General features: G+C 31.8%; 3 protein-coding genes across 10 annotated transcripts in view; 2 read left to right on the top strand and 1 right to left on the bottom strand.

The window, feature by feature from the left end:
- The window catches only part of LOC125070076, a 10,043-nt gene extending 2,029 nt beyond the window's left edge, over positions 1-8,014 (top strand). The window contains exons 6-18 of one of the 2 annotated variants that reach the window (XM_047679768.1): positions 88-197; positions 421-840; positions 1,862-2,281; positions 2,535-2,654; positions 2,862-2,906; positions 3,062-3,694; positions 3,792-3,938; positions 4,423-4,612; positions 4,750-5,113; positions 5,508-5,673; positions 6,086-6,281; positions 7,296-7,428; positions 7,652-8,014. In XM_047679768.1, the coding sequence (XP_047535724.1) occupies positions 88-197; positions 421-840; positions 1,862-2,281; positions 2,535-2,654; positions 2,862-2,906; positions 3,062-3,694; positions 3,792-3,938; positions 4,423-4,612; positions 4,750-5,113; positions 5,508-5,673; positions 6,086-6,281; positions 7,296-7,428; positions 7,652-7,786 (3,079 nt within the window). In that variant the 3' untranslated portion in view covers positions 7,787-8,014. The remainder of the gene's footprint in view (positions 1-87; positions 198-420; positions 841-1,861; positions 2,282-2,534; positions 2,655-2,861; positions 2,907-3,061; positions 3,695-3,791; positions 3,939-4,422; positions 4,613-4,749; positions 5,114-5,507; positions 5,674-6,085; positions 6,282-7,295; positions 7,429-7,651) is intronic. The other variant, XM_047679769.1, reaches the window with a different exon arrangement.
- A 2,318-nt stretch (positions 8,015-10,332) lies between these two features.
- On the bottom strand, positions 10,333-66,985 carry LOC125069695 (protein gustavus). 4 transcript variants are annotated; one of them, XM_047679237.1, is made up of 5 exons: positions 66,792-66,985; positions 12,990-13,304; positions 11,412-11,673; positions 11,000-11,255; positions 10,333-10,769 (listed from the first exon to the last, which is right to left on the bottom strand). In XM_047679237.1, exons 2-5 carry the CDS (start codon positions 13,178-13,180, stop codon positions 10,633-10,635), a joined length of 846 nt encoding a protein of 281 aa, XP_047535193.1. In that variant the 5' UTR covers positions 13,181-13,304; positions 66,792-66,985; the 3' UTR covers positions 10,333-10,632. The 4 variants fall into 4 exon arrangements, with proteins under 4 accessions (XP_047535193.1, XP_047535194.1, XP_047535192.1 ...); XM_047679238.1 differs by lacking the exon at positions 66,792-66,985 and adding an exon at positions 37,859-38,029; XM_047679236.1 differs by lacking the exon at positions 66,792-66,985 and adding an exon at positions 24,774-24,971.
- A 9,568-nt stretch (positions 66,986-76,553) lies between these two features.
- LOC125069870 (histone-lysine N-methyltransferase MECOM-like) lies at positions 76,554-187,741 on the top strand. Of its 4 annotated transcripts, XM_047679470.1 has the most exons (12): positions 76,554-76,927; positions 109,837-109,884; positions 145,478-145,905; positions 158,862-158,990; positions 160,244-160,340; positions 167,758-167,869; positions 171,365-171,521; positions 171,788-171,958; positions 172,226-173,978; positions 187,386-187,405; positions 187,668-187,670; positions 187,731-187,741. In XM_047679470.1, exons 1-9 carry the CDS (start codon positions 76,888-76,890, stop codon positions 173,960-173,962), a joined length of 2,919 nt encoding a protein of 972 aa, XP_047535426.1. In that variant the 5' UTR covers positions 76,554-76,887; the 3' UTR covers positions 173,963-173,978; positions 187,386-187,405; positions 187,668-187,670; positions 187,731-187,741. The 4 variants fall into 4 exon arrangements, with proteins under 4 accessions (XP_047535426.1, XP_047535427.1, XP_047535425.1 ...); XM_047679471.1 differs by lacking the exons at positions 187,386-187,405; positions 187,668-187,670; positions 187,731-187,741 and having other exon boundaries at positions 171,815-171,958; positions 172,226-174,664; XM_047679469.1 differs by lacking the exons at positions 187,386-187,405; positions 187,668-187,670; positions 187,731-187,741 and having other exon boundaries at positions 172,226-174,664.
- The last annotated feature ends 51,681 nt before the right edge of the window (positions 187,742-239,422 follow it).

Here is a 239,422-nt window from a genome sequence, read left to right as displayed (position 1 = left end):
TCGGAACCACCAGCTAATAAAATATTTAATATTGTATTAATTATAATAATACCTGATGTTAACTTGTTACTCATTATTGAATTTTAGGATGAGCAATTCAAACATGTCAGTTGGAGCATATTTTCAAAACAGGTGTCCGGAGTTTGGAAAAATACTGTGTAACGTTGACAGCCCAGACAGGCCAAGTATAACAGATGGTATGCTTTTACTTTATATTACTAATATTTAAAAAATACATTAAATTACGTAAATAAAATTATTCAAATATGATCACTTATTTGCTAATTATATATTTACTTTTATTAATTGTTCAATACTATTTTAAAAAGAAGGAGATAACAAGTGTATCAATCGTTAAATAAAACTATAAGTTAAACTCAGAATATCTATGTGGATGCTGCACCATTTTTTTTGTTTCAGTATCATTAATTGCCCCATCAGACGTCATACAAAATAACCCAAACAATACATACAAAATGGACACAACTCTGGACCGTGTACCAGTAAGACAGCCTCGTATTGATAAGTCACAGCCGCAAAACGTAGTTGCCAATTTATTTCCTACAAAAGTACAAGACATGACCAATTTGTCTGCTAAACCTTCACTCATGGATATATCTAATATGAAGCTCAATAAAAGTTCTGTACCTGTGAAAAGTTATGCACAAATGGCTGGAACAAAAACAGTCAACCACAATGCGAATCCAAAAATGTTTACGGCTCCGAAACCCACGGACATATTGCTAAGAAACTTACAGTCGTCAATGCGTCTGGTGTCAGATGATACAGAATGCTCTACGGAGAACTCGTTGAGTATTTCAAAAATTGCGGATTATCTAGGTATTGTTGAACATGTTTTGAGTAATTAAGTATTTTTTTGCTTATTTTAAAATCGGTAGATTGCCAAATGGGCCTGATTAGTGGTCACCACAGCTACTCATAGATATTGGACACTAAGAAATATTAACCATCCCTTGCATCACTAATGTGCCACCAATCTTGGGAACTAAAATATTATGACTCTAATACCATTGGCTCACATCCTTTAAACTGGAACAAAATAATAGTAAATATTTCTGCTTGGCTATAGAATATATAAGTAGCTGGTACCTACTTAGACAAGCCTTTTCAAACCCTACAATAAAATAAATTACTTCATTTGTTATCTTTGTTCAGTAGCACTACATCTTTGTACAGTAAACTTATCAGTATCAGTTCCAACTTTACAAATACATATAAGATTAACCTAGTACTAAGTCAGCTAATAGTTGCTGCGTTATAGTGGTAGGTAGTAGTAGTAGTAGTAGTTACATACGTGTGGCGATAGTAGAGCACTACCATTGTGTTTCGAGTTCGAGTGCAGTAGATGAATTATATCTTATAGTATACTAATTCCTCTAATAGAGGAATTTATCTCTGATGTCTCTGATGTTTGAGAAACCTCAAAACAAAGTGTTCTGTCCAATTTTGGCCAAAGCAAACATTTCAAAGACTTTAAAAATATGCAAAAACAAGTGCACTATTTATTCCATAGCTCTCATATGGGATGCTAAATCCGATACGACCGGAAAGCGTTCAGCGCGCCTGAACGGTAACCGGTCCGGACCAACGACTTATTTCCGTGACACGAGAATGTACACATGTCAACGTCCAATCTAGCATTATATTCGAATTATAAAAAATGTAATTAAGATTATTTTTTTACATGGGTAAGCGAAAGGACAAATAGACAATCTCTACCATTTCTTACATAGCGCATCCACCACCAACCTTAGAAACTGGGATGTTATGGCACCCTTTAAATTGGCGGTAGAACATATATTTTATTTCTTGAAGATTAGTATTTTTTTGTCTTTTTTAGGAAAACAATCAAATGTCAGTGTTACGGATATATTACAGCTAAACAATCAAACCAAGCAAGTAAATAGAAAGCAGCCTCTCACTGAGCTACACATGAACATATTGGAAAATAAAAAAGCAAAACAAGATATTTTTGTGACCAATTTAAAGGATACAAAAAATATTGAAACTGCTAGTTCATCGGGGACAGTTAACACAGTTATATCTCTCGATAAATTAAAGCTTAATGAGGAGAAGGAAGTGCCGTCTGTTATTGTTACTCGTCACTCAATGGATACTCAGGGTACTGATAGTGATGATGTCAAGATGCACCGTATGGCTCCGTCCCACTCGCCTTCTAGCACAAGTCAGTCTACCCTCAGTACAGTTCAAGAAGCTGCAAGTTTCAAATCTGGCGATAGTCCGTTACATTGTAGTAAAGGTATGTTTGCGATACTAATATTTAACTCTGCTAAATTTATCTACCTTTATAAACAAAATCTGTACTTTCTTAATAGTATATGCGACTAAGAACAAATATGCTAAATTGAGAAACTTCTTTATTATATTGATATATTATTCACAATATATAAGCTTATGTATACTAAGATATCTATGAAAATATTTCGAGTGTTCACATTTGAAGTCCGCTGAGCACGCTCTGGGTGTTAGTGATAATAAGTAGTTATTTTCAGGCGAGGTTAATACAACGCATACGCCTTTCCCAAACTTTGAATATAGAGAATTAGATAAGTCAGTAGATTGGCAAGAGGTGTTACAGCATAAACTTTTGAAACAGGAGAGCTTAGCAAAAGGTTTGTGGGCCTCGCTTTAAATGGATCACTAACTTGACTAACTATTCTATACTGATGACTAACTCAGATTGCATGAAGAATATTTTTTTTTTAAATAATTTACACTTGGGGCTTATAATATGACACTATGGACATTTCGACGTCATTTATATATATTTTTGAATTAATTGAGTATTTATTGATTACATATGATTAATTGTTTTTCAGAAAAGTGGGCTGAAATCATATCAACTCCCGTTAAAGGTTTCGTAGGTAAGTCTTTCAGTATTAGTTATATATTACTGTATTTTAAGAATATTACGGAATTTAATTTGATCATTTGTCACCAAAAAAAATCATAAAACAAACGGTATAATGGAATCAGAGTCATAATATTTTTTTTAATAAGTAAATTATTGCAACTTCAGGTGTCAGCGCTGCTGTGTCTATTACGGTAACAACACTGATAGATAGTTGGCTGACTGCAAAGTTTGAATTTGATGAACTACCTAACGGAGGAAGAGATCTCACCATCGAGTTACCGCGTCAACCGTTACTATTGTCACCCGGAAAAACGGAGAAATTCACATTACACATTACTTCTAACATAGAATTGGAACAGTACTTACCATTCACGATGTATTTAAAGGACGCGTCAATAGACGGGGACGTTGAACAAAAAGGACATTTAGAAGTTAGTATAAAAATGCCAACAATACAAGCATTATCCTGCGATGGAGTTAACAAGATTACCTTTCCGACAATTCAAGAAAAATCCACTTTAACTAAGTACTTCGTTCTAATCAGTGATTGTTGCGAAGATCTTCAATTAGAGTTATCGATAGCTGAGGGAGACAGTATGTTTGTTATCAAATCTGTTCAGGAAATAATAAAGAATGATGTTAGCAAAGCTCTAATGGAACGGAATGCCTCGACTGAAGATTCACAAGTAAAAATTAAAATGAAAGGCATGAACAAGCAGTTATGCAGGCTGAGTAGCGGTAATGCCATTAAAGTAACAATTACTTTTGTCGCGCCGAAGCTGATGGAACTAGAATTAAGTATGCCATTTCTTTTCTTTTGTATTTCAGATGAAATGTCAAAATGTATTCCAAGAAGTTGTTCGATATTTAAATATATATATTGTTTTATTTGTAGCTGAAAAAATGGTCACTTTCAAAGGCACATTGAATGTTAATTTAATTGGAGTTAACACCATTTTGAAGAAAGTCAATCTCATTGGGTCAGTCGGGAGTGCCAGCCTTGAAGTGCAGCCACCGTCTAATAAACTTCATCTTACAAATGGTAAGTTATTTTTTTAAATACATTGGGATATATAGATTTTCTATAAGGCCACTTACTGTCGATAGTATTAGTGGCCACTTACGACCATAAAACTGGGATTGAAAATGATATTAACGACTTCTACCATCTAGTATTTGTCGTTTATACATAAGTGATAATCTATAGTAAGAAATGAATTGCAAAAGTAATTCTTTGTCTCTCTGTTGCTCTTTTACGAAAAAAATGAATGAATGAACTGAATTTGGTGAAATTTTGTAAGAAACAAGCCTAAACCTCTTGGAAGGACAAGAACCCCTAAACTCGACCGAAGCGGTGGGTGACAACGAGTTACTTAATTATGTGTATAATTGTGAGAACGTAACTTGAATGACATACGGCGATGAAATCAAACGAATTTCGCCAACGTTTTTAAGTTACCTTTTACATGTAATAATAAAAATGTGTCATGTAAGAAATAGTTAAATTATAATTAATGTGTTTTCAGAAACCACTACAATAAACCTGTGTAATACTGGCTCAGTGACTGGAGTTTGGGCAGTCAAATTTAGAAGCAATACTAGTAAAGACAATCAATTCCCTTTCAAAGTGTCTGCGACAAAACTGGAAATTCGTCCTGAAAGTGTTAAAGAACTGAGCCTCATTTATACAGGACCTCCGGATGCTGTCAGTGATGGGTAATCTATTGAAAAATACACGGAATTGATTTCTTAATCAACAAATTACCAAAACTTGTCAATTGATTTGTTAGCAATGTTTTGATTTTAATAACTGACAATTATTTTTTATTCAATTTTTACTTATGTATTTCCAGGACTTTAATATTAGAAGATACAGCTACAGGCAACATAACTAAGATTGATATTATTGGAGGATCAGATAAACCTAAAACTTTTCCAGTCAAAACCAACTATAATAATATGTCATGGGTGCGGGCTGGAAGAAAGGAGCTCAGTTTAAAAAATTCGACAAACAAGAAAATTCAGATTCGCTGCCAAATAGTTGGCGAAGGTTTCCTCATCGATTCTCCCGGTATCGAAGCCAGAGGAACATTCATACTTTCCTTTGGGCCGTGTGAATGCAGGCCGTTGCCGATCATTTTCGCACCAAATTCTTGCATGCCGCATGCAGCTGCGTTGCATTTAGTTTTCGATAAAAACAGCGATTACTCGAGAAAGGTAATCAAATTAAAAGCTGATTGTTAAATGTTAATTTATCTCATAAAAGCAGAACATATGAATAAAAATAAGTCAAATAATTGAATTCGGCATAGGAATGTTAGAAGTAAAATTAAATATTGTTGTATTAAAAATATTAACCAAGCACTGGTTGTAGTGAATAATTTTCGCAGACTTTTTAGCAAATCACGTTGTCTCATTGTTCATCACAACAATGTTTTGTTCAGTCTATCGCGATGAACCACCGTCTTTCTCATGTTTTTATTGTTCATCTCCGAGTACGCAGTGTTTTCCACGAAATTTAAGTACGTGAAAACTATGTGGCGCTCGGCCGGCTCAAACACGCAACATGCTACCCACTGGGCCATGCTAAACATCGTTCCCTCCGGCGCAGATCAAGCTGCACGGCTGCGGCAGCGGCGAGTCGCTGCGCTGGTCGGGCGTGGTGACGTACGGGCCGACGGCGCTCGTGCGCGCCGTGTCGCGCGCGCCGCTCGACCTCGCGCTCTACAACAAGGCGCTCAGCCCCGCCTTCGTCTACGCGCAGGTGCACTTCAACCGTACGTTGTGTTATTTTATCACCTATCCTGGTCTGTTTACATCTTCGACTCTTAAGGATTTATGCAAAAAAAATAGAAGCTAATAATTAAACGAACATCGAAATATATATTATTTTTATGTGTTGGGTAGGCGGTCGGTCAAATGTTACCACCGACGTTGGTGTTGTAAGAAATATTAACTTTACCTTACATCGTCAATCAACTTTGGGAACTAAGATATTATGTCCCTTACACTGTTACAGTTACACTGACACACTTACACTTCAGACCGAAACACAACAATACTAATTATTGCTGTTTGGCGGCAGAAAAGTGGGTGGGCTCGATAAGTGGGTGCTTCCTATTCTGACGAGCTTGCAAAAAGCCAAGTAATAATTAATAAATTCCCTCTGATTTGAGTTTTAAATTTCAGTACAATACAGATTCATAGCAGCTGAATCACAGTTACTCGGTAGCCGTCGTATAGTAAACCGTCGCTCGAAGCATTCCATAACGTTGCTCGTTCCGTGGAACAAACTGGAGCGACGCTTGCGCGGCAGCGACGCGACCGCACTCGCCACGGTCACCGTCATCACGGGCCCGGAGTTCACACGCCGGAGGATACTCAGGTGTGTGAATTTAATTTTTAATCCTTCTTAATATATTACCCATTGGATTAGCATGGCGTGTCTCTAGTGCGAGCGTTTATAGGTAGTGTTGCAAAATGTTGTAAAACATATATTAAAGTAAAATTTTGTAATGTATAATAGAAGAAAAGATTATATTATTGATGAATTCAACTAAAAATGAAAAAAATTATCATTAATTTATTACATACCAATTAACATAAGTCTTTCTATCTATATTAAAATTATAAAGAGATTTTTTTTTTTGGTTTGTATTTACTATACATTGTGAGTACTATAGCGTTTAAATTATATTTATATCATAAAATTTTCCTTATTAATACTCTGGAGATGAATAAGATCTGATACCTCCTTCGATTTATTTTCACGTATTATACGCGAATCACGAATTCGATGGTTCATATGCTGCGTTTTACGGTGGGTACAAACAATATTAGATATGCAAATAATAATCAACACACTTATTGACAATAACTACGGAACTGTACAATTTTCAAATGATAACGTTGCTTGACCTAGTGTCGCACGAAATATCACGGTGACTATGTTACTGGAAAGCCTGCACTGGTGGTGTATATAACTTAAAATCTTACTAATTTTATAACTATTAATAAATATGATGATATCTTTATGAATGTTCAGTTAATAAGCATCATAAAATCTGATTATTAGTAATTTGTTAGATAGGTTTTATTATTTTGTGTTTAAATCAATAATAATACGGTTGCAGCTCTAGTCTTCCCATCTTCTACCCATGGCGAAGCAAGTAGTAATATGTCTTGCGCTCCGAAATCCAATTTATTTCATTTTAATCACTTAACATATATTATTTATAAGCCTTAAAAATTAATCGAAAATATATTAAAACTTTGTAGACAAAGTCTACATATTATATACTAAACTTAGAGGGTTATTACTGCTGCTAGAAATTAAATAAAACATGATTTACTGAGTATTTAGTAAAATTATCTGATTAATTACATTACTTTCTGACAGAATAATCAAGGACCCATCAACTGGAGAGTTGGATGTATCCTCACTGCCGGATCACTTAAAAGTGTTAGTGGAGCCTTTTGAAGGGGAAGATCTATCTATGGATGCTTATTTAGAGAATTTCAGTGAAACCAAGGTAAATATTTTTTAAACTGTATATTGTAATTAGTTTGCATTCAATGTCTGTCAACAAATTAGTTTATTTTTATTCACTTAGTGTGAAACTATAAATGAATATAGAATCATATTTCAATGTACATAATAATAAATAAAAGTATAATCATATCATCAAATTATTATTTTCTTTATATTTCTACTCTATTTACATTTTAGCTGTATGTATTTTTTTTATTTTCTAGGCTTGTCTGAATGAGCTTATTGAAGGTCTTCAAGAATTGACGGCACAAATTGATTTACCCCAAGATCTTGGAGAAGAAAATACTATTCTAATAAGTGATGATACAATGCTTGAACATCATACACTTTGTGATTGAAATGCTATTTAGAGTTTCCCTAACGAAATGTTATAATCTGGCTGGCCAAGACTTATCGTATATTGTAATTCAAAATGTTTTCTTTTGTAATAAAAGAATACTAACCTGATGTTTGTACTTATAGTTATAAGTTTAGTATTATCCGTCCGCGAGTCATGTTAGCTCTCTTAAGCTGACATTTATTCTACTCTTATAATCTTAGTATTATTAATATATATTACATAATATTTAAGTATTCCTAATATTCCTATATCAAATATTCCTTAAATTATTGTTTTAACTATTAGCCATTGATTTAATAATCAGATAATGTTCACTTGTAATAGTTATAATGTAAGTTTTAAAAAGGATAGGTTACTGTGTTTTAGTTTTCTTTTAATTGCTTAATAAACATTGTAAAAATGCATCAATAAAAAACTTATTTTATTTCATATTATTTATTATTTTCTTAACCAGTATATTTATTCCAATCGTTTTCCTATTTTTTTTTTCAATCATTGTTTCTAAGAGATTCCACTCAATCGCAGTTGTCTGTTAGAAATGACCTTTTAAAAATATTGCCTACTACTTATAAAACTAAAATGCATTTCACTTATAATAAAGTCATTAAACGCTGCAAAATGATATTTTATATACAGGACTAAATTTGAGAATTTATAAAATTAAAATTGGATATTTTTGCTAATTATATGATCCTTTCGAATGAGCCCCTATTTGTTAATGTATTGGAATAAATTAACTCTAATTTGGGCATAAAACAATACATTGAAATAAGAATGTATTTCGGGGCTTATCCTAAAGGACTGCGTCAACAGTTTATCGAGCTTGGTGTATTTTATGTTACCATGATTATATCTCTTACACAACGAAAATATTTTCCGAACACACGACACAGTACATTCACACGTCGCAATCATTCATCATTCGATCTCACTCACAATAGTTCAATTCACACACACGTTGAACTCTCGCTTTCACATCGCATTTGGCAGTTTATCATAGTTACTTCATACATGTCAATATTCACATAACACTCTTTATTACAAAATAATATATAATAACATTCTATGATTACATACAATCACAAATTCACGTAGTACAATGTTTATTATAAAGCTGGAGATGGAATGTGAATATCGACACGATATTAAAGTGAGCTCCACTCGGGATGTCTTGTCTACATGCCATAGTCTACATATAAAAAAAATCTTATTGAAATGGAAGTACTTATATTTTACATGGATTCAATATAACTAATTTGCGTTAAAATGGCTGACATATTCCATTATAAAACAGTGCTTCGAAAATACTATTCTCGTAATTCATTGCGTTACACCTAATAATCTAACGTCACAAAAGAAGACATAGAGAGGAGAATAGTTTGAAAGGGGTCTAAATTCCTCTTTAATTTTGAAGCGGATTTACTCGAACCAATTTCTTCGATATAATCTTCGAATGACATACAAATAACGTAAGAAAAGGCGTGTAGTCATAGATATATACATCACACAATCACACGTTTTTACAATAGGAATTAAAATCCTAAACTAAAAAATAATCCAGTCACTTAATGAGCTATAAAATAGTATGTAAGATTGCCAACGATACACTGGCCTATGACACGAGCGGCGACAGCTCGCATGCTATTGTCACGATAACAATGACATCTCATACATTAGTTATTAATTGCCGAGGCTCGTGAGTTATGTATAAATTGCTGTTGTTCATTCTATAATATTTCTTAACGAGTAAAATACGATCCTCTGCAGTGACTAAGAACGTTCAATGCAGACATCATATTCTATAAGAGATCAATATGGCTTTAAAAACGTGCGGCTTGCATTAGATCTGATCAAATGTTAACACAATTTTTTGTAATGATTTACTGCCACGTCTAACTTATAAATATTATCGTATATAAAATGTCCATAAATTGATAATATCGGTAACGGAATAGTACCATATTCGCCCACCACTTAGCATCACGTGTTTTAAATAATAAAACAATTCACAAGGAACCCCTTCGAGCTTTAAAAGTTAATTTATCGTGATCGTACGCAGTTACATTCGCTTTAAAATGCATCGTTTGTGCATTTCTATTTGATAACGCGGGTGATGCCTTTAAAATATAAATATCACAGATAGTGTAAAAATAAAACATTGTATTCACATCGGAATATTGCAATATGTATAAAATGAGATTATCTAAGATGGAGTCGCATAACATATTTTTGTTGACTTTGTTTTATGAGTGATGATTTTTTTAACATACTCCGCAATTAGCTTTTGCATAAGTATATTTTATAAGTTATACTAATAAGAGTTTTGTACACCAGAATTTGTGTAGTCTTTATCGATCGATCGCTAGGTTTGTTTTCGGCTAGTATTACAGTAAAGCCTAGTCAAATTATGAATAGCAGCTAAGATAATTTTTCAAAAGAAAAGGAAGAGCAGACTCTAGTGAGTTTGAGAACTGGAAGCCAATAGTAAATTTTTTGGGAGGATTTCTAAGAACTCACTTTCACGACTCAAACGGAGTTCTTTTAACGAGCTATTTTTTTGCAAATGAGATTCTGTCGCATTGCACTACTATAAATTGTTCATCGAATGCGTGGCGAATCGAACTCGGACACAGAAGTATCATGAATCTCGTCGAAGTCGGGCAGAAGCTGGACGCCGGGGTTAACTTCGCTCAGTCGATTCGTCCCCCACTCCGTGAGAGGCGTCAACGGTTTCGGGTCATCTGGCACGATGCGATCCGGTCGAGGTCGGGCACTGCGGTAAGGAGTCTCTGTGTGCGCGTGCGGGTGTCGGGCGGGCGGGGCGGGCGGCGGCGCGCGGGGCGGCTAGGGCGCGCGGTACAGCAGGTAGGCGGTGAGCGCGGGCGGCAGCGCCAGGCGCGACGCGGCGGCGCGGAGGCGCGCGCGCCCCACGCGCTGGCGGATCACGCGTCGGCACAGCTCCATTAGCGGCAGCGGCTCGGCTGGGGACGACATTATACGGTATTCAAATGTTGAACACACCGCACATCATGCGTAAAAGTAGCTCAATTTGGTATTGGTTAATATTCAAATAATTGAGCTACTATAACTTATATATATCACGTATGTATGTGACATTATAGATAAATTGAATATACAACACTAGAATTTTCAATAAACATATTTCATTTCTTATACTAGCTTTGTCATCTAACATAACATGAACACTTACGATCGAGCCCGCCTATATACTTCATAGTTATTTCGGCGTGTCCCCAGACCGCGGAGACGATAGGATACAGCGTCTTCCCGCGCAGGCCGCGCGCCGCCACGCCGAGGTAGCGGCCGTCCGCGCAGAAGGCGAGCGTGCCCTCGTCCATGTCGAGCACCACGAGCAGCCGGTCCGGCACGAGGAACTGCTCGTCGGGCCGCAGCAGCGCGGGGTACGTAGTTCCGCTGCCGCCCGTGCCCTTCGCGTTGTGGTATACCTAGTGTTAAGAACGATCATGTTCAAATTTAAAAACACAGTGATGAAATTCTATGGTGCGTTTAATGATAATGTTAGCAATTTGTTGGCGGCATATTATTGGTATATTGCCTATTATTACACAATTTAATGATCCCGTATTACTTTTGTCCCATACCTTATTTCTTCCGAGATCCCATCCCCAGCTTTGGTCTGTCGCTCCCACGAGGCTCTGGTAGCCGACCGAGTGTAGGGGCGCGTGCGCAGTTGCCACACCCACCACCGCGTGTGTACCGCGCTGCCTCGCGGGCCACACCACCTCCCAGCAGTGCAGCCCGCGCGAGTAGCCGACACGACCGCGGATACAGTCCGTACTTTGAGCCACCGGGTGCCGGTGGAATGTTAACGCGTCTTCCTCTTTAACGAATATGTTTAACGACCTGAAATTTAAATGTTTTCAATTAAATAATTGTAGAGTAATTTACATAAAGAATACATTATGAATATTTCAGCTTACAGCTTCCTCTTTACATGTATGAAGTTATTAGTAAATTAAATAAATAAATAGATCGAGTAACAAGGGAGAAAATATTATATTTATTATTATTTTAAAAACATATAGAATATGTCTTTAAAAAAAAAAAGGAAAAAAACTGACAGCGTTTACAAAGTTTTAAGTGTACAGTTTTAAGAGTGCTAATTATTAAATAAATATATTTAATATTAAGTATATGATCTTAAGCAAAACAAACGTTTACACACCAGACTTTGCATTTGGTAGGACAAAGGACGACAGTAGTATGGACCACTGTCATCATTTGTAAGAGTTATCTGCTGTGCATTTTGTATGAGATAACTGAATTATACAACAAATACAATATCACTCAAGTCATCGATAAAAACAATCATAATAAAGTATTTAATAACACTTTCGAGTCTAATCGCAGGGCAAAATGATTATGGCATTATTCTGCTTGTTCAATTAAGTATTTACTAGAACCTTTATTTGAAGCATTTACGAAAAACCGTAATAATTGATTTGAAATATAAGAAACTATGACCGCGACAGACTAAAATGGCGAAATCGCTACCGCCATTGTTTGTCTATGACCAAAAATTCGAAGGTCTTTACTTTTTATACGATTTAAAATAAACCTTGGGTTTTATGAAAAATCTTTCACATTCTAATTGATGAATGTGAAAGTATTTCATGATTGATGAACGAACACGTTCTTATGCAGTACCAAGCAATAAGTTAAATTTATTTTTATTGAGAAAGGTCGTTCTATGCGATCCTTTGCTGATTCCATGACCTTCAGTTGCAGCAATTTAAAGAAGTACATATTTTAAACGTTACATAACGTGACATCACGTTAGTCTTAATGTTTTTAATTGCAGAATCCTCTTGACCCGCGGGTTTATCAATGTAATAACCTTGTTACGTCAAATACGTAAAGTCTATGAGCCGATTTGCTACGAAAATGGCAACCAACAAGGACATCTCTGTGAAGGTTAACAAGCCATAGGATTGCTTTTACAACGAGTTTTTGTGAATATTTGGCAAATAGGATTTGAGTAAATATTTGGTTACTATAATTAAATGCGTATACATTGTTACTAGTATATATATATATATATAAAATACCCTGACTTTCCTATCAAAAAATGATGAACATAAATGTTATAATACACACGGATTACTTATTTACTAAATGATAAAAGATGTACAGCGCAGTATTATTTGCGGTTTACTAACCGGTCATCTGGGTTCCACGCGTGCTTTAATTGTGTGTCGGGATGCGCAGGCGGCGCGTCTAGCAGCGCGTCGAGGCGCGCAGGCCGAGGCGGCTCGGGGGCCAGCTCGCGAGCCACTACCGCCTTGAACGGCGCCGTGCACTCGCGCGACACCGACTTGACACCGCCGGACAACTTTTGCCCCATGTTCATACCCCTGCAGCGAGTGCGGGCGCGCTTCGGCAGCGCCTTGAGGCCGCCGCGCCGCGCCTCTTCTGCGCCGCCGACGCCGCCGCCCCCACCCCCGCCCCTCACTGAGCGCACCCCGCTCTTGTACCTGAAAAATAGAACGATACATTTAAATATAACATTAAAGATATACATATCAAATGTCAAATGATAATAAAGCATAACACGAGTGTAATAATTATGGTTTAGAAGAATTGATTTAGGTTATGATTCACTAATTGCACAATCCAGCGCATCGTCGTGTGTTATGTTAGTTACCTAATTTCTTTGATCATGAAACTGGTTTTCGAGAGCTTAGAGAGTTGTTTGCGATGACGATCAGAGCAGATGCCAGCGGGCGTCGACGACGCGGTGGCATAGAACGCGCATCTTATGTAACGCAACAACCGTCTAACCGTGAAAGTCGCCGTTCAAAAGCCAAGGTTAACACGGCCCTGGAGCCTCGCTCTAACAACACACGCAAATGTTACTTACATGACCGCATCTATTAAAGTTTTATTTAATATCTATTTGTTTTTTCCTCGATCATGATGTCATGTGATTGTAAAACAATTATTTAATTACTACATCGTGTAGTCACAAACATATTCCGAAACAATACTCTGTAATGTGTGATACTTGACTTCTACGTTTGGGTTTGCTTATTTGAATAAGAGGGACGGTCATTGTGTCACCGATGGTGACGCCTCGTGATGCGATGTATGCTGGGAAGCAACGGATAGAAGGCGCACAAGTCACTAGGGCCACAAGGCCGTCTGCCTTTCCGTCGCCTAGAGCGGCGGCATGACAAAAGCGGGAAGTGAAAGGCAGTGAATGTGACTGTCCCCCCTACCCGTCTCGTCACCTCCGACCGTACCAGCTTCTTCATTGCAAAGCGTTACACTTGGAATAGCAACCTGGTCAACTGTGTAAAGTTACATAGACGCAATATAAAAAACACGATGTGCTAATATACCAGAAATGCATTGGATTTCAATTTAGTATGAAAGTAAGTTTATAGTCTGTGGATTTTATCCGCGGAATGGCGAGTTCATATTGCCGTGGTAAAAATCGGCTCGTGATATGTGACGCTGCCATACTAAAATCGAAAAGTTTACGCAAAACGCGCGTTTGATAGCCTCTTTTAATGTTAATAATTGATAATCTGAAACAGATTTTTCCAATTCGACATAATCAATTTAAGACCTCTCGCATTAATCAATCGCTGACTCACGTCACGTTGGGTATCGTGGGAAACTTATGCGGCCGTCAGAGACATCAGTTGCAATGACAGATAAGTATCAAAATGAAAATAGTTGTTTTTAAAAGGTTGATATAAACACAAGACCGGGTGCGGCTGTATTCAGCATAACCGTTCACGCTCGGTGAGAGGTGAATGGAATTGAGTGTTGCTAGGCCGACTACATTAGCGTGTGCCAGCGAGCCCGAACAATGAACTAGACAAATGACGTATTATATTCTGTACAAATCATTGCATTAAACGAGCCTAATCTTATTACCAGTTGTGACTTTTTGATTCGTTCCAACTCCGTCATTTTAAATAAGTTATGATAAAAAAATATTATTCTAAAATGTGTTTGTTCAATTGCTAGTTTTTATTCAAGAAATATCTATTCTTCACTAATGTTACACAATGTAGGTATATATTCGTACTTTTAGGAGATATAATTGGTGGGTAAGATCATTAGGGACAAGTGGAAGACAAATTAATGTAATTATAGATGATGATAATTTTAACACGTAACACGTGTAAAGCTATGCAGGCTAAGACTAGTGTACAGACTTTTCATCAGCTGGTACGTCAGAGTGACAGAACGTTTAGCCAAAACAAGACCGAGTAGGCGCGGTTCGGTGTGCCCTAAACTCGTATATTGAAAGCTTAATATTATTGACTGCTTTACGACTCTGGCATGCTTCTGCTTAATAAATCATTCACAGCTGACACATTTAAATGTATACATTCAGACAATTTACTAATCCTATGACGAATTTAAATCTATTAAACGATTAATTTGATTAATACCAGTTCACACAGGAATTCTAGCCGTGTCATTGATATTTCAAACAATAACGAAATCAAGAGTAAAATAATACAAATAGCCGTCTACCTGACTCACAGTTCAACCCGCGTTCTTAGAACGGAATAGATCATTTTAATTTTAAATTTCTTAGAACATAATATTATACTATAGTAATTTTCCATGATAAAAATATTAAGCGATAATACGAGGTAATTGGCGTGAAATATTAGTTATGCAGAGAGCGTTATTGATTGGCATCGTTAAATTTGTAACACAAATAAAAAACACAACTCACAAACGAAATTGAAACGTCCTGAAACTGAATTGAATACCGGACAGCCCGCAGGGGACGGATTAATTATTAATTGAAATGGACCACGTAGATTTATGAGTGGTTATTTAGTTAGCTTCTGATAAAACAAATTCGACTTTATAATTTTCGTGAATAATTAATATATTAATGTAATTAAACAATTACGTACTATTCAAACGTCTTGTATAATAATTATTATAAACGTTTTATCTTCGTAACACAAATTCATCGTATTGTATTTTTTATTTAAACCATATATATCTTAATTCAGAAATAAGATACATCGTTGTAAGACTTCTCGTTAAAATTTTTAAAATCAAAAGCGTTCAAAAATTCAACTTCCAAATTGAACCCGCGACCTTTCGTTTTTTAAGATCAATGTGTTTTAGCGAGTCATTTCGGACGTCAGGTACAAATTTAAGGTGCAGTGGTATAATTAAATAATTCATATATCCGACATACCGACCAGGTTATTTTTCGCAAGGTTTTAAAATTAATTATCGTTACTATCATCAAGTATCCTTTCCCGATAAGATAATTTGGACACAAACAGTAGTGTTAAGTGAATGCACGGATGTATGCAAACCTGTTGTAATGAGTGTCAAGAGCTAAATTACCGTATGTATTGTCGTACATTTCATATAATGCGAAACGCTCGGAGAAAGTGTCGTGTTGTTGCAAGGAACGCCTTACGAAAGATACCTCTTCAAGAACTTTGGCCCAAGCCTTATAAGGGACAGGCGTAATGAAAAAATTCGACCCAAACTTTCGGAAATAAATATATGTATTGAGATCAACGAGTCTTATCTTACTTCAGGTATAATTTTCGGATGAACATACTCGTACTTGGTATGTTAAATTTCTTTTAGTACTTACTAGGTATTAACTAGGTGGCATGGTTTTTTACAAGCCATTCTGAGTAGGTACCACTCACTCGAAACATATTCTAATGACAAGCAAAATACTTTTTGATGAGGGTAAACCAGTGTAACAGTGCACAAGGTACGTAGACGTACATATTTGAGTTAAGTTGTGAAGTTGCCAATGTCTATGGGCAGTGGTGACCACTGACCATCCAGTGACAAAAGTACCATTCTGCCTACAATTAAAAATTTTAAAAAATATATAATTATTCAAAAAATTAAATTACTATCTCATATGTTAAGACATATTTAATTTTGTAAAATGGAGTGGAGTATAATTTTATGTTAAGATTATCAAGTTGCTAAACCCTTTATCGCAATTCAAATTCGAAATGAGAAGTTCTAATCTCTTGTGAGGAGATAAGCTTTGCGACTACGGTTTACTTATCGTGTTTCAAATATTTATTATTAAACATGTATGGGAATAGTCGACTCCTTATATTCCATTCAAAACGTTTTCAGTTTCAACAGTTCGTAATTACGCGTTTAGTATTTGTTTTCGTTTTAATTTTTTATAAAATAAAAATATGATTCATAACAAAATATAGTATTTAATATTTAACATGGTCTTTTCTGCACAAATACTGTAATTGTGTCTTTACTTTTATAATAGGTGTGCTTTGCGGTGGCAAACCGATAGAACCGATAGGCCAAAGGCTTTACGAGCTTCCGAAGCACGGGCGTGTATATAACATTAAGTATCATGCATATGACTTCTTTACTTCAATGACGGAATAACTCTTAAGACATTTTTTATCCAGAACCTCCGGATCTGCCCTCATATAAAATAGCCACTAGACAAAGTTAACCAACCACGAGATAATTATATCTATATATAAATGCAGATTTCTTGGTATCTGATTATTTATTAATCTTTTCAAATCCTAAACGTGGATGTATTTACTGTCTCTAGTTTAAATAACAATTAAATAATAGCTAGGGCGTGTCGCAGCAACCTTGTGTCCGTTGCCGCGTTGCAACAGGCCTTGTGTCAAGGAAAAAATCACTTAGCAGTTTCCCTGGCCCTGAATAATATCTTTACAAGTAAATTTTCGCAAGAAAAATTTCTATTTTTTTTTTTAAATACATTTAAATCGAATGCTTACTTCTCGAGTATACTTTCGTACGAATGCGAAATTACTTGCGAAATGTTCGTGACGCATTATTCTTAGCATTGTATAGAATTCAATTGAAATCGTTATACTGATACTCAAATACTATATATTACCTATATATTATTATAAATATTATTGTTGTCTATAATAACACTCGCCGTACGCTTCTATCAAAGTGACAATGAAATGTAATTATAAAACTATTTTACTCATTGTATTTTATGTGCTAAACGATTATCGCTACTTATAAATTGTCGTATGTATGTGTTAACATTGTTATACACAATACGCAATATTTTATAAAATAACAAAATTTATACCGTCATTAATTGTAAAAATCAATAGTGCCGAGTTCAAACATAACTAAATGCAAAAATAATCCGTATGCGTTCATCACTTAAAATTGGACTTTGAGAAAAAATACTTATTAATTTAATTGTAAATTGAGTATTTTATTCAACAACTTGTAATATATTTTTTGAGGACAGTACAATTGATGAGCACATTATTCAAATTCCATTAGATACATTGCATATAATACGGGTGGTTGCATAACGCGACAGTGACGCGTGCGCACGTTGCCGTCGCCGTTCATGTCAAGGATGCGTCAACAGGGCTTATTTTAAGGCAGCTATTAAATGATGGATGTTTATGGTATATACCTATAGTTTTGATATAATAAAGCTTAAGCTATGTATAGATTAAAATATATCCAATAGCTAACTAAGCCAAAAACTCTTAATTATGTCACGCGAGAACATTGAACCACTCAAGTAAATAAATGTGACTAATATTATATTTAATAGCACTGCACAGTAAGATACGCGTTCGATTAAATCCAATTTAAATATAGTCTAGTAAAAATGTCAAGTATTAACAGACACGACATTTAATTAATTTTATTATATTATGAACTTTAAAATATCCTTTCTAAGAAACTGATAGTAATATAGACTTCCTAGTTAAACCAAGTTCGAAACACGTGTAATACTCAAAGTCCAACGAACAAGGTAAATAAATAACAAAATTGCAGTAATTAATGTATAAGACACAATAGCGAGCCAAATGCGGTATATTGAGCGTATCAATTGAAGTTGTTACGTTATGAGTAATAGTTGATGTTTATGTATATTGTATAGTGATACTGTTTGTTCATTAGTGCGGTGCGGTTGGTTTATGCGCCCGCGCCGGTAGTCGAGGGCCTTGACTGCAATGCGCGCGCGCCGTAGCGTGTCAAGGGAGCGCTGCTTTCGCCGCCACGCCTGCATCAGGCCTACATAAACGCAGTATGAGGGTAAAACCTAGATACCTTTAAACTTGCCCTGTTTATTTATTTAAGACAAAAACATTTAAATAGATAAGATTTCTCAATAGACTAATTTTATCGAACCAAACGCAACTTCTATCACACGAAATGTCATTATGACAAAACGAAGAAAAGTTTAAACGAGGAAAGAAAACTTTGACAATGTCGTATAGAAACTAGGTCATTGAATGTTTGGCTGAACATTGGCACACAATAGGTTTTAACAATATGCTGAAGGCAAAAACAATTTAAGCGTGACCTTCCTATCAGGGAATCGTGTAGGCTTTTAAGTTTGAACGTGTCGTATGAATTACCTATAAGTACACCGCGCATCGCTGTGTAACGTGATTTGATGCAAAAATATTTTACCTTGTACAACTTGGTGTAGGTACTGTTTGAAGTTAAAAGGCGCGTAATTACGTATTCAAAAATAAATTATCATTTAATAACTCAGCAATATTACTTTTCAGTAAGCGAAATAACTTTGTATTATACGTCGAAATACATTTCAAATCTCACGAAGTTGTTAACATCTTCGAATTCTCCATGGACGTTAATATCTCCAAACAAAAATTTACTACATCGTAGTATTTAGTAATGTTATTTACCACGTGGAAATCGAAATCAACATCTTTCTTTAAAGTTACCGAAACGAATCATATTATACATTCTGTGGTGAAAAAAGATATCGCCTCTGTATGGAATAACTACAATTTCCATAGTAAAGATAAATGACGTAAAGTTTATCTATCAATGAATAAATGATTCGATCAAATAATAATTCTGATCGAGAAATAAATCGGGAACAGCTGTAGTTTAAACAGTCCGGGGCGAAATAAGCGACGTGCCTACCACCCGCAGAGATACGTTCACTCATCAGCGTTCAGCGTCATCAAGTGTATTTATAGACACGTGGAATTACAGTTCAAAGTATAATTTTGAATCTCTTATATTTATTATAAGATAAAATTTGTATATGGAATATATTTTCAAATTGTAAAAGGAATATGCGTTCGATATTATCGAAATATGTATTTAACGTAGTCTCTTGTAAAACCACACATACACAAACGTTGCAGTCATTACACAGATATAACCCACCTGATATGTAATAAAATTATATTTATTTCTTTTACTTAAGCTTACTCGAATAGTGTATACCGAAATAACATAACCTATCTTCAAATTTTTTTGGATAATTATGACAAATATATACATGTATTCAAGTGTCATTCACCTCTCGAATATACTTATTTATACGAATACGAATATTTAATAGTATTTACTTTTTATAGTACGATCTTTTTGAAAATATTATCCTGTTGTTCCATGTAATACAACAACTAATAAAGTCACATTAAACAAGACCGAAATATAAATGATCGACTCTGTTAAATATTGGTATAAATTTGTAACAATAATTTTTACTTATTACTTAAGCTAAATTCATAGTATACTAAGACAACGTAAAAACGAACTGACATACATTATGTATGTAGACTGATAGTGAGGTAAGGGAATAGAAATAAGCAATCCAATGAGCCTTTCTGAATTTCTTGCTTCCCGAAGAGACGAGGCGACGAAGGGTGCCGCCGTATTGAATTATTCATAGTCTTGCATCTTAACCGATGGCTCGTCGTAATGTGCGAAGACAGCACCAAGCCTATCAGAGAAACTAGCCTACTAAAGATGCGAGGAATCATTTGGATGTATCTTAAAGATGATTAAGAATATTTTATATATTTATATTCACGGGACGAAGAGACAGATATATTTACAACGTTGCTGTTAAAATTTTATTATTCCGAACAAAGGGATCTTTTTCGAAATGACTAATGTAAGAAATTGTTTTATTTTGTCTGAGTTTTCTCTTGAAATATATTTATAATGTATATGCTCTTTGATGTTGCATTAATCACATTAATATATTTAAATAATACGATTTCATTGGGGTCATACATGTCGTTTTTTAATGTATAGAGTCATTTGAGAGTTATTAAATCACTTTTATTATTATTTAAGAATATTTAATAAAAAATATGTTGTCTCACGCTTATATTATACACTTAGAATTTACAACTGTCCTCGATACAGAGCTAGTATTTGATGAGAGCAGGAAGTGACAATATTTGTCGACTGTCGCAACATGTTTGAGATGTTCATGTATTCGGACACTTCCGTTTCAAATTCTTCGGTAAAAGAAAAAAATACCTTGAAGCGGAAGGAGTCATAAATCATTCAAATAATCAAGTCCTAAGAAATTAATCTGTTTCTTATCCAAACAATAAGTTAATAATAAATCAAAAAAAAAATAAATCATTCAAATAATCAAGTCCTAAGAAATTAATCTGTTTCTTATCCAAACAATAAGAAACAAATGAATTTCTTAGAACGGAAAAAACAGGTCCTATATCTTACTTGCAGTACATACATAGTTCATAGATTTTAATCATAGATCATTCATTGTAAGTTAAAAATTAAATTCTGGTCTTAAATGTTTTTTTTTGGTCTAATATATAATCTAAATAGAACGGTATATTTGCATTACATGTAAATATACCGTTCTATTTTTGATGATGTTAAAGGGATATCAAAATAAGTACGCATTTGCTTATCTTTACATGGATTCAATGTTTAAAGAATCCAATTTAACTTGGTCACGTGTAATATGCATTCTCATTTTATTTAGAGGTCAAAGTATTAGTGTTAAACACGATAAACAATGTAGAAAACTTTTGGTTTTTAGTATAAGCTTCGTCACTGTAAAGTTTTAATTAAAATCAAGTTCTGTGGTTTTTGAGGCCAACATAAAACAAACAAGACAAAAGAAGAGAAAAGTTTTTTGGCTTCTATTCTGTCCTGATGAAGTAAAGTTGAAAAGTATTTTAATGTAGAAATAACTTATAAATAATATACTAAAACGTTTGATCATCATAATCTCCTATATTATATTTTTTTACAATTATTTGTTTTATATCTTTAGAACAAATACAGATTTAGAGCTCCGTTCGAATATTTGCCCTAGTTCCAGCCACCCTTCCTTAGCAAAGCTAGCTATTACGTAACTACGAAAACTGATGTTTAAAAATAATTTTATATCGAACGCTCGGCGCATTAGAACAAAATAAAAAGCTGCAGTTCACATTTTTATTAACTAATAATTGTGTATATAAGAAACGTAACGTATAAGTCAGTAAATATTCCATTGGTAGACAAATCAGAAGCTTGCAAGACTTGATGCCGCGATCTACAGGTAAAATCAACGTCTATCATACACTTTGCCTCTCGGTCTAATAGTGTAGGTGTAATTGTGGAAATGAACTTAACACGTATAATTCGAATAACTAGCGTCAAAATAGTTTCACTACGTTCTCTAAACTCGTTAAAGGTAACGTCGGCGTCTATTGAATTCCCGAACATCAAAGTAAATAGCAACAAAGCAAAAGATCGCCTGGCACAGAACGTTCTGTAAAGAAAAGAAAAACGAACAGTCGATTGTTTCATTTGTTTTTCTGTGGAAGGATCGCTCGCCGATGCAGTCGGAACTGGAAACCGGTATGATAGTAGCGGGGCGTTGAAACGTTCGCGGGTGTCGGCCATTATGTTTCTATGTATATTACTACAACGTCATTATGGCGTTCTTAAGTTAGATCAATTATGTTTATGTTTATTACATTGCACGGTGTTAACATACCTATTGGATCTATTACGATCAATAAATTCAACTTTTTTATTATTATTTTTCATTACCCTTTGAGTTGAAAGCTTATTTGTTATGCAAATGATTTCGAATAGACAACGTGGAACACTAAGCTACGACCAAATATTAAAGGACTTTGCAAAGTTGACGTTACGTTAGTTATAATCTGGGTGCGTGCAAATGAAAAATGTTCAGGGATGTGTTGTATGAACAAAAACCTATAAATAATGAAGTAACAAAGGACCAAGGATAAATGTGTGGCATATATGTGCCGTAGGGCTGCGAGTGGGGTCATTGACATTCACCCCGGCCCACAGTGGGGCACAGATAGAGGACGTGAGTCACTCCCGGGGTTACCAGCTGCTGTCGGCAAAAACTACCCCCGGCGTAATGCCGACGCGTGTTATGTACATGCAGCTCTTTTAACTATTCTAATTAAATCAGACAATATTTTGTTAAGTTTCATACAATATGAAACAATTTGGTACACCCTTTTTCTGATTCACTGTTGTAGATAATGACTAGTATTTACTAAATATCTGAAGAACACCATCTTCCACAGTTTGGTATACAATGATCTGCTATGCTATTGTTTAATAGTCATAAAAAAATACGTTCATCATAATCATTGAGTCTGTATATTTTAAACAAGTCTAAATTATAATAGTATGTTTTGCTTTTACTGTACACAGATGGATAAACTTATTATTCGGATATGCACGGTCTATATATGAATGTACGTAACAGCGATTGTGATGTAGGGAGTGAAAGCGGCAACATATGCCGACCTCATTCGCTTTGAAGTGTCGATCTGTCGCCATATGGTACATTCAGAATTTATCTGATACTAGGTCGACCAAAATAATTGACACGTAAATCAAAATAGTTCGATTTTAAATAAACTTTAAAGAATATACTAATCCTCTAAATAACAATCAATATAAAACTGATGAAATGATTCAACGGTTGTAAGTAGTCAATGGGATGCTGTGTTTAAAGGGCGAGGAACTATAACAATCGGCCTTCACCTAGGGCTGGCTGGGCATCGATCCTACGCTAGTGGTTGTCTGACGAGTGTATTTATAGATAATGCTCGCGACTCTTAAATGTACTTACTATATGTGTGTATATCTACAATATGAAAATAATAGCTAGGAGGACATTGCACCTAAAATATAATATATATTTTGAAATGAGAAAATGTAAAGTCTTTTGTAGTGTGCGTTTCGTGACTCACGTTGTTAACTAGCAAACTTCGAAGGCGGAAGCTAGCTTACAAGTGACGTAATGTGTATTGTAGTTATTCATTAAAACAAGATCGACGTGAGAACGATCGCTTCAAGGAGAAGGCGAGCATTAGCGGTTGTCGGTGTTCTTAGTTGTTACGTGTTCCCATGAAAATGAGTTGTTGTGTCTCGAGGCGTCAATAACCTCGGCAGTACGGATCGTGGAGGTTGCAATAAATACAACATCGACGGCGCTGGCCTGGTCAAGAGCCTTTCAAGGCCGGGAGGCGAGGCGGGGAGCGCCCCACATCTGTGGCTGGGTCATTATTGCCCTACCGCCTGCATTCCACCAGCCTTTTTTATTATTTTTTTGCATTTACAAATCACATATTTTTATTGTTACTAAAAAGAACTCTGGTATTATTCGAACTCCATTGTGAACATGTTAAACTTGTATATTTGTTATATTTCATTTAATTGTTGGTAATAAATTCAAAACACGACAAATGATTAAGATTCTTTCAGAGATATAGAGTTTAGATGAAAATCACGGTCACTAACGCACTAATTTCGTTAAGATTACATGTGCTCGGGTCGCTGATTTCGTAACTTAGTCTGTCAAGGTTGAAATTAATGGTTATGTTCTTCAAACATTAACGTAACCGACTGGAAACTTATTATAAAACTACTTGTGAAATCCTTGAAAAGAATAATAGCATATCAACACCTATTTCCTCAAGCATTTCCGCAGAAAAAAGATATACACTGCTTAATAGCATCTATACTATTCTTATAGGAAATATTCAAACACCGGGACATGATACACGCACTTTGAGCATCTGTTCGCTTGGCAGGTAAAGCGCGTTAAAAAGAGACGGACACATGTCATTCTTAGCGAGGATTCAACAAAGGATTGGTCGGTCATGGCAGGAAACGTGATGCGGCGAACTCACCGCAGGTCGAGGAAACGGGCGGCCTTTGTTCTCCTTTCACAGGACATATCGTCTGCTGTTTGTATCACAACGTCACTACGATGACACTTCACCAGTTAGGCGTAGACACCATGCTCGCGGAAAAGCGCGCATGCGTCCGCGCACCTCGGACACTACCACCGGCGGCGAGAGAACGCGCGCACTGAGTGCCAGTTCGGCGAAGTGCCAGCTACCTGCGCGGTTGGCCGTTTCCGCGGCGAGGTGAAGCGGAGGTGCGCATCGCGGCGCACGAGCAGGTACGCGACCGCACGCCCGTACCATTGTCAGGAAAGGTGGTGGGGCTCACTTTCCTTTCCTCAAAATATTATTTACTGGGTGTTTTACACTGATTACAAAAAGTGCATCATTTTCAAAATACTAACAGCGCATAAACATTTAAACTAAGTTAGATTAGATACCCTTGATTGTATAATTTTGATGTATTTTGATTTTATTGTATAATTGATTGTATAATTTATATATACGATAGTTATGTATGGTAGATACCTCATATACACCTACCCGTTTTAAAGTTCTTGTTTGGTGTGTTTTAATTATAGTATTTCTTTTTTTAATATAAGATATGATAGGAGGTATTTATGCACTTATGGTAAACATAGAGTTCAAAGTTAATGTCGATAAGGTTGTACCTTGTAATTTACACGACAAAGTAATATTTCACAATCAGAGAGAAACTTAAACTGCAGCTATACATTGTCCTAATTTACATGTGAATATTGTTTGTTAAAATATGAATCATTTCCGAAGTCTTGGCTAACTTTCACCGATGCTCGTGCACTACAATTAACCAGTTAATATGGTTAAGGAACACTCGTGTTTCAGGATATTTTGTTATTTCTTCCATTTGTTTATATTATATTATTTATTGAATCGTAAATTTACAATGTTATGTATTATAATAAAGAAATTATTCCATTTAGATTAAGTCTGGTTTGTTTTTAAAATACAGTCATGTCCGTTTATCCATATAAAAGACTAGCTAAGGTACAGTTTTTCATTTATTTTGTAAGTAATTATTGTTCGATGCGACTCGCACGCCACCTATTGTACGACCACGGTACTATCATGCAAGTGTCAATAACAACTATCCAAAGTATCAACTCAATTGGATGAAGAGTTAAGACATCAAAGACATCTCTTAAACACGAAAATATAGATAAACTTATTCCATAAACCAAGCGTTTTTTTGCTATCGACCAAGACAGTTCTCTATTAACAAAGAAAGAGGCTGGAGGATTAATAGAAAAGAAAATCGAGAAACACTAGGTTTATTAAAGTTATAACTGATATCGGTTCAGTTTTTTAGTTATATCATAGTAAAGTAGGTTTTATTACTGCTCACTTAGTTCCGTTCGCCCACTTCCGTAAAACTTGAGTGTATTTCTTGGAAACACTTTATCTAATCCTTATCAAAATAAATAGCATATTATTTTCTATCGGTTTCTGCAAATATAAAATATTTACACTTTTATACTAGTTCTTTGGGATATATATTAAATATTTCATAAAAATTAAAAGAAAAAAGATGAAAGGCGCGCACAACTTACTTTATTAGCATAAATTAAAGCCAGTTCGCTATTTCGTTGGAACTGTTTTAAAATATAATTAATTCCATTATAGTATTTTTGAAAAATATTCAAATAAACATATAAGAATTACGGTACAGGCTATCTTAATTATAGATATTTTTTTTAGGAAATTGTACGGTCTTAAATTCCACTCTACTAAAAGCATACATTTACCAAATAATCTTAATGAATTAGTTTATTGAAACTACAATATGACAGAACTTCGATTATAATATTAACGATCAAGCTATTCGCTATTTATTTGTCTACACTAAACCATAAATAATTTAAAAACAAAAAAAAACAGTTTGGTAGTATAAGCTGTTCAAAGTCACTGCGCTGAACTCTTCAAGAATTTTAAAACATTTTTTGTTCATTAACATACTAGGTTAGTCCGCTGAAGTTGTATATATTGCCAAGTTAAACATAGTTGTTAATTTGTGCGATTGGCACCGAAATAAGACAGTTTTGTAACTTTAACATTTAGAATAATTTAAAATATATATATTTAAAATTTCTCTCTTTCTCTCATCTCTGAATATTAAACGTACGTGTTTTAAAAGGAATAAGATGAACAAAGTTTACCAAACATATTCAATATTAGCTTTCTAGTAATACTTCGTCGGTCTTCAAAAAAAAATCTTAATTGGACGACGCACAACAGAGAATGTTCCGTCACAATAGCTTGGCTATGTAAATGGCGCATAATAGCAGCAGTATCCTGAACGTTTCCCGTGTACTTTCTACTTATCCTCTCGGCTCGGCGGATACAAAACGGGACGCGATGAGAATTCCCGCCGGATCCCCAAACGACCCTCTTGTTTTTTCCTCCGCCGAAATATCATTGTTGCCTCGCTTGCCGTTGTTCTCAGAGTAATTTACTTTATTATACACAAGTCACTGACTGAGCGGGCGTTCAATTCACGTTTTCAAATGGCAAATCTCCGCTACTAAAATTGTAAATATGTCCAAAAATACTCCTTCAAATAAGATGAAATATTCTGCTACAAAAAGAAATTCTTTATGAAGAAACTTCGTGTCGTGAGAAACTTGACATTCGAAACCGAGATAAACATTTTGTATATCTTTATAAGTTAGTCTATATATCATCGATACAAAATATTTGTATCTTCGTTGAACCTTGAATGTACGTTGGATAAGCGTGCTAGGCCAAAGCATTGGTCGTACGTGCACAAGTCCGATTTGCGTCTTTTTGTTATTGACAGCAATCACTGACCAACCAGGTGAGTAGCGTCAGTTTTTCATGCAAGTTCAATGATTCTTGACGCTATCCGCCAACAAACTCATATGTTGGCATTATTGGATGAATAATTTAAACTTTCCAAAATCTTCAATACTAGCACAAAGTGTAACGGAAATTTTATAGTTACGCCGCATGTCGTCGTTTTAAGCCATATATTATAAAATATGAAACATAATTTATTTATCCACCGCATACCACCGACGGTCACGAAATCTCGGAAACGATAGATACGATTGACTTAAAATTTACTATAGTTACTCCTTTCACGAGGTAGACGCTTACTAAGACAGGATTTTTATAAATTTCAAATTCAAGCGTGGGGGAAATATATGGCGTAACTTTGTATGACTTTTACCCGTACGAGGTCAGGACAGCCAGCGAGTAATAATAAAGTTCTATAAAATTAGTATTTTAAGCAGAAATTCCAAAAAATTGCAAAAGAAACAAAACACACATCTTAACAACGTTAACCCTCCTATTTTAGATACTTATAAAATATACTGAATTGACTTAAATGAAAACTTAATCTTATTTAAAAGTGCATGCTTTTACGTGTGAGTGGTTTCAAGTCGGTATTATTTATATAAAATTGTTTTACAATTATTGTATAAGTAAAAAAGGAAACAAAGTTAAAATACAAAAATTCTAAATCGACAAAGTCAAAATATGCTTCCCTATACCCTGTACAAGTTAGCTTGATCTTTTTGACTGAGATGCGGCTAGTGATGGAAAACAGAAAATATCTAGTAGTTCAAAAATTACGTTTTAAAATACTTGTAACTGTAACGAGATGGAGTGGGTGTATTATGTGTGAAATTCTTTATTGCACTAGATGTATAAAACATTGAGTAGATAAGCGACGGTGGGTCAATATTCATAATAAGTACCTATTTAATATTACAGAGTTATTTTTGGACCTACCGCCAAATTTGAATAGGCGGTTCAGACCATGAAAGTAAACAACTTATATATAGCCTTAGCAAGGTATTCGATTATATAATCAAATCAGCAGACATTTTTACATTTATTCAGAACAATTTCAAAAGAGCTTATATTACAAAAATATTTATAGACAATGCATAGTATTTTATAAGACCTTTTTTATGTTATTATAATTTCTCCACAGACGTGCTGCCCGTGCATTTTACATTTAAATTATATTTATAATTTTAATTTTGTAATTTTATTGTGCATACATTTTATTGCTAGACAGCATAACAATATAAATGCATTTTTATAAATAGAATATTATTTTTGCTTAATACAATTTTAAAATAACCGTATGGCATACTACGCACAGCTTAAAGCGGCAAGTCGTATGAAATTTTGCACATACATTCCTAATATAAAGAAGGTAGATACTGAGAATGGATTTTTGAAAAATCATCGGTTAAGAGGATTAAATATATAGCGGATAAAATTGTGTATGGAAGTTTGTCATTGTTTAATTTAGAAAAGTCAGTGTTGAAATTCTGCTTATTAGTAGAAGACGGTTGTTACACGATTTTTTGGAAATTCATCCCTTAGGAAGATTGTACTTGATATTATAAAGAGAAGTTCGTCGTTTTTGAAATTACAAATGTAGACATTTGTCTATACAGGCAACGCAAGTAAAAACTCTAATACTAAGATAAAACAATAATTATAATTCTGTGGGTTTCTATAATTTCTCCAATGGGTATTCCATGGAGTTCACGGCTAGCAGATACTAAAAAAATGTAAACTTAGCATTCATTAATTTTTTTGGGAGATCGGCGTCGAGTCCAAAGAGCCAACATTTTTTAATTTTTTAAAAAGCTGGAAGCTGCTTGTTTTTACACACCCGTGCCTCAGACAGCACTTAATGTCTTGCACTAGAATTGGATTTGCCGTTCCACCGTGTTTTGGAATGAGGAAATAGAGCTTTTATTTGCGCATTGATTTGCGTGTTATAGTATCTACTGTCCATTTGACACAAAATGCGAAGTGAACTATTATTTTTAGGCAGTGATTATGAATATGTGGGCTTGTTTGTTTACTATTTGGAGACAAATCTTAAAATACGACTTTTCTCATATCTGTTTTAGTTTTGGTGACTTACGCATAACACATTGTGTGTCAATTTTGTCTTTGACTAGGTCGATAAACTATATCTCAATTAAATATGTAAATACGAATAAAACACATACACACAACACACACACCTGTCGTTATGTGAAAGTTTAATATCAATCGGCTGAGTAGTTTTGCGTTAAACCGGAAAACAAATGTATAACTTTTAATATTGGTATATGATAATGGCCTTAAACTTGTTTGCAATTCATATCAATGTTTTGATTTTTAAATAGCTAATAGTTTAAAATGAGTTTATCTTTGTTTAACAAGCTACTGTGCCGAATTTATTAATGAATTATCTTATAATATACTAACTATAATAAACATTATGGTTCTTGAAAGATTCGTCGACTTTTTTAACGCATTTTTGTTTTGTCAAATTAATTTAACTTATGGCCTTCTCCAGGTGGACCGGAGACTTGAAAAGGAAGAGATAGCTGAACCAGATTGGAAGGCTGAAAACCGTGACGTGTTACTGATAGTGGACTACGATTGGGTAATGTTGTTAATATTGTATAATAGACGTCTATATATATAGAATACTAACGAGAAATAATTATTGTCAAAAATATATACACGTATAGCTAGATCAAAATCAGAGGCTTATCAGATTTATCAATCTGTTAAGCTGAACTCAAAAAATCAATAAAAATACACTTCGAAAAGTGTTTTTAAATTATATTTACATTCCGTGACTACGTCAAGAATTGTATTTAAATAATTGAATGCGATGAGTTTAATGAATGTTAATTTCTGAGTGACCGAATGTAGGTTAATCGGACACATGTTAATAAACAGATCATTATTTATTGCGTAATTATTTATAGTTTTCATTACAGTTCGTATGACTTTATTCTTACACACCGTTAGGATAAACCGTATTAATTTTGAATTAAAAAATTAAACGGGATTTAGGAATATTTTGGCCACATCAATTCTAGAAAAAAAAAGTAAAATAAAAATTGGCATCAATTTCAAAAATAGGTTTGCATTGAGAATAGACGGTTACGAATAAAAAGAGAGGCAATAGACGAGGCTTTAATACAGAAAACCGGCTGATTCAACGATCCGATATTCGTATCTAACGTAGCACAACACGAGTTGATAGATGATCAGAGCTACGATATTTTATCGATATTGGAAATATTTCTCGCGACACAACTCAAAGAACGTTTTAAACATATTGTCTATTTATTCAACGTATTGTGTTTAGAAAGTATTACGAATTTCTATCGATCGAAAAATATTTCTATCGTAATTTAGTTTTTTATATTTTGTCAGATTAGAATTACGCGTATGTATTATACGTGTATACTATCACCTATTTTTTATAATTAAATATTATAAGCGGTCACTTTAGATAATCAGTATATATAAATCTTCATAATCATTGCCTAATAATAAACGAACAACAAAATTAACCGTGTTGTGTGGTTCATCTTTCCCCTGTATTGATAAGCCACATTGTTTTGACAGATGAAACATCGATTTAAAAACATCATTTATTAAGCTATTAGTACGATGTTATTAATTAATAAAACTTATAACGAGTTGTCGTTGGTTAAGTAATTATAAAGTTTTTTCATTAATTAATCGACGATATTGCCTCGATTATATATAGTCGGTGTGATTTATCATTTAGAATGTCACGAGATCCTTCGAAATATAATTGTAAATAAACAAGGATATTTGAAGGCGATGGTTAATCAGTACTAGGTTAGAGCTAGGTACGTAATAAAAAGCTAAATGCACGCGATGCCGCTATTAGGAAATGGGCGCCGCCGCAGCGCACAGACGATAACGATTTCACTAGGCGGCCATAGAATGGGGAAAATTGCGCTTTTCAGCGAAATGAAAGCCGGCTATGGTTGCAGAATTCCTTTTAGATAAAAAAGGTTCATAAATTTTCGGGTTCGTCGCGTCTTTGATACAATATGCACGGGGAAGCTGTAATAAAACCGGACGAAATTAATCGGGATTAATTATGTTATATCTGTTTATTTTTAATAGGATAAGGAAAATTTTATATTTTATATAATTTGTTCATTTAAAATATGTGGTTATATTTAAAAAATGAATTGTTTTCGTAACGTATTGTGGACAAGGATATAAAGGCATTTGACTATGTCCTGGTGACAATAATTTGTGCAATTTGTCATTTTCTTCATTCATTCTCATCCAACCAAAAATTTTTGATAAATCATCATCAATCTGGATATTCCTGTATTAGGAGTAAATTAAAATGTAACATTTTTTAATTTTTAATAGAGAAAGTATCCTACGTCCTATACTTACGATGGCAAAACCGATCTCTATGCGTTTGATTATAATCTGTCCAGAAGTTGGAGTGTGATTGAAGAACAAATGACTTAAAAAAAAAACATTCACAATAACAGTATTAGTAAGATTTATTGAAATCTTAGCGTAGGTGAAAAATGTATTACTATTTCCATAATTTATTTTGAATGGTTGATTATATTCCAAACTATATAAGCTTTAGTCTTTTATAGAATAATGATCGCAACTTATTTACTTGTGTTTTTAGACCCGTTCATTAAACTGTGGCAGTAATCCACAAACCAGGGACATCGTTTTTATTCTTACGACGGAAGTAGGACACCACCATTGTAAATACAGAACAAGGAAGAGGAACTGGCATATTCTACGCAATGCAAGGCCATAGAGAAAACGTCAAAACACCATTGATGTTCGCTGTTATGGGCTTGAATTGTTGTTAAAATAAAAAATAAAAATACATAAAAGATAAAGTCCTTGTTTTTGCGGAAAAAACTCGTTAAACACAGCAAAACCAAATGCGTAAATATATTTATAAAAATATATTTAAAAAATGAACGACAAATTAACATTAATACAGTTTAATGATCAACAAATCATTTTTACGTTAACGTTTAATTTGTTTCTAGAAAACTTAATACCGTAATTTTAATTACTTTAGTTTCAACTATTTTTATTATAGAAATCAATAGACCAATTCATTTACGAAACACGGCCTCGTTGTGTTCTCATTCCCCCTTCCTCGTTAAAATAAAATAAAATTAACAAATATAATGAGGATAGTCCTCGATATCATAAAATAATATAAAATTTTAATAAAAAATAATATCGAAATTAAAATTAAATAACAAAACGAAAAAATATTTCTAAATGTCAGTTTGAGGCATTAAACATTAAAAAAATGTATACCGAATTGAAAAGCCGAAGTGTATTTTTGAAGTCGGTTAAAAGTAAAGAATCTTCTTGCAACATACTAAGCAGCAAAGAGAAAACCGCAGCTCATTTAAAAAAAATCACGTGTCGCCTGCAGCTAAACATATAAAGAAGAATATTTATTTATCCATGTATTTTCTTAATACGTTACAATAAAAACGGTTAATAAGTAATAAGTAACATAATTAACCTTTATTTATTGGATTGTATTATTGGAATGAAGTTCTTTTACGCTGCTTACAGTAGAGTGAACTGGCACGTATCGTCTCCTAAGAAAAAAGCGTTATGCCCCCTCCAAGCAACCTTTCCCTCTCTCACTGTTATACCCTTTTTTAAAACTTATTATTTGTTATTGTTATTTTTTAATAACAACATTATATCATCGTGGTTATTATTTAAAACATATTATAAGCAACTTTGTTACAACTAGGTGTCCCAGGATACTTCTCGTTTTTTTTATTAAAGTAAGGCATACAAGCAAACGACCATCCGATGTTTAGAGGTCACTGCAAGAAGTTTAAGTTAATTCTACCGAATTTAAGATTATTTCAGTCGTAACTTTAATTATATTGACTCCCCTACCCTTCAAACTTGGTAACACAACACACAACGATATGAACTATTGATATTTGGCTGTGGGTAGTATAATTGATGAGTGGTTGGTTCAAAGTCCTAACAACGTATAGAATATTTACAGCAAAGAAACAAAGTATATGACGTAAGGTTCAATAGCACTTGTGTGTATTGTCAATGATTGGAGTCAGAGTAGAACAGTGCTGACTGTATTTGGAATTCGACGTCCTAACGAAGCAGCGCTTGTTTAGGCGTCCAAATCAAATGCTTTTATTTATTTCCGAGTGAACCTTCGTTAGAGCTATACTATTTGAAACATGAATAAAAATCATTTAGATGACTTCAGTAGCTTAATTAGACAGTATATAATGTGGGATTACATTATATCCTACTGTAAATATATATAATTAATAAATTAATTTCATAATATACATTAATATACATATTAAATTAATTGTTTAATAAAGTAAAACCAAAAGAATGAATAAAGGTGTCATTTTAATAAAGATGATATGACCAACGTCTTATACAATTTTATTACTACATAGGTATATATTTATAAATATACAATATATAAATAAAAGATCTGATGTTATTTGTTGTTAAATTACATTTTAAATGTTTTTTATAGTGTGGCGGATATTACTGCATTATGACAAGTGTTATTTAAATTTTTAATGAGCCCTTGGCAGGGTTGTGCTCTTATCCATATTTTTTTCGACCGAATAAATGATTAAGTCACTAATCATTTAACCATTAAACATAATTAAAATATAATTACTCAGTGTAAATTAAATTCTTCCTTAAGAATAAAAAAAAAATAAGACAATCTTCTTAGATTATATAATACAGTTGGGGTTGGATTAAAAATTTAAAAAGATGAAAGTATAAAGTGTAAGAACAATACAAGATTAATACAGTAAAGGATAAAAAAAAATCCTCTATTTTCCTTCGAACCGTATTGTTCGTTATACGATGAAGATGAAAACAATTGCTTGTAAATACTGTGAAATCAACGCGTTTCTATTTCCTAGTCATGCAACGAAACAACCTTCGAACAGCTAATAGTAATGGTTAAATGTAACAATACAAACTAAACAATTAAAATATTCTTACGTTATTAAAGTTCCCGGAATTCTTTACAAATTATTTATAGATATAGTTATAATACGTCTCGAGAGACCCTTTTGATATCATTAAATACTTTTTAAACAGTAATTATAGTGATTTCTACAAACTACCATTATATAATATATATTAGCACTAAGCTAACTAATAATCCGATTAGCATGGAACGTTTATACTTTAATAGCTTATAATAAAGTACTTTTATATAGCGTATAAACATTGTATGTGTAATTTATATACACAATCAGACGGTTACATCTAAACATCTTTGACAACATATATATAATTTAAAGATTTACTAAAACTTCGTATAGCGCATGAGTTTTTGTTATTCAATCAACATTTCAAGAATGTCTACAGTAACGTAAGCTTCAGCATTTGTTGTGTATAGATTAAACAGTTTTAAAATTAATTCTATACAGGAATAATATTTTATCTTAAATAAAATTGACGTTGAAGCTTTGTAAATCGGTTCAGGTCTACGGTCAGGAGTCACTTATATATATAATGGTAATGCACCTCACACAGGTACATGTGTGAAGGTGGAATGTGAGGGGTATATTATTATGTTTTGACTAATAAGTACCTCTAATCGTCCCGTAATTTCGGGAAATAGCAATGCACGATGTCGGTGTATTTCTGAATAAAGGGTTAATGAGCTCATCGTGTAATTACACACAGAAGGGATGCCGGAACATAGAGCCATGGTATGCAAAACGGCTCTTGTATTGTAACTACTACTGTGTGTGTGTAGTGTAACTTCTAATGCGTATAGAGATAACGTCACGTCACCAAATAGATGTGGCCTTTTGTCTTATCAATTATTAAAAAAAAAAAAAACATTTTTAAAGCTCAATTTTCAAAATTTTATATTTGTTTTCATGTCATAATTCAAAGAAGAGACACTTCATAACGTATCTCATTGAAGTAACGTGGAGTAGTTATTTATTTATTCACACGGTTTTATTCTTAGTAATCGATTACTTATAGTATTTAAGATTCATGGAATTCAGACGTGACGGCAACTAATATGTTTTCCTTGTTTAATACTCCTTAAATAAACTATATGTTGCAATTATATGTAAGAACAAATACATTTTTATTTTATATAATGATTACTTTTAAGTTTTCGTTGCGTTTCAATTTTGTTATGACGCTTTCACGAATAGTTTCGCTTGAAACATTTAAAGTACAGAAGTTAGCGCACGGTAACGACTTTAGTACCATGCAAAATTAACTAAGGATAATGAGCCCAGCTTCCGAGACGTTAATCCGGAATATGGGAAAACTTGGGCTGTGTGTACTTCATGAATAAATTAATCAACAATCCTTAAGTACGCTTCTTCTTAGTTTACTAATGCAATCGTTTGATTTTTCCCAAAGAATGTATATATTATACAAAACTATATTGATAAGACGCTATGAGCTAAAACTTTAAAAAAAAATATCTATTTATAAATAAATAAATAAGAAGCCTTAAGAGAGGAGGCAGGCGGACGTATATGCAATATGCATGCATTTAACTTTCTTTACGTACGTACGTGTTTTATTACGCACCTAACTAGAACCAAGATTTTTTATAAGTCATTAGTCCTAGAATTAACTTCTATTTAAAATAGTTATCTTTATTATTTAGTAATACGTGAACATAGAAAGTTTTAGATATATAGATAGTATATAATTTTTATGCAAAAAAATCGATATAATTTTATACAAGTGCTTGCGATATTTGATTTAATTAAGCACTGTAGATACTCAAGTAAACTGTAGACACTCGTTTTTCTTAGCGTAACGAAGCGCACCTTAAATATTCGACCAAAGTGGTTACTATAATTAAAATACTGTTCTAGTAAAAACAAAAAAGGTTTTGTTCATCTAGTTTGGTTTAATGGTTTCTTTATCTTATTTCATCACGCTGCTCCAATACGGGTTGGTGGATACACAAGTGACAGAGTATTTTCGTCACTGGCAGGTTTAATCACGCTTTTTTCTTTAATTGCCTAACACGAGATGAGATATAGAATATACAGCACTTGAAATTCAGTGGTGTTTCAAACAAGATTCACGTGTTCCATCCACTGGTCCATCGCCCCTTTGCACAATACTTGTTAGTACATTGTAATGATATTGTGACTAAGTACAGTTAATATTTTTCACAATCGCATGTAGCAGCTGCTACTAAATAAGCATGTTAGTCACTCGCCGATACTACCAAGGCTTTCCACTTTCAATACCTTTAGGTATTTAAAGCGAAGGTTTACACGCACTATTGAAAAACGATTAATTATTCTAAAAACTTATACTTTATAGGTGAATAAATGTATTTACTTATAATAATTTTATAACGTCATAAATGTATAAGTCCACACTAAGGTCGCGCCGCGTATCTAAATTTGGTTATAATGTACATAATGAATATTTTACATTCAATGAAAACGTTTTCGCAATAACGAGGTCTCGCAAGTGAGCGGCGCGGGAAAGAATTTGTCGTTGAAATGTCAATACCACATCAGGCCGAGAGGAATTATTCATTAAAACTCGAATAAAAATTTAAATGAACATTCGATAAAATCCCTGGAGGGTATAGACTTAAAAGAAATATATACATTCGGAGACCCCGTGAGGATCATAATCATAACTTATACGACGTATTCACCCTAATCGATAACAGCAAAACTAGAAACATGTGCGTTATTCGAGTTATAATAGCGCCTGTTTACACATTTTACAAAGAGGTCAGTCAGATAACACTGCCAGACGATTTAGTTATTGCAAGTCGATGTATACTATGTAGGTACTTGATAAAATAAGCGAAAACGTACTCGATAAATATTCGAGGAGGCTAGGCCTTCGATGTGAATGTTAGTTTTTAAACACGCTAAACGACCTTCCCCGGAAGACCTTACTTTAAGAGTTGAAATTTAAATCGTTTATAAATCGAACCTTAAGAATCGAGACTTTGTAATTGACTACAACCTTAAAGGGATACCCTATAAGGTAGTCAATATCACCGATTAGAACACACATTGTTTTCCTGTTCGTTGAGAATATTTATTCATTCATTTATTTTAAATAATACATTATGCATAATTAAACTTATTCAAATTATTGAAAACTATAAACAATACTAGGAAATTAAATGTAGTTCAATATCCCCTAAAATATATTTGTTTGTTTACAAAACGACATACCTTAAGTAGCCCAGTGCAATGCTATTCCGTACACTGTTTCCATAACACGTTATGATAAACGCTATCACAGAACGTCATAAGAAAAAATAAACTTATATACATTGATCACTTAACAGTTCGTACATGAAATTTTTGTAACACTGATCGTAAGCACGTGTACTCAGCAACGCGCCGAAACCAACTGGGACGGACGATCTATTATAGCGGTGCGCGTGCGCAGTCTCGGTCCATTTCCCCCACGCAACTTGCCCCGTTAGAATTTGTCGCAGCGATAATGTGCTTCTCTCTATTTCCTTGCGTACCGCAACACCAGGGTCCATGAGGAATGGATAATGTGCCCTGTCAATCTTGTTGCAAAATAACTACCTGAGTAGATGGCTAAGCTGCTAACGCCAATAATGTGAAATTCATTATACATTACATGAACTATTCAATATACTTACATCGATTAGCGAACAGCTGATACATTTACTTCCTTGTTCGTACATTATCAAAGAAGATAAAACATAACGCTAACCACCACACTAACTTTTACATTTGTTATTCACAAAATTTAGATATATTAGATAAAAGATAGATATATTAGAGGTATTTTATTTTTATTTGTTCTTTATTACACAAATACTTAAAACTTGAAATTTGGATTAACAAAAGTTGCATCAGGTGCAACAGGTAGTACTTATTCTTAAAATTATATTATATTTTAAGAAAAACTCAATTGTTTTGTTTTGAATTGCTCAGCTTCCGTTTTTATTTGTAAAAAACTAAAAAAAATATATTTACATTTCAATAATAAGTAGTTGTTTTAGAAGGGGAAAAAACGATGAAATAAAATGGTATTCAACAGAACAAATATACGAAACATAATTTGAGGAAATTTCGGAGCATGTTCAACCAAGTCGAAAATCCAAACGAAGGTAAGAAATTATTAAATAACTATTTCACCACACGCAAGCCTTTGATACGGGTTGAATTATTTATTTCTGATCTTCTGGGAATTTCCAGGGTTATATTTCGTTATATCTTAAACAAATTATCGTAATTGTAAATATGAAAGGCTTAGTCTACTTGGGTCGTTTCCGAGCGGATGTTAAAAATTAATTTTATCATAACATTCGTATTATGTTTTTTCTATACAAAGATAAATTTTAAAGCAGAACCAAATATAATATGTAAGTGAATTATTTGGTACTGTTTTAGTATTTTTATTTAGTAGTACGTAGGCACGTGAGCTTAAGGTTGTGTTATGTCAAAGACAAAAAAACATTCAGGCGACATTGAAAAATGAAGCGCCCTCTATACTTCTTACAAAATTTAAGGTTCTTGATTGACATTGACATTACATATTTATTTCTATTTCAAAACATATTCAGTGAGATAAATTTTAAAGAAATACATCACAGTGATTACTTCACTATAAGTAAATTTTCGTTAAACCCTATAATTTGGAGTAAATATAAAAGCATCAATCTTGAGACTAATGTCGGATGTAATAAATAAAATAGATACATTCGCTTAGAATCTCTAGTGATTTTGTGTTCCTGTGTCTTGTTGAAACTCGTCTATATGTAAAATTTAACCCAAGGCTCGGGGTGACCTTCCTCAGGAATCTAAATGAAACCGTTAAGGACTAGCTGTCCCTACATAGCGGTTTAATCGTCAGTAATTATGAAATGTGTGTCAGAGAGTGGTTTATCAGAGCGAGTTGCAGCCGTGTTGCACCGTTACTAGATAGTTTTAATTTTTTCCTATGCATTCGTGACGTACGGTGGAGGCCGTTATTTACCCGTTCCGAGACAGGTGTCGCAGTTATCGTCACGTTTGCGGAGGCATCGTATCCAATCTACGACATTTCAAGTGCTACTTTCCTATTACCGTTGTGGGGTATCAAAGTGTCAGAAACCTGTTTCCACTTGGAATATTTGTTTTAACTTTTATTTGCGAATGTATAATTTGTCCAGTTTTAATTTGTTTATATATTTCTACTTAAAGTGCAGTTAAGGGGACAATAACACATACCCGACCTGACTTAGGGTTTTACTTCACGATAAATTTTTACAAGATATATACATACAGTCAGTATTGAAGTAATCGATCTATTCGCGCATACTTCGCCAATGCATCTTACCCACACTCCATCTTTCTGCGAGTACATGTATTTATTTCAAAACAATTTAATATATCTAATAGCTCAAATAGACTTATACTCAATTAAAATGTTGATTATTTGATAAGATTTTTATGTCACAAAGATACTAAGCCAAAGTATTTGTTTATCATACAAATGATAACTTTTTATTTTAAACTGTTAAATATTGTGTCTAATTCATATTATAATATACATAATGTGCTGACGTTGTCTCTGCTATAGACTGTATTATGGCGTTTGTGTTTCGGAAAGTGCGACTGGCCATTAATTTGACTCTTCAACCGTTGTCAAGATAAATATAGATAACAAATGTCCTATTACATTAAAATCGATATTAATAAAAGTTCCCTCATATCAAGCGGATTTGCGTGTTGGCAGAAAAAAAATCGTGTGCTTCATGACGTCATCAGAATTATAACATGGTGGATTGTCGATGCTGTAGTTGTTGTTAAAGTTTAAATGTAAAGCTGTATAAAATACTTAAAAATATTTCTCTACATTAAACAAGAAAACCTTGAGCTAGCCTCGGTTTAACTTAATAGAATTTGTAAGTTCTTGCGGCATATCCAGTTTGTTTTCAAGTTTAAGCCTACAGAACTTACGTATCTACGTTACTATAATTACAATTTTAATGTAGTATAATTTGTTAATGTTAGTAATTATAAATAAAATGTAATTAAAGTTAATATTCATAAAATTGGTTATTAAAATAAATTTAGGGAAAAATAGCTCACAGTCATAAAATGTCATTCACTTTATAATTGATGTGTCGTTTACCTGAAACAAATAATTGAGCGTTAGTTGTGTTTATTAATAATGGCAATTTTATTATAAATGAAGATAAATAAATGTAATGTAAATAATTATTTATAGCATGTATTTTACAATATTAAAAATTTTACATTATATAAGTAATGTAATAAGTAATATTGACTCCTAAAAAGATTATACTCTATTCAAAACAACTTTTCTCGGTCCTCATGTTTTTATAAGTGTTACACCAAAAGTACGACATACCTATGAAATATATGGCCTTACAAACATTCAATATATCTATTAGTTATCTGCATTTCCATAATCGAAACCAAATGTTATAAACGGTAAAAAAAATCAGGTTTCTGGTATTAATACAATGAGAAAAGATCTTGTTCGTTTATTTCCGAAAAACATAATGATAACTATGAATTTCAATAAATACATTAAACATTTCCTATACAAAATATTAAATAAACTCAATAATTGGTAATTAATTGAAAAAAAATATATACTACATTTAAGTACCAATTTGAGCAATTTCATAATATTTTTTTAATTGCATCAGAACGAAGGCGCTAGGCCACGGGGCCTGTTTTAATACCGTTACGAATAAAGAAATCCTGTATAATAAAATGTTCGGATGAAAAACAAAATTAAGCGCTGATATTCTGTAATATTTTCCTGGTAATTAATATCAGATTATGTATACAAATTTTAAAAACGTGAAGCAATAGCATTTAAAGTCACGTATATAATTTATGTAATATTTCCGGAATATACTAGTCGTTATCTAAAAACTTTTCCATAGATGAAATTATCATTAAACAGTATATTGCAAAAAAAAAACAAATGACGTAAAAATTGCATCACAATTACGTTTTAATTCAATTACGATTTGCGTAAAGGGGTCAAGTTCGCTGGTTTATCAATGTCGTCTTTGACTTTAAAATCCGTATAAAATAATAAAGTTTATATTTTTAAACATCGCGTATATTTCGAAAACGATTCGCATATTTTAGGAGAAATGTTACGAAATTTATATTGAGTATACGCTTAGCCATTAATTTAAAATCGACCATCAAAGACCTTGCGAATGACCATTAACGAATAGATGAGGCGGTAAGGCAAGGCCCAAGGTCATCTGTTAAATGTTCGCTGTGACTTGTAAGCCGCTTCGAGTAGGTACCAGTATCGACTTAATACAACATGTACAATACAAACGAATAAAAACGCAGGAAATAAAGTCGGACGACAAAGCGAATCGCATAGCAATATTTTCGGTAACGACAAAAGAACACAATGGTAACTGACAACAACATACCAGGTTTTTTTTATATAAAGTAGTTTTTAGTGACAACAACCGCGGAAATTGCGTTGCAAGTGACAGTACAGTATAAACAAAGTATTGTACATGCGGTCTATCGGCGGTCGTAATGCTCTCGCACAAAATGCTCTTTATTGCCTTTGATAGGTTCATAACACGGTCATTGTCGTGACATCAATTAACTGCAATGAATTGGTCGTTTCGCTTCCGAAGCAATATTTTCACTGTAAAATATTATGCATCAAAATTAATAGGGTAAAGCCAAACTATACAGAACGACACAATGAAAATTATGTCTGTTCTAATGTAATCTTTAATTTTTATTTAAATATATAATATTCATCCAATAACAGACACACTTTAATAATTTGTTATATTACGAAAAATTACGAGTAAATTACGAGTTTCTATTTCGAAACCTAACGAAAACGGCTTATTTCGAAAACTATTTATTTGCTTTATTAAATTTATCAAGTACCTCAAAATCATAATTAAAACTAACAATTTCATGTTTAATTTCAAAATATTAAGAGGATCTTTGTTTTATCTTGAACTTATATTAAGTTTAATTGAATTTCCAAGTACTTTGCAAAACTAAAACTGTAAGGGTAATATGAACAGTAAGCATTATAAAGAATTTCCTACTTTCTTGCGTGAAGAACTTTAATAAATTACAATATTATATTTAGATAAATATTTGTTTATAATATTATGCCCTATATACTCTATTAAGTCGAGTTCTAATTGATTTATACCTATTAGAGCATGAAAAAGTACAGTATTGTTCGTTGTCGACATATTACGGAAATTGTAAATACATAACATTGTCACGTGTAAATAGTGCATCGAGGTGTATTCGAATTTGCGCACGTTCATTACGTGCTTAACGCACGTAAATTGAGTTAAATCACAAGCATTGCATTATTGAAACGTCATTGCGAAATATAAACAAATATTATTAGTGAAAACTCGGCTATTGCTTTAAGAGATAAATACTGAGTTATTTAAGTAAAATAAATTTAACTGGTCATGAGATGGATGGAGATGTAAGAATAGAGTAGAAGCCATCAGTCGTCGGTGAGTAGTGTCCGAACACGAATCCAAGACTCCGCAGAGCGATTAATCACGTGAGTGTACATCGATAAGCGGAGAGTATACTATACATAGCTCCTTTTTTATTTGTTGTTTACCATTCACCCAGTGGATTTATTTTAATGTCAAAGTAAAGTATAACATAAATATAAATACTTGTTTTTCTAACTTAACATTTGACTTTTTTATTTATTAATGCTATAGTTGACGATCACATAGTTATTTTGTTTTTGAAGACATCGAAGTTAAGGAATATTTATAGTAGGTAATCAGGAGAGCCTCGATTATTATGAACATAGGCCTCAGCTGTCGATGACACTCGGGAATAAGTGTTCACTTCAGTTCTTGTGGCATGCCGCCGAAACGCTTCAACGATCATCTGTGTACACTTCGGCTGAGCTTGCGCGCGCATTAGATCAATATCCTCGGCTGCGTCGAGTTCGCACCACGCGAAACCGCTTCGAGATTCGTGGACTTATTTCCTACGATGCAATAAGTGACAAAAGCGACCTTCTTCAAAAGCGATAATTAAATATCAATGGAGACAACAAACTAGCATCCGAATTATAGAGGAACTTTGCTAAGTGTACTGTCGCCAAGTTATTGGGTACTAAGGAAAAGTTGCGAGTGGATAGTTTTGATGGACTTCTTACTTACTTTGCCATGCCGAACATACGCTAGCACTATCGCGTACATCGCAATCGCAGTAACTCATAGCTCGATGTGCAGATATGTTGCCTCTTTGGAATCGATAGTTCTACTTAGTTAAGAGCTAGTCAACGTTCGCACGTCACTTACTTCTGCCATCAATCCTGATTTTAGTTTAACAGGTTTAGCTAGGTTAACCTTTAAATTTTGAGGCGAGACGTACTAAAATATTTACATTAACAATACATTACACTAATACATTTTTCAAAAAAGCATTTAACTATACTGATAAGTGATCTAAAACGTTCAACCTTTTAGCAATCAATTTGCATGTCTAACAACACATCGTTACGATGTATGGGCCTTTCGTGACAAGTCCACCAACTAAGCTAAGTGTTGTTTCGTGACGCAATAAAATTAAGCCGCTGTTGATATACTTTAATGGTAAACAAATTTTAATATCCATTTAACTTGTAAAAAGAGATAAGGCACATTATACATATGTTTTATGACGACAATGTTTATCAGTAATTACTTTGATCTTGAATTATCTCGTAAATCAATCCTATTAGGATCAGTATTAGTTGAAAATTATTCAGTTGGTAAAGTTTAGGTAGCATATATATTGAATCACGATTTTTAAATAGTTCATCATTTCCGTAATTCAAATTTATGATATGTCAAAACGATTGGCGTGGTTCCAGTTTTTCGGACAAAGATGCGAAGCTAGTGGATAAAACTAATTGAATTTTCTCGATTTAATACAGATAAATTAGTTTAATATAATTTAACTACAAATATTCCATTCGCACTTCATTGTAATATTGTTAAACATCTACTAAATCTACAAATATTTGTGATACATATAAATTTATTTCTAAATAATGCAAGCTATTTAAACTAATAAAATATATTTAATATAAACGTTTTATTAAAGAATTGTAAAAGAAGATTTTTAAAGAAAATAAACATACAAATTTTTGTTTCAAGGATTTTTAGTTGTATTGAATTAAAAGAAAGCACAGATTGTAGGAAATCTTGGCAGCGAGCGAAGCGGTGACGTTGTATACAAAGCGTATAAACGTAACGTGCTCAGGAAGTAACAATAGAGAAGTGTTCGCCAAACGTTACAATGACATGGGTGGGCGTTGCATGGGGTTCATTGAACGCCATTGTGGATCTTCAGGTACGAAATTTTTATATTTCGTATATTACCGGTCTTAAAAACCCTTTACGAGCGTCTTTATCGCGATCTAAAATGCTCTTTAAAAATGTGCATTTAAGATAGAAAATTATGTTTAGAAATAATTATTGAGTAATTTTAGGAAATTACTGTTTTTAGCAGACTCGTTAAAAATAACGCTCTTTCAGTTGAAATATATTAAGATATAGCCCTCCAACTGTGTGTCGTGTTCCTGACGCACACGTGTTGTCGCAGTTAAATATAACAGGCGGTTCAACGCACGAGGGGGGCGACGCGTACGGCTAACCTACTACTATTACTGTACATCACTATCGACCATGGGGATTAGCTACTGTTTATATTATCGTGCAATTTATATCGATAACAATATATACGTACATACAATTGTGTATTAATAACAAAGTATAATCCATATGATTCTATGAGATTAAGTTAAATATTTCAATATGTAATCGTATCGTAAATTGCTTAGTGTAGACAGTAGATTATTGTGCGACGGGATTATAAATCATAAATTAATTCTTTGGGTGAGTTTAACAGAGACACGAGTTAACATAAATAATTGTAACAGCGCTTGATAAATAGTTGTAGAACACCGATAAGATATTTTCAAAGTTAAATAAGGAATATAAGATACGGTAGCAGTCTAGCGTTATAAATGAAAATAAACAAATACGCTAACATTACCGTCACAGCGCCTATTGTGTGTCAATCGCCTGAGCTTTGCTGAACATTTCTTTAGCCAGGTGAGAACGTTGCGATCCATTCGAAAAAAACTTTCTTTTAATGCACGGTATACTGAATAAATAGCATCGCCGCTAACGAAGGAAATCACAGTGAATTGGTAATGGGGCTTAAGCTAGGCTAGTTTTTTTGTTCTCTTTGTTTATACGATTTGTTCAGATTATTTTATTAAGTAAACGAATTTATTTAATAAAAAATCATGTTTGTTCATGTCGTTCTCAAATCGAAATAGATATTTATCAATTATTCAATTTAAATGTCACGATATTAACCGTATAATAGTCATACAAATTTCACTAAAATATTTTTATCCATTAATATTATAGTTCTTAGATCTTTTTTATTTTACGAGTAAAAATAATGCAAAATTTAAACAATTCAAACAAATGTAAACTCTGTCGAAAGTGTTATCGAATCCGAGTGTCTATTTTACGCATTGCAAAACACATTGAACATTATACAAAAAGTCGACAAAATACTTACCAAAATATTTGAACGACATATCGTAGTTACCAATTACGATAGAACAATGATAATAATTATTCAAACCATTACTGACGACTATTCACTAAAGTTCAATACTAAAACATACATCAGATGTCCCTGATATCTTCGTAATATATAACAATTATTTACATAAGCATTATTAATATTAAAAACTTTATTATATATATTAATTATCAATAACAATATTGATCCATAATATATTTATTATTTATCGGTATACTAAATTAATAGTAGTAGGTATCCAATGAGCTGTTATTTAAACTAGTAAGAAATATAACAAAAACGAAATAATGAATAAATACACACGTACACAAAGCATACGTAACAAAGGACAACTTTTAAGAACTTTCGATCCATTCACTTGTATCCTTGCAAGTTTATTCTAAGTATATTCAACGGCCGGGACCAGTGTCAATTGCATTCACCTATTGTATAGTTTGATGTTATCAATAGTCACATATATTCAATATACTCCTCGTGCACAGGTGTTATGCTCCAGTCACATCACGTACCGATGCAATAGATCACGTCTCTAAAGAAATGCTCAACGTGAATATGATATTCGAAAATAAAGTACCCGCTAATGACGTGTAGTCAGTCATTTAGCGTACAACTTGATCTATTCGATTTCTTTGTAATAATTAAATGTATGATGTATCACGATCTAAATACATAATGTGAGGCTTGATGAAAAATTCCATTTGTTTCTATGAACGCCAAAACGTTATGCTCATTACAATATATATATAATACAGCTGTCGGTTTTGATAACAAAAAATTTTAGGTGTGTGCATGTGAATAACCGCAGCACCTCTTAGGGTTCTGTAAGGAAAAAATATTTTTAGTTAAACAGAATTAACACAATTGATTTCATTGTAATTTATATACACAATAAGAGTTTTATTAAAATATTAATACGAGTGACGTTATTATATTCTTAAGGTAAATTAACACAAAGCAAATACGTATATAACGAATACTATCTGTCATTCCTTCGGTCAAGTACGAGAGGTATTTGGAGAATCCTAGTCACGCGAGACAGACTCGTGCTTGACTCGCGGCCACAACGAAATAGAGACAAAGAGGTTCGCATAACCTTGGCGGCGTGTGCCTTGCTGACGGGCTGACGAACGCGGAAGCCACTAATGAACTACCGCCTACAGCCTTTACGAATATACAGCGTTGATTCTACCCGTATTTTTTTTTAATTTCACTTCCCACAGCCTTTAAAAAGGTTTCGATCTTATCGCCAATGGCTATTTTAATCTTTTTTTATTATATAATTATTGTACAACATACAAAATTTAAATTAAACATATTTTTTTATACAAATGAATTCTCGATTGTATTGTTATCTTATTTTGCAAAGTTTGCTTAATCACAATATTAAAGTATCTTTTAAAAGTTATATGTTTATTAAAAATATTTTATTACATAATTTATTAAATGCGAATAGCATTTAATGGTTGATTATAAAATTCATGGACGTAATAATAAATCTTAATTTTATCAGAATCGCATTCGTTTCACAGAACATGACTCTGAGAGTTAAACTTTTTGCAAACAATGTTTAACATAACGGATTTAGTGAAATTTCGAACCGGTGTCACGAGTAATTACTTAGTTCACTTTAGAGGATCGTTCGGTTACCAAACCGCAACAATAATTATAACTGGGATTTAACAATATTCGAACACAACTATTACTCTTTTGTTTTTTGAATTGTTAATTATCCTTGACTTTAATTTGTAGGTACGAAACATTTAAGTTCTGGGAATTCTGTTTTTGTATCGACACAAGGTATAACATATAAACAAATTAGGGTATGAGGAGGAAGTTAGGTTTTATTTAATAAACATTATTTATTTTCACGTGAACCAATAGTTTATGCATACATCAATCATTAATGTTATAAGGAAACTGAGTCGAATTGTGTTTTAAAAAATTGTTCATCTTAAATTTTATTAGTCCTACATTTATGCATTTTTTAATAATTAACCATTGTTGAATAATATCTATATGATTAACTAAATATTTGATACATTTTTAAACAGTTTATGAAAATCAAAATGAATACACTCTGTAATAATAATTTAATATGGATAATTAAGACGAAGAAAACAAGTTATATTTAAACAGTTAAGTCCTTTACACCGAGTCGCTCTACTGGAGAACTTATAAACGTTTGATTGGGCACGTACCTACACTCGTAAAAGCAGTTTCAGCATACAAGCTATATTTAGATGTTTAATATTATGAGAAGTACTGCGTTAATAACATTCTATGAGGTCGGTTATCGTTAGTTTCGTCTATACATCAGAACACGAGTGCGGCAAAGTGCTCGGACGTGGGCATTCACGGTCTCGATCCGAGTGGCCCTCTGGCACTCACCACATGTACACTGGCGTACACTGAACTCTGTCTCAGATAAAATGTTGACGATTCGAGGAAACGGGACAGCGGACGTCGATTCTTAGGTACGATGCGCTTAATGGAACCTTGTTGCTCTGTTTAGAAAATATCCAACGTTCGTTGATAGATAGATGGTTCGTTCAAGGAACTTGGATTAAAACGCGTGAAAAAGACAGTTTCGTATGAGATATTACGTTCAATATAGACTGAAATAACTACACAAAATATTTCGAACATTATTATAAGTAACCTAAACATAATGTTAGTAAATTCTACGAAACAGCTTGTAGCTATTCTAAAAATAAACTTGCGTGTTGTAACCGCTTAAAATTTAATGTTTGAATACAATATTCGATCTGGCATAGGTTCTAAGTGCTTTGTTATTTACACGTATATTATATTATTAGTCTGTTTAGCGCAACCTACATTTTGACAGTATTGTGCTTTCCTTTTGAATGTGTATTATACTCTTATGTTTAGTTAAATGTTTTGTTACACAAACTATAATATTTTTTAAGATAAATATTTGACTGTTTTACGTATATATTTGTCAGTAGGCTCTTGTTCTAGGATTTAAGTTTTAATAGTTCCGTAGCACCTTAAATCGATACATATATAATTTCGGCATGTCTACTACCTAGTTTCTAGTTTTAATCTATATTTTAAATAATAAGATATATGTATATATAAATAAGCAAACAATTACTAAATGAGGTGTCTTGTTAAGAAGGTCGACTAAAAATAAAATTGTGTTTTTATTTCAGCCTTTTATTTTATCTTTATTTTTGGAAATATAAATTATAAATTACTTCATATGAAATAAATAAACATTACAATTCAAATATCGAAAATAATCTTCACTAATAGTAAGTAAAATCGTTAATGTGGGTACTAATTTTTTCTTATACCATACAAAATACAAAGTGACAGCGCGAAAAACTTCTTTTCGTGTAATTTGCATGATTACCTTAGCATCTGCGTGGCCTGACACGAATATACCTGATTATTCATTATAACGGGATATCAGGTGAAAGATGTATCTACAAATATTATTTAAAAAGTCTCGTTAATAAATTCGCTCCAAACAAACATAAATACTTTTAAATCGACATCACAACGTCTTTTTTCCTTTTATAAAGGATCTCGACGTCAGATTATGTTGCGACCTTAGTACGTAGAACGACGTGGGAGGTAGCGACGACTAAAAACGTCCGGTTAATATTACATGACTACTTGCATTTGAATACAGTGACTTCATCTTTTAACGATTATATATATCTTATAGACACATATAACGATTTCGATGCCATGATAGAACAATTAATATTCATAGAGTACTTCTATTGTTTGTATAAAAGGCATTCGAATTGCGAATCCATCTAAGTAATTTGACTTTTTAGTTTTTAAATTGAGAAAAAAGGATCCGATTACGCCGTGTTTACTTGTCCTACGTGACATTGGCGAAATAATCTGTGAAAACTTGGCACAACTAAAAGTTAGTGAACAAATAAATGAATTCAATTTGTTAGGGTTAAACTAATAGTGTTTTTATTTTAAAAGGCAAAATATATTATTGACAAATGTACTATTATAATATTGTGTACTGGTCTAACTTCTATACAGCCTAGTTCGAATTTATAAGTTTACAATTCACATTACACATCTACGAATATTATTATTTTCAGTTTGATATTTCTCTGAATTGGTATTATATTAGTTTCTAGTAATAAAATATTACACGTTAATTGACGTCACGTGACCCATGATATCGATGTTTATGCTGAGAATGTATCGATTTCATAAAAAAGGGAAACACTTTTTTAAGAAAACAAAGCAAACTGAGACGAATAATAACAGCCGAGTAGAACATCTGTTAACACGATATCGTATACTATGACCTGTACCTTACGATTTTGATTATTTGCAAAGGATCTGACGTGCACAGTTAGGTGGTAACTGAGTATCGAGATGGCCCAAGTGATGTACGAGTATTGCATATATCTCAATTTGTTTTTATCCCTGTCATGATCTTCAGTAACGGTGAAAGAAAATAAACATGGAAACTTGCCTAATAGAGTGGACTAAATTCTGCCAAACCACAACATCGGAATAAGCAGGTTACAAATAGAAGCCTTTGTCAAGCTATGGGACATTTACTACTTTGATTTTTAAGTTTAATTTAATTGTGAGAGCAATTGCCAAATAAGAGTACTTTTTTTAACTTTTTTTAGTACTTTTTTAAAAAAAAAGATTGTATAAGGAAAAAGCCGAATACTGGGAAAAAAGCTAGTTATGTTCTACTGAGAGTACGTTTCTGTATATTTTAATCAATCTGGTAGCAATTGAAGAAAGTGGTCTATTGGGATATTGTAAGCGAAGAGTCGGGGATTGATTTAGGATACAAAAGGTGCTTTACACATATGTTTTACAAATTTGCTTCCGCTTCTCCTGCTTGAGTTTTGAATCTGATACACAATAGTTTTGCTACATAATTTTAACTTTTAGAGTTCCTTCGTTGTTTTTTTATAAAATAAATAAAAATGATCGGTGACATTATTTACTTGTGCATCTGTGAAATAAGTATAATTTATAGTAACCAAAAAGGCAAGACAAATTATACTATTATTTAAATTTTTCATTATGAGCGCACAAAGTTGTAAACGTTGATTTTTTAAACAAAATTGCGAGGTAGCTTAGCATTGAGAAGCTGTAAGCAAAAGTTCATCTTCAACTCAATAATGCAGGAGTAGACGAGTTTTAGCAAATTGGATCACGATCGCGATGAAAAGGATACAAAGTTTTAAAAGAAAAAGCCACGATAGTGAAGCAACTTTCAAGCGTTCATTATACTTATTTTATAAGAAAATCTTTTATCTAATATACTTCATTACTTTCTATTTGACCATTTTATTACAGAAACTATACCTAAGTGCACAATTTTATTTAAAATTACAAAAAAAATTTAATTATTTACAAAAACCTACATGTTTGCTTTGATTAACTGCATTTGTTGGTGTGTTATAAATCGTATAGATCCAATAACTATATGTCTATTTTATTGCAATTATTTTTAAATAAAATATTTTTACACTTATTTAAGGCCTTTGATTACGTGCAATGTGAAACAATGGACAGATTACGTAACTAAAAACTGCTCTTAATCATCTAATTTACTGATCGTTTTTCTTTATAGCTTTGATGGAAATGGAAAGAAATCTCCTGGGGCTTCGAAAGTGTGGGGGTGTCACTGGGATCAATTTTTGGTCTATTTCTTATCTTTATTTATATAAAGTTCTTTTCTTATTTATAAGGTATCAAACACGCGAAAACATTGTGTTCTGATAATACTTAACTATTTATTTTTTATATAGACGACTATTTTAGACGATGGTAACAATAGTATACTATTAATATTTTATTGAAGTAATGTACTCTTATATGAAACAAAAAAACTTATATACCCAACACTATTTCTTGGGAACACTATATTATTATGCTAAGCTACAATAGGGTCCTCGCAGTAATGGATTGGCGAGTAGACTCAATTCTGCAGCGTTTGCGGTTAAAAAGAATGATATCTGATGTGAATACGGTTCGCCTTGTGTTATTTAGTTTTTTCCTCTATATAAGATCCTATGAGTAACCCTGTTCTTCATCGAGCCATACAACTTTAACTTTTATTTATTTAATCAATAAATTTATAGAAATGAAAGTATTGTTAGTAGCTTATGTTAACGTATGTTCATTTAACATAACAATTTTTACTAGAAATTGTGACATTTTAATTTTGACTTTGACCCATACTTCTATAGGGTCAAATCTTACAATTGAATAAACTCAAACCACTCAACTGATTGAACTGAATTTTTAACACTCCTTTGGTGCCCGTGACAATACAATACAATCTCTAATACCATCAATTTTGTTCTAATGTACCGCCATATAACAGTTAGTATTTAACAAGTAGGTATATTTCTAAAGTACATCTCTCAAAAGTTTAAAGTATACAAAAATACTTTAATAATAAATTTGACAGCGTCGTATATTATGTAGTCCATTTAGGTACTGATAGGTATAATATTTTTTATTATATACTTAATCAGACTTAATGATAACCATTGGGTTGAATATCGTTCATTGTTTTGTTTACCATTCCAAGATATAAGCATTTAAACAATACCAAAATAAACATCTGAATGATTATGTCAGATTTCGACAACAAGTTGTTCCAACAATGCAATTGTTTTGTTTAATGGAATTAATCAGCTCATAATATATTTTATTGTTTTACTATATCGAAACTGCAGTTAAGTCTCTAATAAGCACTTTTTAATCGTTATTTTACAAGAATATATTTAATTTAAATAAGGCTACTATAATATAATAAATTTATGATTGATGTTTAATATCATTAAGATACGGTTTTCTTGTTGACATTGAGGCTTTAATTAATTAGGTATATTCAAATCAAAATAAAAATAGTACTGCTATACTAATCAACACTGCGTAGGATGTTAGCAAAAATGCTAGCAACATTTCCCCGGTGAATCGCAATTCCGATCCTTTGGACGAAAACGAACCAGCCCTCTTGTCACCAGTGGAGGCAATAAGACGGGGTTTTATATATTTTATAAAAGTTGCGCTATTTTTCAAAGATTCAAGTACTTGAACGGCAAACGGAATAAATATATAATTTTGAATAAAGAAAGGAACCTTACTTAATTAACTTTAAATAAGTAATAGGCAGAAATGCAAATACACAATTCTTGATCTAAAGTATTTTTTCAATGTTCTGTATTCAAAATATTAATCGTTTATATTTATTGAAAACCCAAAACTGATTGTTTTGTACATGTCTAAGCTGAACAATAGTTGAATTACACTAAAATTAAAAATACTGCTAAGGCTAAATTGGATTTAGAAAATAAAATGTTTTAGAGGGAGTAGACGTATCCTTAGTAAACATTAAAGTATAGCCAAGCTCGACTGTAATTTAATACGATACCAAATTCAGGGAAATTGAAATGAATTATAAAATCTTTAATATTTTAATCTCACTTGTATCGTGTATGTGATTCCTGTGAAATACATGTTTAATGTAATTATCAACAGCATAAACGTGTTTATAAAGTGCCTGATAGAGTTGTTTATCTAATGGTTGCAAACTATCGTGAAACTATACTATTATAGTTTAAGTTAGTGTTCTATAACACTAACTTAAACTATCTGTACAGGTGCCTAATTGTTTACGAATAACAATACGATACTACTCCGAAAATAGCGAAATGAACATTGTACTTGAGTTGAATTAATTGACTATCAAATGTTTCTGCTACAACGTTCATTTACAATGTTCAGATTCAAGATAACTGAGCAAAGCAGGTGGACCTAAACCGAAGATTGCGGTTTCACAACATCGCTGAGTTTTCTGTGTTTGTATCTCATCGAATATCGGTGAAGAAAAACGCAATGAAATTTACATGTTTCGGATGAAATTGTAAAAACTGCAACGTGTATATCGACTATCACTATGCTTTTCTTAAAAATTTGAATACACTTTTTTCCAGTACTGAGCAAATACGAACTATTACTGCTACTTACTTACGACCAAAGTAAAATCAGCCAGGGGCTCTTTATGGTTGAATTAAGAATTTAACTTTTTAATTATTGTGAAATGCCTACTTCAGGTAAGTAAGTTGGAATCAAAAACACGACAAAGATACATCTACATGGAAATAAATTGTGTATAAATAAAATAGCAGTGTGTTTTATTATCTTTCCAAATATAATTACTTTTATATAACTGAATTTATTATTGTATTTTCACTATTAACAGAAGATAATATATGATGTACCTACTTTGTACAAAAATATAATAGGTATTCTTATTTACTGTTCAAATAAATATCCATAGCAATTATTTAAAATACCACTTACTTAAATTAATACAGTTCACTCATTAAACGACAAAGTATAAAGTATGTAAAAGTAAGTCGTAAATTATTTTTATATTTTTGGATACTTTTACCATGAATTTGGTATATGCTCATGATAAATTTATCAGTGATTTATTTATCGGTGAAGGGAATTTTAAGGCCACTTATAAGTTACATTCATGCTATTTCGTATAATTAGGTCAACGTCCTGTTATGATTGACATCTCTATCAATATTCGATAGTAATATTGTTACTGATGTGTGAACTATTATTAAACCATTTAACAATTCTCCGTAATAACTATAATAAGTTTTATATTAAATTCGTAACAAACGTATTTTATTCAGTGACGTGGTTTATATTATTTTTTCGCAATTACTTGAAGACAATATTTATTCAATTAAATGGTTTCAGATTGATCATGCCTAAATTCAGTTTTATTTATATTTACTCGATGAATTTACATAACAAACACATTAGTCGGGAACGTGTAGTTGATATGTAGATATACAGAAATAGAACGTGTCGGGGATTTGTAAATAATAGCCGGTATTCCGGTTTAATGCTTGTCGTATATTGAGGTTTGGAAACATAAACATATTCTCATATTCTGACAACTCTTTATCAGTTACAGGTAATCACGACAAAGATAAAAAATGCAGATAGGTACCTAGTTAGGTCAAGAGCAGCTGGCATTCCAGTCGGCACAAACCACCAAGTCGGCAGCGGCGTGCACATCCGCTGCGGCGGTGCACTCACGCGACCATGCACCGCTGGTAGTCTACACACACAGTCCGAAGCACACACATTCACTAATCGCACACGGAACGCGCCAATGTCAACGCAGTGTCATGGTTCGGCGGTCCCTAATTGACCTGGATTACGGATAACGGCGCAAAACTATTGTAACTTAGTATTACGGCCGGACTTCTCAATTTCCAATATCAAGGTTACAATTTCTTTTAAATATAGAAATAATCTAGAAACTTAGGGAATTTTAAAACCAGTCGCGTAGCAAGAAACTTCCAAAATAATAATAATATAACAATAAAATCGAGAGCGTTCGAATATTTCAACTAAGTTAAGGGGAGTCCATAATTAGAGGGAGCGACTGACTGAATGAATGAAGAGAATAAGGGTTGTTATAGCAGCGGAGGGTCGATAAACTTTTTTACGAAGGGCCAAAAAAAAGTCGATAGTCGTAACGGAACCAACTAGCGACTCGATGTTGTCGGTCGAGTTACGTTGGTCGGGGATAGAAAATCGTACATACAAGGGTAGGTTCGCGAGAACGAGCGGCGCGTGACGGTACGAAGCGCTCGGTTCGAGCGTCGCTCCGGTTTGAACTGACGTCGCTACTTCGCTAGTCGGTCGGGAACGTCTCTCGGTCCAGTAGCGCGCGCGTGGCGCTGCCACCCGCCCCCGCGCGCACTCCAAGTGCCGCCCTGTGATAACGCGTCCTGCTGACGCGCCACCGTTCTACCACCAGTACCGAGACGAAGCTATCTCAAAATAAATAATAAGATTTTTCAATTATGTCAATTAAATAGCTCATTTATCTTATGGTTAGCTCAGTTATCTTTTGGTTGCTAGTTATTTTTTTTTTTATTTCCTTTTTACAGAGAATATATGAATAATATTTAATTAAGTGATAAATATTTAGGCACACGCGAAATAATTAAGGATTTTGTTGGTGTGGAATAACTAAGGTTTTCTTTATTTTGACTTATATTTATATATAATGTAATGAAAATTCTCATATTTTTTAAAAATACACATAGGAAAGCAAACTAACTAGCCAAAGAGAGCACATTATTTGATATGTGTGTTATTCACCTAGGGCCAGACGACCGAACCAAGAATTCGCCATCCCTGGCACGTACGCATGGCATTGCCCATAAACCATCCCGATATCGGACGTCGCGCCACTGAACCGTACTATCCATAGAAATTGAGAGATTCAGAAAACTGACAAGAGGAAAATAACTTCCATAGCTAGCGTTAGTTTACGATCATGGCCCAGTTACGCCCGATAATATTTCGTAGCTATATGTGATAACGATAAATAAGGATGAATAAACAATATTCCGACGATGATATATGCATCTTACTTGTAAGACTGTATTATACGTTGGTTATATTCGCAATATTAAATTATGTAAAGAAAAAGTGTCCTACTTTCATAGAACAAATTTAAAATTCGCATCTGACATGCCATTCCATTGTGAAATTATAATTAATTGAGTGTAATGCGGAGAAAGGTCGATGAAAAATAACATAATCAATTCATTGTAAATTGTAATTAAGCTCATTTGAAAATGATGTCATTATTACGGCTTCATTTCGCTATTTGCTATCGAGGCGTTATGTAAATATGAGTTTAAATCGTTAACGTCCACAATAATTACAATCAGTGTCAATTACTGTAATTACCGGGTATCGGTCAAGGATTGAATGGAAAAGAAATCGTGCGACACGGCAAACCTTTCGTAAACATTGTTTGAGAGTTAATAAGATGAGTTCGAAGCAGTTTCCAGTTGTTCTCGGTGAACGAAGGGTTTAGTTTTCAATCTAAAACTTTGGACTGAAGAGCGGTATCGATCTTGTTTGATTTTAATTGCTACGCTAACTTAATTTCAGTTATTCTGTAACGAGCAGTTACCTCCGAGGAAATTTAATAGATCCAACAATTTGTTTGTTGTTAACTCTTCGAATTACGCACAAAACCTTTAAGTGGATAAACTCCATTCCGTTTATTGGTTTTTTAAACGGACGGGAGTTTTAATATGGTAATTTTAAAGTTGATTTAAAAAATATATTTGATAAAAATGAGTTTGTATAAGTAATTGTATAAGAATTGTATTGTATTATACTGAATTATACAAAGGTAATATTATAAAATATAACAGATGGAAAGAGCAAACTCACCGAAATTGAAGCAAAACAAGAAAACACGTTTATATAAAGTTTTGAATATTGTTGTGATTTATTCAGTTTTGAATGGAAGTTGAGAAGGGAATTCGATGACTGGATAGAACCTGTCGATCTTAATTAAAGTTATCGAGTTCAGATCAGGTGAACTTGTTTTTTCAAATGCTAAATCCTGCTGTGTTAGCCAAAATCCTGACACATCGTGTATGATCCCGTCATCAACCTCCCAAATCTTTCCCATTGGATTAGAGGATTTTGACTAGCAGTGAAGCAGGCTGTAGGGAAAAAATACATGGACGGACAACCCCGACACAATACCTAACATCAAGTTACTTAGCTGAAATCTACCTTACAAAATAATTGGTACCTATTAATCATAATGATGCTATATTTAATTCATAAATTCAGTATATTTATTTCGCTTAAGAAACTTTTCTCATTAAAAGACCAATATCTCTCAAATCTATACATTATAATGTTACCACATTATTATCTATTCTATTTATCTTACCAATAAAAAAATACGATTTAAATATTTTCACTAATATTGAAATATTTAATAATTAAATTGTCAACTTTTAGACCATTAGTATCTAGATATAAGGATGCGATGGCATAATTGCAAATATATTCATTCTAAATGCGTGATAATATCCGCCAATAAAAATAGTTTCGACATTGATCAATTTATATTTACTTTGTCAATCGGCCTTGAACAACTAGTTAGCATCGCAAACGTTTAATCGCAACCCGCTTCACCTCACGTTATTTATGTGAGCCGTCATGTAGTTGCACCGATCAGACACACAGACCAGTGACCGAACATAAAGAGCCGAGAGATGATATTCGATTAAAAGGAGGCATATTGTGTGATATTTTTACGACGAAACGGTATATTTTAAAGCAAGCGTCACCTCGACTGTACAGCCTTCAAGACTACTCACTATTTGAACACCGGTGGCATTGCGAAAGTTGACAACACCGTACGTGAGCCGGTTACAGAGTATTGTCATTCTGGTAGCGCTGTCGTTTTGCATTAAGTTGCCTTTATGACTTGAATTTGTTGGTGGATTAAATGACTCAGTTGGGAATTTAAATAGCTCGAGATCGGAATAGATGAATATACGGGAGCGATCCGCCACGTTTCGGCAGTAATCGGGGACTAATACTTTATTATTAAAAACTTCACGATATCTATCTTAATTTAAATAAAGAATATAGTTTAACGGTAATTTTAAGTCAGGTGACATGCCTATATATACATGTACTGCAATTAACTAGTACCCTAGTGGTTGATCGGTCAAAATCGTAATTAATAACTAATAAAAATATATTTAATTTGTTTTATGCCTTTTGGAAATATTTTAAAATATGTAAGATAGCAATAATGTGGTTTAGATTGTCGAATCTTGTCAGAATGGCAATAAAAAAAATCCTAAGGTTTTTTTAGAAACGCGTTATTGGTAAGTTTGACTACGGACATGAGTTTGACATTGACGAGATGACCATAAATAATAAATATACGTGTAAGAAATTTTTTATACAAAATTTAGGTTTATAATCAATCGTGCGCGCAATTTACTTAATAAGGAGTACCTATAAAGTTTTCTCTTCGATTTTGATACATAAATTCATTATAGTTAACCAATTATAGTAGGTAGTTGAACTAGCATGTCTCGAATTTTTAAGCCGGTTTATGCATTACTTAAGGTCTTAAGGATTAATCGATTATCAATTTTGACGTAAAAAATATATCCTTTATTTCGTTTGAGAGTTTAACCAGAAATTAAAGTTCATTAATTAATTAACTGAGGCTACGTAGGCGCAGCTTGCAAGATGAATTGGTTTATGTGTAGGGATTGGTACATATTATGGACTGAATAATGACTATTAATCTAATGACTAAATCAAAAATATCTAAAAAAAAATCTTGTAACATATTGTTGTCACGCCTTAATATACGACCCACTAAAGAACATAAATACAGAAATATGTGAATACTTAGTAAGCAAATGTAAGCGCGACGGCAAGGTTGCGGTGGGTGGCGTAACGGAGCAGAGTGGGACATGTGAAAGAATCTCGACGGACCGAGTAAATGGGACACGATGTTTTACATAAAACATCTTTATACAAAATCTGACTGGCCATCCTTGTTGACAGCCTTCACTTTAAACCAGCAGGAGATTGTTCTAATGTACAAGGGCAATTTATCATATATTAAAGCTTATTCGGTCGGTTCTACGCAATCTCTTTACTAATTCGATACGATTAATATATTGTTATCTCTCTTATGTCTCATACGTGGGATAATAATAATAATAAAAGCGAGACTTTCAAGTCCTCAAAAAATGGTTTAGTAAAAAAAAAATATGTTTACAATAGAATCGGCATTATTGCAAAGAATGACGATATGAGCGCTGTGTCACAATCTACAGGCAAGTGTTACTTTTTTTTTTAATATTTCACTCTAGGACATTCTATTTAACGCATATATTATACTATTCTTTTATTTTTAAATTTAAAAAAGCGTAGTGTTCTTTTATGAACGCATTTAAGTTTACTAATTTAATAAAATTGTTCTTTGGATTCTTGGAACTAATGACATGATTCTTAAATTAGGTTTCCTTAACAACATAAAGTACAGTATAATAATAGGGAGACGTGTGACTTGAGAAACAGGTGATATTATTATGCGTAGTAAGTAGTGACCAAACTTCTAGAAAATACATTCAACATCGATCCAGTCGCTTAAGAAAAGTTGAGTGACACACGCTTACGAAATAATTATAAATATTACAAAAACTAAAAACCGCACTTAATACTGAGGTCTTAATATATTTGTCTTAAGCTATTATCTTATTTTCAGTAACAGTGAGTGTTGCTTTCCTGGATTTCAGTCTTGTTAGATCCTTTTATATAATAGAGTTTAATGTAGAGAATATTAATGTGTCTGCACTGAGACAAATGTATGTTAAATCATACCTACATCACTGTGAGACATACTGTCCCTAAGAGACATGATTAATGGTTTAATTCAAATGTTGAATTATAACGATATTCTATTTTTTTTCACTGTCATTGAATGTCAAACTTACATATGACTAATAATATATCTTGTTAAATAAAAAATAAAAACGACGATATAAAAAGAACCATACTTAGTACTACACATTAAATTGGTATAGGTACATCAAATAATTGCAATGGTCAAAAGTTATCTTGTCTACGTGTAAAGTTTTATAAAATATAATTTCTGGTAATCCTATTGGCTAGTGATAACTACATATTATTCCAAGGAAAGCTATGTTAAAACACAACGTCAAATATAAAACACCAAAGATAAATATAAGATTATGTTATTAGTAGTTTTACATAAAGTAATTACGTTTAAAGCGTAAATTATTATTTATATTACAATGTACGCTTTTCATCTCATTTATTTGATAACCTTTTCGATTTACATAAGCAGAAGTATCAATAATTACGATTATGTTCGAACTTGCTCGTTCATATTTTATTATACAACGCAACTATTCTATCAATAACCACTTAGCGTGTCGAACCATTAAAAATAACATATATTGAATATTCCTGTTCGATTTTATTTATTAGTTATCAAAAGTGATAAAAATTTTAGATGACAAGTTTATTCATAGTATTATGATTTTAAAAATAAAAACAAATCAAACTCAATTAAGTCAATCACAAAATATTGAAATGTAAACAAAAAGCCGTTGTTTACATTTATGCACACACACGGTGCGAACCCCAAATAAATGGAATCAGAGAGAACGATTCAAAATTCGTTGACAAATGTAAAATTATTTCAGTTAATGCGGTAGCAACACTGACGCGTATGTTTAAAAATACGCCATTTAAAAACGGCGTAGGTATGGGTATTAATTAATCATCGTCAAAAAGCGACATATTCTCAAACGCTACAGACGGAAACGTGTCCATGGAGTCATATTGGATACCGAGTACGAGTACCCGCACCGATTGTTTACCATTCATACTCATTGTTACAATTGATCATTAATTGTCCGCCTTGTCAGCGAAGCGAGATTAATAAATTGGTGTTACGACCATGTAAAGTGATTCGCGATTAACTCAAGAATTCAAATGAGCCTATTTGTTTTTGTTGCCTATGTTTATTAATTTAAATTTTTTATTTTTAGAAACAGATTTCCATCCGATAATCTGTGAGTAACATACATTTCAGTTTTCATCATTTATTCTAACCTCCAAATAGCAAAACTTTTTCGTTTCAAGAATATAATATATATATTACATTAAGAAATATAAACAAATTAATTTGTAATTAATGGAATATAATTATAATCAATTACTTACAAATTAAATTATTAATTTAAAACGATCATACCTTGGAAGTGTAACCGATGGGTAAGGGGTAAACGATGATGTAATTTGTAAATTGCAAAAAGTTATCATAATACTTTGCTAATACATAGTTTTTTAACCATGTGTTTTACCTTCTATAACGTACCTACTATGTACATACAAGTCCACTAATTCAAGGTTACTGAGCGTGCTATGGGGACTTTACATACTGTATTATATTGTACTTTGAGTATCTTTGAAGAAAAATCAGATATCAGATGATCTGAAGAAGCTGTCGGGTGGCTGACTGGGTGAACAAAGCGGAGAATCGGGAATTGGAGAAGGCCAACTTGCAGCAGTGGAGTTCGATTGATTATATAGTACCTATAGTAAAAAAGCGATTCGATTTGACTGTACACGTCACCTTAAGTTAGCTAAGAGAACTGGTAATATGTTAACAGGGTTAATTTTGGCTAGGAAACATGACGGCCAACGTCTGCCGCCATGGTTACTCTGTATTGACGATTCTTCGAAAGGGGTAATTGGGTAGGTAGGGGTAACTAACACTGATGCTCTGTCTGTGATGCGATGTCTTGTTCTGAAACGTTGTGAAAACAATAAACACCTAGAGCTTTGATATTCAAAAGGTAGACTATGCCATTGAAAAATCGTTTTCTTTTTTTTAAACCTTAATACTTATTCTTTGTCTACAATATATACATATTTAGTTATACATATTACATATTATTATATATAAATACTTTATTAAAAATATACTCAATCGATAGAAGTAATTTTAAATCATATTAATAGAAGCAATAATTATGAGCAAATTGACTTAGAAGAGGTTTTTTTAGATGTTCTACTATTACGTGCCGCTATACCATAGACATATAGGCAGATATGAATTTAATTAAACTTGGACCCCTTTTTTAACATTAATGTGCTGCAGTCCAAAAACGCAGTTTCTTATCGGGGACCAAATCGATTCGTATCTATCCGAACTTTATTTACCTACTATCAATATGAAACATTTCTGCGTCGATTTGTCATAATGTTATACCAAAACATTCAGTGAGGAAGATAGGAAATTACTTACATCAAGAACCTAAGTCCATATTATATCCAGATCAATAATTAAAAATTGCAAGAGCAGGATTTTATAAACTTACATATAATGCATATTTCTGTGTGTCAAATAATCGGAACTAAAATTACTGTATTATATAAAGAACATACTATTTAACCGATTCCAAAATATATGGGCCGACTAAACAGATTAACAAAAATAAACACAAAAAATTCGATATAGTAAAATTTATATAAAATTTCCGAAACACCTCTCTCTTCACGCTTCTTCACTAGTCGCGTCTCACTGTGTAACCTCAATCCAGACATACATTTATTTTTATAGATACATAGATGTTACACAATTCAACATTTCACAGCGAACAAATTGTACGATTCCGTGAATTAGATTAATCCGTAATATATGCGTTGCTTAAAGTTTAATGTACGGTTTTTTCCCTGTAAAATAAACAATGTTTAACACAGATAAGCCGAACTTGAGAACGTGTTTTTATAAATCTATGTATATTATACGAGTATTCAACGTTTCCTGATTTTAAAATCGCAAAAAATAACGTATATAAATTGTTATAAAAGGACAGAAATATTTCATATTATGTACCTAGATTTAGACATTTATTGGAATATAAAGATATAATTTTAAGGACTAATTTGAACTACATGCTTATTTCTTTGGTATTTGGTATCTGCGTTGTCTAAATACTTTTTAGATAACAACACTTCAGGGCAGTTATTGAAATTCAAAACTATTTCAACGGTCGGTTGAATGTCCTAGACACACTCAAGGCCTAGCACTTAGGTACCAGCTGAGTGCTGGTGACCGTCGTCGGTTCAAGGGCGCCGGGTGAATGCCACCACTCATATTTTTTGCGACCGTCACTTGCTTACGTGATGACTGTTCTTATCGTAACCGGATGAACATAGACCGTCGCTTTGAAACTAATAACTTAAGTCATTTAGTACAGACATGTATTTGAATATCTTAACATCCACATGAGAACGCACATTCGTATAACGCGTAATATAACTATTTATAAATTGCTCTATATTAGTCAAATTATCTTATTGACATAAAAATAGAAGTTATCCATAACCTTTTCATGGCTCCAAACACACAACACTCTTGCACACATTACAATAAAACCTATAATATACACATATATATGTATAGTTAATAAAATCATGTCATGCTATAGGGTCCAAGTTTCGTTTTCATTTTAAAGAACTTACATTGTTCTTCGTGAAACAAAAATTTTAGTCTGGGTTTTAAGTACCTAAAGTAAAACGAAACGTACGTTGATTTCCTTTCTTCTTCGAACTCGTTTGAAATAGTCTTTTGTTTAAGATTAATAAAATATATATGATTTGAAAATATTTTATAATAATAATAATTTTATTCAAATATTAATTTGAAAAACATCTACTATCAATTTAGTTTTATTAATATAATCATAGAATATGTTAAATTTTTGTAAAGAATGTTGACTGAATAAAGGTTAAACATGATTAACAATCGATTTAAATATAGGTATTTAAAGCAATTATTATCCGAGCTTGTTGGTTTTCGCATACACGAGGCTAATGAACTCAATAAAGCCCGACAAATTATATCCAATTCTAATTTCGATTAAATTAATAAATCGCAGATACGTACAAAGAACATTACTTCCTCATTGATTTAAAATATAATTACTTTATTGTTTTAATATCACATAATATATGTATTCACAAAAAGGGAATACGTAAGCCGCTTCACAACTAAATGGTTAGTTAAAAATACAATGAGAAGAAAGTATTTATTTTGTTTCGAACTAGGTTTAGTAACAAAAAAGTTGTAACAAGTTACTTTCTTGCTGTAAACGTTCAACGAGGATCAAGAAATGAAAGAATAAAAGAATTCCGGGTAACAGATAACAAGTTACACCTGCGGGAGGTAAAATAACTAGCTATAACTAGGTAAGAGTTGTAGCCTTTGTTCTTTCTCATCCGAGACTCGGTTCAACGTTAAATTATCTTTTTGCTTTTTTGCCGACTTGCTCCCGGTGCGGACTTGAGCAGGTAGGCTGAATACAATAATGTTGTGTACACATCTAAAGGGTCTTTGAACGTATCTGTATACCATTTGACGCACTGACGGAACATATGTTATAAAATTTTCGTTACGGAAACATTAAACACTGTGTTAAACTCGTAGCCAAAATGCGTTAATTGCGAATGTGTATTAAAAACTTTTCTCTAAAATCTTTTTCGCACAATTTTTTTGCTAAATGATGATATATAGTTGCGTAATATTTTAATCTTGTTCTCTTACACATTCCTTGCGAAGAATGGTTATAACATAAAATGGGGTTTAACTTTATTTATTTCTTGGTAGTTTTTACATAAAACTACTCATTCTGTAATGAGTATTTTTTTTGTATTGACATTCTGTTGTCTTTTTTTGTTGAGTTTATAGCAAATTGTCAATAATTTATACTTATTATGTAGTATATTAATGTCAATACTTCCAGTAAACAAGCATATTTAATTTCATAACAAAAAACTGAAAAAAAAGTTAAATTATTAAAAAAAAAGTGACTACAACTGATCCATACACATATATTTCAAAGGAGTTTTTTTTTCTTAAAATAATTATTCATCAATTTTTTTTGTTATTAGCTGTAAAAAGTAAAAATGTAAAAATCTGTTAAACTTAAAGTAAGCCATGTCAACTGATTTCCCATAAATAATGTTGTTTGTTTTGTAATTTGAATAATTTTCTCATGTTCGGTTCAAAAAATTGTTACTCATATAATATTATATATATAGAACTTGCCATTGTCGGTAGTTATTGCTTACCTAAATCTATATCTACATATCTATGAAATACAATTGCTTTGACTTGCGATGGTAATCAAAAACTATACAATTTATATGAAGAAATCTGTTAAGGCCATCTTTGTGTTAATGATGGAGACACCTCGTGTATATCAAGGTTGGCTCATATTTTCAGACACTTCCTTAAGTTAGAATATGCAAAATTGTTGCTATATTGGTGTAACAAATGTGCATTGAAATTAAAAAAAATTTTTTAGTTTTCAATCCTCAACAATAATGTATTTTAAAAGATTCTTATGTAGAATCAAATACACAACAGTACCAAATTACACCATAGATAATTTTATTATTTTATAAGATATTACCAAACCCTAACACATTATATGATATTTTCATACTAAATAAAAAAGAAAACAATCAAATCTAAATGGTTGACCATAAAACATTTTATAAAATGAATTATATTTTAATAAACAAGAAGCTGTTGGAGGTTTTAATTCCATTAATATATTAAAAATCTTATTGAATGTTTTTACTAAACTAATTACTTTTTAAAATAATTATTCATGGTAAAACTGAATTCTCACATTATATATGAATTATCGTAGAGATTTTTTATATTAAAAAATAAATAAAACTATAACTTTCAATTATTTACCTTCCCTTCTATTTTGCATTAAACCTTTAAGGCTAGGTTACGAAGGTACGAATGAATTTGTGTTAAAAAGTTGAAAGTACTCAAACAAGAAACACGCTGTTGGCATCGATGTTTACCTTCTACTTATATTGTTGATATACATATTGATTACGTATAAAACTACGAAATAAGCAATAAATATAAAACTTATGAGATCAGAAAGAATTAATTGGATAGTAATAGCATTAATCAAACTTTTAATACTTGTACGCAGTATTCGAATCGATTTCCAATTTTTCTTTCTGGCGTCAGAGCGTCAGTAGAAACAATGAAAAGTTTTTTTACCTTCGTTTTCGTGACTCCACGATGCCGCTTTAGTTTCCCGACGCTGAGTACAGTTATTCACAGCACTTATCATCACAATACTATAAACAATTTAATTACTATGCCTACCATTAAACGATAGTTTTTAATATATTTTACAATTAATTAAATGCTAACATAAAATACACAAGCAGGATAATACAAGCGAGGGTTTGGGCTTGACATAAAACAAACCAATAGAAAAAGAGAAGGATAATATGCGAAGCGCGTGCGTCCAATTAGCATGAAGTCGGTAAAGCAGTCAAAACTCGAATGCTCGTACTGAATATTTCGGCAACTGTTTATTGTTTAATTATTTGTTTTCTCATTAAAGAAATAAATAATAGTTTATATTCATTAAATATTATAAATATTGTATTATTAATATTACAATATATTTCTAGAAATTAAAAGTATTATTTATTTTTGTAAGACTAGCGCCACCTACAGTTTATTTTAATAAATATGTGATGGCTGGTATTAAAATAGTTCAATAAATATCTGATAGATGCTACTTTACACAGTAAAACTTATAAAAAATGTTTTAATTATCAATCCATAGATGGCACTAAATTAAAATTATACTTATATATAATCGTCTATTTAAGGCAATTTGATTTGGCTTGTTTTTATTAAAGCAAAACAGAAAAAAACACATATCATACTTCTACTTATTTAGTTAATATATGAGCCGAATTGGAATATCGTTTGAGATATACTCGAGATCGACGTCATTTGGAGTCTGAGATGGCGCAAATTTCAAATCGAAGTCTTGCATGCTTGCCCCGCGGCCGGTTACGCTGTAAATGACGGTAGTGACTATAATCTATTCCAACCACAAGAGGACAAAAGCCAAATAAACAACATTTGACATCGAATTGATACGATATAATTGGTCGAGAGCTTGAATAATCTATGATATTCGGTGCATTTGGATTTGAGATAAATGACGTTTTGAACGACTACGAAACCTGTTACCGCAACTTTGGAAGTAAAATTAAAGTACGTAGATGTAATTAAGTGGAACAGTATTGTATTATGAACAAAGATATTTTAACAAAATAAATTATTATTATGCATTATATTCAACTGATAGTAAAATTGTTTATTAGATTAATTGAATAAAATAAATTACATTATTTAATAAGACATATTTGTTAGAATAATTAGTCTCGAATTAATATTTTTGTCCTTCTTTAATATAAGCACAGTACGAGCAGGTAATAGGAACTACATTAAACTCTTAATACTTTTAAGACATCATATTGAAAATATTGGTAACATGTAGAGTAGTAAGGACAAAAATGTTATTGTGTGTTGTTTCAAATGTTTTCGAAGTTTAAGAATTTATTATTTTACATTTGAGATTTGTAAGGTTTTGTTTTGTAAGGTTTAACAGCACGATTAGAAATCGCAGCGATTTAAAAAAAACATAGTTATACCTACTTATACTTTTACGTTATCTAACTCATCCTCCATCCATATGGCATGTGTTTGTTAAGTATTTTACGACCTCTATTCCGCTCCCACTGAAAACTTCGATTTTAATTTTTGTGTACCTCAATTTCACGCTTAATTAATGTTACCGGGAACGAAGATAAAACATAATTTAATGTGACACGACTAACTCACAAACAGATGCGTTGTAAGTAGATCTTGTAGTAAGTAATAGATTATTCTAGAATATTGTAACTAAATTCGTACAGTCATTTAAAAGTTTTAATACGTATTTTGTGCCTTGACTGACATGCGATATGTTTTTAATTAAATTGTAATAATTAGTAAATAATATCTTTGATCTGCTTGTTACAAATTAACTTTTAAAATTTGTAAAAAATATTTGATTCGTATAAGTAGTCAAATATATATTTTATTTAATATTACTGAAGACTATCAAATGGGCCACTTGATGGTAAGTGGTAACCACCGCCTATAGACATTGAACTGCAAGAAACATTAATCGTCCCTTACATCGCCAATGCGCCACCAACCTTGGGTTAAAGATGTTATTTCGTTTGTTTATAGTTAGACACACTTAAAACCGAAATACAGCAACGGTGGAATATATGATGACCCAGGTGGGCTTACACAAATCCAAGTAAAATTCTAATTAGATATTATTCTAATAATAACAGATGATATTATTACTAAAATTATAAGATTGTGTGAAGTTTTTTGAGCTTTTTTCTTTTGGGTGAATTGATATAAAACTTGACCCACAGATACTCGTAGCATAGGCGAAGCTTAATAAATCTATTGCTCAATTATTTTTACAATTCATGAATTTAAAGGGCAATTTATGCTTATTGATTTATTTTTAAAGATATTTAATTTTAAGCCTTATTAATTTTTCAAAACTGTCAACCGTAAAACTCCTGGCCTTTAAAATTGAAATATTTTTGCCTCAGAACACACAAAACAGTTCAAAATTAAAATGAACTTTCGTTTTTTATTGTCAACGTAAGTACTTATTTGATTTTAAAATGTTACATCTTGGTATATTATATTTACCAAAACATAACTAAGATATAATATCAATCGAATATAATAAAATGTTATCAAATGCATCCCCTTAACAATTTATATAGCTGACGTTACCTTACAGTAGGTTTTTCAAATTGGCCTCATTTTGTTGGTTACGTCAAAGGAAGCCGAAAGGGCGAGAGGAGAGTCGGCCATGTTTCCTCGAGTGGCCTTATTAGGTCCAGCCTCTTGCCTTTGTTGAGTTACTGAGGTTCTGACGTGTCTTTGAGATAAGAATTGGGTCGACATTTCGTTAAAACATCAAAGTTTACTACGAAAATACATAAACGGAAATATATATTACAAAAGCTATTGTTAAGAATTGCTTATTTAGAATAAACATAATTTTATTTTTGTTCAAAATAAAATAATTGGTACCCTTACGTCACGGCCATTTACTTTCAGGATTTCTTTTCATCTCTAGATTTAAAAATACTGATTTTTCACATGGTTGAACTCGCTTCGAAATAATTCTTTCCTTTTCTAAAAATAATACATACATACATACATATATTCACAATACGTATAAGTGTAGTAGAATTACGTTACAAAATGTAAGTAAAATACTCTTTGTTTTACTTTAATAAGCGCAAAATGTGAAGGACTAAGATGATTTTAAAGGTTTTAATGACACATGTGAAATAATTATAATTGTTATATAACATTACATAGATGCTTTTATAGGTAAGTATATGTTAGTTGTAAAAAACAAAAGAAGATCGTTGCTTTCTTATATTTAATAATTGATTACCCATCTTAAATTATAGCATACATTATGAAAAAAAAACAGTTTCAAATAAGATTTCAACTATTTTTTTATATTGCCAGTGTTAAGACTGATTGCAATAAAACTGAGTTATCAGGCGTGTTTTGACTCTGGGTCCTAATTTGTAACCCGTCGGCATACGTTTTGTAAGAAGCCTCAAAAAAGGCTTATAAAAATAGGTATTTGGTACAAAGGTATTATTCTAAATTATTTATACTGAGAAATAATTTTGTTTTTAATTAGGCTCAGTTATATTTTTTTTTATATACACATGTATATATACATATAATATATAAAAATATTATATGTATATATACATGTGTATTTGGCATAAAAACACAAAAATAAGTTTTCCTGATTTATTAAGATATAATTTCTGGACGTTTTAATTATATTTTCAAGTTTTACTTAAAGTTTACGTGATAATGACAAATATTCATGTAAATTCTTAAGAAGTTGTATTATTTTATAATTGATTCCCGTGCACCCGATATTAAACACATATTATATGTTGAAGCTTGTGGAGGCATGCATAAAGAAAATTAATTAGATCTGACGTCGTTTTCAGTGTACTTCGAATGACCTGGATACGGGTGGAGGCTGCATCGGGCAGGGGTGCGGCGAATCGATGTGTTGCCATGGCGACCGCGACGTCTGCCGAGGAGCCTGCGCTCTACTGTCCCTTTCTGTCTCGCCTCGATATCATATCATACGACGCTGAGAAGAAAATAGACTTAACGTCATCTATAAGCATTTGAAAGTCCACTTTCTATCTAAGAAAATTAAGTTCGTTTTACAACATTTGATCGATTTGCATCCGTCTTTATGGATGCAAATATAAATCTTACGCTGTAATGTAAGGAAGAAACTGTTTCTACAGTCGATAAAGACAAAAGGGCGACGGTTGATATTTGAAATGGAATCTTAAATTCATATTATTTAAGTTTAGATTTATTTGATTGCGGTTGTATGTGTTAGCCTCACCTGTGCATGTGGTGTGGTCGGACGGTACTCGGTGGGTGGTTTACAAGATATTTGGGGTTTGTTCGGAGTCTGTTAACATCTGGCCCCTTAAATAGGAAGGGCAAAGTCTGCGCTTCAGGTCCCTGTAATTAATAATTTATTTTTGTTTCGGTATGTTTGCGGTCTAATTAGAAAGGGGTAAGATTCGGAGATTGAATTTATTATATGTTGGTATAGGTGAATGGAGATAATTTCGTGTTATAACTATTTATATTCCGAAACGTAAAGGAATTGATTATATCATTCACATTAAACAATTACAGTTAAACCTGAGAGTAGATTTTAAGAATTATAATTGTAATAAAAAAAATCTTTTTTTCAGACTAAAATTTAATAGTAAATTTTAACATGTATTAAAATTGTATATTATTATATTTCCATGTTTCTATTCTTCAGGGTCTTATTCGACTGGTTGTTTTTGGACTTTTTTAATATACTCGGAGATATCTTATTGGGATTTTGGTAAATTTTATAACGTTTGAATTTTATGCTTATGAAGCCGCAAGGGACGCTATAGCAAATTTAAGTGAAGTAAATTTTTTTTCTTAAATGTTCACTGATGGGTATATATCTCTTCTCATGAAGATGGTTATTATAAGTTAGTGATCTATGGATAGACATCATTCTTCTGTAATTTTATTAAGTTAGTATATAAAATGTAAATGCAATCAATCAAGTTTTCTAAGAAAATAAGGAAGCATAAAGATCTGGATTATCTTTTATGATGAAAGCCCAAGATCTTCTTTTGTTTTTGATTGATAAAAACGTTTTTTTTTTTTAAATATATTTTGTCTCGTTTTATATAACAAAGGTGCTATATAAATGCTATTAACAAAGATGCAAACTTCAGACGTAATGAAATTGCAATTATAATTGAAAGCTTTCTATACGAATGTTTCATTCAATTATTGTTTCTTCATTTGTAAAGAGTTACTTAAGTTCTAGAAATTGAATTAAATACTTTTTAGCGAAATACCATATAAATATATATATTACAATATCCAATAAATATTTAAATATATTTCACTAAACGCCTGGGAAAGCGCGGTGAAATACGCTTTAAGGCGTCTTCACAAATGCCTTTGCCCACCAGTGGGAAATTTAAATGGTGTGTTCCTACATTTACATTGAATATATTTAAGAAACAAACATTTAACCAAAAAGGCTTTTGAATATGCATACAACAAACATTAATCACTCATAAAAAAGACAAAGCGACTTCTGTTTTCATATCTACATCGGGGTTCATTAAAAAATGGCCAAGGCACCTTAATGACCGTCCGTGTCACGTGACACGGTAATATTTATGTAAATTGCAGAGAATATGATTAGTTGTGTCGCCTCCCCTGCTGATAATCATATTTACGGCTTCCACCCTCGGGGGGAAGTCGGTCGAGCTTCCTCGCCTTTCCTTACCACTTCTGAGAACAATTTGTACGTATAAATCTGACGGCTGATATTGTTTTGAATGATCATTATTTAAAAAAAAATAAACATGATCTATAATAATTAGTAATAATTTTATTTATAATATCCCTTTAAACGTAAATGTGATTATTAATTGTATTAAGTTTATTATTGAAAAATGTTTCCTACGTACGTTTCTTGCAATGTATAATGGGTCTAGAATCCAGATATATATTTCATTAAATTAATTATATTTAAATATTTGAGATATCCCACGACTGGGTCCAGGTAACCCGCATACGAAAAAACAGGATGTTTCAGTGTTGTTTAATTGAATGACAACCGGACAGTCTGGATAAACTGGTTGTAGTAGGGAAAACCGAAGGCAAAAGATCACGCGGTCGACTCTACCCGCTGGTACGACCAGATTAAAAATATCACGGGACTCAATATTCTGACTGCCCTGAGAATAGCTGAGGACAGAGTGGTGTGGTGGAAACTAGTCGACACATCGGTAGATTTCAGGACAAGCACGACCTTCAGTAATGAAGCACACGAAAAAGAAGAGAAGAATTGAATGTAGTGATTATAATTATGTATTTATATTATATATTCAAAACTAGTTACACGTTTTTCTCGTATTTTTCTGCATCGTTAAGTTATAGTTAATAATATGATTTTGATGGTACGTGGCTACCACTGCCCCTAGACAATGGCGAACATTGGCGCTAATGCGCCACCAACCTTGGGAATTAAGATGTTTTCTATATCCGTTGTGCTTGTAGTTACACTGACTCTCTCACCATTCAAACCGGAACACAAAAATAATAAGTATTGCCAAGATATTCCTAAGCATAGCGTTAGAATATTTGGTCAGTTTAATAATATTGAAGTTTACAAGTCCTCTTACTGATAATATTATTTTTGGTTCTATAGTTAGAACTGTTTCATTATAAATTAAGTCATAATTCATTGGAGTAAATTAAAATAAACTAGGGTCTCTATATTAGTCCTAAATAAATTAAGCGATATTTAATGTGAGCTGTGCATTAAATTAAATATAATTATTTATTATTATAAAGAAGAGAAAAATGGGCTTGGGGAAGTTGGCCAAGAAAAAGAAAAAAAATTAAGTTCATTTTTTATTCATAACAGATGTAATATCAGTCTTTAACATTATGGGTATTTTTTGCAAAATATTTGCGTATGCCAGCGTGTATTTATACGGGCTTATATTATTATTATGTAATTGTGAGTTGCGTAGGCAATTACCATAACTTTTCTCGTACCTAACTACATGAAATCTTGATATAGTCATTACACAGTACACGTTAGTCAATAAAAGAAATAATAAAGGTAGTGTAATTTTATTATTAACCCATTTAAAGTATGTGAGAAGTGTTTTCCATATAATTTAATAATATTAAATGTACTAATACGTATAATTATTAGCAGGAATATGCAGTTGTTAGATTTTTTTATATAGAGACTAGACTTAATAAATAATTTCTATTTCTTTATTATTTTATTATACTTGAAGGTTATAAGACAATAAAAGATTATATATGAAACACAAAAGTTTATTTAGCCATTATAATAGCTGTAGTAATCGAATTAACATACTATTTAAAGTAAAGCTACCGCCGGTTTAGAATGTAGATTCTACCGAGAAGAGCCGGCAAGAAACTCGTAGTTACTCTTTTTCAATATCCAAAAATACGATCATGTTAGTTAAATACAATTATACTAACTTTGTATATATAAAACTATCTTTGTATATTGATAATTGCAAAAAGACACTTCATATATTTATCAATAATTTAACAAGCAATAACAATTTACTATATCACAAATGTTAATACCTTGCTGCTCCAGGAAGAGTAAATAGTAAAGTAAAGTCGAAATCGAACCGTGTTCTGTACAGAGCTTCCATCACTTATATAAGCCTCACTACGAATCACGTGACTCACAATATTGAACAGAAAAGTCAAAGTACCCTCTTATTTAATATCAATGTTATCAATACAATTCAAATATAACTTAAATTAAAATATTATTATTACAGAATTGATTAAAACATACAATACATAGTGTAAGCCTTGTTTGTAATTGTCTAATTATTTATTTATTGTTACTTAATCTGACACAGTCGTAGTTGTTATCGTAGTCCTTCTTTCACAGTGTAAAGGTAGTAATAAAGAAAATTGGTGGCTATCGGCTGACGGTCCTTTATGGGTCAGAGAGAACAGTATTTTTATTTCAGAAAAATGCACAAAATATGATATTAAATACTCAACATAATTGTAAACTAAAAATTAAAAAAAAAAAAAAAATTTATACAACAATGTATGTATTTAGTAGGCATAAATTGTTTATTTTTCAGTTGACACTTTTATTTGTAGAGTATCTATTTGTAACTTTTGATCAGTCAAAGCTCCTTACCTATGACCGGAGGATGTTGGCAATAGTAATTTTGACTGAAATTACAGTCGATAACAGCCTTAAAGAGTTTTGTTCAGCTTTAGATTACTTTTAACCAGCTTTAGCTGGTTAAAAGTAATTTTCACTGACTAATTCCTACTGAAGTTTTCTTACATTTAGTCTTAAAAATACTCTATTTACGCAGTGGACCTTCAGAAAGGAGGGACAAGGTTATATTAGGTTAGGTATTTTTACTTTTTTTTGTATTGATTGTAATACCAAAGGTTGTAAAGAACGAATGAATATGTAGTGTGTAGTAAACGTAATTACATTTTTATTTACATTCTAAAATGAAAAGTGATTTTGACTATTGTTCTTGCGGTAAGTAGTTTTTATTAAGAGCGTTAGTTAAAAAATAAGAAGTTTTAATTGGTAAAAGAACTAATAACCAATGATTTTCAAATAAAACTTCTTTTGACCAACTTGTTCTGTCAAAATTATTGACGCTTGTTTTTTTTTTTTAATTCAAATGTAGTTTTTAATAATTAAGAGTTTTGACTGTAACACATAGGTATGTAGCTATCGAATATAAAAAAGCGGAAATGGCCCAGTGGCGTGAATTTTAATCGAAGATTCCAGGTTCAAGTCAGGGTAAACACAGCAATAATTTCATGCGCTTAATTTGTGTTTACAGTTCGTTTTGTGTACAGTTTACAGTTCGTTTTCAGTAGTGTTTGTGTTTCGTTTTGTCTCGGCGTAGAAAGAAAACACCATGACAACTCTGCACGAGTCCGATGAAAATTTTATACATGTTTATCTTTCATTCCGCATTCAATCAGCATAGGGAAAAAGCACCAAGGTCCTCCAAATGAAAAAAAGTGACTGTAATTTACTTTTGTACTTTTATTAAAACGTTAGAGAAAGTGAGATATTACTTTTGAATAATAGGTTAATAATTTTCATTCCACATTTGGAATCCTCAATGATTCTCATACAATCTTGTGTTCCAAGTAAACTAGGGCACAATACCTACTAATCTACCCCTATAAAAAAGTACCTATCAACCAAAAACCTTCAAAGGTTCTATTTAACCTTCTTAGCAGTCGGTCGCTCTCTCAACTCTACACAACCAGTTAAGCCTATTAGTAGGTATACATTACTTTGTTACAATTTTATTATAAAATAGAGAAGAAAATTTTACTTTTGATAGATATAAAGTAATTTTTATTCGCATAATAAAAAAGTATTTAAATTTGTAATTGCATGGCAATCGCCATTAATTTATTGTTTTTATTATTCGTTGTTATTTGGTTAGAATTACATGTTATTTTAAATATTGAATTTATAATAGGTATGATTTTACTATTTTGCTGTGGAAAGTAGTGTTTTATCTACCTAAAGAAAGAGAAAGTACGTGCTAGTAGTTGACAAAGGTTATGTCTCGAAGCTCATTGGCTGTAATTATTTCAATAAAACGTGTCACGCAATGTAAAAGAAATGTTGGTGGCTACTGAAGGTAGTAGTAACGAGTTGCGAAGCGTGTGGGTGGTAGAGGCGGCCTGAAACGTTCAAGTCTTTACTGACAGTTGTCGAGCGGCCGCGGGTCGAGACAGCGCGGTCACTATCGCGTTTCCCGCGTGAAAATCGCTTTCCCCGCGATCGCCGTGCGGCGGAGCACGTGAACGCAGTGTCCCGTCGACCGCTCGCGTGACACGCCGCGCTCCTCGCGCCGCATACTCCTGCACCCATCCTGCAGGACTAGCTAGCGTACGACCCCGACGCCCGCCCGACCTACACTGCGCCCGCTTCACCAAATCTCGCGCGCGCACTGAAAAAGTTCCAAATTTGAAAACCGCGTAAACTTTTTAATAACTAATTTAGCCGGGTCATCGATTTCTAATTACGGCCAATATCTTGTTTACCGAAGAGGTGGAGGCGATGCGGTCCAAAGCAGTTGCAAGACGGTTACAGGCCCAAGGTGAGTTACTTAACAATTGTTTTTTTTATTTTCAGTAAAAAGACAACAACTACTTTACAATTTGGAAAACTGAAAAATTGTAACTGAAGTTCAGTATACGGGAAATTGTTGTTTATGAGGATGCGCAGTAGGTACAAAAGATAAAGACAGTGTGATGCGCTCTGTGCGCTCTGCTATTGGTTGACGCCTCCCCCGCCTGACAAGATAGCAAGGGCCATCCTCCGTTAACCGTTGCGCTATAATATACCGCATACTTAAGTAATAGAGTTTATTTTATGTTGACTTGCTGTTCGGAGGGACGCTCCCTCCATTGTCACTTGTCATTGGATGAGCACGGTGGAATTTCATTATTTATTTACATTATGTGCCATTCAGAAATGCTTCTGTATTGTATACAAGTGAGAAGTTTCATTATATTAAGTCATTTTTGAATATTAAAGTAGCATTCAAATTATTTTAATTTCGCTTTATTTGTTTAATTTAATTATAAAGTTTATTGGGAATTTCTAAAATAATTAATTCAGAAAAAGGAGCTATAATATTTTCAACACATGTATGAGTATGTGTTGAAAGCAAAACATATCTACGTTTAATCAAAATGAAAATTATTTTATTTATACGTTTAACTATTAGATAGTTTTAAAAAGTATCTCCTTGCCTTTTATGACATGACAAAATTGAATAGGTACCTTTACCTGTTTAACATTGTCTTCGCTGCCATTGTCTACGATTTAACCTCATTAAATATTAATTAGTGCGTCGACTTTTGACCGCATTTATTACTGCGGTGAGATCGTAACTCTATCGAACGTGTAAAACTTTCCACGTTGATAATAAATGAAAATATTTCACTGATTATGTTGATATTCACAATATCTGACCGGTTTTATCGTTTGTCATTAAACTGGAACAAGAATAGCTGTTTCGAAACGCGATAGCCGAGTATGTTTATGTATTATAAACGTGAAAGAATACTGTATGTACTCGGAGGAATATTTATTTGTCTTTTTAAAACACAAAAACATATATTTAGTAACAATTCTAGATGTTATTGATCATATCTTGTAGTTTTTTTTTTTTTTTGTTTTGTTAAAAGGTCCTAAGCCTAAATCCCAAAATTGTCATATCATAGGTATAGAATTTTATTAATAAATTGAGTTCGTTTGTATTAGTAATTGTCTATTCACTTACTCGTAATGCTTATGTCTAGTGATGTCATTAAGTGTCAGATCACGTTCACACGAGTTTCGTAAATGTCTTTGGATACAATCTCATCTCCCAGTGTCGTGAAATTCAATTCGAGATTCCTTTGTGTAATTCGATCGATACCTCTCTTGTGTTGTAATGCCAAAAAAACAAACTTTTGTTTTGCTTTAGTTTGGTGACTTAAACAAACGTTAAAATGCATACACAATTTTTTGATTTCAACTGAACTCGACACAAGTTTTCCGGAGAATATCGCTGTCTTCCATAAATAAGCTAAACAATATTCAATAAGTCCGAGGTTTATTCCTCCAGGAATAGCGGTCGTAAAGTTCCCAGACATACCTATGGACGGATCCTCGAATCATAATAACGTTGGAACTCAGCAGAATCCATAATCTTATTTTTGTACCGCACCACGAAGCGTGAATTTCGCAATTACGAGAGTAGAGACAGCTGTAAGCGAATAGGGCCTTAAAACCGATCACCTTAGATGCCACTATTCCATGTGGAGACTTTCTCAAAATAAACATTTCTTGTCTGTACACGTGCGAATGTGGACTTTATCTCGGAGACGGAGAGTTACGTGGTAGGAGCGGCCAGGTGGCGCATGAAAGCGGACTCTTTGCAGTGGGAGGAGGGCAGGTTATGCGTCGCAGATGTCGCACGGCGACATCCATTGTGTTCCCTCCTATAATTTTATCGAAGCTGATTTACGATCGATTGTTCGGCCGGTGGACAGTCGGCGAGGCGTGGTGTGCGTGCGCGAGCGCATGTGTGCGTGGTGCGTGCTTCCACGGCCGTCGTAACTTACCTGCAGATGGCGCTCGGATACGACGAGCACTCACGCCACACAACGCCCTCGTAAATTAAGAAACGTCGTCTCAACTCGTTCTTTTCAGCTTTATATTATGCATTGAAGAAATTACCGGCTCATACCTCGGACTTCCTTTGTTGCGATTCGCAGCGAAAGCTCTCAATCAACAAATGTTTGTATAAGCGTAGCGCATAGCACCATGATAAAACGGTTTATATGAAGGTACTAGGTATTGTAGTGGGAAATTGTTTTCCGGTACAATTAAGATTGAGTTTCAACATTCAATAGGCACTTGTGGGCTAACTATTTGTTCAATCGATAGCACGTGAAATAAGAAATTACAGGTGAAAGCATTATGTTCGCGCCGTTAACAATTTGACAGACGATTGTGAACAATAACATGGTATTTTCATTCCGTTGAGTAAAATTTTGTAAACATGGCTTTATTGCGTAATTCAAGCAAGTCTACTTGTTTTGGCTTTGATTGAAATCCTTATGTTACGATGGACAGTTAAACATGACTTATGCGAAAAAACTTCTGATGTAATCAGTCATTTTATAAAATTTACTTTCCGTTATTGAATACTTATACAATCAATCAATTAAAATTCGCTGGAAAAAATAATTTAACATTCAGAAACCTGTAGTGAAGGTCTACTGACATGAAAATATACAAATTGGTAGTTTGATTTTTACCTCTTAACAGTTGTTTGTATTACGAGTCGGAACTTTACTATAAGATTCTAGTTCTATATCCATAGAAATGTAACCTTTCGTGTCTGTGCGTGCGTCATATTAATGGAGAGTCCAGAACCAAGATGCCGCTTCTTTAGTTTTCTCAAAGTTCTCAGTGGCGGATTCAGAAGTGTCGTATGGGAGGAGTTTTAGCAAAGGTAGATTTTAGCAAAGTAAACATGAAAAAAAAAACACAAATTATAACTATTGTTTTTCTTTTGTTAGTGTAATAATTGCTAAAACGTTTAATATAAATAATAATTACCAAGATTTGACACGAAAGAACTCAGATGTTTTGGGTGAGGGGGGTGGCTCTGGAGCCCTTAAAATGAATCCGCAACTGAAAAGGCTCATTTACGTCTACGGATTTCTTAACTGATATTATTTTACTAATAGAATTAATTAATTATAATAAATATATTTTAAAGATTTAATTCAAAGTACAAAGTTAGTCATTAAAATTAAAATGGAACAAAATTGTTTTTTTTTTTGTCATTTTATACGCTAAAAAATACATCCTAAAAAATACACAAATAAATGTAAGCCAAGACATGAAATAAGAGATAATTATTTTAAATATATGCTGATAAAATTTATTCATTGACAACAGACGCATAGCATTATTTTGTGTTCAATAGGAAGCCAACACAATGTACAATGTAAATATATACCTATGTCCCAACAAAATAACAATTTTTAGTATTGACACATTTACAAACACCATACATCGCAAGTATATCACATTATCAATCGTACAGATGATCATCAAACAAATATAGTTTTTAATCCAGACCAAAAAGAGGCAATGTATATCCATAAATTAATTATAAAATAGATATAATAATTACATATTGATAAAGTAAAACAATCACGAAATACATTTAGGAAGAAAATGTCGTGAACGGGAACTAAAGTTAATACGAATTCAAGTGAACGGGAACACTTTACCGGCTTCCACGTTGTGTTACATAACTCAGAAGAAATGATTCAAGGACGAAACAAGTATATACGTATTGTATTATAATTATCTATTAACTGTATTTTAGTGACTAGCTTATTCTACCGCCAAGCAGCAATACTAAGTCTTCTTGTCTTTCGGTTTGAGGGTGAGTGAGCCAGTGTAAATACAGGCACAAGGGACATAACATCTTAGATCCAAAAGTTGTTGGTGCATTGGTGTAATGTAAGGAATGGTTATTATTTCTTACAGCGTCAATGTCTATGGGCGGTGGTGACCACTTACCATCTGGTGGTCCATTTGCCCGTCAGCCTACCTATTACATAAAATAAAACAAAATTTAAAATAAATAGGATATCCTTATGTTCGGTATTCGTACCCACGGTCTTGCCGTTAAAAATCATCGGATTTCATAGGAATTTTTCTGCAGAAGCCAGTCCTGTGCTTCGAAGAGCACGGACGCCCGTTGCTCTTTCATCTGAGCTCGTTATGGTGGATCCGGTCGTGTTGTATTCCCGTTTCATTATAATGGAGTGTACTTGTATGTGTGTAAAATCTTGTGCACTAAAATATGTCCCACGCGGATGGCTGGTCTTCCATGATAAAAACACCTCAATGTCGCTTTTTATTTTGTTAATTCAATCACTATGTTTAATATAAACAATGTTCATAATACCTTCTAGATATTATCGCCTTAGTTCCAAAAATGTAATTTAATTATATAAAAATCTTTGATTCAGTATATATTCTGGGTTTTTGTAACAAAGAAATGTGCATAGATGTAAAGACAATGGCAATGTAATATTTTACAATCGTTGATTGGCGTAACGGGGTGATCTCACTAAGATAACCTTATCTCTGACTCACACGCTGTTTCATACATTTCTAACACACATAACATTATATACACCTACTCTTTTATAGCCATCTGTAAATATATTTTCATGATATTAAATCAGTATAAATATAAACTAAAATAATAAAATTTAAATCATGTTCGTTTTTTAAATCCTTATGCGTTTCCAATATGAAAATTTTTCTACAAAGCTTTTCATTGATATTATATAATATTAGTATACGAGAACAGCTAATAAATGCCCCAACGCTGGGCAAAAGCGACCAGCGAAACTCAGTGGTTGTTGTTTTGACTTCGAAATCATCCGTTAAGATTAATGCTGTCTACTCATCAGACTATTAAACTTAGACATTCTTAGACTTCTTAGTGTACACTTTCAAACTGCTGATACCACGTTGAGTCATATCTCAGCCCTAAAATGGTCTAGAAGAGATCCTTTTTTTAGTAACAAGACCGCCTTTGTACATTTTCCGTAGACCTATTTATATTTTAATTTGGTTTACAATCAAGAGCATTTTAACCGTCTGATTTGGTTCATTTAGTACTGTATGTAGGTTGTTTAATATAAACGATATACTATTGATTGTATATATTATAGCATAATCTAATGATTTACGTAATGGCATTCGAGGCCTTGACATTAAGTGAACTGCCGATATCCATTCTTTAAGTAAGGTCGTGACGGCCCCCGCAGCGTGATGGTCCATTCTACTCATTGGTAACGTTTATTGAGTTTTGGGCATGAATTTTCATCGGTACCAGCATTTTCTTCGATAACTGGTGTTTAATTACATCAGTGTGTGTGAAGAAAAAAAATGTTATGTATCTAGTAAGCGACTCTATTGCTATGTTAATCTCTTAGGTAGGTAAGTAATATTTACATTATATAACAGTGTATAAGTTATATAATATTTCGTTTACTTTTTCCATGTATATACCAAATCATAATTGTTGATTAAATCATAAAACTATATATGCTAATTCAAATAGTTTATTTTGTGTTTGTAATTTTTATTTTTAAGTATCCCTGAAGCCAAAAGTCACACATACTTACTCGTACGTTACTGGCCAAGCCCATGCAGTGCTGATAATTATTAACACAAGTAACAGTAAAATGTATATAAGAATATTAGTACGTCTGATTTGTCTATTACCTAAATCGATTAGTACAGATTAGGAGTAGAAACGAGAGAAGGAAAGAGAGAGGAGTATTTCGATAAATGACATAAAGACAACATAAAATAAAGTTTCTACGTGTTTACAATTTTTATTTATTCCACAATTTTCTTGATAAATTATAATTAACACATACATAATATATATATAACACATACATTAAACATGCGTAAATGCTTCCGGTTTTTCGGATCTTCTGTATCTAGTCAGGTCCCACTACCCACGTCAGTTCATTTGTCTGTCTGGCTGGAGAGCTCGCTGAGTTTACGTAATCCGCGGTTTATATTCTAGGCATAATCTGCTCCAACAGCAATGGGTCCTTCGACATACATGATCAGCTCTCTATCAATTCCGTTAGTTAATTTTGTAAGCTATGTAACTCCAATTTTTCTAGAAATCATTTATTTTTTTATTTCAACATTCAAAATAACTCTGATCGGAACACACGTCCATAGAATTTGTGGATTAGACTCGCAGTTACAGATCATAAAAATACATTAACAATGACCAGGGCTGGATCTACCATATGACTTTTTGGGCTTCAGCCCAGGGCCCCGTGGATTCAAGGGGCCCCAGCTAAGTCAAGTCAAGGTCAAAAATAGACGACAATGCAAAATAATCCATAATTTTATTAAATTAAACAGATCGTATGGTTTGCAGCCCTGCGAGTCCTGCAATTAATCAGAACCATTCAATTTATATAATTCAAGTCTACGTTCAGATATGTCTTAGGTGGGGCCCTAAGTAGTGTTAGCCCAGGGCCCCCTAAACTTACGGTCCAGTCCTGACAATGATTATAATAGTAAAACGCTATATCTATACTTACACATATTTCCTGCAGTGAGCGTCTATGATGAACGCGACCTTATCCTTGCAGGTGGCGCATTTTCTCGTCTTAAAATAACTTGTGGTTTATTTAGAAGGAGGTAGTACAATCTATGGTTTAGTGAGGTACATCAAATAAAATACTCATGTAAGCCAATTCGTAGAGCTAGTTAGATACTAATGAACAATATCATAGTAATATAACCAACTGACTAATGAAAAGGACACGTAAAACATGGGTAGAAGTTACGTAGAGTATCTATTGCTTAAGAAGGTCTAACTGCGGTGACGTTTACTTAGCGGAAAGCTTTGTGTAAGCCAGGCTGAGCAAGTACTACCGGCTCATCGGATTTTCTACCACCAAACAACATTGCTTAGGATTGTTGTGTTGCGGTGGCTAGATAGACAGTTTAACCACATCTCAGCTGCCATGGTTAGTGGCGCATTGGCGATGTAAGGAATAGGTAATATTACTTACGGCGCTAAAGTGTGTGGTGGTGATCACTTTCTATCAAGGGGCCCGTACAAAAAATCAATGAGAAAAAAAAACAAAATAATCAGAAACTTATTAATTTGTGTTATAAGTAACGATATTCAACGCCTTTTTACTGACTGAGAATAATATATTTTTGTATAGAATATTTATTTTTGATAAAAAACAAATTGTGACATTATTTTGATTCATTGTATTGATATGGTATTTTATTAGGTATAGGTTTGCTAGAATACACGTACAAATCTACATGCGAGAACATTTATGTTAGGTCAAGTTAAAATACAGTTATAACTTGGTGTATATTAAATTATTGAAGATTACGTAAAGTTAGTGACTGTCCTATAGTTTTCAGAGGAGCTGTTAATCAAAAACCAACTAAATGTATAAACTTTCTTGTGATATCACGAGCTGACCTTATTTTTAGGCCGCGTAACGACTTTACGTATAGCAAAAACCATTATTAAATTTACCTAATCATTATAAATCAGACACTTTGAGGTCAAAAGCTGCTCATTAGCCGCAGAAAAATATCAAAAATCATATCAGCGTTGTGTTTTATGCTAATTATTATAAATGAACACAGTAAGGGTTATTGTCCAGCGTGCGCGATCTGATGCTATCTAGCTTCCGAGCGTCGCGCCGCTGTTATTATGATAATAGCTTTAAGACACGAACTTTATTATGAAAGCCACTGTTTTGTGATCAATCAGTTTTACTTCACTGTGTCATATTAATTCGAAAATCGATGTTCTATGCGTTCCTATAACAGTTCAAAAATAAAACTGTTTCTACTAGGTAACCTAACCAATGCACTATGCTTGTATTATTATCCTTCATTTTTTATATATTATTGTATTTTGATTGTGAGTATACAATTTATTAATACATTTTTATTTCTTATGCGGGACGATGGTTTAATAGTTGCATGAAACATCGTGAAACTTATATAATATATTTTAAAAGAACGTTATGAAAACAAAAGATTAATTGCAGATAAGCTTTAAGAATTAATCTTATCATTGAATTCTTTAAATTCTAATCGACTTTATTGCATTAAGGTAATTAATAAATTGCATTGCAAAACATTATTCATTACCGATCAGACGATAGATGACATGTTTATCATAAGTGGCATCACGCTGAATTACTCAAAGGGTAAAATAGTTATTAAAGAAGCTAAGCAATTAAACTCGAAGTCTATTTTAGATTCTAGTCGAAAAAGCCGTGGCTCGACTTTATAACATAATCTAATTTTTAGTTGTAGTGTAATATATTCGAAGCAGTAAGGTGTCTACTGGATTTATGAGAACTGCTTTGGTATACAGGATAAACAAGATTAGAGTGTAGAGAACTTTGCCCAAAATTGACACTTATTTCGGTAGGGCTTTGTTTGGGTAGATACAAACAGCAATACTTAGTATTATTGAGTAACGGTTTCAGGGGGAGTGTACCACTGTAACTACAGACACAAGGGACATAACATCCGAAGGTTTGTGGTGCATTGCCTATGTATGGTGCAGTTGAAATTTCTCACGGCACCAATGTCTATGAGCAGTGGTGATCAATTACCACCAGATATCTCATTTAATCGCCCGCTTACCAGTGCGATAAAAAATATTCTATTATTTTATTTCGCTTGAGATAGTCAAGAGTCCATCCAACATCTAAGACATGGTTTTTATGGAGTATTCAATTCATACTTCCTTGATATTTCTAGGCGACTTTTCCACCAGTTATACTGAAGAGTAATTCTGGTGTCTTACAGTCTTACCGAAAGCTCAGGTTTCTTTTGACGTTATCAAAGATTGCTAATGTTTTTGATGTCTGGAGAATAAAGTGGGTGATGCTTATCTATATATACATTATGCATTTTAATATGGGGTGCTATATACCTTATAAGATTTAAGAAAACGTTAAAAAATATACTTCCAAAAACTGAAATTATTACTTTGACTTACAAACAGAAAATTAATAAAAATATTTGAACAATTAAATTGAAATATGGTGTAAAAAATATAATAAGTACAGAATTATTCGTTTCCAATATAATACGTAAGTAGCAAGAGCTATCTGAGAACTAATAAGATTTCCACCAAACACTATCAAGTTAAGATTAATCGCTTTGAAGGTCGGATGGCTGGCGACGTCGATCCCTCACCAAGTCCGAACAAAGACACCGTCCCCCATCTATCACTGTGATAGCGTTATTGATAGCGTAACTATTGTTAGCCAGATGAAATATCCTTTCTAGTAAACGATCTAAGATCGGAAGGACTTGATATTTCTTGCACTGAAGCCTCTTCAATCTTCTATTTGGATTTAATAATATTTGAATGGTAATTATCACTATAGTAGTCGTCGGAGTGTGCGACGTGCATAGAATTTATTGTACAAATTAGAAATAATTTAGATTTTAAATGTTAATATGATTTATATCAACATCTTCATTCGCTTGCATTTATGTATACCATTTGTTTTGGTCGGCGTAGAACGCAATATCTAAGCAACTTTTTTGGGGCTAGTTTTCTCGCATTGGTTTTCACGAAATTCACGGATGAGTGGTACGGCTCTAATGTATTCTGCGAAAATATTATTTGTGTAGTTTTTATATTAATTCCTTTAGTTTAACTGATTTCTACAGATTTTGTATATTATAAGTTACTAGGAAGGATTTACAAATTGAAATTGAGAAGTTCATGTGTGCTCTACATGTATAGAGATAGCATTAATGGTAAAAATAAAAAAAACGTTTTATTCTTTTTTAATTTTATGTTCTTAATTTTAAGGGACATTTGAATAACAATATTAAATTAAATCTAGAGTTACCATCGGTTCAAAAAATACATTCTACTGAAGGAAACCGACGTGAAAAACAGAAGTTACTTTTTTCTGACACTTGAATTATTAATAATTCTTTGCATATTAGGATTGTTACATTTATATTAAATTAAGTTAAAATTGCTTAAGCATGCTCTCTCTCTCTCTTACTTTCAATCATGAAGTAAGTTAAATGACACTTAAGACTTAGCAAGGGTATTTATATAAATGACAATTGTATATGTGGCGACTATATTTTAATGGCAAGTAAATAGATATAATTATATATCAAATATAATGTTAAATTGCTATTTATCCTAATTACATTTTAAACAAAGTATATTTTATTTTTATCCAGGAAATAATAATTATTAAGATTTAGCAGTCATAATAAGTTCATTTTGACACCTAAAGACAAAACATAAATGTTTATGTAATGAGCACGAACGCTCTGAAGGAGGCACTTGGTAGGACTTCTTGAGAGGGTCTTACGTTACAAGGCAATTTGATAAGGAATTATTTATTAAAGATAGATAAACAAGCTAACCATTTCAGCTTAGCACGTGTAAAATAGATATTTTATTCCGTGCTATTGTTTTACCTAATGATGTCGGTATTACAAACCTTTGCCAACCGATCTGTTACCGTGACCTGCTCATGCATTGCGTTTATTTAAATCTCCTCATATTTCTAAAGGTACTTGAAATTGCAATGTAAAGGAGAATATTTGTACATGTAACGTTTAAAATGTGTATGGTAAATACCATTTCATAAGGATTAATATATATTTTGTGACAATTCAGTTAAATTAATGTTGTTCGTGTTATTATTCTTAAACATTATTATGGTTATTGTAATTTTTAAATTTATTTCGTCTATATTTATAAATTTATGGATTATTTATACTAAAATTATAAATGCAAATGTAACTCTGTCTGTTACCTATTTGCGCTTAAACCGCTAAAGCCATTAAGATGGAATTTGGTATGGAGATAGTTTCCGGGAAGGACATAGAGTACATTTTTTAATTCACCCCTCAAGGGGGTAAATGTGGATTGACGGTTTGTGTGGTATAGTTTCGCTGGGGAAAAGTCGCAGGTTTAAGATAATTTGGAGTCCTTCGCGCGTCTGTCTTCCTATATTTAATTTTCCGCCCTATAATTAACTATTGCTTGTATCAGTATATCCTATATTGTTTTATTGTACATGGGTATGCGTCATAATTATATGCCAGTTTTTCAGTTCGGAGCTGATTTAATAGGACCTACGCACGGTACGTCGACCTTGAATAATAAATAAAGATATAAAATAACATAACAAGAAAAAAAAATATAACGATATTCACATGTTTGTAATATTGTAATTTTTAAAATATTGCTTGGGCCATTAATTAATTCATAAATAGAATAATAACTATTACTATTATAATATACTGGTATGTATATATAAAAGTCAAAATACCATTAACTGATTAATCAAGAAATCTCAGAAACTATAACACTTATAAACTTGAAATTTGGCAGGTATCGGATTTTACGAAACTCTTTTACTATAGATGGTAATAATGTATCTTCAGAATTCAACCCCATTTTGGGGTTAAAAAGGCGATGGTAGTTTATATGACAATCCGATGTTATTGAAGCTAAAGTATTTTAAATGGTATTTAAGTATAAGAATTATTGAAAACAACTACTCACTATTATAAGGAGAGATTTTTTTTTATTACAGTAAAAAGTACTTTAGCGTGGATGGTGCGGAACGAGGTATGAATAAGAATTTGTTTGTATGTAATAGATAAAATCGGAATCTGTTGAACCGATTATCCAGCAATAACATTTTATTTTATTTCAGTAACAATAATACTCTTACAGTTAAAAACTGAAATAGCTGCGGATAAATCCGCGGGCACAGCTAGTACTAAATAAATTAAAAATCGCTGGCTACCATATGAAACCCTTAAAGTCACAGATTCAGTTCACCTTTCCAATGATAATGAATATAACAAAGAAAAACCAATTTATCTTATTAATAAGTTGGACACGAAAACTATTTTATTTCATATTAATATAATTACCACATACAATCTGAGTACATAGTCATTATCCCTCTAATAACACCGTGTATTTTTGTAATTAATTTGTTGTGTCAACTGGCTTAGAGTATTCGCTATTATCCAAAAACGGCAATATGTAGATGATGTATTTGATGATGTATATACCTATATAAAATAGGTATTTAGGAATATATAATCAAAATTTTCAGAGTGCGAGGCATGCAATTTAATTTATTTACTTCCTGTATTAGCAAAGAACAATTCCCGGATCGTAAGTTATGGTAGAGCATCGTAAAGAACTAATTGGTGATAAAGGTGCTAATTGGACGGCTATCGGCGCAGGCGCACTAATAAAACAGAAGTTCTGTATCGCCTCTCTTAACGATCTATATACGATAACCTTATTTGACTTTACCTATATTTATAGTATGAGAAAGCTATATGACAAAAATGGTTAATATATTAAATCTGTGACGTCATAATATACTCTTAAATAAATGAATAGTCAGTGGCTGTGTCATTCCTATAAACAGATAGATTTTGATAGAACCTTTTTTGAGATTTAGCATAATACGTTCGACTTTCGAATCTTTTGATATAATTTGTATGAGATAACATGTATTAAGGTTGTGTTGATATTTTATGTCTGTGTTAAATATTATTATTACTTCATTTTAATGTACAGTAGAAAAAAAAGTTATAAATAATTTGTCGATGAGGCCTACTGCACATAGAGTAATTTCGCTAATTGAATTTCTAAATAAAAGTTGTTTTAATAAATAATATAAAATTGATAGATACGTAATACAAATTTATCTTATTATCTTAATTTTCCAATAATTTTCCATTATTTTTATTTTTATTCGCTACGGTTTTTGGGGCGTATATGTTAATACTCGCCCCAAAAACCGTAGCAAGACAAAAGTAAAAATGTTTACGTGTGAGAAAAAAAAATTTTTTTTGTTGCAATAAAATTTAAATACATGCCATATTTCGGGGTCATATTATAATTAGAAACCTTATTCAAAGCAATTTTGTTGAAAAAAATGTGTGTAATATGTTAGTGTAGTATGTAAGCTGTTTGCCTTTTTGAGGAAAAGTTAGGAGCTTATTCCAGCATGATTCTCCAATGCGGGTAGACATACACGTGGCAGATTTTCACCAGATAAATGCAGGTTTTTATGTATTTCTTTACCGTCAAGCACGAAACGAATAAAATAAGAGTCGAGATGGCCCAGTGGTTAGAACGCGTGCATCTTAACCGATGATTTCGGGTTCAAACCCAGGCAGGCACCACTGAATTTTCATGTGCTTAATTTGTGTTTATAATTCATCTCGTGCTCGGCGGTGAAAGAAAACATCGTGATGAAACCTGCATGTGTCTAATTTCAACGAAATTCTGCCACATGTGTATTCCACCATCCCTCATTGGAGCAGCGTGGTGGAATAGGCTCCAAACCTTCTCCTCAAAGGGAGAGGAGGCCTTTAGCCCAAGGAAATTAAGGCTGCTAATATAATGTATGAAACGAATAGAAACACTAATTGAGAAAATGAGAATTCAGTGATACCTACTTGCCCGGGTTGGAGCCTACAAAACTTGGTTGAGATTTACGCATTCCGCTACTGTGCCAGTTTTGTTTTTTATAAGGTGTCTATTGTCTTTTTATAAACTGCCACAATTTTTGTTTAAAAATGTGCGGAACTTATGAAAAATTTAATAATATTGCTCTAAATAGGTACAAAACAGTCTTAGACTATAATATATAATAAAAAATATAATAAAACAGGTTAAATATTTTTGATAAGTAATATCGTTAAAAATGCTTATTAAGGCTTGTTGGGCGGACCTCGATTAGCCTTCGTGACTTTTGACTTATGGCTGACCGATCTTTGATGCGTGGCCATACTGACCATTCTTACGATATGGATCAACACTCGCGGTATGAACACCAAACGATAAATATGACTATTATAATCATGTTAGTGGCCTTATTCATAAATACTTATTTAAAAAATATTTATTATTCAAGTTAAACATGGTTGTTGTAAAATTAATATTTTATGATATTATAGCAGGTAAGGCCGTATTGTAACTAGGGCTTCTCGCTTTGTTATTGCTTATAAACAACAGTTTTGCGTATACTTACAATTATCCAGTAAATTTATATTCATAATAATCGTTTTTAAAAAAAATGTAAGTTTTTGGTTTAAGTATATGTTAGAATCGAATGGTTTGAAGTTAGCATTTTTTTTGTTTGTTAGTAATGGTGACATTTTATTTGGACAAGTGTAAATCAACTTCCAGTGCCTTTCAACTTCTGAATTCGTTAATGAATTAAATTAGATATCCTTCTTGTTGCAAAATATTCAATTGCATGATGTATAGCACCTAAATTTAAAGATTACGTTGAATACCCTTAACTACCGTTGTTATTCATGCCGGATACTACACTTTTTCAGGAGAAAAAAAGTTTCAGGAAGTAAAATTACAGATAGTTTGCATGTATGTAATATGGTTAATGTTTTCATATTTAGTAACTATTAAGTTTTTTGGGTGGAGGCTTTCATTTAATTTAGCCTTGTTAAAAGTCTGATGATTGAATTACATAATTGATTCAATAGATGTAGGAGGCCATAGACATTGGTACCGTCATCACTACTCCTCAACATTGGGAATATTAATCATTTCAAGCTACCAATCTTTCAATTTTTGGACCTAAGAACTTCACCGTGTCTGTAGTTACACAGGCTCACTCACCCTTTAAGCCGGAACACAATAAGACTAAGTATTACGGTTTGGAGGTAGAATATATGATGAGTGGATAGGATCTACCCAGGTAGGTTTGCACGCGCTACTCCCAAAAAAAGATGTAGGAATATTAAAATAATGTTCTTTAATTGATAAAAGAGAGTACTGAGTTTTTTGCCGATTCTTCTCGGTAGATTCTGCATTCATAACCCGTATATTTTTATTATTTGATGAAATGTCAGTCAAGAGAACGAAGGCGATACTTACTCACATTAATGATGTAGGCAATTAAATCGTTTCAATTATTAATTATTCTACAGAAATGATTTATAAGCCGCGGATAAGACAAACGAAAGACGGCGTTTAGTATGCATTACTGCGGGTTACGTGTGTAAGGGTAGTTATGGGACTAAGAATTGCCGAGGTTTTAATAGCTGTAGCTAAACGCCAAGTATTTGCTGAGTGAGGTGAGCCGCAATTAAAATTCAATTTGCACAAATCAACCGCTTAAACAAAGGAAAACACTAATGACTGTTTTCTTTGTTTATCTCAATAAATATTGTTATTTAAATTATTCTTTTGATGAGGTCTTCAATCTTTGTATACACGTATATGAACTGGTAATTAGTTAGAAAGTGATATTTACGAAAACATTTTTTTTATACTAAGTCAAGTAGTTTTGCTTCTTATTTAGTTAGATAGACTATTCTTCACTTGTCTACTTTAATGAATTTGATTTTAGTTCACGAGAACGTTTTCGTTAGTGTAGTAGTAGTGTAGTCGCTAATATTTAAGTAGCTGGTTGATTCATTACCATTTTGTGTTTGCGAAACAACCCCTCATAAGTCACTTTAACATCCTATTCGAATTGAATATTTTGGCACCGCTGTTGTTACGAGACACTGGTTATGAGGGCTTATCTGGTGACTCATTCGTGCCACTTTCCAGCTTTCGTGACGGAATTCGTAGGATTTTCATGTAGACCACTTGAAGTGATGGTGTATTGAGCGAGTTATACACGAAAGGAAAAGCTTCTTTTGGTCATTGCGATCAATAAGCACTTCTTTTAGCGCATATGTACCTATGTCAAGACATTTCATAATTATTTTAGTGATAATATCAAAAGTTAATTAAATATAATATTTTTGAAAGCTAGTATTTTATAAGTTTTTGTTTAGCACATATAAATTTAGTAAGTAATTAATACCTTTATGTCAAGTGATTTTTGTTTAAGATTTCTTTCTTTCATTCTTTTTCGTCAAAATAACAAGGAACCACGCATTAGTACATAATTACATAGGCAGGCAGGCTCTTTCCTATATTTTTCTATATTTATATAATAGTCACTAGCCTAATATAAGAATAATTATAAAAAAACATTCTTTAGAAGTAGACAGCTCGTTACAACAGTAAGGTGATTTAAACAAAGAAAACAACGGACATTAACATCTAAGGGATAGTCAGAAAGGTCAAACGACTGCAAGTCGTTACAAATTATCAACTCATATTAATATTACTATAAGGATCAAGGACACGTATACAATTTAGCCATTAAATATTATATTTGAGATATTATCAGCCTTAACGAAATCTGAACGTCAAACAATAATTTAATTTTTATGATATCTTATCTCGATCTAAAGCACATTTATCATCGAATCAAAGCTAGGCCAGCGTAAGGCGGTTAATTAGGTGGCGCTGGTCACGCATGTCGCACCGCTATCTTACCGAACATATTTTCTTCATTAACTTGTCCGCCTCCTACGTTCTTTTTACGTCGTTGTAAAAAGCTTAAGGTCTTTTCATATTAGAATATTCGCGTGTGTGGTAGCGTAAATCAGTGGATTGTCACTGTGGTCGACTTATAATTTTATTGTCGGAGGAAGGCGACACGACAGAGTGTCACGCGAACGCCTCACACGACATCATGCGGATTCAGCTTTTATTGTCCGACCTCTAATTACGAGTTATTTCAAACTAGATCTTGCCTAAGATTGGAGTCTAGACCGACTATTGAGTGGACCTTTCGTGAGAGATTAATTGTAGTGTAATGTTAGGTGGATGATTACGTTTTCGATGATTAGCTTTGAAGTATGTCTACAATTATTATTCTGTAAGAAGTCACATTGTATCTCATTCAAATTTTGAAAATTATGATGATACGCTATTTTGGTGCATGTATCCTTTTAACATTATAATTTTTATAGTCAATATCACATATCACTTTCCAACTTTCCACCTTCGTGCTATGCGGTGAATTTCGAGTTTGATCCTACAGAATAAGCTAGATTGAAGCTCGGTGATGGTCTTAATCGAGAAAAACTTGATGTATAGAATTGTCAATAAAATAATGGAATAATTATTTTCCTTATTAAAATTTCCACGTTATTGCCTACCTAATTACTTTGGCATGTTATAAACGAAAGAATAATATGTTTTTATTAATACGGTGATTTCTTTGCCGTGTAAAAAAAGGATTTGATTTACTTTCCATATTTTTGAAGTCTTTGAAGCAGTAGTTCAACTAAATCAATCTGCGATGTACTGCTACCTACCTACCTATCTCTAAAACCATTATCCCAGTGACCTGAGCTGTATACCAGAGAGTAATTTTACCATTGACTTCAATTCTTTACTAAAGTCAATGTTCAATTTTTTAATATTACTTCATATTCCTTCTTATCTAAATAACTTTTCTTCCATGAAAAGACTGAAGTATATAAAAGTAGGTTGTCCACGCCCCGCGGCCATTATGCGACAGGATGTCGAGCGGTCTGGCTAATAGGTGTCATTACTGTGTCGTTCAGAAATTGCTTCACTATCGGACGAGTTATCACGATTTTATAGGCTTAGATTACATGCTGCCTTTTATATCGTCCGCTTAGTCTATATAGCGTCAGCCACGCCTACCTTTTACTTCCAAACTATTTTATTTTAAATGAAATGTTGCATATTCCCTTTTTACTAATAATATTGCTTTTTAATAAATAACAATTAATGATATTTCTTTTAATTAAAAAAATCATTTATATAGTGTTGCATGTACTGAACTCGTTTTCTTTAACTGCTTTATTTTTCCATATAAAAATGCGAACGTGAAAATGTTTGTATAGAAAACGACTTCTCATTAATAATACTTGTTTTATATTTAGCCTGTAGGTACTAAATATATTTTCACAGTATATATCGCCTTAACTGATTTCCGCCGTAGAGAACACCCTCAAGTGGTCGTCTTAGGAATTGTGCGAAAAAAGATCCCGGTTCCAAATACTGGTAAAGGGTACTGTAATATTATATTGTAACTGGGCCCTGTTAATCCAAGATAGAGGCGGTGCGAAAAACACGGGCGCCGCGCATTGGGGGATCTCTTTAACGAGGATGGTCAAGTCTTGGACCATAGGCTTCTCAGAGGTCTCTATAAAATGTTGCACCCGGAAAAACTTGCTGTGCTTAAAGCGGCTATAGGGTGCTTACTTGTGGTCCCTTGTATTTTGGGATACGATCGTTCCGTGGTTGGTGTATCATCAGTGGCTTAGCTATCGTAGGGCCAGGTGGTGCAGAGCACCAGGACCCCTGAGCTCTGGGGGCCCTCTAACCTAAGCTATGAAAAGAGCTTTGAATAGAGATGAAGTATGGATTTAATTTACTAACGATATGTTCAACTCACTGTATCCTATTCTTATTACTATCTATAATTTTGAATGCCAATATACGTTAAAGAGGGGGCGAGGGCCCGATTCTTATTCTATGCACCGGGGCCCTAACCCACCTAGCTACGCCACTGTGTATCATTCACTGTTCAGTTCCGCCTGCGCCGGCGCTTTTACGCTATCTACCATAACCGTATCTATATTAAATATATTAAACATTTCAGTTTCTTTAAACTTTTTTTTTATTAATTATATTAATTTGAATTATAACATAATTATAATTCAAATTAATAACTAATTCACGCTTGCTTCATTGTTATAAGACCGTGAATTTCATCAAAGATGCTTCTGTTTGATTAAAGTCTTAAAAAGGTTAATTTATTATAGAAATGAATTATTTAAACATATTCATATTATCGATATGTATAATCCAAGTACACCATCGTAGATACATAATAATAAAATGTTTCGTGGCGGTTAATTTATGCGGGACATTAATATTCTAAACGATAATGAGCGTTATGATAGCTGCCTTGATAGATACAAGAATATTCCAACCCTCGTAGGTTATGGTAATATTAAAATTTAATACTACGTTTTGTAGCTCACTAAAGTATATACATATATGTGTATATGAGACAAACGTTCTGACCGCGATTCGGTTACTTAGAAATTAATTTTATAGTTTAATAAAAATGTATTGTGGTAATTGAATTTCATTTGTTTTTTTTTTTCTTGAATATGTAGACAGATTTTCAAATCTGATTGATTTTCCCTAACTGGTAATACTTCCAATTAGCAAAAATTCAATTTAGTCTACAGTTACTAACAAGCGCTAAGTTATTTTCAATGTTTAAAAAAAGAAAATAAAAATACTTAGAAGCAATAGTTTGTTAATTTAAGTTTTTTCGGACGTTACTGTTTAATGTTTGATTGTTATAATTATATTGAAATGTTATTGCTATCTCATTTCAACTGGACTATGTTCTTTTGACTTCACTATATTAAGTAGTTGTAAAACACATACGCAATCACGCGCACACAAGCTTATTAATAACGAAAATTGACAAGCGGCAATTAGAATAAATACCATGAGTATATAAATGATCTATAATCTCAGACTATCGACTATTCGAACTATCGAAACTTCTAAATGGCCAAGTCTAATAAGGTGTGTTGATAATTATCCCTTTCAATTAATACAGTACTGTATTCGGGCATTATATATTTATTAATTTAGATGAGATCACGTATAACCGATAAAACAAAACAACATTTAGTTCTTTTATAACATACTATAAACCCATAACTGGGGGTGACTTTGTATAAGTAAAATTGAATTGTAACAAAATATACATTTCTGATTTTGTGATAGCTATGTTACAATGATTTGTATTTAACAAAATATCAATATTATTACTGAAGCTGATAATTTATTACGATTGAGTATTAATCGCAAATCATACTCATATTGTTGTGCAAACTGTTGAAATACATTGATATAAATTCTCTAGAAATGATTATGTTTTCAACAGCATTAATATGTAAAATTGTCAATATAGATGCATAATTTACCATACATACTTTATTTAAATAATAAGTGTTTATATAATTATTTACTTAACAATTTATTGTATGTACAATATAACTAAGTACAAAAGATATGCTTATCTCTTTAAGGGGTTTCTTCCAGCATACCTGGTCTTTACACAGCAAAAAAGTTTAGACAGATAAATAAGAGGTAGACACGATCATACAGTTATACACAATCAAAAAAATTACAATAAAATGAAAAATTTTAAAAGATTGTTAACGTTCCACTCCTTTGTAAAGACCTCTCCATCACGCTGCACCAATGCGGATTGATACACATAGCAGATTCATTTTTCATTGCAAATTCATAAAATTACAATGTACGTACATATTAATAATTAGAATTTTAATTAAAACGACTTGCATTATAAAATATATTTTGTTTTTGTTTTATCTTGGGTTTTCCCAATAATTATATTTTTTATTTAGCAATTATGAAATGCCCTTCCAGATGATTAATATAAATTTTATATCCATGTTTTGCCCATTAGTTCACTTTAGGGGTAGATGATGTATCAGATAGGGAGGTCAAGTGTCCCCCCGGGGGGTGAAATGTCCATAAAAGGGGGAAATTCTGACCGCGCAGTCAGATCGAATATGTTGATAACAGCTAAGGAAAACAAGACAGCAATTTTATGTACAATTCTGAACTCCTTAATTTCCCGGCTGATAGTAATCACGCAACTTTTACGTATCGAGTTTTAATTATCACGCTGGGGGATTGCGGTTAAGTGATTCTTTATTTACTTTACGTAACTACCTTTGCCTGCCAAGTTAAAAACGACGAAATCGTTCCATTTATAAAATAAGAACAAATGTATTAAATAGTCTGTTTTTATATTCTAAATTAAAAAAAAAAAAAACTGTTCAATTCTAGTTAGAAATATTTCACCTTACAATTGATATTGGAACATGACTCAACGTGTAGATAAGCTGTCATATTTCAGACCCTTACAAGTTACTATCAGAGCTAGCACGCTCATACACTTGCTCAATGGCATAGAGGGTAGTTTTTATGAGTGGCACCAGATGGCGTGTGTCATTTAGTGCACCCACATCTCGATAACTTTCTTTGACCCTTGACTTTCTTGTTGGTCAAAAGAAAATGCGTTTGGATCATTGTTCAGAACAAACTTAGGGTTACATTTCCAGATAAGATTAACGTTTTATTTTTTTATTGAAAAGATAACATAATAATATACAATATTATATACATCTGTAAAGTTTCTACGACTATAATAGTTACAGAAGCATGAAAAATTAACAAAGACAATAAACATGAAATCAGATAGGTAACTAATTAAACAATCAAATATTGTAAAATCTTTTTTAATATTATAGGGCTTTGGATAGATGGACGTTTTTTAGTCAATAACCTAAATGAAATTTGGCACAGATTACAGTCATAAGCTACTTTACACCTGAAAATGCACCCAATACTAACCCTTTTTAACGTGGAGGGGCGTGCCTTCGCGAGTGAACAAATAATAATAAAAATAATATATCTGTATTAATATATAAATAGACCGATAAATTAGTTCACGTTCATAATTATCGTATATAAGAAAGATATTCTATACGAATAGTAGCTAAATAGTTAATGATATCAGGAAGGAATTTAAAATCAGTGATGTATTTCGTAGCTAACAAGGTAATTTTCATAGACGTGGCGTGGTATGCGGCGCGCCATCCGAACAATTTCGCCTAATGACACCGGTGCTTCCTTACTGCTCGGAACAGCGCATTTGTTAGAACTCCTGTAATTTAGATTGTTGTTCCTCATGCCTTTTTGTTTTATGTGTTATGTTAAACAGAACCTCAGCGAATGTTTTGTAATATTTTAATGAATCTCCCGGTAATTTGAGAGGAAAAAAAGTTTTAAATACAAAAAACATAAACGTAAGTATATTAAAAAAACGTAAATGATTACAACGAATGCAAAATGATACTTAGAATAATATTCTTTTAGGTTTTTGAACACATGTTTCGCGCTTATAAAATATTTTTATTAGTAAACTAACTGACATACATATATAATTGTATTTAACTAACATGACTGTATTTTTAGATATTGAAAAAGAGTAACTACTGAGTAACTTGCCGGTACTTCTCGGTAGAATCTACATTCCGAACCGGTGGTAGCTTTACTTTAAATAGTTTGTTAAATGACGATTCAAAAGTGCTTGTAAAAGCCTACTTGACTAAAGTATATTTTGATTTTGATTTAATCATCATCAATCATAAGTTTGTTAACGCTTGCAATTTCGAAATGAAACAAAACATTAGAATCAAATTTGATACCTTAAGAAAATGTTTTCAAGTATTTCAATTTTTCCGTCTCGAAATTGTGTAAACAATGGCTAAGGCGCTGTGCTAACGGCCGGCGGGGTTAATTAAACAATAAATAGCCGGCTAACGATTATTATATTCAAAAGCGGCAGCTTTGAATTCGCATCACTCTCCGGTAATGTGTCAACTCAAAGCGTGGGCGTCTATTCGCGCGTTGCCGTGCGATTTTTAAGCATGCGATATTTTTTGTGATATATGTTTCTCACTTCCCGTCTTATCTTTAATGTTTTTAATCATTCTGATTTGATTGTTCGACAAAAACTAATTGGGTTTCAGAAAATATTGGTTACGCTAGTTTTAGTAGGTCATATCAGAGGGTTACACTTAATATGTAACGATTACTTTAGGCGCTACTTAATATTGATTTGACGTTTAAAATCTATGAATATAATACGGACTATCTGAAGTAACCGGTATCTGTGTCTCAGGCTAATTTTAATAATTTTAAATGCTTTATTATGTAAACACAAGATATAACGAAATGCTATATTAAACTTTGTAACAATGATATATTTTAAGCTTATTGAAATTTCCAACTGTATCCAGATGACGTTGCTGTACGTGAGCTTTGAGAGTAGGTCCCCGTCATTACGGGCAGCTCGTTAACGCTCTCTAATTGCATCGGGTTAATATAGACTTTGTTAAATAAAATCTCTCATCTCGCCTCCCCGTACCCCCCTCACCCCCTCGTGGAGTTTTTTCGTTATTTACCGCGCTGCAGATGCCCTTAATGACGCGTTCTGAAACTTACGATGACACTTGGCGTTGCCTCGCCTCAAGCCTGGCTGTTAATTGCGCAAGGAATTAAAGAATTTTCGTTCTTAATGGGACGGCCTGATGTACGGTGGGGGAAGCGAGGTTATGATTCAGAATAATACTGTGTACAATACACTGAGCTCGGCCGGAGTATTCTCTGAGGTAAGCGTGTTAAGTTTAATGTCGCTAGTGCTAGTTGTTTTGTAATGGAACATGACACTTCAATAACAATACATTTTATTTAAATAAAAAATATAAGATTCGAATATTTTACGCAACGTTTTAAATGTAAAAATCGATTGGGTTTGTTATTTCTTCCGGTTCTTCGTTGTGTTTGCGATACAGCTATTTTGTCATAACACAATACCGTTATACTTATAAGGCTTATGTTTTGATATAGCGATAAAATTGTCAAGGAAGGAAGTAAGGGAAGGTCTACGTCACTATTAGCTAAGTTCGTACATTAAATTGAGCGTAAAATTTTCTTAGGACATTTGATTGAGCCAAAGTAACGGATAAGCGTTCAGAGGCGCCACGTGGCTGAGACATTACGCCCGGCAATTCGCGCATGATTAAAATTATACCACTTCATTATCGCCGAGGGAGTGATGGTGGATAGATTATGTTAAATAGACATGGCAGATGATTATTTAAATTTAGAATTTCTTTATTTTTAAATGACTTTCAACTGTTTTAGGTATTTTGTGCATATTTAATGCGTTTATACAAAAAATATTTTTTGATATTTTAAGAATGTCATTTTAATATATGTATGTAATACTAAACGAGTTGTTGTTAATTATCATATTTTTTTTAAATTATTATTTTAGATAGTCAAAGTGTAAGTTAATATGCCACTTTTTAAAATTATGTGAATATATATAAAAAAAATTTTTTATGAAACATAATCAAGTATTTATATAAATTTTGTCTAAACCAGATTAAGTCTATGGTCGAGATGTTAACAAAGACGTTCGGCAAGACTGGCGTGAATCGGGACGGATGACGATCGGCGCCCTACTTAATTAATCCAAGGGCTCTAATTAATAACAATAATTCCAATGTGAATTGTCGCCGAGATCCGCCAGATGTCGCTAGACGATAAACGCTCTTCATGGAAATGAACTTCTATTATTTCGAATGTAATTATTGAAGAGAAACTGGATCCTTGCGCACAATTAAATCTTGAGAACGTAGGAGGTCGTGAAATTGAAACTTAAAAACACATTCAGCCATGATTTAATAAATAAGTTTTAATTTTTTTACAGGATATAAAATAACTAATTACTGTGCTTCTTTATGTACCGTGTATTAATTTTATTCGTTCTTATTGAAATTAATTAAAAGCGATTAAACGAATTAGCTTTCTTACTATTGCAGTCAAGAATAATTAATCAATGAGGGAGGTTTGTGGTTGAGACGAACACCAGCAACCTCTTCATACAATTTCCTTTTAAGATTATTTTTGTTTTATATTAGAACGTTTTATTTATCGATACTCTTATCTATATGAGATTATATATTAATGAGATGAGATATATATTAATGAGTAAGCGTAAGAAATCGTAACATTACTAGTTTTATTTCCTTATATTACGTTTATTTTATATCTATGATTAACTGATCGATTATTTTAAATAATGATCGAATGTATTGTTGTTAGAGTTTAAATAGATGCAAGAACTTGTGTTTGTGCGAACGAAGCACCCTCGAAACTTGGCAACAAGCTAGCTAACGTAATTACAGTCTGTAGTTCCTAACACAAAGACATTGAAGCCCTTATATTGTTACGTAATAATTATTTTGGCAAAGGCAACTTGTCTCAAACAATCTCAAGCAAATAGAGCATAGATGCCTTACAAATTTTGAGGGCGACAGATCAAACGCGCTTTTGTTTTATCTGTAAAGTACTAAGATGGCTTCTCCGTTTGTTACGGCGTTTGAAGAGTGACATTTGTATAAATTGGAAATTATTTGATTCTGTGTCAGATTTATCTAAGAAAAATTTACATATAGCTTTGCAATTATTCTACTCTATAACAATAAAAGATTTTGTTTTTTAAATAATAAGAAATATTAATTTCTTTTCTCATAAGTTTTATAACTGCGGCATTATATCTTGCCAGTAGTACAAGGAGACGAGTCAACTATTTCAATAATAACGTACGAGTTGCACCCTTCCTTAGATCGTAAGCGAATGTCATAAAGTCTGAAGTTTACGAGCTAATTGACGACTGAAACGAAAACACTTCAATGATGACTGATCGTGTGTCTCCGCTTGATGGACAAAAGCTACACTTTCATATATTTATTATACAACGGTTAAACGGACCACCTCCATGAAAATATATATTTAGATTTGGTAAAGTTTCATTTTTTATTTTCAAACATGCAAATACACCTATACAATATTTCCTATAAGATAAGTGACAACTGAAAACAGCAAAACGGTCAAAGTTATATAAAAGCATTTGTAAAAAAATAAGTTAATTTAATGAATGTAAAAAACAAAGATGAGAATAATTTACAAGTAAAAAATATTATATGTGAAATTATAAGTGAAATCTTAAAGAACTAGAACGTACAAAAAATCTAATAATTTTAGTTTTTTTTTTATTTTATGTTCACAGATAAAACATTATCTATTATTACACATTTTTTTTTGAAAAGATTACAATAAAAGTTAACACCTCCACCGCTAATAGGGTCATTATAGATAATAGCAAAATGCCATTTATTTCATATCTATATTTGCGCAACTGGAGGTCGAGCGGGGGACATGTGTAACTCAATAATTTTATTGTGCTGGGGATTTAGCTTACAATTGTGTGAAATATTATCTGTGGGTGAGGTCTATCACATATGCTGCGGAACCCCACGCTTTGACGCGACGTTAGTCACAGTGCTTGATAAACTAAATGGGAATTCATTTATTTTTCATAAATTCATAATAATAATTTACATAAAAACTTACATTAAAATTATTGTTCCTAAGTGAAGGTAAGAAAAAAACACTTATTTATTATTATAATTCTTTATTTTTTGGAACAATAATTATATCGACGAATCTCGTTGTTTAAAAATGATGTTGAAATCGTTACGATACGTGATTTTTAATTCTACAAAATGGAAATATTTATTATTCCTACGAAATGTTGTTTAGTAGACATTTCTATTTTATTTTGTGCGGACTATATCATTTAAATTCGGTAGTGTTCCGCTAATTTAGTGTACGTAGGGGTGACACAAACAAAGCCGCATAGCATGACGGGCGACGACCAAACAAAAAATATGACATCTCTATAAAAGCGCGCAGCGTTCGCGGATAAATGTCCCTTAATGATTAATATTTTTAAAACTATTTTGTGGGCAGGCCACTAATAAAGTATGTATGATATAAAAGTTTAAACTCGTTTTTTTTATTATATAATATCTTATGAAAATAATCAGCGCTATAACTAGCTTAGTAAGAATTATTTAAATTAGATAGTGTTTATTTCATCATCATTCTTAAGTTATAATTGCCCGTGATAAATAATATAAGATGATAAATAATATAAATGAATAAATAAAGATCTGTAAAATAAAATTGTTTAGATTTTTAACTTTCACATTAAAAATATTTGCTAAATAGAATATAACATACTCAGATCTCACTTTCATAATGCATTTTATTTGGTTTACTTCGATTCAATGATACTGCAAAATTAATTAATGTAAATGGATCTAGAACTTATCAAATCCGGAACAATTACGCTGGGCATCATTACTTTGTCGGATCGTCGCTAAATCGACAATATCTGTACCGTCGCGTGGCAAGTAATCCCTTAAGCGTAACCCACTGCGTGAGAAGTGAATAAACCGTTGGGGTCCGAACTACTTACTCGATCGTGTATGAATCTTAGACTGACGATCCAGAGAATTTATTAAATGACATTAGTTGAATGATTCCATATACATTTATCATCTATTTTATTATCATTAAATATTATTCATTTTTTTTTCGAGTTTCGTATTTGCGGTTGAGTTATTAGTTAGTAGAGTTATAGTAGTTGGTATGAGTTTATATATATTATTGGAACCATTCTTATGGGATCAGGAAAACGTTCCAAAGCCGGAAAGTGAGTGATTGAAAAGCTAATATAATTAAAAGAAACATATCAAATGAAATGCCTACCAACTGTTACGTAAATATACCTAATATGAATTTCATTATCTTTCAGTGAAAATTAAAATTAATCTTAATTATTTTTTAAATCTTTATCTATTATATTTTTTTCCTCGTTATGGTTTTTCGTTAATATAGGAATATTGTTGGATTTATACGAACTTATAAGTTTAGGGAAACAACATATTATTAGAGATAATAACTTCGTATGTGTTTGGTGGACGACCAGCCTTAAGATTGATAGTGAGGGAGGGCTGTCGTTGAAAGTTAATTCGTGTTTGTTGTCAATGCAGTCGCTTTATTATGTCGGAGAAAATGCACTTTTCTTTTGAACTTTCTTTAGTACTGAGGGAATTTGAAATTTATATGTATTTATAAGAACTATATATTATACAAATTTTCATTGAAAAATGTATTAAAAAAGATATACAAATTGAAAAAAAAAGTTTGAGGTCCTTAGAGTTCTATTTTTTTCTCGCGTATCTCGAGCTGAGAAAATAATAATTGACTTTATCGTTTTACTTTGTAAATACATTTGATATGTTATAGAATAAGAATTACAGCTGTTTTTTTTTTAAAAGTTAGTATGCAAAATAAATGTTTTCTGCATACTAACTACATACAAAAATTACTAAAGTTCCTAATAAAGTGAAGATGTGTGGCTAGTTCAAATAACAAATAAAAAAAAAAATTACTTAATACCATTTAAAGTAATTTACTTTTACAAATACAAAAGTAATGAAATATAAAATTCGTAAAGACAGATAATTGATAATATTTTGAAATTAGCTACGATTTATCCCTTCAGTTTACGAAGACGACCCTTTAGCTGTATTAACCCTTAAACATCCGGGGGCCGTCGCGACACGCGGACTGTCACATTCACAATATAGTTTTATAGTTTATTATAATATTTTCGTTCCATATTGCCCCGATTTCCCCTCGCTCTACACTTTACACTACGTGATTTTATACTTCAAATTTTTATAACGAATACTTTAGATTTAAATTAGTCACGAAGTCTATTGGGCGTTAAGCTTTAAACAGTAATCATGCAGGTTATGTGCATTTTCCATGAATATAATTAAATAAGTAGGAAGTATCATAAATTATAAATGAAAGTTTCTTTTTTTTTAAATTACTTCACATCTTTTAGTTTTTTTTTACCTATATTAAAAATAAATGAGTAAACGAGAATAAAGTTATTATATTATAATGTATAAATAAGTAGTCATATTGGTTTATGTTTATGGTTACTTCTAAACTTAAAATCTTAGGGTTATAGTGTAAAGTTATATTGATTTTATATAAATCGAACTGTTTAACATAAAACAAATATTTCAACTGGTTCTTATAGAGTGTTAACCAATCAAACTCTACAGATTGATTATTTATATGAATATGTATTGAATGATTCCATGATCAGAAATTCTCGTTCAGAAACAATATTGAAACCCCTCGTGTGGGCCAGGCCTATTCTGTTATCGCCGCTTGATCCAAACGATGACAATAAATCATCTAATTTGGCGACGGATCGCGAATTCCGGGTGCAGCCATATCTGTGGGTGGATTTACAATGTTCGAATGACAGCTACACGTGGTTATTACAAGAATTACTCCAATATGACGATTTATATTTCAGAGTATATTAAAATCTTGCAGGGGTTACAAGCTAAGCTTCCTAAAATTACGTGTTCCGTTGAAATATTGCTTTAGATGGTATGTATGAAATGTTATGAAAACGCCTAATATATACGTTCAAGTAATTTTAATTCTATGCTAATTATTTTTATTATTTACAGTTTTGAATTATGCTATATTTATTATTTAAAATTTAGAGCAGAAATGGCCCAATTGTTAAAACATGGAAATCTTATCTTATCTTCCGTGTTAAAATAAGGGTACAAGAATACATCAGAATATTCGTATACTTAATTTCTGTTCCATCTCCTACTCGGTGGTAAAGGATAACATCCAAAGAAAACCTGTGTGGAAGAACTTAAATTTGACTCAGATTTGATTTTTATACTGCAAATATTTTTTAAAGCCGTGATGGCCCAGTTTTTAGAATGCGTACATTATTACCGATTTTGATTTAACAACTGGGTTCAAACCCAGGCTTAATTTGTATTTATAATTCATCTCGTGCTCGGCGGTGAAGGAAAATATTGTGAGGAAACCTGAATGTATCAAATTCCAACGAAATTCTGCCACATGTTAATCCACCAAGCCGCATTGGAGCAGCGTGGTGGCATAAGCTCTTACCTTTATTCCTTCTCCTTAACGGGAGAGAAATTAACAGGCTGGCCATGTTGTTGTTGCTATGTGAATTTTTTTATAAATTAATACAGTCAACGTAACGTTTCGCATATTTCAGAACTCATTTCTCATCCAGATAGTAAGAGGGTTGATAACTCTACAGGCAGTAAATAGTGTATGTATGTAAGTGGATCGATGAGGTTGAGCGCTATGTACGGAAACAATGGGCCAAGGCGTCGACACAATGGACAATGCCCGTGCCTCCGATACGATAAATACACTCATCTAACCTGCGTCCGTGTGTGCGCTATATGCTTTCATATTGTGTAACAATTGTTATCGTTGACGATGTAAACTATGTGACTTCGTTTCATTGCGTCTGTAAATACGATATTAACTTACTTGTAATTACTGCTGATATAAGTTTAAAAATACCATTGTCTTTATATAATATGATAGTATTGGTTTTATATCAGGAGAAATAGCACATAAAAAATAAAACGGATAGATCGTAAGCTGTATTCATATCAAGCTAATTTAGTTCACAGATGTTAAGTTGACCAAACGAAATTGTTATGGAAGGCGTGGTTCTAGTAGATAAGTAGATTTGTGACAGTATGGTAACGACGCACATAAATTGTGAGGACAAACACCGTTACAGCGGCTTAGCTTCCGTACAAACAAGGGACTGTCGAATGACACCAGCCCGCGTTTGAGGGTTAAAAGCATTTATTAGCAATACACTGTTAATATTAAATAAACTACGCGTTATGTTACTCGTTTTTGAATGTAGCGTGTTTTGGTGACATTTTGTGGAACAATTAACTTTCTAGGCTAAATTAAATCGGAACAAAGATTTTCCTTATCACATTATAAGTTCTGTGACCTGGTATAGAGGTACGCGGATTGACCTCATAAAACCGAGGTAACCCTAAAGAACATCAGCATAGAATTGCAATGTCGGCGCGTGCGCAAGGCGGGTGTGCTATCACAATGCAGCGGAAGACGTCGCGCACCGACCTCGGCAGATGGTGCCCTCTTCGACCATCTTGAAACTGGTTTCTAATAAACGCAATTTTTTGACCTCAGCTTTAGTGTTTTTTCTAATAATATGAATAAAATACGTTTTTTGTGGACCCCATACTGATAAAGGACTTTTATAAAATAACTCTGATAAATGTTTAGATGGAATGTATATTTATGAATTATGATGAAAACGTATATTTTATGCATTATCATAATGAAAAGTATTTTACGATTGATAGTAAGTATTGAGAAAATCTAAAGATAAGTTTTGTGATTACGTTTGATGGATAGGTTTGGTATTTAAGACAAATAAATAATTATCATAAAATATCAAAAAAGATAAAAAAATTCTATAAATAAAAAAAATGTGAATTTACATTGTTTGTGTTTTAAATATCTGTGTTTAAACTTTTTAATGTGGTTTATCATTTTATCATATTCTTGGCTGTAGAATAATAAATAATATAAAAATAGAGACGTAATTTATTTTTATTTCCCCTACAATATAATTTCCATAAAGTTTCCGGTTATCATAGAATAGACCGCGTCACGGCACGCGTCTGCTCGCCTCCACACACACTAACGTACCAAATATGTACTTTACGAACACACTGGCAGATAAGAACACGCGCCAAATTGAGTGCCGTAATGAATGAGCCCTAAAATAAACCGCCATACAAAGCGAACATCTTGTATTACAGAGTTTTGTATGGAGAGGAAGTAGGAAGGCAGCTGGCTGTGACTTCTTTTTCTTCGATTTGGTAATGATGGTTTGTAGTGCATTGCGCCTTTGTTCCGGTGTCCTGTCGCGTGCCTCGACCTATTATTGAGACTGTAAGTAGGTGGAAAGGTGTTCGGGTGTAACTGTACCGTTGCTAGTCAAGATGTTTTGATAGACTAGAACCTGGGGTGTTCGATACCCCATCAAGTACAAGATGCTATCAACTAACAAATCACAGCACTGCAAATATAAATTATTAGTATAAAAATTAATAACGTTCGGAAAATCTTTTATCAGTGTATCACAATGTGAAGTTAATTTAAAATTTTAGAACACTAGCAACACCTTCACCAGCGGGTAATGAAATACCTAAAATATTTAAATTATCAGGTTAAGCCGTAATAAAAAAATGGTTAAATCAGTTTGAAATCACAGATAGACACCAATTATAATTATAATATTTTCGTTTAACTTTGAAATTTGGCAATAAGTAGAGTTTTTTTTTTCGATTCAATGAGTGTTATGTGTCGTGTACTTTTGGATTTTCCAGTTGTATTTATTTTTTTATACGAGTACATGATAAGCTATATCAATGTTGGCCGAGAGAAAATCTTAGGTTCGAATTATTTAAAATCCAGCACTAAATACCAATACCACATCGAGAAAACCTGCAGTTGTGAAATGAATATCTGTCACTTGTTGGTCCACACAATCGCATCGAAGCGGCGTGATGAAATAAACTCCTAACCGTCCTAAACAGTTGGAGATTAACTTCACTTTTAGAAAAAAATTAATATCATCCGATTCATTCGTCTGAAATAAATGTATATTGTTTGAAATGTGATCGATTATGTTCGAAGTACTCGGAGATTTAGAAGGTATTAGAAATACATAAAAGACTAAGATAAGGATTGTTACGTAATATGACGTATTAGCGTTGAGTACAAGCGGCGAGATTGGCGCGCTGATTGCCTAATAGTTTATATATCTTTATTAAAACTATATCTAAAGGTAAAACCTAATTATTTATAGCTAAAGATAAAATTTAATACTTTTGTAATCAATTTTTGAAACCAAGTACAGTAAATATAGTAATCATTTTATATATTGCCGAATATACATCATGATAACGATCATGGACCGTGAGCGATCTTGGGCACGTAGACGTTTTTTAGAAGGTTTTTTAATGGTAATCTGAAACAACTGGATAGAGGACAGAGCATGGCCCGACGCCTTCAAGTGTTAGTAACCTTAAAACCTTATGGCTTTTAATAGATCAACCTGGAATTCAATTCTGGTACCTCATGATTTGCAACTGTACATGTTAGCTAATAGACCAACGTGGCTTTGAACCATTCTGAAATGTAATTACGGGTATATCGTAAGCTCTGTATAATAAACACTTAAATAGGCACTTAGGCCACCCGTTGTCTTAGGGGATGCGTGCACGCAAATAGTAATTAGATCAATTTTCAACGCATTACGAACCCTTCTAGTGCTTGTCGGTACCAGCGCTTCAGACAATCGCTCGGCCAATTATTTGTTTTTAAGTTTGCGTAACTTGTAAGGGTGTAGATATTTTTTACCAAGCAAAATAGAAGATAATGTGTTATTTTTAAAACAGACCTTTTCTCCTTAAGCCAATTTAATTTGTTTTTATAATGAATGAAAAGTTGCATAATATCATTATTTTTTCTTGCAGGAAAGCAAGATGACGGCGAACCTCCAGCCAGCAAAGATGAGAATGGCGGTAATGTATACATTTTATTAAGTTAAGTTTAGCCATTAGCAGCAATGTTGGTATCCACGTGGCACTGGTAAATCACCCATGTTGGTCTTCAAATAAGTCCAAGATTACGTCAAAGTTCTTGATAGAATATGCACTAATTTAGTTCGAGCAATGTCTTGGATTTCTCTTCTTAATTTCGTTCTGATTTTTATCAGATATATTAAAGAACGTCCTCTACCTAAGGTTTCTGGAAGAGTTTTCCGTTGTAGCGATGACCTACGTAGGTACCATTATTTTTTATCTTTCGTCTCTTTTGGTGTACAGTTACTGTTTATTTTAAATTAAATTTTAATGTATCTTTGCTATAATCAGGTAAATATACTAAGATGCTTTTACCTATTGTATTTCTCTATCGTTATTTAACATGATCATGATGACATGACCTGATCACGTGACCTGTCTCGCGACGCGTAGTGTATGTATACCGATATTTTAATTTTAATTTAAATAAGTATATTCAATCCAGTATATCGTCTACACGTTGTCGTCTTATATAATATTTTGAGTTCTTAAATTTACTATATACTTTACATTAAATATGCGTGACGTAAGGTGAAAAATATTGTATAAAGTTTCGCATATATTCGTGTGTGCAGTGAGAACCGGCGGAAATAACTGAGCTAAGTGTAGGAATGTTTGATTTATCAATTCGTAATCGATAATCTAAATAAAAATGTAAGTATTACATAAATTAGTAAGATAATTTATAATTATAGGAAAATGTTATTAGTGTAGTCATTAATTGGTGTCTTAAGATATATCAACGTAATTACTTACGATAAAATAATGTTTTAGAAACGTAGAAAAAACGTAACGACAAAATTTATTTCAGGTTTAACCCAAATAAAATGTTGATTAAGTTAAGATCTATTACAATGATTGATTTCTTATCTTATTTGATTGAAGATTTAATAATCATTAAAACTATCCTTTATCAATTATTCAAGTACCTACCTAAACATTAGAATCGTCATCTTAAAAGAAAAAATATTATATAACATAGCGTGCCCCGGATTGCATTCGTGCCGAATTAATCTGTTACTATTATTATACGAATTTTAATCATTATCAATAAATATGATTTTAATTTTTATCATATTTCATACTAACAATTTGCTTTAGCTTCGAACGGGTGCAATTTATTCATAAAAAAATGAGAAGTGCGCATAGCAAGATAGCAGAAGAAAGAAGATGAAATAATTAGTTTATATAAATATGTAATAAACGGAAGATATGAATAAAGATATTAATGTTTTTTTTTATGGCAAGTGGTCGACACCGCCCATAGACAATGGCACTGTTAGAAATATTAGCCATTCTTTACCTCACCAATTCGCCACCAACCTTGGGTCTAAGATTTTATGTCCCTTGTGCCTGTAGTTACACTGGCTCACTCGCTCTTCAAACAACAACAATACTGAGTACTGTTGTTTGGCGGTTGAATATCTGATGAGTGGGTGGTACCTAACTAGACGGGCTCGCACCACCAAGTATTATATACTGTGCAACAAAGTTCAAAATGCATCCACGGCTTCATGTTACAGCTACAGAACACTTATTACGAAATGGTGGAAATGGTATTCTTTTTAAGTATCAATTTTAATATATGTGTAATATACTCAAACCAATATATATATATAAACCAACAAATAAATAAACGTTATAATCTTTTCGCACATTTTACGCATTTTTAATTTTGCTTATTTATAAATTGCACCCGAGCGAACCTAGGGCGAGTTGCTAGTGTGAAATATTATAAAATTAAAAACATATTTTTATTACAGATAACGATTCGAATACGTATTATAATTGTAACAGATTTCATTGAGCACGAACGCACTATCTTTAGATTTTATCTTTATATACCTACTTAATAATAATTCTGTAATACATTCAAGATAATTATAATGTGCGTATTAAAAAGTCGATCAAGTAACGCTCTGCACATGTACCACTACTGGGCTGATGTTCGGAGCTGAAGCTTAAGCTTGTCTTCGTATAAGCTATACTTGGTCAATGGAAATATAAACGTTTTAATGTAATTTTTCTTGACCCTAAGTTAATATTTTACGTGTAATCGGGTGTTATCGTTTGTTCTATAGAACATCTTTATCTACAAATCGAATAGTTTATTTATAAAAATTGATACAGTTATCAAAGATTATTGTTCTTGTCATATCTCCTTGATAGAAGGATGATTTTTTTTTTGTCATTACATAGCATTCAAATGGAAATAGCCGTGCGAATCGGTTTTCAATTCAGTGAAGGTGGTGTTAACTTGTTTTGGCTACCGGATTTGATTTATGATTTCCAAGTATTAAAAATAGGGGGTTGTGGGGTAAGTTTAATATCTTATTTACAAAATATTTTAATAATTTTGATTACGGTCATTTTTTGACTTTTGAATGTATCTCAATATTTATAGATATATTTCGTTATATATAAAATTCATTGCTATATATATAATTTGTATATTTTCTACGATTAGTAGCTCGTATTTTTATTGCGCAATCTAATGTATTTATACCTATATCGTATAACTATGAACCTCTTATTTTTTAATGCCAGAGAATAGCCTAACTATCTAGATTAACAACATACGAACCCTTTTTTTACAAATATTAAAGTAGTTAAGTCGAAGTAATTCATGAAACTATTCATAGAATAGTTACAAAGAAATATCTGGAGTTGAGGCGTTTCTCAATCAATGGGACATTCCCTGTCTCTCACATTAGCTTATAATTCGTATGAAGCGGATTCCTATAAACCGGATTTAGGTTATTAAGATTTGGAATATGTTATCGTAATTTTCTGTACTATCGTCTCCATGACAGATAAGTGACGTAGAGATGCTATAATTATTTATTATTGAACTCTACGTAGCGATAATATTTATCTTGTCATAGGTCCGTATCAGCTAAGCAGTTTTATCATAAATTATTACAGGATTTTCACTTAAGGCATTTTAATTTATCCGTGGTATTAATTGCAATAAATGCAGTCACTATTTGATTATAAATATTGTAAATTTTTTAAACGTTTAAATCCATCTCATAAATATTTCTCCGTGCTTTAATCAACACACATAAAAGACGAATAGCAGGTAATAAGAAAATGAAATATAGTATTGATATCTGAATCCGATTTCAGTCGATAGTAAAGCGGGTCGAGAATCGATTCTCTTCCCGGTCGTTACGTGTGTCATTAATGGTGTCGTAAAGCGTGGTCGCGGGTCGGCGGTGTCGGAATGCGCCGCGCGGCACGCCCGGAGGCGATAAACTGTCTAAGGGTGATGGTAAACCCGACGTCCTTAACGTTGAAGGAATCTTATGAATTCTCTGAATATGTTAAGTTACATACGTGGCAAGAAAAAATAATAATTCGGAAAGAGTCTCAAAAGGTATTTGTATTAGATTAAATTAATAACTGCGCACATAACTATTTGATTTTATCGGTTTTCGTTTAAGTTAGTATTTAATAAATATATCCATATAATATAATCGATATTTTGAATAATTGATTTGATAAATATTATAAGATATCGAAATATAACACCGTTTCGCTCAGTGTGCAGACGCCTTATTTTTATTAACGCTCATAAGCGCCTCTTGTCTTTATTTTTCGTTTTACCTTAACATTCTAAACTTCTCGAGACGCCCTTCGTCACGGTACCTAATTAAGTTAGCCACAATCATTTTTGTTAGTCTACCTGTAGTTTCCAATGCTAAATCACTTTTCGGAAGAGACGATTATTAATATATTTTAAATAACGACTTTCTAATGTTACTTACATTCGTTATCGGAAATTCTTATAGAAAATGATACAATTTCTATCTTATATGGATACATAAATATGTATGCGCGTATATTCATATAAGTGTTTGCATTTACGTATGGTAATGTAAAAATAAAATCCACTTTATATTAGTATATAGGGGTGGCGCGTGCAACAGTTTTGCATGAGGACTACCACCAATTAGAAGCAATACCAAAACCATCGGCTCAAGTACCATCATTATCTCGGCTCTACTACGCGAAGGTAGCTCTTCAGCCCCTGTCATTGGACATAGAATCCAATGAAATATTCACGGGTTTTTGGAGACAAGTGGAGTGAGCAATCCTCAAGTATGGGGTTGGGACATAGTTAAAGCGTTTAGGTTGAGAGTCGTCGAGGGCGCAGCCTTTTGTAGATTTTTATATCGTTTTGGCGGGTATTCGTGGGCGAGCTATTTTATCAATTCGTGGGGGAACAGGATTCGTTTTGACAACTCTCGAAGGCGGAAAATTGGCGGTTGTAGTATCATGTACGAGTGCAAGATCCGTTTACCTTGTATACTTAAGAAATATAATGCTAAAACATCGTAAATGATGATACAAGCATATAACGGATTATAGAATCAATTAAACTCATTGTGATGGTGTTTTCGTAGAAATAATAATTCTAAATCAATTTAAAGTTTAAATGATTTATCCAATATTGTCAGTTTTTATTAGCATAGTTTGATAAATTAACAAATTCACCTTATAACACTTGTGATATTATTTTTACAATATAGATTGTAATATCGATGATTTAAAGCTATAAATATCGTGACGGACCCCGTTCGTACCGAGTCTGTACATACCGTCGCCATAACAACTACATAAAAGCACTGAAGCATGCGTCCTCTGATTGGATGGATATTTCTGATTTAATAGGATTCGCATATTTAGATATTCTCGATATGCATTTGATGTAGCAATGAAAGCAATAGTGTAGCTGCACGTCCAGTCTGACGAATCGCATTCATTTTAATAATATTCAACCGTGAAATTTTGCAATTGACGCTGTTTATTCTTACGTGTGTATGTGAGATAAGGTAGTAGATAAAGTGTTATAGGCTATTTTAATTTTAACGATGTTGGAAAACTTTTATTAGCATTTTAAATCTATTTGAAATTATGTTTCGTTCGAAATTGCTGCGGATATTAATGTTAATAATCGAATAGTTTTCAATTATTACTATGTATATAGCGTGCTTGTTTTCATGCATCGTATATTATAAAGCCACTCGACAATGAATGATTATGAAATATTAATGAGTGCACAATAAAATGAAATCGCTTCACTTTAAATGATTTCATCTGCACAAGAGTCTTCCCATGTCGAGACAATGGTGAGCTCTCACACTAAACTGTGACCTTTGTTTTGATCTTTTGTTCTTTTTGTTTTAAACCCCCCTCGGTCGTTTCGGAGTGCGAGCCACGTAGAATGATAATATTCTGTTTTCTATAATGTACTATTATTAGACTAACGACGTTTTGTTTGAACCAATGGAAATAAAACAAACGCATTGCACTCTGTTTCGTTCAGTTTCGCTAACAATACACGTTGCTAGAAACTTTATGTTCCATACTAAATAGAACACAAGAAGAAAATATTATAATAAAAATATACATTGTAAATCAATCATTCGATAAATATAAATTTATGGATACTTCTAAAAATAAAATTCAAAATATACTTTATTCAAATAGACTGTTTCAATATTTTTCTCGTTTGTATTAGGTACACATAGAAGTTTATTCTTTAGGTACGGAACAGAATAGGTAATGTATTTTTAATTGTAGGTATAATAGAATATTGGTAGGAATACATAGATTAGTTTTGAAATGTAGTTAAAAAATACATATTTTTAAGTCGTCTAATAAATCTGTATTTGTATATAGGGTTAAGATTTTACTTCGTGTTAGGTCTCTGTGGAAGCCCGTCTGGGTAGGTAGAACCATATATTCTACCGCGGAAGAGCATTATTGGTATTGATGTGTTCGGGTTTTAAGGGTTAATGACAAGTGACATAGCATCTTAGTTCCCAAGGTTGTAATGTCTATGGGCGATGGTGATCATTTACTACCAGGTGGCACATATATCCGTCTGCCTATTTCAAAAATATTGACACAATGTCCTTATATACAACACACTAACATAAGTAGGAACATCTTGTTTCATTTCTTTTATGAAATAGACACATGAATTGAAAATTACAGGTGTAAAGTGTTCCCGTGATAACTGTTTGAAGTTAATGTAAGAATTTGTAAAGTGTTTATTTTTTTGTTTCAAAAAACGTTTATTTTCTTATGCACGCTTAAGTTTTACTTCTTCGGCGTAATCAAAAAAGTTTAATTGCGTGCAAATAATTAATTAGAATAAAATAATAATAATTATTATTATTATAAATGTAACTACTACGACAAATTTAAACATTCATCATGTAAATTTGTAATTAAATAATCATTGCGAAATAAGAAAAAATGTGAAATTATCTATTCCGAGCGCATTGACACTCAATTGGTAATTTCAGTCAAGTCATCGTGACAACTCATTGTTAAGCGAGCAACTTTATCATGTATGTAGTCCTAATATCACACTGTGCACACGCATCATAAAAAAACACTGTCATCATTCTTTCATGACGCGCCTAAAGAAGTATAACTTCAAATCTGTGCCTTTTTGGCACAAATAAAGGCCATAAAAAAAATAACTTCAAAAATCGATTATATTCCAAATGTCTGAACCTTAATTTTTGAATATTAAGTACATTACGATTATTTCTATGAACATGTAAACGACTGCGCGTGATCGTCTATTATCTTAAGAAAATTGTGATATTAGTATGATTGACTAGTTCATTAGAAACAATTTAGGAATTCCGAATATTAATTATTCTTTGTCAGATTGTCGTAAGGCGTAATTATATTATTATAAATGGGTAAAACCTATTCGTTATAAGCAATTAATCAAGATTGACCCTGATATGATATTTTATCATAAAAGTCAGTGATATTAGCAATTGAATATACGAGATACTATAGAGTATTTATTTAATTTGAGAAGAGGAACAACTAATATTTCACGTCGGTTTTTCTCGGTGGAATTCACACGCGAATCGGTAATAGATTAATATACAACTCTATCCTACTCGACTTTAATAAAGTTTTTTTTATAACCTGTGTATGTGTGTGTGTATATTGAACTAAAGTAAGACAACAATCAAAAATACTCAAATAAAAACTGGAAAATTACGATCGAATATTGATAATATTAGCTCGATATCATCGCTTCGCGTGACGTATATTTGATAAATTTTTGCACACAGACAAAAAAAAAGATAATTTTCAAATCCATATTTACTAAGAGTGATCAATTGCCTGTAATATACGTTGATAACATTTTGAGTACATTGATTAATAGATAATTTTTATTTATTAGATACTTAAATATGATTGTTAATATGCAAATTATTATGGGCTTTATTTATGTGAAGAATTAATATTCAATTGAGCACAACAAAGTAACTGTGATTTTTTTCTGTTTCCTAAATTAAAATATATAATTAGTTTTTGAAAAAGTCTTATAAGTAATTTTCTCTAACTATTACTTTAACAATTTAAACTAAGTAAAGTTAAATTTAAGATTATAAGCTTATGTGTGAGAAATAGATTATCTTTTTATAATCTTGACTTAGTACAAATGTATAGAAAAATAAATTATTTGACACATTGCTTGCATCTACTTAGTAAATGAAGCTATACTCGGTCAAGAACAATTGTAAAATAAAATGGAAAAATATGAAAAAAACTAACTGTAATTTATAGTATCGACAAACAAAAACGAATTGAAAACGATTCAAAGAACATAGACAATGGTATTTGTTTTTTTTTTTCGTAATCTAATGAGGCAATAATAATAATTCGCGTGTCGTAATGACTACACCTACATGAGTTTAAAAAAATAAATAAATAGAAAAGTAATTTGATAACATTTAAGTAGGAATACAAGACACATGTAATGTTAAATAGAGGAATGTGATATGACAAAAATAGATGACGTGGTTAGTAACGGGCAAGCGTCAGCAAATTTTAATGAGCTTATTTTGTCTAATGTTATAATTCGTTTCGATCTTGGAAAAGAAACTTCTTGGATATATTTACTTCTACTACATGTATATTTTCTCAGCCTTTCTTTTAGATCATGGTGTAATAATAATCGTCTCCTTAAGACGGCTTTTGTTCAGTACTGGGAGACCTTCACTGGCTGTTTTTATACTTTTACAAATAGTATTCTCTTTACACAAGTTAACTTATTCAATTGCAATCTAATCGCAATTCGCTCGGGGCAGTCGAGCTACTAAAACATGATTATCCATGCACGTGTCTGTCCGTCCGTGGTCGGGAAGTGCGGATGTTTCCCGCCCACCGCACGCCCGCGGGCTTGTGAAATTAATTTCAAGTACGCCGCGAATTGTGTACATAGCTCCACATAGGCGAGAATTGTAAAAGGTGGTATATGACATTTTCATGGGTTAAATCTTATTGAAATAATATGAGTTAAATTGAGATGTCACTTGCATAAATATTATAGTGGATTAGCTTTCGAAATTAAAAAAAGAGTTACGATCCTTATAAACTAAATCTATCATACTTATTTTCTTTAATATATAGTGTGTTAGAGATAATTAATATAAATATATATTTTAATACTTTTTTTTCATAAAAATAAACTAGTTACGTGGTTATAACATACAAGCGACGTTGCTGGTTGTAAACATGCCTCCCGGATATTTGCGTTGCCTCCGACTCGCTATGTATTATCCGCAGATACACTTTATCTACTCTTGTTGACATTTGTACGGTAAATATTTTTTCTATTGTTACATATTTTATGCTTCATAGAACAGAAGAGGCAAATCAATTAAAAATAATACGATTTTATTTGGATACTGGTCACAATTGCTAAGGTGGTATGAGCTACCACAGTCACTTATAAAGCAATAGTTAATTTTGAATGATTCAAAATAGCACAACAGATAGGACTACTGTTACTAAAAATCGTTTGAAATTCAGGAATTCTCTGTTACTAACTTTTGACGTTTTAAATTTATGTTTATGATTCGTTATTCGGCGTGAATTATGAGGAAATCTACATTTGCAGGATGAAATTCTGCTACATAGCGTCCTAAGTATTTTATGACGATAGGATTCCTTTAGTCAGTAATGAAACACGGGCTATAATAACATCAGTTCATTTTAAAACTGTTATAAAGAGTTCGAATGAAATAATATATTATATTTTATGTATCAATAAACTGTTTGTACATCGAGAATTATCTATTTATTAATATGTATAGCTCGAATCAAGGAAATAATAAATAAATATGTACTAGTCTATACACCTACAGTAACCCCCAAAGTACTCAGGCATACAACAAGAAGTCAAAGCGTATGTACCCTTAGCTTTACAGACACTTACCTACTCATATAAGCGCATATCAGAAACGTCCCTTAGAAACTGCTTTTAAGAGGCCGAGTGGAGAGCGCTGTTGCGATCGGCTCCACTGCTCACCCTGGCGACAGTAAAAAATATGAGCATCCCCCTAATACACCCCCTGCGCCATCTTGAAAAACTTTGTCACTTGTAGCCGCAAATCGATCTGTGTCTACGCTACGTAGCGCGTAGGTGGGGTGTTAAGATTTTTATAATCTCAATGACAATTGTAGGTTTCATTTGTTTATTTTTTTTCAACCCAAATTTAAATCAAAACAAATAATTATACTGATATTCTTTAAACGTTACACCAATATATATTCGTACAAAAATAATGCTGGATTATAAATTAACGTAAAATCGTATAATTACAATAAGTTTGAATGATTATAATATGTCGTACGTTGAAATAACAACATCTCTACGATCAGTACTCCATTCTTTTTCATCAATAGTTATTTTAATGTAGACAATAGTTTGATCATGTATGTATGTAATGTAAGATTATTATATTCCCCTTTGTGAATTCCCGAGGTCTTGACTTTTATTGTCATTTAAATGATAATCACTAAAAGGATTTGTAAGGCATTATTCACATGACTACCTTGACAAAACAGATACGCCCTGTGGCTACACAGTTTATTGTTTTGACATTTCTGAATATCTACTTTATGTATATAGTCATAAGAGTTATAATGGAGTTTTCAATTACAATTTAAAATATAAAATAAGGACTCCTATGGATCTCAGTGGGTGTGCTTACAATTTGTACCTTTAATATCTATGTTATTTGGGCAGTCAGTTCAGTTAAAGATTAATTCAAGTTTATAAAGGTCATAAACATATGTATATTAAGTATAAAGAATAAATATTCCTACAAGTGGCAAAAGTAATTTGTATGTGAGTGTAAATATCCCTTTTTAATACATCAAAAGTTTGATTTCATTCTAGGTATTCTTATATAAAGTACTAGCGAAACGCCCGGCTTTGTACGAGCGCAATTTATACGTCAAGAATGAAACTTCAGGAATAATGTAGATTTCCACCCGTGATTTTTTTTTATAATTGGTTCCTTACTGCTGGAGATTACCTATAATAAACAAATAAACAAATTTTACCTCTTTACGACATTTGTATCGAGAAGGTTCGTCTTAATTAGATTTATTCAAAAATATATATAACTGTAATTTTAATGTTGATTGATAACTTTCAAATTTCTGGATTTTTCTATATTATTTATAGCACAGTAGTACAAGTCATTGTTACGATAGCTTCCCACTTTGTACAAACTTGCACAACCGACTTTTTAATAGGAAGATCACTATAAATCTCTAAATAATTTGAGGAGTGAGCGAACAATTGGCCTTGATTGGATATATCTTATAGATTCGCGTATTTGACAGAAAAAATAACCTTCGCGTCAAGGGTCAAGGAAAGGGATCAACCCTTTTGACATCTCTATAAAGACAGGTAGGAGATAGGGCATTTTTTAGAGATAGTTGCATTGTTATTGTGATGCCAAAGGGTATAGAAACCGAAATTAGGACCGCATTCAAATAAACTCTGACACCCCGATTGTCATAACGAACCGTGCGAAATTCATTACAAAGGAAAGCGAAAAATTGGAAACACCAAAAAAACGTTCTTTTTTTGCAAGTTACCGAAAGGGTAAAGAGAACCGCGTTTCACCGAGTCTGTGTGTATCTTGCGTGAAATCGTAGACTAACGGTTTTTTGTTAAAAGATATCTAAATAAAATGTGATCATTTTTTTCGATTTTTTTTTGTACATGTGTGTAATAATAAAAGTTTGTACGTATAACAAAATTGAAATTCAATTTACTTCCCAAATAAGCCTAATATCTCACTGGGTTCTCTATAAACTTTTCATATACAATCATTAGAATTGAAGTAGAATAAGAATACAAGTTAAATGGAATTTAATGGCATGTTTTAAGGACTAATATTATGCTCCGTGGGTCGTAGCGTGATGTCATATAAGTTGGATACCTAACGAACTGGTAGATCTCGAGATAAATCCATATAAACAAACTCTTCGGTTTCATACATTGGAATAGACTCAGTATACAATACGTCAATCCATATACACAAACTAGATATCATTCTAAAACAATAAATTTCCTAGAGATAGGAAATCAATTAATTATATAATTCCATTAAGTAATAACGTATTTTAAGCTATAAGTTTTATTTATTAATAATAATTATATCACAATTTAAAATTATGAAATAATTTTTCAAACAGCTTCCCGTGTAAAATGAACCAATTTAACAAACGAACTGTTATCGAATATTTTTATCAGAGCATCTTTTGTCCTAATCATGGGGTAAGAACAATCGATGTGAAAGTGGATTCGATTCTCAGCCTCGACTTAACACAAATGTCTGCTTGCCTTTATTATTTCAAGGACTTTATCAAGTTTTGTATTGTTTGGAAATGTAAACGGTGTTCCAAGTTTGAAGGATACGATTTCGATTGGCTAAATTTTTATTGATTAATGAACTTTTGCGACTTCCGCGGTGTAAACGATAGATTTACAGACATTCACTACAGACATCTATTCAACATTTCCATAACTAACAACTTGCATCCAATTTTTTCTTATCTACAGACAGATACCGTAAACAAAATGATGGATAATATATTCATAAACTACTTCTTCACACGTGCAAAAAAGGATTTCATTCCTTTGTATTATTTCAAACATTAAGATGTAACAACTATGCCAACGCATAGTACCGCGTATTAAAATTCATAAAATCATACTATAACTAATATAGAGGTTTCACAAAAATCATATTATTAGTATTAACAATAAAGAAATGGATCTAAAATATTTATAATATTGCTTGATCTGTATATCGAGAATAAAGTTATACTCAGTGAATTTTTATATTATATTTTTTAATTCCCCAAATAACGAAGTATTTTTTTAAACCACAGAATATAGTTTAAAGAAGGAAGTATATCTGAACACGCTGTTAATGCGGACAGAGGACTAAATAGCAGAGCATTAATTTAACTATACCTTTGTTTATTGACGATTTCTTTGCAAGACACTCGACTTTCAATAATGTTGTTCTATATATTACATTTAAATAGAATCTTAGCACTTTGATATAAGACTGATTTTTGCTTAACATCCCCGATCTTAAGGTAGGGGTAGAAAAGAATAGATATGGGGCCCGACTCCAAGGATTGAATTCTTTTGATTGCAAGAATCGTAACGGACCCTAACGTATATTTGGACAGCAACCTGAGAGGTTTGAAGTACGCCCGTGGTTTATAATTACGATAATTTGAAGGCAGATGACGAAAACTGTAATAATGCAATGCAGTTGCGATGTAATATACGTGAAGTAAATACTTAAGATTAAATCAAAACTCTTAGAAACGGTCGATGTGTTTATTCCCTTAAGCAATTCCCATTTAAAAATTTTATTATAATGTGTACAATTAATATAACTTTATCAACTTGAACTAATGTACATGGCATGTTATTTTTGAGAAGCTAAACAATATGCTTTTTATAAGTGTCTGATCTAAAGTACAAAATGTTATCGATTAAAAACTCGAGTCATTTAAATGCTTCTTGAGTGTATTGTAGTGATTAACTGCATTATCAATCTACTGTTCCTATATATATATATATATGAAAGTGAATTATTAGGTGAATTTATAATATATATACCAATATATCGAGTAATTAAATCGTGATTATGAAAATGTATCTAACATACATCATTATCAATTGATTATAAGATTGATTGAATAAGTAGACACATAAGACCTTTACTTACTGTAGTGAGTGATCGAGCTTTGTTATTTATGATATAGTTTACATTGTAGTTTAATTATTACGTTACATAAAATTTATTGCACAGAGTAAATATTATTATTATTGTAAACAGACTTAATTGTTATCTACATTTGAAAAATGAATGAATGAATTTATTTCTTCAGAAGCCGTCAAAGAATTTTAGTTTTTGAAAATGTCATTATTCAAATCTATCTGAAGCAATATATACTTTTATTAGCTTTTAGATAAGTATTTACGCTGATGATTGAAAACAGACATAAAGATAAGACATAGGATATTTATTTCAAGATAAATTAAATAATAATCAATATTGTAGAGATTTGATACTGATCCCACCCCATGAAACGAGGATAAAAAAATTGCGTTTTAAAATAAGCTATTTTTCACGGATCACGCGTCGCCATGAATCGCCAAGTCGAATTTAAATTTGATTTACTGGGGCCAAATGTGCACGCAATATCTGCTTGACTTATTGCCTTTTCGATACACAGATATGTAATTTGTCGATAGTTAGATAGATAACTACTAAATACCTTCACTCAATAATAATAATGGATGGATAAAAACCCTAAAATATATTCGACGTTACATGTTCCTGTAAATCGATCTTAACTTTCTATAGTTTTGTATTCAAGTCAATTCAAATAGAATTGATTGAACCTCCACTTAATTAATATAATTACTAATTTAAATTGTGATCAAGACCAACAAACTAGATTTTCGTAACACGTAAAGTGTATTTAAATATTTTGATTTAATTTCGTAAAATTAAAAACATCAAACTAAAATAAACATTAGATGAAATTAGTTACTTTTAAAAATTTAATTATCGCAGAATTTTCAAGTCTCTACTTACGGGCTTAGAATAAAAAAAAAAACAATAAATATATATGTAGCTAAAATAACAAAACCATCTCATGTTTAATTGAAACAACAGAATTATAGTCCCGTTGTGAAATGTGTCGGTCAGTGCGTGTAACTGACATTCTTTGATACTGCTCAATCGACATGTCACTTTGACGGACTAGTTTAATTGAATTATTGACATGGTTTTGTTTACGCTACAGTTATATCTATGTAGACTTCAACTGCCTCTTTGGTTTAGTAGCTAGTAAATAAGGCCTCAGATTCCAAGGTCCGGGATTCAAGATCCATGCTGGACCGATAAAGCTTATTACGTTTTTCCCGTAAAAAAATCTCAGAAGAAAAGAAATTGGATGTGAGTGTACAGAAAGCATTTTAATATTTTGTTTCTATACTTAAACTCTTTCCAGTCTTTTTGGATTTGTCGTCCAAGTGTGTCGTGAGAATGAGTGTTTAGAGATTGTACTTAGGTTTGAGCGCAAACTCGGGCACTATGTTGTCTTGAGTTGTGAGCTAGTCTATCTTGAGTTTCCGTAGTAGGTTAGTCTTACTTTGTAATAAGGCTTAGTGAATGCTCTTCTGCGTAGGTCCTATCCATCCAGTAGATATTCTACCGTCATACAGCAATTATAAACTCAGTATTTTAGGCGCATTGGTGTTTTAAGGAATAGTTAATATTTCTTACGGTGCTAATGTTTATAGGTAATGGTGACCATTTACCATTGACATTTGCCCGTTTGCCCATTTGCCCGTCCTCCTCATATTTAATAAAAAACAGTCAGAATTATATCATCATGTCTGCATCTTTCGAGTGTAAAGCGTAATACCATTTTCTTTACACTGTGGTACTATTATGCATTTGTTGCAAGTATCATGAATATTTTAAAATTAAAGATGCTATAGTATCTCAGGAGCGTAAAAGTGCGAAGGGAGTCACGTCATGTAAATGATATGAACATTGGTGCTGAGCAATATTATCTGTATTTAAACCTCGATGTGCTTTTATATATCTACAAAATAAATATAAAAAAGACTAAAGTGGTAAAATTCTTCAAATAATATATAGGTGTAATGTTAATATGTTAATCTTTTTATTAATGATGGTTTTATTGTCTAGAAGGGACAGCTAGCTGTTCTACACCCTCTGTCTTTTAAAACATTAGTATCGTCTATAAAATTTGAAATTGAAAATATAGCCACAAAGAGAAACTTATTGAAAAGTGTCGGGGATAACACTCCCGACAGAAAGAAAATTAGGATGTGAGCCGTCAAAACTTCAAAACCAGCCCATCAAAGTGACGTTTTAGAGGGATGCCGCCCCCGCATTACACCTCTCTCATTATTTATCACATTGTCGCCAAAATTAATGGCAAACCCTCGTCAAATAATTTTTATTTTATAAATGAAGCCGGTCTCTGGCAGTTTAATCATATCTTTGTGTTTTGAAACTGAACGGAACGACGCGATTTTACTGTCTGTTTTTTTTTTAATTTAGCTTTTAATATGTACATAGGTGCATGTATACTCTTTTAATGTAAATGTATAAAAGCATAAAACAAATAAGATGCTATTTTCATATTTAATAATATGTGTCCCACTACTGTATAGGGGATCATATCCTCTTATTTTCAGAAATAGAATTGTAGCTTTTTAGCTAAATTCATTGTCATTATTAGTCTGGATCAGACAAAACCAACAAGACAACAGACAATATTTAGTGATTAGATACGTTATAAAGTTTCAAGCGAGATAGTAGTTGCCATTAAATATTTTTCAGCAGCAGCTGAGTTAGGGAGTATTACCATTCTGCGATTCATACGCCCTCGCGCCGGATGGCCGGATGGCATAGTTTTATGAGAGTACGGGAATAAAGATGAATGGTCGTGTTAGTCCAAAATCGCTTAGAGAAATATAACCATCATCGCCATTATTGTCAACTATAGCTTCCTAAGTGCAAGTTCATGTAATTATCCACTTTGAAAAATAAACATCAATGTCGCTTAGTAATTTAAAAAAAAATATATATTTACTGATAACAATAGCCAGTTAAATTTAATTAACGGGAATACACTAGTATCTCGTGTCAGAGTTCACTTACAAGGAAATAGTTTAAAGTTACTTGTTATGAAAACGACGCTAAAAACACATAGTTAACTTTGTTTTAATTATCAATTTTATCTTTACGTTCTAACAAACCGTTTTAATTACGGGAAACTGAATACTGATCGCCATTAAACTCGATATCGTAACGCTGCGGAACAAATAAATATTTTTAACGTAATGGCCTATTGATAATATGTTTAGTAAAACAATAGAATGTTACTCTGTTAAAAGATTTAAAATTTGTTTTTTTCTTTCTACCTCATCTCGTGCTCGGCTGTAAGCGTTTGGAAGATGAAATTCTGCCATTTTACTGGAGCACCTTGTTTCAAACTTGTATCTTAATAATATAAATTTCAGTGTTTTTTTTTTTACTTTTAAGTGTTTTGTGGTAAATCGTTTCGATTTTTCTTCCGTCTTCAAAGTTGGCTTGTTTATTCTGTTCCCTCGACACAAAGCGTACGAATCATCAAAATTGATTTACCCTTAACGTTTAGGGAATAAAGTTCAATTTCCTCGATTTTTATTACCGTAAGATGTGAAATTTATAATTGAAGGTCGTAAATTAAGGTGACATCGACAGTTGTGGCTCTCGGGAGCGAGACAGGTCGGGAGGGAAGGTTCGTGCTACTCGTACCAATATTTTATCGAGAGGGTAATTATTTGATCATATTCCGGTAACAGACTTGGTTCCTTAATTTGTTTCACGTTAAATTTACGATTGATTGATGTAAATCTTTGTTTAACACAAAGTGTTTATTGCGTGAACTTTGTTTGAAAGTTAAGGCTTAATAAAAGGAATGGAAATACAGTCTTTGAATCAAATTTTATTAGTAGGATGCTAAATGGGTAATAACAAATATATTTTCAATGGTAAGCTTGTTATGCGTTATTTTTATTACATTTGAATACCAGAAGCTGATGTCGAAGGGTGCTAAGATCGAAACAACTATAGTTTTATTTAATAATTATATCTCATATTTTACATTCAATATATTAAATGTTCTTATTTTTATATTCATAGTAAAAAACAAAACTTTACGTTTTAAAATTTGTACCAATTACCAACAATTTCGGAAATATGAAAATATACTTAGTTTTATTAGAAAAAAAGCAAAGAGTTTATGAGACGCATTATTAACTAACGAGTCGTAGGGAAGATGCGTATAAGCGAAGTGATTGTTTAATGCGTTGACAATACTTAGAACAATATTCCATCAGCTGTACTAGTCGGGAAACTAAACTTTAATCTACCTTAATACATATTTAGTAGAATTGTCAGACATAACATTTTCACATATTTATACACAATGTATTTTCTGTGTTTTTGATTACCTACATTTTAGATCTAGAAGAATAAAACCGGATAAAACCAGTTCCCGATCAATTGCGCGACACCTCTGAAACCTCCCGCTGGCCGATTTAATTCGCGCCTTGACAAAAACCCTTTGACGCTTTCGCCCGTGACAGATCGCAGTCGGGCGCCTCTCGCGCTGTTGACGTCCCCATTATCACTCGGAATTGCGACTGGGAACTCACTTCACAAATTCATGCGTACTGATCTTGTATGAGAGTCAATATGTTTTATTTTTAGATCGTTGGAATCAATTAGCTTCATTTTTGTGGGAAATTTTAAAGATGGTAGGTGATGATTATGATGTCCTTTCGACTTAAGGCTACAGCGACCATTATCATGAAACACTAGCCAAATGCCCAGGATATATTATAGTGCACAAATGTGTATGTACAAGTGCACTGTTATTCATTCTCATACTTGATGAGACGACTATCTAATACGACCAGATATACATCGGTAGAGTACCAACAGCTTAACGTGCTTTCAACTTTTAGATTCCGAGATGTTACTGGAAATATCTCGGTAATAAAATAATAAAAATAATAATTGTCCTGAGATTTGAACTTAGAATCTTGGGTTCTCGACCTTATCAGTTATCCAATAGACCAAATATGCGACTACTAGAACATACATAATATTACGTAGTCAAAGATAGGAGTCATAGATATTTGTAACGATAGGCTTATTGGACGGTTATGAAGTTTTATGTCGATCGATGTCAAGCATAAGTAGAAGAGGAAAATCTGGTTTAGGTATACGATTCTGTTTTAACGACTTCCATGTTAAACCGGCTTCGTTCTACCGTTTTTATTTTATTAATAATTCGATATAAAGTTATTTTTACATCGTCAGTATTGATTATTTGGTTTCTATAGAATTGCATTGAGAATAGATAAAACCTTGCATATATTAAAATATATTTTCGATAAAAAAATCACCTTTAACCTGGAAATGGCGATATTTTACGATAACATAAAAATGAGATATAAAAGTGTAAACAGTAGATTAATTAACATAGAAGTGATTACGAATCGGTCTTATTCCATGAAGCGGTAGGAAGCGAGGTGACGAGGTCGGGCGGACGCTTAACTATCAGTTCTAAGAGAGACCGGACGGAAGGTCAGTCTACTACACTGTTGGCAGATAATAACTGTATCTATTCAATGCTGATGCTGTTACAGAATAGGTATTCAGACTTTGATTACAATATAACAAAAACGTACACACGTTGTACACGTTGTTTGTTAGTTAATAGCTTCTTTGGTTTAGTAGTTAGGTTGAGGGCTGTTCTTGATTCTAACTACGGAAATCCCAAATTTTTCTGGCGTTATCAAGAAATCATCAATAGTTGCCCTAAGTTTAGATGTAGGTACTAACATTCACTTGCCTCGGAAAACACATTAAGCTGGCTCAAAATTTATCCGGTCCGATATGCGATGGAACGGCAAGAAATATCTTCGAAAAACTAGGCCTCTACTTAACAAGCTTTTTATTTGAACCCGTAATCTTAGGTTAAGATTCATGTAAATCTACTATAACTGGGTTTTCGCGCCTTTTCAGTGTAAGAGGTTACTTGTTTGAATTCTTTACTTTAGAGAAACACTTTTTAATATGTCTGATATTAAATCAACAACGTATTTGACAATAAATTTATATTCACTGACCATTTATACATACTATTTTACAAGAAGTTTTACTTCAACTGCTGATTTTTTATATCGATAATTATAACTTATCGAAAACTTACAGAAATTGCAATGAGCATTATAAACAAAATACGTGACATTCTCACACTACCGCGTACGTTTCTGTATCGTATTTCGTATAAAAACTCGATCATTGTCATACAAATGTATCTGTTGTTATGCCGCGTAATTGCTGTCCTAGTGTGTAATTTGCGAAGGGCCATTGTGCAAGAGTCAATGCGAGCGCAGCTTTGTTTGTTATCAAGTCGATTTTAGTTAGGGGCAGCGATTTTATTGAAGAAAACGATCAAAAGGACTGTGTAGTTTTAACGGTTCTATTTATATAACAAGTGGAAAACCATCGCATAGATTGTTGTTATATTTTGACTTGAATATCCACAGTTTATACATATCCCACTGCAGGGATTATCCTTCTCGTTTATCTCGAAGAGAAATGTTGGAACTGCTAAGTACGAGTTAAATTAATAAAAAAAATAACTGAAAAGTATAAATTAATAATTTTGTATACTGTCAATGGAAATGATCTGGCGTTTCATATGCTCTGGTGATGCGGAAGAAATCGCTCTTTGGCGAAAAGTCCGTGTTTTGTTTCGCTATGCTTTATTTTAATTAAAGCATTAAAACTTATTTTTACGTTGTCAAATACATTGAACAAGAAATATGAAATAACGTGAACTCATTGTAAGTTATTGTTGTAGACAGATTTACTTCGAAAAAGTTTTCTAAGTTTCGAGCTTTTTTTGTTGATCGAAAAATTGAAATGGTATTTTAGAAATTACTTATATCTTTATGATTATTAGTACTTCGAACCCTACTTAATTATATAAATTTATAAACATATTAATGTTATTTTTTGAAAACACATCAAGTCAATTTAATACTAAAGTCAAAATATAACAAATGGTTTCAATTAAAAAATCTTTGTTTTTAGCAAATATTTCTAAATAGCTACTCAAGTATACGTTTGCAGCTTTAGATCCCCTCCTTTGTAACAACAATAAACATATTCTCAATAGGATCTAACCTTAAAACACATTAGTGGGATTTCCTCTAATGACTACTAAAACAGAGGCGAGGATAACTCTGTAAGTGGCTTTAAGTCAGATATGTGGTACAAGTCATCGACTTGAAGTGTTTGAAACTAGCCCTTAGAACACAAATCATATCTGAATGTACCAATGAAAAAATTAGACCAAATCAGAGTAATCTCTTTATAATAAAAAGTTGGTTCGTTTTAGTTGTCATTTAATATTATCTTTTTGAATATAAACGCTTCCGCTTATTACTTTAGGTTCGAATACGCAATAGTGGGGTAGCTTGATTGATGAGCCGCCCTTGTTCTGATCGCCGGCTCAATTACACTACGATTACTTAATTTGACATGATACTTTGGGAGTTTTGACGCTCCCGCTTAAGGGCTCCTAATTTTGATGTTAACTTGCTTCCTTCATGATGTCAAATTGATTTCTTAAATAAATTGAAATGGCGTTTATAGTCAATCATTATTAAGGTTTCAAATTTTAGAAGCGACGAAAACTAGTGAATGGTATTTTAATAGAAGATAAAGGATATTCTAAAGTGGAGTTTCATTCCTTCTCTTCTTCTCTTTGAGAACATTTGGAGTTTAATTCCTTCTCTTACTTTTTAAGATCCTAATCTATTTTTTTTTTTGTTTATAAATGAATATGTTTTGCAAAATAACGAATATATATTTATTTTTGAGTACATAGTGATGAGACGACTTTTATAATTTTAAAATGTTTCGTTGTTTGACATTTAATTTTTCTCGATAAAACTCTTGAATCAATCTTCATACAATTGCCTATTCGAATTAAAAAGTGTAATTAAAAAAAATAGGAGTGTTGTCCTATAGATAAAAGTCAAACGCGTTTCGGAGAACGTTATTAATCTCAAAAAAAATCTGCGCTCGATTACTTGACGAGTAACTGCTAGCGTTACTTTCTAATGCTATTTTATTACCTCTATAAATTCGATGGATCGCCCCAGGAGGCGCTTACCGACTGGCTATCGCGCCTTTCGATTTAGAATTCTCTCCGATCAAAATTGAAATGGCCGACCCCTTTATCGGAACAATTTAAATTGGACGTTTTAAACACGATTCTTTTGGTGGTCGAATTGGAAGGGTTCGTCGGTTAAATGGCTACATCTCACTACACGGCTCACGGATCTCTCACGGATCAGTCGAGATTTAATCAATCGAATTTAAATTGTTTCATTTCAACTTATCTCCAGTTTATAGTTAAATCGAAATTTGAGACATTTAATAGGTTAGTTGTTTTGATATGAACTAAGGACAAATGTTACAGAAATAAAAATCACGATCATTTGCTGAACATCCCGTTTCATATTAAGTATTTTATTTCTCATTTTGTGAAGAAGAAGAAGATGAAACATTTAAAGTACTCATAATTGAATAGTTTATTGAATTACTTATGCATTTTTTATGTCATAAGTTGGAAAATGGGCGACCTGATGTTAAGTGGTCACCACCGCCCATAGACATTGGCGCTGTTAGAAATATTAACCATATTTGCTTCGCCAACGCGCCACCCACCTTGGGAACGAAGATGTTATGTCTCTTGTGCCTGTAGTTACACTAGCTCACTTACCCTTCAAACCGGAACACAACAGTACCAAGTATTGCAGCTTGGTGGCAGAATATCTGATGAGTGGGTGGAAAAATATAAATTCGTACGCAGTGATATTAACATAATACGCAGAAGGTTTTAGTAGTAAGTATTTTAGAATATCCCCATAAAATTACTTGGAAAAGCGTACTCATAAATCTCGAATACCAACAAGGCATTTATCCTAAAATACCCTTGTTATCTATTAAACAATAGTTACAAATAGAATTAATTTCGTTAGCATGCGAAACACTAAGTTAAAACGTGAATTACAGTGTAATAGGCAACATAAACAGCCACGTCGGAGCCAACTTGGCGGAACTTTTTTGCTCTGGCATTCCACCTTCGTAGAACAAAACCTCAGCGCTGAGAGTTTGCTAGAAGTGGTAAAGAACAAACTAGCATTACAACAATGTGGCAAAAGTAAATAGTAGAGAGGTATTTTTAATTAATAAGATAGCGTTAGAAAAATAATAAGCTGCTTCTAATTGTATGTAAAAAAATTTTTATTATTTTCTATTCAACAAGAAAATACAAACTCTTACTATAGATCTCAGTTTGTTAAGAATTCAATGTCTTATTCGTTTTTGTTCTTATTTTCTTACATTCATTGTATATATGAAGATTTCCTAAATAATAATATTAAGTTATTATTCATTCGTATCAATTCATACAATCTTGATGACATTTCCAATATCCATTACTCTAAAAGGGAGACTATCACGAATTCTCAACAAAGGGAGGTGCCAAATGGGGGGCAGTCCGCAAATAAAATTGTCGCCACAGAAGTTACGTCTCACGTACTCGGTCATTGTGAATTCAGTACAGGATCCCGGTTTACGCCACCTTCAAGTTTGTTTCGATAGAGGATTTATTTAGCAGAATGTGTTGCTTGGTACTGTGTTGCTATTTGTGTTGGCTTATTTAGCTATATCATTTGATGCGGACTTCCTTGTGTTTATTTCATGATTAATAATAACCCATATTACAACAAGCCGAATCAAATAACACAAGCTGAATTTATTTTAGATTGATTATTTCTGATAATATTTGCAAATATAATATTCGCGGTTCATTAAATTGTTTTGCGTTATTTTTTTATATTTGATATTCATATGATAAAACGGCGTAACATTGTAACTAATATTATAAATGTAAAAGTGAGTTCGTATATATTTGTCGTTGGTTTGTTACGCTTCGTTAAAAATGTTATTTACATGTCGTCAGGTTTTCTTTTTTTTTTAATATGTGATCCGTGGAGTGGCAAATGTGGCTGATTGTAAGTGGTCACCACTGCTTAAAGACTTATAATATTAATATTAAAGACTTATAATAATATTACAGTAATGTGCCACCACCCTTGTAAACTAAGATATTCCTTGTGCTTGTAGTCAAATCCGAACACAATACTAAGCATTAATGTTTGGCGATAGCATATATAAAGAGTAGGTGGCACCTCCCCTGACGAACACAAATCACCACCAAGTACCAAGGACATATCCAACGAACCCTGCCCTCCTTAATTCTATGTAAGAAACTCATAAGCATAATACAGTGTAGATACTTTGTTGTTATTAAAAGTGTATTATTTTTATTACATATATCATGCCTTCCTTATTATACCTTCGCTTTGTATAGTTTTATTTAACAAAATATTCGTTACAGTCGATAACGAAATGAAGCTATGCAATCGTTCAGGGTGTATTCTATTGAGGTTCAATATACATAAGTATAAAATGTATATGAGCGTCTGGTTATTTCTTTATTGGGATATCCGTGGCGATGCTGGCATCCTTTGTCCGGCTAAGATGGCGGAATACACGCCGACCAACCCCTGCTGAGTAAATTCGCTTAACGTTTTTGTGTGAAAGAAAAGCAGCGCCGTGGACAGGTTAGGTAAAATTTCTCATTAGGCGTTCGAAGAACATGAGAATTTGATTTTAGTTCAGAAAAAAAGTATCATATGTTAATAAGATACTAGTTTATTAGAGGATTGTATTGATTTACTTTTTCTTCTCATTTGAATCCAAAATCTCGTGCAGAAGGAAGTAAGAAGCAGTGTTACAATTCATAATCACGTAAAACGTTACAAATACTTTTTCTTTGTGAAATTAGTTCACACATATATCTACATACGCGTACATCTTAACCGATGATCGCGAATTCAAACCCCGGCAAGCTGTACTAATCTTTTCGAACGCGGCGGTTAAGGAAAACATCGTAAGGTAACCTGTATATATCTAATTTCAATGAAATTCTGCCAAATCTCCACCAACCATAGGAGCAGCGTGGTGGAAAAGCTCCACAAAGGGAGAGGAGGTCTTAGCCAGGCAGTGGGACAGACTGTTACTTTTATATCTAGAAGTAGATAGACGAAATGGGGATATAACTATATAATATGACTGTATATATACGCGTCATGCTAATAAAGTTCAAACATAATACAATCTTACAAATGATGATATACGAGGGAAACAGCACCTATTTTAAATAATTTAGTTGCAGCTTTGTGTCACAGCCTAATAAATTTGTGTGGCCGAGGCGTTATTACATCATATAAATTCTCATACATGTAGACATGAACTGCATATAAATGTTCCAAAGACTGGAAATAGAATACGTTTCATTTTGTCGGGTAATATTTCTGTTTTCGTTGCTAGTCATTATTACGTAGGTACTCGTAGGTAGTTATTGGTTTCATTTAACAATGGCGGCTGCTTATGGAAACACAGGCTTAAGAACTTCCTGGATGATAATCTGATACATAGAATATATCTTTAACAGAATCGTGAACATTTATTTATTTATTGATCTTCGAAACACAATCGTTATATTCACAAATAATGGCGTAGCTAGGTGGGCTCCGGTGCAGAGGAAAAGAATCAGGTCCTCATCCCCTTTTTAACTTATATTGCTCTTCAAAATTACATATAGGAAAAAAAATCTTGTGAGCATGGTCGAGGTTATCTAGCTTCAGGAGCTGGCGAGTTGGTTGACCTGCTCTTTTCAAAGCTTACATGGCATACCTGGCCGTAAGCTGAGCCATTGTTCATAAATTATCGTGTAACAGTAGGAAATGAGTTCGTATACAGAACATCATTACGGGCATTTATGTTATACATTTGTAGCAACAAAATAAAAATTGCTTGTCGAAGCTAGACAAACTGTTAATTAGTTGATTTATTTATATAACACTATAATTGACCTTCTATATTATCTTTCTGTCTATCCAGTATTACATATTTTAAAAGAGTTTACTTAGTAGCTTGGTGCAAGCCCGTCTGGGTAGAAACCATGTACTCATTATAGGTATATGGTAGATACATATACTACCGCCAAACAGCAATACTTAGTTCCGGTAGCAGTGTAACTACAGGTTCCCAAAGTTGGTGGAGCATTGACGATATAAGGAATAGTTAATATTTCTTTCAGCGTCAATATTTAACTATTTCATATAAAAAAAATTGTTAGTTATATGATGGAATAAACTTTCGAATAAATTAATAATAATAGTTCTTAAAGGATTATTTTTTTTCTAACTAATCAATCAATAATTAAGTTGTTATTTATTTATCATACACCAGTTAATACTTTATAAACTATACTTAGATAAATAAATATATTTCATTTATTGCTACGGATTAAGAGACACAGATTATCGTAATATTGTCATAATCAAACATTTAAACATTATCACTGGTAAGATTATTTATTAGATTTCAATTGTAGTGATAACAATTCTATTAAATATTCAATTTTCATTTTAAATCATACAAACCTTTTTACTATTTTTTTTTTTACTTTTTAAAATTTTATAAGTAGGTACCTAATTCTTACCTACCAGCTTGATAATGAATTGAAAATTAAAACAAGTATGTAATATAGTCATACAAATTCTATGTTTCTGAGTTTGTCTTTTGATGAACAACGATATGTTGTAGCATATTATGTTAACATATAGTAATGTGTAGGTTTACAAAATATATAGAAGCATAAAGTGTTAGGTACTAATTGCCACGCTTAGGTATCTACTTTTTTAAGATAAGTCACAGTTAACGGATTTAAGTTTAGAAAATAAATAAAGACTAGAATAACGATAACTTCGACTACTTTTTTAACACAGTTATCTACTAAGAACCCAAATATATTTTAAATCAAATCAATTGAAAATGCGAATTATTTTTTTCTGTTACACATTTGGAAGATGTTTAAAATGCTTCGTTATGCCATTTTAGGAAATTAATTGAAGATATAAAAAAAAATTAAAGCGCGAACTAAACAAAGGTTATTTTGTGTTTTATGCGTTTTATTAAAACGTTACGTATATAACGTTGCATTCTAATTCAGATTAACTTTCGTCGCAGTCAATGAAATCCAGATCTAGTCGTTTAGCGCATTGAGTTTTCCAGGTGCGCACAAAAATATCGTGTATTGCTTGACTATGTTTTATTAGATAGGTAACAAAATTATAACATAGGTAATTTTAAATTTCGAAGTCAAAGCGGATAGCTAGTATTAAATATAGTACGCCGTGTGTAATCAATTATCGTGTCTGTTTGAATCGATTAATAGACGACGTGTCTGTGCAAATCAATTTTGATTGTCACCTTCACGACTGATACTGCGAAGTGGATTTTAATTTAATTTTCTTATATTACCTAAATCTTTATGACTTTTCTTTCATATATTGTAAATTAAAGTATGCAGTGATTTAATTAAAATTGAAATAAATAAAATTGATTACGATATAAAATGTGGTGGTGTGGTCATAATACCTAAACCGTGACATATGAAGAGTAGGTCGAACTATGTAAGTATATAAAAAGGTAAAAAAAGAAATTATTATTTCTGTAAGCAGTTCAAAATTGAATAATTAAGTAGGTACCTGATAACATTAGCTTAGACAATAATTTACTTGAGAATAGGTAAGTAACTAAGTAGGTACGTTTTACAAAAGAATACATTCATAATCAGATTGACTACGAAATTGGAAACACTTTAATCAATAATCTACTTTATACGAATGATAAACTCGAGCATCGCCTCAAATGCCTTTTTTACTTTCATTAGCGATCGTATACGATTAATATATCGATGGGTCCTACGTACATGGGCCAATGCAACAATTTTAGCATTTTCACTTTTTTGTGTCAAATGCTTCCTATTAGTCTATTTAACAAGTTGCATTAAAAAAAAATACACATTTATAGATGCAAATACTATTTTTTTCTGCTGTAAAAGAGCTTATGTGACATAATTTTAAACGTATAAAGGCAAAACGGTAATTCGAGACTTGTACGCGGGGAAATCCCGCGTATTAGTTTACTTCAACAGCCAATCAGTCAGTTAAGCGCTTCTACGACACACGGAACGGTGTCGTGCTGTAATAATAATTTACCAATATTTTAGTGAATATTATGTGTGTTATAAGATATAATTTTGTGTAACATGACGTCCAAACATTATTCTAAGTATAGTAGAAGTCGGAACTTAGTAAATTTAGCGATTGGTAATGTAAATAATAGTGACTCGAGTGAGCAGCTAGGTTATAAGAACGACGAAAATAAACACACTGATCTTTGTAAGTATTTCATTGTTTTATAATATTATCATGTATTGATAATATTGATTTTTATGTAATTAATAGTTAATTATTGTACATATAATTTAAAAAAAACCCGTATTCTGGGTAGAAGGGCCAATGTGATACTTTGACCATTATACTTGTTTTAAATTGAAAACAGACACATTGGCCATATATTTTTATTTTTTATTCTTTCAGTTTCTTGTTCAAATTAGTTAACTTGTGTTGTTTTATTTACCATTCTTGCATACCGAAAGAGATTTAAGTAGCTTAGTGTTTATTTAGTACTATCCACATTACTACATAGTGTACAAACATATTCTTTTTCAGCTTCTCCATTACCATTTGAAGCTGATGAGATATTAAACGATTATAGAAATCTAAATTTGTTGCAAGATATATTTAACGACGACAAAGATTTAAATCAAAGCTATCAAAACAACACACTGCCACAAAATGTTTCCATAGCACCTGTTCAATTAACTATGGATAAACAACTTTATACTCATATGTCACACCTAAATAACCATGAGCCAAATGAACCCACTATAGAAAATGTGTCCTTAAATAGTCCTATAACAACTACTAACCCGATGGATGAAATTAGTTACACTTCTCATGGGTGTGACAGTCAAAATCTAATTCAAATGACAAATGAGCCCGATTTTCAAGATATATGTAGCGAACATACTCCTATGCCGTCACCCAATGGCAGTATAAACCCTTTTGGTAATGAAGAACCAATCCCATCAGTTGTATCTTTACTAACGGATGAAAATGTGTCCTCTCCAATTTCACAATACTCATCCGGAGAGGTTCCTGTTCCATTAAGTTCCAGAAAAAGAAGATTTACAAAAAAAAGAGACAGCGGAAGATTACGGGAAACATTTTGTCATGAATGGATAGATTCAAAGAGAAAAAGACTGAAAAATACAGGAAAATCTTACTATAGTCGAAATGGTAAGATACGATCAGGAAAAAAACTGGGAGAACCATGTCAAAACACGTGTAAATTGAAATGTTTTCAAAAGCTAGATGACGACACAAGAATTGAAATTTTTAATAAGTTTTGGGAAATCGGTGATCATTCAAAACAGTACGATTTCATTAGTAACTATGTTGTTAAAATAAATAAAAAAAGAACAATTACAGACGGTGAATCTCGGAGATCTTTTACATACATTTATCATTTACCTTATATTCAAAACCATCAAAATTCTAAGTTAATTGTTTGCAAACAAATGTTTTTAAATACTCTTAGCTGTGGACCCAAGATGATAAGAACCGCAATATCTAAATCAAGTGACACCGGTAGCTTTGCTTTAGTAGACAATAGAGGTAGGCATAGTCACCATAAAACATCTATAGACCCAGATATGATCAAAAGTATTTGTGATCACGTGAACTCATTCGAACCGGTTGATTCACACTATTGTCGTAAAGAAAGTAATAAACTTTATTTAGACGGATCATTAAGTTTTACGCGAATGTTTAATTTATATAAAGAGTGGTTTGATTCAACTAAGTATGGTAGCAAATGCGAGTCATTAAGGCAGTATAGAGATGTGGTCAATAAAAATATCAATCTGTCATTTCACAAACCCAAAAAGGATCAATGTCATGTCTGTCTATCTTATAAAAACAATCCAATAACGCCGGAAATACAAGAAAACTTTGAAAATCACATCAAAAACAAAAAAATGTCTAGATCTTTAAAACAGAACGATAAACATAACGCACAAAATAATCCTAAAATATTTTGTGCTACATTTGATTTACAGAAAGTGTTGCTAGCTCCTAGTGGTGAAATTAGCTTATTTTATTATTGTAAGCGATTGAAAGTTCATAATTTATCTGTGTTTGATATTGGGCACTTGGTTGGTACCTGTTATTTGTGGAATGAACAAATAGCCATGAAGGGCTCAAACGAAATAGCTAGCTGTATTTACGATATTATTAACCTTAAGAATAAAGAGGGCTGTGATGACTTTAGATTTTGGTCAGATAATTGTACTGGCCAAAATAGAAATAGGATAATGTTTTTTATGTACCTCTATGCAGCTAAACAGCTTAGTATTAATATTAAACATACTTTCCTTGAAAAAGGACATACGCAGAATGAGGGTGATTCCATACATGCCACAATTGAGAAAGCTTCAAGATATAAGAATATTTATACGCCATCTGAGTGGAGTTCATTAATAAGATGGGCTAAAGTGAAAGGAGCTCCTTATAATGTTATAGATGTATCTCAAAACATGATTTTTGACTTCAAAAATATGCAAGCTAGTGTTTGTTTTAATTGGACTAAAAATTCAGAAGGACAAAAAGTGCCTTGGTCTAAAATCAAACAAGTTCGTGTCAGTAAATATGAAGCAAACATTCTGTTTTACAAACTGGATCTATCTGAAGATGCTTTGGAAAACCATATTGACATTTCTAATGTTTCTGTTAGGACAAGACGACAAATGGCTGACAGATCGGAAATACCGTTAAAATTATGTTATAATCAGTTATTACCAATCCTTCCATCCAAAAAAAAAGATTTAATTGATTTATGTCGCAAAAATATTATTCCACCAATTTATCATGCGTATTACGAAAATTTGGTTGCATCTAATGATAATGCAATGATTATTACTACTGATAATGATGACAACGAGTGATTTTGTTATGTTTTTGAAATGTTTAATTTCTGCATTTAAGGATTTTATTAATTTTGACTTTATTATTTTTTCCTCTTAGGCGGTGTACTAAGAACCTTTAATTATGTTAAATATATTTTTATTTTTATAAGTTTGTTGATTTCCAACGTGATTTTGAAAAGATTTTTACATTTAGTGTTTATTAAAAAAAATATGGATGTTAATTTTTTTTATTTGCTTTTATTTTTGTGACCTAATTGAGGGTTAATAATTTTATAACACTAAATAAAATAACGTATAAGTGTCAATGTGAAATATATCACAAAGTATTATTATTATCAATATAATTATTATTAATTTAAGTTATCTATTTATTTTAAACAATTTTTTATAAATATAAATACTTACAAAAAATTTAAAATACGCGTTCTTAGTTATTAGTTTTTGGCGAGTAAATCGACCAAAATGACTCATTGGCCTTTTTATTATATTTTTTTCAGTATATTACTAAACAAAAAAGTCACGTATATAGTCATATCTACATTAACTAAAAAACTAATAATACAAAAATAAATCAAACTAGCTGAAAAAATGAACATTAGGTGTCATAATAACTGTGCAAAATTTTAATAACATAAGTTGAATAATGTAAAAATTATATCCAATTGAAACTTTGAGAGCGTCTACTGAAAAGTTATCAATTTTCATATTGGCCGTTATACATAGGACCCATCGATATATATACGATATCTAACTAGGTACAGTCAATCGGTTACTTGATGCGCGCGGCACCTGTGCCTTCACAGACTCCGTTGACAGACAAAGACGCAGATAATAAGGAGCATCCCATTGGTGCATCCGTCGCGCGGCCCCGCCCATTGCCGCAACCGACCAATCACGACCTCGCCTACAGATCTCAAGCGTTATCTAGTTATCTGCCGTCTCACTTGCCACACTAGCTATTTTCAGACATGAAAATGTAATGCAGCGCTGAAACACAAATGCAACGTCGAATACTTTTAGCGAATCGACAACGTAATAGATATTCGAGGTGCTCTTGTCTAATGGATTAAAAAAACTGTATAAATTTACATTGGCGTAAGTGATCTTTGAACCTTTTTGTAGTTAAATTTTAATGTCTCAATGAGGTAATCAATTCTGTTCATTGGTTGAGAAATTAATGTAAATAAGTAGCCATTGCCTTCTATTTAGCGATTGAATACGAAACGATAAGACACAAATTGCCAAGTCGCATTGAATACCTACGCTTTGTTTTTTAATCGACGTTGTGTTTTATTAAGCACCATTTTATTTTAAACTCTTATAAATACTGCATTAACACCTAACGCTAACACAAAAGGTTGATCACATTTAATCAGAGAGGTCAATCGTTATTGGAGGTGTAGCGCGACTGATTTCTTATAAACCCTGTCGATAACTGAAGGGCCTTTGTTTAAACGTCACCGTTGTAAAATACAGTTAGTGTTATTGCAATGACGGTCGTCGAATCAAAAACAAACGCGATGAATAGTGTAATAGGATGCCATTGATGATAATTAGAGAAGAGAAAATAACACCCAACATTGTCGTCACAATAACCGCTTAGAATAATTTAGAGAAAATATTTTTACCATCACAACATAATGATGTTTTCAGATGGTAACCTTGTATAAACGTCCCCGAAACTCGTATGAAAGAGAAGGGTGCGGTACAAAGACAAGGTGCGGTGTGAGGGGTATGGGGCGGCCCGGGCGAGGGTATGATTCGGGATTATAGGGATGAGCTTTCGCCTCCTCTCGTTACTCTGGGAGCGTTCGTCGCGGCCGTCGCACATATCTCGCGATCCCCGTCACCGCACTATCGGGATTGTGCGTAGCGCTCCGACGTATTCAAATCTTTAAAGACAATTCGAAATTTAAATATTTATCTTTATTATCTTATCAGTATAATCGTGTTGTGTTTGTATATCAGTGGTCATCGATTCTATTTTTAAATTTTTCCAGTGACTGCAATTAATTGAAATTGTTGCTTTTTATTAACGAATGTGTTAATGGACTGAAAAAAAAGAATGCTTGAATGCTTTCGTTTTAATGTCTAGGTGATTTAGAATGAAGATGTCCGGTAAGTTTTATGAAATATTCAACAGATATGATACTTTTTACATTTTTAAAATTTAATTTCAGAACTAGGTAATTTAGGTAATACCTAAGTGTCCAAAAAAGAAAGTGTACTCTAAATTAAAAAAAATAAATAAATAAAAATTATGGTGTAGGTAGATATTTATCATTACCGATTTAATTTTATAATAATTAAAAAATAATACAATAAAAAGTAATAAACTTTATTAATATTTGAATTATTCAATTAAAAAACTGAAAATCAACTAATATAAAAATTTCAGGTAAACAAAAATACTTTCTAAATATTTAGTTCGCTACATAACAATAAAAAATATGAAAGAGAAGATATACGGGTATCCTAGACACTTAAAAGGTGGCCTGGTATATGTATGGTATGGTATAAATAGTACGGTACCTATATTAGGTACCATACTATTTAATAAGTAGGTAAGGAACTTAGTAACTTTAACAATAGAAAGAAACACATTTGTATTCGAATTTGTTCTGTATCTATGTACCTAGATTATAATAATATGAATATTAATCGTACCAACTTATATAAGTATAACTGAGTTCTTTCACATTTTTGTTTTTATTTTAAAGATATATTAATGTACGAGTGTAGTGTAGTGTTTTGTTTTTTGTTATTTAAAATGTATAATGTAAACGCCTGTGGTGTATAATGTAAAGTGGTGTATCACACCGTACATGAATTTATTTCCTACTTTTTCTTAAAAAAATGTGAATATACCGATGGTGTTTCAAAAAATCAATAAATAAATAAATAAGTTGGTACGACTGATCATGTCTTTATTACAATAGGTTTCTTAAAAAAAATAGTACTAACCTTTGCTTATTTTTAGATATATAAAAAAAAAAAATCTGCTATCCCCACCGATTACCTACAACATTAAAATAGAAATAAATTTCATTTAAATAGGAATAAGTATTAGTATTAAAGAACCTAAAAACTAAGTTGAATAATAACAGATCTTTGACTATTGCAAAAAGGATAATTGAAAAAAAAACGGTCTTAGGTATTTTATCGTTTTAATTATGTGTCCTTACAAAATATTAATTTTAATTTATATACGGATAGTGTCTTATATTTATTCGAAAAATGATAGCCACCTTTTAAAAAAAAAAACTTTAACAAACAAAAAACGACAAGATGTGTATTTATACATCGAATCAAGTGTTATCTAAAAATGTTAAGGGCGTGCGAAAGAACCCAAAATTATGACGGATTATTTATCTGTGGTAATATGGCAGTGTAATCTTTTGGCGGGCGCCGCCGGCCAGAAAGTTTGTTTACATATATTGTTTGAAACAACTTATAGTTGTGAAGGGTTTAGTTTACAATATTGACATGTGAAATGTTTTTTTATTTGTCCTTAATAAAATTGTTGTCCTCGACGTTTTTAAAAGAGTAGTTTTTGACTTGCTGATGTCGCTGAAAATGAGATCGTTCTTCATGACTGTTAACAGCTTCATTTAATAAATAAATGACGTAAATGATGACAACAGGAAGACGCCATAAGAAATTATTATATATGCCAAAAAGAGGACAGAAATTAATCCAGGTTACTGGACTTAGTTTCGTTACATACTTGTTCTAACTATTTAAATTGGATTTTTAATAATTTATTGTTACCGCATAAAGTAAGGTAAACTACAAACTCAGTACATATTTTAGCTTGAGAAAGTTTAGCTTTCCAAGAAACGCTTGACGGTCGTCAAACGAATACCTATTTTGCAAATATAATATCTGATGAGGCATGCAGTTTGCATGCCTGCTTAATTTTTCACTACTCTGATAAGTTTGAACAATATTCATCCTTATCCCAACGACTTAAGAATTGTATTTATAGTATAATGAGTGTCTTTGTCGTGTTAAGAGTATTTTATGATGGCATAAGACGAGCCGTGAACTCTCGGTGACACAGCGTCATAAGCCACGGTTATTGTCAGTCGCCGGAACTAACTCGTGAAATCGGCTTGCCTTGAGGTCTTGGAATACAGATAACATAAACTGCTGTCATAAAATGTTTTCATTTAATATTATAAATATGTTAGAGAGAAAGTAAGTGTTGAGTTCAAATTATGATTTTTGTCTTCACCGGAACGTTTTACTCGTGCAAAGTCTGTTCTTTGTTAATCTCTGGCAAATAATGTTCATCAAAAAACTGAGATGTATTGATCATCCAGATTGTCTGAATACAGAGTTATCATTAGAATAAGATTTAATACCCAAGAAGATATCAAAAAAATATTGCATATTAATTAATCTGTTCGTTGCTAATTTAAAATTGAACGTTGGATACCAAATGATCGAGCTTTTCTTTTAAAATTTTGATATTACCTTAGGGAATTTTAATGTAAATGAAACGAAATTAAATATCAATGAGATTTGTATAAATTGATTGCGACAGGTGAACTGGCATAGCAACCGATTTAAAGGAACGCAGTGCTTACCGAACTGGATTTACAAAAGGGAACCTTTAGACACGTTCACGCACATCCTGCGTTTTGTTAGACGGAACTGCACTTTTATAATGCTAAGCAGTTATCATTCCTGTCTTGTGATTGTATTGTATTAGAGGTCTATCAAGCGTCTAATTTTAAAGAGTTTTTTTTATTGCCACGTGCTGTGGAAGACGTATGGACAAGATAGGGGTTGTTTTAACAAGTATATTAGTAGTAATGGGGCGGTTATGATTTATGGAGTGTCTCTTTCAGCTGTATTTGCCTGGGGGTTGCAGTTTATTGATGACACGCGTGCGTTGCGTCGCTTGTAATGAATTTGTTTCCTTCTCTAAACACTATTGTTAGCTATTTGTCTTTCTGCTTTAATGTGATAGTCGGTGGTGATAAATGACGTTATTAAAAACTTCTTTGTATAACAAAATCGATATGTTTTTGATTAATTAAAGCGTATATGATATTTGTATTTTTTTAAATGTACCTTTTACATGGATCAATGCTATAACAAATATATTTGCCTCGGTTGATTTTGTTACTTGTTTAGTTTTGTTTTTGCTAATTCTCCTACAATCGTCATCACATGAAGGTACTAAAAATAAAAGAAACAAAGGCATATCTTCATGTTGATTTGCATTTCGGAGGGATGCTCTGAGAGACAAGAGACAAGCGGAAATCCTTTGTGGCGAGCGGAAACCAGGCATAATGCGATCACCATCTTGCATTCCATCATTTTTTTTATGTCTGAAATAAGACAGGTTCGAGTTGTCAAGGCACTGGAATGATTGCGGTTCTGATTTATTAAATTAATCGTAACACTAACGAGTTTGCGAGCATTTGTATTTTAATTTATCAGCAAATCATTGCACTCTACAATAAATAATTAATATTTATATCTTTTGCAGCGGCAGACAGCCAGGAATCTGGCAGCCCTCCTCCAAGCCCTAGTGATTCTACAGCATCAGAATCAGCGCCCACCTTAGTGCACATCAAACAGGAAACTATGGCCCCAGACATGAAAGAATACCACAGTGCATTAGACTTTGGTCTCCCCGACGCATACCTACCCCCGAGCTACGATTATTCCAGGAACTATTTATCCAGGCCACTGGATTTACCAAATCAAAGATACTTGGAATCAGCCAAGAGTCCTGAAAGGAATGATGAAGATTACAAAGACGAATTAGACAAGTTCGACTGCAATATGCCAAGTGAACTGGTTGTTAAATCTGGGGGTATATTTGCTAGAGTTAATATTCCTTGTGGTACGAAATATGGCCCATTTAACGGTAAATGGGACACGCAGCCTTTGGAAAGAAGATACGCATGGGAGGTGAGTTATACTTATAAATTTTTAAATATGGAATGAAAAATTGCTTGTAATTGTAATAATTGTTTATACATGTTAATAAGTTGAGCAATAATTCGATGTTAATATAAAACGAATAATATACCAATAATATGAAATTCAATCTCTAAGTGACATTGAATAGTGTCAACGCTTACTTTTACTAATTGATTAAAGCATCTTGTTTTGTAACATGCGCTTTTTAAAAGAACCACTTGTACTGTCGGGTCAAGTGAGGATTAAGTGTCAAAAATCAATGGAGGGTCTTGTTAATAAATAATCTCCTAAAACTAAAGCTTTGAAACAAATGTCACCGTTGGCAGTAAACTGTTTATTTTATTGGTGTCCTTAAGTAGCACTGTTTTTTTCACGTGTAGTTATTGAAGTGACTTCTTTAACCTTCGTGTCACACTTCGTTGCATTTTAACAAGTTCATATTATGTATGATGCATTAATTTAGTTAATGTTTGAACTGTTGACTACTTTAAGTATTAATGTGATTGGTTTTTACTGATGACGGCAAGACTAAGGACCTAACTAACCTTGAATTTTGTATTTTTTTTTTTAATTATTTATTTGATGCCTAATATGTTACCTATGTGAAAAATGTAACTTATTGTTTGGTTAATCGAATGCACATACGATAACATACATCTAATATTATAATTTGAATATTGAGAGTCACTTGATATGTTCTAAAATTAAACGTTTTTTAGTTAATTTACTGTTATTTTACAAGCGAATATAGAGCGATCTTTACATTTTGATAATAATACAAGAATAAATTATTTTGCTCACTTAAGATTTTTTTGTCAAATCTTGTGAAGTGTGTTCAAGTATGAAGATTGCAGAAGATATATGAATGAGGACATCAAACGATTGAATGCGTTTCAAGTCTCGAATCTCAGAGGGTGTGGCGTTATCTGCCCATAGGAAGCGGAAATCAATTGTCTGCTTCGATTCCTGGATTACGCCAAAATTGATCGGAAAAAGTACGAAAATATCGAATTTCTATCCGTATTAAAAGGAACTTAAAATAAATTTTATGCCAATATTAAATCCTCGTCCATGTTTATATTAGAACTCGTTTTGAGAAAATATACTTATATTATCTCAAAACGAGTTATATACTTATATTAAAAATGCGATAGTAACTCTGTCTGTCTGTTGCTCGTTCACAAATTTGCTATAAAGTCAGCTTAAATTCCAAAGAAGGACATACTCCTAAAACACGGGCGAAACCGGGGGACAACTAGTATTCCATATGTTATTCAGGGATATTGAATGTCACTGTTTGATTACTTTCAAAGAGATATTTTTGTACCGTCATGATAATATTTTATTTATTTATTTTAAAAATAGAACAATACCAACAGTTATATTTTTTAAATTACAAATTTTTTTCACGAGATCTAAATTTCTATAATATATTAATTATTAATAAAAATTCTGCATATTTTCTACGCACTTGTACCTATTCTTGGTGAACAATAAAAGTGGTATAACAGATAGTTCGCAATATTGTGGGTGTCATGTTACAGTCAAACCACGGCATTGTAAGTCGATGAGGCGCGTACTTAGTTCCGGTTCTTGAATAGACGATATTTTGAATTGAAATGTATAAATATTTAAGTTAGATAAAACTCAGCGATGCGATATCCTTCGATCAGTTGTTGAACTACTTACTTAGTCTATATACCATTATAGTTTAAATTTAAATTCTTACAATTAAAAAAATATTATTCATACAAGTAGACTCTTACATGATTTAAAAATAATAATTATTATTTTTAAACGTAAAATCTGGCAACTTAGGAATTAATTAATGAATATTTTTATTAATAATGATATATAATTAGTTAGTGAATAGCTGCTAAGTTTTCCTAAATCATCAATCATCGTGATATTGATTATTTTATTACCCGATAAGTATTTATATTTAAGATTGCAAAATCTGTGTATACCTACATAACCAGCTCAAATACAGATTTAAAAATAAGAAACATTATTACGTTTTAAAAGTTATATGGATTACAATTTTACAGTCGTAGTTTTAGTTTTCAATTTATTTTTTCTGTATAATAGTAGTGAACGTGATGTCAGGGTAAAGGTGCCAATTGTGGGCACGTCATTAGAAATAAATCCTAATCGCTGACCGCGCCGATTCCGCGCTATCGAGTATAAAGATTCTTTGATGCACTGCTCCCTATTGAATTATAAGATTTTCTTTTACTTTGTGATATATGTATTTACTGCCATTGATGCTAAACGTATGAGTTTTCAAATTATGCGTTTTAAAAACAATAACAATATCTACTTACATATGGTATATAATCGAATGATATAAAATAATACTATATTCAATTGTTTGATGCTAACTTTATGGTAAAGATACATTAACTTGAAAGTAAGTATGTAGTTAAAATTATTTTTTTATACAAAAATAAGTTTGCACCAAAGGGTTTTATTTCACAAACGAATAGTATCTCACATAGCAGTAAAATATAAAAGGAATGGATTAAAATCAATGTTCACATGTCTACATAAACTAAAGGGGTAACATTTATTGTTAGTTCGGAGACATGGTAGCGTTATCTAACCACCGTTTCACAAATTTTGATATCTCAATAAAGATTTTACTAAAAAAACATCTGATCCGGGTAATCAATGAATTCTTTACTATCATCCCGTGTCAAAGTGCAATAAAGGTGGTGTACGAATAAACCTTAATTTTGGTTAAGGCGTGACCCCCGTCAACAATTTTTTACATCAAAACTTTATATTTTAAAGAAAAAAACGAAAGTAACGGTGAATTTAACAATGAGAGACGTCACCGAATTCGTACTTAAAAATTAAAACTTGATTGGCGAGTTTTTTTTTTTAAATAATTTTGTCAAAAATCTCTTGAATCGCATCTTTTCTTTACAATTTCTGTTATTGGCATTTGTTAAATAAGATTCCCTTTTTAAGTTAGATTCGATAAGATGGGACTTTGGTTCTCACAAGGTTTTTGATCAATATTATTAATTGATTACAACTAAGCAACGTTCCTCGTCTTATTATGTAAATATATTTCTGCTTGTTAGAAAACGTTCATAGATGCTAATTATTTTATTTTTAATATGAACTTACTATAAGTAATGAATTATAATTAATTCTCTGGGAACTCTACTCATCCGACGGGTAAATATCGAATGATAGAAACAAGTTATTACAAAAGGATCGCATCGGCAAATGTCAATCAAAATATGAATTTATAAATTTGGAAGAGCTTCATAATTCGGGGTGCGATAGACATTGATGCGAAATTGGCACGTAATGGATACCGCTAATTTTTATTGCAATTTTTATTCGATTGTGAATGAAAAAATAATCGATTTCGTAACGGTTGTGTTTGCTTTGGATCTGACAAAGGGAAATGGTTATGAATTTTTAATAGGCCTCTGTTTATTTTTCGCTGCGAAGCGTCGGTGCTTGTATAATTTGTTTGCGACGTTTGTGATATACATGTATTATTTAACAAAATGTATTTGTTTTAAACTTACATTTTTATTATATTTAGGTGATGCTATTTTATTACCGATTGATGCCCGTCACCTTCCTCACCTTTGACTGTATCAAATAAATAACGATTGATTTTAGTAACAACTATTCTACTGTATGTAAATACATTATAAACACAGGCATAGTGAAATAGCGGTCAAGTATTTATGACTCCGTTGATTGGCGTATAACGTGTTATTTGCAACTAATTTAATGATTTGTTACGAGAAAAAACAGTATATGTAATAACAGTTATTTTTAAAAATAATAAGTAAAAATAAATCAGTGTGTACCTACTAAATAAATTTGAAATTTTAATTTTCATTCCTAGCGTTAATTGTGTTTAGATTTGTCAAAGCTGGGCCGAATCCGTTGCATTACTGTCAAAATATCTGTCATAATCGTGTGACATCTTTTCAACTGGCCACCCCCTTAGCAAAGGATTAATGTGGCCCTATTACATCTTCATTACGGTAGGCGGCTGACACGCTATTGTGAATGAAATAATAACATTTTTTTTTATTGTTATTACATTTATTGCCATGATATACGCTTCTCCGTTTACAGAGTACAGATGTGATTCATCAAATATGAGAATAAACTTAAATTTTTCATTTAACTCGATGTAGTTTAAGTATCGATATGAATTAATGTTATTTTGTTTGATTTTGTTTGTATATATCGTATATCGTTCAATGTCAACGATAAGTTAATTATTCATTATCGATTAACATAATACCTAATTTGCTTGCGATATATTTGAATTGTGCTATTGAAATATTAATTTTATAAATTTAATTATATTTTTCGTATTTAAAAATAATGATAAAACATTTAAGATTATTCTATATGTTTAATTAATTATGTTTATACTATTAATAAACCAGATTGTATTTTATAGATAAGCTTATCCGACGTATGTCTAACGTTTCCTGATTTAATAATAAAAAAAAAATATATATATTAGTATCTAATGATTTAAATATTGTTATATCATTTTATTTTTCGAATAATAATTAATTCTCAGGTATAGGACAACTGTTATTTTAGAGAGCTAATTATTAAGGCACTTTAAGAATTTTTCTTAGCATGAACTGAGGAAATTTCAATCTAGAAGTAACAGGGATTCATAAATCTATACAATAAGTAAAGTAGGTACCATATAAATAAGCAAAGATATAATGATATTAAATATTTTAGTTAAATGTAAAAAGGTACGTAGTGGTAACAGTAATACGTAGCATAAATTAACGAAGTATAAGTAATTTGTAACTTTTTATTGGTTAAAAAACCTACAATTAAATCGAAAACAATTATGTGATATATTTATTGTATAGTAGTGAATATAAATTAGTAGAAAACTGATTACGTATATAATGATATTAAATAAACTAGATTTTATAGTTTACTATTTACTTTACTTACGGTTTATTGGTGGACATTTAGCGAGTAGAATTATAAATATGTCTTTTTCGTTTATTTGTTGATATATCTAAGAGGCAAGTTTATTTTAAATTTAACACACAGGTGTAACACACAGGTGTATAACGAACAACAATAAAATTAAACTAAAAACGTCACAATAATAAGTTAAATAATACAAGAAAAAGACCGTGCAATTAAACGCTAAAAGGTTGTCTTTAAAGAGTTTTAATTGAATTTATGAAAAAAAAAAACAATGCCGTTGCTTATTTCTAAACATTAAGACTTATACTAATTAAATCAAAACGAGTATAACTTGTGGCTTTATAGTGATTATTATCAATCAACTCCTACGGCAATGATACGTGTATCAATTTGATGAAGTAGTCGTATACTCGTAAATAATATTATCCGAGGGGAGCTTCACCCCAGATGGATGCAATCCAAACATTTTTATTATTAACAATCAGACACTTATCAGTTAATCTTACACCGGAGTACAATACCGGCTAATCTCCAGGCGTGATAGAAATTTATCTTCGGTATCAGCGGATCATTGTCACCTCGCGTCGGCTTCCCCTCGAATCCTATGTTCAAGGAATACTTGCAATGATTTTGTCGTAGTGATTGATATAGCTCTTTATAAAAACGACGTTTTGTGTATGCAGAAGTATTATTAGTATATTTAAGTATTAGTACCTTTTAATTAATGAAAATTTTAAAAGTTTCCTGGTTTAAACAATATTGCTGCTGTATTCAATTTGTATCGTATTTTAAAAATGAACTTTACACACAACTCGTGTCTTTGCGGCGTCTTATTACCGCCAATATTTTCACCGACAAATTCGTGTTCGTAAAAACAGTGCGGGCATGCACAGTGGGGCAATATTTCATCTGAGCTGGCCAGAACAATAATAGCTTGCGGAGTCGAAGCCACGGCACGTTCGCGCCACAATGTTAGCTGCAACCATTTTATGTTGACCTTTCTTTCGTGTTACAAGTCTTTGAAAAATTAGTTGGAACATTTTAAGTGTTAAAGTTCAACGTTGGTTGGACGATGGATATACCATCGCCAGCATCCGTGTAGACAAAATAATGAATTACCCCGAAAGCAACGCGATATATGCACCGGTTATTGGGTTAGGTTAAGACTTGTTTACTCAGAGAACTCAGCAGAGGCGAATGTTGATGCGTCGGATGCCAAGAGGCTAACTTTGACGCTGTATTATTACGCGTATTGTTTTTAAATAACCATCTCGAGGTGTTCCTATTAAATGTCAAAATGTTTTGTATCGGTACGTGTATTCAGCTTTAAACATACTCAACGTATTTAGCGGTAGAATCAATATGTAAATTGATAGGTATATGTTTATAACATAACAATACCGATCGAACAATTTAATTTTATTCAGATATTAATTTCTATATCCAATACTTATTTATAAACCTATATATAACACCTTTAACGAAAACAAAAAAAAAAGCAACAGTCACCCTACTGCTCTAGATCGAATAAAAAATAGCAATGATCACCAAAAAAACATCAGTAACTAACCGAATAATTTCGTATCCCAGCAATTGTCACGGTGACAGCCGCCGGTGTCTTTGTTGAGATTTTTTTGCTTGTAATCTTCGGGCTAATCCGTTTTAACGCAACCAGATGTGAGACTGCATTTCGAGGCAGAATTTAATTGTACAGAAAGAGGTGGAATCGATATTTCAGTCACTGGAAATATATGAATCCTAACACCTACCGAAATATTTATACCCATAAAATATATGAATAATAACATGATTAAATTGTTACCTCAGTTATTTATTTAAACAGCGTTTCGTATACCACGTCAGTCTTTTAGACGAATATTACAAATGCGAGAGTAACTCTGTCTGTTTGTTTGTAAACCACTGAACCGATCGGAACTGTATCCGATGTAATTTGATACGGACATAGCCAAGATAGATAAGGACTTACTTAGTATAAAAGTTATGTAATATGTAATTTTTTGCCGCGGATGGATATGGTTGATCTTAAATTATTTGACTCCTTTTTTAATTCATTGATCAACGTAAACGTTTATTTTATTAATTTTTTTCACTAACAAATATTGCATGTATTTATTTATAAAAAGGGCAGTTTACATTTATAAAAAAAAAAAGTATATATACGTCTATAATTGACAGCGGTTCTTTGTTCACCGATCACAAAACAAACGATAGCCTTTCTTTGTGCCAATCAATGGGGTGCCGTTAATACTAGATCAATGGGACATCGTGTAACACCCACTGATGTGACCAGCGCTACTTTAACAAAAAAATGCATGTAACGTGATCTTATAGGTATTCAATTAAGGTTCACAATCGCATGCCTCCGTTTTAATTGATGTGAGTTATGCACGTTTTTTGCGCAATGATAGCGCTTCGTGAATATTTTGTCGTGTCAGGAATTAAACCGTTTTGTCTCCGTTTAATGGTCAAAACGTGACCATAGACCGATATCCTAATTTCTTAATAATTTGTTCGGGATACGGTGACAATGAAATGTCGAATTCTATTCAAAAGTTACGGTAATTTATGGGAACGTGAGAATTAACTGAATTAGATTCCGAAATATAATTGACGAGTTGCCAGGTACTGATTATCTTATATTCGTATTAGGGAAAGGATATAAAAGATCGATTTGCATACAAATCAAATGCGTCTCACTAACTTAAATTACGATTTTCTTTTTATTAATTATGTCAATAAACATTTTGTCTTGAATGTTTTTTTTTATGTAGGTACTTAATAGGTAGGCGTACCGGTAATAGGCTACCCAATGTTAAGTGGTCCACGCCGCCCATAGACATCGCCGCTGTTAGAAATATTAACCATCCCTATGGATGCAACTTCTTGCAATGACTTTTATCTATGGGCAACTTCTAAACACATGATCTATTTGCCCAATAGATAAATACAACAAAATAAGTAATCTGCATCCGGTAGCACTTGTTTTACAATAAATATTGAATATGTATGTTTGATATATCTTGGTTGCGTGTTGTATAAATGTAAAAAGAAAACAATTTGTTGATTGAAGCAACAGCTATCATATACAAGGGTAATAAAACAAAGGAGTTTCCTTATAAAAGTGCGATTTAGTATCTGTTGACATCAGCGGAAGTAATTCTTTTTCCTGCTGATAGCGAGGACAGCATAAGGAAGCGTGGTGCCTCACTCGGCTTGAAATACAAGAATTATAGGAAAAATTCTAAGAAGGGTGTTTTTTTTTGTAGAATTTCATTAGGGATGGCAAAGACTTTTGGAAGTTGAAATTTTACCTTGACCTTTTTTCAGGTACATAATCATAAAAGAAAACACGGTACGTAGCAACCGTTGAAATCTGTAGGTTCTTTTAAATACGTATTTTATAAAATTGACTAAATATTTTTGTTAATAAGTTTGTAAAATGAAAATAGTATATTTATATATATTCCGCAATAATACGAACAGTATTGTTGGAATCCTCATAAATTTTCCTTTCATCTATTAATATGGCCTTTATTAATAATAAAAAAATAAATGAAAAAAGCTTAAAACAGCCACCGAATATATTAAACATTAGATCCACTCCACTAAATTCGAATGCTTTTATTTAAAACTAATAATTTGGTTTTAAATTCTATTCATACATATATATCTAGGCTATGTAAACATACGGTCCAATTTGGCGCAGGCATACGTATGGGTAAATAACCGCACAAATTGTTATCTTGTGAAACGAGTCGTGTGATTCGAGCAACGACGCGTGATCGCCGCAACTGCGGTACGGTACGCTCTTCAGTCTGTAGTGGTGGGACGCCTCGTATCGATACTATCAAAACATTTGCAAGAAAATATTGTTACACCAGAATTATTGGTTATTGAATTATTGGTTTAGTAATTACATCAATTATTTAGTAATTACATCATAATTTAAGTGAATTTAATTCCAACACTAGACAATTTAGAAAAAATAATATCATTATTTTATAATTTGTAATCTAATAGTTTCGTAATAAAACTTTACTATTAATAAGCAACGAAATATGGACTCACATAGTTTAACACATACCAGAGAATTTCTATATTTTTTAATTTGATATTGAGATGCGATTTATTAATTTTAAATGAATTTTAATTGTATGTAGGTTACCTATGCTTAATTCACATTAAAATGTTCTCATATAAAAATAAAATTATATTTTACATCGATAGAAACAAACGGCCATCACTAAATTTTATGAAATGTAATTTTCCGACGCTAGCTCGCGAACATTTGTAGCTTTTCCGAGTATTCTGGGAAATTGCGATCTCCGCGCAAAGCGCAAAATATGAGATCAGCCGCAGTTCGCTTAAATTACAAACACATTTTTATAATAATCTGCACTGCGGTCGTTTTGCTTTTACTCTTCTAAAATTCCGAAGTATAAATATCTAAGAGAAGGTTGGGATTTCGACTTTTATATTCGGAGGTACGCGCGATATTTTTTTCTTTTATTTCGCATACATTTTATTTTCGCTTCATTTTATATATAAAATATCTCCTTTTAGAATTTTATGGGTACAAGTTTTCAATGAAAAATAAAATGCATTCAAGTACATATCTCAAGTTGACTTTTCAAGAATATTGAGATTAATAATTATGATGACTAATTGTACGAGGCAGTTTCATTACAACTCTCTGTTAATCAAAAATAAGTTTTCTATATATAAAATTATACCCTATAACTATTCATATAAATATATATAATAATTAGCTTAGCAAATTGACAGGAGCGTATACTAGGCAGAATCCATTACATATTTACATTTAAAGCCGGAATGGCTAAGCGGGTATAACACATATTTTAAGCGATTGAAAATTCGAGTTGCTTTTTAATTTCGAGTCACTTGACCTCTGTTACGAATGTAATTTGTGACTATAATTTATTTAGTACAGTACCACGACAAAGTTGTACATTATCCAGTGAGATATATGTGACTTGTGATTTATATACCTACATATAATAGGTAATAATAATCAATCGAATACGATTTGCAAGTAGGTATTTATATTTTTAGATACAAATGATTGTAATAATTAGATTTATAAATCAAAATTATACTTATACATATGTAGGTAGGTACATATATCATTTGCTGTTATCGAGGAGGAATATTTTTATAAAAAAAAAATCTATAATGTATGAGGATTACTTGAGTATATTAATAAAATTAAATAATAATCTGAAATGATAGAATCTGTCATTAACAAACTGGACAAATATTTCACATTGTCTCACCCTAAATTGCGCAGTCCGCATCCTCCACTGGGCACCACCGATGACTGATGGCTTACTTGTGCTGCTCATCATACCCTTGGCTAGGGCTGTCAGTGCCTACAACTTAAACTAAGACCTGTAGAATATACTTCAATTATTTTTTTTTGCTAATAGCTTATTTTGACTTTTATACAGTTACTTTTGTGAATTATATATTTGGGTTCATAATGTAATCAGAACTTATATAATTTTTAAAATCGATTGCGACATTTATTTGTAGAGTAAAGTGTTAATTTCATCGAAAAGTTTTCAAGTCAACGATTTCATAAGACAGAATTATGTATAAATTTGAATCTTAACCTTCAATAATATATTTTTTAAGAGTTTCACCTCAAAGAATATACCAATTAAATGAGTTCAAATTTCGGAAACGGGTTTCGGTTCAATATCATGTTTAAATACTAAAATAATCAAGAAAAAGTATTTTTTTTAATGAATGCACTAACTATAACGCAGTTTTTGAACGGAGTCTCTCTCGAGTGGTAAATTGAGCACACGCAGCCCTGTATAAGACGAGGTCGGGGGTTGCTAAGATAATTATCTTTTTTACCAAACGCACCCGACGCTGTTTTAATAACGTGATAAATGCTTCGGAAAGGCTTGTCGCTGACGCGGAAGGAGGGTTTCCCGACTTAGATTTGATTAATACCTTACTTGTTACTTTACTTTTATTGTGCAACAGATGCTTTTTATATATTTTTTTCATATAATTTTCTTCACATTTCTCGGGGATCGCCTTTTTTAATTTTACGCCCGATTAGACGCACCTTGTTTCGGTGACTGTTCAATTTACTATTAGATAAACGTGTTCGTATTCTTTGTACATTTAATAGATAATTTATGACACGTCGTAAGAAGCAATCGGTTATTAATAGCAGTAATTAAATTGAATTCAGCGATATGAAATCTGTTATATGGTTTGAAAACAGGAAACGAGGTTTATGAGTTCAAGTATTTATTCAGTTGTAATCAAATCATAATCAGTGCGAATGTTTTTGCTTAAAAAAAAAAAAAACAAAATCACCGAACTACTATTCCAAATGAAAGTAAAAGAAATATAAATTCATGTTAAGGTTATTGACGCTATGTTTACTAACGCAGTAGATCAACTTTAAATACCCTAATTTAATATCGAAGCACAAACACGAAGCCCTCTATCATGGAAGTACACATCTTTGTAAAATATTGCCTTTTCTATTATGACTCAATAGAACTACCGATCGACTCGTTAAGTCATGTAATATGCAAAATATATTCATTCAAAATTAACTCTAATTTCGTTAGCTTTGAGTGCTATGTTTGCCTAAAAATGTTAAGTACTTATGACGCCGTGTATTACTTTATACGCAAAAGGGAATTTGAAGAGTCCGATAAAAATTGTAGGTTACGAACCCCTCGTTTTCATAACGGTTAGACTAACTCCCTTGTTTTCTTATTATCAGGTTAAATTATGCCTTTTGAATGCTGTTTTAAAATTATAATTAATTTTGTTAATAAATATTTTAAATGTATTTGTATTTTTCATTTGGCGTTGATTAAGTATATGATACCTATTATTATGAGTAATTTGACTTGAAGGTACGACTTTTTGCAAGTTTTTCTGATTAGGATTACCTACTTAATCTATTTTATCACCAAAAAGCAATGACGTATGTATAATTTACCAGTTCGCTTTTCTACTTTAAGCTTAAAATAGTAAAAAAAAAATATTAAGAAATGTAGAGTGCTACAGACAATTTCCTTTTTAATATTTATTTAATAACAATGCAATTAATAAATGTTACAAATATTTTTTGCTTTTAAAAATAAATGTAATCTTGAATTCGTACCGCAATAACAATTAATATTATAAATAAAAATATTACCCCGACAAAAAAGTTAGTTTTGTCATATTTTCGTCTTACACATGAGTCATTTTAATTTAACAATATTTTTAAAACGCATATTTTCATTTCGTTGACATGATAAATATCCAGAGAGCGATATGAAAATTAAATTATCGGGGGTGGTCAATGATAAATGTCCAAGCTGTGACGATCCCGCACTGACACATACTAATAGCGCCATCTATCGTGAAGCCGCTGTGTCCGACTAAGTGTCAGTGCCCACAGGTGCGAGGAGATGACGCTGCATGGCGAATAATTTAAATTAATAGACACAATCTTAACTTTATAAATTAATCATAAATTTACAAAATATTATTTACAATTAAACATATGTTTGTTATCATGATAATGAATATTAAAATATTATTTAAATTTAATGATGGCCAACTATTTTGTAAGGCTATAACAAGAACAATCATGTTAATGCAATATAACCAGACAAATAATTAAACAAAGTATATAACTAGTTTAATGGAATTAAAGCGCCATCTTTTATAAATCTACTAACGCTCACGCTTTCTTCCTTGCGGTCCAAGAAGTTCTTACTTAGTACACAAGATGGCGCTTCATAAAAAACTAAAAATATTTTCTATCTTATTATTTTAAAACATACATTTATGTAATATATTATATTTTTCAATGTTGTTTCTCAATTATCAGCTCTCTTAACATATAATCGATTCGAAACAATCTGTAATTTTATTATTTTAAAAATTGCCGTGATTTTGATATGCCTATATTTTTTTATCAGGTGCTTGGAAAAAATGGAGTTCGCGGCTGGCTGGATGGTACCACAGAGAAAACAAACTGGCTTAAGTTTGTGCGATCTACCACTTACTCCCACGACATTAATGTTCAGCATTTCCTCTTAGCTGGTCAAGTATGATCATATTTTATATATTTACCAAATGCTTTGTTGATTCCATTGGTTTATATAAGTACAGCATGTTTAGTATCTTATATAGAATTTAAAAAATATATATATACAAGAAATAATATTTACTATTTTTTATTAGTGAAGTTTTTGTTTTGTAATAAGTATATTTATTTTTCTAAATAGTGAATTTATTTATTGAATTAATTACAAAAAATATATTCGTTTTCACTTATAAAATTATTTCCACATTAATAATCGCAACGGTATAGAGTTAAAACTGACGAATCACAACCCTCATTACCGTCTTTGTTACCACCCCAATAAAATTTGAATGTGGAACGTTTGCAAGTTTCCGGTGACAGAAAATCGTTCTGAACAACTGTGTCCTACTTCCGGTCAGGGGAGCGAACAGATGCGGTGATTAGATTCACTCAATTCCCCTCAGGTTAAGCGGTATTTGATATTTTGACCCCGTATGTATGATTATATGAAAAATCTGTATAAAGTTGTTTACGAATAATTTAAACAATATTGTTTTTGTTCCTTTTTTTTAATTAAAGCTGACAGCTGAGTTCATTATTATATAAGGTATAGAAATAATTACTTAGGCTTACATTTTGAATAGACATTCTTGCAATAGGTTTTAGACACTTTAATGTGATAGGGTTTCTTCAAGTTACTTTTTAAGAAAAAACAACTTATATTTAAAACTCAAGTACCGCATATTTTAACGAAGTACTTTTGAAGCAAATACAAAAGACATACTTTTGTATTTGCTTCAAAAGGATAAGTATCGTTATATCGATTTGAAAAAAAAAATGAGATATTAGATACATATTTAAGCTTAGTGTTACATCTATTTTTAATTAAGTATATAATATTGAAAACTTCATCAAATTACCTTAAACACATTGCTAAAAATAATGTTATTAATAGAAACAATTGATTAATAAAAATCTATATTTTAAAATTTACAATTTAATATTTATAAATGTTAACTTTGATATCGTCCGTTATTTATACAAATATAATAAATACAAAATTAACACTGTCTGTTTGTCTGTTACTTGTTGGTGTGAGGTACCCGGGATTTGGATAAGTATATAGGGTATATTTGATGAGGACAAAGTCAGAGAAAACTGCTAGTTCTGTGTTGTTATTTCACCTGTGTGAAATATGGTAGAGTAGGGTTCTACATACACAAACTTAATCTTAATGTGCTAGACGCATTTCAATGGAACGTTAAAATGTTACAGATCTGGTATAAGGTGACGCGGGATATTGCTTCTGGGCAAGAGTTGCTCCTTGGACCACGAACGTCGCTGCAGTTACAAGATGTAGTCTCTGGCATCGGTGAGTGTAGTGTTTGATTTATTATTTATTCTTGTTATATCTATATATTCGTACGTTTTTCGAATTTTATTAACACGTTTAACAGATGGAACAAAGATAGAAAGATGTAAGTAGGTATATATTCTTATAAATTTTCACCAGCTCACCATGAAGCATCGAATCGGAATAGTTAAGTTCCAAATCTTCTCCTTAACTGTAGATGACCTCTTTGCTTTGAACATTAATTTGTTGTTGCTATTAACAACAATAAATCTATAACAACTGAAACACATATAAAGTATCACATATGTGATGTAAGTTCTAGTTTAACTGCTAAGTTCCGTGAGAGTTGAATCACTGGCGCGTCACGCTCCGCTAGGTCCAGGCAGTTAATTGGAGTCACCTGCCCGCTAGCGACACGTGTGACTTTTGCCCGCATATTATGTATACATGATGTTCTGTTTTATATCCTATTTATATTAAACAAGTATTATTTATAGATATAAAGCGTAATTTATTTTGACAAAAAAGTTCAGTTAAGATATGTACCTCGAAGACTAATTGTTAAAACTTAAGCTTCATTCAGTTGCAAGTTGGTTAGAGTAGATCTAATAGTTGACGTATGAGTAAGTAACGAAAAGAAGGTTCGTTCCTTCAAATTTGTTCCAGAAAGTTCTATGTTTCTTTTTTTTTATTTTGAACGTTTAGGTTATTTTCGTTGCTTTTATCTGTTAGACAATCTAGTTTTAAAATCAATTTTTTTTCGTTGATTTTAAAAAATATATTGTTATATATAGTACTCGATTGCGTTCCATTTATTTATAAACTTAAATATTTATGTTTAGTTTTAATTTTATCGATCATAGCATTTATTGTAAGGACACCGTTAACCCGCTATATGTAAAAAGTCATAGGGCGCGAACACACGGCGGCACGCGCGCATGCGATATTTAATTTAGATAAATCGCGACGTGCGACGGCCGATGTGAAAAATCACGCATATGTTATATTACCATAGGGGAGTGAGGCTAGATTATAATTTACTAGATATGATGTGTAAAAACGCTATCTCGTTGAATAAAAAATTAAAATGTTAAGTGGTCTTCAATTACATATTAAAACAAAAAAAAAAACCAAACCATTCTTATAAAACTGCTAATGAAAATTTTAAATGTCAAATTGATAAATTATATTACGATAGTTTATTTATAGAACTTGAAATAAAGTCAATATCTTCAATTTTCTAAAATTAAGTTCGATTACAAATTAATAATTTGTTGTTAAGTATTTTCATTGTTTCGGATCATTATGGTAAAATATATATATATTTTAAAACAAAAAAATGTAAGTTATTCGTGTTAGTATAATAACGTGCCTACCTTAGTTTATTCGTCTGTCATATCTAGTGTGATACGTTCGTGAAATAGGGCTCTTCAAAGCTTCCTGCTTAGGCTTCCGGTAGACGGCGGCGTTGCACCCGGCAATGTTCAGTGATTTATGCGATTTGAATTGTCCATAATTACCGACTTCAAATAAAATTATCCGCTTAGACTTTGATAATTTTGTGTTCTATAATGACGTCATTAAGACAATCAAGATAAAAGAAATTTTTTTTTTTTTATGGCATCGGTTGGCCGGCGAGCATATGGGCCACCCGATGGTAAGTGGTCACCACCGCCCATATACAAAGGCGCTGTAAGAAATATTAACCATTCCTTACCTCCTATGCGCCACCAACCTCGGGAACTAAGATGTTATGTCCCTTGTGCCTGTAATTACACTGGCTCACTCACCCTTCTAGCCGGAACACAACAATACAGAGTACTGTTATTTGGCGGTAGAATATCTGATGAGTGGGTGGTACCTACCCAGCCGGGCTTGCACAAAGCCCTACCACCAAGTAGCCCTACCACCAATTACACATAGCCTACATGACATAAATAATAATGATAATAATAATTAAGTAGTTTCCAATTTTTATAAATAGTTACAGAGTATATAACGTTCAACAATGATAGCTAAACAAATAGCGAATGTATTACAACAATTCAACACAATTCCACAATGACTCTTAAATATTATCCCTAATTAGAATCGATTTGCAGTGGCTCCATTCAAGCATTTGTCATAATGCTCCGGGCGCTCTTGCACAAGACATGATTGATGAGGCTCAAACTAAGAGAGGCCACCTATAGCTCCATTCATTCAATAATTCGATAACACAAACTTTTGCTAAAGGATTAATAAATTCAACGTCATCTGTTGAAGATAAATGCCTACGATATTCGGAAAGTAAAAGCTTGAGTGACAGATTTTTGATAGCCCGATGATTGATCTTTGTTGTTATGAGCAATTTGCTAGCGGTATCAATTTAGTTAGGTATTTGAAAATCGAAACATAAACACACACAAACGCATTAAAATGTGTAGATACACATAAACAGAAACATGTTTTATTTTTTTTAAACAATTATTATGCAAAATATTATAATAATCCAGTTGACGTCAATCGCAATAATAATAATGTAATATTAACCCTTTATTAGTCGTTCTTTTTTTTTTTAAATTGGCCGCGTGCATTCGTGCGAGTAATGAATGAGTGTCGCGCGCTGACATTTGTCATCGCGCAATTGTCGCACAGATTAAAATTGATGACGTTGCTTTGTCCGACGCAGCGCATGCGCTATTGTTGTGTGTAGAAGCCGTATTATCAAGCCGTTGATGTTAAATCTATTTTTTCAAAATCTGATAAGAAATAATGAAAACGTTTTATTAAGATTGATTATCATGTTTTAGATAAAGAGAAGAACAACATGAAAACTAATATCCATTTAATAATTTATATCTTTTGTCTCGAAATGTGGTATACAAGTATTACATGGTATGCGAGTAGATTTTTAATTAATCAATGTCTTCATTAATTTTACTTAAAATTACAGTTACACATTCTCGATTCATATGAGAAAGGAATCATTTGCGCAAAACCAAAATTTATCACAATTGCAACGATTCCCCCACAAATTGAATGATTAATCAAAAAATTAACCAACTACAATGCTCTCACCCTCCATTAAACCGACTACAATCGCTCAGCGTCCCACATCGTGTATTTATTTAACAATCAAATAAATATTACGGACAATAAAATAGAAATATTTCAATTTAATATTCCCGCCCCCGGTGAAGGGTTAAATCTGGTACGGGAGCGTTTGTCCTCGTATTTTTGTTTGGAGATTAGCTAGAACTGATATCTTGATGAAACGCAAAATTAAGCAACACAATTCTATTATAGATAAAAATATAATCTCGTCTGTTCAAAATGTTTTATAATTCAAATTTTATTAAGTTACAATATGAAATATATATACAATACGACAATTCGTTTAAAGCTAGTTATTATAGATTCAAAACGGCGATGCACCAGCATCCTGTGCAACGGTCAGTACCGGTAAAGGTCCGTTCGCACCGCGGGGCGTAACGGCGAGCTTGGGACGCACCTGACGCGTTCAGAATCTGCGCCGTGAGCGATAAGGGCTTACTGCTGCAGGGCTGCATTGCTTTAACGTACCTGTAATTTGATTGTGAATCTGACGCTTAAATGTATAAATGTCATAGAGGGAATGTTTTGTTGTGAATTACAATTTGTATACCAAATCAAAAAGTCTTAATAATTCTAATACTTTTATCAGGTAAGATCTTACAAGCGTTTTTGTATGGTCATTTTAAAAGAATAAATTTAATTTAACGTCATCACTAGTTCTGACTGTAGAATCAACTGAAAATTGAAATAAAATAAAATATATATATCAACGAATACTAAAATCATGTTTTGTATCATTTATAATATAATATTTTATTGAGTACTTACTTATTACGTCTGATTTAATAATTTTTTCAAGATTTTTTTATAAAAAGTATTTCTGAATAATTAGTAAAAAATTAAGCGAATAGTTTGCACTTATTAATTTGACATCTGTGTTTATTTTGAAAATGTCAAGTTAACCATCTGTCTATTAATTAACTTTAAACTTTTTTTTTAAATTGTAATTATACTAAATAATATTTCTTAAATGTAACGTTTATATTATAAATGTAATGTTACTGAAGAAGTAATCACGATAAAGATACACGTATACAAGTAAAGTATTTTTTTGAAGGTCATAAGTTTTCCCACAGTGAAAGTTCGCTTAAGTATTGATGTGTATGATATAAATTACATTCCGAATATAAAGACCGAGACAACAGGTGAGGTGTAGCTGTAGTTAAATTAATTCAAAACATCAGTAAGTCACCGTCACGGTCCGGTAGCGCCATCTACGCCATTTGGTAACTCCGTGGGAAAACTTAACGTACGCGCCAATGGTGAACGGTAACGGTGGACGAGTAAGTTTAGAATAAGTGTAGAGAAAAATATATATATCTATCAATAAATTATTAACATTTATTAAAAATTATTAAAAGTTTTGAGGATACATTTTTTAATGATTATTATATAAGTTATATATAAGTCTTTAATGCTTATTATTTCTTGTTTTCTACGCGACATACTATGTATTATTTTAGTTTCTTAATTATATTTTCAATTTTTCAATAATTAATTTATTAGCTCCAATAAAAAAAATAGTACCCGTTTAGACAATAATATAAAGTACTGGTACTATATACCCAGATTGAAATTATTTTCAAACCGTTCTACATAGTTGTTACCTCTGGATAAAATATCGATTATCGGTAATTAATTTACTTAGGAATTCAATACATTTTTTCCATACAAAAAGTATTTATTGATTTGCTCGTTGCAAATCCGCGGTGCGTATGAAAAACAACTTTTCCTGATTCCATCGTCAATTGATTGCTGGTATGGTTGGTATTCTTAATGTGTAAATTCTGTAAACTAAAGGTATGCGTTATGATTAATTATCGATTTTATTGCCTGAGATAAGGTTTATGCATTGCTTCCCTGTGTGTTTGATTACAGGACAGGTTTGTAAATATATACGCAATAGGTTGTATTCTGGCTTCGTTCAAAACATAGTGTACATAGCTGCTAGCGAGTAATATAGACCGTGATACTGTTCCGAATGTACACAATAATCTCCAAACAAACAAACAAACAAACATAAGCACATTTTATAGAATTTATATTATTTTTTACAGCGTCTTTGGTTAATTATAAAATAGTAGGCATTAATTTGTAACAAATAAACAGCTATGCATACACCAGCACGCAATTATGATAAAATATTTATGGTAATTACAATACGAGATAAGAATAGACAAATAACGAACAATTATTGTAAAGCCTAAGTTTTCTATAGTTACCTATGTTTGTCTTAAGGGTTACGTTCTTTTATAGTTGCTTTGAAGAGTAGGTATGAATCGAGAAGTAATAAGATATAATAGGTTTGTTAATTTGAAGTTCATCGTTTATACATTTATTTAAACACTGTGATATCTATCTTTGTGTCATTAATCCATTAATGATTTGACATTCGAAAGAAGAAGACACACGATTGTCGATACGCTGTAAATACCTACATATATTTGTATTTAGTGCGGGACGTGTTCTTGACGGTTCACATGTTTCTGGATACATGGAGATATATTATTATTTTTTAATTTTATATTTTGTGATGTCTGTCACGGCTTAATCTTTATAAATATTTATACATGTAGTACAATCATTGATTGTACTTTTTAAATCAGCTTTTTGTAACTTAAATTAAGAGGGCAATGAGTTTTAAAACATATGTCTTCTTCCGATACTTTCTTGGTATGGCATTATTGACGTATCTCAATGTAGGCAGTTAATGAATTACTAATAATAGGAGTAACACATTAGTATACCACAAAACGTGGACGTGTCACGCATAGATGATTTCCAATGCGAATGTCGGGTCAAGTGAACATATTTACCCTCGCCATCAGGTGGGGTGGGGGTGGGTGGCCCTTGATAATTTGTACTAGCACCTCAGTGTCGTATTGACATCATATACAGTTCGGTTGACCTCTCACCTTCTTTGGTACCATCAGCTTTCCGCGGTTCGATTAACTCATAGAATTAGTGCTCTTCAATTGTTTGTACCAGAAATCGACTGAGGTGAGTTACATTACGATTAAATTTAAGTAATAGTATTGTTATTTGTATTTATTATGTACAACTTTTTTTGTAGTTATAATGACAAGTAAATATATTAAAAGCGATTTATATAAACGCTATGAGCTGAAAACAGGTACTAGTAGGCTTAGACTTGATCTATATTTTATGATTTATTATTTCTATTTCGTTCCTTCATATTACTCCGATGATATCACCATCCTTGCGGGCTTATCACGGATGCGGGCTCGTTAGACAATGCTCGAGGCGTGGTTTCACTTGTCGTGACTCGAATTAATTCTGCACGTGTCAATGTAAAATATATCATAGGTCCGACGCCTGGTCGTGATCTTCAAATCATGTTCTATTTGACGTTTTTAAGATGATGACTTTGTTTCCTTAGAGATGTGGTACGTTTTTATAATAAGTTATTAACAATTGTGTATAAAAAATATACTTTCGTTGTATCTTTTTATTATTTTATTAATTCATTTTTAGACAAATGCATATCAACAAAAGCTACTTGTCTTATTGTAAATGTAACTTTATTATAGATGTAAATTTATTTATTTTATTTTGTTTACTGCATTTCAAACAGAGTTAACTATTTCATAACAGTTATTTGAAAACGGAATATCATTTATGGATATGTAATATTAAAAGAAATATTGGTTGTTGGAAAAAACATCGTTTCCGTGTAATTTAATGCTCTCTATAAACTATCGATATTGACTTCTAAGCAGTTACAGCGCTTTCTAAATGGAACACCCAATAAAACAAATTAATTCATGTCAGGATGCTGCAGCGGCTGTCAGCGGAGGTTTATGCGTCCTGTTATGAAAGTCTTCTATTAATTGCTACCGTCTTGCTCCAAGTCTGATTTACATGACGCGTAATATATACGTATTGGCTATCATTGATCAATTGATAAAATCAAGATTCAAGTAGATTGTACTATCGTGTTTTCTGTACTATTATTTACATTACAACTCAATGTAATACAAAGTTGGTTGACTGTTAGTAATACATAGAATTAATTTTAATATGCGAATCTACCAGATGTATTTTTCATTTGTAAACATTATAATTTTTGTTTTTATTTTCAATTTCTTAGAAAAATTAGGCATCTGGAACTAATCATTTAATTAATTATATACGTAATCTTGTTGCAATAGAATGCCTTTTAAAGGGTTGAAACTTTTATCTAATTATAGGTGTTAACCTAATCATTTTTGTGTCTATGTTTTTAAGTCATTTTATTCTTTTTTGAACATAAAAATGATTCAGAAACTTTTTTTAAACGCAAAATATGTTTCTGAATGTTGACTATCGTATTTTACAGGACGTGAAGGATCAAGTGTCAACTCTTCGAGCTCTCAACCTGAGGACGAGGAACGAGAGGATACTGAGCCTCGGTGTTCTTTTTGCGACGGACCTTTTCCTAACATCGACGCGTAAGTTGTATTTTTTTTTTATTTCAAACAGCTTATCACATCTATTAGTGTTAATTCTTCTGTTCGTGTATAGCTTGCAATTAGTCTTTAATAATAATAATAATGAAAAATAAAACCAATTACCCTAATATGTATTTAACAAAAGCAATAAATAAAATAAACAAGTCGTATTGATTTGGAATAATTCATTCTTATCGTTATCTAAACCAATCAGTCAAGCTACCGTAAGGAGCAGAAGTCAATCAATTTCAAACGTCTTCAAAACCATTAACCCACAGTACTCTTTGGTCATCTCGAGTCTATTTTAGATTTATTTCCAACTAAAGATGTGCTCCTTCGATAAGACGCGTGCGTCGATAACTTGTTGCTGGCACGCGACGTTGCAACATTCATTCGCTTTTTAAATCTCGTAATTTACTTGAAACGATGATTCCTATCTGGGTTTTTAACTACCGTTTAAATTTATTTTCTACAAAGTATTACATTATATTAAATAAAAGTTGAGATAATAATTCAGCATGTCCATACAACTACCAAACAAAGCAAAAGGAATCTATGTATGCGTTTAATAAAATGTTACCAAATACATATAAGGAATGATGGCAGTCGGTAACGAGCAATGGTTGGTAGTCTATAATGGCGTGTGTTATCATATTCTATTGAAGCGGCGTCGAGACTCGTCAATAATGCAAAAGATCTTGATTATCGACATGCACCAGTTTTAACGTATCCTCTTATCGCGACATCACTATTCAATGAATTGTTAGAAAAAATTGTAGGACATCGAAAAATCGATGCCCAGTTGTAACACATCTTTAAAATATACTCCAGACATTTTACTTCTCCAATGATTAACGAACATTCTTAAAAATCGAATTTGAACATAACATTGCTACATCACTATGAAAACGTTAAATAAAGTTTGCTAATATGAAAAATGTTACGTATATTATCAATCCGTAAGCAAATAAAATCACCTAATCATCCTTATTCTAGAAAGATTAATCAATTAATAGGTGAAGTTCTTAAATCTGAATGTATATGTGTTATGTTATGACATTTAATATCGCACAAAAACTTTTGTCTCGACAGATTCGATTAAAGTACTAAATACTAATACTAGATTCACTATCATGTAAGATTAATTTTAAATTGATTGATCAAAATTCTTGCGTGTTTTTTATAAGATCAAAGATCTGTTAATTTATCATCGTTTGATATTATAAATTGTCATAATTAGTTGTCAATTCTCAAGTTAGCAAGGTCGATTTAAATTGTTTGCTTTATGAAATCCGAATCAATTGTTATTGCCTGCGTTAATATTCAGTCTACAATAGATTATTAAAATGTAAACTCGGCCATCGGTAGTACGTGATTAGACTATGGACATCTAAAATGTAACTATTTTATAAATACGATACGGAATTTACTGCAATTTTATATATTTACTAAATATATTTTGTAGTTTTAAATTACACAAAATAAAATTATGTTTCTTATTTGAATGTCGATTTCAATTAATACACTTACAAAGTTTACTATAAATATTGTATTTTTTTATACTTTAAATGGATGGAGTATTATTATATTAGAATAAAATATTCATTTGTGTTTAGGTATTACATTATATTGAAATCATAAAATTTCAAGGTTTCTTTGACTTCGATAAGATAAATTAGCAACATTTTAATACCACATCTTGTCTCAGTGGCGTATGTGGGTGGAGTTAAATGGATCGGCTCCGAATGAAAGTTGTTCATTGGATGTTATCAATCCGAGAACATGCAGATCGATTCTACGATCAGCATCTTATAATGACTATTCTCTTGTATGTTCTAGCCCTAATTTACATCGAAACATGGCTAGTTGATATATTCACAGAGAAAACTTGTTTTATTAAAATAAAGTTATAATAGATTTCTAAAATGTGAATATTTTAATACTGACTGTAAATAACTATACACTTTGAAAAATGTGATTACAAAAATCTATATATTTTTTTTAATTTAATCACTGGTTGTTAATAATGAATATACATGTTAAATCGCATCTTTAATTATAAAGTCTGTATTGCAACATATCTTTAAAAACGCAATTGATATATCTTCAAAATCTTATTTGAATGTTCGTGAATTGTAAGCCGTAATAAAATAAGCACTGAAGATTGCCGATTCCGATACAAGAGCCTCGAGGCTATAGCGATACATTTTATATTTGTTAAGACACTGATAACCAACTGACTAAGATGTAATGCGAGTTTAATGATATATTTTTATATTATTATTAACTTTAGGGTTGAATTAGTCATACAATATCTTTAAGTTGACAAAACCTATCAATTCATCACAGTCTGATCTAAAATAGCCTACGCTTAAAATTTAAAAACATTAAGGAAAAATTTATATCGTTATCAAACAAACTTGTCCGACTATTTGCTCTTTCGATATCTCAGTACAGGCCTTAACTGCGCAATCGACGAGTTACATGTAAGCGATAGAACCATTACTGACGTTAGATTTTATTTCTAAGATTAATTAAAAGATACGGCGGGCGGTCGGTTGCGGAGAGTGAAAACGTTCTGTCTTATCACATTGACAAGTACGAGACAAATCAACATGCGACTTCGAACGGCCTTTCTCTAATGTTTAAAATAAATCTGTAATATATAACCAGCAATGTAATTCGGTCGATTAAAATGTATCTTATGTAATACGTAACAGGTGTAACGTTACAAGTAGCCAGAGGCGGCAAGGGTTGCGTGCGCTGAACCAGTTGCAATCATACTCAAATAATTCGTGCAAGTGATCCGTTACTGTCGAATGTCGGAATAGATTTCGGGAAGGCGTTTGATTTCGTTGAACATTAAAAATATTTATGATGCATTTTGCAATTATGTTTATGATTTTGTTTTTTATATGATATAATCTAGTCGTTTCACGCATACTAAGACATCTTGTACGCACGAGCGTCACTCACTCATACAAATAATATTTAGGGGCGCGTCTTCGTGAGTGCATAATTCTATACTTGTAAAGCTTATATCAAATATGAATTGGAACATTCGCCGTGTGGAACCAAAACACGTTTGAGTTATGTATGGGCTGGATTGCACTAAGTTGTCCGCGTAGGCGATCTTGGGTCTAGATATAGATATTATTTTGTCTTCCTGTACTTGCATCCGAGTCGTCGCTTAATGCAACTTCGCTGATACTAGTTCGTTAAGCTTATCTTTTTCACTTTCTATTATGGATATTGACGGAATCTGATGTTGTTCTGCATAAGCATTGAATAATTTTACTTCATTTACAAAGATATTACTAGAAAATCGTATCTTAAATAGGAAATACGTAAATGTTGTCCACAAATGGGACAGTCAGATTGTCCACAAATGTATTTGCTTAGCTTAAGATTATTTACATATAGTTTTGCTCTATTTTACGTCTGCATATTTGTAATATTATTCTATTTATAAAAATGATATATGTTTACTTTTAGGCTAGATCGTCATCTGATCCAAGCTCACGCTCAACCTGCATCTGCTTTTCACTGTGAACTCTGTAATCGGGCATACAGCTCCCGTGCTCTTCTGCTGAGACATCGGGCGCTCACCCACACTGATATTAGAAAGTACCCCTGCGAAAATTGCCCGAAGGTGTGATTTCGTTTTATGATAATTTATATGTGGTGAAGTTTAAATAATTAAATATGATGGTACAATATTTAAAATTGGTTTGGTAAAGAATTGAAGTAGCCAGTGTATTTCATCTCATGATTAAGATTCTATTATTTTGAAACAATAGATGGCAATCGAAGAGTAATACATGAACCAAATTTACTTATTTTTCAAGTTCTAAGCTAAATATTCAAATTTTTACGAGAAAAATTTACCACGTTTTTCGAAAGGTGATGTTATTTCAGGTATTTACCGATCCTTCCAACCTCCAGCGCCACATCCGCGCGCAGCACGTCGGCGCGCGCAGCCACGCCTGCCCCGAGTGCGGGAAGACCTTCGCCACGTCCTCTGGGCTCAAGCAGCACACGCACATCCACTCCAGCGTCAAGCCTTTCCAGTGCAAGGTCTGCTACAAAGTGAGTATCCGGATCCGTATAATCTAATCTAAGCAGTTGCGATTACAATTACAATTTACGACTTATATTTCTTTCTTCTGAACATCATGGATATTCAAAAATGTAACTAACATCGTATTTTTACACTCTTGATAGTATTTAAATTTAAAATATTCCTTTTACATCGTATTACACGAGTTCGGATATAAAGAAACTATCTTAAAAAAAGTGATCCCTGCCTAATACTAATACCTGCTTAATACTAATGTATGTTGTTTTTTTTTTCAGGCATACACTCAATTTTCGAATTTGTGTCGTCACAAACGAATGCATGTTGCGTGTAGAGCTCTCGTTGAATGTGGAAAATGTGGACAATCATTCCCGTCATATGCTGCTTTAACGAAGCATAAAAGATTTTGCGACACTGCATCAGCAGCAAACGTAAACCTTCGAGGGTCACTACCACAAGGCCTTCCTCAGATACCATCTTTATCAAACGTCATGAATACTCCAAATAACACTAATCCGTTCCCAATGTATAGAGGACCGGGATTACCTCTGCCATATAACACATTCGCACATTATCCTGCGTTATTCTCTGCTGCTGCGGCCGCATGTCCACCTGAATTTCTGAGTCCTCTCCTTTTCAATGTACAAGGCGCAAGATTAGCAATGGAACATGATATAGCGCTCAATGCTAATTTAGTAGCAAAACAACAACAGGAAGGTAGAATGTCAGTTAAAAGTATGGATAGTTCAACGTCCTTAGATGAGATAAAGAAAAGTAAGGAAATCGACGTGGAAAACAATAAAAGGGATGTAAATAGAACTACACCAAAACAACAGAATATATACGTTAAGCAATCACCACCGTCAGCCGAAGAAGCTTCTTCAAAGCAGCGCCCGTCACCAGTTATGCCAATGTCAACTTCCATTGGTCCATTTAACTTTTCAAGGGAGGAAGTTAAACATAATTCTCCTTTTAACTTGTCCTTGAAACAAAACAACAATGAACTGATAAGAAACAAATCAGTCTCTCCAGCACTTCCTAGAGATTTATCTAAGAATACTGGGGATGACATCGATAGTAAATCTATTAATGAAGAAGATACGAGAAAGGAACAGAATCAACCATTAGATTTATCAGTTACGCGAAAGCATAGCGATAAAGAATCAGATATGGAGAACGATGATCAATCTTTTCGCAACTCCTCGATTAAATCATATTCACCTCCCGAAAGTCCCATCGATAGAGACAATAAGACCCCCGAAAATGAAACCACGAATGTCGACGTCGAGGCAGTAGAAATAGAGGATTCGCCGAAGCCTCTCGTTTCGCCTTCCTTAGCTTTCCCGATGCCTGTTCACCCTCAGCATAACAGCAGTCTCATCGATGCCATGTACAGGCCACGCTTTCCACAATTTCACGCTACTTCGGATTCTATCTTAAACTCTTCACATTCACCCTATGTTCCGAGTCCGTTTAATTTTTTATCTCCAGTTCTCGGTACTGACGGTCCTGACAGACAACCGAGTGCTTATGCGAAGTTTCGTGAACTGAGTACCGGATCGGGTAAGCTTCGCGATCGTTACGCTTGTACGTTTTGTGGAAAGGTGTTCCCAAGAAGCGCTAACCTAACGCGGCATCTCCGCACGCATACCGGAGAACAGCCTTACAAATGTAAGTACTGCGAACGTTCATTTTCGATATCGTCCAACTTACAACGGCACGTGCGGAACATACACAACAAGGAGAGACCGTTTAGATGTCCGTTGTGCGACAGATGCTTCGGGCAGCAGACAAACCTCGATCGGCATTTGAAAAAGCACGAGGCGGAGGGTGGCGATTCCCCGAGCTCCGCGGACACGGAGCAGGACGCGTGTTTTGACGATATTCGCTCATTCATGGGGAAGGTGACTTGTTCTCCCGGAGCGGGCTCTCCGTCCGCGACCTCCCCGCACTCCGCTCACCCCGCGCACCCCGCACACCCGCACCGCCCCTCCGCGCTCGCCATCTCCACATAGCCCGGGCCCTACCCGCTGCCGCCGCCGCCGCCGCTGTGGTATCAGCCCTTCGAGTGATTGACGAGTACGTTCGGCCGATTTCGGCTGCCGTTGATGACTATCGATTTTGTACGTAAGTGACGTCTCACGTGGTAGCAATAGTGGTTACTTAAGTAGATGTACTTTTCTTCGTATTACAATAATCTTAATGACAAATCTTACATGTAATCCAGTGCATACTTTGTTAGATACGTCAGGAGTCGAAATTTATGTAAAATTACTAGTGCTGTAAAAACTTAGGTTTACGATTTTATGCGTTCCTAGATTTAATTGTTAATGAGGATCTTCGCTTTAGCGATTTTCTGCACGTAGCTAGGGAAATTGTAAAAAATAATTAGATGTAATGATGTATTTGTGAAAGATTTAAATATCTTTAAGGTGCATGTAAATTATTGTTACATAATTGGAAGCGGTGAAAATTTAATTTAAAGATGATCCTTATACGATCTATCGTTAGTCAAAAATCTACCAAAGCAATCGTTCTAAGATATTCGGCAATTGGATTGATGATATCGGTATAGAAATTAATATAAAATTGGCGTTTTCAAATTGAAATTATAACCTCAAATCAAATACGATTATAATATTAATTATATATTAAATTTGTTATTGTAAATATCATTAAATAACAACACTTCGAGCATATCACGTGTTTAGATTAAATCGGAGCTGACATTTTTAGATATTGTAATAAATAATTCATATAAGATTATATTACTATTAAATTCCTATATAAGAATAAGCTTAAGATGATAATATCATGTTCTTTTATTGACTTTTCAAACATATCTTTCTTGATAATAAAAAAAAAAGCTACAATTATTTCATTGTTTAAAGTCACAGATTATTAAGAACTCTACACACGTCATTATAATGCCTGTCAAATAGATTTTCGATTAAAATATTATGTTCGGAAGTTTAATATTACAAAAATAAACCAGTAATTTAATTGAAATCAATGCAATACATTAAAATAGATATTTTTACTGTTATCATATCACTTGTGGCACTAGTAATAATAAGAATATTGTCACACAATCAATAAACGCGTCTATTGTTGAATTTGTTTTTTATTTATAATTATTTACTTGGTTTAAATATAAAACGATTTTGCTATTTATTTAACATCCTTTGTGCTATCCTGTCCCTATCGACACTACTCTAGCAACTACTTAACTACTTTTTCTATTTCTATAAATTGAAGCGATAGTAACTTATTTTAAGTTGGTTCAATATTATATAATAGTAGTTTACTCTCAGAAACGGACAGCCCTTTCAAGATTGCTATCTTCGTAGCTGGATTTCATACAATTTATCTCTTGTATGGAAGTTGATAGCCACGGATAACTTCAAGGAAACGCTGATATTTTTTCTACTAAAATATGGTTTGTTAACAGTGGCTATATCGAAATTGGTTAAGCACTTACAAGATTCGTGTAGAGCTATAGGCAAGTGGTCACCACCGCCCATAGCCTGTAGTTACACTGGCTCATTCACCCTTCAAACCGGAACTCAAAAATACTGAGAACTGTTGTTAGGCGGTAGAATATTTGATGAGTAGATGTTACCTACCCTGACGTGCTTGCACAAAGCCCTACCACCTATGTTTGTGCTCTTTTTTGAGTTAAAAATAAAAATGATCTAATAATTGATTATTTTAAAGTAAAATTTGTTTAGGCGCGATGAGAGTAAAACTCACACTCAATTTGACCACCGCGTCATAAGTCTTATATGTGTAATGCTAACTAAAATAGGAATCTTTTTTATGGCACATTCGTTCTTCGTAATGAAACGTCTCTGCAGGGAAATAGTTTCACTTCTGCGCTTTAATTTTCACGACTCTTCGACATTACTAATTACCTTTGTTCCAATTTTGAATTCAAACCCAATGAACGTGATGGAGTGATAAGTTTTACTAATTTTACTTATAATAAAAGTAAGAATTTACAAGTGCTTTAGCTACTTACATTGGGATCAGAGTGATGTATGTGATGTTGTCCAATATTTATTTATTATTATTATATTAAAAAGAATAAAATGTTAATTTATAATTTTCCTCAAGACCAAATAAATTAATAATTAATTACTCTATTATATTCAAATTAATAATATTTTTGTATCGTAAAATAAACATATAAATATCAGATTGACTAATTTTCAAAATTGGAAAGAAATTAATTCAATATTTTGTTACAAATCTAGAATGAGTGGTATTTTGAATATTTTGTTACTTTTCAGTAACAAAATATTCAAAATCATAATTCTCAATATCAAAAGCAATATATAAGACACATGCTACCTTAGCCCTCAGTGGTTCCTATGCCGAATACAAGTCACATACTCGTACTAAAAATAAGTTACACTTGAGTAGCATATAATAGAAAAGTCAATTCCTTGTCAGAGCAGAACTTTAATAAAAACATATTCTTTAATACGCGGCAAAAAGAAAAATACAATTGTTTTTAACGATGATTGATATGTATATTCACAACTCTTTAAGTGTTCCACATATTATTATTAGTATTATGATATTATTATCAGCAAACAATACTATATAATGTCTGTTCCCGACAAGAAAGGGAAAGTCATTTATGTATACGAGGAATAGAAAAGGTCCAAGAATTTATCCTGGAGGGACTCCCATACCAAATTAGACCCCAGGAGACCTTTTTCCTTTAACGTCAATTCTCTGAATTCTATTGTTAAGATAAGAAATCACAAGGTCGAGTGCTCATTCTCTAATTCCATAGTGATAATGTTTCCTGACCAGAGTTTCATGTTGAATATAATCAAAGGCTTTGTATAAGTCACAGAAAATCCCTAAGGCATCCTGAGATTCCTCCCAGGGTTCGTAGATATTCCTTATAAACTCGATGATTGCGTCGGTAGTCGAGCGAACCCTCGTAAATCCAAATTGTTTGAAGCAGACTATGAAGCAGATTATATCTGTTGAAGTATGCTAATAATTGATTTAGAATATTTATTTCAAATATTTTGCTGAGGGTAGGTAGTATTGAGATTGACTTATAGTTGTTCGGGTCTGAAGAACTACCAGATTTAAATATTGGAATGACTTTACTATGTTTCATCAGGTCAGGAAATATACCGCTGGACATAACTATTAAATATTATTGCAAGATTAGGTGCAATCACATCGATAATTGAATTTATCACCTTTACAGAAATATCCCACAGATCAGCAGTTTTCTTAATGTCTAATGACTTAAACACACATCTGGAGTAACGATTATTGTTTATATCCACTCGTATTACTTTATAACGTTATTTGTTTTTATGATTTACACGGTCAAATGATATAATAAACAGATTTTAATGAATATTTCCTCGTAACCAATTGAAGAGAGAGTTAAGAAAATTGTAATAATTTACATTTTATTCGACATCCCGTTAATTTTATATTTATTGTAATATAAAATAAATTAAACTAAGATTTGTCATAATATCATTGAAAGCAAGGTAACGATAGCGCTGACGAGGCGTGCTGAATGCTGATATATAATTTTATATTCAAAGCTTAAAGATATTCCAAGTAATTGTAATACAGGTCAAACTCTACTTACCTGAATATGGTGCAGAATACTCATATATATTTTGATATAAATGGGAAACAAAAGGTAATCACGGCTGGAATATAACAGCGATACAATTTCAGCTTTTATTATCATTCACTCTTATGGTTATGGAGTGAAAACTGTATTCAATAAATAACCTAATTTTGCTGTTATTTCCTATAATTTATAATGGATCATGTCCTATTTGAATTTGATCTATAATAATTGGCACTACATGGTTACTTGTTCAAAGAACTTTAGTTTAATTTATAGAAGCCCTCATATTGCAACATCCTTTAGTATTAACTATTCACTTATATATTTATGTTTACTCTCAAGTTGATTTTAGTAGTAATAGTAATAATACGTAATTTTTTCTGCGGGTTAGTGATTAGTGATGATGTCAAGCATGAGTTGAATTATAAATACAACATTTTAAGTAAAATTTTAAATATTTTCACTTAAAAGTTGTGCTTGTTTTTTATTACGATTACTTAGTACTAATTTTAAGAGCTTTGTTAGTATCTTCAAAATTTCTGCCGTAAGAGAAGTCGTGTCAATGAATGCATTTCGAATACAATAAGCAAGTGTAATGCTTCTTTGTTTCATATTTGGAATTTATATTACGTAGCAATCTATTACGTAGCAATCAATACGCAAATACTGCAATATCCATTATTAGTTTTAATTGTATGATTTCATCTGAAAGAATGTGTTCCTGACAAGTTCGTGACCAATGAGTAACGGACGACGTAACTTTGAAGTGGCGAAGAATTTACGATAACAATAGCATTTTATAAAACATTATTATAATTTCGTACTAAATTAATGCTATTTTAAAACTGCCATAAAATATATTTATATATAAATGTATACAACATGCTGCTTTTTAAGGTTATGTCGACTGTTTCTCTGTACTGTATAACTAGTCTTGATTGACTGTCAGTCGTCAGGAACACATTCTCTCCGCGGCCGGACTTTAACCAATTCATACTAAGTAAGGTAGTACAATATGAAAACGGATGCCATACCCTACCCTATAATAGTGCACCAGTGGGCGATTGAGCTCCGTGACAGATCGTGGCTAATGGCTAACCTCTAGGTACGTAGGTCTAACATAATTTATGTGTCCGTTTGTGACATCTTTATGTAGTGGGTTCTGTTGCAAATCTCAAATTAATTCGGTATTGTGAAATTGAAGCCTTGAGCTGCTGCAGTGATTGTCTATCAAGTATTACTTACAAGTTAAGAATATGATTATCATTTTATTTATCTTTAAAACTATTCAATTTTTTTTATTTCTTCTTAAGCCTCCCAATGTCATTCTATAATCTATATTTGACTTTATTTGAAATGTTTACTTAAATATTTACAGTGTTTTAATTTAAAAATCAGCCTCGCATATCATATATAGAAAATAATGATATTATGAATAAAAATAAAAATTGCAGTAACTACACTTATAAAAGAATAAAGCATTTCTCCTATGCGTAATATAAAATAAAAATAATAAATGTGTATAAATATAGTACTAATGAATATTGTCGTTTTCATTTTATGTCAAACGAAATTCAGTTAAAATATACACACTACAGGCGAGCTAGAACATTTGAAAGAACCAAATAAAGCTTCGTTGCGGGATTTCGCTACACTGTCGTGTCGTGCGGCACTACCCACTCGCGCTAAAGCTATGCGCATGCTATACGCAGTATCTTTATATATACAACTAATGCCATTTTTTTAAAATATTTGGTGTAGCTAGTATTGATATAAGCAACAAAATAAACCTTATTATTGTGCCCCTGTTGGGAAAATATTTTTATTCTAATAAAGATAATTAGCTCTTTCTTTTGAGCTAATTTCATTGTTCCAAATTCGGACTGGTATAATACGAAATGTTTTATCCTTGTTCCATAAAGGATATATCAATATGCTTAAACTGATTGATAAAACGGGCTTATAAATACTAAAGGAACCACTAAAATGTCATTAAAAAGGCATATTATAAACGAGAAACATAGACATAAGATTTTTAAACATAAACTTTAACACTGTTTCTTATTCTACTGGAATAATACTATTACTTTTACTACTAGGATAGACGACCAAACTTCTCTTTCTAATTATTAGTATATAGAAGATACAAGTTTTGGCCAGGGCGATTAATTTAAAACAAAAGACAGATAAAGTATGTGTACAAATACTATTATCAGAATAAATATGTGTTTACTGCGCAAACAATCCATGTTTGTTTAAAAAATATGTATTCATTCATAGACGTTAGATAATATTGATGATTTTAAAATTTAAAACATACTGACAATATTTATGAAAAAAATATTGTTATTTTTGAATAAGATTTTTTAAGCATTATAAGTAGGTCTATATTTCAAATTTCATTAAGTAAATATACCTTCAAATATACTATTGGTAATGGATATATTTTCTAACATCTTTAAACTAGTTAGATGTGTCCTCACCCTTACATCATTTCGATCCAAAGCTTATTGTGCGTTCCTTGGAAGGCGCCGCAGTTGTGCACAATCGTATTCCTCGAGGAATGTGTCCTATTAGACGCCCCTTACAAGTGTCATATACTCGGACGTATTAAAAACATTGTACGAGAGAATGCAATCTTTTGTAAGGTAGTTTATATTTAGAATAGTTTCAATAAAATGGAATTGAGATATTAAGCTTGTATTTTATTAAACATTCAGTGTCAGTTAATAGGCACCGCTATATCGTAGAATGTCAGATGCATAGCATATGCCAATGTGCCAAGTAAATACCATGGTTTCGAATAAAGACTATTTTTAATATTAATACGCATGTTTTTCATTAACGAGTATCGAATACGCATAAAATTATTATATCTAATGTAAAAATATGACATATTTTAATATTTAAAGAGTACAGTACTATGTTTTTGAACACGCATCTCTATTTTTAATAAAACTACGGTCTCAAATATTTGAATAACGTTAACTGTTAATAATATTTGATTTTCACAAAAAAAATAAAAAATAACACGATTCGGTAATTTTGTTGTGGAATATTCTTTATGAAAGAAACATTTCAATAAAGAAACTGAGTTTGTTGATTGAATAAATTTACTTTGATTTTAACATCAATGTCAATTTACTGGCAACAAAATCAATTATAATCTGTGCCTTACGTGACTTCCTTTTCGAGCTGTCGTAAATTGTGTACATTGAATTTTCTTCTCTCAAAAACTGTCGAAACAAAATATGATCCGAATGAAAGCTCACAAGAAACATTCGATTCTGGATTGTTATTAGCAGTTGATATGAATTGCCCTCGCTCCAATTCGCTTCTTATGCCATACGTGACATGTTCGAAACCCGCTCGGGTAATTAAAATACAACTTCGCCGTATATTTTGTGTATTTTTTCCGTTTAACCAGCTGTCATTACTGGAGCGATAAATCTTTCGTTTGTACCTTCGTCGTCATTAAGGACTTCATTAACTTAAATTTTTCAATTGTAATCATGAGAAAGAGAGCTTGAAGAATTTTAATATCGTCATATGACAAAATGCCAGGAAATTGATTCAATTGCGGTACTAATTTGCTTAATAAATTGCGCGAATCGAAAAAAAAAATCTTTACCTTTTTTAATTGTGTCATATTCGTTTGCTTTTAAGAATTCTATTTCGATAACTAGCAATTTAATTTAAATATATTTCGTAGCCTTGAATTGGACATATTTAAACCTACTACATATAGCAATACATGTATGATTTATTAAACGATTTTTTCATTTTGACATATACTATAAAATATATTATACAAGTTTTAATGGAATAGGCAGGACTGATTCGATTGGCAATTTATTTTATTGGTACACCAAGCCTCCACCCACTGTCGGCTTATAATAAAATAAATCAGAAATAATAGAGCCACATCCGTTTTAATTAGAGGCATGCTTTGAGCAATGACGTACTGATATGACATTGCGGATATGATCAAGGGATATTACACGAGATCGTGCACACACATTGACAATATACTTTATCAATGTAATGTCCACCTTTACTTTAACTTCATACTGATATAAAAACAATTAGTTATTAATATAATTTGTTTAAAAAAAATAGTGACAGAAATAATATAAATTGACACATTCCGAATTTGAATGTTGAAGGTTATTATAAATTTATTATTATTCGTTGTTCCTTGTGTACGCAAGGCTTTATTCTAAAACAATCTTTATAAATAATTTATTAAATATAATATTATTCAATAGATCGACCATTAAGCTCGCGTACACTGTTTTAAAGGCAAGTTATTATTTGTAGTTCACGGTATTGGCTAATAAGAATGGATTCTTTAAATGTATTTCTTGATTCTAATAACAGATTTTTAACTTATGAGACCATAAGTCTAATAGGATAAGAGTTTTGTTGTGATGGTGCCGTTTATGATTATAATTATAATAAGTATTATTAACTTGGTGGTAAGGCTTTGTGCAAGTCTATCTGGTTAGGTAACACTCACTCATCAGATAGTCTACTACCAATGCTTAGTATATTTGTGTTCCTAAAGGGCGAGTGAGCCAGTGTAACTGCAAGCATAATGAACATGAAATCTTAGTTCTCGAGTTTGGTGGCGCATTATGGAGGCCCATTTGTCCGTCTAACTACCTATAATATATATATATATGTATATATTATAAGGCATGTTTCTTGTTACAAAACTAAAAGGAATTTTGACATAAAATTATAATAAGCTAAAACAACGTCATATGTTTTAAGTCAATTTACAATAAAATTATTATCTATAACAATAGATTAATTTATTATGTAATTTGCGGTTACAAAAGCTAGAATTATACTAAGCGAGCCGCTTTGTATAATTCGTTTATTATCTCGGTATTATGTCTTACATCTTAATACACATGCTTATCATGATTTGTCTTTGATTTTGATCGTCTTGGTGATCATAATCTCCTTATTATATAAATCTACCAACAAGAAATACTTTTAATTACTGTGCTCCGATTATTAGATTTCATTTTTGCTAATTATTTTAATTTATTAGCTTTACACTTCTTTCAAGCAAAAGGTGATTACTTTCAGTCGAGTAGCCCGATCACTCATTACCCTTACAAACATACAAGAAAAAAATATGAAAATAATATTTCCTTACCAATTAATCTTTCTAGCAAATAAGTGCATGATATATCTCGAATAAATATCAAGCATAATACAAAAATAAAATCTATAAACACAATTACACGACGACGCTTGTGAATAATGAAGATGCTTAATAAATATCTTCGCGTTCGTTAAAGAGCAATTTTCGTACGTGAATCATTCGTATTCTTAAATTAAACAACGTATTAACCGGAAAAAATACGAACGCGCAGAACGGAATATACATTTCTTATACGATCACTGGGGTGTCCCCATACCGGATGCCAATGACTAATTAGTTTAAACAGGTATTGATTTACAAATAAAAACTATTCAATCCCACATCTCAGTCAAGTTGTTTTTAAAAAATATTGACAGTTGATAAATTGCCTTCTTTTATTTTCATTACAATTATTGTTGTTTTTTCTACAATTGCTTACACGATATTGAGTGTCAATAGATTCTACTATATTATAGCAAGAGCTGAGATGGCCCGGTGGTTAGAACGCGTGCATCTTAACCGATGATTTCGGGTTCGTACCTAGGCAGGCTTCACTGAATTTTCATGTGTTTAATTTTTTTCTATAATTCATCTCGTGCTCGGCGGTGAAGGAAAACATCGTGAGGAAACCTGCATGTGTCTAATTTCAACGAAATTCTGGCACATGTGTATTCCACCAATTGGAGCAGCGTGGTGGATCATGCCCCAAACCTTCTCCTCAAAGGGAGAGGAGGCCTTAGCCAAGCAGTGGGAAATTTACAGGTTGCTAATGTAATGTAAAAATATTATAGTAATTCTAGAGCGTATTATTAAACCTTGTAATTAGAGTGCTTAACCACGTGTTGTGTTATTTGTAAATGAAACTTCGTGAGCTCGATGGGTATATAATTTCAGTGTCAGTGTCAGGGTGCAATGTTTTACACGTAATGATTAATTATTTTTTCTGAGGTAAATCGCATTTTTTTTATTTGATCATATGTATGTACGTATGTGAGTACGATCCGAAGTCTGGCCCATCGTCTGGTTCGTCTTCGATGTTTGTAATTGTTATAATTTAACTTAAGTACATAATATTAGTATGATAATTTATTCAGCAATGATTATATTATTCTTAAAAGCAAACTACTATTATTTATCAAAATATCAAGAATATCAAAGGATATGTATAATCTATAGTGGGTGAACGAGAAACGCCTAGGATACGCTATTTAAGATTTTTTGAAACTTAATTTAAAACGTCTAAATATCACAAATACAAATAAAAGTATCTTATTTTAATTTTTATTAATATTTTATTTTTACGTGATATAGGTTTAGTCAGTTAATAGTACAGAAACGTAAATTACAATTATTTATTAAAATTATTGTTAACAAATATAGTGTAATTACTAAATGAATGCCCTAGTATAAATATGTTCCTATCCTTTGTGTAGTTATACGCTAAGTTGTACCGGCGCGTGCGCTGCCTTAGCTTTGGAATACAAACATCTAATTGTGCTATCGCTGGGCTATTAGTGATGTAACATAATTTTGAGGGCAAAGCCACTTTATAGTTAATAATTATGTTAAAAGGCATCGAATTTAATTAACTATTTAATGTTCAATTCTATTTTATAGATTATGTAATTATTGTTTAAATTAACATGGTTATTTTTATTACTAACAGTATTTAAAACGGGATATTTACCATGAATCTCGTGAACAAGACATTCGTAGATAATGTCGAAATATCGAGCTCCAACAAATAAAAATTAAAAACATAGTAAATATCCCGTTTTAAATACTGTTATGTAATTATTGTTTAAATTCAAAAAAAAAAAATACGTATATTTGTAAACGGTTTTAAAGTTTATAAAATTTGTATATTTTAGATAAAAGGTTTGTATCAAGTATAAAATATAGAATAATTTATATTTAACTTGGTAGTAGCTAACAATTGCCTATTAACTAAACCGATTCATTGTTCGGATATAATATGAGCTATATCTCAAGAATCGTTATCAAAATACAGGGTACGTAAAAATCTATTTTGACACAGTAACATTTCGTATTGTATCATTATTACTTTGTTACTCGCCAATAATATCTTTATACTTTTGTCAAAAACAAGTCCGATCAATCATTATCTCTGATACATGTGTAAGGCAATAAGTAGGCTAGTAGGTGAATTAAAGACAATATAGATCCATGTTATTTTTAAATCATAGAAACGTTTTCCATGCTGCTTTCGAAAATAATAAATATTTTATTGAAAAATAGCGGAGGTCGTTTTACTATTGTATTCATTGACAATTTAAATAATTAGGTAAATTTATTACTTCGTAATCTATAACGATATTTACTTGACAAAAATTAAATTTTGGCTTGATGAAGAAAATATTTAACTATCTTTTTTGATGTAGTGATGATCTAGTGTGATGAAATATGATATTAAATATACTATATAAGTCTACGCCCTAAAAGATGTATCTCTTATCCATGTTATCCCTTTTATCATATTAACTTATCAGTTATTAAAATCATGAATCATTCGATTGCTCCGTCTGTATTGTACATGACGGTTTTCTTCCTTTGGTTTATGTCTATTAATTACAAAAACCTGAAACAAATCTGTCGAGTCAAAAATGTTAAAATTATAATTACATCACTTTCCATTTCTGATTTACAGGTGAAATTCGCAACCTACCCCAATTATTACAGTGAATCGTTAATCCGTTCCGGCCACGCGGAAGTTTATGGAGTTAATCGATACGATAGTCGATATTGTCGGTTAGCACGTCACTAGCTGGGCGCGGTCGATGTCGCAACCCGGGCACGCGAACTCGTGTGCAGCCGAGCTTGTTTCGATCTTGTCATTGTACTCGAATTGTTTCCACCATTTTTGCTCCCATTTTACTTTTCCGTGTTGTAATTCTGCTTCTATTTATCTATGTCATTCATAGCGGGTCAATTTTTATTACATTTTTGTTGATTGCGTGCATAATAAGTAAAAAAAATATCGAATGTTTTTGAAATACATTTCGTTTTGTATCTTATAACCTTTATAATATGTATTCGTAATAACTTAAACGAACATTTCGTTTAAGTTATTACGAATACATATTTATTAATTTGTAAAAAATAATCAAAGTTACATATTATAAAGGCGTTCTCTTTCAGCCAACCCTATGTTACACCGATAGTATGTAGTGGTATATACGATGTGGTACAATTGTAATTCCTCTCCCAACGCCAGTATTACCAAATGGAAAGGCTGTTTCTCGAATATATAGATCGATTAAGTATTTTTAATTGAACATAAATAAGTCATCAAGCATTTGAGATATATTAGGATTTTATTGCGTGATAATTAACACTTGATGCGTTTAGATTTATAATCACTATACGGACCAATTAAATTCAATACAAGATGATTTAACATCCAGAGTATCTTCAAATTAATTTGAAATTAGTTTTGTGCGCCATTTTACTATTATTGAATTCATTGCAATGCAACGATCTTTAATTACTTTAGCAAGTAGGAATCCTAATTGGTTTATAAAGATTATTGACTCTAGATTCGAATAAAATAAATGAAAGACCCATTATTAATATCTAATTAATTATACTAGTTGATGTAAAGAAACTTGTCTTTATGTGTAAAATAAATTTTATAACAAATCTTATATATATATATATATATTTTAAATAGTATTATTAGCATGACTGTGTTAGAAGATAAATAAGCCCTAGAGATCTTTTTGCTCAATATTTAAAAATGGTTGCAATTCAATTTTTTTTATTTGGATAGATTGAGTTACATTTGACGTTACATTCTTAATATGCACCTTAAAATCTTCCGTTAATTGGCATCTCAATATAATAGAATTCTTAATTTACTAATACCTAATACAATTTTAATATTAAAATAAAAGTTTAACAATAGTGTATTCTAATATCAATATCCACATAATCTATTCGAACAAAATATCATTGTTTTCTAATTCGGCAAAATTATGCTATTTTATTGGTGAATGTCAATTATATTATAATTGAAGCAAAAAGAGACGAACAAAGTTTATCCTTTCACAATAATGCAATAAATGCATGTTCCTTTGATAAGTCAGATTTATCTTTAAATAGCACTTTAGTGTGATTTTTAAACAATAACGTTTACTTGAAGTATAAGGGAATAATTTTATCTGAATAATTTTACATAACTATAAATTGAAGGCAATAATTTGTCATAAAAGAATGATATTTAATGACATTGTTAATTTTGCAATGTAAATATATTTTTAATTACAGAACCAATCAACTTGAATACGTTGACATAACAAGGGCCCGATTATATTTCACAAATTCATGTTAAGAAAAAATGTCTTGAACGCGATGCGGTAGCCAAAACTGTCGACTTCAACTTCCCTAATTTCCCCTCCCTAGTGGTCGGGAATCAGAGTCCATCAAATTCAAATAAAAAAATATTGTGTTATTCTGTCTAGAATTTTTAGATTTCCTGGTTGGTAGTAGTGTGACACTGCTGATTCTCATTTGTAAAAATCATCAATGTCACACTGCTAAAAGAAAAGGCTAAAAGAGTGCTATCAACGCTATCTTTGGTTCATGAAAGTTAAAGAAAGAAAAAGAAAAATCGGATAATATCCGATTGCAACTTTCATGAGAGTATGGGAATAGAGTGCGCATGTGTTTGTTCACACATTTGTGCACTTTAACTTCTTGAATTCTCTAAGGTTAGCAGGCATGGGTTAGTAGAACTTTATTTATTAATAGAGTTCTACCATATAAACGAGGCTCAATTAGTTTTAACAAATACATATGTTACAGTGTCATAAAGAGCCTATTTCAGCCACGAATATCAATCTCTAGGGAGTCTAGCTAACTGCAATGGACATATGATAGTGCACCCGTATGTACGTAAATATAAGTGTCCTCCTTAAAGCGTGTATATATAGACGTATTCCCTCACTCACTGACTCACTCTCATAATCCGATGGGATGGCAGGGAGGGAAAGATTTCAGGCCCTACTTGCATTTCGAGGCACGATAGACTACTTATTCCAATTTCCGGCCTTCAGTTCTCAGAAGCAAAACTAATAATTTTTCGACAGAAAAACCCAATAAGTTTCTATTGGCCTGATTTGGTGTATGAACCCAGGATATCGGGACCTGATGACCTTATTTCTAGCCAATAAGGTAAGCAATACGCAGGATATAATTATATCTTAAAATATAGAAGTCAATAAAAACGCACGAATACACAGACATCGTCTAAAGTAACTGAAAAATCGGACATCAATATATTAAAGATCTTTTAAATAAAAGGGAAGTATAAATTATTGCGGTACTTATTAATTAGAAACGCTTAATTGACCTATTAAGCGTTATTGAACTATTAAGTTATTTGGATTATGCGAGATCACATATCATCTATATACCAATCATAAATGAGTCCTTTATGACAATAGAAAACAAAGAAAAATTGCCTTGTTGAGAAACTTACGCTTGCTCACTAATCGGATAAACATTTTTATAGGCAATTATTATCTCCTTAATGAGTTTAATGAGATTGGATCAGATTTTATTGCGTTAATGATAAATAACTTAATTAGACACTATGATACTTTATCTTTTCACAATAATCTTGACTTATAAACTGACCACTATAATAATTTTAAAAAAGTTAGCCAGTAAATTGAGATATGAAAACTACAATCGCCTTTTTAGAAACATCGATAAGCGATGCGTTTTCGTTTTGACTCAAAGATGAACTTCAATAAAAATTAGAAATAAAAAAAAAAAGTTTAAACGTTTTGTTAAGCTTTTTTTGATTTTCAACTCTAATATTATTTCGCTAATTGTATACTAAAATAATTATTATTGGGTTAAAGAAATGGATTGTTTTCTTCTTAGAAACTAAGAACTTAATAACGAAGCTGCGGTTTTTAATCTGTTAATACTTACATACTGGCTGGGAATTCGTTTTCCACAACCTTGAAACAAACAAAGGTTTTATGATTTATGATGCCAACTTGCCATATATATGTGAGCGAGGTACGGTACACTCGATATTATGGTCATAACTGTTTCATTAAGGCTAATATATCGTTATTTAATAGTTTTATTACAAAATAAAATTGGTAGTTTTATATCATATATAATCTTTGATTACCATTCAATATTATCATTTAAGTTATAATAAAGAGGATTATTATTATGATATATTTAATTATTCATTATATAAATAATTTGTGTACATAAAAATACTTTTTTCTTAATAAAGTATTTTATAAGTAATATGAAGTTTTGCTTCAACAATTTACGTCATAAAATTATAATAAAGGTGCATTTGTTATAGGAATTAAAAACGATCTGGTGGCTTGAGACCACCATAAGCTAAAATAGAGCCTACGATGTATGAAAAAAAAGCAAGAAAGAAAATTAAAAACCAAAAAAAAAAATTTTAAAGAAATAAAAATCCGAATTATATGCGTATTTTTAAATTCATATTATGTAAATGTCTAAGTATATTTATTCGAGGAGACATGTATTTAGTGACAGAAACCGGTGATTTCCTAGTTGAGTCACAAACTTCCCAGGACCTCGAGAGTTTTGTGAAGGTGACAGTCCGCGTGTTACGAGTGTGAGCCTCGTAAAAGTGGATCATAAAACATATAATTAAATGTATTATATTATTTCATGTCTTTGTACGAAATCCTTTAGAGAAATTCACAACATTAACCTTTTTTATGCGAGATTGAACTTTATATTTGTTTTTGACATTTTTGTTATATTATGTAATGTAATATCATGATTAAAATTTAGTTTGGAAATCTAGAGTCTATTGGAATCCAATGTAATTTTTTATAGCATAGCTAAGCGGACACCAAATGTGTCACCTGATGGTAAGTGATGACCACCACCCATAGTCATTGGAGCTATAAGAAATTTGAACCATTCCTTACATTGCCAATGTCCTTTGTGTCTGCAGTTACACTGGCTTACTCACCCTTTAAACCGGAACACACATGATACTATGTGTTGCTGCTTGGCGGAAGAATGTGTGATAAGTTAAGATATTATTGGTGGTGAATTTAATAAGTAGGGAATAGTTGATAATTATTATAATGCCATAGTTTATCGACAGTCTAGATCACATCACATCACGTGGCTCCTTGAGATTACTATTGTTTACTTGGTGGTACGCCTTTGTGTAAGATCGTCTGGGCTTAACATCTTTGTTGCCAAGGTTGGCGGCGCATTGGCGATGTAGGAATGATTAATATTTTTACAGCGCCAATGTCTATGAGCGTTGGTAACTACTTAATATCCGGTGTCGCATATGCACGTCCGTCTTCCTATATAATAAAAGAAACTATTAGAAATAAAAAACGCATAAAAACTTACTAAGGTAAGACCAAAGATTATATAAAAAAATCACGGAGGTTTTTTCGTATCATTCTATATTTGGATGAATGCTAATAACATAAATTAAATATTATATGCTGAACAGTTGCTACCCGAGTTTGGGTCACACAACTTTCACTTTTAATGAATGAAGTATCATTGTCATTGACATACCAGAATTACTTAAAATAATTTCATGTGTCGCAATTTTTTTAAAGTAAAAGTAAAAAGTAGCAGCCGTAGGTTTGGAACCTATTCCAAAAGATACTAAAATATGGGGTGGTGTGATTATCATCGAAAACATACGGGTTGTTTTCCTTCACCATCGAGCTCGAGATTCATGATAAACGAAAATTTAAGCATATTAATATTCTGTCGTGCTTGCCAGGGTTTCGAACCCGTTATCTCGGCCCAATGGTTAGAACAAAATTTCTTTAAAACTAAAAAGATTTTGAATCAGTTTATTAATAGAAAAAAAAAAAAATTTTTGTTCTTAAATTCTTTTTCATCATTGAATAATGCAACTCTGATAGCATAAGATTGATTGCTTCAAACTGAATTAAAAATGCAAGTAAAAAAATTTTTAGCACGGAAGTACAAAAACTAATCGAGTTAGAGATTAAAATAAATTGATTGCCAAAATATGCGAGTGATTCCGCTTTAAGAGGATAGCATGATGAAATTACACGTAGCGGTTAATCAACATTACGATAAGGAAGGACCTATCACTACTCGTTGGGCTTATTACAAATACTTTAACTTTTTAGTTTGAAACTGGCATAAAAAAATTGTTGGCTAAAATATTTGACATATTAACTATATTGAAATCACAACTTGTATGATGTATGAGCCAACATGGTTCGAAAATGTGAATTTTAGGCGATGATTGTGGATTCGGAGTCACGTAAGCACAGTAGTGCATGTATATGCAGTAGCATATATGCTTAATTTTTATTCTTAGTTCATCAAAATTGCGAGGAGATTTGCATGCATTTGATGAAAGGTTGCGACATGAGTAACAACCTACATACATCGGTACAGTGCGATGGAATCTTTCCAAAACATCTCTTCAAACAGACGTCTCTTATATTAACGATAAAATATTCACGTTAAAAAATTGATTATAAATACACGATTAAAAGATTGGAGCATTTTGCATAACTTAACGCATTGGAGAAGCGTGGTGGAATAAGCTCCGAATCTTCTCCTCAAAGGGAGAGGAAGCCTATGCTCAGCACTGAGAAATATACAGCCTGTTACTAAACTGATATAAAAATAAGTAAAGAATAGCATGTTAATGTTCCACTGCTGGGATTTCTGGCTGCTACTGGGACGTTAATAAATACTACCAGAAATGAGTGAATACATTCGTAGACAACATTTAATAAATAATCAACAAATAAAGACGGAAATAATACATTATGTATTATGCAGATTCATTAAATAGATATAAAATATATTAAGAGAAAAAAGTTGTAGCCCACTCGAGAGAACAACATTAATTAGTTCAACTGACGATTTAATTATATTGTAATTAGAATCTACATTCCGATTCGATCAAAACATCTCGATATGATCGGAATGTCGTAGTTGGAAACGTAAAAAACTAACTCTATCAAACAGATGGCACTAGTTTTTTTCACGAGACTAGCTATGGTGCGTTTCTGCAATGTCGGTTTTGTAACAACCGATCGATACCCACTTGAGAACTTTATTTAAGGGTAAATGTAACTAATATTATAAACGCTAAAGTTACTTTGTTTATTTGTGTGTTATGTCTTTCAAGCTTTAACTACTCGACCCATCATTATGGTTAGTACATACATGTGAGGTCGAACATAAATGGTGAGCTTATTTAATACCTAAAATAAGATATAATTTATATTTACTATAAAATGTAATATATACACCAAAACAAACAAAAAAACGACTTCCTGGGACCTCTTTTTAAAGAATTAGAATTGTCTCTGGCAAACTAAATATTTTTTGTTACAAGTACAGCTAATTATAAAGTATTTCAAAATTATATAACCTTTAATTTGTTTTGTCTCTTTTCTAATCATCATTTAAGTATATGGGAACATAACGGAAATATTATGCGATATTAGTGCATATTATGACCTGCCGTTTTCCCTTCCTTTAAAATTATCAAAAAACCTTTCTTGTAAAATATAAAATACACTTATGACTCAATATATTTGGCTGTGTGTTGATAGTCGGTAAAAGACAATTTAACAAAACCCTTTACATAGATTAACGAGATTGAAAATAAGGTATATTAGTTTTAGCTAAATTATTTTTAGAAAGCTAATCTTTTCCTATTTTGAGACTCTGTAACGACCAGACTGTTTCTGCATCACAAGACTACTTAGTGTGTCTCTGACATTATCGTTCTGGGCATCTCGAGCACTTATTCGTCATCGAAAGTCTATTACGGGTTTAAGAGCGTCGCGTTATAAATACCGGAGTTACATTAATACTATGACACATGATGTTTTATTCATGTTTTATTAACTTTTTCTGTCTATTTTGCGGTTAATAAAATTACAGGGAAAACCGTTCGAATGTTTGTAAGCCGATGATGTTATTTATTTTATTATGTCTTACGATACTATAAGATTTTAAGATAAGCAATCAGTCTTCGTGTAGAAAAGTAAAAAGTACTTTGTTACAAAATGTTTAATACTTCTTAATGTTGTTTAAATTAATTTGAGACAAGTTAGTGTTTACTCTGTCGCAGTTGCATGACTTTTCGACTCCGTATCGTCTCCGTATAAAATAGATGTATAGCGATTCAAATCATGTCGGTCCGAATAAGTACGGAAAAGCTTGTTTTATCTCTAAACAATTTGTGCACATTTAAAAAGACATAACAGCAATTTTCGCAGCCAATCGCAATCCACTGATGAACACTACCTCGCAAGATGCAGTAAACCTCCCGTTCCTATTCTTTCTAGTGGGGTTCCGCCATCTCCTGAAGAAGTGTCATATATAAACATATCTCATAATAAGTTTCCATTTTATGAATACATATATATATATATATATATATATATATATATACAAAATATTCTATTCTGTCAATTTCAGGTTCTAATTTTACGTATAATTTATTTATTGAATACAATTAGTTCATTTTTACTTTATTAAAAATAAAAAAATTTGATTCGATTGACCTCATCGTATATCAAATATAATATTATATCAATACAAAAATGGTTTTTAAATTATAAAAACAAGTGAATTAAGGAAGATGGTAAGATTACATCGCAAATTATGGATAACTCCAAATATGAATAGAATTACAGATAATTACGAGTATATAATATTAGCATTTGAAACATATAACTAGTTGGTACTCAGCGTTCTGTTGAGGCGACATATTCTAGATCTTGATCTTTACTATTATATAAAGCAGAAGAGTTTGTTTGTTTTTTTGAACTCGCTAATCTTAGGATCTGTCAGACTGATTTTAAATGTTTTTTTGCTTCAGAAGCCCCCTTTTTTAAGAAACGTTTGTAGTAGTGTTTTAGGGGTTGGGCGTCAGGTCTAAGTCAAACAAAAAACCTTTGAGTTCAAGCTTGCTTTATAATTAATTTCATTAAATTTGGTTAAGTGCTTTAAATTTGGTTGTGAAAGAGCAAAAGACACACAGACAGACAGAGTGACATTCGCATTTATAATATTAATATAGATATAATATCACGCTACGGACCCCTAGAGCAATGCATCATTTAACGTGTAACGATTTTGAACGAATAAAAGAGCTTTATATTAATAGATCCTACCTAGATATATATAATCAAAATCCCATATTATGTTTAATCGTACATATCAATTGTTTATATATCAACATATCGTTATTTTCAAATGATGTTATATAAGTCGTTCGTAAATATTTTCTCCAGCTTGTTGTCAAATGAGTTGATTGGTTAGTTTATTATTGAGTTGTTTGTTAGTACTAGTGGTCGCTCATTGGTCGGAATTCGACACTATTATTTGCTAACAAAAATATAAGACATTAAATCGAAAGAGAGCAAAAATGGGGCTCAGCTGGACTATAAATACAATAACAATGTCAAAAAAGGTGTTAAATTTAACTGTGCCCCTATATGTCATACACCTTTTTAATGATCATATAGCTTCTTTTATTGAAAAATATCTAAATATTCTGAAATCTAAATATCTAATATTTTGTTGCGATTTTAGTAATTAAACCAACTAAATATAATTTTATTTTATTTTTATTATTTCATATTTATGATCAGATTTATCGGTACTTTAAACGAAATCAAGATTCATAGATAATTATTTCCTTACATCTTCCTCATTAAAAAGAAAAATTCTTGTGAACGAGGAAGATGTCACAATCTATATTAATAATATGTATGTAATCTTATAATTAATTGTAATTGGCATCATTTGCGTAAAGCGAGGATGTTGATAATTTATGTTTTTTCCTCTAATTAGCGATTGAAGTCAAAGAATTCGAAATTCCTCCGAACTCGATGTAATTAGAAAAAATGTTAAAGCGAAATATTCCAAACTATACTAATATTATAAATGCAAAAGTAACTTTCTATGTCTGTCTGTGTGTTGCTCTTTTACTGCCAAATCACTGAATCGAATTTTATGAATTTAAGCATGAAGCAAATTCGAACTAAAAGTACATATGCTATTTTTTATGACCGACTTCTAAACCGCTAAGCGGCGAGCAGAGCCGTGGGCGACTACTAGTTTTATTAAAATTAATTTAGCAAATGATTCTGAATTCGCGCCGGACGTCTTCAATTTCTATTACACAAAATAGATAAGCCACTTTTTATCATTTGCTACGGTTTTATTACTACAAGCGTTACTTGATATTTGATATAATACCATAGCCAACGAGTAGAAACATAACAAATTTAAAGTAATAATTTTATATAGAATATTCTAGAGTTTAAAAAAGTTTTATTGTACGAGTTATAATTATATTATATTGAACGGTGATAATTAATAGTTGTAACTTTTATTTTATTAATTAATACTATAGTAATAACATTATTTTATAATCTTAACGCCTTATGCATTAATACCTTTGCATTATAAATTAAAAAAAAGAGGACGTGAAGTGGCTTGGGTTTACTTTTTGGCGCGAAGTTTGAATGCTTCGGACATACCATTTCGGAGTCATAAGAAATTGTCGTGACTTTAAATGAATAAACTAAACTGTAAGTTTAGTTTATTCATTTAAAGTATTTAATGTAGATTTTTATTCGTTATTATAATGTCAGATAGTTTACTAATCTATTATTTAAAAAAAAAATCTGTTACGTAAGAAAAATTTACTTCATTTTAAAATGTCTATAAAGTTTATAAGTTACTTATAAAAAATCAATTAACTCGTCGCTATTACTTAAAGCTTCTTTTTAAAAATATTTTAATCTCTCAGCCGCTCAGGTTGTTCGTTTTGAATAAACTTAATTATTTTATTAAAATTACTCGAAAGACGGTTATTTCACATGATCCCGATATTGCTATACTTTACTAATTAGCTTGTTAAGAACATTTATGTGATTAAAAAATTGTTGTCGGATTGAAGTTCCATAACACTTAAGGTAGAACGGGTACGTTGCAAAACCGTATTCCTAAATATGGATACATTAATATTTCATTAATACATGCGATGTTATATGAGTATAAACTCGTCATAGCTGCGATCTGTCAAATTGATATGGACCTGAATTTCTGATTGGATTTTGATAGTAAAAGGAACAGAAATGGTATGATTATATGTGCTAAAACTTTATTTTAATCCAAATTTAACCAAACAGCTCTTGGGACTGAACTCTCTGGTCCATTTTGGTCTTTTTTTGGATTTTAGTTTATTATGGTTAAGCATGTGCTTAATATAATTATGTAATTATGCTATAGATTTTATGTTTCAAAGAGCAGTATTCATTTAATTATAAAAATTTGCAATAAATGCGCTATAAATAAATGAAACACATTGTATATACAAAAGTCGCTCCAAAATAAAAAATAAAGAATGTTATGTAACAGATTAGGCGCAAGTATCAAATAGGTAAATTGATTTGAGACGACGTTATATGATAAGTGAGGTGTGTAGCATTAATTGAACTCGTAACTGAGGCAACTGTTGACAAGTATTGACCACATGAATATCTACATAGAGTACGGATAAGTTGATCTTAATTAAATTAGGCAAAAGGATTGAGTGTGAAGTATGTTGAAATTTAAGAAAACAAATGAATAAATAAAATAAATAATCTTGGAAGAGTAAGTAACGACACAAAGGCCGCAAATAGATAGTGTCTAATCCCTTCAAAGTTAGTATGCATAGATGCGTAGATGATCTCAAAGCCATCCTTAGAGGACAAAACACAGAAAGACAGGGACTGTAACAATAAATTCTACTTATCTAACTAAGTGCTCCATTCAATTGAAACATTGCGAAAATGCCCCTTGTTGCGATACAAATTGTACGGGTTGGCGAAACATAAGAAAGGGGGAAATCTAAACACAGCGTGTGCTTCTAATTTAGAGAATCGCTGCTCCAACCAGTCCTGTAGGTATTGTTTTCCAGTGCAGACTCGCCGCTAGAAACTTGAATACCCGCGCGTTTAACTGCACATCTTGTATGTGCAGTTAAACGCTTGGTTGGTTCTCCTTTGATGGTTCGTACTACAGACGGCTTTGGTCGTTTAGAGAATTTAGAGACATTTTGAAAGTAGGTGAAAATTGATCTAATATGCGTGTCAAAGTTTTTGTATTTTTTAATTTTATCCCCATTAAAAGCAGCCATTAGAGACTGTATTTTATTATTGTAAATCTGTAAATAAATGCTAAAAGCAATTATGTCATTTTTATTATTTTACTTCAACTAATGTAGAAAATAATTTAAAAATGTACAAAAATAATAAATAAGTATAAGTTCAGTAGTTATTTTATAGTAGCAAGTGTTTTATGATCAGTATGAATAATTAACTACCAGTGCGAACATAATTTGCGACATCCGTTACATAAAAAGTCGTTGAGCTCAAAGAATTTCGCATCTCAATGGTTTATCAGCTTTAAAAGTAAGCCTTAGATTCTAAAAAGGTTTGTAGCAGCAGTTTTGTTCAACACAAATCTTGTCGAGGCTCTCACTCTAGGAAAATGTTGCTACACTGTTATAAATACGCTCAATTAAAAACGAAACATTTTAAAGCACATAATATACATATGTATTTCATATTAAATAATGAGAATGCAATTACAATATACTTAATACTTTAAGTCCAGTGAAAATAAGTTTGTTTTAACCAAAGATTGCGGGTTCAAGTCCAGACAAGCACTAAATGAACTTTCATGTACTTAATTTGTTTTTATAGCCCATCTTGTGCTCTACATTGAAGGAAAATTATTATTAAATTAATTTAACTTACATAACTTTGTATTTTAAATGTTGAAAAAGAGTAACTACTGACTTTCTTGTCGGTTCTTCTCCGTAGGATCTACATTCCGAACCGGTGGTAGCTTCACTTAATATAGTCTGTAAAATGACCATTCAAAAGTGCTTGTAAAAGTTTAATTGAATAAAGTATATTTTGATTTATTAAAGAAGCTTAATGGAATAAGCGCGATGAAAAAGAAAGTTGTGTGGTTTACATTCAAAATAATTTAAATAATTCACGAATCATTACGATATAATACGCGCAAGTATGGAGACACATGCTATTCGATGTAATTACATTTTGTTGGTTTCATCATATCCTAAAATGTTTTCTCACGGTTATTATAAAATGTATTGACCAATAAATATCATACGCAAACAGTTTGTTTTAAGTAATAAAAAAAATTGATATCCGAATATCAATTAAAATATTTTATAGTAGGTACTGATATATGAAATTTATCAGTGATTATCGACATCCGTTTTCAGATACTCTACAAAAAACATATTAATTACATAATATTAACGTTTTACAGATCATCGTTGGTCTAATACGAGTTGGTGGACGCTGTAGAGCATGATTGATAAAATTACCCATCAGAAATTATATATACATATATAGTATATAAATATCAATCAGACATTCAGATGTACTCTCCCTGGTTTGAAACCGAAATCTACGGTTATCACTCACGAATACTACCAACCTGTGTCTCCCGGCTTCGTGTATCTTAATATTTAATCACTTTTTGCTTTAAAAGACTTTCAACGCGTACAATACAGATTTCTTTGTCTTGTCAGGCCCTATTTAAAATGTTCCCAAAAACTGCAAAACCTTATATCCTTATATCGATAATCTTAATAAGATCCTTCCTATATATCAGATACGTTATCTGGATCCGATACAGGAGTTAATAACTCTGTAAAAAGTGATCAAATTAGATATTTGTCAGAGAAATATAGACATACCTTGAATGGTACTACAATAACATGCTATCTTAAAATATACCGGTGATCAAATTAACTGTTCATTATGAGCTTTTGTTTTCTAATTACTTGGTAGTATATGGGTTATTGTTATATTCGCGATAGTATTGTTTCGATAATCCTATAAATAAAGATACGATCGTGATGTTGTTAGTAGTGTTTTTAAGGTGAAAACTTCTTAAGGCGCATTGAGCGAGTTTTGGAAATCTTTATGAGTTCGACTTACCTGCATGCTAATGTTAAAAGTATACTTGTAGCTATGAGTTATTACGTGTTGCGCTTTGGCAGCGTCGAAAGAAGCCTTATTTCATACAAAACGGCATATCGTATTAAGCAATGTGGTCGAAAGAATCTAATAATTTAACTTAACAAGAGGACTTATTCAATGTCATTGAGATAATAAAAATTGAAATGGCTGATTATTACTAAATATCCTTTTAAGAATATCCTACTTATAATGTAAGAAAAAACTATTTATACAAATTAAGCTTATGTCACTCACGTCAAATATTTGAAAAGATATCATTTTGAGTTACTTTAATTTTACCATACCATGTTTCGAATATTGTTTCTATGATAATGTTTAAAAGATATTCAAAAGATGGTATTTATCCTTACCCGTGTTTCAAGTGCCGCATTGTCGCCTACCGAGTACAATCGCTCCAGCTGCGCCCGCGCCGTATCGACACAACAGCGATATTTCAGTGGCGCTGCTATCACCTGTCAAATCGAACAAGTGTTTTGCTCGCCACAACCTATTTTAATATCTGCCTTTTAGACGCAAATACGCCCTGTCTGTTATCTCGTGTTCAGAAGTCTTGGAAACGACAACTCTTGCGTTGCTGAGCAGGTTGTTCGGCAATGTATCATGTCTCGCTTTAAACAGATGATATGAATAAACAAAACGTATTGTCTCGCAACTTGTAGTGTTATTGTAATTTTTCATCCGTATGACATAAACCCTTTGATATGAATATCGGATGACCATTGGTTATACTGTGATGAAGCTAGACTGGACTTCATATATTATTTGTCTTTAACGTGCGTTAAGACAAATCAACGTTGATTTAAATTTTGAGAAAGTATATATTTCAGTACATATTATACATGAACAAAATACGTATAATAAATCTAAATACATATCATAATGATCATGATAAAATATACCAAAAATGGAATGGTTCTTCAGCTGTATAAAAATCAAAACGCAAAGGTAAATGTCAAAAATTTTATCTGAATACATCGTAACTTATTTCTCGTTGCCGTAACTTTGGAAACTTGTACGACTTAAATTTAAAAGTAGTTCTTGCGGTGGATCAAATAAAGTCAATAAGAAGTGACCCACGAATTCAAGGTTGAAATATAACTAATTAAAATAAATATTTTAAAAATATTATTAAATTTATATTATGTAGATAAAAATGAAATATTTATGTTTGTAGGATAATGTATTTCTAAACAGTATTTATTGAATGGTGCTACTGTATACCGTTCTTGAATAGAAATTCATTGTACTCGAATTTAAAACACATATTTCATAACGAGACGACTTTGTTTTACATACATTTACATACGCTTCGACTCATAAAATATCTTGAATGTATCAACGCGTGTCATCCGCCCGAGCTTTCAAAACTCATAGTTCCACTCGTAGGTAATATTTATAACTCTTTGTATGCAAAATGCCTGAAGCATCCCAGGCTGTCTCTTTAGACGCTACAGAGATGCGATTGTCAACTTTAGCGCCGAGCGATGTCAATGCTATTTTAGAGGAATCAAAAAGATAATAGAGATGACAATTGTTTGTGCGTGATGTTATGTGACATTGTGTGGGAGAGTTCATTAGAAGAATTGAAATCTGCATATGACCGCTGTTACAATAACTTTATATGACTTACTGTGATGTAATTATGTTGTTAAGAAGAGCGTCTGATTTAACCGTAATGACATTAATTTATTTAAAATTAATCACACGCTAAAGTTTACTGTTATATACAGAGGATTGATTTTCTCTTTATAACTATTGGAATTAAGTAGTGAACCTTAATATAGGCGACAAGGCGTATTTAGAGAGTTCGATATTTATAATCCGTTATCAGACTGAAGGTAAACACCTAGTTTTGAAATTGATATATTTTTTATTATGGATGATAATAATTGCTTCAAATTTGACTTAAAAAGTTAAAACCAAAATCCAATCAGATCAAAGTCGTTATAATCCAATGGTCGCATTAATTGTATACAAGCCGACATAGAAGCACACAAACATTAAACAGCCTTTAAACCGCTTCCAATTGTGTCAAATGAGGTTTTGTTACATTTCATAAACTAATCTAGTATTGAATATTAAGCTTTAGAATATATACCTAATTGTTCGAATCGATTTATTTTTCATTGTTTTACATATATTTAGTTAGTTATCATTAATATATAATTATTTGTTTTTTTTTGTACAGAGTTTTTTTTTTTTGAATTCAATTGTTTGCGAATCATTCAACGAAGCCACGAGGTGGGCGTATCGTCTGTGTCTTCATATTGAAATAAATTAGTATTAAGATACAACGTTCAGATTTAGTAGTGCAAATAAATTGACAATATCTATGTGGTATTAAACAGCTACGCATTCCTGAACGAAGGATTTCTCTGTTATTCTAATCTCAGTCGGATGTGTCATCGGTGTGAAAGGTGACGATATGGAAATTAGCATCGAGTTTATATCTGACATGAGTTTCGGATTGTCTTGGCATTTCAAGGCCTCGGTTTCACTATTGACACGTTTAATACCTTATTGTTTGGTGTTAAATTTCATGTCAATAAAATTAGTTTGTTTGATATTTGCGCTCAGTCACGCTTAATGTAATTCGAACTGAGACTTGTACAATTATAAAGGCAATTGTGAAACTACAATAATAGCTAAATGACTTACATTTTCTGAAGGTTTGTCAGATATATTATTATATACTCAGAATAAGGATGTTTGTAGTATTCTAAATTTAAAATAGTATAATATATTCCATAAATTTTCCTTATAATACAGATAAAATACTAGAATAGAATAGCTGTTGATTTAAGCTATAGATTTTAACTGGTTAAATAAGTAACTAGCAGGTATATATTTACATTTTGCATCACTTGATGATACCTAAGTAAATACCTTTGGCAAAACATATAGCTTCGATTGCAAGAGATAGAAGCTATTTCTAATAATTTTACTATCAAGTGTACCGAAAGCGTACATTGTTGTTAATATTTTTATTTTACTCATATGTATTATAAATGCAAAAGTTTGCTTAAATCTTATGTTTTTTATTTGTGTTAGTAACCAAAGCTTCCAAAATTCAATCTACATTGGCTATGACGTATTTTATGGAAGATTTATTGTATAATACGTAATAAAGTATTACGATACGCGTGATCCAAGTTAGCTAGTCAGAAATTAGTTGGTGGCTACTAAGATAAAGTTAGGAAAAAGAATATACACTATGGGTGGTCACTTAGACGAGATTAGATACTTCGGTTACAATTACGTATTCTGTTAATGATAGTAATCTATTATTATTTTACTCAAACTCTAGACAGCTCCAGATCGGTTATAAATCACGCGTATTAAAATTTTTAACACATTTAGTTTAAGTTTATATACAACCCACTCCAATATCTTAAGACACGTTTAAATGCACTTTTAGACAAATATAATCTGTATTCTTAATACGAAAAAGCAAGCCGAGAACGTGGCAGATCACATCAGTCATAAAATCGACATTCGATGTAGTAGAGATTTTGGGTGGAAATTGAGAGGAAGTCCTCGATTAGGACAAGTGACGACATATGCAAAATGGATGGTAGTTGAACAAGAAGATCAAATATCATGTGTGTTGGGAGATGTCTGTGTCCAGTAGTAGACGAAAACGGATTGGTTGGCTGGGCTGGTATGACAATGATGATGATGATTCTTACTCAGCATGAATTGAATACGTCACAAGCAACAATCATGACAAATTCACAGCCATTGAGTCAGTGCCTAGTTTTTGTACACGCGTACTTACCTTTATATTTCTTTTTGAATTAAAACTGTCACTTTGGTATGATTCACAATTGTATGATACTTTATGAACAGAGCTTAGTCATTAAAATCAGCTTATAATACTTTAACAAGGCAACTTATATGGAAACGTTATTATATTCAATAACTCAACTCGCTATAATCCTCTGATTGTTATGACAATATAGTCACAACATTATCGATTCATAGTAAAGTTAATATAAATGAAATCATTAGGCTGAACATAAATAAAACGAGACGTGAGAAAAATCTGACATATGATCACACTTGCGGGTAAATATCTAAATAAAGTTTTCAATTTTTATTTTATCGATCGCCGACTGAACGTGTTGTGGGAAAAATAACGCGCAATCTATCATAGAGCTGACGTGACATAAATATTTATACGAAATTATAATAAAGGTATCTTAAGAAAGAAAACCGTAGCGGAATGTATGAACAGCTTTGTTTTACAAGCCCAGTATCAATAACTACATCCCCGATCGAATAATATATCGTCTCTGTTTGAACCATTGTGTGGTATGAATCATAGACTTCTATTTAAACTGTATCTTGCTAATGTATTATTAATTGGAACAGTTTACAAAACGTATACCAAATAATCACTTATAGTTCAATTCAATTCCATACGTATAATTATATTATATTATATTTCTACGTGAGGACTTCCTTCACCTTCAAAAACAAATAACCGTTATGAAAACTGAGTGATGCTTGAACGAAATTAAGCTCAATATTCTTTGTTTAATTTTGATTCACATGTTCTTATCGCTATTTCTTATCGCGATTTCTTTACATATGACTCGATAATAATATTCCAAGCTGTGTTAAATCGATTCTAAGAATTTAAAATATATAACCTTAATATGACAAAATGTCTTTTATTTCCAAAAATATCAATATGCATTGATTAAGAAAAGGTCTTCCCCTTAAAGATTTAACATATCAAAATAGCACGAAAACTTTAAGTATGTTCAACATTCGTATTCCATTCTCACTTAAAATTCTTAGTCGCGTACCAGAGGCTGTAATATATCAAAGTGCCGTCCCAACGTCTGTGGCCAGGCTTTGTTTCATCTGGAGAACATCACTAACATTCTATTGAATGTGTAGCTACATACTTCAAGCTGCAAAAGGTGTGTTCATAGACTATACGCATGTCAGCCGGGCCCTCGCGTAACATCTCAATAGCCAGCAGAGGTCCCCTTATTCGCTTTCAAACCTCAGTCTCTCTGAGGACGTATCTTGCGTGTTCAGAACTCCTTGCTAACATAACAGACTATTACGCAGTTTATATTAGCTGCGTCCTGTTTTCTTTATGTACCATTTAATTAAGTAATTGTTGTTTAATCTTGATACCTGTTAAATGATTATAAAAACTTTGACCTCATATTTCGAATACGATAATTCGTTATGTATAAAATATTTTACTTGAGTTTCTTGTCGGCTCAGTAAATGCTATGTTTCATGTTGTATTTTTTTAATAAATAATTTTTAATTAATGGACCGTGTAATATTGTGAAAAAAAAACAAAACATTGCGTAAAAAAAATTACATAAATATTATATAGTAAACAATTTGTTTTTTTTCTTTTTTGTCTTAATTAAGATAATAATAAATTCCGCGTTAGTGCCGGGGCAATGTACTAGTATTATTATAATACGATACAGATAAACTAGTTAAGTACCACTCGTATGTTGTTTATGGTATTGTTTGTTAGGTACTTCCTAGTTTGGTCGGGACAGATGTGCGGGACAGCGCGGGACAAAGGTGCGGGGCTAAGGTAATTGCTTATTCTTGAGGTTATCACTTGTTACGCTATGTAACGAGCAAAATATATTCGTTACGTGTGAGAACTGTTTGCTTGGAAATGTATTGGGAGTCCCAAAGGTATCAATGGTGGCGATTTATGGGGATTTGATATCGGATGAATTGGAAAGGATTTATGTTTTAGGTTTAAAGTAAAAATTGCATGCGTTTAAGTATATTATGGTAAAATGCACTAATTCACATATAAAAAGTGCTCATATAGATTTTGTGCGGGTGCTTTGGACGGGCACCACCTACTCAATTTTATTATAACCTCAAACAGTTTATTTGGATATCTATATTTCTAAGTGAAGGATTTAAAAGCCCTTTGCGACATATGATCTTAGATTATGTGTATTTCATTTTAAAAAATCCACGTGCGATGCAATTAATTTTATTTTCTAATCAAATGTGAAAGTATAATAATAATAACATTTTATTATATGATACTACTAACATTAAATCTATATTCTGCCTAATAAAAAGATAAAATTATAATTGAAATCATATATTATAACACCGTTTTGTCGTGTGAGGGTGATTATGTAATAATCAAACTGACTTCACATTTTTATAATATTAGTAAAATATAAATTCGTTTAATCAATAATTGAAGAAATATTTTAATCACACAAGAAATCCGAAAGCCGTGAACTAAATCAAATTCTCCACAGTGTTGTCGGCGCGTGGGCATTCAGTGGTGTCCCGCTGCGCACATCTGTGTGCTGTGTCCCGCATAAATAACTCTCAAACACTTCTCGGCTCCCGGCTTTGATAAATCCTTACCTTTTATACTCTGTGTAGTGCTGACGTAAATGTATTACACTTGGATGATGCACTTAATACCGCTCAGTTAAGATATCTACTTATATTTGTGGACACGCTAAAACGTTCAAATGTAATTTGAATTCTACAATTTGGTAAACAATTTTGAATTGTATTAACATGAAAAAAAGTTAGAATATTGTATAATTACAATATTAATTTTGCTTCCAAACTTTACTTTAAATCAAAGTTGAGTTTTTTAATTGCTTCAAATGCAGATAAGTGATTTTGATTGACGCTGTACTCGCATAGTCTTAAACAAGATCAAGATTATTATGTAATGTTATTTATTATTCATTGGAAATCTGAAGTATTAAATTTTGTAATTCAAAGTAACAGTGATGTCGGCGCGTGGGCATCCAGAGTAGTCCTGTGGTGCACATTCAAATGCCTTGTCCAGCATAAATAGCTCGGAATTACTTCCAGCTCCCGTCTTTAGTAAATTCATTAATGTATACTCTTTATATTGTATTTATAAGATTGATGGCATAAAGATGTTATTATGTTTTGATCCGCCAACTTACACACTGTCAATTGTACGATATGGTTTAACGAAACTGTATTTGCGCAGTATCAACGTCACACGAATAGTGTACATTAAACATACATACTCATCAAAGTGAGTTATCAAAACAAAAAGCAAGCAGAAGGCGTCGTCTATGAATTAAAAAAATATACATAGTTATACATAAAGCCAATATGCATAAAGCCAAATAAAACCAATTCAAATAAATTATTACAGTGTGTTTAAATAGAATATTGTCCAATTAATTTTTCAACTAATGTCTCACAAGAAATACCTACTTACGACCTACAAATTCGTTCCATTATAATTCAAAAAAGTCAGACGATAGCCTTTCTTCTTATCTGATAGCATTCTTTAGAAGCTAAGTTGTTAAATCAACTTTTTGTACATACTGAATTCTTAATTTCTGTAATCGTTTCGTAATATCACAATATTTTTTTACACAATTGAAGCGAGTGATAATAATCAGTTTGACAAAAACAATTAATGTAATTTAACAATACTATTATTTTCTTTTCGTATTTTAAATGTAGTTGTTATTAGTAATTTTAATTGTTTATTTATCATATAAATATATAATTATATAAATACTCAAGGGCCACGATAAAAACTGCGGCAACATCAATGAACTTAGATAGATGTTATCGAACAACGACTTACCGTAAGGCTTGTTAGAATAATGGATATTTATGTAACTGACGTATCGAAGCTTTCCGACGTTTGCTCGACAGATTTATAACAACGGTTGGTCCTCTTAAGTAAAATGGAAACGAATTGATCAACTTCAATTGTGAATTACGTGTTTCGTATTTGAAGGAAATTTATTTAATTCCATTAATTTATTATTATTTTTTAGTATATATTTAGTTATCTTCTGTATCTCTACTAATACAAATGGACATATATAAGGAAAAATGGGTCAGTAAATTGGAAAGCTATACAGTTACAGAGCAGGTTGTGCGACGATTTTATACAATAAAGAACCAAGATACAGATAATGGACGCGATAGCGCTTTGCAAGTGTTCGATCTACGGCTATCAGATGGCTCGCTCCGTATCTGATGCTACCACATCCTTACCACTTATGGGAGCCTAGACGACAGACACTTTGATATTTATTCGTTGACAAAAACTGTTTCATGTTATATTATTTTTAATTTTGATGTTAATTATTATAATTATTTAAAAAGAAATTGTTACTAATAATTTAATATGCGTTTATTTTTTATTAAAAATAATGTTAATTATAAACTACTAACAAATAAATGGCCCTAACTGGGGCAAGTAATATTAATTAAATAATGAGTTTTATTTACAATGTAAGCGTTTTCCAACCAAAGAAACGTTGGATGGATTGTGTGAAAGACGATATGGTTAGAAAGAATGTTACTTGTGAGATGACGTCCGACAGAGAAGTATGGAAGAAGAAGACATGCTGCGCCGACCCCAAGTAAAATTGGGATAAGGGCAGGAGGATGACTTTGAGCGTTTTCTAATGATGTTATTCGCAGAAAATTCATCCAATTCGAAAGTATTATTAAAATCCATTGAACCTGTTGTAGTTTATTAAAATGATTTTTATATTCATAATATTCATAATTTTAAATTAGTCAGATAATTTATATTTTTATAATAATGTTTAGGTGGTTCAGTATGTTTATTTAAAGTTATAGTTTAGTTTGAACTAAAATTAAATAAATTGTACGTGTTATTATACTGTCATTTACATTTGAATCTATATCTTAGTGTAAATAATGACGCAGAAATAACCGACAAGTTAATAATAACTGTATCTGAATAACATTCGATAGGGAAATACAATGCAGTTATATTGTAAATAGTATAGTATAGATTTCCCGAGTTTTACGAGTCCCCCAGCGGTTCCTAGATAGCCTACTGTTTATAAGGTTGTTGTAAAATACCGTTAATACTATTCAAAGAATGGTAATTTTATTTCTAATGTCATAATCTTACTACAGAGTGTTCAGACGACTAAAATGTTTGGATGATATCGTAAAGACGGATTGATTTTTAGTGTTTTAAAAGCTTCCATGCAGTAACAGTACAATAGCTTGTCACGTTTATAAAATAAAAGACTAAGATGCGTTACATTTGCTCTTAACGGGGTCAGGAATCTCAGCGAGGTTTTTATCCTCAAAGATAATAGTTACATATGCTCTAAAATAAGAGTGAATAACATTTTTTAAAGTGCTCGACGACTATTATTTTTCTTTCATTTCCAAGATGCCATTATCTGTGATAAAATTAAACCTTAGGATAAGAGAAAATTTTGCAATAGCTCTAAAATAACGATTAAAATGTACATTCCATAATAATGATACTTATACCGAATGTATTATTGATTAACCAAATCACAACCATAAAACTAAAATTCAAAAGATTTAAAGGAAATAATTTAAAAAGTTTTAATTGAAATCTTTATGAGTATTCGCCCTTACTATCTTACAATGTTGTGTATTTTGTGTGCTGTAAGCATTTTCCATAAAAGCGATATCTTTGTTCGGGCCACATTGCTTATCTGCCTCGGCGTGGGGTCTTCGAATAAGGTAGCAGGTTTGATTCCATTCGCGCCTTACCGTTATATCGCCTTCGGGATTGAGATCGTTCAAGTAATGCACACGAAATAAGGAGATGAAATTAATAATATTGTGGATGTGAAATTTAATTTTAAATGTATTGCTTAATAAATTTATCGGTAAGCACTTATCTTATAATATCTCGTATTATAATTTCTAATATCTACTACAAAATATACTGTTATAAGAAATAATTTAGATTTACGATAAACACTATTATTATTATTCAATCTTGGAATGTTTTTGACGTTTTTTGACAGAGATATCGTTATATTTAAAGCTCTCTATCTATCTATTTGAAACAATTTTAAATAGACTAACTGACATACAACGTAAAGCCATTACCGGTCCCTCCACAAGCCAACAAATTTACACAAGACTTCCCTATATAACTATGTAACATATCCTATAACAGTAAGTCAGTTTCATTGAAAGGATGTTTGAAAATTTATACCCTAATGGGGTATAAATTTGTCGTTAGGCTTTTATTTATGTGAAATGATTTAAAACTTACTTAAGAGGGTGAAATTAGGGATAAAAAATTTTTTTTTTTACGGATAATACTATAAACATAGTTGTTCTTCGATTATACAACGATTTAAAAAAGTTTATCACAATCTTGTTCTTCCGTCGTTTCAGACGTATGTTCTAAATTAAATTAGAAAGCCGGACATATCGATTTTGTGCCTATTCTGCGTAATTAATGCGCGTAGGCTAATTGTCGGTGGCCGGTCATCTCTATTATACTACAACTATGATAAAAAAACACTAGATATGACAGCGACAATGTTTTATTCATATCATTAGCAGCCTGTAAATTTCCCACTGCTGGGCTAAGGCCTCCTCTCTCTTTCAGGAGAAGGCTTGGAGCATATACCACCACGCTGTTCCAGTGCGGGTTGATGGAATACACGTGTTGAAATTAGACACATGCAGGTTTCCTCACGATGTTTTCCTTCACCGCCGAGCACGAGATGAATTATAAGCACTAATTAAGCACATGAAAATTCAGTGGTGCCTGTCTGGGTTAGAACCCGAAATCATCGGTTAAGATGCACACGTTCTAACCACTGGGCCATATCGGCTAATTTATTCATATAAAGCTAAAGTAATTAATTAACCATTTGATTGATACTTTAATTGAGTCACGTTGATTAATTTAGGCAACGAATATAATCATGTTTAAACGACGATGACTATGATGAAATGCTTGTTAGTGATAAATTATCCGAAGCACATACATACATAATATATTGTGTCTGTATTTTGTATTTTTTAAATTGTGCAAGGAAATAATCTCTGTGATTATAATTCAAGATATATTCAATGATATGAATGTTTATTATAATATAAAAAATCGATCACGATAATAATTGGCTTACTTTAGTTATTGTAAGATCTTAATGTATAATTGATTTATATTTTCCTTTTTTTTTCGATAGTCGCTTCTAGTAACTTTATGTGCAATTTAAGGTATCTTAGCCCACACATTTCGTTGATAAATCTATAGGCAGATTCGCTTAGAGGTAATAAATTTCACAAGATTACCGTCCGAGTGATTAATAAATGTGGTGGGTACAAAAATGAAGAGAGCCGATCGATCAACGTGGGTGTTTAATTTGTAGCCTCGGTCATTTATCTTTGACGTTTAGCGTACCCTATGTTACGGTAATGATACAGGGTAATAGGAGGGTACCGCCTCTTCAGTAGAATGTTTCGAGATTTCGTACTATTCCTATGTTATAACGCTTAACGACGAGACCTACAAACTTGAATCTGACCGGTATGTAGAAATATTATAAGGCCTTACAATTTGTTTGACGGAATTTAAAATATTCTACCGCCAAATAACAGTACACTGTATTGTTGTGTTCCAGTTAGAAGGGTGAGTGAGCCAGTGTAATCACAGGCACAAGGGACATAAAATCTTAGTTCCCAAGGTTGGTGGCGCATAGGTGATGTAAGGAATGGTTAATATTTCTTACAGCGCCTTTGTCTATGGGCGGTGGTGAATACCATCAGGTGGCCCATATGCTCGTCCGCCAACCAATGCCATAAAAAAAAACCTAAAAAGAAGAATGTGGTGAGAACACTCTGAAATTTAGTAGTTCCCTACTACTACTGATTCCGACATAGTCCAGGGTTTTCAGCACATTGCTAATCTCGGACTAATAGATACATATCTAAAGTTTTTTTTTGTACCTGCCAAAAAACACCTTATTGTTATTATTTAATTTTAAATAATTAATCAATATACCCTTGTTCTATTTACCAAATAATAACATTGAGACGTCCATTTTGCATTGCATCGTGTTATCGATACTAATAATTAATATCAGATTGGCTATCGCATTAAAAGAATAATAGCGTTAACTAGCTATTATATTTTAATGTGCGGTAATATTCAAAGGAGGTTTTAATATTATCTCATAAATATAACCTGCTTAGGTTGTAATAAAACAGAAATACTTTTTTGGTACTATTGTATATAATGCTATTAAAATGTGTACATTACTAATTGTCATGACGAGCGGTTGAACTGCAGCGAACTCCATCTAACGAGATACAAAGGGGATAGCATAAAAACCTTTGCCATTTAATAATTCATATATATGAGCCAACTTTCATTTTATCGAAGTCATAATATTAACGGAAAATAAATACGAACATTTTTATAATCTTAACAATATACGTCAAATTCCTTTAATATCTTGATCTAGATTCGGATCAAACAATTTAATTCGTAAATATATCATACTTGGAAAGTTTAAAAGCCGTGCATGTCAATACAAAACCTTGAAAGTCTCAATTCTCAAAGCGTGCCACAAATTGACCGATTTCATTTTACGAAGCTATAGGTCAAACTATGGTGACTGAATCGTAACATTATAGCTGTTGTTAGGCTGGGTTGGTCAGAAATAGCTGTTTGTTATATACATATTTTCGTGATGATAGATATTAAGGATTATGTCAGGAGCATTCTCATTGAATTCACGTCAAAGAAATGTAAAACTAAATTAACGCAAATGTTATTCGTCTCAAAATAGATAATTAAAAGTAAAATTTGTTTGCTTTGTATTCTACTTCACCACTATGGAAGCTTCGTGCTAAACTAACTAAAATAAAAATAAGAAGTGCGTTCATTTGAATAAACTATATTTTAAACGTCATTTTAAGAAACTTCCAAGCTTTAAATTACGAAGTAAATACAATTTACTAATATCGTTGCTTTTAAATAAACATCTCAAATTAATAACACCTTTTAATTATTATGATTTAAATACTGTAGTTAGTGTTTTGTCTTTATACTTATAAAGACAAAACTGTTTCAATATTAGTCCTCTTTTGGGGCTGGTTGCTTGTGACGGTTCTTAAATCACTCGACCAAAATCAAATGTGAAAGGTCTGATCCGAACGACCTCAATCCTTTATCCCTTCTGCAATATTAAATAATGAATATCGAGTAATCTTTAATTACATTAATATAATCAACGATCAATGTAAATTAATTACCATTGTACGTAATAACGGATTGTTTAAAGTATATTACGTAGAAATAATTTATGACCAGGTGATGTGGTTTTTAAGGATTTTATTAAAACATATTTTTACCTTTAATCACTATGAAGTAAATTGTATGTGATTGCCAGAGCTTTTTATGTAAGTTTTAATTTTATATGTGTACAAGTACAGCTTCAATGTTTCTTTGGTTGAATCATAACGTCCCTCGTAGGAAGTCTAAAATGAAAATAAAAATGAAATATATAAGACACTAATGAAACGTATTTATTTTGAGGTAATGCCCGTGACTTTAAAAGGCGATCATTATAATATAAAAACAATTTATAATAACTCATTGTCCTAACTACACGTTAACCTAAATTATTAGAGTTCTTCTAGATCAAAGCGATCGAGTCTGTTGATTGATAGGTTAATATAATAAATTATCTTTTAACAGTCCACTGTAAGTATATTTGATAAATTGCTTCAGAACAGCTCGGGTCGAGCATCATTTTATTCTGAAGTCGTTATCGGATTTATTAGCAGCTTACGACGTACGCACCGTGGCACGCGCAGCTCGGTTCGCGCGCGCAGCCGCTCTAATTTCGCAACCGAGTAGACGCCGCGCCGCGTCGCGCACTATATCACTGCCGATATTTAGTGCCCAGCCACCGCCCCGTCGGTGACAGCCTTATCTGTTATCAATATATGGATATATACCTCGTTCGAAACCTGCGGTATCTATAGTACGGCCGCCGACCTTGAGAAGCGTACATTCGGAACGGATTCGATTTACAGTGAACAGTGACTCGGTATTCTAGAATTAGAATTTTTATTACTTCCTAATTAGATACTTTATACTTGTCATCTATGACTTGGAAACGAGTAGTTCGAGCTTTGCAGGAATGCGAAACATCCAGGCTGAAATAACTTTTATGTTCCGTATTTTCAAGATCATTTGAGCGGAAATTTTGACTTAACAATATTAACTTACATAATTCTTTGTAGGATTGTTAATTTATTATTTTTTATCTTTAAGCCGCTGTCGCAGCTATAGCTGCGGCACTGTTACGCTAGTGAAAGGGAGGGTAGCCATCTATTTTACTTGAGGGACCACTACACCTACATATTTTATCAGTGCGCATGTGTGCGTAGTGCTCTGGGTGCATAATAGGGTATTGCGACAAGGGTTAGTGCCCTGGGCGTGCCCAAGGCAACGAGGGAACTGATAGCGGCATGTTGGACTATATCGTGTCCATTCCCGAGTCTTGTACAAAGTCTGTAAACGTTCTATATAGGGCTCGCTCACGGAAGCTTCGGACGGAGAATTAACTAACCGCTTGCTTCCACGACTATAATACTAATGTTGTAATTCCTTTCGATCCTCGCGTACCTTTCAGAGCGCAACATGAAGATAACTTGTATTATCTTCCTGTAATGACAAGTGATAGTCTTAACCGTGTCTCAGTTTAAATATTGCACAGAAGGTAGCGATGAATAATGCATCGATGACTCATCGCAATGGAAGCAGATGGTATGATTTCGATAATGTTAGTTCACGCTCCTCACAATATCGACATCAATTAAAGTTGAAGATTTTGCGACGAACATAATGCATGTCGAAACATCGCACAATTATCACGTCAACGTTACAATGTCAGAGGCGCATAAACCCGGTCCAACCCTGAAGCCCAAGGTTGTCCCTAATTATACCTTTCGAATGAGACGTCATTTCCCCGCGCTTACGAAATATTAAATGTAAAAAGAGACTTTTTCGCGTTTCGAAGGTGTGAATTTAAATAATTGCAATAATCACACTGATGGACGGACATGCGAACTTAATGAACGGGTAAGCTGTACTCGGTGTGAAGATGACAGCGGATAGAAACTTCGAAAACATGCGCATGTTTTCGTGTTTTATTACAATCCTCTCACAAACTTTGTCGTAATAAAAATTACCGCAAAAAAGAAATCTGAACCAGAACTTAACATATTATAATGATTATAATTTTTGTTTTAATTAAATAAATAACATATACGTAAATAATGAAATACGTTGTAATAATTTACTCTTCTGATATTAAGCAAATGTTTTTATTAAAGCAGGTTGGTGGAAGATTAGTTACGATCGTATTATATTATCACCTGAAGTGCTTTAACACAACTAATTATTTAATTTTGATAAGAAATAATAATGTAATGCAGTAGTTTATAAAGTGTTTGTTTATTTATTAATTTGTTTAGTTACCCTGTCATAATTATTTAGTCGCTTATCTCTCGAACGCTAAACGGAAACTTTACGAACCATTAATATAACTATACCTTGAAGGTGGTTAATAATTCAAATTCAGTTTCAAGGACTTTAGGAGATAAATAATGATAAGTAAATACAAATAGAAAAATACAGTAGATCCGGCTTCTAATCAATTTACAGACACTGCCGTAACTTGAATCATTTGTATAATTGACTGTAATTGTTATATCAACATTTTTGTATTTATTTGGTGATTTTGCAGAGACCACCCATCCGGAAATTGTAAAACGATAAAGTACTGGTATTGGAGGTATTAGTGATTATCGGTATTTTGAAATTCGGACGCTCGCTGGTGGTCACTTGGTCACGTAATTTCTCATTTAGACATTGGTATCAAGAACCGTACTTTTGCAATTGTAAAATTTTATAACCCGAAATTTACATCAATTGCAACCAAATATTGTTTTATTGGTCATTCCACGTGTTATGTCCCTCAAGGCTTTTAACCTTTCAATTTTTTTTTTTTGATTTTTCGACATTTTAACATAATAATTGCATGTTTTATTAACATTAATAAGTTGATTTGTGCACTTTAATGTTCAATTTTTGTACGCAACAAATATTTCTCTGACTATACAGATTCTTTCTTTGTGAATATGGTTTATGTCTTGTGTGTATTTACTCCGGGTCTTCTGATTAATTTTATCATACGTAATTTAAAGTCCAACCGCATTAATATTTCGCATACATCATTCATCTCAACAGGACCGTCCAAACTTGTCTACACACGATGGCCGCAGCCCGGATTTTGAATGATGAATGCACTAGTCTAACTAACTTGACAACTCATTTTCTCGTTACAAATTCCATTACCAAACGTTCAAATTACATAGTAGTCGATATTACCTTCGCAATACCGGAGTATAATAGTAGCCTTATTCATACAACCATCATTATTTTCTGTCTCGCAACAAGGCAAAAACAATCAATAAAAATAAATCATTTAAATAACCATAAACACGTATTACAATGCGCCGACATTACATCTCCTAATGATTTCGCTAACGAATCATTGAAAGTGGTCGGATCGCGTGCGCGGACTCATGTCCGCTGCGATCTAATCGTATCCGTGTTAGTGTGCGTGAGGTTGCGTCGGTGTGCGTGCAATGCGGCCGTAATAATATGAAAGTGTTGTCCGGACCCCGCCCTAGCCTCGGGCCGAGCTCGGTGTTCCATTTACATCTGCTCGGATACTTTATTAAGCCTTCTGTAGAGAAGTGCGCCAAACTAGAGCACCTTATTATTATCAAATTACCACAGATAGGTAACGAAAATTAAAATAAAAATGCGTCACAACACACAACAATAAAAAGAATTAAGTAATTATTCAAAAACTTGTAGTCAGAAATACCTACTTTAGACTTTTAAATGATTTAAAATTGTAAAGTGAGACGATGACAGGATCGAATATTGTAGGTAGGTATTCAAGTAAGAGCTCTTTAGTCGACTTTGGAACCAAAACGTATTACGTGAAAAATCTTAACACAAAAACAGGGTCAACATTTTTGCTTCTTAATCTTTATTTTAATTTAAACTATCATTACGATTGCACAACTCTTGCAGTACTTGTTCAGGTCCAGATTTATTTCGTTAACTCGTCCGTTTATACGTCGTACATTGTAAACCTAAGAGATAGTGATTTCAATGCGTATTTAAATTCATAAGTACAAAAATATTATTCACGTATTCACCATAATATTTTTTGAGTTACGATGGTCGTGAGGTGCAGACATTCTACATCGATGTTCTGTTAAAATTTATACCGCCATTATAATAAGCTTAAATGCGCCACGGACATTGAAATGACTAACGAAATGGCTATTATTTTAATTATTTAGTAAAAACGGTCCCGTTAGGTACTTACCGGGAGATCGCTAGGATTAAGTACTTTCAATTAACTTAATGTTGATCTAAATTATTTTGATGTCACTTACAATTTATCACGCTCATGTCGTTATAAAATTGTATACAATACAATATTAGATTCCGCTGTTATGTAGCAATAATTTGAATTGTAATGTTTCGGTTTGAGGTTGGGTGAGCCAGTGTAACTACATGCACGAGGGCATAATATCCTAGTTTTCAAGGTTGTTGGTGCTTTGGAGATGTAAGAAATGGTTAATATTTCTTACAGATTGTATTATATACTATATATCAATTTTAAATAAACTGTATCCTGCATTAAAGTTAAATTGAATTTTATTTAATAAAAAACAATCGTGTTTCCTTTTGTCTTGCCCGTCATCAAAGTGCAAAGCATGTAGGCCACACAAATTACAAATAAAGCCAAAATAAATTACAGACTACGAAGTAGCACTAATTATCGTTGCCTCGGGGTACCTTAAAAGATGATACGTGCTTGTCAAAATGCCAGCAGTGCGCGCTTTCATTGTTAATAAACCATAATTTAGCTTGACTAATCCAAAACCATTCCTGACAAGTGAGTTCAAAATTTATAGAAAATAGTAATGATCATAATAATTGGCTAGGTTACTTATTAAATTATGTGTAAACAAATTTCCACGAAACTATATTCTTGTATCAAATACATTGAATATTTTCAATGTTTTCTCATTCTGGATTTTCTTACTTAAAACGTACTTGTATGATATATGTATGTAGTCAGTATTAAATAAAGTAGCCGAAAAGAAGTTTTAGGAACCAAATATACAGGCTAGCCTATTGTGGCAAAATATTGAAAAATTCAAATTATCGGAATAAACATTACATTATATTAGCAGCCTGTAAATTTCCCACTGCTGGGCTAAGGCCTCCTCTGAGGAGAAGCTTTGGATCATATTCCACCCCGCTGCTCTAATGCGAGTTGGTGGAATACACATGTGGCAGAATTTCATTGAAATTAGACACAGCAATGCAATGCAGCAAAACAATGCAGGTTTATTTACCACCGAGCACGAGATGAATTATAAACACACATTAAGCACATGAAAATTCTGTAGTGCCTGCCTGGGTTTGAACCCGAAATCATCGGTTAAGATGCACGCGTTCTAACCACTGGGACATCTCGGCTTTGGGAATAAAACAAATTATTATTGTTAATTTTTTTTAATTTTAATAAATTTTTTTTTTTTTGTTTAATTTATATAAAAACATGTTCACCGTTAAACTGATACATTTATAATATTATTTCGGCGACTTCATCTGAAAGGATAACGTAAAATCAATTGTTATAAAAAGTCTATTCTAGAAGGTTAGAGTATCGTCCAAGCCTGTCATTGCTCGTCATAAAGAGCGTCTGTCCAATCACGGCTCAAATTATAACTGTGTGCCAAATTTCACGATTGAGGAATTGAAACGTGAAAGTGGAAAACAAACAATTCACTTTCAAATACATCATATTACTCTTTCCTCATATTATAAGGGTGTGTATGCGGTTTGTTATCATTACACAAACAATTATGTCAGATCTTAGTCCGTTAAACATAAACTTCGCGTTTATTCAAAAGACTTTTACAAATTTCAAAAGCTAAGACATGTATTGTTTTGATTTAATTTCATTGTAAACTGATGACGTCAGTGTGCACGTTATACATTTGTTTTTTTTTTATACTGCCATAGCGCCGCTCTACATGGCCAGTAACTTTTTAAATCGTAACAATTTAGTAAATTGCAGTCAAGAATCCTCCATAATTTTCTGCACGTCTAAGGCCAAATCTCTTCAAAATGACCATAACCGATCTTTTATGTGCAGATATCATCCCATAATCACTTGGACAAAAATCGGCTTACGGCTATTAATATATAAGTTATCGAAACTAAGAGATCATTCAATTATAAAGAGCTTATGAAACACTTTTGCAATTTTATTTTTTTAAATAAATATTTGCAATTCACGACAAAGATATAAATTTTATAATATTTTACGGTTGTGTTTAGTTTATCACGGCCTCAATTGTATCGTTGAATTGTACGCAATAGATTCGATTCAGTCGGCGCAGGATCACGTCGCCGTGTTGATACACCAAAGGTTGTCTCGAAATGCGTATCGGTTGCGCAATCAGTGAAATAGAGCAGACAGATGTGGTTACCTACTTATTTTTTTTGTTATTTCATTATTTGGAAACAGTATTATGTCAATGCAACATTGTTGTTATTGAAACAACGAAAAAATTCGTATGTTTTGATTGTTTTTTTTTGCTTTGTATAAAGAATTTGGTTGTATAATTTACAATTTATGTTACGTGTTGTTATTTAATGAAAAATGTTCATGAATAACTAACTTCAACAACAATATTTAGTATTTGTATTTCGATCAAATGTAGTTAATTTTATGTTTTATTATTATTTATTTATAATACAAAAATGTATACATATCATTACAGGACATGGTTGTCCTAATTTGATATTAAGCACGTTTATTAAAAATATTTAAAAAAAAGTCTCTACATTATATATGATATAGTCCAAGTGGCTGTAGTTGTGAGTTCACTCCTGCAATAAAACAAATAAAGAGTATTTGAAAAACTGTAACTACCAATTAATGCGAATAATTTGATTTATACTACGTATAAGATACCAGATAAGAAATAAAGATTCAATAATAGCCGTTGAGATCAATATGAATACTACAAAATAATCTGTTTCTTAATTTTAGTATACTTATTTGAAACAGCTGTATATATTATCAAAATATTATGAAGTTTTATAAATTGGTTTATTAAAAGGTTGATTTTTTTAAATTCCATACATAAATATATAAAAAAAAATATTCACCGGTCCCAGCAGTGTGTCATTAATAAAGTGCTAGTATCTAATGGAAAATTATATTTATTATGCTATCTGTCAACACGGATCGCGACAAAAGCTTTACTATACATCATCGCCCACAGAAGGCCGTTACGAAAAAATAGAGCTCCCGTCTTACGCATACAATAATAAAAATTTGACACTTCAAATGTTATAAAGACATTAATCTTGCGGTTGTTTAGTGATTTTTCTTGATTATCTTGTAATGTTATGTGCACGATACCATAATATTGTGTCAAATTATTTTACAAAATTAAGTTATACAGTTCTGTGAATATGTATGAACGTAACAAATCCAAGTTATAACCAAATCAAGAGTATCATGAATGTCAAATGTATAATTAATTTAATGATCTCATTAAATAGTACTTACGTAATTATCGATTTATATTTTTTTATTAATCTACGCAAAATCGTTTGAATTTCCTTGATCCTTCCCCCGTTTTTGACTACAGGCCTAGTGAAGTTGGCAGTAACAGCTAGTCCTTATCTACATGAATAATTTTATACTTTATACAAAGCAGATAAAGAAACAATCATTTATCTAAAACATTTATTAGATTGCGATGAAATTTATGACAAGAACGTAAAGGTTTCACTAAAAAAAAACTGATGGAAAAGAAACTTGTTGGTTAATATTTATCAATAAAAATATTAAAAAGAAATAAATGGACTGAAATAAATGTCAAATAAATGTAAGGACCCAGGGATCGATTAACAACTTTTTATAAACAAAATGTGTTGCTCCAAGTATTTTATCAATCCAAGTTTTCCTTTGAATACCGTAAAGTTTAATCTTATGTAATCTTTATGCTTGGAATACATTTTTTACCACGTAATAATTTCATCGCTTTCAAATATTTAACTGAAAATTTTATTTCCTTAAACCATTGCATCAGTTATGAATAGAATTGTGATGACGTCAATGATCTTAATATTCTTATTTTAAATAGATATATTACAAATTTAGAAGACAAAAGCTTTATGGCTCTCATTAAATTGTGTAAGCAAGGCAGTCTCTTTAGATATAGTTTAGAGACCTTGAACATTGAATTGTATTGTTATCTGATTGATTAAATAATACTCTTACCCGTTTGCGCTAAATAACGATTTGTAGGTAACAAAACTCTTTGTGTACTACGACGAATAATAATTGAAAAGTTCAATGATTTTTTAGAAGACGTATAAAGTGTATATTAAGCAAAAATTAAATCTGTTTGGAATACATTTTTTTTTAAACATTATAATCTGAGTATACTTATCATCAGTTCCTGTTATCAGTTACTCTGTCTGTCATAAATCTTAGGTTATTCGTATATAGATAGAGTGTAGCACTATAAAAGACCTAAAAAAAAAACAACATTTTAATCTTAGTGTGCGTTTCAGCTTCGCTTGACATTCGCCAAACGTCATACTACTTTACTAGTGTACGTATACTTATTGGCCAACTGTTGGCCACAATATTTTTCAACGAGTTCTCAGCTTTAGAAATGTATCTAGATATATAAATAATAATCAAAGCCTTAAATAAATACATTCTATATTTTTTATTTGGTTTATATTCTGCCCGTATAATAATAGACATAAAACGCCATGATATTTTAAAGGTAAAGAGAATATATGTTTTTTAAGTGTTATATATATTGTGTTATATGTTTTACTGTTATATACATATATTTGTATTAATGAAAGCATTATATTTATACAAATTCTACCCACAAATGTATCCACTCAGATAATAATAAGTTTTGGTATTTTATTTTATTTTTATTTTCATTAGGACAACCAACAGTAGATACAATATCACATCCAAAATAAAAAAAATAGTAATTTATTTCAAAATGATCCAGGCAAAAGTTCTACTACTTATTACACAATGTATGTCTTGAAAATATAAATTAAACATAAGCAATAATTTAAAATGAGAAATATTGCAAAACCTTCTCAACATTATATACTAAACAAAATATTCCATAGTCATTTTTGTTACTATTAAATCAGTAACGTCTTACGTAATTGTATTATGCATTAAACGCATCGAGTTTGTGTAGAAATATTTCGTAAGAGGAAGCGCGCACGTGCTACGGTGGTCAACGGAGCAACGGTTGCCGAACAAGGGGGCAATTGTTTACGGAATCGGGCAAATTGCTGATCTTGCAATAGCTGTATCGTTTTATTTCACAACATTATTTATAAGGCCATGATTAAATCAGCGAACTGACCCGACCAGGTCATTAATTAATTCGAAAACCTTTGATTTTACTTAATACGACTTCCTCAATTTTAAGTGCTAAGAAAAAATATTATTAATCTCAATGTTTTAGTTTTAATCCAAAACGATTCGATAAGATAATTAAAGGTATCTATTTAAAAGATTTTGATTGACTTGACCTTAAAAATTTTCAATAATAGAGTCAAAACCTTCACAGAAATCGAACTAACTGATACCATCTTTATATTCTTTGCAGTATTAACCTTGATTTAATAGCCCATTATGTAAGTCTAATAATATACTTCACGTTTTACTTACAAATACAAGTACAAGGATATTAGAAAATATAACTATTATGAAGAGAGACCGATAGATAATACGTCCTGGATAAGTTTATAAAGAAATATATTATACGATAAATTCTATGTTATTGTATTATAATGATTATAAGAAATCTCAACCTCAGTTTTCAATACAAGATTTTTCTCTATTACATCGCGATTTATTTGCCACAAAGCGCCGTATATATTACAGTCCATCCAGTCATTATAAAAAAAATGTTTTGTTGCATCAAAACCTTTTTAATACATTCAACTAAACAAAAATTATCAGCTACAGAAAACTCTGTCTTTGGAAATTTGTCTTTGCCTCATTGCTTAGGTTAGGGTAATAAGCTATTTAGCAAACCGCTACGATTGTATTTAGTTGGATAACGACAATACTGATAAATGACAATACTGTATTAATTTAACACTTCTCGATATTTTAGGTATTTTTTGTTTTTATCCTGCATATTTTTTTTTTATAAACGGTATCATCCCCTTGGAATACATACTTATACTATGAACGAGTATATGAATGGGCAAAAAAACAGATATAATGTTCATTTTTTGTTTTTACTTTTAATCTATGTAGTGAATAAAGTAGGCAATAGAGATTTAAATAAATATTTTTATCCGGAAACCTTTAAGTTAAGGACTGTTTAGTATATAACGCAAAACCAGTTATAATTTTTCTCACGAGTAGTTTTGAATTGTCATTTTACATTATAAATTAAATGTCAAACTACCGTCGGCTCAAAATGTTCAATATACTGAAGAAAACTGCCACAAAAAAGGTAGGAAACATGTGAGAAACTTTGTAGTTTCAGTTTCAGTTTCATCACAGATAAAGTTTGGTATCAATAGACCGACGTGAATGTAATTTTTAATATAATCCTTAAATGAACATTCTTCACAAAACTGTCAGATGGGAATTATAATAATTGATTCTTTGTCCTTGCCCCAGAAAGTGCTAAAAGCTTATAGAATACAATGATTGTCAATATATTAAATCGAAATATGATTTAATAATATCTAGGCCTTAACTACATAAAAATAAGAAGTAAAAATAATTACTGTAGAAATTATGACCGCCAGGAACGGTAGCAAGAATGCTAGCAGCATGTACCTGTTGTATAGAAATTCTGATCCTCTGGGCAAAAAATGAACCAGTCCTATTGCCGGTGGAGGCAAAAAGGTGAAGTGTTATCCCTTAAATGAAGGTTTTTGCACAAATACTACCAAGGTACGTAGTAAGTAAGTAAGTGTTTCAACAGCAAATGGGACAAAAAAGGGGATAAAAGAGATGAATATTTGGATCCACTTCAGTTTCGACTGCAGACGGGGCCAGCGTGTCAACGCATGTAGCATGTAGCTTACACTAGGGCCCGTCCTCGTTCCTAGGGAATCAATGTCAGTCCATCATTTTATGTGTACACATAAAATTGCTTTAAATATATCACACAACTGTAAATAATTCGACTTTCTTAAAAACAATCAGTATCTTTTCGGAGTTCAGTTTTTTTTTGGAGAAACGTAAAAGAAGAACTACCATTTATAATTTTACTATTACCATCAAAATGAAAATCAAATAAAAACAGTCTTTACTCAAGTACTCTTTAAGATTATATTCAATTCAAATCTAGATACTTAGTAACTACTTCTATCCTACAATAAAATAACAAAGATACGTTTACTATTTACTTGGTGTTAGGGCTTTGTGCAAGCCCGTCTGGGTAGGTACCACCCACAGTGCTGTTGTGTTCCGGTTTGAAGGGTGAGTGAGCCAGTGTAACTACAGACACAAGGGACGTAACATCTTAGTTTCAAAGGTTGGTGGCGCATTGGTGATGTAAGGAATGATTAATATTTCTTACAACGCCATTGTGTATGGGCGTTGGTGATCACTTACCATCAGGTGACCCATATGCTCGTCCGCCTACTGATATCATAAAAAAAAATCTTCATCGTCATCAGTATTAGTTTCATACAATATTGTACAAACTACCGATGGAATTATCAATTTGCCTCTGAAAACCCAAATATGTTTTTGTTGTACAATAAACAAGAGATCCGGCAACTGATAATTCCATGCATTCTTCTAATTAACTCTGAACAATATTTTTAATAATAATTGACGTTTACATAATGGCTGTTTGTGTTTGATAATTCTAAAAATGTGTGCGTAAACTTAACCCCAATCACGACTAATGGACGTAAGGCAGAATATTTGATAATTATTTATATGACCGATCTGATTATGAGAGGGAATAGAGAGTACATCGATATGTTCAAGTTAGTGAACTTGCATATACAATAATAATAATATTTAATCATTAATAAAAATCTATTGGTGATGCTAAAATAATATGAAAAACTTTATTACACATAAACCCGAGAGAACCCAGTGACTGCAACTCGTGAATCTTAAATGTATATCGCGAATTGGAAGTCAGAGATTTCATGTGCTTAATTACTGTTTTTATTTATTCTCGTACTCGGCGGTAAAGGAAAACATCGTGAGAAAACTTGCATGTGTCAATTTATCCACCAACCCGCATTGAAGCAGCGTGGTGAAATAAGCTCGTGGATGTCTTTGCTCGGCTGTAGGATATTAACTGACCGTTACTTTGCTTTAGGTTTAATTATATATATTAAATTTGTATATGTGTATTTTGAAATGAAACTTAAAAGGGATGTATAAATTATAAATGTCCTGTAGTATTATTCACACTTTCAATGAATATATATGTTTTGTGGCTATTGGTGGTTTATAAAATAATTTAAATGTTTATGCTATATTTTTTCATAATAAAAATTAAACTATACTAGAAGTTTCTTCATCAATAAACAAAAGAAGTAACTATTTATATAAAAAAATGTCTTATTTAAAAAGGTGTTAAAACGCAATAAAATAAATATACACAAATAAACGCGTGTATTAAATTAAATTATTTAACGCGGCATAAAACAGGTACTTTGATTGATAAGATCTTAGGCTGAAGGTTGCGACTGCGCCATTACCATATAACATACGTTTGCAATTGATTTATTTCATGTCCTTGTGACTTGTGTTATTATATGTAAAAGGTGAAATCGATCATTGTATGTTTTTTTTTTAATATAATTTATTAGCATTAAATTTTGTTACTCGATCAAATTATAATAAATTAATGTAATTAACGGATTTTATAGTGATTTATGTTTTTTATCGGACTTTGATTATATGTGTCTATTGAATTTTATTAATAGCAGTGTGCGTGCGTATTCGTATACGTACATATGAGTTTATGGACGCGCGCGTGTGTAAATTTTTTAGCAAGTTTTGTACGTGTGTGTGTATTTTAATGTTCAACAATTTTAAAAAGTATGACGTAAAAAAGTATGAACGTACTTTTGAATTTATGGGAGATAATATCGTCTAGAGAATTACAATTTACCGTCCTCCTGAACGATTCAAGTACAGTGGTCATTCGCAACAAAGAATACTGTAACCTTTAGGCAGTGCAGGAAATATTATACTGCACAGTCGTAAAGGCCGTGTAATCTCTATTACTCATACATCATTTCAGACTTGAGTATTAAAATATTTTAAACATAATTTTAAGATAAAGGAATTCGGCTTGCGATTCAATCGGCTGTGTAGGCTGGCTGGTTAAGCATGAAAAGTTTATCTGGCACTGATAATTTTAGTACAATTGTCGTCGCATACAACTTCTTTCTAGTGGCTAGATAGAAGGCCGTAGATTCCGAGGTCCTGGATTCAAACACCAGGTCGGGCCGATGAATAGTTGTTGAGTTCCTTCAAAAAATTCTCAATAAAACCCGGGCTTTGGAAGTTGGAGGTATGTACACTCATAATAATAAATTGGCAGAAGATGGGTGGGTTTAACTAATTTTCTTATATAATTCATTTGTCATAATTATGTTTTTACAATCCAATTTATAATATTATTTCGATTTTAGAACCTTTTAATATAAACTCATCTCTATTATATAGCAACATGATATTTGAATGGCACTTCGCCCACGGGCCGGTTCCGAATCGAGATGTCAGCGTTATCCCAACTATAAATCAGTTCGCACCACATCATGTAAACTTCAACAATGAAGATAAAGCTACCACGCCATGAAGTAACATGGGTTACATTGCTAGGGCTAGTGCACACTATAACGTTTCAAATGGACGAATGAGCTTTTTTCTAAAATAATTTGTAATTGCAAAATACTGGTTTATTACACATTGTTGTTTTTGTCTTAACAAGGAGTTTTCATTTCTTAAATGACATAAAAATAAACGTTCTATGTTTTCCTCGTTTGTTTATGCATATATTTTTACATAAACATCATAAACAGTTTGTATGATTCTTTCACCCAATGAACGGCTATACTTGGAAAAGTTTTAAAGTACCAATGTTATATACAGATTTATTTCTATTTATAACGCTGATTAATTTTAAGAAAAGTATCTTTATTAATATGAATTATATTTGTTTTACTTTTTTATTTATGACAAATGGGTCACCTGGTAAGTAGGCATCATTGCCATTAGACACTAACACTGAAATGATTATAAACCATTTCTTACTATGATATGATTAAATGACGATTTTTGTACTCGTGTCTATTATAACACGGCTAATTCGTCTTCTAATCAAAACACAAAAATGATGACACAGAGTACTAACACCGGATACAATTCCTTATACATATGTCCAGCTAACCAGGAACATGTGTTCCATATGTACACATTTTTAATCAAACTAAATCTCATGTAACGTTCGACAAAAAAGTTGTGCAAAAGTTACGAGGCTTGGTCGATTTATCAATACGCAATGATATGATTATTTATATACTTTTGTATGTGTCAAAAGCTCTGAATAGTTAACCTGAGTGGTTAGAGATAGGAAAGATCTTAAATTTATGTCATATTACATAACGTCAGACAAAGCTTGACAAATATAAAGAATGGAGACAGAATACCGAAAACATCTCGGCTATAGAGTTATTCTTGACCAGGGTAAGTCGCATCCTTGGCTGCCATGAATGGTACATTTACAACACTGAATATAAAAGTACAGTTTATTTTATAGTTCATACAAAACTAAATATCATATAAAAAAAATTAAATACCAACATTTATTTAAATCGCATTTAATGTAACAAAAAGTTTTATTATAGCTGTTCAAAAGTTCCATTTTCAAAAATTGGTGTCGTAGGTTTATAGGTATAGGTATAGGCTAGCTAAGCCTACTTAGAAATTGTCTTATATTCCATGATGATTATGAATCACCAAAAACGTTTCAAAGAGTTAAATTTAAAAAAGAACTTGGTATTGGAATCTTTTTAAAAAAAACTATATTATTAAACGGTTTATTTTTTTATTTGTGAATTGTTTCGTGACTACATCTTTAGTCAAACAAATCTTATCGATTTATATCAGTGTGTTCATATTGATTCTTTTTTAAAAGATAAGTTAACTTAAAATAAAATGATTATTTGAATATTTACATAGAGCGTACGTTGATTATATAAAATCGAAAATGAAATGAAGAGAAAATACACTTTCCTAAAGCCGTCATCGACTAGAGCTTACAATGTTTAATTTGTACTATATTTAAACTGACACTAATTCGATACGATTGACAAACGTGAATATTAGCAGTGAACAATTAATTATAATTAAATAGGTACAAAAAGAATTGAGATCTTCGTGTTGTAGACGGCATTGAGACGACAGCGATTAGCATTATATCATAGCCACTTACATTTGAACCCTGAGGTATTCCTTCCTCATGTATTGCAGAGGGTTATAAATGAGTCTTAAGGGTCATGTTAAATTGGGTAATAGGTGGGCTAGAGTCACGTTCGAAGTCGACCGGCCACGACCGGCGCCCTGTGCGGCATTCCTTATGTCAAACTAACCATCAAACTGAACGGAAAAAATACCTAGAATGCGCAAGGACAAGTCGAAGTTCCGAGAAAAGTAAAGCTCAGTTGTACATATTTTGAGACGTTCTTAAATGGTCTTTCCCGTTTATTAATTTCCGGGAAATATTTTATTGTTATTTTGCTTACGTTAATCATTTAATTAAGTACTCAGTTATTATTTTTTTACGTATTAGGTATAACTTTTAAATGAGATCATACCTTTTTATTTAATTCGACGTTTATTAAAAACTGATAGATACGTCTTCCTCTATCACATCTAAAACTGAATTAATTAAATAGAATAGATAATAAGCATCTCAAGTAACTACAGCAAGCACGCAATCAAGTTTTAAGTACAATATAATTAAGATAATGTTTATTTGGAAGCTACGAGAAAAATATGATACGGTATTTGATGTTAAAATTAATAAAAGCATTTGTTAAAGTAAATAGAAAATGAGAACCGTTTATAAGAGAAGTAGATTATTATAATTATGATATTTCGAACAGGGGGCGTTTCTTTTGTCAATTTAAGTTTAATTAAAATGAATATACACCCATTTAAATTAAATTACAGCTACACATTGCAAAAAAAAAGACAAAATGTATAATGTCAACGGAAGACCTTGCTCCAGTAGAGAAAACTGTAATTATATTTAGCATTTAACGATGTAAAACTTAACATTTTTGGAGCTCGTTAGGAAATTAAAATATATTTAAAGCTTTGCATTACCTATTATCATCCACTCTGACATCAATAGAGAAACAGTAATAATATTGTTTATAAATAAGAAACTTAAATTGTCATCATACACGGTTAACTTTTGACTCACTAACTTTAAATTTCAGGTTCTTGAAATTGCTGGAAGCAGAGCGGAATTTGACAGCAGTATTACTCTCCTTTGCCTCAGAAAGCACTCATTTCTGTACGTAGTCTCTCTCTTTTTAAGTTGTCGTCCTATTGTGCTATGATTGTAAGGTAATAGTGAGTGCACTAGTGTTTATGGAAACATTTGACCACTAAAAAAAAATATATATAAAGAAATTCGCAGAAATGTGAAATTTTATTCAACAGCACATAATTTTTTTATTGAAAATATTGGTTAATGTTTTACCTATAAATAAATAGCACGATTATCAATAAAGAAATTTTATTTTTAATAATTTATTTAACGAAATTTATTTCATATTTAGAATAACTTTCATTATAATGCAATTATCTATTTGATAAGAAACGAGAGAGAATTTATCGGTGAAAAAAAAAACTTTTGTTTTTATTTTTTTATTTCATACGACCTAGGTACTCTCCTGTCCTAAGGTGATTCATCTATTCGGTCTGATCTGAGTCTGTAAGAATCATAGGTATATGTAAAGCTACCTACGGAACATATTGTGATTACTTTACATTTTACGGCAGGTCAAACTCAAAGTGAATGTAATCTGTCGATTATTTATTTAAAACTGAATTAAGTAATTTTTAACTTTGCCCTTTGCCGTTCGATGTTTCAATAATCACGTTAAATACATTCATTTTTTAAAACCTTTATTGACTTAAATGTCACGTATTTGGTCAAGTTAGCAAGAGAATTTAATTACCAGCTTAATAATTTAAATAAACTTATAATAACTCAATTTTACACAATATTGTTTTCTAAGCGCTAAGAACAAAGTTACTTTGTTCAAAATATTGCGCAACAATCAATTTAAAACCTTATAATGAAATGTGTATTTTCAATTCTTTTATAATGACGATACATTTTTTTATCTACAATAAGTTTTGAAAGCACTATATCGATCTTAGATTATGTTACTTAACGGGTAATTAACTTTCAGTTTTACATAAGAACTATTTTTACATTCAATAATTTATATTTACGAGTTATAAAAAGATTGCATACGAAATACGATTTATTTAAAGTAATTATGTTACTCTATTATTATTCAGAAATTCATTCTTTATTTAACCTCTGAAATGTTTTGAATTTTTTCCTTATTTATAATCATTCAATTTTAGTAAATATAATTGCTTTATTTGTAGTATAGTGTTGTTGTCCTCCTGACCGATTTCAGTCAAAGCGGCCAATCTAAAGGGACTAGTCGACTACACAGGAGTATTCAACAACGCATAGCATAGTGTACAAGTTTGTGCGCAAACCCAGATGCACTCTCTAATTCCTCTCCCCCATAATCCGATAGGAGGACAGCTCCAACATGACCGGAAATACTGTAGGTATAACGATTTACATTGATCACAATATTTCTTGATATTGTAGTTATGTATATTGCCATTTTTAATCTCTCTATAATTTAAAGCCACAAATTTTTTAAACAATTGGATAATTCTTTATCATTAACATTAATTAACATTTCGTAGTAGGATTAAACCATCCTGCTTTATTTACAAAATGATAGATGTATTTTGTTATGTTAATAACAGATGAATTTGGCAATCAAATTGTACAAATAGTAATTCAAAAGTAATTTAATATCTTTATTATTATCTGCTTTGTAAAACAGACATTTATCAAAAAATAAAACATTGCGTTATCATATTTTACATACTCATCTACTTAGACACCTATTTACAAAGTTATTTACCAGGACTATACTGGTACATCGATTAGATTAAGGTTACCTAGTTATTGACAAAGACTCTTTGAGTGAAAATTAAAAAAAGTTTACATGTTTTAATGTTAATTAAGCTGTTAAAGATTATTATAAAAATGACCATTATCATTATAATAATTAGAAGCATAAATGTGGCCTCATTACGTAGTTTTTCCGGTATCTTTGGCCTCGCTAATCTTTGACCGGGATGTCAACTCGGTAATGATTACCTACCAGATATGAAACAAATATGTCGGTGGCAAGGTCGCCAAATTTGAGTTATTGAGATCATGGCTGATACGACTCGACTTTTCACTGTAAAGTTATGTTCACACTGTCAATTTTTATAAAACATTATGAAACATTCAATACTAATTTTATATATGCAATAATTATGTTACTACATAAATATTTAGTTCTATTCTTAAAATAGAGAAATTCCCAGTTTCTCTGTGAAGGCTCTTAATATCTCCCTATAACAGTAATAAATCCATATCTGGGTACAAATTACCAACATATTAAGTCTATTAAAATTTTAAAGATAGAACACTGAAATAAAATTCCATGTAGAGCTTAGGTAAAAGAAGACCATCATTATATGATGCATTTCGTCATCACAGAATCGTATAATGTTTTGAATTTAAAAAAAGAACAAGGTCGTCATTTCGGTTTTTTTTTTTAAATTATTTTTCCCTGAGAATTCTATCTTTTATGAACCGATTTGGAAAGTTCGTTTTTTATTTATGACTTCTATTCGCATTCCCATTTAAATTTCAAGAAAAATAAAACGTTTTTTGTTGTTATAATTTTATATTATTTAAACATGTCCTAAGTCTTCAAGAATGCTTCTGCACGCACGTATGTATATATAATTAGTTTATCGTTTTAAGAAGGTTTTTATTGCGTATCTATTACTACGGGTATTGGAGTAATCGTGAAACCAAAATCAAAATACTTTTAATGAAAAATAATATTCTTTTATTAAATTATATCATATAGACAAATAATTTTCTATCGTTTTGCATTTTATTATTTATAGTTTCGTTTGTTTTGTTGTTGCGTTTTTTTTTTTATTTCACTGAACAGGTTTTTCATTACATTATTATGATCAAAACGAATAGAATGAAATTAAAAGCAATTTAAAATTTGAATTAAAAAAAAACAACTTTACAGTTTAAATACTTAAAATAATGCTTTTAATTTAAACACGACATGTGTAGAATGTGACTAATCCAAATACCTAACTGTCAAACGCGTCGCGTGGTCCGAAGGCTGTTTTTTTGCGAATCGTTTATATGTAACAGGACGTTATTCAATCTCCTCAAGAATTGCTCGTGCCCATCAAAAACTTGTAATTGAATTTTCGAAAGTGTATCAGATGTTACGTAATACAATTGATTTTTTCCAAGTAATATCATAGAGAGAGCATTAAAAAAAATCAACCTAACACATGAGCATATGAATCAATCTTTATTTTGTTATAAAATCCGAAATAACTCACAGATAATGCACGAATTTTAAACGGAGGTTTGAGATTCAAAAACTGTCTGGCTGATGTATGAAAATCGGAAGCAAAATTGGTTAAGTGATTTACCCATGATGGCGTAACAAACAGACACGGAGTTAAATTCATATTTATAATATTAGTATAGATATACATATAAAATGCAATAATTAATGTATTTCAACGATAATATAACATTTTTATAACCCCATTCAATTAAATATAATTAAATTATACGAATCAATATTGATATTATCTTGGGAAAAGGAAGGTGTTGCAAGGGTTTTTACAAAAAATAACTTTTCTTTTTTTTGGAATTCACACGAATAAGAAATTATTCCGTAATAAAACAAAAAACTATGTGTAACTTTTATACAAAAACTTTCCAACTTGTATTGTCGTATAAACCCAGAGGCATTAAATTAAGTTAAAGGTCATAGTGAAATTCCAGAGAAGTACTTTTTTCAAAAGGGGAAGACCACATATATTTTTACTAAAATAGTCTGACGTACATTCTGGGTTTTCATTTGTTCGATCACATATAATAAAAAAAAATGTATAATTATAATAATTAAAGTCATAAATTGCGGTAATTGACAGATTGTTGAAATTATTAACTATAATATGTGTTTACCGAAAACCATATAATATTTTAATTAAAAATATGTATAATCACAAAGATGACCTTATATTTAATTTGGAATTTATTATGTGTTAATTTATTTTCTTTGTCTGTCTATTTAACCTGTCTTTTCTTCAAAGACACATCTTAAGCTGTGACCTGTAAAAAAAAAGGTTGTAGAAACCTAGGTATTTATTTACAAACTTAGCATAATAATATTAAGTACCATTTTGTTAGAAAAAAATAGTATATTTTTAATGACGATATATGTGATGAACAGGTCAAAAAAATAATTAAAGGATTTGGGTAACAGTTGATAACTTCTACTTTAAGCATTTTTCTGTATTAAAGGTTAATTAAAGCTGTGGTATTTTTAGATACGCAATTACGTGATTGGTATTCTCAGTGTCCTACTGTTATTATAATGGTGAAGGTTTGTACATATGGATGTTAGTACTATTTCACACAAAAACTACTAAATGGAATTTAATAAAACTTTACAATAATATCGTTTATACGTCAGAATACATAGACTTTTTTTATGGCATTGGTTGTTGGGCGAGCATATGGGCCACCGGATGGTAAGTGGTCACCACCGCCCATAGACAAAGACGCTGTAAGAAATATTAACCATTACATTTATTACACTGGTTCACTTACCCTTCTAACCGGAACACGACAATACAGAGTACTGTTATTGACGGGCTTGCACAAAGCCCTACCACCAAGAAAACTGACTATAATTTATACAAATATTGTGTTAATAATACCTGAGAACCAACACCTAAAAGGCGAGAGAAGGTGCGGGTTGGTATTCTATATTATTAAAAGAAATAAGTCAATAGAACTTGATAAATGTATTCCCACCACATGTAACATCAAAATGTCAGCTTGTTTGCGGGCGAAGCCAATTAAAAAATCGAATTGCTTAGCTACCATAATTTTTTTGGGCTTGAAATCGACTTCAGTTTTGTTATGCATATTACAGTTCGGTTTTATTTTTTAGGACTGAAGTTTTAATGTATCCTCGAAATCCATTCCGACACATGAACTCATCTCTCAATATGACGTTAAATTTTCCCACATCGCGCGTAATTTCTTACATAGCTTCCGCAAATTGATGACGTTGGAGATAAAAAAGCAATGCGTAAAATCGGCGTAAGCGAAAATGACTCCTATTCAATAATAAATTGCTTATTTTTTTCTCTGTATATAATTAGTGGAATACTCTGAACTAGTACATTTGGCGTGTTAATACTGAAGGTCATGTTGTAGATAACGAATCTATGGTCGTAATAAATACACTAATGAGTGTCAATATCAAACGAACCGATCGTGGTAAGATTATACCATATACGTATATTAAGTTGATTTTACCACTTAATATAACAAAAAGTTTTTATTTATTGCACAAACCTAAAATAGTTTGAAAGTGTCAACTTCTGAAAATTGAATTTCTGTATGCGTATCCATATGTTGTGATATGTTAGTCGTTTAAAGATTTTTTTATTTATACGGAAAATATACTTTTTTCAAAAAATAAATTTACAAAAAAAAAAACTTACTTTTTCCCATATGTTATTTACGTTATTTCCATATCTAAGAAACCAATATTATTTAGCATAAATAGAGTCGATATTATATTGATATAGAATTAAACGATATATCAATTGTGATGTAAAGCAAGTATTGAATTAACAGCACTATTTAATAAGAGTAATGGTCAAAAAACGTGCGCCGGCGTCGCCTGAAGGTCGAACTAAGGCCGAAGGAAACAATAGGCATCTATTGTAATTACTATTAACTCATGACTTGGGCAACTGATATCCATAATTAAATACTGAACTAATTTAAACTTATCCGTGTATTTAATTTAAGCTGTTAAGAAAAGCTTGTCTATAACGCTTCTATTGTAAAGATGATTTTTGGAGCCTACTTTACCACGCTACCAACAGGCGGGTTGGAAGATATACTATTTGTTAAAGCGGTGATTTGTTGTATGTTTGTTTCGAACTTCTTAATAAATATCGTGGATCTTTAACGGAATCGTAGTTTATTGATTGAGAATAAAGGCTATAGTATTCTAAGGACATTGCATTTTATGCATTGTTAGTTACGAAGACCCAAATTGTGTAAAAACGTAATAATATCTAAAGAAGAAACTACTTTCTCTTATCTCTTTCTAACCTCTTTCTCTCTCTTTCTTAGGAAATTTTAAACTAGCGGTCCGGCTAAGTAAGAAAAAAACAAGTACCTAAATAAATTTATTTTATGAAATTTATTTATTTATTAGTGTAAATAAGTTTGTCATTAATGCGATTTATTAATGATAATTTTATTGTGTGTATCATATATCAATTTGTGTCCACGTATTTAAATTAAAATTTGATTATAATTTGGATATTTTTATCTTTTTATTTATTACGGCTTATAATTAAATGCTCAATGTAACTTACATATTTATCTGTATCGGGATTCATTAATTATTAGATAAAATGGCTTTATAGTCTTTATATAGCACATAAAACTTATAGATTTTTACTAGGTAAGTAATAGTAAGGAATAGTAATAGGATCTATAGATCAACAATTTTCTTCAACATTGTTTTGATGTTATAAGGTTTAGCCAGCACTAGCTAGCAGTTTTATGGATAAAGTGCGGGCATAGTTCAACGATTTTGTACAAAATATTTACAAATTATATAAACAGTCCTTCCTCGTTTACGCTCTTTTTAATTGAGTTTCGTTGAGTGATTTAGTAATAAAAAGCAGAAATACACAAAGATTCAGAAAACGACTTTGTTTTATACTATTCATAGATATGTGTAAAGAATATAGCTAAGGTAGATAGATTTTAATACGTATATGTAATACTATGTACGTAACAACACTTCCTAGCGCAGTGCGCCAGTTCGCGTGGAAAAGACCAGGGTGCGAGGCCATTCTTAAATTGCGTGTTTAGGCAACAAAAAGAATGACCGAAATCTACTTTTGATCATTTTCGAATCGATTTGATATCGATTTCATTGTGAGCGTCGTATACGGAAGGCGATGCTCGATAATTACACTATGGCACGTAACTATTGTGTAACAGACGTCATGGCACTTGGAAAAAATTGACAGATACAAAAAGTACAATAGATACAATTAGAAGTATCAATTTGGTATGTAACGAATTAAAAAAAAAAAAACAGTATTTCAATTGCAACATGTTGGAAATATTTATAAAGATCTAAATTATACTTTTACTTTAATTTTATTTGATGGCTTTGTGAAAACTCGTGTGTGTACCATACTTTCATCATCTATTGTACGGTTAAACAGCGTTACGTAACATTGTTGTGGTTCGCTTTGAAGGGTGAGTGATCCAGTGTAAATGGGTAACAGGCACAAGAGACAATATCTTAACTTAATTTTAATCTTACTCAGACAGACGCACACAAAGCCATACTACCAAGTAAACCAAAGTATGAACTTATTTAATCGTTACATATTTACATTTTATAATATAATATTTAAAAAAATACTTAATAATAAACTAAGAGTAACCATTATAAAATGGAACAGAAATTATAAGATGAAATAAAAGCAGTCAGTTTTATACTGTTTTCTAAGCAAAGATTTCCATCCATCTAACATTCGTTCATTAAAGGTCTATCTCTGGACGGTATAGTAAGTTAAATAATTATACCGCCCTTAGTTCGATATCTTTATTCCAATTTGTTTAAAAAAACGCATTGTAATCGCTATTTATTATATCCAAGTTTGTTTTCAATTGAATGATACTTAAAACGAAAATAAAGATAGCCTGATAATTTTATTTGAAAAATATATCTGTTTATAACATAATCAAAAATAATAAATATAAGCAACTATAATTGAAGTCGTACCTAATCTTCGCTTTACTTTAAATGATCATTACTAAATAACCAATCAAGGCACAGATGAAATCATGCTATCCATTTAATCTGCGATTCATACTTTTGCTGCGTAGGAGTATTTCTGAGTAAGAAATTGTTCCGGAATGCCCTGTAAACGATAATACAAGAATACTCAAGGTCATTTTACAAAAGCCTCATAAAGTAGATACATAACTTGTGTCAATTATATTACTTAGATTATTTATATATGAAAATATAAAATGGAATTTATTATTTCTTAACTATAATATTTATTAAGCTTTTATTATTTTGTTTTTGAGTTAACATGAGCCTAAATCCCGTTTGCCGTCTTCTGCACGCTAAGATCTTTAAAATTAATCAACAGATTTTGACGCCATTTTCATCAATACAGAGTAATTCAACAGAAAGCACCTTATAGTAGAGAAAAGCCGAGACATAAGGTTATAAGTTCTTTAATTTTTTTGTATTACCTATGTGTTTGTGTGCTAATAGTTTCGGTGTATTTAACACTTTTATACATGATAACAAACAATGGAAATGATTGTCTTTGCGATTAGTAAATTATTACATGTTTTTGTACAACTTTGAATCTATTATTATATTTATTTACTATGCAAGGTTATGATATGAAAAGATAATTTCTTTCAGTCAACTCTAAGTTAAACCGAGACTATATGCAAAGAATATAAAGTATTATACGGAAACGACTGGACTTATTTTAATGAAACGCATTCTACTTAGATCCAGGATCAACTTCCTATAAATGATAATTTGGGATTATAGTCGTAATAAAAAATCGAACTTATCGCTGTAGAATATGTTACAAAGAAAAACTGCACAAGGTTCTTCCGCGGTTAAATCTTCTTTAACTATAAATTTTTACTCGATCGATAAGCGTGTCTTATTAAATATTCATTGATCAAACAATCTGTAATTGCAACGGTCAATTTATTATATAGTAAGTAAATGTGTAATTATATACGATTACTAAGTATGTTATTTATTATCAAACTCTACATTACAATGAACAAAGTACGGTATCACCATCAGAACATATATTTACTTGGATTGATTGGTTATTTGTGTAATTTGTATTGTAATATTGACGTGACATGTTGCAGCTAAACATATAACTTAAAATACATAATACACACGTAACTAAGTTACGGTTATTCAGAGAAATGTTAGATCTGTTACCATTTGTTTACGTTTAGTCTCATTCTCCAGACTTTTGCGCCCGAGCTTTTTTTAAGTTCTCTTTTTATTGTTTTTGATATTTTATAGCTCCGTTACATTATTTTTAATGATATTAGCTATGTTACTTTATGTTACTTAATGTTTGTTGACTGTTTATGTTCATTGTGAACTATAGGCAAGTTTTCTTATTTCATGTAAAAGGCATTATATCTAAAATTGATGAATAAGCAAAATATGAAGTAAAAATGACCCTTATGTACGTGTAATGAATAAACATTTCAGCTTGAATTTAAGTATCACAATCCTTAATGTAATATTTTAGTAAATCTTTCTTGATAAAAAACTCCTCAATTGTTTTATAATTTAATAAGTTCCTTGAGCTTATAACATTAAGGCATAAGACTAGACCAATGGAGTTAGAAAAAAAAATAGATAAACATAGATTTTTGAAGCATCTACCAAAAAGTTTAATAAAATATTTAATTATAAATTAATAAACTAAAGAGATTGCGATATTTAATAACAAAATGAGAAAAATATATTGTGAATTATTATGATTGGTTAATTAAAATTATGTGATATATTTTTTTACGGATATTACACTAGTTGCTTTGATGAATAGCTGATTTCATACTTTATTTGTAGCATGCGTTATATATTATTCCTCGTATGGCATTCAAAGAAACGTTCATTAACATTTTTTACTGCAAAATGAATCGACTCATCGACACGCAAAGCATCAAGCATTTAATTAGACTGCCAAAGGCGATTTAATTACTTCCTAATATTGACAATGCCGCTTTTTGTCATTGATCGGTATTTTAATAAGCAAAAAAAAAAATTCACGGTACCTCCTAACTAATGTATAATTCTAATACTTTGTTTAAATTATATAAACTGTGACACAGTGTGTGATTTTGATAAGGCGAAAACTAGGAATTTAATATTTATAATAACATTAATTGAATTACGGCGGAATAAATACGTATGAACGCTGGTTTTATCTTAGTTAACCAGTCAAATTAATATATATTTTAGAAATGCGAAGACCAAACCGAATAATATATATATTGTTCTTACCAAACGACTTTTGTATGACTGTAATAAATGTTCTTCAAACAAATTATATTTCCGTAACATTCTGCTATAAAAATGAGCTATCATACGAAGCGCTGAAGCTCGTGAAGAGACCCGACAGTTTCTTAATTGAATGCGTTTTCACTGCTAGCTGCATCGTGACGGCCTGATGCGCGTGCTATCTTTACGATGTCGATCTGCCGCGTAATATTTGTGTGACTCGTGCGCTGCGCGCGCGCAGATAGCACGCTTGAATAATACATTTGCTCATTGTGCCCCACTTTATTGTTAGGAGCATAATGTATCTCAATTATTAATCTTTTATTATTATATATGTATAAATAGCATATAAATGAGATAATATCAGAAATTAATAAAGCTAAGTGTCGTTTAAAACACGTTCCAAAGGAGATTGGCAATTTTTTGTTTGATAACTCGTTGAAGCGAATTTATGCGGATGGAAATGTCATAATTCAAATACTCGCGTGCTATTAAATATATATAATATTTTTAAAATATTTAAACATTCTCTTATGAAATCAATGAGAATAAGCTTAGGATTTAATAATAATTTGTGTTCATATTGGTCTTATTAAATAACACTCTTTCAAATATAGTAGTAATAGTGACGTTTTGTCAATAAAATTTTATCTTACTGTTCCGATAATTATTTACGAAAGTTTTATAAAAAATACTTATTTAATTAAATTAATTAAAGAACACAATTTAGAATAATACAATAATAGAATACTGTGTTCAAATCCATACATTAAACACCCAACACGAGTACGGAATTAAATACGTCAAAATGAAAAACTGTACAATAGTTTACGTTCATAATATAATTATCAGTTATGTTAAAGTTAAATTAAGAGTTGAATTTCTTTTATACTTGTCAGTTTTCTTTATTGAGATTTAATTCAATAAAAAATAAATGACAATTTCGTGAAGGTATTCAATCTTTCGCTCTAAGAAATGTTTTGTTGAAAATTGTATTTTGTAATTGTGTATCGATACGCTCGACTCATTATATTAAACTTTCTTGTTATTACTACGCATAGATCTCTTTATTAAAGATCGGTATACAATAGA

Source organism: Vanessa atalanta, chromosome 16 (genome assembly GCF_905147765.1).
Source record: "Vanessa atalanta chromosome 16, ilVanAtal1.2, whole genome shotgun sequence".
Taxonomy (NCBI): domain Eukaryota; kingdom Metazoa; phylum Arthropoda; class Insecta; order Lepidoptera; family Nymphalidae; genus Vanessa; species Vanessa atalanta.
This window is presented reverse-complemented; position numbering and strand designations above follow the sequence as displayed.

Coding starts and splice junctions, on each gene's coding strand:
- LOC125069870 (XM_047679470.1), top strand. CDS start 76,888: ATGCGGTCCAAAGCAGTTGCAAGACGGTTACAGGCCCAAG. Junction 76,928..109,836: donor AAGACGGTTACAGGCCCAAG/GTGAGTTACTTA, acceptor TTTTTCTTGCAG/GAAAGCAAGATGACGGCGAA. Junction 145,906..158,861: donor AAAGAAGATACGCATGGGAG/GTGAGTTATACT, acceptor TTTTTTTATCAG/GTGCTTGGAAAAAATGGAGT.
- LOC125069695 (XM_047679236.1), bottom strand. CDS start 24,820: ATGTCCTGTGAAAGGAGAACAAAGGCCGCCCGTTTCCTCGACCTGCG. Junction 13,305..24,773: donor GCCCGTTTCCTCGACCTGCG/GTGAGTTCGCCG, acceptor TCTATTTTTCAG/GTACAAGAGCGGGGTGCGCT. Junction 11,256..11,411: donor GGGATCTCGGAAGAAATAAG/GTATGGGACAAA, acceptor TCTTAACACTAG/GTATACCACAACGCGAAGGG.